The sequence below is a fragment of the Caloenas nicobarica genome, chromosome 9, assembly GCF_036013445.1.
Source record: "Caloenas nicobarica isolate bCalNic1 chromosome 9, bCalNic1.hap1, whole genome shotgun sequence".
Classification (NCBI taxonomy): Eukaryota; Metazoa; Chordata; class Aves; order Columbiformes; family Columbidae; genus Caloenas; species Caloenas nicobarica.
Window position 1 is genome coordinate 19,147,840 of NC_088253.1, and position 243,793 is coordinate 19,391,632.

The window sequence follows — 243,793 nt, forward strand, 5'->3', positions numbered from 1 at the left end:
GAACTCCAAGATTTGGGCAGAATGGCTGGATTGCCCCAAGGAAAGGAGGGAAATGGTGATTTTTAACATCTCCCAGCCTGGTGACATCTGAAATCTGACCAGTAAACGCCAGTTTGTAACCTTGGCAGCTTGGTTTTCTGTTTTGTTCTTGGGTTGTTTTTCCTTGCTAAGGGTATAAAGATTGCTGTAAGCAAAGATAATGCTTCCAAAAAAATGTTTAGACTTTTTATACTGGATAATATTAGTTGACCTGAGTGCAAGATGCCGGTTCCACTGCTTTTAAATTACAGCCAGTTTTCATATTAATACACAAAGATCTGCACATTTCTGGGATCTTTTTCTTGAAGCAAGAGACTTGATCAAAAATCTAACAAAGAAAGAAAACAATATCTAAAAATTAAAAAAAAAAGTTGTCATTACTGTAATTTTGGGGGAGGATTTTCACAAATGCTCCTTTGTTGCTTTTAAAATGTATTGACAGAATTTATGCAAATTTTTTGCTGAGACGGTTATTTAAATATTTAACTGAATTTAAGTATTTTAACATTTTGATCATGATTACGAGAAAATTTGGAAATTATTGCTAACCAGGAATAACTCTCAAAACAAAAATTTAGAATAAAAATGTAGCTATTCTAAACATCTTGGAATAAAAATAATCTGGAAACTATAAGAATATTTCCATGTGCCTGCACTTTTTCGGTCATCAGACCAGAGGGCTTTTTAATGGCCTACACTGATTTTTTAAAAAAATACATTTTAGGACTTCTTTATTAACACGCATTTCACTTTTACCATGATGTTATAATCCATACTTTTGACCCATTTGCCATTAATTACATTTCAACCCTAAAGCTGAGCAAACAAAGCCGGTATTTTCCCTTCCATGCCGCACTCCCATGGAAGCGCAGCGGGTTCGCAGCCCGTGCAGGATGCCACTCCCTTTCCCGAACCAGAAAACATGAGTCAGACTATTTAGCAAGAAGCAGGAGAAGCATTTAATTGTAGCATGTTGTGTACTGGCAGGCGGGAGGGGGCACAGTTTCAGTCTGATTTTTATTTATAGATTCATTTACAGGGTATGACTACTGGTCAACAGAAATTGGAGATGAAGCCCAAAGTAAAAGTGAAACCTTATTGTTTCATGGGAGAAAAAAAAAATAATAATTATGCAGCCTGAAAAAGCAGAGCAGAGTTTAGAGGTTGTCGTGAGCTCTGATCACTGGCCCACTTGGTTATTCAGCCAGAGGCCAGTGGCTGCTCTGCAGTGTCCTCAGCAGCAGCATAAGGACACATGTGCCCCATGGCAAGCTCTGTTTATGTCTCTGTTTTAGAGGCTTATATCCTCTTTGAAACTTATCCTTAACCTAATTAAATTCTTTATGGGTTTGCCTACTCATGCTGTCCCTACACAGAGATATACACACACACACACAGAGTTTACTGGACGTGCCCCAACCTCCTGGGCACTCACCGTCATGGGGGCAGAAGCGTAGGTGCAGCTACAGTACTAAAACAAGACATGTGAAGGAAGATTAAAAGTCTTTCTCAACATGGGAATCAGAAAACAATTAGTATATGTGATCTAATATAAAGCATCGATAACAACACTGGGAGGGAGACAGTCATGAACTACAAGGAAAACCTGTGCGGTGCAAACCCAGCACAGCACAAACCTGCCTGGTGCCGCAAATTGGATATTAGGAAACATTTCTTCACAGAAAGGGCTGTCGGGCATTGGAACAGGCTGCCCAGGGCAGTGGCAGAGTCACCATCCCTGGAGGGGTTTAAAAGGCATTTAGATGAGGTTCTTAGGGACATGGTTTAGTGCTAGAGTTAGGTTATGGTTGGACTCAATGATCTTAATGGTCTCTCCCAACCAAAATGATTCTATGATTCTACACAGACAAGGTCCACAGCACATTGTGAGCACCTCGTTTATGGCTTTCCCAGGTTTCTTTCCATCAAGTAGGTTTTGCCTGCAAGAAGCGCTGCACTGCAGGAGCCGGGCTGGTAGCACAGCCCTTCCCCAGCATCCAGAGAGGTTCTGCAGCCACACTGAGACCTGCGCTGCTCTTGCTCCAGCCCAGGCGGAACCCAAGTCAGTTGTCTCAGAAAGAGCTCAGCTGTTGTTGTTGTCAGTGTGGGGGTGTCGACATACCCATGTCTTCTACACAGCCCTTGCTTACCCTGTTTACACACTGAAATTCAGACAAAACTTACCTCCTCCTTAGTTCATTTATTTATTAGTGGGAAAAGACAGTCTTGCAGCAATAGCTTACAAGTTAGAATTCCCCATTTCTGGTTCTTTTAAGGGTCTTCTAGGTTCCCCCATCTGGTAACAAGGTCTGGACACCTAAAAGCTACCACATCATTTCACCTGTTAGCGCCTGGGGCAGCCATCATCTCTTAATGTGGGTCTGAACAGGTTGCACCCCAAAAAGCCCTGATTTCAAATGCAATCTCCTGGTCCAGCCCTACGGATGCTGAGCAATAAACAGCGCTCGTAAGTGATCGGTCCATACAACGCTCATCTGGTGTGGCTGGTTTGAACACTGTCCATAGCCAAGTCACCACCATCACCTCTTCTGCACTGGGGTATCCTGAGGGACACAGGGAAGGCAAAGAAGGCGACAGTCATAAAAATGCTCCCTGCACTTCTGGCTCAAAAGCAAATAATTTTCCCCTCTGCTTTAGTTTTTCAAATTATATTCATCTAGTTCTTGTGCTGTCTCATTTAAATCATATATGAATAAATGTTGCCTAAGAATTAAGCATTTCTCTGAGAGACTCAATTTAGCCGTTAGCCACGGTAAAATGTTTTGAGATAATTTAGTGGTGGGCACAAGCAATAAAAATCATATGGAAACTGTCAAGAAATAAAATAATTTTTAGCCCAAAGCTGTATTTATAGAACAATGCCTAAGTCTCAAAAAGTGAGATCAGATTATCAGTTCGGTGTACGAAAAAAAAGCAATAACAAAAGCCTTACTTATAAAGGTGTGATGAAAAAGATTAATACAGACCTGAAATCACTAATCTGAAAGACCACTCTATCATACTGTGTCTGAAAAACATTGGGGAAATATTGATTCCTTGGTTGTTCAGTATTTGAAAACATCACACTTCTCATTACACACATAGCCAAAAAAAAGGTCTTTCCGTTTTAGCTCTGCAGTGACACTGTTATCACTGTAAATTAACTCAGCACTGTCTTGAAACCGAGAAAATGCAACAAGTTCTGTTCTTCACTAATGGTTTAAAAAAGAAAGGCACAGACTTCCAAAAGCACTGTGAGTTGACATGGCTTAAACATCTAAATGCCCAAGTAAACTCTGAATTAAGTTCCTGATTCTGCCTGGTTGCTTTGAAAATCTGAAAATAAGATTTCTATCCAAAATATTTCTGGGCATTGTCATTCCACTATTTTAACTCCACAATCCACATGTGATTTACGAAGTAGGGACTACATTACACTTAATGCATTAGCTATTCGATTAGGATTAGGTTTCTTATTATTCACATTAGAGATATCCTTATCAAAAACACACAGATGGGGGAAGATTTAATAATTATTCTTTTCATATAAATTCACAGAAGTCAGGCAAAAACTTCCTTATAAAATTAATGGAGGTCTGCTAAACTGCTCAGTGGTTTCCAATTTCTTTTAATCACCAAGCAAATCAAACATCAAGAAGCTCCATTTCCCATTTATTTCATACATTTCTGTGCAAGTAGGAATAAAGATTTCCCGAATGGTCAAAATGTGAAGAGAGAATGAATTAAAAAGCCAAATTTTCAGACTTAACTGAGCTCTGTGGTCTCCACTGGAAAGAGACATTATTTGCTTTTCAGTGACCTTCCTTTCACATTTCACGCTGCTGCAGAGCAGCCCTGGAGGTGAGAGGTTTGGCCACCAGCACTGCCCTGGAACAGCATTTTTTCCTGTGCACAAACCCCTGAAAACTGACAGCCCTGAAGTGGAACGGAATAAAGGACAACTCCGACTGCCTTAATATCTCCTTAACTTCCCTCCCTGCCTTTGCTTTAAAATCATAGCATTATAGAATCACTTCGGTCAGAAGAGACCCTCCGGATCATTGAGTCCAACCATGACTTAACCGGACTCTGGCACCAACCCATGTCCCTAAGAACCGCGTCTAAACGTCTTTTAAACCCCTCCAGGATAGTGACTCCACCACTGCCCTGGGCAGCCTGTTCCAACACCTGACAACTCTTTCCGGGAAGAATTTTTTCCTAATATCCAATCTGAACCTCCCCTGGCGCAACTTGAGGCTGTTTCCTCTTGTCCTATCACTTGGGAGAAGAGACCAACACCCTCCATGCTACAACATCCTCTTCCTACAATTCCATTCCTCTTCCTACACTTTTTCTTTCAAATTTCTCCTGTACAAGCACACATTTCAATAGCTGAGGAAGCTTTCTAGGATCAAATCTATGCATTTAAAGCAAGACTCTTATGCCAATTAGTGTTCATAGGAAACATATTTTGCTTAAATATATATATACATCAAAATGTCATTTTACACTTCAACAGTGATGGTTTGTATTCTGACAAAGAAAAGTAACAGAATACATTACATGTGTGTGTCTACAGTAGGAGACAGCAGCCAAGCAAGCGCCATTAAAAGTTTAGCAGATATCATTATGTACGAGATACTTCTTATTTCTCAAAAACATGAACAAATTCTGGCACCACCATTCTTTCTGAATGGCACTTGACCCCTACATGGGCTGTTCACATCATCTTGAGAAAGGCTTGAAGAGTAAAGCCCCTGGTGAGCCCAGGGTGATCCGAGGACTGAAACAGCTCAGGTCAGCGCTGCTCCATGGACAACTCTCATTTCTACGACAGCAAGAAATCTGATGTTGTCAGGTGAAAAAAAAGCCTGCTGTTCCTGGAATCATACAACGCTCACGCAAGGTAAGAGCTCTTGCCAGTCACTTCAGTGAAGTCATATGGCTGAGAAAAGGTTTAATGGCAATTTCAGGAACAATATTAGCAATTCTGGAGCACACAATCATCTCTTTTTTTGCCCCTATTTTATCTCATTGCTGCCTCTTAAACTTTGCTGCTTGTGAACACGCTTCTGGCTACAATCTGAACTTCCACCGGGCCCTGCCACTGCCTACAGTGGACTAGGCAATTGTACACCCATCACACTTAAAATACTGCTCACAACTCCTTGTGCAGATTAAAATTCAGAGATTAAGAGTTTTGCAGGTTCAAGGGCCAAGAGAACCACAGCCTGGGAACCACAATCCCTCTCCTGAAATCAATTCCAAATAACGAGGCAAGGAACAACATTCTCCTAACAAGGGTAAGTGCCCGAGAATGCTGCACCCGCAGACGCAGAGCAGAGCGGTGCCGAAATGCAGCTGGGTGCTGCGCTCCGGTGGCCTCGGTGCTGCTTCTGTGGTCAGCAGATCCTGCTGGGGAGCCGCAAGTGAAGACGCATCGCTTTGTAGGAGATGTCCTCGGGTGATTCAGCTCTCTAAAGCACGGCACTGACGGGGCACGTGAGCACAATACCAGGAGATGTCCAAAGCGCAAGAGGCTGAGCCACGGCTGTAATTCCAGGAGGTGTTGGGGCGGTCGTGCTTCTCCCAGCTCCGGTGGGCTGGGACCATTTCGCTCCACCGACACAGGCGTTTGCGAGCATGCGTAGGAAGCCCAGATGAAAACCTAAGTGAGGTGGAAAGCTTTTAACTCACCAGAAAAAGGACATTCTTTTTCCTCTAGATCTGTTTCTCAGTCTCTTCATGGTTCAGCCACACAAACACGTGTCCCAGTGCAGAACTGGAGACAGTGACCCACACGGCCTCACCACGGCTGAAAAGCTCCTGGATGAACTGCAGCCTCTGGTACAACTTGTCCTTCTTTATCCAACACAAGACTTGCTCACCAACATCCTTCACTGCTATTAAGTATTTTACAAGCAGCGTGCATTACTTTGCTCCCGTGGTAGGGCCCCCAAGACTTCACTGTCACCTTTTAAAACCCATTTAGATCGCAGCCAAAAAGCTTGGGCACAAGTGAGTTTCCCTGGGCACTCTGAACCAGCTCTCCTTAGGGCACGACTTCCCGGGAAGGGTTTGCAGCTGGGTTGGTGCAGGAAAACATGCTGTTCTGTGCTACGGAAAATGGGTGTGGTCTTGTAAAACCAGCAATGCCGTTTTTTGTTAGTGAGGGGGTTTTTTTCACAGCCATTTACATCCCAGAAAAAAGAAAAAAAGAAATTGTGCACATTTCTTCTCCATCACGAAGCGTTTGCAAAGTCTGCCTTCCCAGCTTATTCTGTACACTGAGCCTCTCTCTGCCTGTTTTGTTTTGGCTGTTCTAATTTACACAGTATTTCCTCTCCCTGTGTAGATCTCAAGGTTATGCTGGGGTCAAGCTGTATCTTTTGCAAATCAGGATGTAAACAAGACTGGATAACTCCTGTGATAGGGCTCTGCCCACCCCCTTTTCTACTTGGGATTTTTTTTTGAGATTTATATTAGCATCAAAAATTATCCAGGATCCTTTTAAAGATCCAATTTCATTCTTTCCAGCACCCAGCAAATTGGCTACATAGCAGGGAAATGCCAAGTGCTCTGAAATAACCATAGCGAAGGAAGCTATGGTAAGAAGCCCAGTGCACCAAAAACTCACCGCAAGAGCAATATCCTGTCAACTAGAATTTGCTCATGTAGTAAAAAGAGCTTGAATTTTATGTTCAAACAGAAACATCTCCATAAAGCACCTTTGCACACCAAAAAAAAAGAAAGGAAAAAAGGTTTGATTAGGGATGGAATAGGCTTAGAATAATTCAGGCTGGTGAATCCTTGCCAGCTCCACTCCTCCACACATTCCTGCCTGCATTCTGATCTCATTATGCGCCCGGCGAGAGCGGGAGCTTCACTGGAACGGTTCTCACCCATCTGCATCCTCTTCTTGCTTCTCCAACTGCAGGAGGATGTATATTTATAACCCCTTTCGAGATACTGTGTGGATTCACGGCGCAAAGGCAGCACATGGTATTTGTATGTCGGGCAGCTCAAAGCCACGGGAGAGCTTGCGCAAAACATGCACACGTGTATTTTCCTGTGCATCCTATTTTATGATGTGGAGGCTTCATAAAAATGGCTACATGAACTGCCCTAACGCCTTGCAGCTTCTGAATTAAGACCAAAGCTTATGCTCAAACACCAGTTTTTCCGCCCACAGGTACTGAGAGTATCTGGATGTATCAAGCGAGGTCCCCTATGGATCTGTCCTGGAACCAGGTCAGTTCAGTATTCTCACTAATGACTCGGCTCATAGAAAGGGCAGCACAGAAGGTGTGGATGGTGTGGCAGGTTGTGAATGATTTAAAACACTCTTACAGAATTCAGAACAGTCTTGATGAACTCAGGAAACAGCCTTAAATCAAGCAGAGACACTCAATAAAGGCAAGTGGGAAGTACTGAGTAAAGGAAGGAGAAATCAAACAACAAAATGCAAAATAAGAAATAACTGGTTAAATAAGGGTACTGCAAAATGAGTGCTGGGAGTTATGGAGAACCCCAGGTGGAATATAACTCAACACTGAGACACACTCAACAAACAAAAGTAAAGCTCATTCAGTGATGCATTAACAAGACTTATGCATGTCAGACATTGGAAGCAATTATTCCCTTTCATTAAGCATCAGTGAAACTTCTCTTAGGGTACAATTTGTAACACTGTATTTTACCAAAAATGCAGGCAAATTTGAGAGGAAAGCATCCTCCTATATGGAAAGGCTGGATTTCTTCTCTGTTTGTTTGGTCTGGAAAAGAGGAGACTCAGGAGAATACAACAGGAGCTTCCAACATAGTAAACAAGAATATGTGATAGATAACAGAAGAAGTCATTTAATTCAGAGCAAGCAACACATAAGCTACATATTAGGAAAAGTTTTCTAAGAATTGTTAAGAGCTGCAGAAGGATATCTGCTGGGTATCTCTGTGTCTGCCTAATTACCCTTGCCTCTCAGCAGGCTGATTATCCCAGGCTGGCTACGCGGTGCCGGGCTGATGGTCTGTCCAATGTCAGAGCTGAGGCTCCCAGCGAGTTGTTCTCTCTGCACCGTGAGATGTTTCGCAGCTCCACGCTGCATTCAAGTGACGTCGAGCTCCCCACAGGACTGCATCGCTGCCATTCAGCGTACGACTACAACAAGTGGAGCTGGTCCAAGATTTCTTGCCTTGCCTGCCCACACCAGAAGAGCGGAGGCAAACGCTCCTCGGGACGGGTTTCTGCCAAGGACACAAAAACTCAAAGGCAAGGTGAGCAGCACATCAGCTCAGCACACAAAGGAAAAATCAGGGGCCTGTTTCCAAACCCTGGGAATGCAGGACACTCTGCTTCATGCAGAGCCAAAGTGTCACCTGGGAGGTCCCCAGCAGCATCTTCTCTTCTTAGGGAAGTGCATCTCCCAACTCTTACTCAGCGTCGAAGTTCACTGGCAACCTTTGCCTCACAGAGAAGCCAGATCCATCCAAGGCTATCATTACAGAAAAGAAGAGAGGACAGCAATTCTTCAGCTGCTTATGACAATAAAAACATTTTAGCTTGTTTGGGCAGCATTCAGGACTCCACTATTCCTGCGCTCGACCTCTGCCCATATACTCTACCCGCTTTAGCTGGCACAGCAACATCACGGGACAGGTTTCTCTAAGTTCTCTTACAGTCAGTACAAGGGAGACTTGCAGGAATATCCCAGGTATAACAGCCTTTCTGGAGTAAAGCAACACGGGCAGGCTGAGGATCGTGCCCCAGATGGAAGGCTTCCTAGCAGAAGTATCACCAGAGCTGCTGCTGGGAGCCTGTCAACAGCTTCCGTACAGGTTACTGCCACAAGCATGTTCTCAGGGCTCTTCTTCAGGACGTGACAGCCCTTGCCAGAAGCCCAAAGGACCTCAGTAGTTCTGGAGAGGAACAAAAAATAAAACTCTCTTTGTCCTGGAGCTGGAATGCGACCCAATGTGTACATATGGGAAAAAATAATTGGAATAGACAAAGCCATGGGCAATTGGGCAGATGATGTGCCTGAGAACTATGAACATCTGTTGTATGGTAAATATGCAACCATCAGCTTTTCTCCATAGTCTATAAACAAATTCAAATAAAAGAAGAGGATGATAGCTTTTATTTATATGTAACTTTCTATCATAGAAGTCCAGGAATTAACAGACCATTGTCAAACTCTAACTTGACAGCTCAGCTCATTGCAGACCACTCTTTACACTCTGCAGAGGGCATTTCCCCCAAAACAATCTGGATAAAACAGCAGATTCATGGGGCCAACGCTCCTCTGCTCCTCTTTCTCTCTGAATCCCAGTGCCATCCCCTCCCCAACTCCCCACCTCTCAAGCCTGTGGACACCCTCCCTGACGGATCTACTGCCTGCACTGATCAGCTTCCGCCTGGGGTGCGCGGGTGTTGCCAGGTCATACCACCCGCTGGAGCTTCAAACAAGCAAATTCAGGCTTTCTCTCACTTTGCAGGAGCTCCCTAAACCTCCAGAGCTTCACATTTCTCATTCAGCTTCCTCAGACCTCTACTCTGCCACGTTGCCTATGAAGAAAACTGGTTCGTTGCTTTGTGTGTTGAACATTACGTGATTTCCTCGCACCTTTTATCAGCATCGTCTGTTGCCCCCCTCCCATAGTTAGAGGACAGGCTTTCTGCAAGGACACCCGTTTTGTTCTGTGTATTTGTAATGCCCGGCACAGCCCAGTCTCTTCCAAAAGTGAGGCTTGCGGGTGCTGCAGTAATAAAAATAAATAAAGGCATCACTGTTAATTCACCTTCTCTTTCTATACAGGAAATTGTGATTGGCAGGAAGAATTTGGGTCAGACACACGTTTTGTGCTATCCCATTGAAAGCAACAGAGCATTAGGAGATGTAACCGGCAATGTTTAAAGCTAGAAAGGACGCAGAAAAACAGTCACCAAAACTCAAAAACACACCCTATTACAAAAACAACGAATTACCATCACCGAAGCAATACTTTTATATTGTTAAAACAAAGTAAGCACACTTCACTTAATATAGCTTAGTGGCACACTGTCAACCACAGAGATATTTTATTACTATTATTACAAATTGGTGCTTTACATGAATAGATTCTTGGCCAATGGCTGAAGCAAAGCTCCGGCAGAGGATCAGGAGCCTGCAGAGAGCTTCGCTGATAAGAGAATGGGTTAAAGAGAAACTATTCTTGTTTGTGTGACAATCATCTTGTGAGAATATTTCCTGTCTGTGCTATTTTTGGTTCCCAGTGAGATCGTTCTTACGAAGAATATGGAATTAGAATTCAAATACAGGCATAGTAAGAGCACTTGGCATGTGTGCCCAGCCCTCGTCCCCTGCACACCTCCGGCAGGGAGCTCCACTGCTCAGCAAGGTCAAATTCTATCAATAAGGCACTGCAGGAGAATCTTCTACATTCCCAGATTGGTTAGAGAAATTAAAACTCCTCTCCTGGGATTTTCAAATCAAGGAATGTTGTTTATTTTAAGGATCGCTGTAGCATTATATTTATGACTCATTAATCACCTTGGCTTTAAAATCTATGTCAAATGAGGAAACTATTACACTTAGAACATTTGCACAGGGTGGCCAGATTCTGTCTGTCTTTAACCACATGGTCTAATGGAACAACAAGCCTTCCTTTTCTGCAGAGAGAATTTGAAATTATGGACAAGTCCCTGCAATTGTGGACTGAGCTACTTAACCTTTCTGACACCAATTATCTCCCACAGGTCTCTTTTGGGCAGGACCAGCTCCCAGCGTATGCTTGTGGCAGAAGGAGATTTACTGGGCCGGCTAAGGGAACTGATAACTTTTGGTGCGGTGCGCACGTTTCTGGTGTGGTTTTAGCTGGTCCTGCATATCAGCTGCATCTGGCCCCAGCAGAGGGACAGTGCATGGCAGCTTGTTTGCAACATCCCAAACCAGACCTCGATAATGGACCCTCGTGATGGTGGGGTCCAAACAGAAGTGACATCCCCACTGCACAGATATCCCTGGCTTGGGACAAGAGCCAAGGGGTGATGGTGCAGGCAGAGTGTGGGCAGTTTGGGGCAGCGCAGTTCTGTTTTCCAGCAGGACAGCTCAGGACTCTGGTGCTGGTGACACCGAGTCACAGAATCGCAGAATCGTTAGGGTTGGAGTCATTACACAGCAGCTGACCCGACCAGCGGGATGGGAGCCGGGATTTCATTCAAGACTTTAAAAAGGCACTTGACTAACTCAGTTTTGTTTTCCATTGATGTAAGTTTTAAAAATTAACCTCCCAAGGGAACTTGAGGATACACTTGAAGGTCTATTCATGTAAACAGCTAGAAAGGTCTGTTTGTTCTGCTCCTGCTGGAAGTGATACTCCTGCTGAAAAATGTAATGCACTTCTTTATCTTCATGGTATTGAAAATACAAGGCATTGATTGTGCTTTCAGCAGAAGTAAAACCACCACAATTAAGTCAAACCTCTAATGTTGGGAAAGAACTGGGCTGTAAGCTTTGCTTATTGAGAAATCATTAAAGCATCACATCTCTCCAGTACATATCCATAAAAGACAGGGCAGAACACTGCTGTTATAGGATTATAAACCACATACCGATGAACAAAGACTTTATATTTACTGACTTTTCTAAGGGAGTTTTAAAATGCAGCCTTAATTTGTCAATGAATGTTCATATAATAACATTAACATTAAATGCACAGTACTCATTAAGCATAATTGTGAAATTACTGCTCTAGGTTTTCAAATCTCTTTCCAGACATTAAGGAATTGATCCTCGTGCTAGTTGGTGAGGAATATGACTATTTGCAGGGCACAGTAAATGGAAGCAGGAGGATTAAGCACCTTCCCTAAATTTTTTAGGGCTACATCTGCACTCTGTAGGTCAGTATAGTCCTGGCAGTCAGATCATTCAGAGCAGAGACCTGGTTGATTTGGCTTTATTAGCCTCAAACTCTTTCTCAGCTGTGAGTTTCCACAGATGTCAAGGTAGGGAAGGGAGAGATGTGCACTCGCAGATCTTGTCTCCACGTGGAGAGTCTGGACACGGTCCTGGCCCCTCAAGCTCAGACATCACCAAACAGAGAGGAACAAAAGCTAAGACTAGAATTCGTGACAGTTCATGGCACTGTAGTTTACAAGAGTTCCTTAAGTATCAAGAGCTTAAAAAGAAATTAATGTAAAATAAAGAGAAATATTAAGCAAGAGCACAGATGAAAGAAATTACAGGTGTGGGGAACCAATCTATTTTGCTGTGTTTCTTTCCAAACTGTAAAACACACTCAGTCCACCTACGATTTCATCCTCACTTTCCTACTAGTGCCTCAACTCTGACTCTGCCTAATTCCCAGCAGACTTCAATAGGAAAGTCACCTCACAATAAGAATTGTAGCTTAAGCTGGTTTTGCCTAATTGAAATCACGTGACATGGGCATTCCACCAAACAATTATCAAACACCACGTTCAGACAGTTTCACAAAAACTATCTGAGTTTTTGAGTGCTACAATAATAGCAGTTCTTACTGCCTATGAGCTCTGCATTGGCTTTCACAGTTCAGAGGTGCGGGACCTTCTGGATCACACGTGCACAAGACATTTCACAAGGCAGCGAGGTTCAGCACTGCAAGAGACCCATGGAAACCCAAACCCTTGAATCCCAGTGTCTCCAAACCAAGTAGCAAACCAGGGAAAACAGCCCACGAAGCTTCCTGCCCCAGTGGCCTCCATGGCTTGTTGGAGCACGAATTCAGGTAGCCAAGAAACATTTAGCAATAAGCAATGACAGCAGAGAAATGTTAATGGGATGGGGAGGAGAACCTCTATCCCAGAAACGCAGATTCAGCAGAATGCAGATGTCAAACTTTCGCCCACTTGCATGTTCCTAGGAGGAAGCAGAACCCGCTATATTGAGTCAATTTTAAAATGCGCAGATGTCCGTGGGGCAGAAGTTCAGTGTAATAACTGCACTCGGTGCTCTGTGCTGGCCTTACCCAGGGACTCTGAGTCCACCCTACAAGTGTTCTTTTTAAACCACTCTGAAAGCAGATTACGCCAGCTCATAAAAAGGCATTTTTGATGCGAGATGAGAGTGCCCCAGAGCGAGGCAGGATGCACTTTATGTTCATGTGCCGTCGCACTGCACTTTAATTTCCCCTAAGGGTTCCAGCAACAGGGCACGAGGAAGTCCCAGTAACATTTCACCCAGCAGTAAGTAGTTCCTACTAGACCTCAGTTAGGTCTTTTTAATGGTTCTGATTTCATTCATTATCTTACTTGTTTTACTAAACTGAGATCAACTCTATTTCTTTAGGACCCAAATAAATAAATGGATCTCAAGGCATCTTACTAGAGTCCTATCACAAATACCCTCATTAGAGGAGATGCAAAGAAGGGATTTGTAAAAAGAAATCTCCAGAATAGTGTAAAAGAAATGCCATGGTTTTGAAAGAAAAATTTAGGGTGTTTCTCCTTCTCAGAATCAACTGGGTTCTTGCTTTAGGTTAAAACTAGTAATAAAAATGATGTTTTGGTGAAGAGCCGTGTTACTGGAGTTTTCTGCAACAAGCTGCTAAGAATAATATTAATTTCCACTAAAGGACAAGATGCTTTTGGGGGCAAAGAAGGAGTATTTGCTTTGTAAAGTACAGTTCAGCTTCTGTGAAAACATTGGTTGAAATAATAAAAGCTGATGTGGTGGCACATATCAACACAACATTTTTTTTTTACTCACATTTCTCCCGAGGTAGCATTACCTCCTCCCACTCTAGGCAGCAGGAGCTACAGATGTGCAACACATCAAAAAAATGATGTCCTTTCAAAAATTCATGATAGCAAACAAAATAAAAACCCAAAGGTCATGAATTGAACCTCGGGATCCAATAACTTCCAAAGAGCACAGATAACGAGGTGTTTACCCCCGCATGAATACGCAGATACAGAAAAGGTTTCCATTCCCTGGTCTGCAGGCTCTGTATGAAACTTCAGGAGATTAAGGGTGTGTTACGGTTACTCAAATTTGCACCAAATAATCTCTAGGAGCTAAAGGGGAGTCAAAGATAAGCAGGACAAATGGGCATCCCTGCATTTCTTACAGGCACGCTCCTTTTCCCTTGTTTTCCTGGTTTTCCTGGCAGGAGAGAGAAAACGCTGATAAGAGAAGCAAATTCAGCTCTTTGACCACATCTCCCATGCAGATAAGGAGACGCCCTCTGGACCAACACCACCTGCCTTAGACATAAATGTACCTGAGAGATTAAACACAAAGCGGCTCCATTATATGTTTGGAATCTATTTTAGCTCTCGCAGGGAAGGGGAAGCGCGAGACTCTGTTCTGAAAAGCAGCTCGCTCCATCCCAGTCCCGCAGCGCCGGCACATCCGAAAGCCGGATCGAACCCAGAAGGCCTTTTATCTTCTCCAGAGCCAGTCTCCAAGGCCACAGATTCTGCTGGGTTTGCTTTCGCTTGGAAATGTCGTGTCAACACAACGGCAGCTCCGGCTGCGGGCGGATCGGTGGAGAAAGTAGGTCAACACGAGACAAGCTGCTCCCGAGTAGCGTTTCTCTCTCCTTTCCCTCTTTGTACGTGAAGAGTGTTAAACCAGCCGCTTTGAAAAGCACACAGGCATTCACCCTGTCAAACGCAGGGAGAGACATTTTGCTGAATACGTCGCAGTCCTAGACGATTATTTTATTATGCAATTTAGAACAATGTGCCTTGTTTGTAATAGGCTTCATAGGAGACGCCACTTGTTAGTTCTAAAATTTAAATTAATTACCAAAACGCTGTTTTGAGTATCAGAAAATATGGGGAGTATGTAAGAAAGACTAAAATAATTGTAAATATTAAATGAATATTCATGAAAAATGCAAATTTTTACACCGTTCATGTTTTTGTGCAGCAGAAAATGAGTTTCACAGTTGTATGTCAAAAGAACAGTCAGAAACTGCTTTGAAACTCAGAACACACTGCATTCACTGAAAAGGCCTTACATGTTCATCAAACAAAAAACCTATAAGGAAAGCACAAGAATCTCCGTGACCTGCCTCAACCAGCAGCACTGCTCCACGGACTCGGATCTGCAATGTGCAGAGATGCATTCTGGTTTTTCAAATCCAATTTACCCTTTACAAATAACTACCTAATTGTGCTCAGGTTATAAATATAAAGAAGGAAGCGAGGAGTGCCCATGGATGGATTAGTCACCAAACTGTCCAAAGGAGCAGATTAACCCAATATATGATTTATCACTCTGAATCACATTTGGAACCTTTAAAGGGCAGATCGGTGACTCCTTAAACTTCTCCAGATATTTTAACTACCTCTCTATATGCGTCCTAAGTCTCCCATCCTCAGAAAACTGACCAAAACATCACTATAAATTTATGCATGGCAGTAACAGGCATTAACTTCAAAGGGTCCTGTCTCAAATTACATATATGATGAAATACTGAGGGCACGAGCTGTACTACCAAAAATCTGTCTTACTTTCCTAATTCAATAAATACTATTAATTTCAAGAGGAGTATTCCTGAGTTAAGAAAGCCAGATTTGGAGCTGGATCCCATTCAAGTCCCCTGGAAGTCAATGGAGCCACTCTCAATAATTGTAAAAAGAGAAGGACTGGGTTTGTGCCCATGTCTAGTATTGGATATGTATTTTTCCATGGTACATATTTTTCCTATATATAATGCAAATTTTTCTCTTAATTTCTTTTTTCTCTGCTTAGAGTATTACTTGTTGTTAATGAGCATTAAATCCATCTTGGTTTTATCATACTCTTTGAGTCTCTGCGCAAGTACTTCGGCAAATTTCCCCCTTAATTGCTACCCACTGTTTGAGGGAAAAGTAGCCATAATTTGTTCCACCTTTGGACACAAGCTACATTTCAGGCACAGCTTCAGAAGAAGAAAGCATATTCTCTTTTTGTTCTAAAACATTACATCTATTGGACCCGTTACTCTTACTAGGGCCAATGATAAATCCTCTAGTGTCAGTCAGGTCAATGGGACCAGACATGATGCAGAAGACATGGGAATAGCAGTGGAATTTCTTTCTCATGCAAGACTCATGGTGCAAAGACCTGCAGGAGAAAGTGCTGAACAGCAAGTAAATGGAATTTTATCTTCAGGGTAGCTATTTATTTATTTGCTGTACTGTTGTGCTTGTATGGTCCAATCATGGACTGGGACACAATAATGCCAGGTCTTGTACAAACACAGACCAAAAAGAGAAAGCCTGCCTCAAAGAACACTCTTTCTCATATATATATAGTTTACATACACAAACAGAAAGAAACACATGACGGTTTATCACTGGAATATCTGTATAGACAAGGTTTCAAGTAAACAAGGGGAGAGTTGACTATTGCAGCAATAATATTTCCAAAGAAATTTCAGGCTAGCAATTAAAAAGGGGTGGCTTTTTTGAGCAATGTGGAATATGCTTTAGCCAGATCTATCCTGGAAGCGTCTTATTTAATTGCTGTTACATTACTCAAATTACTGCCTTGAAGCTCCAGCCAAGATCAAGCCCAAAGTCTCATAAACAGGAACGATGCTTCACATCTATCACTAGGTGAGACACGGGCTCCACCCTGACATCGAGGTGCTGGAGCGTGTCCAAGGAGCAACAGAGCTGGGGAAAGGTCTAAGAGAACAAGTCCTGTGAGGGGCAGCTGAGGGAGCTGGGGGTTCAGCCTGGAGAACAGGAGCTGAGGGGAGACCTTCTGATCTCTGAGCTGCCTGAAAGGAGCTTGGAGCATGGAGGGGGTTGGTCTCTTCTATCAAGTAGCAAGTGATAGGATGAGAGGAAATGGCCTCAAGTTGCACCAGGGAGCTTTAGATTGGATATTGGGAAAAACTTCTTCCCAGAAAGGGTTGTCAGGCATTGGAACAGGCTGCCCAGGGAAGTGGTTGAATTGCCGTCTCTGGAGGGGTTTAAAAGACACATAGATGAGGCTCTTAGGGACATGATTTAGAGGTGGACTTGGCAGTCTTAGGTTAACAGCTGGACTCGATGCTCTTAAAGGTCTTTTCCAACCTAAATGATTCTATGATTCCATGAAATGGTTACATGAACAGGAACAAAATTATTCCCCCACTTCAGCAGTGACACACTTATCTGAGCAATTCCCTCAAGTGATGAGATTTAGGCAGCCTCTGCAGGAAGAAAACGCTGAAAAGGGTCACATGAACTGACCTGGCTGTACCGTGGTCTCCTGGAGCACAGCTCAGAAACGTTGGACATGAGAATATCTCCTCTTCTGTTATATTCTTTGCTTTACTGTTGTCAGCATCGATTGAATTTTACAGTCACCTTCCACATATTTTTTTCTTTGCTCCATCTCTCCTTTGCTTGTAGCAACCGTGGCTGTGTCTTCCTTTATGATTTGTTTAATATCAGAGGCAGGGAAAGAGATACTTGATCTGATGTGGGAACGCTTTCTCCTTTGTATCAAAGAACCATCTGCTAATTTACAAAATACAAACAAAGTTTCTGGATGTGCAAGAACCCCTGTTGGGAAGCCAGGCACAAACAGTGCCTGGACCACGTCAAGGAGTGCTGTGTTTATTCTGGAATGCACAGCGCTCTGGGTTTCTTTTATCTTTGGGTATTTTTCCTCCATTTTCTCATTTTATTGATCTAAGTTCAGCATAGCAAATAAGCTCTAGCAAAATAAAAAATACCGAGTATTTATAGAATGTTTTTCCTATGGTAAAAAGCACTTTTCTAGACAGAAGCAGAGATCATACAGAGCAGAAACTATTCTTCAGGCTGGTGCAGGAAAGATCGACAGCCCTGCCTCCTCCAACCTCTCTGTTTTGAAGCCCTGCTCTCTGTTGACCCTCCGTTTTCTGAGCAGTTGGGTGACACAAGAGTCAAGTCAGTCCAACAGCTCTTTTCATCCTCTCTCGCTGCCTCCTCTACGCACCATGCAGGGCAAGGCACAATGCAACACTGAGGAAATATCTCAACCTTGTGCTTTTTTTCAGTTGTTCTGCAAGTGAGAAATGGGAAAAAAAGAAAAAAAGAGAAGCAAGAGGTGCCTCCCAATCTGCAGTGAGCAGAAGGCCGTGCAGCAGTTGCTGTGGTCGGCCAGCTCACTGTGGTCTCACCGCACATCGACAGAACAAACGTCACCCTCCAGAAGACAGAGAAAAGAAATCATCCAGAGGGAATTTATGTAAAGTAGTTAAATTAGCAGCAGTGTATGTTTAGTGTTCAGACCTTTTTCTTAATTTCAGCTGGCACTAAGGTTTTAAAACAGCCAGAAATATTTAAATACCTGCAGAGAGACCTGCAAATCTGTTTCCTGAAAACTGGAAGTCTATATGGCAAAGATAAGGCTGTGGACAAAATACAACTAACACAATACTCAGAAAACAGGCTACTGAATGAGCCATTTCTTGTAAGCTGGAGTAAAATGCATTTACATTGGGAGATTTTTGGGTCTATGTTTTCATATGAATTTAGCATTTGAGAATCTTACCACACTGACAGGCCTGAAAGGCAGAGCAGAGACAGCAGCAAGGATAAACTAAACACATTTTTCTCTTCATCATGCCTCAGTTCAGGTGAAAAGGAAGAAAAAACAAACCAAACCAAAACCAAACCACCCAAAACATTTCAAAGAAGTCAGAATCCCCACGGGAGTCTGCACAGACAGAGGAGTCCGGCACACAGGGCCAACCTGACACGGGGTAGCTCTGCAGTTCAGCGCAGCTGTGTCAGCTGAGACGTGGCTCCACGTGAAAGCAAATTCCCCGTTTCTGAACACAAACCGACTCCCAGAAGGACAGGAGGGCGTTTTCCAGACCACATTTCCCAGGCCTGATAGATCCGGGAGCAGGTCGCAACACGCCAGCTCCCTGTGTGTGTGCCGGCGGCGTGGAGATCACAGAATGTCCTGAGTTGGAAGGGACCCACAAGGATCATCAAGATCAACTCCTGCCCCTGCACAGGACAACCCCACAGTTCACACCATGTGTCTGTGCCCGCTCCAAACTCCAGCTCTGCGCAGGCTGTGATAAGGGTGTAGCTGTAGTGACAGGCTATATAGCGATGGACGCGTGCCCATGAGAAGGCAGACTGAGGTCACCAGCTTCACCGCACAGAGCCTGCACAGACCGTTCTTGTTGGTAACAACTTCCATTCCAGGCACCAGCTGCAAGGACATGAGATGGTGGCACAGGAGCCCTGACAATAGCGTCAACTCTGATGTGTGTAATCCTGTCTTTTTGAAAAATAAATTTCAGTTTAAACTTGCAACTAAAGTCTGACGCATTGCAGATACGCAACTGCAGAGACACAACTGCAGAGATACAACTGCAGAGACAAATTCAGGAAAAAAATCCACTGTGTTGTAAAATCCCAAGATGCAAATGGAAACAAACATGAGACTGCCCAGTGTCTCCCCAAAGCAGGTCTAAAAACTGAGAAACCTTTTAAATATCGCAATAGTCTCAGATACCACTAGTGAGTCCATGCATGTAGGTACGTGTGTGCTTACACAAGCATCCTGCTGGCACGAATAAGAATTAAGTATGAGTTATAGTTTGTTGCCTAAGCTGACAGTCCAAGGATTCCTGTACAAATGGTCATAGTTAAACTAAAGACTCATATTTCCTGCAAAATAGATACATGCTGGATTGAGAGTGGACTTTTCAATGTGTAATTTATACGTAATAAACAATAAAATTCTATTTTCTATGATGTTCCAGACAGCTATTCAGTAACCTGAAGCTATACCTATGCTAATATTTGCTATGTATGTGACGATGTAACTTCTGCATCCCTCTCCTTCCTTTCTATCCAAAAAACCACATGGTCTGACTGAAAACCAGAAGCAAACTGGGATCCAGTGGAAAGAGCAGGAGTTCTGTTAATCTATAGGAGACAAGGTCTCACCTCATATATTTTAACAAATGGTCCTGAAATTACACAAACATCCAAACCACTGACCTTTCAGCTTCCTCAGAGTGGAAGGGATGCCGGCAAGCCATGAGTGCTACTGTGCAACCTACGAGCTCGTTTGTTGTCTAAATTATTATCTGCATCAAAATGCAGCTTGAATGCTCTGCCAACAGGCAGGTGCCGGTTCTGCGGTTCCTCCCAGGACGGGCTGTCATGAGGCTCCACGCACACGTGTCCACCTGCTCCCGGCGGGTCCCACGCTGTCACAAAAACCTCCCGAGGCACCGCAGAGCGCCAGCCTAGGAATCCTATCAAGGAAAAATATTTACATCCTGCCCAGTTTTAGAAAGCTACAGGTGTTTAATAAGTGCGAGCTGGCATCGCTTTTCAGAAGGGTTGAAAAGTTAATTTCAGTTAAAGCCCTGTCACCAACCTCTTTTTCTGTTTTCACAAGGAAAATCCCCACTCTCAATAAACGCTCCAGTGTTCTAGGGTATTTTCAGCACCCTGCAGTATTCCTGCTGTTTCCAGGACAGTTACCACAACCTTGACATACAGCCCATCTGACACGAAGAATCCCTGCAGGTGCCATTATCAAAAATGTGAGCTTGGAATGGGAAAACGCTGGCTATGACTCCTACGGACCTGAACAGAAAAGTATTAAAGACGAATTAATTTTAACCAACATCACTTCCTGGTTTGTCTTCAGCATTCCTGCAAATACAATCGCATCATTTATTACCCAGAAGTCTGCAACATTTTCTATTATTTCCCTAATACAGAGTCTATTCACTCCAGCATCCAGGCTATCACGTAACATCTTTCTCCCTGTGAAGGGACTACACAGAATATACGAGGCCAGAGCTGCTTTAAATAGTTTCCATTGCTCTGTGTACACAGTGTATGATATTTCCCTACCATCCTCCAGCAGTTTTTCCATTGCAGCCTTCAAACGTCACCCAGCGCCTTATGCACATATCAACTCTCATATACCATGGGGTAAATTTCAGTTTCACTTATGTTGGCAGAATCCCACTAAAGCCAGAAGGATTGCCTGGGTTTATCTGAGATCAGAAGGCAGCCTCAAGTTAAGCTGAGCTATGTAAGTGTTTGGAAGCAGCAATTATGTTCTACAGCAAAAGACATCGGTTTCAGAATTTAGACTGACACAGGAGTTAATATTCCCCACACATGGATGTACTAACTACTGTCGTTACTTGGCTTTGGGAGATATGTTTGATGAGAATGTAATTTTAATTTTTTTTTCATAAGATAAAGCCAAATTGCTGATTGTTTTGAGTTTTTAATAAATAAAATCAACATTGCATCTGGTACCATTAACAGTAGGGAGAGGGGTCTTTCTGGATAATAGCGCTGTATTATGACAGAAAATCTAGATACGATCAGTGATGACAGATTAAATAGATTACAGGAGAGGAAAGAAATAAAATTCAACCCAAGCTCTTACTGCAGCAGCAATGAACTAAAATTCTTATTCTCTTCTTGTCCCAAACGACTTGGCATTGCTTGGGCTCTCAAACAACTGTCATATTTCACACCAGAAATGCTGCATTCCAGTTTCAGTTTGTGTTTTAAATTCAGTTTTGTAAGGCATTGTGGGATTTTCCAGCCTGAAAGGCATCATATATAAATTTAAAATATTATTATTATTTCAACATTATTTATGGATACCATCTGTTCATAACTCTGTTACTGTCTTCTCTTTTTAATGTTCTCATCACAGACTGCCTTGCTTATTACTTGCTAAATTGGTCAGCATTCAGTTCAGGCTATCTTTGAGTTATATGTTTACCTCAATGAGTGACTGCCAAGAATGATGTTTATGGCATATCTTGCATTGATTTTAGAATTTCTGAAAGTAATAAAGCACTGAATGAGGTACATTTCTTCTCACGAATTAGAATCTGTCATATTAATAGAGTAATGCAATCCTGTCATCGCTTCTACTTGTTTCTTTCATCAGACTGATAGAGAGGTTAACTTCATGTTCTTTTAGGCTGCTCGTTTATAAGGCCTAGAGAAAACTGTCGGTTTATTTTTAAAAACTTCAGGAATAATCATTCCAAACCTGATTCTGCTACTGCTTTGTGTGAAACAACCTTATTGTGTAAGCCACCAGGTCGGAAGTCGTGAGGCTGCAGCGAGATGGGGGACCAGGCTCCGCAGCGCTCGCGGGGACGATGCTGGGAAGGACCGGTGTGGTGGCAGGGTGGGCTGTACCCTGTTCCTTCCCAGATACAACACCGGGGCTGTGGGCTCAACGAGCTGCAAAGCATTTCTGTGGTTCCTGGGATGGGGACACTTGCGTACCATGCCCTCGTTACAGCTTAAAGCCACGCTTTAGTCCGTATTTACTCTTTTAAAACCTGTCCAAAGTATAAACATCAGCTGTTGTCATGTCAGTTTTCAAAAGCTTTACGCAAATAATGTAAAATTCAGGGGAGAAAAAATCTCCAAATAGGACAAGTGAGTTTTTATCGGAAATTATGCAGCGGATTCACCGAATAAACTACTACCCCCACCCGCAGCCATTGCCACACTACAGCTGCCTGGAATTTTTATTTTCTTGGTTTTAACTTCGTAACTCCACTTTCCTTTTCCCTCTTGCTTCCTCTTGGCTGACACGTTCTATAGCTGCTGAAATGATCCTCCAGCCAGGAACGCTGGGTGAGCGGCTGCCTGTGGACCGGTGCCAACGCTGCGCTGGAAACTGGAAAGCAGCTCAGCCTGCCTTGTACCCGCGTCTCCTTCCAGCCACAGATAAAAACACCAGAGCTGCTCCTCAGGGACTGCCGACCTGGGAACTCCGGATTTTCTCCTGCTTGCCCTGGGGACACATCAGCATTTTGGGGGGCTGGACACTAACCCCACACCCGGTGCCAAGTTGAGCTTCCTACTTCTCTTGCTGGGTTTTGAGGATGCCAGGGTGAAATGTGGGAGGCATCGATTATAACCCTGAATGAATCTCGCAAAATAAATGTTTTGTGCATTTTTGTAGCAGATCACCCAATAATAGCACATAGCTCAAGCAACTAAACAGAGCACAAGTCCGCTTCCAATGTGTCAGATAATAATTGTGCTGTAACACCACAGTGCATACATGAATAAATCCAACTCTATATTCAATGAGATATTTTCCTTTTGCTGCTTCTCCTGCCACAAATGAATACAACAGCAATTAATTACTGTGCTCAGCAACTCCCTGCAGCAATTGTGTAATAGATTCATTTTCAGTCCCTTATCTTGTAACCTTTCAGATAAGTTTTGTGGGTCTGGAATGGCAAGCATAAAAATATATGGTTTTGTTCATTTAATATTTGTAAATGTTACAGCTCTCAGACACCAGCCATAACTTTCTCAAAGTTCTGCTCCACAGCTTCGAAATACTGCAGTACATGTGAATATTAGGATTGTCTGAGCTCATAACTAAGTGTAAGGGATCTTTATCAGAGATATTTGCATGTTACATTTTTATGGCAAAACTTATTTATATTTAAACTACTAACATTTGAGAACTAGAATGATATTAGTTCTTATCAGCTGTCAACTATTGAGGTGGCTAGGACTATACCAGTGTATCCCAGCCTCAGTAAAGTCGCTGGGAGTTCTGCCACTGTCTTCAGCAAAGCCGGGGTTTCACCTAAGTCACTATTCATGTAACACTCCAAAAAAATTAAGAATTGAACCTAATATGCTGCCACTGCGCCTCTGCTTTTTAAAACAATTATTTTTAGGATGCACCACTAAAAGTTTCTGAGCACTTCAGGCATTACGAAAAGGACTTTCATATCAACAAAACCACAAAGCTATTTCCTGATCAGACCTGTCAAGCGTTTAAAGTCCAATGAGGTCACGGGCTGAGAACACAGCACAGGACGAACATTGCACAGGCACTGCCTAGGTGATGAAATGCAATGTAATACTACGAGTGTCTTGATGACAATATTATCTCCTGTTGCACAGATGGCTCAGAAAAAGCCAAATTTCTCTGGTTCTCCAGGGCAAATGCAAGTCCAAGAGAGGAAAGCACAGGAACTGGGCAAAAATAAGTAGGGGGAGCAAGCTGAAATCCAAGCTTTCTGAACCTGAAATGAGTCCAAAGATCCTCGGGGAAATGACTTTCTGGGCTGAATGAGTGGCAAGAGTAGACCAGCAAAGCTGGAAAATAAACCTCCTGAATCTTACAGACCAGGTTTCAACCATGAACAGCACCACATATGCAATATACCAAGAATAATTGATAGGAAAAAAGTAAGTCTGAGCTTTCTGACTGGAAACACAGCATGGCCCTGTGCACAGAGTAATGGACTGGGACTCAGTTCTGTTTCTGCTACTACTGGGCTGTAAAACCAGCGCTGTCTTCAACGTCCTCCTTCAAGACAGTGACTCTCTCTTCTAGCCAGATGTACAGTGCCCAGCAAAAAGGCTTTGCAAACCAATATTAAAAATAGATCATTCATACCAAAAGTTCTAAGGTGCCCTCTAAGCCAAGATATCAAGAATAGCATTACCATGAGTTAAAACTAGTGCTAAAGTATTTGTAAGAATCAAATTCTAAAGAAAAAGAGAGGAAGATAAATGCATTTCCCAAGTTCTGTCTAGCTGCGCTTCTCACATCTCTGCTCTGATTAATTTATTAAAGTTGAGCTCAAGACTACACAAGACATACTAAACTATGATGTCCCTTCTCTAAGGAGAAGTCTTTTATTTGGTTATTTCAATCTGTTAGGTTACTATATAGTGCATCCCAAAAACGGAAGAAAAACTGAATTTCCCTCCTGATGAATTGTCTTTGGCTTAATCTTTTCAAATATAAAAGCTGACGATGCACCGGGTCTAGATCTAACCATATCCTTAAACTGGACTGCACAGTGACTGGAGATGCTTCTGGATCTGGCCTTTGCTTCTGTAAGCTGAACACCATTGCACGGATTTCTTGTTACAGTGTGCAACAGCATATACAGTTGACATTTCACGATTTCACAGCAGGATTTCTCCCGTTGTCTCAATCCATGTAGGTGCCCACAGTGCCTGAAGTCTGCCCTTGAGGGACATGGGATTTACCAGTCTGGACTCCATATTTCGCAGGGCTTGACCAGCTACTTGGCATCTTCCAGCGAGGGCAAGAGCCATCACTCACAGACGGGTGACTTGGCGTATCAGGGATGATAAGCAATACCACGTGCTGTGGAGTGACTTCATTAGCAGTGTCTGGAGACCATCCACCGTGGAAGGCGCAGTCCTTTATCTCTGCAGTCGTTCAATGATCTTTGTTTACAACCTTTGCAGAGAGGCCTTATCATCAACCCTCCACGCATGGGGCTCCCATGGGCCAGTGCAGCCACTCCCCAGAGTCCTCAGATAAAATCATGGTTATTGTCTATCTGCAGGCTTTCTCCAAAACCAGCAGACTACAGCACACTGGGGCTACACTACGGATCTGAAATATAGAGAGATTCAAAACTTGTTTCCAGCTGGCTTCTGTCTAATCACTTCTCCACTTAAAAAAAAGTGGCACGTAACTGCTGCTTTTCTCTTTGTACCTAAATCTTTAACCTTACATTCTTATCGTAGAGATTTAGTCAATGGAGCCAGGCAGATTAAAAAAAGAAAGAAAAAAGAAAAAGTTTTTGCACATCACATCAAAAAGCAATCGTTCAAAGACTCATGGTTTGTGAAAGATTTTGTCCAGTGTCAGCACATTACTAACCACTTTTCCATGCTGCATGAGCCTCTGGAAACAATTGAAACCTGAGAAAACACAAGGGATATGTCCTCATTTTCTGTTATATTTTCTTAATAGGACGGCAGGTGAGTCAAAGTTGAGACTTCATTTCTGCAGGAAGTCTATGGATCCAACTTTAATCATCCACAAATAACAGTAAGGCAGAATAACAGGAAGGAAATAACCATAGGGTTGATTATCAAGAGATGTCGTATTTCTGTACATCTCCATGTAATCTTAGTTCCTTCATTTCAGTCTCCTCTTCCATATAGATGATAACAGATCACAGAAACATTGTAGGCATTAACTACTTAATGTCTTTTCTTTGTCTTTGGAAATGTAAAGCTCTCGTTGCCTAACAGTTCAGGTGGATGTCCAAAGGGATTTACAAAAGTACTTAAGCAGGTTAAATGCCTACATCCCACTGACTGTCAAAGACTTTCCATAAACCTGACACTATAAATGGAGTAGCAATAGGGAGAACGCTGTCGCCCCATCTCTATACTGGCCAGGACACTGGAAAAGCTTTTCGGATTCTCTTCTAATGACTACACCTTAGTCACAGATGGCTTATTTGCTCCTGGCTGACTCACTGATTTGAAGGAGGTACTTATCGGCTCTGTCTTCCATGCCTCAAACCAATACCTAAAATCACGAGGAAGCTTACACCCTTGAGGTGCTTCTGTCCAGACAGGGTTCATGAGCTGAGTGAGACCACAGGCTAAACCGAATGGTGGACACCAGCAAAATGAACACATCCAATGACATTAACATGGTGCTGAGGTACAATGTGCCAGGTGCTCTGCTGTAGCTACCAAATTACTTGAATTTTTCTTGGATTATTCTGTATTGCTCCGGCATAGCCGGCAGGTACAGACTCCAATAAGCAGGACCCCTCCCAAGCCAGAGACACCAATAAACCAGCCACAGAGGTTCCCTAATAGTATTAAGCTGCTGCTGTAACTGGTTGCATTTCTTCTGTCTATTAAAACGTTGCTTCTGAGCCGCTTTCACCATCAGCTCAGAGATCTTGTAAGGAGGGTTCAGAGATGACAAAACCAGTCAGGCTTTTCCAAGAAATCCAGCTGTTCAGCCCAGTGACACAGTCTAATATGACTGCTCAAAGGTGTGCGTGGAGACCGAAGAGACCCAGCTACAAGCCACCTCCACCGGGTACAACCATAGCTGCTGCGGAGGTCAAGGTCGGCTGCCGATGAGCATCCACTCTGTTTCTTGGGTAGGTTTTGCAGACTGTATCGCCCATAAAGTGGCAATTTTGGGCTACCTGCACCCAGTTGAACTGGCTCTAAGATAAGCCTTACCCCTGGATCAAACGGTGGATGTACCCTACCAGCAGCTGGAAGTCAGAAAACTGGTTTTGTCATCAGAGAGGCATAGTGAAGGATAAAAAAAAATGAGGTTTAAATTACACTTTAAAGCGAGCTTGAGAAGTTGGCTGGTGCAGAATGCAGCAAATGCTTTACCCTCTGGTAGACAGTGCATCTTACCAGGGGCATAAAACGGTAGAGCTCAGGGTTTTGTCCCTCGATGATTACACATATCCAGGTATAACTGGAATTCCATAAGCCTTCAAGCCCAAATTGTCTTAGGAGCTGTCTGTTTAAAAGAATGCATTTCTCTTTGCACATTTCGGTCAGCACTGTAATCAAGGGAGACACATATGCTGGATCCTGTTCAACTTAATAGATAGAAATTTGGCAGTAGAGTGTTCTCCATATGGGGTTTTCAGCTGTAGAAAAGCTTCTGCCTTTGCTATAAAATAGATTGAGATTGTTCCTTTCCAGAGTAGGATGTCTCTTCATCTAGATGGTTGAGGAGAACTGGATTCAAATGTGAGCTGGCTCTTTATGTGGAATTGAGCACTAGTGAAAAAAATAAAAACGCTGGCTTTCAACGGGTGTTTGTGATGTTCCCCTGAAATTCTGAGGGCGTTATTACCCACTTTGTCTTGATTGTATTTTTTGGTTTAAGTTTTATCAAGAGCACCCAGGGAAATAGATCGGCACACCCGTCAAATATAACTTGTAATAAATAAATGTGTCTTGCCAGTCACTGACCTAACTGGGAAGGTGCAGAGTGGTGTTGGAAGGTTCAGCGGTCTAATAAAAAAATAAAGCATAGAACATCACACTGAAGTTATTTCACCAAACAAATTATACTGGGATAAATGTAAAAATCCAGTTCCTCAATATACTTCAAGTATAATGGCTTCATTGTACAGGTACAACTTTCCCATCAAAACAAAGAAGTTTAGCTTGAAATTAATTTGTGTAGAAAAAGCCTAAAATTGCAATAGTTGCCAAAGGGAAAGCAAAGAACAATTGTAAGGACAGGAAAAAACCTCACAATGAGATCGCCGGGAACAATTCCAAGAGCATGAAATTAATGTAAATCACAACTAGCGCCTGTGAAGCTAATGTAAGAATCTGTGAGAAACCAGAATCAAGTCCAATAACATAAATATGAATCACTATAATGACTGAGGAAAAAAAAGGCATGACCACAACAGAGAAATTTAATAATATATTAACACCGAACGATCCCTAAAGGAATAAATATTTCCCTAATAATATTCAAGTCATATGATAATATTTTCTTTCAGGAACGGTATGTGTTAAGGATTATCTTATCTCAGAAGGTCTTACAGAAGCTACACACTCCAAACGGATCCCACTGGAGCTTTCAGAAGATGCATCTTTCCTCGCTGGGTAACAGTTACCTCGTATAATGGATGGCACCAAGAGCGTTATCAGGTAAAGCAGACACATATAAACCTACCCAGAATCTGTTTAACACTCCTGCTCCATCACTCGGAAGGTTTGCAAGTCTCCTTTCCTTAAATGGTTGGTTTGTGGCAGCTCCTCAAGGAAGAATAGCTGAGCCCAGCATGGCCTGCGCAATGCAAGCAACTATAATACTTTCACTGGTGCTTTCATTTAATTGATATAATTTTGAGGCTCAAAAATATTAAAAACCACATACAACTCATTGGAGGTTTTGTTCTTCAAGAGTATGTTGAAATGATATTTGTGCTCACTAAAAGAATGGAAAATATTACCCTCAACTAGTTTATTTCAGACACTGGTTCATTCTTTGAAGGTGTTTGTGTCTTTGCAACAGAGGCTGGGATGAATTAGAACATATAGTGAGTTCTGAGATGGTGTCTGTGTTTTCTCAATGCTGGCCTGCTTTGGTGAGGCATTGGCTTTTGTTGTCTAAATGGGCTCAGATATGTCATTCTTATTACCAAGGCTTATTTAATTCATTTACTAGGTCATTGCTTTGGATAATATATGCAAATTGTACATATTAAGAGTGATATGAATTACATTCAAGCACTGCCATTTATGTGGAAAATTCATCAAATGTTAATGTAAAATCTATAAATAGAAAGAATAAAATAATAATAAAACATGAATGTGCAGCAAGCACACCAAATGAAGATCCTTAACTGCCCATTTATTAAGCAAATAAGGACAGCCAGTGAGCAAAAAAGGCAACAGAAAATGCCTGTGTGTTACAGTGACACTGAGAACCATTTAAATCAGGTCCCCAGTATTCTGACAGGGTATGTGCCTGTGAATGGGGAAAATGAAAATTCATGTCAAAAAGGAATTCCCACAACTGTGCTGGTTAGAAAGTGGTAGGAGAGATTTAGAAAATAAGCCCACGGATTTAGTCATGATGACAAAGCTAATGACAGATTGCTTGGGCACCACACCAAACAGTTGGCAAAAACTATAAACCCAAGAAGAGTGTTTTATATCATTTTGAGTCTGTATCTCATAATTCTGTGATTCAAATGTTCCTGCTTGCAGGTACAGCCTGGGATGTTACTGGCGAGTCATAAAGTGATCTGAATCCGTAACAATTCATTTTTCTCACATTGTAAGAACAAATAGTCACTTATCATTCTAGTGTCTGGCAAAGAAACATCCATAGAATCTCATCTATCCCCACATAATTTGGCATAACTGGCAGGCTTTTCTAAAACAGAATAACTGAATAATAATGAAGGCCATTAATGATGATTAGAGACATTACAAAGAGTGAAAAAATTAGTAATATAGTTTCTTATATCCATAGACCGCTTATGAGAAGAGCATTTTTGTAGAAATCATGCATAGTAATTACTCAAGGAGAGAATATCAAAGGTAAGTTATTTGAATTTTCACTCTTTTCTAAAAGTTCTCATTAGGTAGCCTGAATTGCTACACTTGAGAAGTACTGCTCACTTCTCCCTTTTTTCCTAGTGATTCATATAATGTGACCCTACTCAATTGTTTTAAATCAAGTTCTCCCTTCCCTAAACATCGATAACCATTTCCAACAACACACATACAGCCCTTCAGGAGTCAGACGTCAATGTTCTGCGTGTTAATTTTGCTCTTACGACTGCCGCTTCAAATGAAGCAATTCTTCCTTTAAAATTCCAGATGTCATTAATTTCTTTTATCAGTCTCTAACAGAAAACACACTTAAAGGCTTTTCAATACATGTTGCTAGCCTTTATAAACCTCAATCATGAAGTAGTGAAGTGTTGCTCAACATCTGCTCATCCTTGTAAGAGAGAGGGGGGAAAAAAGGCCCCACTGCTCCAGCAGCAGTTGTGCAGCTTTCGCAAACAGGCTCCGGTATTTCTGTGCTACATGTTGCACAAGCAGAATAATAAATCACTGACAGTTAATTCCCCTAACAATCAAGTTTATATAAGCACGATCCTCTCAAATATGATCTGCTTTTCCTGGTTTACATTTGCCCATTTTGAAATGCGCCGTTTGTGTCACCACAGAGGGCCAAATCCTGCAGTGCTGCTTTATTCCTAATAAATACTACTTACATCTTGTGAAATCTAACTTAAAATCCATGTTAGTGAATTAACAGCTTTACATTGAATTTGATATTATCTGGATAAGGTAATTAAGCAGAAAGCAGGTAGCCTGCCTCCTTCTCAATTGGAGTTATAGGATACTTGCCCAAGTCGTGATTCAAGAGTGTTATACAAAACATATTTAGTATATTTATAGGTCGAGAAAGACAGCATTCTTTTGGTTCGGTTGATTACATTTGGCAGATATAACAGGAAAGAGGACTTATATTACTGATGCTTGGACAAACCCTAAAGCACAGAACAAAAATCTTATTCCTACACCCAAATGTGACTGGATATATGATCATGTTTTATATGGAGATTCCATTTTTGAATACTTTATAAAGAGGAATAATTATTAAGATGTCCATTTTAACATTAATAAAGTGTTACAAACTGTTTGATAGCAGGTGCTTAATATGCTGCTAATAAGAGCTATTTCTACTGTCTCTTCCCCTATACTTTGCTTACTTCCCTACAATTCCTATTACTGTTGCTCAGTATATTAACCCCATGTAAACATAACATTAACGCAAACTGTTACCAGATGTTTTAAAGAAACCATGAAAATCCTCCCTTAGGTTCTGTAGGCTTGAGTCATTAACCTATAAATTCTTTGGTTTCTTTTCTACTTAAACATTACAGGATTTTTCCAAAAGGATTTGGTGCTCTCAAAGGTAAAATCTCACTTGCCTACTAATGCACGAAATCTCACTAAAGTCACTGAAACTACTCGTGTGAAAAGACATACCCATGTTCATTACGGAAAGATTAGCCATTTGGGCTTAAGGAAACCGTACACAAAGTGCCATGGCGAAAAGAACTATTTTCACTCTTTCTCATTTACATGCTAAGCAAATTCGTCCACCATTTGCTTCCAATTTGATAACTGAGCAAAAGCATAATAATAAATAACTCAAAAGAAAAAATATGTGATTTACTTTAATAAACCACAGCTTCAGACTACATGGACCCAAGGATCTATTTCTTCTGTGCCCCCGCAGGGAAGGGAGGAGCTGCCATGGACACTTCCAGCTCTCCCTGGTCACCATGTGGCCAGTTTCCCCATCTGTGGATGCCTGGACAACCACCCCATGCACACACTGTGCAAACCAGCTGAAGAATTTGGGAAAAACTCAATCGAGGGCAAAAGAACAGCCCAAAATAAAATAGAAGCCTACACATCCCAGTCTAGGTAATCTCACTAGGGCCCAACGCAGTTGCATGCAGCTCCTAGCCATGTTTCCCAAGAAGGAAAATCCAGCCCAAGACATCAACAGCCTCTCCTGATGAGGCTGCCTGGAACCTGCACGGTGCTTCCCCGAAGGATGGCTGGGATGGATGGTTGGGAACTGCCGAGCCTTCCACAGAAATTAAAGTGGCTTCCTCTTGGCAGCCTCGCAGGAGCAGATCTGGCAGTCCTGCTCCCTCCCGTCCCGCAGCTCAGGAAGCAGAGAGGCTCCGCACCAACTAGGAGACCCTCCCGATTCAGCTGTCCCAAGGTCAGCAAGGATGCTGGTGTGGCTGTCTTAACTCTTACTGCTGAGCCCTGCTACGTGCATTTTGTACTCCAGGCACCGTAGATAATACCTTTCTAAAACTCTGCCTGCAAATTCTAAAAACTAATATCTCCTTGGGTGCGTGAAGCGACACCCCACCTACCACTTGACTGAATCTCTCCGTGCCACGCTACACCAGGATCACTTCGTGTTCATCAAGGCAGCCCCGGGCATGATATTGCCCAAGGACGGCATGAGAGGCAACGGGCACAGACTGAAGCACAGGAGGTTCCATCTGAATATGAGGAAAAACTTCTTTATTTGAGGGTGGCCAAGCCCTGGAACAGGCTGCCCAGAGAGGCTGTGGATTCTCCTCTGGAGACATTCAAACCCACCTGGACGTGACCCTGTGTGATCTGCTCTGGTGACCCTGCTTTGGGTTGGACTGGGTGACCTCCAGAGGTCCCTTCCAAACCCTGACGACCTGGGCTGGAAAAGCTGCCACGTGCGGCGAGGGCTCGCTAAAGGAAAGGTTCCCACAGCGCTCCAGAGCTCCGGGTTTGAGATAACCACCCAAGAAACAAGGACTGAGAAAGAAAGGTGTGCAAATGAAAAAAAAAAAAAAAAAAAGGCAAATTGCTCAGATAAAAGCCGATTCCCACATGGTGAAAGTCGCCAGAAATTAACAGGCAGGACAGCAAGAGGCTACCAGAGGCAACTCTAAACACTCTAAAACCTGGTAACGCAATAGAAAATTGTCTCCTTTTTATAAATTAGTAGTCCTTTTAGCACCTTATAGCAAATACAACTGGGAGAGATGCACGGTAAAATTCTGGAATAAAGTTTAGTTAAATACTAAAAAAGATACTAACTTTTCTTTGAAATTTACTAATTATTTTCCTTGACAAAATCTCTATGAATAATACTTATATCCCTTCTGAAATCCAAATATTTACTATATTTATTACTATTTAATCTTGTACACCTTGGTCTCTCTAAGACTGATGGAAATTCTGCCAAGCTTCATTGCCATTGATGCAGAGCCTCTCACAGAATATTCCCACCTTATTTCTAAGAAATGTTTGTGCCCTGGTCTAGAAAACATCCAAATATCCATGTATAAATACTTATGATCTACTCCAGTATGTTTTCTTTTTTAAATGTTTATATGCATGACAAATACAATAAAAACACAAAGAAGAAATATCCTATCCCTGCCTAAGTAACGGTAGAGTGCAAATCCGTGATATGACAACATACATATTGCCTATTAAATTAATTCATTATAACTTATTACTGGTCTCATAGTACCTAATGAACAAAAGAAAATTCATGGTAAGGTTAAGAAATCAGTAACTCGCTTCACGCAACAAAACAGAGTTTGACCATCTAAAGTGTTTCTGATGCTATGGAAGAATTTCAGCCCGTAGTTTAAAAATAAAACCCCCTCCAGACTTGGTCACAGCAGTGCTATTATCCATTACAAGTAAAAAGCAATGAAACGACATGAAATCTGGCATGGGGCCCAGACCTGAATAAGGCTATTGCAGACTCGCCTGACACTGATAGATCCTCTGGTTTCCACACAAGTATTCTAAGTTTTGATGGCTGCACCAAAACCCCACAATTCTGTGCTCCCTGCTCTAAAAAAAGGCTGATTCACAGTGACGTGAGGTGGTGCAGCCAAGAGCTGAGCACGACCTGCAAGTGGCAGAAAGGACTCAGCATGACGTTGGTACCAATGCGGAGATTTCTGGTCAACTGCTGGACCGTGCAGACCAAGAGGAGCCTCAGGGCATGCTCTGGAGATAAACCAGTCTCCTGTGCAAGGACAAGAACCTGAGTTCAGAGGATGGGCAGCAATGTGTGGTTAGAATATGAACAAGCACGGTTGAATAATGCATCATCATGCTTTTTATAATATTATTTCTTTCAAAAAAGAAATGCAAGAAGCAATTATAAGCTATTTTGATGGGCTCATAATCATCATTTTCCACAGAAACTTCAGAGACTGTCAATGTAATATACAGAAATATCTGAAATGCTAATTGTCACTACATAATTGCTACAAGGCTGAAACATGTTAACTAGGAACCATCTGGGTGCTCAAACAACTACATCTTTGAAAATAACACAAAGAAGGTACTTCGATCCCCTTCTACAAACCTAATGAAATACTATGCAAAGAAAACAGTACACAGAAGTCAGATGAGCACACCAGCTTCGGAGGTACCCAGTACAGAACAGAATTCATCTAGGCAATGGTACGATTCTATTATCTGTTTTTAAGAAAAGAAAAAAAAAAAATCACATTGGTATAAAGGAAAACTGCTGAGGTGGATGGGGTGGCAAATGATCTGTCTTAAGAATTTTTAGAAGTATTGTTAAAGAGGGGGATTTCTTTGACCCAAACAAAAAAAAGGCTGAGCTACTGTTTCCAGATATGCATACGAGAAATAAGAAGAAGAGCTGCTTAAGTAAAAAGACAATTACCATTAATCATAAATGTTGCAGAAATCTGAAGGACTTACCTAATAAGCAGTGAAGTTCTGAAACAAATGTCTAGTAGGTGTAATGGAAAGAGGAGAAACCTAGATAGCTTTTAAACGGAGCTTTTGCAGTGAAGAGGCCCGTAAACAAAATACTATTCTTACAAATTAGAATGGTTGCTAATTTCTCAAAATGAACATCAACATATTACATTTAACACAAGAAAAAGGTAAAATAACTTCAGCAATATGAAAAATTTAAAAAGAAAACTACCAAAAGACACAACCTTCCTTGAGCTTCATAGTTATTTTTCTAAAATGGGTAACAGTTACTCCTACAGTGAACGTGTTTCCAGTTCCATTTCTTTCAAATACAAAAGCTCTCAGTTTGAAATATCAGCGTCACGTACATTTGAACTGAAATGGTACTAACAAATAACATCCTTCCTTTTTCCAGCTATCTAAGTATAGAAGTGTCTGCTAAAAAGAACAATTTGCTGGCTAACCTGAGCTGGTGGGATCTTTACAACTAATGATAGCATTCCTTAGCAGCACGCTATACAGCTTACAAATGTTAAAAGCAAAATATTACCATGGAAAGTATAGTACTTGCCATTTAAAGTTCTAAATGTTGGTTTAAAGTGAACATCTTTTTGAGGAAAATGAAATATTGTCAAGATATCAACCTACAGTTCTAACAGCAGAAAACTGCGAAGTCTTCTTTTAATAAGAAAGTGTCAACTGCCTGAATCAATTAAGAGTCTGCCTTTACTATATCGTTACTAAAAATCTCTGCTGTTTTGCTTGTTACTTGTAGTTATTGTTAAGATCTCTGTAATATGCTATGAAGTGTCTAAGTGTCAGCATGTTCTGTCTGATATTTCCCTTTTGGGGTCAGATTTCCTTGGCTCCTCCATGAACGCAGTAGTTGGCAGATACCTGAGTAAACTCAGGGATTCCATTAGTGTGGCAGCAAAAGATAACAAAGAGTAGTCCAGTCATTGATTTCCCATTACATTTCCATCTGATAGAAAGATTACACTTGGCCATTACCAGCAAAGAGAACTTGTTTTATTCTGGGTAACCCATATTCAGATTGATTTTCCCTAAAATAGATTTTTTTATAATGGCTCTTTCCTGTTCTAGATCTGCTTTTAAGGAACAATTCCCAACATGGGAGGAGGAACACCCAGCATACCTGTTAGGAGAAATCACAGTTGCAGAGTTCAAAACCCTGACCAGGAAGGGACGTAGGCACCAAACCCCCAGAAAGGAGCTGAATTCCCAAGGAAAGGGCATCGCATGGCTTTAAAACAGGCACTGGCTTAAAATACTAACAATGAACCAAAATTAACTACTGATGTTTCAAATACAACCATCGGTAGAATACCAGTCCAGAATTCAGCATTAATAGAAATATCCTCATTATCTTGTTTTGTTCCATGTATTTTTGGTAGTATTTTTGCTCTTATTTGGCAATACTGTTCAGGAATGTCAGACATCCACACTCAGTATAATTTTGGTAGCATTGCAGAAATAGAAAACTGAACACACTGTAATTGAAAAGGAATCGAGCAGTCTAGTTTCATCACCAAAACCGAGTGAAACGCATGAAATGGACAAACTGCAAGAACGAAGAAAATTAAAATTCAGTTCTTCTTTCAGTTTTAATATCCTAAGACACAAATTCCAAAACACGGTATGTCACCAGCTGCATGCAACAACCGCAGCAAGAACTCCCGGCTGCTTGCTTGCCATCCCCCAGCGTGCAGCGAGTGGGAGCAGCTGCCAAGAGCCAGAGCCCCGCTGTCCCCAGAGCCCTCATGTCCCCAGAGCCCCGCTGTCCCCAGAGCCCCCATGTCCCCATAGCCCCCACACATCCCCAGAGCCCCCATGTCCCCAGAGCCCCTGCACATCCCCAGAGCCCTCATGTCCCCAGAGCCCCGCTGTCCCCAGAGCCCCCATGTCCCCAGAGCCCCCGCACATCCCCAGAGCCTCCATGTCCCCAGAGCCCCCGCACATCGCCAGAGCCCCCGGGGACCAGCAGCCAGGGCTTCCTGAGCTGACATCAGCACCTTCCTGTTTCAGAGCCCTCAATGGACCCTTCTTTCATGAATTGTCTAATGGTTTTTTAAACCTATATATATATTTTGGCATACGAAACATCCTGTAGCAATGGATCCCATGATGTAACTGCGTGTTGTGCAAAGCGAGTTACTTCCTTTTGTTTGCTGTCCAGCTGCAGCACAACCGCGTTCTCGGACGCCTCGGAGGAGCTGTGCTCCGAATAATGAAGAATATTTCCACCTGTGCCTTGCCATTCCAAACCTCTGTCCCACGACTTCTGGGCACCCCCTTTACCTGCTGAAGAGATTCGGACTGTGTCTCTTCCATTGCCATTCATACTTGACCATTCCAATACCCTCTCTGCCCTTCCTAATTCCATATTGGCTTTTTAGGAGCAAGCTGATAGAACTGCACATCATATTCAAAAATATGGGTGTGCCATTGAGTACACCGGCCTACAGCAATATTTTATTTCATTTGCCATTTTCTTCCTGATAATTCCCAATGTTTTATTAGCCTTTTTCACTGGGTGAAAGCGTTGAGGTGACAGTTTCAGGGAACTATTCATAAGCGATTCTCAAAACACTTTTCTCAGCTTTCATTTTGACTAACATCTTCAAAAATAATTTATCACCAGGAAACCCGATCAACTCGCTACTCCTGGTCGCTTCTTTAGTTTAGATATGAATACATCAAACAGCAGAGATTCCCAACCCAGATGTCGGGAGGACAGCACTAGTTCTCTTTCTAATGAAAAATGAGAAAACTTATTTCAGCTCCGTTGTATCTGCCTCTCATTTCTATTTATTCTAATATCTCTACTATCAGCACCTCAACACAAGATAGGTCTTCAGCCTTGGCACCACATTGCAAAAAAAAAAAACAATCAAAATCAAGCTTTCCTCCAGAGTGAACACCAATGCAAACAATTCATTCAGCTTTTCTGCCATGTCATTTTTGTTGCATGTATATTTTACACATCTATTGGACATGCAGCTTCTCTGGCAGAATCTCTTCTCTGGTGAAAAAGGAGTTTTTCTTCAACAAGTTTATGCCTTCGGCAAGTTGTTCCTCAAAATCTACTTAGGTTTGCCTCATGGTTTTATATTTATATATGGTCTGATTTTATATTTAACCAGCCAAGGTTATGCTCTTTTTCCACCTCCCATTTTGAGCCAGATGCTTTTTCACTTATAAAAGACTCCTTTTGCTCTACTGTTTAACCATGCTGCTCCTTTTTGGTAGTGGTATATATTTACTCAAAGCCTCTAAAATAGCGTAAAAGCCCTAAGAAATACTTACAAGCAGTACTACCAACTCATTCTATAATACAATTATATATACATTACTTCGAAAAACTGTTTTTAAATGCAATGGAAGTGTAAACAACCTATCCCATTGCTTATATTAGAAAAACACCATTGTTATTAATTTGGGGGAGGGGTTTTAATGTTGACATTGAAGCACTTGCAACTACCTAACAAGAGAATTAGAGACCTGAGACATATATCACAAAGAAAGGAAACTCTCTCACATCCAGCATATTGATTCCCTGAGACTCAGCAAATGAAAAAAGGTACCTTCCCTCACCTTCTTTGGTGAATTATTGATTAGCTCAGCCTTAAAAGGGGCCATTTCTCTCCCCTGATTGCAGGGGGAGTTTGGATAATGAGCTCTTACATTGACATCTACACTGCAGATCTTTAAAATTAGGCGACATAAATCCTGCCAAGAAGAAACTCACATGTGACGCTTTTCTACTCACTACATGGTGACAACGAAGATGACACGGTCTGGGAGATGTGACACGCTGTCACTACTATTAGAAGATATTTCTGTGATCGAGTGATGGTCCGTAGCATTTTGCAGATTTAAAAAACACTGAACATTCCCATCACACTTGTATTTAACAAGGTCATTTTAGGTAAAAACACTGTGACCAGGTTTAAGTCAGTTGACTGCTGGACACCCACCTGAAAGGGCTGACGCTGCAGTGAACCCAGAACAACCTTCTGACAGTGACTTTCACTAATGGATGGGTTTTCAACCTGGAAACATGGTAGTGCTCATTTATTTTTGAATTGCAGAGCCTTGACTCCTTGCTCCTCACAATTTTCAGGTATACAGTCCGGGCAGAAGACTTAATTTACTGTCACTGGTGTGGAATTTATATTATCACCCCTGGCCGCAGCATTTATTATTGCGATTGTGTTGGGAAGCGATCCTCAGTCATTCCCGGCTTCTTAGCTAAGCAGAGTAAAACAAGTAAAACAACAGTCAGCATCTTCTCTGCCTGTTTTTTTCCAGCTGTAACTCTAACTCTAGCTGCTTTTGGCACTGACCTTTTCCATTACTTGCAAACAAGGTCAGCATTCTTTGTAGGCCTCTTACATTACTCTCCCATAGATCAGTACACCTGTAGTTTTGCCTCCCAATGCCTGTCATGTTGGCAATAACTGTGCTTTTGGAGAATGGAGAATGGAGGTTTTGCAAGTGGTGAAATTGAGGAATGTATCTTTTTTATGGTCACTTTCCAGATATACTTCAAAGCCAGGTCTCCCATGGCTTCCACCATTAGGGACTTTGTGCACCTATGGAGACTAATAGAGCTGAAGTTGCTATAGAAATTGCTATATTAACTGCCGTCCCATGGATTGCAACCTCTGTTGGAGCGCAATTCTCCTCAAATTGAAATCAGTGGCAGAACTCCACTATTATTTATTTGTGGGGAAGGGTCGGATTCATAGAAAACCCTGGAGAAGCTTCTAAATAGCTTCTTGAAGAGAAATGAAATACGTCATTTGTCCCTAATGCGCTATCTCTGCCAGCACAGAACGACTGCACAATAAAGTGCTTCGCAACATACCGGTAGAATTGAAGAAATTTTCTTGCCATCTTCAACAGCATCCACCAAATACAACAGAACTGCTCCAGCTGTCAGTGAAAGGACCTTTTCATGATCTGGAGGGCTTGGGAGGCGTATGTATCTGTGGGATTGGGCACATTTAACATTTCTAAGTATTTTAATCCTTTTACCTCTGCGCATCAAATCTGTAATTTTCAGTCCAGATGATTCCATGGAAACATCATCATTTCTATCTTGTGCGTTTTCTCATTGTTCTGCTTTTTCAGCGTACCTAGTCCAGACTCTCTTAATAGCCTGCTCTTGATTATAACACCCACTATAACATTATGCCCATTATTCAGTGTATGCAGTTCATGCATTTCTCTCATGGCATCATTCATATGAAACACAGGCAGCAAAGCAAGAGGCACAGGCACACCAAACAGTTTGGTAAAGGAATGCAGAAGACCTTAGAAGCCTATAAAATGCCTAATGGTACTGCTGATTCAAAAGATAAAAATTACCTTATGCATCATTAGTATTAAATAAACATAGTAAAGGTGATGTGAACTGCAATAGCCTTATGTGCTTGAACAATAATTTGAGCACGAATGGTTAGTGCCAATGTATTCTGCTTTGAGTTTTGTTTTTAAATGTGCATCACTTGTAAATATTTAACATGGCAACATCTAGCAAACTGTGCTATTGCAATTACAATGGGGACACTGAGTCAGTATTTGTATCTTTCACAGATCAAAGTCCAGATATTGGCACTTTCCTCATTGTTTCAGATAATTTCAAGATTTCCACACTATTCCTCAAACATATGCACATATGTCCCTGGTACCTTGCAGCCTTCGCAGAAGTGGTCCACGAACTTCCAGTTATTACCATTTGTAAATATTATTTTTAAAAAAATACATGAGGCATTAAAAGAAATAAAGGACAATGAGCCAATGTTTGTGAAACCTTATAGCATCATCAGTCACACAACAGATGCATTTAAGTCACAGTATTTTACCCTGAAGCATATTATTGCTGATCCTCTCTCTAAGCAAGCAAGCTAAGCTCAGAAGTTGGATGCAGTCCAAATCTTTCCAGTTTTAAATAAGCTTCTTCTCTGTTTTGCCCTATTATTCCCAAAACAATGGTTTTTTTAAGCTATAAACAAGTTAGGCATTTAAATAATTAAGTTCGAATGAAGGAACAGAGAATATGTTAAAGGCTTGTGTCTTAAGTCAATAAAACCAAAACCAACTCTCAGTTTTAATGCTCAAAGGAACTCCCAGCTCCTAAAAAAGAACAAGGTCCACTTATACTGAATGATCCGCAGACACAGTCCAGCACTTCCCAGTCCTGCAATGGGCACAAGAGAAGTATGAGGGAAAACCAACTAAAATCTCACACATTTGCTATTCTTACAGTCTAAAAGTTTCACATAATTTATTAGCAGGTTTTCCGCTTTGTTATTTTCCCATCCTTCTCTCTGATCCAGTAGAGAGGCCGTGTTGCTGGGATGCACCCAGAGCTGAAGAATTTCCCTGCATGCCTCTTTTATCCCCACAGAGCGCACACGGACTTCAACCAATGTCAGAGAAGCCACGGGGCTGTTTAGATATTTTCTGAGTAATAATCCATCAGTTTGGAGTCTGTATTGTAGGAAGAAGCCTCTCCTAAGAACCTCTTATCCCTGTTCCATCGGACTGCCTGTCTTCAAAACCTGCGAGGCCGGCAGTGCCAAGCCACAGTCACTCATTCCATTCAAGGCAGAAATAATGAAAGTGAAGATAAGATGACATAAGGATTTCATGAACTATAAAAGGAGTATGTGATGTAGCATTTCCTAAGCATGGCTTGCAATTGCATTGAGAATGGAATTGGAATCTTTTCTACTTGCAAATAAAGAAAGTTTACCTCAGTGCAACAATCTACATAAATTCTTCTGTACAACAGAAGAACCACATTAAGGACCTAAAATTGGCTGTACACAACATAAGGTGCCGTGCTGGCAGCTTGCACCGAGATGAGCATCACTGCAGGGCAAGTTCCAGCTATGGTATGAATTTGCCTATCTAGCATCTAAAGATCTGGGCAAAGCACTCTGCACACAAATATACACCTCAGGAAAGAGGAGAGGGGGAAAAGCACCAGTTCCTCCTAATGCATGTAGCAGTCATTTGGGAAATCCCCCCAAGGACTTTGCTCTGAATATTCGTGGGCAAACGTGCCTGAGAATGTGAATTTCAAGAGTGCCGTTAGAAGTGAAGCTGCATCCATCAAAAGGAACTGGTTTCCTGTTTCTATTCTTCTTGCCTTTCATTTTTCAGATGTGTAAGTTAGATAATGAAAAGCCATTCCAGACCATTTTAGGTATTGCTGGGATGAAGTAAGGTGGTTATCTATTTGAAGGAGAATCATTTCTCATTGTCTGCTGGTATAAACGGGTAGAGGCTTTTTTGCTTTCCCTTCACATCCAACTGACATAAAAATCTGAACATTCTCCAAAGAGCAGTATGGAATCTATCCATTCCATTTGCTTTAGCCCACAATGAAAGCAGTAGGGATTGGTGACTACACCTACGCTTCCCCTTGAAAATTTAGAGTGTACGAATTTCACATTTTTATGTGGTTTTGTATTTTTACTCTTTATCTTTTTATTTATTTCCTTCTCTCCTCATCAGTTTTGCAATACACATGGAGTGTAAACTAAAGAAAGCAATTACCTCATCTTGAACTTTGACTTTTTTTACAATAGCTGATTGATACAAATAAGACCAGGATCTCAATTTCAAATCATATTCAGCGATGGTTCTAGGTACGCATGTCTCACCCACTACACCATAAGCTTGGATCTCGTCCTCTCAGTGTATCATCAACATTTTCTGCACCCTTTAAATTATTGCCCATACAATGGTTGAGCCAAGTGAACACTAGTTAACAACGACAATCCAATTCTGAATTATGTAAAATTATTTGAGAGAAAAGTCAACGAAAAAGCCGCATGTTTCATGGTCATTACACATTTCTTAATTCTCTAGGCCTTCCTCTAATCAGTCTTTTTATCTCACAAGTCTTTCAGAATCCAGACTAAACTCAGCAAACCAGCCCACTGCTTTTGCGTATTGCAAATAAACATCTCCTACAGTCAACAGGCAACTGAGCCAATTCCATATTGTCAGGTGCAAAAAATCCTCATTCTGGCATATCAAGAACTGTTAGTCAAGCTAAATTCACACTCATTTCGCAGCACCAACTTTGCTGATGAAGTTTCTTGTATATGAAACAATGTCACTAGTAATTTTCATGAAAAATCAAAAAAAACCCACAGTAATTTATTAGTACAGAAAACCCCTCTTCTCCGAGGAACAACGACTCACCTCATTCCTCAAACTACTCGAGTGAACTTCTCAAACTACCCGGGCTGTTTTCAGAGCTGAATTGTGCTTTTGGTTTCTAAAAGTTACATAGACTCATTTTTCAGGGAAAATGCATTTGTGGATTAATGAGCCCAAGGCTGGTTGCATCAGTCTTTGAGGGAAATGGATCTGCCATGTGCAATCTACTGTTTCTCATCCCAGGATGAGGCTCTTGCATTTAACCACACTCACATCATGCTGCTTTATGGGGAAAACAGGTTTTGTCAAATCAGCAGTTTTTAACTAATCTCAAATCTCTGGGCTTTTTGCAGTTAATATAAAAGTTGTTACAAGAACAAAGGTGAAGATTATTTAAAATAGAAACCTATGTAAATATTTCTAAAACCAGATTTATATTGGGCAGATTGCCCAAAGTACTCACTGACTGCAATGGGAAAGACAAATACCTGGTTTTCTTAAAAACATGCCATTTATTAAATAGCCTAATTCTAGGCTTCTCTTTGGACTTCAGAAAGTGTCTTACATCCTTTCACACTTCAAGGCCAGAGGGGAAAGTTTTGATCAGCTCCTAAGACAGTCAACATAAATTCACTCAGCAAGTCCCACATCTAACCTAAAAACCTGTTGGTGATCTAGGGAACTGCTCAAGTACAGCCCAGAAACCAGACGCTGACGCACGACAGGCAAAGCCCTGGGGATTTTCAGCCCCTCTCTTCAGGACATGGTCCTCACGAGCTCCTGTGTGGCCACACATCAGCCCTGCCCTTCCCCTTCCAATATTCAACATTACAAAGTGCTCTTCAGTTCAAGTCCAAGGCTTGTAGCTGATTATCTTCCAGTATAGGTTGCCTGAAGACAGTGTGACACAGCGATAAGCTACAGAGCTATCCCTTAGCAAGTGCGAAATTCATAAATATTATATTTGGCACGGTTTTTACTAAACCCTCACTGGTCTCAGTTCCGCCTTAGGACTGGCACAGATCTTTGCATCTGCATCAAGTCAACTCACAGCAGTGGAGATCTGGCACAACACTGTTTTGCTAAGTCAAGTACTGTTAAATTACACAATATTAATTTATTTGATTCCATTTGTCATTACGCAAACAGCCACCTTTTGGAACAGCACTTACAGCATGACTCCATCATCTCATAGATTTTCTCAGGACAAAAAAGTAACAATAATGCATCCTCTGCAGCTCTTGCACTGGGATTTGCTTTGGCACGGCACGTCCTTCCCCAATCTCTGCCAAATGTCAGATCATTTGGAGAGAGAACATATCATTTTCCACCATAAAAGCAAACCAACACAGAAGTAAAGGAGCAGTTAAGGGAGAAGGACTGCTGTCTCCTCACACAGAGCACACTGCGACTGCAACACAGGCTTCCAAATGTGGGACGGCTTTCCCAACACAAATATGTAACCCTAAAGAGACTGTCACAGCAGTAAGTTGTGGAGTTCTTATTATTAATTTTCTATTTTACTAAGACGCTTTGGTCTTTCGGAGCTCACATGGTGACACCTGGAAAACAAAAAAATCTTAGAAACAATCACTAGGTTTGTATTTCCTTTTCTTTTCAAAGAAACTAGCGTAAAGAACAGCATCCCTCTGGCCTGCAGGCACCTCTCCAGCCGGCAATTACAATTGAAAAGAATTACAGCTGCAATCTAGCTGAAGAAATTGTCTTATCTGCTCCACGAATGCACCCTTGGGAGGATTCTTAAATGCTATTTTATATCCCCAGAGAAAAGTAATGCAGAGACAATGATGAAAAAGGCATCTGCTTTAGATGTGTGTAGTTGTAAGCATGAATGTGGGCCCTGTGATCTCTGCTGTGGATAGTATGACTACCGCTCATTAAAATTTTATCATAGGTTGCTCCAGATCTTATTCATTGTGTAGAAGCTCAAATGAGACCCAAACACAGTCAGTCTGGAACCTCCAGAATAGGTGTTTGAAAACGGTGGAGCAACAGGCCATAAAATCTGTCCCATTTATGAAAAAAAGAAAAAAAGTCTTTAAATTTATGTGACTGCTGCCAGCTAGCTCTTCCAGTATTGATGTAGTGTAGGTATTATAGTATTTCACCAACATGGACTTTCCCAATGACAAGGAAGACAGGAGATGCATTCTGAAAATAAGTTTCAAAGAAATCGATCTAGAAAATGTTCAAGAGAATTTTTCACTAACAACTCTTTTTCCAAAAAGCATCTCTGTTTTTTGAAAAGCAAGGTACAACAGAATCAGTCTGGAAGGGCTGAAAGTTTTCAACCTTCTCTCCGGAACGGCACAGGTTACATGAAGTCCTCTGGTAGAATCACCTTTCAGCATCTCTGCTCCCTGCTGCTCAGTTCTTGCTCCTTGTGCTTTTACATAAGCATATGGGACACGAGATCCCATTCTACTTAAAGAAAACACCCTAATCATGATTCAGCCACATCTGAAGTATCAACTCCAGATCATTCCAAAATGAGCATTCTTGAGCCAGTCCACCCAATTTTAATAAATCTTAAAGCAGATTTGGCTGGCTTAATCCCAAAACCAGAGAGAAAACTGTTAGATAGAAACAGTGTAAATGCAAATTTACTTAAACTGGTTCTAAAAAAACCATAAATAGTGAGGTCGCAAGGTATTTTCTCATATACGTTTAGTCACTGTTAGTCAGTCAAAACACATTAAAGCAAGGTGGCACTTTCTGTTTAATTTGTGATATACTTGGGCATTGAGAAGGAAGCCATTTATTCTTCAAACAACCCCCTGATGTATGCAGAGAGACCGGTTTTACATAGATCATCTTCCAAAATACAAGCTTCTAAATCTTTTTACATCCCAGCCCCCAAAAGGCGCGGAGAAACAACAGCTCTCTCATTAAATACCCACCTCTAATCCCACACGTCTAGTCAGTGGTGTTAATGATCTTCAAAGGTGTGGACTGTGAATAAGTCTAGACATGCTAGGAAGCCGTCCTGGGAGGCCAAATGCTAAAAATTGGCATGAACTGATTAAATGAATAAACTGTTTCGAGGTGCACTGAGCACCTGCATCATTATTGTCTTCAGTTCAAGGTGGAACTACTCAGCACCTCTTCAGAACGAGGAGATATACAACGATTCAAGACTGAGAAGCTTTCTGCCAGCTAGACCTGGCCTCTCAGGAGGTCCTGGTGTCTCTGTCACTCACCCGAGACATGGGTTGAGAAGAAACCACGACTGCGGCTGCTCTGTGCAAGGAAACCCAGTGCAGAGACATCTTCACCAGCACCAGCCCCTGCTGAAACACTGGTGAAGAACCAAGTCCAAAAGCCGTATCAGTCTGATGCCGTGCGCAAGCTAATTAACGAGCTTGTGAGTAGAGCTCATTAACCTAGTTTCAGTCCTGTGCTGACTCAACTGAAATACTCCCATACGTGGCGTCTGCACGAACCCCGCTGTTGTGGGCACCTCTTCCAAGACACGCTGCTCCACGCACGTGTCTCCTGACCCAGATGGTACAACAGAGGAACCGGTAGGAAAGCAATGGAATGCTGCTTTTGAAGACATATAAAAAAGGCTTCTGCATTCACTGTTTACTAAACAAATCCTGTGTATACAAAGAGCAGAATTCTGTACTTGTGATGAATGAGAAGTGTTTTCTAAAAACTAGTCCTCCCTATTTTGAGACAGAGGATATAATTCCCTGCTGCTTTCTGCTTCTGTTCATGCACATCCTCTCTCCGAGTTTTGTCTCAAATATTTTTGGGAAAACGATGACATGAATTCACTTTAACATCGCTATTTTTGTTACCAATAACCAAAGACTTGGTTTGAGCCATGGTGCTATAATTCAGGACATCTCACACTATTTTTAAACTCCAAACCGTATTTCTTGCATGACCCAGAAGAACCCACAATGTCTTTGTGCCTGTTTTTCTATCCATAAAAGAAGGGAAATAACATTCCTTTGTCTTCTCTGTGCTGCCTTTTTTGGAGTGATTCTACAGCACCAGGTCTCAGGTGTGGTAGTTAAGACTTCTGTAGTGGATAACAGGAACACAAAGCACAAAAAAAATCCTTCCAAATGGTCTTTTGTAGGTACTTATCACTATGGCATTATGAAAGAATATAGAGCAAGTCAAAACTTTAGGTTTTCTTAAACTGAAGTGACAACCCTGCAAGTCATTAAAATGACATGCAGTTATTTTGGAATACTCATTCAAAACTATATTGTGAAGAAATTCTGCATTGTAAATCCTGGTCAGGACTGAGTTTATTGTCCAGCTCCACCAAGACAGCAGATAAGACAGAGCAGATAAGAAAACTGAAACTGTGGAGAGGACATTGATTTTGAAACATAGGAAGAAACAAGAGAAAATGTGATATACTGCCCTAGCAAGAAAGCAAAAAGACACAGGTATCCTTACACCTTCCAACAGAAGAGAGCGGAAGTTTGTTTGTATAGATTCATTTACTCTTCCCAGTACCCTGTTCGGAAGTGCTTCACAACGGCTTTGTGTTTCAGCACCGAGCTTCTTACGCTTAGCACACAGCATACATTCATCAAAGTCACATCCATTTGTATACACATATAGAAAAGCATTAGATTACTATATTTGCACATAAAATAGTCCATTTTCAATGTCTTCTGGACACAAACAGTCCAGAAATTACAATCCAATTACACACTTGTACAAGCAATTACAGTTCTACAGATCGTTCGCACAGAATACCTGGGTCATTTGAACAGGCATCTTCAATTTATAGTGACAACTTACACGGATGTGGTTCTACCACCTACATCCAGGCACAGAGACCTGCTGCTTTTAACTGACTTCGGATTTTTACCAAATAATCAGAGCCCAACTCTCTTGACTTTCTCTCATACAGAAAGAGTTTAAAAATGACAAAGCCCAGCTATGCCACCAGCTAAAACAGAGTCTTCAGACTGAACCAGTTCGAATGATATGATACTTCCATTTAACTCACCTCTCATTCTATTTTTATGGTAAACCACTTCATACAATATTCAAAACATAAAAAATATGACCAAATTAGAAAGTTAAGCACACCACGTGGGAAGCCAGAAAACATGGGTTAGGTTACCAGGTGAAGTTTATTTCTGTCTCCTACTCAGTCATTCTCACTATATTCTGCTGTGCTACATTCTGCAAAAGATACACATGCTAACCAAAAAACATGAAACAGGAAGAGGCAATAAGGCCGAAGGAAGGAAGGAAGGAAAGAGAGAAAGAGAGAAAGAAAGGGAAAGAAAATTAGTGTCAATATTATCAAATCAATTATGTATAGAGTTGAACAGAGGGATCTAATCAGAATATATAGTTCCATTAAATTCAAGCAGCTTGTAAAATTAGACTGATTTTATTATGATTTTATCTGAATGTTTTGTTTTGAAACAACTACATTTTGAATGGTCTTGAGTTGTAGAACACAGGAACACAATCCTGTACACTTTTCAGGATCTTTTCCCCTTTGTGCTCCTTCCTTGCTCAACACAGCAATACTAACGCAGGGCTCACCTTAGGCTGATGAGAAACCCTGGCTCTTGTCCTGACTATCTCCCATCTCTTATTTTTCACTCCTGTAAACAGAGTTGTGCTGGCCAGTGTGAACTTGAATCCAAAACACGTATTGGGCTTTTCCCACTCCTTCTGTGTATGGTTAGCTATTCTGCAGCTCTTCTTCCTTCCAAAGCCTTCCTGTCGTCTGCCTGCCCCACTTCTCCTGACCTCCTGGGACAAGCAGCACATCAGCTCTACGCCACCCTCTGTCAACAACCAAAAGCAGTAGGTAAAGCTCTTTATTCCTACGCTTTTTTTTTAAGAATAGACCACAAAGAGGTGGGGAAAAAAAGGACCCTGCTGTAGGTGAGCTTGCTAATTCTGGAGACAAAACCCAAAGAAGGAGATGAGTACGATGGACAGAACTAGCGGATGGTTGTAGGTGGTTGTAGGCCCTGGGGACGACAGGTTTAGGGGAAAAGCCTTCTTGACCTGCAGAAAGTGGAGGGTGGTTTGAGGAGGTGGGGGTTAGAAAAGCACAGCTAGGACAGGCTCGAGCGCAGAGCTGAGGAAGGGGCTGGGTCAGACTTAACAGGGCAAAACTGTCCCAGAGTCTTGGGGCTGTGCACACGTAACATAACATCCAAGGGAACAGGTCTGGTTTGGACTCTGGAGAGCAGCATCATTCAGATCAGCAGATGTAAATGATGAAACCAGCTGCAGCACCCCAAGACCGCCTCTCAGAGTATCTGAAAATATTAACGGTATGTCTCTGATATACTAGAAGGAACAGCAGAAATCTGAAACTTCAGTGGGAAGAACAAGAACTCAGTGTCTTTTCAGAAAAACAAATGATTGTTTTGGAACATCTGACTCAAGATTTTTAATCTCTTGAGGCTGGCAATACCCTTTTTACCTGGTATCAAGGGCCTGCTGCCTGGTATTTTCCCAGTGTTGTAGTTTCTGCTTTACATCTTCTCTACCGGACTTTCCTCATTGCATCAATATTGGCATTTTCAAGCCCAGCTGGGGAGTTCTGATCGTCTGCTCTGTCCCTGAAAGTGATCACTCACTCCATGAAGAAGGTCAAGCCTTTTTTGTTCCCCAAAGAAAATGCAAAACATTTTTCTTCCTGAAGAAGTCAGAGGGGTGGGTAGGAGGGAGAAAAAATTTGCCTCAATATGCAACCCAGTCAAACTAAAACCTCAAAGAGGGAATTTCCCATTATCACGCACTCCAAGAAGCACCCCTGCTTTCAGAAGGAGAGATGTGAAGCTGCAGCCAGACGCGAACAGACCTTTCAGCTGGTGATGTAAAGCGCAAAAAGACCGACAGTCACACACGATCCAGAGCCTGTGAAATCAGTCCTGCCAACAACCGTCAACTTTGGACTCCACACACCCAGACGTTCTTTGCCGAAGTGAATAATGCTGCAGTGTTTTACAAAACCATGAAAAAACAACTAGACGTCGCCGATTGTAAGAGATAAAGAAAAGATAATGGCAATTAACCACACAGACGAGATCAGCTTCTGTGGACAAAACGGAAAGCGTATTGGCAGCAGCTTGCTCAGAAATGTGCTGCAGATGGACTCCAGCACCGGGCTGCTGGGATTCTGTCACAACTGGAGTTTTGGAAATGAAACAAATCAGTAACTAAGAAATTACACTCCACATTAGGATTAGGGGAATTCCCCTCCCTGTGTGAAGGAAGGATATACAATCATCTCATGCTGGTTTGGGATTTCTAAACACAGAATGAAATGCCACTCATATCATAATACTTACATAGTGGAATTACTGTTTAGTGTCATTTTAGAGCACATAACAATGGTATTAACAAGACAGCCATTACAACTGGCTAAGATGCATCTGAAGTTTTTCTTTGTAACTAACAGCGGCACGTCATTTCATACTGATTAGCAGCATTAAGCAAATGACAGTCCATGGAACAGGTTCGGGATAGGTGTGGGTCTGAAAATAAACAGCTTTATGCGCAACTAGCAATCATTACTTACATAAGACCACCCCCCAAACCATAATAACATACTGAATTTTCAGGAAAAAAAAATGGAGATGTAATTGTCACTTATGGATAAATGTGTTTTGGTTTTAAAAGATGATTGTAAAGGATTATGTCAAATCACATTGCAGCTGTATTATTTGAAAAGCTCTAGCTGCAATGTTCTAGATTATAAATTACATTTGATTTCATTTTTATCATTCTGAATGGGTTATGATTGAAATGAGTATGTGAAGTAATTGCCCATGCATGCCATGTGCCACCCTCCCCCGCCCCCAGGATCTCTCGTAAACAAAACAAGGTAACGCAAGGGAATATTCGGGGAAGAAAAGTTAGTAAATCAAAAATACACCCTTTTGTCAGTGTCTGTAAATTTTCCCTATTATTTTGCAGCCAATATCTGCAGTATCTTTCATTAGCAGAACAGCCAGTGTCTGCATCTATGGATTGCAGAAACTAATTATGTTTCTCCAATAAAAACTTCTGTTCTAAAGAAATTCATTCAATTGCCACCTATTTTGTACTGATTTACTCTCATCTTCATTTCTAGAAAAAAACTGCCATGCCCGGTAAATAGGCATATATATTCATGAAATCCACCTGCTCTCTTTACTTCACAATGGAGCTGATTTGGGACATGTTTGCTGTTCTGTTTGAAGGTGTCACGGTGCTCCATACATTTCATGATAAACACCTTCAAAAACTGTGGCTTTGTGTTTGCTTTGTCTGAGGAGGGAGGGGGGCAGAGGGCTCGGTACTCGGATGAGAGCTGGGCTACCGGCTGATTGACAGTGTAATAAAATATCCCAATCTTTCTTTGTTATCTCACACAAAATAATGGAAGTTAGCGTTGGTTCAGCAAAATGAAATCGGCGGCTCTTGACACTGCAGTCACCGCTGTCACACGCAGACAGAACACGTCGGGTCGGGGAGGTCTGGCACTCACCAGCATGCCTGTGGTTTGCTAAAATAGGATTTATATAGGTACAAATATTAATATGATTACAAAGATTTACTAATAACGTCAGAGGAAAAAAGAAAGGGAGAGAATGCTTAGTCATTAGGGTATAGCCTGATCACTAAACTTAACACCAATGGTTAGTTTGAAAAAACAAGGCAGCCTTCTGGAAGAAAGCTCTAGTGCCTGCGAAAACGCATTAGTGAGATATTTGCCTTTCATTTAGATACACAGAGCAACGCGCACAGGAGCATCGCAGTGAGTACAGCAGGTGAACGTTGTGTTTAACAGCAATAAGATCAGGTTTAAAGAGATGGCAGCAAGCTTTGCAGCAGATGCTCGGGTTGTGCTCCCGAGTGATTGCCTCCAGCTTCTCGAGCCCCTTTTGTTCAACTTGTAGGGACACCTGACCAGCACCCAGCTCCAACCAGCGGCCGCTGCAGGAGCTCACAGCTGGGCTGCACACAGCTGGGTCTGCTCCACATCTGCAAGGCCAAGGAAAGACGCTTGGTAGATGAAGGCACCAGAATTGGGATATCTCTGCACCCAGGCATGTCGGCGCTGGGGGTCTGGACAGCAAGGACAGAAGGCAGTTAACTCACAGGGCACGAGAGGTGGTCAGCAATGTAAAAAACCTGGAAAGCCGTGGGCTGGATGATCTAGGATCCCATTTCCTTGATAAAGAAATACACATATTAACGTCCCTCAGACTTGATATAACATTTTTCCCACTTCTCTTTTTCTTTATCAATCACGGGAGCCCTGCACATGACCAGAGCACTGGCAACTCCATTGGAAATACCAGTATCATGCACATGCACTTCAAACCAAGAGCTGTTACATTCTCAAGAAGACTTTCTCAGCTATCTACAAGTTACGCATCTGTAATGCTTAGCAAGAACATATATGGATAAATTTAACATTAATTCCATAGCTAAAATATTTTTGGAAGTAAAATTGTAGTTATATGCATTTGTTACCTGCTGTCTAGGTTTGTTTCCATGACTCAAGTTTGTTTTGATGCCACAGTTCAACACATCGCTTTGATCATATCTCAACTCATGCAATCCCTCATGTGTACAGCAATTAATTAAAAAAACCCTGAGAGGGAACAAGTATGAACATGTTAACAGAGCAGATGAAATGACCTATGGCTATGTGAGAAAAGTATGATTTACATGACAGAAGAGATATTTTCTTGGCTTCAGGAACTTTCAGAAGGAAAAACTAAGATTCTCATGGTACTTTTTATTTTCTAATTGCTAGGACTCTTATTTTGAGAGCTTGTCCACTTTTACAGTTATACCAGTTAGTTTAACAGACAAACATAATTCTCCCAATAAGACATCTTTCTACATAAAATATTATCTAAACCATGGAAAACAGATATTATTATTTTCTACTAATGCTATAGACAGCAAAACTAAGGTCAGCTGTATATACTAATACAAGGCATACAAGCAGGCTATTAGAAGTCACATCAAGCACCTTCTGCCCAAACTTCATTTAAAACACATTAGCTTTTTCAGATGCTCAAAAAACTCCTTTCCAGAACCTGAGATACGTCACCTAATTAATGTGATCGCCAAATTTGCGTTCAAAGCGTGGCTTCAAGGATCGGGGATGGTTGTTCTTGTTCAAGGAGAATGCTGCTGGGTGAGATAAGGTCTATTTCATGTTCAAATTTCCTGTATAGCAGCAGACAAGGCACTAGGGGTAAGATCCAGATTGAAAGCCATCCTTCCATGGTTTTGAACCAGTCACTAAATCTTTCTAAGCTTCAGCTCTCCCTCCATGAAATGCATATACAAGAGATTCCCACCACATGTTAGATTGGGTAGGAATCAGACCTAGAGAAGGACACCTTCCAGGACAAGCTCGGCTGAACATAAGGCCATGCTTTTCACAAGCCATTGAGTAAAAGGTGGAAAACTACACACATTTTTTAGGTCATTTGTATTAACAACAGTTTAAGGTGGTATTAGCAAGACTTTGAATGCTTTCTTACTTTCTTCCTCCCCACACATTTCTTGCTGTGACGATGCTCATCTAAATCCCAGAGAGATGCACGGTTCCACTTCTTTATCATGGCTTTACTCTCACCAAGAACGGTCTCGACGTCACGTGAGTTATTCTGCAAAACTAACACTTCTACTCCAGTGCTTTCGCACCACGGAAAAGCAGTGGGGCAAGGCAGCCCAGGGAGACAGAGGCAGCGACCCACTGCTCTGTAAAATTAAGAGTGCAATGGGCTGAGAAATCTCAGGATCAAGAGGTAGAATCATTGTGTGTGTTGCTTGGGTAAAACAACAAGTTATACGTCCTACAGCACAAAGCAGAAACCACCCATTTTTTGTGTAAAATTGTCCCCATTCTTGATTGTTAAAATTGACTGTTAAGACTTAGCTATCATTGAATTATTTTCCTTTGCAATAGGTTTAATTTTTGGTTATTATGTTCCCTGCTGTGCTCATTTTGGATGCCCTGCGACTGCTGATTTATCTCTTAATATGTCTCTATGTTTCTCATGAATAGATTTCAGTGCTAGGAGGCCACCACAGGAGACAAATGGGAGTGAGGTAAGGGAGAACATGAGGCATGGCTGCTTTTGGCAGAACTCAAATGAAAGAAAATCCTGCTCTCTTACATCCTCACGTAGCTTTATCCTTCAAGCTGCAACCACTTTCCAAATACGTACCAATAAAGATACAGATTCAGTACAGCTATTGTTGGTTTAAAACCAAACCCAAAACACTAATGAAAGGGAGAGGCAGCAAATCCATTCCCTTCACACAGTCCTGCAGAAAGCAGCACACCGGTGAGGCAGGGAAATCCTGCTCTCTCCACTTGCCAGACAGAATCAAAAGAGTAAATCATTTGCTCGAAGTCACGTGCAAGATCTGTGAGAAACAAGGAATTAAACCCAAAGCTCTTCAATCTTATTTCACCTCAGACTGCATTCTTGTGCAACACAGAGCTAAGCACAAAGGGGTTAATTGCACATTGACTTACACTATCTCTGGTCTTCAATGGAAAGTGTTTTAGCAAAGTTACTTCCTACAGGCAACAGTCTTATCTGGTTCTCTAATAATCTAATGAGTTTTATGTCATTTACAGTGTAAACTGAGCACTGAAATGATATGGAGTTTCAGCAATATCGTAATAAAAAAATTCAACTTAGATTTGCCTTTGAACCAAAGAGTAAAACCAAGTTCAAAAGTAACAGAGATGTGAGTTTAAACATCCTTGGAATGTCACTAGCACATGTCAGCATTTCTGTTTCGGCTGCAGTGGCTCTGCTATGGAAGATGCCGCCTTCTGCTGCCGACGGCGTGTGAATACTAAAAATGCACAACTACAAGGTTTGATACAGCCCATTCTTGTGAGGTTCACATTTCATCCTGATAATGCCACTTCTTCCATTGATGTGGTAGCTTCTAACAGTGATGGCAAAGAAAGGTACCTCATATCAGCTCAGGAGGTGAGTCAGATAACTGCCGTTTTGGTCCTACAAAAGCCTTGAACGCGGGTCTAAGGAGCACAAAAGCAGCACATCACAGCCTTGACTTCCAGAAGCTGGGTGAGGCCAGACTAGAAGACCAGCAGCAGTATCACTTAAATTGATTGTGGAACTAGAATCTCAAAAAATTTCTCAGTTTGTTTTAAAGGCCTCTTTTATCTTCCACTAAATTAAGTATAATTTCTTGCAAGAATGTGTATGAATTATTACAGCTAAGTTGGAGACAAAGGGATAGATCATAGGAATTGCAGTAATTTACAACTGTGGATGTAAATTTGTCTGTCCTGACTCTCGTCCTGTCAGAGAAGAATCAGCCAAGAGAGAGATGGGACTGACGCTGACACCGGCACATCCCAGCAGCCTCAGATGCTCCAATCTCTCTGGATCTGCCAAGTGACTCCATTTCCAGTGCAAACGCTCTCAGGACAGGGATCACACAGGGACACCTCATTGCTCTAGAAAGGGAATCGTAAATCAAAACACCGAAGTTTGCCCCCATTTAATTGGGGCATCAAAACCAACAATAGGCTAAAGCAGCTTCTCCTGGCCAGCCTGCGAGTGCCTCATACCCACAGCCGAGCGCTCACAGAAGGAAGCATTTCTTCTTGGGGACAGCTCTGTCAGTGTAAATAAGGATTCTTCGGGGAAAAAAAAAATCTCTTTTGGGTAAAAAACTCTGGCAGGCTAAAATAAATTATTATATTTAAAGGTATTAAAAATATGCCAGCATTTTAGAGTGTGATTGTGTGCATGCGCAAAGTCTCGCTCTGATTTTTTGAGAGTCAGGCTCTTCCTATTTAAAATATTACTGCGTTTTGCCTGCAGTTTTCAAAAAGTTCTGCTGAGAGCTGTTCTAAAAGCGTCTGGTTGGACTGTGCCAAGTCATCCACCTTGAAATGCTTCACAGCCATAAAGTCAGCCCAGCTCCGACGGCAGCCAGGGAGGTTTGGTTTTCTGTGAGAAGCCTCTCCAGCCTCCTGCCTGCAAGCAAAATTCTGGGGCTACTAGGACACCCATTCTTCATAGAATTGTTTTGGCTGGAAAAGACCTTTAAGATCATCGAGTCCAACCATTAAACCAACACTGCCAAGTCCATCTCTCAACCACGTCCCTAAGAACCTCATCTCCACGTCTGTTCAACCCCTCCAGGGATGGTGACTGCACCACTGCCCTGGGCAGCCTGTTCCAGTGCCCGACAGCCCTTTGGGGAAGAAATTGTTCCCAAGATGCAACCAGCACCCGAGAAGCCAGAACCAGAAAGACAGAATCCAACACACAAAAAGGAACGAGATCTGGTGATGATTCAAGTTTGTCCTCAAATGAGCAGAAGCAGCCAAATTCAGCAAAAAGAACCAAGTAGGTTATGCGGTAATTTGATTATCGAAAATATTTCACAGTAATAAAATAAAATTCTGATAATTTTCAGTAGAAAAAACTCAACATCACTATCTGAGAAAACGTTGCAAATATTTAAGAACAGCAATAATTTATAATGCCCATAGAACAGAGGTATTTGCTAAATTTTATCTGCCCCCATGGACTCTTACTTAGTTGAGCATTTTATGCCTATCAACATGCGAAACTTAAATGCCTATCAACATGTGAAAATATTCTTTACACTGAAAACAAAATCAGAGTAAACACTTGGTATATAGTAGGTCATCACAAAACCTTTAAGGAGCCTTGATAAAAACAGTTATATCAGGTTATTTCAGAAAAACATTGTAGGGTTTGTCAAACAACATATCCCTACAGTATAACCTAAAATTAACCATAGCAGCATTACAGTTAATAAAGAGAGGTTATTATTCATTGATATTGATTAAATACAAAATGTATCTATTACAGCTCTATTAGGCAGGCTGTGAGCACCACAAATGCACTATTATCTGCTAAATATAAACCTTATTAGAAGAGTTTCCTACAAACAGTCCTAAGGGTAAATTTAATTTTCCTTCAATTATCTTAGGTATGAAGTTGAGAATTGGGAGAGGTTTTCAACAGAAAACATTGCTTAAAATTCTCCAGCAGTTCTCCACAACTATCCATTTTAAAACTGCCATCTTCACTGTGCCTGCCTTTAGACTATTTTATCCTTCTTTGCCTAAGAGACTTTTAACGAGGGTTTTTATTAATTCAGAGTTCTATTTCTAGAGGTGTTTTTTAACAGAAAAGTGGTTTTCAGGAGTTTATTGTCCTATATTTAGAAAGATGTATTTTATAGTAGAATGTTTACATATCACTACTACTAAAACTGCTGTTTTACCCACACCCTCCCAATTGTGTCATGTAGTTAAGCATAAAAATAAATGTAAAAAATTACATTCAGTCATAAGGAATGTGTATCTGCATATGTTTCCTTTTGAGAAAGTCTGTTGTAGGTTCGTTTCTCCATTTTTTAAGTGTGATTACTATATGCTCATTGTATCAAATGCAAGTTAAAGAACCATCCACAGCTTTTCAGAGTTTACGAGAACGAGGCCTCTGTAGCTTCCTGCATGACGATCCTATAGGACACAGCACACCTGCTTTCCCTGAATAATGAATCCTCAAAGATTTTAAGTGTGATCTGTTCCAATAAATCAAACTGGTTTTTAAATGGCTTTTACCAGAAATGGCTATTTTGCCATATACATGCATGCAAATATGTGCATATCTAACAAACGTATATACGTATTATATACACATACAAGTATATATCTATAAAAAACACATCCTACGTGCACATTTATACACAGGTAGTACAGCAGCTACAAAGAAGCTCAAAGAGCGAGCTGCGGGCAGGCTTGGGGACGTTTGCTCTCTGCTTTTGGGGTGATGTTGGCCCCAACTCAAGTGAGTAGAGATTGATCAATGCGTTACTGTTCTCCACCATCCTGAGCTGACCTGTATTTGAAGCACTGAAAAAACATTAGGGGAATGTCATCCTTTGAGCTTGGCCAGTCCAGATTCAACACAGAAAGAAATGTGCCACCCCAGAGCGGCAGAGAGGGGACGAAGGGCACAGGGTGGGTGGAGGTGCCCAAGCCAAGGGACATGGTGGCACTGGGATGACACCAAAGAGTCACAAAGAGATTTCCAGCCGTCCAAGGAAGACTTTTATCAGGGGCTTTATATTAAAAAAGGAGGAAAAGAAAGAACCCATTGTTAAAGCTGAAACTCTACAAATTCAGATTAGAAATAAGGCACATGCTATTAAGAGCGAGGTTAATTAATCATGGGAGAACCCTGCGTTGCGGTAGACTTCTCAACACTAGATAATTTAAAAACCAACGTACACTGTTTTTCTAAAGCACATGGTCTCCTTCCAACAACAAGCAAAGTTGGTGGATTCGAAGCAAAAGAGAAGGGAGTTGTACGATGTGTGTTATGCAGGAGACTAAACTTGCTGATCCAAGCAGCCATTCTTAATTGAAACTTTGTGGGAAAAGGGATGGTTTCGCAATGTGCAATTAATCAACATCTATTTACTGAATTGACGTGAAACCTTTCTACACAAGATGCCGTAAAATATTGTTACTGAATTAGGCACATCTTCTTCCATGAAGGAAGATTCTTTTTACTGAAATGTATTGGACTTTTTTCATGAAACCTTAGAGAAACTACAGAAATTTCACAAAACAAGAAAATTCTCCATCAAAAGGTGAATTTTCAGCAAGATGATACAAGATATTTAAAAAACCAAGATAATTTCTTTTACAAAGGAAGTCATATTTTACCAGAGAAAAATATGAATAATGGAGCAATACTTGATTAAATCCAGTAGAATAAAGAAGCAATAGAATGGGCAGAATGATATATGGAGGACCAGAGCATCTGTGCGCCATCTTGTAATAAATATGGCAAGAATAAAACATTAAAGGGGCAATGGAAGTGGGTGAAGAAGTATGAAAGACAATCAGGGACAGATTTTTTTTAAGAGTTACAGTACGTTTAAAACATCAGCTCCACTGGAAGACAGAAGAGATTGAGACTGAAGTTCTGTGCAGAGGGACATTGCAAAAAGCAGGAGGCACAAGTGGCAGGAGCGGCTGCAGCCTGAGCCAGGTGAGACGATATCGAGCAGATGAAGCACAAGAGGCGGGTGAAGAGACACCTGAGGGGTTGAGAGCACCATTTGCTGCAGGGGTTGGTGACATATGAAGGGAGGCAGCAAACCTACCACTATTTTACTATGTAGTAATTTTCAGCATGCTTATTTGGTTTGGGAGAGAAAAGAATAGGTTCTGCACAATTAATTTTGCGTTATATCAATCAAGTGACAAAGTCCATGGAGAGGTCATTTGATAGATCTTTCAATAACACTTGTCCGTCAGTATCTTACGGCAGGAACATCCACACTGGTTTTCACAAGGCTGCCACACAACGCCAGAGAAGGAGGACAAAACTGGTCGCCAGTTTGGGTTCGCTCTACTCAGCTGGTAAGCACAGCTGTGCAGGGAGAGTACGGGGTACGTGCCCAAAAGCGTCCTGCGGCAACTTACTCTGCAGCGTGGAAAACAGAATTTCCACTCGTCATCTGAGCTAGCTGCCCAGAAGAAAACACGTCGCTTCTCATAGGAGTGGAGGATTTCACTTCTTCCCTGGCAGAAGGGAAGGAATCGGGATCAATCCTGTGTCTGGAGCAGCACTTACACTGGGACAAACTGGAGTTACAGCCTGGTCCTACCCAGTGGCAAATGAAACTTCTTTCATGAAAAGACACTTGTTCAATTTTTTTAGCTTCTTCTTAAATACAGTCCGCTTGTCAGAACAATAAAATTTAGCAGGTTACCACTAACCACATTATCTGAACATTTTAATTTCATGCCACAAGAAACATCTGCATCTGCTGATTAAGATCTGCTGTTTCCACTCAGCACCTCATGACAGAAGCTACCTGGAGCTAGAAGAGAGGCAGTGAACTTCTTTTAATAAAATATTAATATGAATTAATTCAGTGGTAGTAGTAATTGTTACTGAGTTCATTCTTCAAAATTCCAATTTTAATTCACCATCCCAGTGCTTTATTACTGACTTTTAACAGACCTTGTGAAATGGATTAAAGCAAAACCTCTGCAAGACAAAAAGATGTGCTGTGTGAATTCCCATCACCGCAAAAAACCAAACTGCTCTGTTTACAAAATTGTACCTGATGCTTCTGTGTGTCATCTAAAAGCCAAGTAAATCTGTACCGTGGTTTGAAATAAGATTTCCCGTTTTAATGTATGAGTAATGATCAGTAAATACTGCAGTTTTGTATCATTAAAAGAACAACAGAAATTATATAGTAGCTTAGGGGGTTTTTAAGTACGTTGCACATGGCACCAACCTCCTTCAGGCAGCAAGATGCTTCTCCTTGATGCTCATTCCCTTCCCCATCTCTTCCCTTCTCCCACCAGCCAGTTCCACACAGGTCCAGGCCGGGTGATACACAGAGAGGTGACTCCGTGGTCACTGACACCCATCCTCACCCCACACGTGCTGATGGCCACAAACAGCAACCGGATTTGGCCAGAAACAGCTCCCGCCGCATTAACGAGCCCCAGCTGAGGTTCGCTGGGGAAGGGGTGAGCAGACGCGGCACCGAAGCCCCTGCCCGTGCGGTGCGTGGTGACGGCTGCACAGGTCCCAGCACGGCCTGTGCTCGGGCTCAGCAGGCACAGGGGTTTCCGTTCTCAGTTCTGCCGCTGACTCGTTGTCCGACTGTGGGAAATTAATTCCGTTTTGTCTGTACTTCGGGTTCCCCAGTTGCAAAACAGCCATAAACTCCTTTATATACATGTGTATACACACACACACTTTTACCACGTCAAGAGGGTTTTTTAGCATGTCTTGCACGTTGAGATCCTAGCATACAACGCAATACTTTCAACTTCTTGGCACACTTTTCCATATACTGAAAAGCTGTCCAACAGCAGCGGCCTGACCTTTCAAAAGCATCACCAGATTCTAAGCCAAGGGGAAGGTTATTTAAACACTAGTTTAAATAAAAAAATGACCAGGATGTGAGGTAGATTCAGATGAACTACTCATACATGTAACATTTTTGTTAAATATAACATCACGTTCTGTGTGCATCTCCAGGCACTTTGAAGGCAGAGTACCACATTTACTCTCTCAGCTTCGTATAAATATAAAATTCATGCAAAATATTCACTAGAATTATGGTTACCACCGGTTATTTCTTTTTTTTTAGAAAACTAATTAACCCTTTTTTCAGCCTAAATGTCTTATTCCTTGGCGATGCTGTTTTCCAACTTTTAGAAGAGGTTCGAGAACAGATGTTGCACTAAATACTTACTTTTTCTCAAGAAAAGATGTGGCAATAATGTAGAGGCAGTTTTTTTAAACTAACTGATCTAATCACAGCTTCTCAATTTTTATTTCGTATTTCTTGCATGTCAGATCTGAGGGTGATTATTTTGCATTACATATGCATTTGGTGGAAAGAAACTTGATAATTGATTCAAAAAATTCTAGACAGTCTTTGTGACTTACATTATTCTATGATACTGTGAATTTAAAGTCAATTAGAAACAAGTTTTGAAAATTCAATAATTAATGATCCTGAGAAAGCCAGATAGCCAGGCAAACACTCAGATAATACTTGCCTAATCTATTTTATTTATTTGGGTATTTATATAGCAGTGATTAACCCTGACATCATTAATCTTGAATGAGCAAGAAAATGTTTAATTTTCATTATTTTGCTTCCAGTATTTGCTTCTGCTTCTACAAACATCTCAAGACATTCAGCACCTTGCAAATGCTTTGGAAAATAATTTGTTGTTAATAGACAGATTTTTTAGTTTGTCTCTATTAATGAATGTGAACATTGAAACGAGAAAATAAGGGCATCTTTTCAGCATCACTGGCAGTGCTATATCACCAAAAGCATCTTCCATTGGATTTCACATTTGGAGAACTGATCACACCCAGACATTCTTGAGGAAACAGCGCAATCCCAGTAGTGCTCTGTGAAAAACTCCCATCCCAGTTAAACCAGCAGTGTCTTATGCATAAACTGTACCACGAGGCACCTTTATCAGCTACACAAGACCTGAATAACCTTTGAGCCTTCCATGGCAGCTGATTTGCACTGGCCTTTGGTTTCAGCCCAGTATTTTTTCTGATGATTCTTACTTCATGTTACATACTGTGTACTATAAAGCTTGCTGTCTGAAGTAGGGGGTTTGTACAGTATTTTCAATAGACTTGATGAAAATCCCACTGAAGCCAATGAAGAAATTCCCATTGACTCTATGCTGGATGAAGGCCAGGAAAACCGCTCTGTGCTGTTATTTTTGGTTACTATCCATGTGGCTTCACCTTTTATTAAATTGCATATTATTCACTCACCCAGGAACTTTAACTACAGAAAATTCGGTCTCACAAACAACTCCAGGTGTCCATGAAACTCAAAGACAAGAAGTGACACCCTGACTTTTCCCAGGAACTTGTACAAGATAGCAAACTGCTAAAAATAAAATAAAACACAGATGCAGCAAACTTTCAGCTCTGCAGTTTTCATGAGAACCAGTTGTTGACATGTGTATCCTTAACTGCATTGGGACTCACCTTCCTAGGATGGTGGTTAAGGAAAAAAAATCCTGTTAAGTAAGGAACGCAGCTTGCAGAAATACCGCCTCGTGGGACAGGAGTATAAAGGAGAAACTGGAGTCTACGTAGACACAAAGGAAGAGGAAACCAGAAAAAAAGGAATAAGAGAGAGCACAGCTGGAGCAGGCGGGCTGGAAGTGATGAATAGACAAATTTGAGAAGGAAGGTAGGGACTGGATGTGAATGAGTAAAAGGTACCTGTGTGGAGTATTGCTTGGTTTGACCTTTACCCAAACATCTTTTTCTTCCCCCCAGCTAATAGGACGAGGGTTTGTGGACTCAATGTTGTCATTCTTTGGGAGCAGTTCAACTGTTGTATCTTCCTGGTAGGGCTCACACAGCTGTGTTTGGGTCCCAGCTGCAGTGGGTTGAGGCCCGTCCTGCAGACCCGCCAGCTCCCCCAGCGTGGCCGCTCGCCTGCTGCTTACAGCAGGAAATCTCTTTGCTTTGAGACTAGAATATAGATTTGTCCAAATGCTGGATGTCTGGATATCCTGAACAAACGGCCATCTCACAAGAATGCTGAATCACTTATGCAGAGATACCGCTGCATCGTTGCCCATAGGTTGCAGACCTGCGTGCAGACGTGCAGCGTGTCTGACCAGCCGGGATGTGTCATGTTTGCTCTGCAGACCCGTGAGCTGCGCAGCAACCACCACTCACCCCGATGTCTTTGGACCCCCCAGCGCTGGCAGGTCCGTCCAGCTTTGCTTGGCCTGAGGGGGCCCCGGCATTGCTTTCTGCCTCGGCCTTTCTGCAGCACCTGAGTGTCCTCTCCCATAGTTACTTTCATCCCAGATTAAAAAAGTGTCCCTTTATTGTCCTGTCCTTTCTAGGCAAGTATTTTCCCACTTTTTCAGCTGGTCCTACAGCTAAAACTACCTCTCCTGTCAACAAGGTAAAGGCCTCTGTGTCTGCTCCCTTTCTCAGTGATTATTTGCATTCCTACCTAGAAGGCATCTGTGGTACTGAGGTCTTAACACACAATCTTGTAATCCAGTTTCCAGGGAAATTACCACCCTCTAAATAGCTGAGGACAAACCTGACAGTCATGTTTATTTAGCACTCAGCTATCGCACTGTCCATTGCTCACACTGGAGCAGGTTCTAATGTTTACTGACCCTCTGACATCACCAGCCTGTAAAAGGCATAGGCTGTGGATGATTTCACATCCACAGGGGAAAATATTATCAGGTGGTGGCTTCATAACCTCATAGGTGGGCACAATCCTGAAAAGAGCACGTTATCTTTACATTTAAAACACCATCAGATTATCATTACCCCGTTATAATCATACTTCCTGGCATGGCAACTGATCTTGTCCCACTTAAACCAATTTGAGTTTTGCTCTTGAATTCAATGAGTGGAAGATAAAATCCAGAGAAGGACCAGAGTACAAGAAGGAAGCGGAAGACAATTCACCACGGAGCACATAGTAAACCCTTCATTTTAATTCTGTTCGTGTGTAAATGTTCAGGATGGATATCCAGAAAACCTGTACAACCTCGATGAACCCCCGGTGCCAGACGGGTGCTGGTGACCAGGCGGAACATCCCGACGGCTCAGTGGGCGTTTGCAGTAGTTCTGTTCCAGCTTCTCATGCTCCCTCGAGACTCATCTGTCTCTGACATTAGCGACAAGGGAGACAGAGCAGCTGGGGAATCAACAGGGACAAGCTGAAAGTTATTTACAGGTGTTAGCTGAGAAAATGGGACACCCGCAGAGTAGGACAGTGCACGTAACTCTGCATCTCAGAGTAAGTGTTCTGCTGTAATTAGAACCAGAAATGTTTGCTACTAATTTTCAGCTATTGCTGCGAGCAATAGCATCTGATCTCAGCAACTGCTGTCCAAATATTCTAATATTTCTGACATAGAGATTCTAAACTCTCAAAGAAAAACAAAAGGGAAAAGCACTATGGCACTGTTCCAATTATCCGCAGAGACAAAATCTACAGTCTTTCCTGCACATCAGTTTGTCACGGCACCACAGCAATGGTTTCAGATGAACATGGGATGTTTATGAAGACTGGAAGTAGGCAACTGAGTTACATCAGTCTTAATTCCATCTCCAGTAAGCTCAACTAAATCCTAAATGTATTTTTAAATTTACTGATGAGTCTGCCCCACTTCTATCCTTGCTTCAACCCGTTTCACTGGACTCCAGCCAGTCTGCGATCACTTCACCTCCTCACAAATAAATAAGCAGAACTGAATGATAATTATACTGACCATCGTTACCACCATCCCATCCTTGACGTCAGGTTCGGGAGTGGGACACACCAATGCCGTCCACAGATCTCTATTTGTTCCTAACCTTATAATTTACATTGATCACCTGAGTAAAATTACACAAGAACATATTGTACTTGCAGGATGAGAGAAGCACTCAGCAAATCTATGAATACTACATCCTCAACAAATTGCCTATCAATTAGATTTGTAACATCACACTTCTTACTACAGCCCATAATTGGATTCACACTTTGGAAGAATACTCCCTGTTAACCAGTTCACAAAACCTGGTGTAATTTCTATTTTAGCAGTTCTTCTCATGCTCATAGAAAATTATTAAGTAAAAAAATTATGACTCCTTTCTTTAGACAAGTTGAAACAGATCGGCTTTTAAATTTATCCCCCAACTTTTTGGTGGCATATTCCAAATGCAGTTTGTTCATATATATCCTAAATCCACACTAGTTTCATAATTTTGACTGAAACAGACAGTAAAATATGAAAATATGTCAGAAGAAAACAAATCTGAACTTAACATTTCCATAGAAATAGGCCTAATTTTTAAGATAGCTGTATATTAAACTGGGGTGATTAACTGGTCTTAACACAGAAAGTACAATTCAAGTATCGATTGCAAGTCAGAAATGTACCTGGCCTCTGGCACGCACCCTTCCTTTGTCTATGTGGTTGCACAATTCCATGCTAGGTTTCTGCACCAGCATTTTCATGCATCATTCCAAAAAAAAAAAAAAAGTTTTGGTAAGTGTTCTGTTTCCAAGACTGGCCTTAATCAGCCCCGGAATGCCTTCACAGCAGGCTCTCGCTCTCAGCCTTCTATTAAGGCTATAATTAATTCTGCAGTTCTAAATGTTCCATAGCTATCATTTATTTATGGGTCCAACATTTTCCTCACATCTGAAATGAGATTTTCAGCTCTTTAGTTTTTCCTAAATCTTCCCTTGATCCTTCTCGGTATATATGGCTACTTCATTTAGTATTTTTATCTCTCTGACATCTTCAGAAAACGCCTCTGGTAGAGAACTTTTCTAGTCGAGTGCGTTGTGATAGTGTCACCCAGAGTAAAGGTCTGTACTTCTTATTTGCTCTGAAAGGCTGACTCATCACTATCATTTGCCTTTCCCTCTTTTAATGTGTCTTGAAAAACACACTAATATTTCTATTATCACCAGATACCATTGATTTTCATTAGTCTCTTTTCTAAAATTTAGAAAACAATGTTAGAAATGCACATTATGCCTCCTTGAACTTCCTAAGCAAGGGAATACCAAGGCCTCAATATTAAAAAACTTGGTAAATAATCACTGTGGTGTAATACGTTTATTTATTTTAGACACTACATAAACAAACCAATCACGGTGAGTGGTTTAGGACTTTAGACACACTCACAAAAAGCCAAAAAATCCCGACCAAGCGGTCCAGCCAGCACATACACACACCCTGACCCAGCTCAAAGGCATCGCCGCAGCCCTCACTGCCAACCCGGATCCTCAGAGTGAAATAATCCCAACAAAATGACCCTAAACTGTGTCTTTTTTAAGGTTAAGAGTGTCCATGTCTACTAGCATCTCAAAAATACTTATTTTGCAAACAGTTCTAAAGATGCAAGCATGAGAACCACGTATTTTTCAGACGTTCATGTAGATGCAAAGACGCTGTGGTCCAAGGGAGAGGTGAGCGGAAAAGCCGGCTTGCTCCTCTCCGTTCCGTCCCTGGTATGTTGTGAAACAGCACGTTTTACTTCAGCTTGGTCATTTGTGCAGTGCCCAGCGCAATTACGGCTGGAGATTCTGGTAACTGTTCTTATTATCTGTATAAACTGTTACAGCCCATCTAGCAAATGCTGCTTGTATTCTGCCTTCCTCTGACAGCTACACTAATGCTGATCCATGACTATCTGGTCAGTGCAGTTGATACTGGAGAGCTAAAACTATCCCAACTGAAGAGAAAGAGCAAGAAACATTATGCCTTTTTTTCCCAATAATAGGTATTATACAACTCCATCTGAAGCATTTCCTTGGAAGTCTCTCTGTTGCCTCCGCACATGCTTCCTCTGTTCCCAGATGGAGAACAGCATCTCCTCTGGTGTTCTGCCCTACCTAAAAACTACCCAGCTCATCTGAGCACAGCTTCTGCTGTTCAAGCGTGGGGAAAAGATCTCTGGTACACCAGTGCCTGGCTGTCAGAACACCTCTCATCCTCACCAGCTTACAGCTCCTGAAGAAATGATCCTCTGTGTCTTTACACGTTATGTCAGGGCACAACTGACAATATTATGGGAATTACATATGTAGCGTAACAAGAGTTATGTTTGCTGATCATGTGTTAAGAAAACAGGAAAGTCACTTGGGTCGGTTTCAAGTGTGTAGGCAAACCCAAAAGCTACTCGCAAGTGTCAAGCAGCCGTATCCCAGGCAGTCTGCCGCGCTCACGGAACCATGCAATGCCCCAGAGAGCCGGAGTCTCCTTTCCAGGTTTATGTCACATTCATTCTCTCAGCTCAGAAACACATTTGGTTCACAGAAAAAAAAAAACAAACAAGGAATGGCTTTAAATGACTCATTTATACCTTAAAGAAATTGCGCTGCTCTGCGATGCGCTGCAACGCTTCTTTTTCCTAAAAGCTGCCACCCCATTCAACTGGGAGCCTGTTCTGCTTGCAGCCCTGCGACAGCTATCTCCCTCCGGGAGAGCAGAGCTCCTGGAGCACATCCGTGCAGTCAGTCCAGGCCGGCATTTCCACGAGGAGGGAACCCCAGTGAAGCGGTGGGAGCAGGAGGGGGCGTCACAGCAAACGAAAGAGCTGCCTTGGGTGCACACTGAGGAAATGGGGTTGGTTTTCCCCAGCTAACAGACCCCGCTCGTGACACAGTGGTGAGAAGGAAATTAAATGGGAGTATCAGAGGGAAAGGAACTGGCACCGGGACCCAAAATTAAATGACATTATTGGAAATTTCACTAAGTGAGTGGGATCAAGAAATCAACCTGATTAGGGCACAGTAGTCTCTGAGGAATCAAGGCCAGGGCTGATTTAGCTAGCAAGTCAGGAAAAAAAAACTTCAAGACAAATGGTTTAGATTGAGTATTAGGAAAAAATTCTTCACAGGAAGGTTGTCAGGCATTGGAACAGGCTGCCCAGGGCAGTGGTGGAGTCACCATCCCTGGAGGGGTTTAAAAGGCGTTTAGAAGAGGTTCTCAGGGACATGGGTTAGTGCTAGAGTTGGGTTATGGCTGGACTCTGATCCTGAGGGTCTCTTCCAACTTAAATGATTCTCTGATTCTACAAATTCAAAAGAGAACAGGCAGAGTGGTGAGAGTTTCCAGATGCCTGTGTGTACCACATGTAGTGGTATCAATGAAAACAGAGTGCTTGGAAATTCTGAATCACCTGTGACAGTCACAGGGAGAGTCCCATGCTACTTATTTCAAAAGGCCACAGAAGAGGAACAACTAACAAAATAATTTAAAAAATACAACATGAATATGGGTAAATACTAGCTTCAAATAAATAAGTCTATTCATAGTTTTAGAGAGGAAAGCACATCTAGAGATAAAAGCACCCCTGAGTTCAGCCTTGGTTTAGGAAGTTTTAGGCAAGCACACTGACTTCTAGATCCACAACAGGTCTGTACCTCAACATCCCGCCAGGCTCGCCCAACCAAATCTCTCTGCAGCTCCAGCACGTGGGGCAGGTGAGTTCCTACAGAAGAGAAAACAGAATAAATCTTTCAATTTTATTCATTTATTTCAACCTTACTCAGTTCTTTAAACACCTGTAATTGAAACTCCTCACAATCACTTAAACTCAAGTAGCAAGAAAATGCTACTTCTGATTAGAAAACTACATTGAAATACAATTAAAATAATCAAATGTGAAGGCGTGTATTAACTATCCTTATTTTTCACATGGGAAAAATCAGTGCCACCTGAGAACTAGTGCATCCAGTCATTCAAAATGCATCATTCCTCCAAGCCAGGAATGTCAAAAATAATCTCCCCACACATTCAGCTACACAGACTTTTACATAAATCACTGCAGATATCACCCTCAGGGAACTGAGGAAGAGTTGCCAATTCCATTCGGTAGGCTCACAACAAAACTCTCTCAAAACTAATTTTGTCAAACCATAAGATCAAGGGACGTTTTGAAAAAACAGACTATTTTGCCGTATTCTTCTCTTCCCACTTGTGCCAAAAGAGATTTCCAGAGAATACAAGTTAGATAAATAGTTGCACCTGAGTTGATTACTAACCCCAAAGCCTGTTGCATTAATCCAACCCATGACAACTAAATCAAGTCATTTTGCTGTCCACACAGTGACAGATGCATGGACTGAATCAGGACCCAGACTATCCAGTGAAACATTGTGCTATCAAATCAAATTAAACAGGTTTTACTATATACACTGTAAGAAAAGGCAAACTACTGCAGTTAACGAGTTTTAAAGGACTGAATTTCAGGATGCTGAGTAACACGTGTTAACAGCAGAATAAGCAGCCTAAGAGTAACTCAACGTGCCAAAGAACAGCAAAATGGGAATTTACCCCAGCGCATCGCTGAGCGAGGAACAAGCACCAGGAAAAGGCTCCCAAACGAACGCCACCGAACTTTCAAACAAATCTGCTCTGACTGCATTGCAACCCTCTGTGATTACTTTCCATGAATATTGTATCAAGCGAAGACTGCCCACTGGAATGCTGAATTTTAAAGGAACGTTGCACAGTATCTGAGGAAGGTGAACTATGAATTTTTAATTTAAGCATTCACATCAGAAACAAGTCTCTAAAAGTTTCCAGTCTTCCAATCAGATAGGCATTTTTTGTGACCTATGAGTGCCAGTAATACTGTTTTAATCACAAATGCCAAATAAGAAACAATGACTCCTGACAAGCATCAGACCAAGAATTAATGAGATATGACTTGCATTTTTCCTGAAACTAAAACATTGGAATTCTAATTTTAATAGCATAGTATTTTTAAATCTCCTTATTCAGTTTTCAGGAGAAAAAAAATACAAAAAGAATTACAATTCTATCCTCCACTGTCAACCACATTGCAATTTATGCAACTCCAACCCACTCCAACTCCTACTTAGACCCAAAGCAGCTGATCCAGCTGATTCAAGCCAGCTGAGTGCAGAGGAGGGATCCAGCGGATGGAATTCTTGGAGAAATAACAGAACTGCAGCTCCTCAGCTAAATCCAGCAACGGGGATTTTTCTCATTCTATTGAGCCACAAATGATGCCCAAACTTCACTAGGCCTTAATAAATCCTACCATGTCATAAACTTACATGATAGCAAGTCTATTGGTTTTTTTCCCCCTTCTGAACCTTCAAAGATATTCTTGCAACAGAAAATTATTGAGTATCACACACTATCAAAAAAAAAAATGAAGCAGATGTTGCTTAGTGCTTCCCAAACAGTTCACATTTTAGCTTATGCATGTAGAAGTAGTTTCAGCTGAAGAGGAATTTAATAAAGAATGCTAAGCATCTAAAATCATGGAGCTATTACAAAAGCATTAATGAGACACTGAAGACAGTAATTACTAATTAAGAAAATAATTAAGAGAACATGTGTGCAGAACATAATGGCGTTTCCATACATTGTACAATTGATACAAGGACATATCATAAGCTTAATGCAACCGCTGTTAATGATAACGGTTTACGATTGTTTTCAGGTACAAACAAGAGCAGTAAGTTACTGTGTAGCTCGTGGAAAGTGCTCTCCTCCAAAGTCAAGATGAGAGGAAAGAGAACATCAATCACTAAGTGATTTATTTGAAGAGGAGAACACAGAGAAAAAGGAATTCCTCTTTTGTGTGTCTTTATTTTTATTAATTTCTTTTTGCTCCTCAGCTTTAACTACGGCGCAGTTTCCCATGTAATGGGAGGGGAGCAGGAATCCCATCACGGCCACTTGGAACGTATGGGCGATCTCAGCTGAATCCCAGTCCCATCGCACACTGGTACCGCTGGGGGCAGCTGTAGTTCGGGGCAGCACAAGCAACCACCACCCAACTCTGACCACGTCGGACATCAGCCGGATTTCACAACACAGACACGGAGCTGTTGTAGCAGCGGTTATGCTGAGCTGGTCAACTTGACTCCACATCACTCTAGAGAAGTGATTCTGGTGCCCCAGTGATGCAGAACAGCACATGTGAAATAAAGCGTGGGGCCAAGCTCCATTTCTGGTGCTTTTTGCAGCTGTGCGTCCAAACTAACGTGCTCTGCAGACAACGGGGAGGAGGGAGGGTGAACACAACTCCAGCCAGGCAGAGCTGAAGCCAGCGATCTGTAGAAACCCAAAAGGGGTATCGGCTGCAAAAAAAGACCAAAACCCACTGTGACAAAATGTGTGGAAAATCTAGGCCAGAATGAGGGGGAAATAAATTATCCATGTGCCAACCCTCGTAAGCTCAGCCCATTCTTCAAGTCTGGACTTCTACAGGCACTAGTAAATGGGACAGCAGCTTTTACATGGTTTAGTGATTAAAAAATTAGCCGGATTGTCAGTGGCTGGACAGGTATGAATCAGACCATAAACATCACGAAAAAAATCCTGGTGAGAATCTCATATTCTACCAGGCTTCAAGATTATTTAACATACCAAGACATATGTCATGGGCTTCCAGATTAAAGCTTTCATGACCTTTGCTAAATATCATCTTTCATTCTCTTGCTTTGTTCATGTGGTGACCCACAAAAACATCAAATTTTCTTTTGTAAACAGCAAGTGCCTAATACTTGCTCTCCATTGCCACGTGTATCTTCTCTGTCACTCTATAATAAATAAATGAATCAGCTTTCTCTTCCTCAGTCCCCTACAACATATACCCTGAAATAATGTTTGCTAAGAGCTACAATAGTCAGAGCCATTTCATGCTAATATTTCATGCTCTGATTATCCTTTTTCCAATGCATTACCTTTAAAAAAAATAACCTGTTCAACAACACTATATACGATTCATTTGTGTCGTGTGAATGTTTTGTGCTTATTCATGATACTGCTCTTTATTTCTTTGGTTGATGACACCATCATCTGTCACCTCATCTGTCATTTACATCTCTTTAATATCAATTGTGCCCTCAGGGATCAGTTTTGTCATCAGAAAATGGCACAGAGGGTCTGCAAATGGAAGGAATACCAAGAATCTGTGCCAAAAATAGTAAAGAGACATCTCATCTCTCTTCTGCAGACCCCACAGATGCTCCTGTACATTGTGCATTGACACTGTACTAGTCACTGAGGTATAAGGTATATAAGTTGTATTTCATGATCACGTTGTTTTGATGGGAAAGGTGTCTAACCAGCAGAACAGGACGCTGGTGAGAGCTGCAAACCACTCTGTGTCCTGCCCGGGACCTTGTCCACACTGAAACAGCAGCTACTGAACACAAGGCTTGATGATTCTCTAGGACGGAACCCCTGGGGCTACTTTTCAGGGCTTCATTTCCCAAGAAAAGCTGAGTGGCATGTGATGTTGGTAAATTCTTATCAGGCCAGTAAGGGTAGGTAGAAATATCCTTTCTCTGAATACGCTACACGCACTTTTCATCTTTACAAACCATGGAAGTCTCTATATTGTTATACAGTGATGCTCTTGGAAAAAAACAAAACTAAAAAGTCCTCTTCCAACCACACCATTACAGCCGTGCTGCCAATCCCACCCGCTGGAAAAAGTGAGAGACAGCTCACCAGGATCATTGGCCTGGCTTAGTCATGGCAGATACCTGATGGGTTGAACACTGGAAGTTTTTCTACAGAAGAACTTAGCTAACTTCCCTGTAGACAAAAGCTCTGGTTTTTGTATATCTGTATGACTTCGGAAGATGAGGATTTAAGAAGACACTTAAACACCTGATAAAACCTGGCAGCCTGCTGGGTTATCATGCTCCTGTGCTCTTGAGTGTATTCTGCCGTGCAGCAGTGATCTACCAGCACGTTCAGATCCTGCTTTACGCTGATTTCTATTGTTGAAACACAGATCACAGATGGTTTTCTGTTTCTCTCCGACCCTCTTCCTGGAGGCAAGTCAGTCTTGTCTTTTTAAGCAACCATCAGTTGCCTTTTCTCTGATTGAAAAACTCGTTCACCATATGTATTAAAAATTCCACCGGTTTGCACCCATGTAGAAAATCACAGCTGTAATGGCAAAATTTTATGTTCTATCAAAGCTACTGTAATGCCACCCTCGTTTCAAGCTGGACAGTGCTGCACTCACTGTAGCCACGTAATAAACCAACTTTTGAACTATTATATGCTTGGTTCGTGGTTCATTTGCTCCAAATTATTTTTAGGAAAATATACTGTTGGCCACTCAGTCACTTGCCTCTACACCTTATTAGTCTCAGCACCGGGAGAATCCTCCACTGATTCACAAATAATACTGAATAGCAGGCTGTACAGACAGCTGCCTAACTGCAGAAAAATGAACTTACATCCTATTTTATTGCAAATAACGTCTACCAGATTTTCCAAGAGGTATGTATTTCATCCCTCCTCCACTACACTTACCTACACCTCCCAAAACCTTTATCCTAATTTCACTCGTCAGCTTCTGATGGCTTTATATATGACATTAGCATCTAGTCTGCCTCATCTTTTCCACGTCAGTGGCCGTGCATCTCATTGTGCTGTTGCAGTTTATCCACGAGGCCCACACCTTCCATGCTGCACCAGCGAGATGACCGCTCATCCAGATAATCCTGGTCAGCACTGTCACAGCTTTGACAACAGACGACTGTACCTGTCACATTAGATAAGCTATCCCATTTGCTTCACATTAACCAGCAGGGCAAAACATAGATATCGGCTGTCACCCGAGAGGCCTTGGTGAAAAGACAGCTCTATCACACACAAAAACCACGAAGAGCAGAAAAAGCCCAGCAGCTGGAGGAACTGTGTTTTAATATTTAAAAGATTCCCCTTCTCAATGAAAATTAATTACAAGGTAAAATCACACACATGCATATAGACGAAGCCACTTTCCTAAGAGACGGCCTGTTCTTACCCTTGATCTCGATCGGCCATCTTGTTTCCTTCAGAAATGCTCTTAATATGATAAGAAGTTCCAAAAATGCAAGGAATTAAGACATAAATCAATGGCAGGCTATGCTCCTTACATTAGTTTTAACAGAAAATAGAATGATAAGGGTTTGAAAGCATCGTCAGGGGAAAGATGCATGAGAAACGCTCTCAGAAATACGAACAGTCTTCATGTTAAATCTCTCTTTATTCACCTTTGCAGGAAAGAAATTGTATGGAGGTCACACCATTTATGACGTTCTATCCAAATAGACCGACGTGAATGGCCTATATGGAAATTGCCATCAAGCTGCAGCTTTTCATTACCTAAGTAGACGGGATCCCATCACCCCAGACTCTGGAAACACGGGAGCTCTTCCAGCAAAAGTCACTGCAGCAAATGCAAAGGCAACCAGGTCGGGCAGTGGACACGCCGTGAAATGATGAGTATTTGTACAACAGTAACAACCCAACTGCGTAACTTCACTAATTTAGCTTTGGTTTTGTTCTAACATTTTAAAACTGATTTATGGCAGGATATACATGGATTATTGTCAAATTCTAAACAAGGTGTTAAAATCATCCCTTGTCTGCAAGCAGCTGTGAATTTGGGGTATTTATTCTACGCCTATGAGACCTTAGTGTATAAAATCACCTCCTCTACTACATGATCTGTTCCTGTGAAGGGTCAGGTAAGGAAAGTTTACACTCAGTTAATAAGGATAGTGATTATTAAGGTCTGACAGCACCGTCCTCTCGGCTGAAAGTCTAGGAACCTGTAAAGGTCTCACCGTTGCCACGTGTTTTTTCAGAACGCTTGTGGATGCCTTTGGCCTGCAGGCCCCAGCTCAGGCCAGCCCGGCTCTGGGACCAAGGGCTGTGGGATCGGGTCCAGATCTCGGATTTTATGGCTGGTCTAAAACTGCATGGATCAGTTTACGTGGCTGATAAGACCATGAGAACTTATGGCTCAGAGTCTTAAGTACTCTTCAGAGAGAGGTTAGAACATGTCAGAGTTGCTACCTTGTCTTTCTACCCTGATCACTAAACATGTAGACTTTTTGTTAAAAGAATTAGAACTCTCAAGTTATTTCCTTAATTTTATGTATTTTGATCATTTTGATTGCAATTATCTCACTGTATTACAAACCTAAAAATTTCACTAAGTAAAAAATCAGATTTTATATCTAGAAAAGTTTTTTATGCAAAACTTTCAAGACGAACTTTCACTTTATATTCACTTGTTAATGAGGATAAAAGCAACTTTAAAACCCCTAGGAGAACAGCCTAAACTTAAGAAGAAAGTGCAATTTACAACCCAGATTGCAGCAGTTTGCCTCAAACCAAATGTGAGTTACCAGCTTAAGGGAAGTTCTGCTTTATCTCATCTGAACTGCTTTTCCGTTCATGCTACGCAGCTTATTAGCAATCAGATATTTGACTGGAGTGTGTACATACACAAAGCCGGTTAGCTTTTAACCTGAGCAATAACATCATCACAGCAGGGAGCCACGAGGATGGAAACATTCAAGATCCTGCAGCATCCATATATTAGAGCAGTGAGAGAATTTTCTGCCTCCCACCAGCACATTTACTCAGGAAGCTTGGGAATGCAGTGAGCCTCACAGGTACAGGGCAACGTTTTTAAAACCCTCAGAGTGGTTTAGGAATTCCCACAGGATCTGGGCCGAGTCACTAGGGAGTGTTGAAAATTGCATGCAAAAAACTTTAGGCCAGGAGCTGGTTCCTGACACAAAGGACTTCAGCTGGGTTCCAGCCCAGAAAAGATGGAGACAGACGGAGTACGGCTTTTGGAGGGCAGCGGGGACTCTCGGAAGAGAAGGGTTTAGATTAACTCCGAGAAGACACCGGTGCCCAACTCGAGGACGGAGCAGAGGCCGTTGGTGTATTCGCTGCATTGTCCTGCTCGGCGAGGGCAGTTCTTGCTGCAGTGGCCACAGGGCTCATTGGTTTTCAACGCCTGGAGCCAAAATCAGCCAATGTAGCTGCTCCTTCAATGGCCCTTTAAAGTGGGTTTGTAATTTTCTTCACGCAAATACCAAAATCATGCATACGGATCGTGGCTCTAGGTGTGCTAATGACCAGCTAGATACTGCTGTGATCAACCACATGTGCAGCAGAAAACTAGATCTAGATGGTGGAACTCAAAAGTGAATATCTGAACGAGGGTTGGGTTTTGTTTTGACTTGATATTTTGCTTAATCTTAACAGATTAGAGTCCCCTTCTGTGAACTGGGGATGTTCTGGGCCGCATCTGCGATGGTAGTTAGCACCTGCTCTACAGGAGAACGGTCAGATTTAATTAGTTTACACTTAAATGTTCTAGAGATGGAAATTCTATGTCAGGCCAAACTGCTACTATTGCTTAAGTACTATAAAGCAAGTGCAGCATTTCAAATCCCAGGTGACTAGGAAAGAGGCACTGTATAAAGCATAACACAAACATTTCATGATTGGGGCTTCTGCTGCTACGCTGGTGCTGTTTTCTTTCATTATTTAATTCAGTGTTGACAAAAAGTCAGTTCATACTGGAAATTACTGTTTAATATTTTAGGAGCTTCATGTTTTTTTCTTTCTTTTTGCTCCTTTGTTTATGTACTTGGAGTAACTGACTGTTCTTTTAAAGGATGGATTCATTTTTAAATATGAATCACACAGTAATCTTACACGGAAGGAGAGTTATTAGTCATAAAAACAATTGTGTATTTAAGCACAGAAGAATGAGTGGAGCAGGACAGTGGGGGGTGGGCGGCTGAGATAGACACAGAGCTGCCATAGCTATTTTAATTAGCAAAAGTAACACCATAGTGGAAAAAAAAATAATAAAACACTAAGCCAGCTTCATAGCCAGCAGAGGGAGCCAGGAAAAGCCCTTAGTATCCAGAGTTAGAGAATAAAGACAAATTAAACCAGACACATCTTTTTTTCACATCGTTTCTCCCATCTTCATCTCTCTGTAGAAAGCGACACACTCTGGGATTCCTGACACAGATTGTCCATTTCCAGGACTGCAGTCATACTAAATGCTATGAAGTATCTTTAAATGTTTCAGACTTACTTCCCATCAGAGACCAACAGGATTTGTACAATTTATAGATAAAATGGAGAGCTCTGCATGGACTTGGATGACTTGCCCGCTGTGCGCTTCAACCCCGATATCCAAGAGAAAAGTTCTCCCGCAGTATTGTGCGGAGCTGAGCCACAAAAAGGATGCGTGCGCTGACCCATGGCTCGTGTGTCTCCCAAAATACCTCCCCATAGGTGATTAGATTACTCCTCAATCAAGTAACCGAGACACTGATACTCACCTGAGCGGAGAAGTGACCAGTACTGGATTAGCAATGGGCTCAGCCATTGCTGTTATTCATCAAATAGGACAGCGGACAATTTGAAGCCTTATTCAGCCAGCAACATAAATGACTGAAGAAGTTACTAGAGAGATTAATAATATCACATAAATCAACTCTTTTTCTTAGCAAACAGACTAGACCACCATGAGTTGTAGGAAAACCCAGTCAGCTTCCGGCATTGGAAGTTGTCTCATTTACACAGATCTGAAAATCTGACCCAGAGCTGGGCAAATGCTCCTTGACAATAAAATCCAGAAAACTTCATGGTGGGAGGAGTTTCCTTACCTTGCATCACTTCAACATTTCTTGGGTGCCCAGTTTGGGCCCTGCTCTTTAGCCACAAAATCACACAGGTAATTTTATTTAAGTGACTAAAATCCAGAGTCTGAATGGTCTGGTGTTTCAAAGAGCTGCATCAGTACTTTCTGCAAGTAGGAAACAGGACTGACTTTGGGTAAATTGTACAGAGCTCCTTTTTTCCCCATAAAGCAAAACACTTGTTCCAGAACATCTTAATTTTCATTTAGATGATCAGAGTAGTTCCACTAGTTCCAGTCTGACCATTGCTTTATCTTGGCTGGTCAAAGACATAAGGTTTTGCAGGGAACAAGTGATGTCACAGGCATTCTTCAAATTAAGTTTTCCAGGGTTTCTGAAAACAGATCTTTGTCTAATACTGACAGAAAGCTATATCACATTCATAACCCTCCAGGTTTACAAAAAGCATTTGAAGCATACCATAATATCCAGGATAGCATCACTTGACTTATCCCATCTGAAGGACTTCGATCAGCGTTGGGTACTCACAATGCACGGGCTACAGCGAGCCACGGACAAGGATTTTTTTGGAAACTATTATCTTGTAAACAATTGTGAAGTACAACTAGAATCAAGGAAACGTCAGTCTATTCATGAACAGGCTTTTAACAGAAAAAGTTGAAATATGATTAATAAAACCCAGCTCTTCCTAAACGGACCATATTCTTCTGTGCCCTTTGGACTGCCAGAACAAAAAGCAGAAACAGGCATTTTAAAAGTCTGTAACTTGGTTATGAGTGCTCTTAGGACAAAAATGATTTACTGAAGCTTACGTCATGTGCTATTCTTTTCCACTACAACACAGAATCATAGTTGTTCAGCCCATAGCAGCGATATGCAAACATCTTCTGTCCCAAGCATTTGCTCTGCGGCCAGGAATACAGAGCACACTATGTTCTCAGCTCTCAGAGCAACGATAGGGGAGGATTGTGCAGGCTGAGCAGAAAAGAAAGAAAGAAAACTATCATCCGTAGCTTGTATTTATATAGAGTCTTCTTCTGAAATGTTGCGTGTTCAGCGGCACACTTTGGATTGCAAATGCCGCTCGATCTACCAGACTGATCCTGAATGCAAGCGTATTTCACTTAGTCCTCGCTGTCTCATCTTACTGTTTTCCTTTGTTTTTTCCCTGAATATTACTGAAAAGTCTTGTGAGAACATTTTACAATGCTGTAAAATTTATTATAAAACTGAATTCTAATTAAATACCTAGTAAACAGGTCTGAACTACTTTTTTTAACAAATTCAGTGACTATCATAGTTCTGGTGTTTTTCCGCTTTGCAAAATGTGTACTTGTTCCTAAGAGATACTGAGATGTGTGTCTTACCAATGTTCCTAACCTTAAAAATAGCATTAGTAACACACAATATAGCAGTTGCTTTGGTAACTGATTTCTCTCCCCTTTTAAAGGCTGAACAAATACTTGTGTAATACACATGTAAACCAGCAGTGGGTATGTAACTGCATGAGGTCTGAAGCAACTTTTATACCATAATCTTTTCTGTGTTTCCACGCATATGCAGAAATGTTGAGGTACGACATGCTGACTAAGTAAATAACTTGTGCCAATGTTGTGATTGAAGGAGACTATTTGGAAAACTGTGATTTTGAGTAGAAACTGGAAAATTAACATGTGTGGTGAGAAATAAAACTTCAAATAGTTTTACTCCACCGGTAATCTTCACCTTAATGAGAGAGTCCCAACCATAAGAGAACTTGGGGAATTAAATAATTACATCATGTGTATTTTAGGCTGATTTCAGCAGTGGAATCCAAGCCTGTTGCTTTGTGATTCTGGGGAAAGCAACAAGAAGAGCCCAACTTCTTAAAGCGCACAAATGATTCAGGTCTGGTCTACAATCCGCTAACATCGTGGGCTACTCACCTTTCAGAGCAGCCACAGTTCCTGCAGTGCAACCCTGCTCTGCACCCGGTACATGGCACATATACACCACAATATTCCAAGGAAGCAGATGAATCTCCCTCCTGTCGTAACAACCGGCACGAATCCAGGAATCAAGGGGCAAGTAATTCCAACTGACTCCATCACCGAAGTCCAGTTGATTTCAGTGAGAGGAAGGAAGACACCCTGTGACTCCCCGCAAAATGAAACACATGACACTAAGCAACAAAACTTTCACTCAGAAAGGACTTGTGACTAATTTAGAAATGCAAATTATTTTTACATATGTATAGGCATAGTTGGACACAGTACAGAAAAACTGACAAATCATGCCACTGTGTTATACCTGGAAACAAGATGGTTTCTCTCCCTAGAATGAGTGCAAATCTCTTTGATCTCAACTAGTGTAACATCTTTCTAGTGACTTCCTTAAAACAAAATACTACTGAGAGCATTAAAATGCCATGTTTATATGGCAAAGATTTAACTAAAATTCAGATTATAATAATAATTTAACAGGGAAGCATAGAACTAAATTTCTTTTTTTATAAATTAAAAAGGGTACATTAGCACAGATGCATGTGTCATAATTACACCATCCCATCGCATTTGTGAATGAAGTGCACGTTAGAGTCGATGACCGTATTGCTACTGAATGGCATTCAATGCTGCCTGGCAGTACTGCAGAAGGAAGGAGTAAGGGCAAATATTTCCTAGGAACAATTCTTTACAAAGATGTAGTCAACAGTTCTAATGTTTCTAAAACTAGATGCAAGGGCCACCAAAGCCAACTGAAGGATTCCTATTAATTTTGGTACTGAGCCCTAAGAAAAGAGGTTGCTTTGGAAAAGCGGTGGTCCTGCCTGAAGTATTTTAAGAATATAAGGATGGTGGGTGAAGCAGCAGCTTCAGTCTTCAAACTCTCAGAGGTCCCTCAAGGGTGACAACATGGTAAAACAAAACAAAACAGAACAAAACCAAACCAAACCATAAAATGGGCACAAAATCAAATATAAAGAGGTATATAGAAATACTCTGTCTTCTTGAAGCTGTTAGTAAACTGGACGTAGGTAGTGGCTGACGCACTTGACAGGAGTGACTTTGTGCATCAACTCCAGAAAATTTTTAATTCTTCTGCATTGTTTAATACTAAAAATCGACCTCTGGAAAAGATTGCCCCATTGCTACCTGAAAGGGTGATACTTCAGAATGGAAAGTATCATGGTTTACTGTCTCCAAATGCAAAATCAGGTGTTGTCAAACACCATCCTTCCCATGGTCGCTTTAGAGCAGATATGCAAATTGGTTTTCAAGGTGCTTAATTTTCAACGTACATGTCCATACTTACACCTCGGCCTGCACAGGAATTTAGAAATCATTTTACTCACTGTCATCTATTATTTCTCCATGTGTGACAGTGCAGAGATCTAAAACATCCTTTTTTAATTGGTTTCACACTTCCAGGCACCCACGATAAAGATTTTCATGTTTTCAAACAGCCACTTCATGTAATCTGATGTCTGGTGGGACCTGTGTTCATTTAATGCTTGTTACATGTGATTATCGTGTCTTCTCCTGTTTCTAACATTCCAAACTAACTTAAAACACGCAGTGTCATTGCCCAGCAGTGTTACCAAGTGAAGTTCTTCCCTTTCAGCACTACAGGCAGGAGGTTCATGTGATCTTATTTTCAACAGCAAATTACTTCCTGTTGGGAGTTCAACTGTTTGAAACGCTCTGCAAAGAATCCTACACTACAGGAAATAGTCCTGTTCTATTTAAATATTTGCTAGTCATACAAATTACTTCCTTTCCAAATTGCTTCGCGTTTTTACTTTTTCAATTGTTCAGTTTAATTATCAAACTGCTTTCAAGTACCGGGTAGCTTGGTTTTTTGTTTGTTTGGGTTTTTTTCAGAATACTATTAGTTTTAAGTTATTTCTGTAAATAACATATGTAGTAAACATGCTTTTCAACTCCCACAAAAGTAATCTGAAAATAACTACAGCATCAGAAAAACACTGGGATATTTAAAGTTTAAAGGATTAAGTGACAACAGTGATTTTTCCATTCTGTTGAAGACAGACCTTGTCATTGCAACCCTTACAAAATCAAAACAGCTAAGCATTTCCTTTCTTTTTTTTTTTCATGCCAAAGCCAAAACATATTATAATTTTGTTTTAAATGGGAAAGAAGATAGTCTCATGTGAGATTAAGTGCATCAAATGAGTACTGGGGATATTTGATTAAATGTTTTGGAGGCAAATGCACAGTGACATGAGCCTAATGAACTACCAACAGCTCTGATCCGATCCAAACAACACCAATGTCAGGTTATTCCAAAAAGTCACTGGAAATACAACGATGCCTTTTTAGGATTAGCTCTGCTACATGCTTGCTCAGTTGACCAGCATGCACCAAGCGATGACAAAAGCAGTTTTATGGAAGTTGAGGAGTTATGGCTGAACTCCCTCATTTACATCAGGATCTAATGACAGGGGCTGGGTGAGGCGCTGGCTCTGCCCACCGGCCGTGGGGAAACACCGACACGCGCTGCCATGGGCAGGGACCACTCCGCTCACAGCGCAGACATCCAGGGCTGGCAGTTCTGATACACCGCTGCTCAAGAAAAAAGAAGAGAAGAGAAGAGAAGAGAAGAGAAGAGAAGAGAAGAGAAGAGAAGAGAAGAGAAGAGAAGAGAAGAGAAGAGAAGAGAAGAGAAGAGAAGAGAAGAGAAGAGAAGAGAAGAGAAGAGAAGTATAAAAAAGACAAAAGGAAAAAAAGACAAAAGCAAAAAAAGGAAAGGAAAAAAGGGGAGGGGAGGTGAGGAGAAGAAAGAAGAAAAGAAGGAAAGGAAAGGAAAGGAAAGGAAAGGAAAGGAAAGGAAAGGAAAGGAAAGGAAAGGAAAGGAAAGGAAAGGAAAGGGGAAAGGAAAGGGGAAAGGAAAAAGGAAAGGAAAGGAAAGGAAAGGAAAGGAAAGGAAAGGAAAGGAAAGGAAAGGAAAGGAAAGGAAAGGGAAAAGGAAAGGAAAGGGAAAAGGGAAAAGGAAAGGGAAAAGGAAAGGGAAGGAAAGGAAAGGAAAGGGAAAAGGAAAAGGAAAGGGGAAAGGAAAGGGGAACGGAAAGGGGAAAGGAAAGGGGAAAGGAAAGGGGAAAGGAAAAGAAAGGGAAAAGGAAAGGGAAAAGGAAATTCGGGAAGGGACGGGAAGGGAAGGGACTCTATGATCATTCTGCATGATTTTAATCTTTACTTATTCAAAGCCCTAAATGCAGATGTTTACATTTAAATAAATAAATATGTGAAATAAATTATTTCTAGGGTTGCTGTTTTTTTAACACCATCGACTCCATCAGCTCGTTGCCAAATAAGGGCAAAGTCCACAGACTGGTTTCATCCACAAAAAGTCAAATCTTCACAAAGGCTAAAAGTTCAGACATGCGGGCTGCCTTCTGAATTACACCAAAGACCTGCATTATTTGTCAATTTACAGGAAATTTGTCTGCTGTGCAATACAATTGTGAAACAACTAAATTGTGTAGGAGGAGGACTGCATTTTGTAAAAGAGGTGGATGGCTCTGAAAAACAATATAGAAATCTGCATTTAAGAATGTAGGAAACTCCCTAAGTTTCTTATGCAGAAATTGATATATTAAATTATAGCTTCTTTAGCAGCCAATGCCCAAAATGTCATTGTTAGTAGTGTCAATACAATTTACCTTCTATTTTTTATTTGCTAAGCTTCAAAAATTTAGTCTACTCCTGTTAATTAATCTTTTAATTTCAGTCCATTTACCATGTTTTAATCTCACAAGGGCAAAAAAGGGAAGGATCTGGATTAATGAATTTTTTACAAAAAAGGCTGGTAATTACTGACAGCTAAAGTACCGTGCAGTTTTGGTACCTTTTTTGTAGGCACCACCAATAACCTTTCCCAAGACTATTTGTTCCTGACTTAGGGCATTTCAATCTTGGGACTTCTACAGTCATGTTAAATGTTGCTTTTTGTAGAGCCATCAGTTACAGATCACAATTGAAACAGTTTCTATTGATGGAATTCTAAGTCAATTCTTCCTTAAGAAAGAAGTATGCAATCCTATCTAGAGGGAGGAAGTGTAATGAATTCCCAAAATCCATGTTTACTGATGAGCGAGCCCTGATTCTGACTGTGATGAACAATTCCAGTCGGAAGGAACGGGAAGGGTTACTAACCAGAGTATATTGCAGGATGAAAGAAAACCACAGTATCTTCAGTCAACAAACCAAGGAAAAAGAGGGTCGTGAAATTTAAGCAGAAGGCCAAATGCTTACGGTTTTCCTTTTAATTAAGGTGATAATTTTATATGACTATATCGAAAACAAGAGCAGGTGCCCAGTCATTGCTGAGAAGGTGCTGTCTGAAGGTCAGATCCTTCTGCAGCTGCATAGAGGGCACCTGCATTTCACAAAATGGGCAGAACTGGCCCTGTGGTAGGAAAAGAAAATACCTCCAACATTTCATCTGGTTTTCCCTCACCTTCTACATCCTTAGTACATTATTATACTGAAGTTATTCCATAAGTTTATAAATCTGAAGGGCCCAGTCTTTGAATAGACAGTCTCCCAGAAGAACTACTATATAACCAGAAAAGAAGGCAGCGTTTGGACGTGTTAGCAAGCTTTGTCCATATTTGTGCCACATTTTCTGGCAAGTAAATTGTTTTCATTATTTTAAAGGCTGATAACGTTAAATAATGGGAAAAGCCGTGAGATACCGCAAGCACGCAGTGATTCTCCATATGCTCAGTGCAGGATCAATCCTGCATCAGTCACCTGAACGGGCTCATTGTGCTGCCAAATTCTTGTGGGTTAATATTTACAGCAGCAAATAGCTGTGGAAAAGGACACATCTCTGGATAAATGATGAGACTGACTCCAGAGGAGTCACTCCTTCAAATGGAGTCTTCTCATTCTAGGCCTAAAGGAACTCCGATATTTCTTCCTAACAGAGGATATTCAGGTGAACTTTGTGTCTTTCCCTCTCCAGATGCGTGTTAATGGTGCAGCCAAAAATTTAAAAGCATGTTTAACTGGAGAAACTGATAGTTTAATACAGGTTGGAAGATTCACATTAATGGTACTGTCAACAAAGCAGGTTCCAGAGAACTTAGGTGAACAGCATCCTACCAGTGCAGGAAGGGATTTTTACTTGCTTTTAAAAATACAGCAACTGAGTATTGAATAACTAATGGAGACAATGACTCTATAGTTCTATGAGCTGCTAGGTATCTAACTGAGGAATATTTTGAAAACCATCCTACCTTGCTGTTTACAATTAACTACAACCTAAAATAATTCTCAAAAAAATACCATGGTGCTTCAGCTTACTGGGAAGAAGAATGACAAGTTGATCGGACACCAATATTATTCCCAGATAATGTGATACAATTTAGCAATCTCTCTCATTTTTCCAGAAAGCTGCTCAAATGAAATATGCAGACAAACATTTCCATTGCCATTGCAAACAGGAGAAACTGGTGTTGGTACAATATTGTTAGACATCACTTTTCACACACTGAACACAAAGTTCACTTGTGGGGCTTTGTCTCATGCTCCCTTTTTGCAGTCTTCTTACTACATAGTTTCAGGTCCCCGTCACTGCCCCTCTCCTGCTCCAGGATGCCGTAATTCATCCACAAATGGCTGGATCCTTTAGTTATCGGCTGCATTTGGTCTGTGGGGTTCTGGAGCCGGGGGTGGCCATGGCAGGACACCCAGGCAGGGAACCACACGTCCTGGCAAAGGATCTTGGTCAGAGCTCCCTGCCCCACCGCCCGCACAGCCGCGCTGGGCAGGACGGGCACGTAACACACGGGCCGAGACCCCGGGAGCCACAGCTGCCACATGGGCTGACAAAGGAATTGTCATAATTCCAGTGGGGACGCTGAATTCTGGTTCCTTAACAGATCTGGGCTTCATGCCAAGTTCTTAATAAATCATAATTAGGAGCTCAGATGTCGAGAATTGGTACAACAATCAGATCCAAGCAGGGAATTTGGTTCCAATCCCCTCGCTTCACCAAGCAAGTGGAAGAATGACCACCCAGCACTGAGAAAAGCTCCAGTTAGCAATGCACATCGCTCAGTTTAACAAAGTGAATTGCACTTAATAATCTTCCGCTCTCAGAGCAATCTGTCTCCTGAACAATCCTACTTCATCACGGCAAACTAGTAAAAGAAGAAATTATTTTAACCTTGGCATTAGAATTCCGGATAAGATATTTAATACTCACAACTGGACAAAGAAAAAGGTCATGGGAGACATACTGTTCTGAACGCTGCTTTTCCCTTTTGATAGATTTGTGATAGTTTTGGAGAACCAGAAACACAGTAAGGCAACTATTAAACAGAACCAGATTCTCTGCTTGGTGCAGAAGACAGAGCAGATTTGGGAAGGACGGAGCTCCCGGGCTGGGGTCCAGCTCGGAAGGCCCAGCAGGAGCCCTCCTACAGTCAAGGGTTTCTCCTCCAAACCCCATGGCCTTTGTATAATGGAACACACAGCCCAGAATGTCAGAATCCATTCCAAGAATTGTGCCAGATATCAGTTAACAAGGAGACTCATTTTTACATGTTTTATAAATGCTGATGGCATTTATACGAAGGCTTTGGGCTTTGCTGGAGAATAAGTATGAAAGAGCCTACTTTATTTCCTCCGCTGAGGTTGCTTTTCTGGTTCCAAGCAGCAGGACTGCAGCAGAGTCAAGATAAAAGAGTAGGTCATGCATAATTAAATATTAATTTCTACCAAGTTTTTAGAAATGTCAATAATATTATTCTCGGTATGTGCAAGAACTTGACTATTTCATCACTCTTCTCTTGAGTGTTTTACTTATACTAACCTGTTAGTGATACGTTCAATAATTTCATTTTATTTTCACCTTTTAAAATTAACAGATTATCTACATAAGATATTCTTTTAATTTGATTTTTCTTAAGCCGAATAATTTTCCTTGTGTAGTTAGTCTAATATTGAAAGTAATTTTAGATTGGCTGCATATTTCAAGTGAGTTAACATTATTTTCTCTTGGTAACTTTTTAAAAGGAATTCCGTGTTTGGATGCTTTCTGCTAACACTCAAGTCACTGTGTATTCTACCAGTGACTTAGATGAGGAAAATTAAACCAAACCAAATATTTTTGGCAAATGCCATCCCCTACACCTGGTTTTGAGCAGGCATCTCATTTTGTCGGTTGTAAATAGATGTCATATCTAGCAGAATCACATTCTTCATTGTTAGCCAGCTCTTTAATAGCAAAATATTTGACCACTGCAACATTTTTCTACTGCAATAGTTAATGGAAACCTTAGTGTAGTTCCTATTACATATTCAAACTTCTTGCCAACTTCCTCTTAGCACGTGAAAACCCTTATTTGTGAGCAATGTCCTTCACAGACTGGGAGTACCCCAAGGAAGGCAATTACTGCATAAACCGTGGTTACGCTCTGAGGTTCTCCAAAGTATAAAGCATTAGGCAAAACAGATGAGAATCGCTTTTATTGCTACCAAAGTCCGCGAAGTTCGAGATACCCTTTAAAACCAACCACCAAAGGCTGACCCTTCTTAAAGTAACTCAATCAGAGTCCAGCTGGCAACACAGTGATTTGATCAAAAACACCGTCTGTTTTCGTTATAAACCTCCTTAATTTTTGCTGAATTTGCTTTAAGTAATATTTTAAGTGCAGGTATAGTTTCTCTTTTAGGAAATACAGGATATTTGTTCTTTAAGGTAGAAAAATTAAGGAATAGATTCGCACACATCAGTGATGCCTCCCTAAATTTTATGGGCATCTACGTTCCTTTAAAACACCGAGCAGATGGCTCACAAGTTTCCAGAAACGATCACAAAAGTCAAGCTCATAGGTCAAACCATCTTCTCTGAATATTAACAATAGAAATAGACGTTATTTTAAAAAAAAAAAAGGAAAAAAAAAAAGCTAACCATATTGAAGTACTCCAATACAAAAATAACAGGGGAAAATTAAAATGCACTAAATACCTCCTCAGAATTGAAACCGTTCACAGAAAGAGTGGAAAAATCCAAAAATCATCCCAAGGGAAAGGAAAAGGTGATTAGGATTATACAAAAAGGAGTTCAGGAACAGTTGTTCGAATCCCTTTCAAAGCATGGATATGGAACAAAATGGGAAATAAAATTCATGTCCTAGAACACAGTGTAATAATCCTGCAAGCTAAAAACATGATGGCAAAATTCATCTCATCTGAGCAGTGTTTCTGTGCAAAACTCAGGAGATTAAGCTAAAAAAAAAAAATAAAAAAATAAAAAATCAGTGCATTTATGACTCCTGTAGTGCCCAAAAGACACCTTAAATCAAAACCCAAAACATATTAACAATCACTCCCATCAAAACTGGAAACAAGATTTTAGAAGTCAAGTTCAAAACGGCTCTTCATGTTTTGAAAGTGTTTCGTGTGATCGAACTCTGCCATTCACTTATAGAAACAACTTCACAGAGCTGCTCCGTTACCCGCAGTCGTGCCTGGCTGGAAGGTCAGGGCAGTTTTCCACCCCAGCTCCACCACCCACAGAACCTTCTTTGTTTTGCTTTCTTATTCATGTCTTCAGTGCTTCTTGTATCACAATGTGCAATATATGCTCACTGGAGAGAAGTGATTCTCCGCTGGCCCGGATTTCGGGTGCGGAGCAGAAGGTTCTGCCATCAGGACCCAACATCATTGCGCTGGTGCCGCCGGCCCGCAAGGTACAAATGTTTTTCAATTTTTTTTAGAGCTGACTCTTTCTAGGTAAGTAACTTTCTCACAGTGCAGCTCACTCTTTCTTCACCTATTGAAACCTTCTTACTCCTTGAACAATTTCTAAATTAATTGTCCCAATCGTATGCAAAGGATGGGCTGGGTAATGGAATCTTCTTGCATACAAGGAAATCTCTCAGACAGAAGTGATAAGCATCAGAATTTTTTTTCTCAGGGCTCAGCTGAAACCAGAAGTTAGTTCAACATTTCAGGCTGGCCACAAGGTGTGGCACCCATTTTAAACAGCATGGCAATGCTTGGAATGTAAAAAGAACTGACGCAGACTAAAAGACACTGCATTCTACCTGGGGTTTTTCCATTATAGATCTGACATCTTAATGATACCTTAGACTCCAATATTCCTGTATGGAAACATTCTGTTGGAAATTAAAAAAAAAATGATAGTCTTTGGATGCTTTGAGAGTTTTTTCCCCCAAAATCCTACACCATTTTCTAGGAAGTTATATCACTGCTATACAACTTTATGAGCTACTTCAAAAGTCTACCTAAGGTATCACTTACTGTTCAGTTCTAGGAGTAATTTTAAAAGTTTCCATGGGACTTTATTAAATTCTTGTAGAATCCTACTATTCGTGTTCCTATTAAATTTCACAGCATTTTTCCATAGGGGTTTGCACAGTCTGTTAAAGCAAAAGCCTGGAGTCAGTATAATCTAATTTGGACATTCTGATGAATGAATTTAAAGGGGAAAATTGAGTCATCATTAATTTATAACACATTGCCAGACTTAGCAGTAAATACTGTTCCCCGTAGTTTTGGAAATATCTATCACAAGGCTTAAGCTCCGAGTCTCTTACTAACTAGTTTGCTATCACAAATACGCAATCTCAAAAATTTTGTGCTGGCGGAGAGAACTAGGTATTTACAATGGATCCTAAACCCTTTTTCTTGAAAAGATAATTTTAAAAGTCAAAATAATTCAGCTTCTTCCCTCAAATATTCCTATAGAAAAAAAAATTACTGTTATCTAATTAGAAAGCAGAGAGTTTAGTCTGAAGCAAATGTATTTTATGACTATCCAGGATGAACAAACAAATTGGGGCAGAGAGCTAATAACTTATGCCAGCATTGCTCCATGCATCAAGGATCTTATATGCTCATGGGAGGGCATTACAAAAATTAGACTAATGTAGCAGAAAGAATGAGTTTGATCTTCCGTTACAGCATTATTGTATCACTATTGCTTTGCATTTCAGGCAACTTCACAACGATCCTCTTGTCAAAGAGTGAGGAAAGTGTACCTGCTGCTTGGAACTCATCAGGCTTATGTTTCCTCTGTGCTTGCTCCCTTTCATGCAGATGGCTGTGTATTTGATGAGAATACTTAAAATCTTCTCCAGCCTCTTCGATCAGGTTGTTAATTGTTGTTTAATCAGCTCCGTCCCTGCCTCAAGACCATTTACAGGATTCTCTTCCCTGGCACGTGAGCATCAGAAAGGGACTGACCCAAAGAGTCTCCAACGGCAGGTGGGAAGGTACCATGAAAATACTGTGACAAGTAGCAGGAGATTATGAAAGTCAACTCAGGATTCACATTTTGAACTAATTCACTAGTTCAAGAAGTGAAGGCAAAATTCACATACATTCATTATTATTAATATTAACAGTAAAGCCCAGCTTATAGGCATGATCCGTAATCTGCTTTGCAGTGATCGCAGAATGGCAGCCACCTTCAGGAAAATAACCCAGGAAAATAACGTGCCACCACATGTATTATAAATAACAGGTTTTTGATGCTGAATATATATATTCAGCATTTCCGATATGCATTTAAACGAAAATATAAGGAAAGTGACTGCTGATTTATGGCACTCTTCTTCAGATATCAGGAACACAGTTTCCAAAGGTGGTAAGAAATCAAAACAAGTAGTCTGCAATGTAAATATTTTACTGACGTTACTACACTCAAGGCAGGCCACGTCCCATATCCTTATCTACAAATAAGACCATCTGCAGAAGTCTACCAGAATATGTAGTAGATGTTGCAGTAGAAACTTTCCTGCAAAGTCTGGCCCTTTACAACACAAAATTCAGAAAGACTTCAAGAAACTGCTCACTTAAATCAACAGAAAATCTTTTAGTGACTCCCCGTTTCTTTCATTAACTTCTAACTCAGCTGAAAAGAAACATATTTACTGCAAAATAATAAGCAATGCCGACCTCAAGGAAGTTTTGTTACTGAAAAACCCCACATGGATTCTTCTTTTCCATGTCACAAGAAAACTTCACTGGTTGAGTAGGCACTTCCCAATACTTTCCTGAATTTTTTACATATGTACATGTATCAATATATAATAAAAGCAACTTCTCACATATACGATACAAAAGTGAATACACCAATTTCATACTTCATACATTTTCTCCATCCAGTGTGTATTTTGTGGACAAACCTCAGAGACACAAACCCCAGTAACTCATTAGCATAACAACAGTATATTAATAACATCAATGGCATAATAAAACAATAATAGCTTAAGGAACATCAACATTTTGTCATCCATATATCTCCCATGAAAAAGAATACTAATATAAATGCCACCGATAAAAGCATGATTTTATTCTTCTGTCACAAACAAAATATCTCTACCATATAATTAATGCCAGTAAACCCACCGGCTGCGCTCGTGCGTTGCTTTTATCTGCCTTGGGAGGAAATAATTCCAATGGTTTTCACCATATGCAAGTCAGTTTTGCTGTGGCTCTTTTCAATCCAAAAATAAAAGCATTGTTTAAAAATTCCTTAAATACTGTATTTTCAGTCCAGAGTCCTGTACACAAAAGGAAGGGGATTCATGGGAAGGGCAGGAGAGCTCGTGGATGCAGGGGATCGGTGCTGTGGCTGGTTTGCTGCCATAACGGGAGGGACTGAATTCACACTGGCACTTGCTCTGCTCACCAAGGCCCTAAAAAACGTCTTCCAGCAACATCAGTCATTTCATTACATTCTAACTCAGCTGAAAATAAAAATATTTACTGCAAAGAAATAAGAAATTCCCTTTTTCCCTGAAAGTAAGCCCTAGCATGATTTTTCAGGATTTTTAAGGATGCTTAAAATATAAGCCCCACTCCAAAAAGAAGCCTTAGTTACAGTTAATAAAAAAGTCAATTTAAATAGTGTCCAGGCAGCTATACATGTAAAAAAGCAAAATTAATTGGCAATAGAATGCAGCAGGACAGATAGACCCTTCGCCAAGAAAAGCAGACACCCCCAAAAGAATCGCACTTAAAAGACCCAAAACGATAAGGGTTGGCAAGTGCCAGAATGTGATGACATGACTATATTTGAATAAATGTTGATTTTTTTATTTAAGAATAAATGTAGATTGTTGATCATGGAAAAACAAGACCACCTGAAAATAAGCCCTAACACATTTTTGGAGCAAAAATTAATATAAGACCCTGCCTCATTTTCGGGGAAGCAGGGTTGCAAACGTGCCCAAGGTACTAAGAAGTTTTTTGCAGGTAAAATAGGGCTAATTTTTGTAATCAAACAGCCCACGCGTCACAATATCTGATTCCAGCACATCCAGCGATGCAATCTTGCTAGAACGACGAGAACCGAGGTGAGTCATTGCAGGGAGATGGGACGTGCACAAGCACTGAGACAACAGCAGGGGGTTATCTTTAATTAATAATTAATGCTGGAGTACCAGAACAGGCCTCCATACTGTGAGCTTTGGGAAATAAGACTCAAAGTTGTGACCCTCTTCCTCCAAAGAAGCAGCGCTCGTCTGGATCCACTTTTTAGTGATGTTTCCTGGAGTACTGCGTCCAGTTCTGGGCTCCCCAGTTTAAGAAGAATAAGGAATTACTGGAGGGAGTCCAGCGGCAGGCGACAAAGATGATGAGGGACCTAGAGCAGCTTTCTTATGAAGAGAGACTGAGAGAGCTGGGGCTGTTCAGCCTGGAGAAGAGCAGGTTAAGAGTGATCTTATAAATGCTCATAAGTATCTCCAGAGTGGGTTTCAAGAGGATGGACCAGACTCCTTTCAGTGGTGCCCAGTGACAGGGTGAGGAGCAATGGGCACAGACTGAAGCACAGGAGGTTCCATCTGAATATGAGGAAAAACTTCTTTATTTGAGGGTGACCAAGCCCTGGACCAGGCTGCCCAGAGAGGCTGTGGAGTCTCCTCTGGAGACATTCAAACCCACCTGGACGTGACCCTGTGTGACCTGCTCTGGTGACCCTGCTTTAGCAGGTGGGTTGGACTGGGTGACCTCCAGAGGTCCCTTCCAACCCCAACCGGTCTGTGATTCTGTGATTCCTTCTCCTCTCAAAAGTGACTTGGGCAGCGATGAAGTGGGGTCTGCTGAACGCCAGTGCCACGGCCAACATTCCTGAAGTGGGGGAAAGAAACCACTCCAGACACCTGTGAAATCACAGAGATGTGGGACTTCTCCAGAACAAGGTTTAAATGCCTAGTTTCAAGAAATGGCGATGGGCAGGGTAACATTCTGTCATTTACTTTTTCCCAATGACACAAAGCAGCAGGAAAGCCGGGTCACGCAATGGGTAACTGCTGGGTCCTGGATCTGGCTTTTGCTATGAATTCTGTCTAAGACCGGAAAGAAGAGTCGCAAACTATAATATATACAACTGGATATGGATTTGTACATGCACACTGTATATTTATTAGACAAGGGGGTGAAAAATTATCAGATATTACAAAAACACTGGAGGTGAAACCAGCTAAAGGAATGCCGGCTTCAAGGGCACCAGCGCCCACCGAGACTCCAGTTTAACACGCGTGTGACAACTACACACAACCGTTCATGCACACTGATATGGAATCTACATCAAAAACCCCTTGAGGAGGATTTTAAAGGGTGTAACCCAAAAACTTAGGGAGTAAATAAATTCTCCTTTATATACATCTCCAGGAAGATATTTGGCTTCTTAAAAAAAATCTTATGCTTATGGAAGTGTGAAAATCCAACTAGAAGTCTAGAACATCAATCACAACTGAGTCCTTGTGCTTGGTCTACAGAGCAGTGCACATTTGGGCAGTGGATACACAAATACGAAAATATTTTCATAAATAAATTCTAGTTTTCCCTCTCTTCTTCCTCTTCCGTTTTCATTTGTATGTGGAATTTAAACCTTCAACAGTAAAGAAAAAAATACAAAACACAAAAATATTGTGTTTGGTGAAATATAAAACTACAATGGGTATCCTGAATAATAACTCCTTTTTTTCTCCTATTAATACAGCAATATAAACTGCTGTTTCTCTTTCATGTACTAATTTATTTAAATGTCTTTTCTCCCCAGTGCTGGATATAAACTGTAGATTACAGTTTTCATGATGTTTCCCTACCTCTCTCTTTCAACATTTTACAGACTCGGAAAGCGTCAAGTTCGGCTGTTCTGCCATAGACTCTGCAATTTAATGTCAGTTGACTTGGTATAAATAAGCACTTCTAATCAGTTTACTTACATTGTATTTCTCCCAGGTTGTGGAAAGCAGATTGATACTGCATTTTTGAGTCATCAAGGATGTGTGACAAAATTAGCTTACAGTCAAAATCGTATTTAACACTCAAATGTTACTTCAGAGTGCAAGGTCATAGCACATAAAAGCTCTGGCCTTACACTAAAGCAGATTCAATATCAATCCTAAAAACCAATTTTGTTTCCTGAACAGAACAGCATCATTATTTATTGCTTTTTGCATGGAAACAACTTGCTGCTCTTTGCATATGAGTCCTGCTTCTTAAAGAAAGGAAAGAAGTAAAAAAGTATGTGGTATTGTTACTTGTGAACACCAGTTCCAACCTTCATTGCTGGGTAGAAGACCTCACAAGAGACCTTGCGACGCTGAGCTACTGTGCGTGTTCTTCTGCACAGTTAAGACCACGCATCAAATAACAGTCCCATGGCAGAATGTCTTCTGCTGGAAGAAAAAAACTCTTTTCCATAGAGAAGAGAATATGGGAAACTTAAAACCACATGATAAAAGTGAAAAATCTTCATGAGCAAAGAAGAATTAAATGCAAGCTGCTGCAGTCTCGAAACTCTGCAGCAAAGCTCTGTTGTAACAGCATGAAAGAAAGAGGTGGAGAAGTGGACAAATGACGGTAAATTGAATGAGGGAGGAGGTTATAAGGGAAGAAAACAGGTAGTGTGTCTCCTGGAACTGAAATCGCAGGAGAACACCAGAAAGCTGGAAACTGAAAACAGAAGTGGAATGAAACCTTTATATGCTGTGTGAATCACTGTTTGGCTTGAAACCAGGAAATAATTGCTGGAACAGGCAGCCGGTGAAAAGCCATTAGAGGACCCTCGGCAGGAAACACGATGACTGGGGAGAAGCCGCTGGACCGGCTCCGGACAACTGCCACTGCTGGTGCCGGCTAGAAAATCAGGGAAAAGAGGAATGAAGGAACAGAGCCCTGCTCATTGTGAGATGTAAGACTACAATGGTCTGATCCAACAAGCTACAGGAAACGCTGCACCCAAAGAATCACAAACTAACTTGGGAAGAATGAATCTGCCTAAGTCAAAGGGTGACATTTAAATATCTAGAACGGAAGCAAAAGATTTCTTTTCTCCATCCTTCCATGAAGTGGATGGCTTCATCTGGTTTTAAAATTAGTACTTTTTTCCTATTAAAAAAAAAATCCATAAAGTGTTGGCTTTCCTTGGAAAAGTGCCGATTCATTTTTAAAAAAAACTTATCACTGAGAAATACACAGAGGGCTTTAAGTTTTATTATGGTTCTGGATCACAGCTGCAGTTTGAGAGGAAAACCAAAGAAGGCAATAGCAGAAGTAAGGTATCCTGGAAGCACTTCCAATTCAGAACTTGATCAGAACTTGAGGTTTTAAACTGAAAACTGACTGAACATTTTTGGGTTTTCACTGCTTACTTTTTTTTTTTTCAAAATAAGATCAAAGAGTATTCCCACTAGCTTTAAAGGCAAACTTTCAGAACAGTTGTCTTTAAACAGAAGTAGATAATTATTTGGCTTGACAATTGTAAGTACAGTTGAGTAGGACATTTCTTTGAGAAACAGCAGGAGGATCAGACTGCATTATAGTGGTTTTAGTCAAAAAACTGCTATTCTCTCCCACAAGCCTGTCAAGAGTTTAAAGCTGAAGACATTACTCCACTACTTACAGAAGTATAAGGCATAAACTTTTCCTGAAAATACCATTTCTGTGAGGTTTGATGTCAAGCAAGCCAGCACTCCTGCCCAGGGAACTCCTCCTCTGAAGAGCCCGGGTGACCAAAGGTACATCTGACCACTTGTGCCATTAATAAAAATATTCAGTCCTCACTCTTGCCAAGTTTGGCTTCTGTGTGGCCATTAACTATTACAATATTCAGCCTTTGTAACACTCATGAAGACATACCCAAGTGAAGGAGAATTTAGCCCTCAGCCATTAACTTAATTAGCTTTTCTTCTGTTTTCTCAAGCCAACTCAGAACACTACTGGCATGTACAATTTTCCTATTTTTTATGGATAACACAGAGCTGAATAAATTGAAGCACCTCAGAAAACAGGTATCTTTTGGTGGAAATAGACATTTCCTGTGCCTACTAATGTCTTTATAATTTCACCTTCTTAAGAGATAATAGTGGTCTCTTTCTTTTCTCCTGATGTATATTGGAAGTACCCTTTATTAACTCAAGAAAATAATAATGGTGAAAGAGAACAAATAGCAGGCCCATTATACTCTTGCACTACATAAAAATGGTGTTCTTCAGGAGAACTTGTCACTGTGACTGGTCTCTAGGAATTAGAGCTCTAAGGAGAAATAATATTTACCCAGGATTTCGAGATTTTTTAAAATTTAACTTCATTCTAAATTAAAACCAAAAGCTTTTAAAACCGTGTACTCTATCACACAAACAGCACAAAGAACAAGACTAGTAGGGAATGATATTTCCCCAGAATACTCTTTCAGGCTCCTAAATCAGAGATTGTCTCTTATGAAATAGCTGTTAATTGAGTTTTCTTTCACAAATTTGTCCAGTTGCTTTTTGAATTTATGAAAACTTTCGTTATCCAGTGTCCTCTGGCAGAGGGACCCTTGGCTGAATCCCATGGGTTTAAAGGAGCATCTTGGAGCATCTTCTTTTGCGTTTCTGAACCTGCCTGCTGCTGCTTTCATTTCATGACTCAGATCTTCTTGGAAGCCACGGTGAGCAAACTCCTCCTCACTTTTTCCATTCCACTTCTGATTTTATAGACTTCTATCATATCCCTCATTTACAGGCTAAAAGGTCCTACACTCATTCATCCTCCAAGAGAACGCAGTTTCATTCATAGAATCATTTAGGTTGGAAAAGACTTTTAAGATCCTCAAGTCCAACCGCTAACCCAATGCTGCCAAGTCCACCGCTAACCCACGTCCCTAAGAACCTCATCTACGTGTCTTTTAAACCCTTCCAGGGACGGTGACTCCACCACTTCCCTGGGCAGCCTGTTCCAATACCTGACAACCCTTTCTGTGAAGAATTTTTTCCTAATATCCGACCTAAACCTCTCTTGTGCAACTTGAGGCCATTTCCTCTCATCCTATCACTTGCTACTTGGGAGAAGAGACCAACCCCCTCCATGCTCCAAGCTCCTTTCAGGCAGTTCAGAGATCAGAAGGTCTCCCCTCAGCTCCTGTTCTCCAGCTGAACCCCCAGCTCTCTCAGCCGCTCCCATCACACTTGTGCTCCAGCCCCTTCCCCAGCTCCGTCCCCTTCTCTCAACTCACTCCAGCACCTCAAGGGCTTTCTTGGTGTGAGGGGCCCAAAACTGTCCCCAGGATTCGAGGTTTGGCCTCCCCAGCACCCAGCACAGGGGACGGTCAGTGCCCTGGGCCTGCTGGCCACACTGGTGCTGATTCCTTTGACCTGGTGCGCTGTTTCCATGATTTTCCACCTTCTGGAGTTCTACTACATTGTCTTTGAGGTATAAAATCAAACCTTTATATATAGTGTTATGGATTAAGGTGCACAACATGCAGTAACATTATAATGCTTTCTGGTTTGTTTCTATTTTTTCTCAATATCCAATTTTCTTTTTTTTTTTTTTAATTGGACCACTACTGAGTATTAAGGTGTCATACTGAGCTGACTGATATTCACACGACTGATATTCCGACCCTGCTTTGAGCAGGCGGTTGAAGTATAATTTCTCTAGATGTCTTTTCCCATTTCGACCATTCACCGAGTCTGTGATTCAAGCTTAGGGGACAGCAGGTGAAATATTTCTATTTTGCCACTGTACAAGATACCAGAACCACTCCTGTCCCAGTGTTAGGCACAGCTTCAGCAACCCCCATTCGAGAAAAATGAGCACAAACTGGATCGAGCACAGAAAATCATTACTGAGATGAATGGGAAAGGCAGAGCTTATCTTCCACGAGAAAAAACGAAATGAACTTAGGTTCAGCCTAGCAGACTGAAGCCTGAAAAGGTTTATGATTGATGTCTGAAGTACATTAGAGAGGTAAATACTGTGAATGTCTATTTAAGCTGTTAGACAGCATGGAATTAACAACCAACTGTCCAGGTATATTAACCATTCTTGACAAAATTCCAGCTAGAAAATAGGAGAAAGATTATACCAAGGTTTTAAACAACATTTCCATCTGCCAGTGATTCTGGCAGTACCAAAGCCAAAAGCTCATTATATTTAATATGGAGTTTACTGAGTTTTGACATTTTTGTGAGTTCTTTCTTTCTTGAAACTAAATGATGAGGAAGACAATGCAATTTTTCCCTGTGCTTTAGCTTTCATGTAATTTCACACTGTAATGGAATATGACACTTTTGAAGTTTTTCCATCCACGTCTATCTCAAATGCAATATATGCAGTTTGAAACTATTAGCTATAGCAACAAGTAGGAGAGAGGCTTTCCACCAACTCTGGATAAAACTCTCAACAATTTAATGATGAAAAACTTCAAAACTCTCAGAACTGTCTATACTGAAAAAGAAAGGCAACCCCAGAGAAATACAGCTCTTGGAAAAAGCAATTAACAACTTAGAAAATACAGTTGCTAAATCTTTCTAAGAAGATGTGACAAATGTTTACAGCACTAAAGCAGCTGTTGTTCTACTACCTCACATAAAGTGCCCTATTAACGACTCTGGAAAATACCAACAAATTGCTTATCTATCAGGTCAAAAAATTCAAGACAACAGCTTGTGTTTTGTCTGCTAAAACAGAAGAAGAAAGTACAATCAAATTAAGCAAACTGAACTGGTTTCTAAACTTGCTTTTTAAAACTCGCTGTTCCCTGACCTCCCTGGTCAGGAAGTGTTCAAGCGATCCAAAGGTGGGGCAGAGTCTGGAACCCATCGGCCTCAGCCCTCGGAAGATGTTGAGCTGCTGATGTGTCAGAAGACCCAGCATGTCAGATTTTATCTGAGCTGCAAAAGTCAACCTGGTAGTTCGGAAGCGGAGAGCATGGGACATTATACACCTCATAAACTCTTTTAGTCAGAGTATTCTACACAAAAGCTTTTGAGTCACTGACTTTTTCAGGACTTGTTAAGAACATAAAAGCGCTGAAAGGTCTGCCACTCCGCTCGGATGGCTCCTGCCTACTCAGGAACAGCTTTGCGTCAGACCTCTTCTTCTTCCCTGGCACGGTGTCCATCAGGACACATGTGTATGTGACTTTATTTGTGGAGCATCACACGCAGAGTCATGCAGACCAAGGCGAGAGACTTGTTTCTTTCGTGAAGAAAAACCAACAGAGTCTCTCCAACACCTTCACAACTGAAAAAAGTTCTTTAATTTCAAACAGGAAAAAAAAAATTGTTACTTCCGCTTTTTAGAAAAATATCAGGGTCTCTCAGGATCATTTTACTCTTCTGTTCACAGTGCAACAGTTACCACGTTGTGTCTGGAGAGGACACAAGTGTCCCTACAATTCACATTTTAATTCTGATTTTAATTGCTCTCTATTACCAAATCCTAACCTCACCAAGGGAATGGGACATACATCACTGGCCTCAGGGGAGTCAGTTCGAAACACTTTTTGCTGCATAAATTATTTCTAGAATATGTGCGTAAGACATATAAAAGTGTGTAATACTTAAATCTTTAATTACTATTACTGCAGATTACAGGAACCTCCCTCTTATTAAAATGGTGAATTCCTGACAGGCTTTAAACACATTACTCTTGTGTGGTGGAACAGATCACATCGAGCAACGTCCAGTCCAGTAAATCCCTGTTCTGCCTAAGGAGCAGTAGTGACGGCAGCTACCTTGCAGATCTTTGGAGAGGACCTGGGGGACAGAAAACGGGCCAACAGGTTCAAGGAAGGCTCAATTGTCAGTGTCTCCTTACGGATCTTTTTCACTGTTTAAATTTTATTGTTCAACAGATTGTGTTTGAGTCTTTTGGACACCTGAGCTGATTTAACAGGATAATTAACTCATATAGACTTTAGTTTCTGATGAAAAATTTTAATTTGAAGGTGAATACATTTATCTGCCCAAGTATATTCCCATGCCTTTTGTCTATGTAATTCTCCTGTCACTTATTGAAATTTACTGCTTAAAGAATACACTTAAATATTTCAGCCAAGGGATCTGGCTCAATCCCATCTCATTTGACGGGAAATCTTTCAAGGACTTTGCTGGAAGTGGATGGGTTCCTAATGGTTCCCTGAACCAACACCAGCTCCAGAGGCAGCCATGGTAATGCTGACTGGCTGCCATTTCACTTCCACAAATACTTAGCCAAGTACCACTACATATTTTATATTCTTCCTCAAGTGTCAACAAACCCTAAATATTAAATAACTTTCTACAAACTAATACAAGTTAAAGAAAACTTCCTTGGAGTTTCCTGGCACTCTGGATGTCGCAAAGGCCAAGACTTCAGCTCCAGCTTCACTGCGCTGCCACTTTAGCCGTTCATTGTCTTTAGCTCAAAGATTTACGATCAGAAACGATTCAAAGACTATAACTATAATGCACATGTAATCCTCAGCAACATATACCTAATAACATAAATATGATGAATCTTAATTAACTTAGATTCTACAGTTTTAATATTCTGTGGCCAAGATTTACTGACATGTTGCAACCAGTAACTGGTTATTCTTGTACTGGTCTGTATGGAACAACTAAGAGAAACGATATATTAGCCTTGTCTCAGCAATGCACAAGAATTTCCAATTATGCATAAATGCAATAATCTGGGACTGCATCACCCTAAATACTAAAAAAAAAGTGGAACTAACACCATCATCGAGATTTAACTCTACATTTGGCTCTATCAACATATGCCATATTCTACTTAGAATAAATAGCTCTTGTATTTTCATGAGCCGCAGCTATAAAATTCTGATCTTAGATAACTAACAAGCTGATTTCAAAGTTATCAGTTATGGAACATTACTTTACAAACTCAGATTTTCAACTTCTCTGTAACTTCCCAAGTTGACTTAAGCATTAATGCATTAAATTGTTGACTATGCTCAGATAATTGATCGAAACCTAGTTTAGCTAAAGATTTCTCTCATATTAACACAAAATTTTAATAGAGTTCTCATTCAAGTGATCAAAAGCCAAAGACTATGGCTGATGCTGAATCTATCCTCTATTTTAGCATCATCATTTCAGTTTGTACCATCAGTCACACCACTTAAGGTCAAACTGTGCTAAACATGACAGAGGATCCATTCTATATAATACCAACCCCTGTAACACAATTTAGTCTTACTCTGATACAATATTGTAAATTACTCTTGCATTATATGTTCAAATAGTAAAATTCATGTAGCTTATAAGAGGGTTTGATATTATTATTTTTATGTTAATATAATATCGACCACATTAAAACACAACAGGATGCAAAGAATCCTGCTTGTACCACTTCACTTCAGTGGAATCTTTGTAACCAAGAGGCAGATCAAACCCAAACCATAAATTTTACTATCTACATAGTTTACAAACATAAGACAGGAATAAGTTCAGTAGGGCAAAATAGTATAAAGTGATTTAATACTGAAATACATTTTCCACAGAACAGACTGACATTTTCTTTGAAGGTTTGCAAAAGGCACTTTATGACCCATTAGGAAACAAATGTAATATTCGTGGCACAAGTGCATATACTGTAACATTTATTGAGCCTATTTATCTGAGATAAAACACATAGGATACAAATGTGAAAGCCATTATAATATTTTGTCCCCATTTATTTACCTGGCCAGGATACACTATTGAATTTCACAACCCATTTATGATGGAGTCATGGGAATATGGCAATTGCACAAATAACACCCAAGTCAAAATGCAAAGCCATAACCATTGAAAAATTACAATTGCTTTTTATAGCAGTTCGTTATCTGCTCTTTCCTCACCATGGAAATATAACACATTAACCATTTATTGATCTTTGATGTCATCATCTGACCTTTAAAATGAAAAGGCGTGGACTTAAACAAAAACTCCGTTCCTTAGCAGATTAATGCAGCTGGCCTTTCTTGTGACATTGTTAGAACTTCCAGAGCAAGTGTTTGTGACGTGAGATGCCAAGTATTATAATCACAGCAAGCGCAAAAGGAAAGAGAGGCACCGTGGAATGGAATCATTGGCTTAGCCTGCTCATGAGAAGTAACCCTAAATAGAAAATGCTGGGATACATCTAGAAGAAATTACGTCTTTGTTGGAACCAAAGCTTAAAATACAGGTATCAGTCATGGAATTAGTTTTAAACTTCTAAGTAGGCCATACCCAGACTGTATACACCACACACAAATATATCCTAGCGTATACACATCTCACAGCCAAATCACTTCGAGCTACAAGTGCCAAAACCTCCACGCACAAGTGATTAAACTGACAGGCATGAAATCCATTGGAGTGCGCAAGTCTTCCCGTCTTGTGCAGACAAATGACGATGCTCACAAATTCATGACTGATACTTGGGTGTGAGAAATGGTGTGCACGAACCCGGCTGAGCTGTTTGGCAGAAATCAGGGCTGCAGGAAGTGTCACAGGAGATACCACATGGCAGATTGCGATCAACGATCGAGCGTGGTGAGACCGGAGCTGGAAACATCCAAATCACTGATTCCTCTCGGTATTTTGTGAATGCAGGGGATGTAGCAACTTATGGGTGACATTTTGCCTGCACTGAGGACATGTGTGCTAATAACCAACTTATAGACTTCCATTTCTGCTGCCTTTTCTTTTTAACTGCCCCAGTTATGCCAGAATATCCTTAATCAGATGAAGTGCTGAGTCACTCAGGATGCTCTGCTGACTCATGACTGTTTCAGTTTAGTTGTATGAAAAAAAGGTCTGAGAGATATTGTTTTGGTTAAGTAGCTGCAGCTGAATTAAAATTTTCTATTCCGGTACTATTAACATAAAAATAATGATAATATTTAAGTGCATAACTACCACCTTGCCTGCCCGAAAGCTCAATGAGAGATTTACTTGCTAACAGGCAAAAAAAAAGGGAAAGGTATTCAGCACGTTCTCAAACACAGTCTTCTAAAACAGAAAAGGTGAGATAAATCTCACAATTTTAAAAAGGAAAGTGCTGAGTTTCGTATCAGGAAACAACCAATGTCTACCACGTATTTGGTCTCAGAATCTTACCACCATGTGGAGGGCTGGAGCAAGCGATGGGCAGAGCTGCTGTGCAGGTTCCAGCGCCCATTCGAGCCCTCCCCGGCCATTGTGAGCTCCCTCCACAACTGTCGTTGGTGTTCTACATCTCACTCGATATTTCCACCACAGAAGCAACAGGACATATGTTTTTCAGTTACAACAAGAACAACGTGTGGAGAGACGAGCCTCTCAGACAACACAGTGCCGAATACTTTCCTGTTGCAATGATGTGGCCCCACTGATTTCAACATGTGGCTTTAGGGATAAAAGAAAGAATGGCAATGGAACCGCATCGCAGGCCAGCTTTTGAGTGGAGACAGAATACAGTGGAGTATAAGCAACATTACGAGTAACATATAATTATGTTTTAAAGCAGAACTATGAATCAAAATACTTAATGGAACCTCTGAATTTATTAATTTTGCTAAAGAGGTAAGCCACTAAACTGCCTTCAAAGTGGCGTTAATATAAAGGTTAGTCAGTCATTAGCAGCATAAAGTATCCTCCTGCACTTCGGAGAATTTGAATATTTAGTAATGGATGTTAAAAGACACACCGGAGTTCGTTCAGCACATTTTAGCTGAAAATTGGAATATTCTTCGCATAGAAACGTAACATACAAAAACGGTAACCTTTTCACTCTAGGAAATGCCAGTATGACACCACAGAACAACAGAAACATTACATTTCTACTGCTTTTTTTGAAATGCGACTTTGTAAGTGTTGGCTAACGCGGAGCAAGGATAGACACTCAGCAAATATTACAAGTACTTTTTACCCTATTTGTTGCAGCTGTAAGGGATTCAAAATTCTCTCAGACAAACTCCACCTGTGAAAACCCACACGCTATACAGCACAGGCAGCTGGGAAGCCATATTTTTTCTTTCATGGAAAGTTTTAATCAGAGGCAAAAATATTTTATTACATTTTGTAACGGGGTCTGTATAAAGCATGGTTTTGATTATCAGAATTGAGAACATTTGTGTATTTTCAGATTTTAAGAAATAAGTGTACCAACAAAAGTTCTTCATCCCAAAAGTACTATTTAATTGAAAAGCCATTTTGTTTCCAGAAAAAAAAAACCAAAGTTTTGATGAAAAATGTCCTACTTGCAACTACTAGTTTTAATGTTCAGACCAAGAGTCTGGAAACCATTGACACTGATAAATTTGCCAGCAGTAGCAGAGCAATGCTGCAAGCTCCCTGCAATCCCCACCGCCCCTCAGGGACCCAGAAATAGCTGCTCCAGTCCCAGAGTGGCTTTAGCTGATTCAGGAGAAATGCAATTAGGCCAGGAAGAAAATGCACTGATTAGTTATTTCTCAGAGAGGTTTTGCTGCTAAGATTGCAGGTGAGAACTGCAATCTTGGAGAGGCTTTTGGCTTGTAAAAAACTCAGCCAAAGCTAAGAGGCAGTACCAACTGTCCTCATTAACTGACTTTCAATCCACAAGTATAAAGTAATTTGTACTCTGCTTGCAGGGATTAATCTAGACCAAAGTCAGAGTTTCTAGTGAGCCCAGTGCACAAGAAAATCCCAAATACTGAAAGAAAAGCCTGCAAACAAGACCATGATTTAATACATATCGTCTCCCAGTTTTTGCAGCCTTATCATAGAGTTCTACAGCATTTCCAGTCAGTAACAACCTGTGTGACAATAAAGGAAGTTTGTGTCATGGGCACGGAGAATGTAGTTACTGAACCAACAGTCCAGACTTAGTGAACATAACAACATTTCCCTGTAAAATATATGAAGCATTTTACCAACAAATTAATGAAGAAGAACACTTCTTGCAACTTCTTGTCCAGTTACATCTCCACAACACTTTGTGTACTGCACATGGAATTGCTACAGCCCAGTCTTGGGCCACAGATAATTCACGTTAGCACCATAATTCTCCCTTAAATGGATTGATTATACCAGTCCTTCCATCTACACATGATGAAAACGGAGCTTGTTTTTCCTCCTCCCCTGGGTTAGGGAGGGAAGATCAGAAAGTTTAAAAAAGACATTAAACGTTATTGCTATTGGCAGGTCCAAGATTTACAACATTTAAAACCTTATGTTTTGAAAGATTCATACAATTATTTCGACAAGCTACTATGGTTGCCACAGGCCTTTGAAATGCAGAATGCCCTTAAGCTAAAAAAAAGTGACTTTTCTTTATCCCATTGAATTGTACTCAGGCTGAGCCCAGTCGCAAATTGTTTAAAATTGACATTTTCTTCTTTTACTTGAATTGCTTAGGAAAATTGAAGAATGTAGGACTGGAAGGGATCTCCTGAGCCACCAGATGCGATGCAGCCATAGGCACCTGGTTATAGAATCCTTGTGCTTTTACTGAACCCACTACCTCATTTACAGGCTGTTCCGGAACCTCATATAATTAAGACACCTTCTGATTTCCAGCCAGAATATATTCACGGCCAGTTTAGACCCATTTTTTTCATAAGCAAATACTGTCCTTTCATTTAAACAGCTCTTTTCCACGTCTGGTATTTATTCCCTCATATATTAACATTGTCTCTCAGGTTTTTTCCTCCTGTGCTGAAGAAGCCAAGTCTTTTTTAGTTCCTTATCCTAAAAGATGTCCTCGAGTCCCCTAATGAGCTTCAGGAGCACAGCAAAAATTAATTGTCCATGGGCATCCTAAAGGACCGGGTCTGTATCACTGCAAAGTAAAGGTACATGACACACTGGGAACTCCTGAAACCTACTGGGGACCCATAACTAACCCATGACTAACCACTCTGCCCTAACCCAACCATCAAGCATTCATCAATAATTTCAGTTAAGAAAAGGACAAAGCAGAAGTCCTGCCAATGCGCACGGTTTTGGAGCTCACCACCATCGATGAACAGGAGGAAGACAGTGCTGGTGCAAGTTTAGATTTTTTATTTCTCAGGTAGTTTTGGAATTGATAACTCTTCTGTTTCCCCGAAAATAAGCCCTAGCATGATTTTTCAGGAGTTTTGAGGATGCTCAAAATATAAGCCCTATTCAAAAAATAAACCCTAGTTACAGTTCATTTAAGAAGTCAATTTAAATAGTGTCCATGCAGTTATACATGTCAAAAAGCAAGCATCTTTTGGAGAAAAAATTAATATAAGACCCTGTCTTATTTTGGGGGAAACAGGGTGAAGTGTTTGATCTAAGAACAAAACCGGAAAACATCAAGCAGGGTTCTAAATGTCCAACAGAAAGCAACAGAAATCAGTCTGAATTTTCCGGAAGCTCTCAAAAGGTTTTTAGCCAAGTCTAATGGGAAGGTGGGTTTTAGAAGTTTAGTGACAGTCTATACAACAGAAGTTATGGGACATATGTCTATACAACAACATATTACACAAAGATTGGTGTAATTATATCACCTATGGACTTCACGATGGATACAATAAACACACTTCTGGGAAAAGCAGTGGGAAAAGTGTAGGATCAATGATGGGAAAGAAAGATAAAAACAGAGTACATACTCATACTTCATGAGTAAATGTTGATTTAGATGAAAAAAAACGCACAAGGAACATTAGCTTGAGTATTAGGAAAAGCTCCTTAATGATGGTATTTATTAGAGCCCGTAAACTGCAAAATAGTGAACGTCTGAAAGTCAGTAACAGAAAGCACTGGATGCACAAACTAATGTTGACCTGAGAGAAGGAATTTTAATTCTATATATTTTCTGCCTTCTGTTTCTCAGGGTCTGTTGGTTTTTTTGTTTATTTTGTTTTGTGGTGGTGTTTAGTTTGATTTGGCTTTGGTTCTTTGTTTTGTTTTGTTTTTATTCTACGCAATAAATTTCCTTATATATTCTACTCTGAATTTCTGTCTGTAAAGGAATTTCAGGATGATAGATCAGAGAGGCCCCACGTTTCCTCCTCATACAGCAAACACATCTGATGCCCTGGAGCAGGGAGAGGAGCCCCAGTGCTGTTCCACCATTTCTCATCCCCGTCCATCGCTGAGAAGCACTGGGGAAAGGCAGTGAGACCAAGGGAATCCAGGCATTTGCCAACTTGAAAGGCGAATCCTCATCAAAGGCATATATGAACGATTTAGTATTCAGCGTGCACTTGGGACTCTCTTGTCATGTCATCTATCACGGACATGCACAAAGAAAGACACATAAACTAGAAAATTAATCCTTTATATCTAGCTTTATCGAGTACCATGTGTCACTGCAGTGGCTCAGCCTAACTTCACAAAATACATTCTGAAGACACCACAGTAGGACACCAGCAATACATTTTACCTAGCAAGGGACTTGTTGCTTAAATATTATGTTCCAGAGACCAGCCTAGGTGAAGGATAAGGTGGGTACGTCTCCTCAACATCCACCCGCTTTTCTTCCCTCCTCGGGTAGTTCTGAAATCTGCAGCAATGAACTACTCCTAATAAAAAAACAGAAAAAGAGTAATCTCTACTGAAAAGAGCGCTGGGAGTACATAACAAGGGCATTTAAGGCTACCAGGTCTTGTGTAGCTTTCAAGACCAACCACAGGCCAAAGGAGCAGTTGTTAACATAGCTGATCAGTTATTAGATTTAGAGGTCCTCCTGAGTTAGAAGCGTTATCTGTTATTGCTGGATTTTGCTGTGGGCTCCAACAGTGACCACTCAGTGGCTCCTGATATCTGTAGTCTCTGTCTTCTGACAAGAAATACAGTTTGGTTTTGGAACTTTGCATGTATATGAAATTTCCTCCATGCCTGCCTTCACTCATGAAATACTATTGAGAGAAAAGGATATTCTGTGATCTGGACTTCCTGAAGGCAGATAACTCAATATAGCTACCACATTTGACATTAATTTTTCTCACCGCATTTTTGTAGAAATAAGATTTCTAACTGTCAAGCAGAAATAAGGGTGCCACCTTCCAATATGGTTAAAACCAGTGTGTTCTCAGTGTTCTGTTAAAACCAGCTCATGACCTGAGTTACTTCTATCTTAATAATCCTGTGAAAGAAGGGGCAAGATTTGCCCTGTTAGGAATTTTAGTATTGCAGAAAGGTGACAGCTAACAACCTCAAGGACTGAGGCGTATTCATGGATCTCCCAAGGGTAGGCAGCTGATGCATTTAACCTCTGGGCAAAGCAGACCACCACTTCAGATGACAGAGAAGTTCTGGGTTTATATCCACTAGTATTAGTCTTTTGAGACTGCTAGAAAAAGTGGCTGGTTTTGTGACACGGGTAACAGTTCATTTAGACCTGAAATTCAAAACTCCACATGTATTTCATGAGCATATTTTCCTTTTCTAGTTGGGAGCAGATTCCTTTTTTTACGAGCCTTCCTTCATGTTAACTGCTTTTTCAGCCTTTCGATCGACTGCGTGGATCGAGTCAGCGAGGAGGCAGCTACCGAGCACGACTGGCTGCTCAGAAGGAGGCGAGGGCAGTTCTGTCTCTGCTGCTGTCACCACCATGTGACACCAGAGCCACCGAAGCGATTGCAGGAGTTAAGCAGAGTTTAACTCAAGCCCAGCTTGACCATGACCTCCAAGAAGCCAGCGCCACAGCCACGTGCACTGCTGGCCACGGGGACACATCCTGGGTGGCTCAGCACAGGATCTACGTCCAGGGCAGCAAGGGGATGATACCTGCGGACAGGAGAGGAGGTGGTTTGGGGCAGATGACACGTGCATAAAAACACAACCACATTTTCACAACTGCTGCCGGATGCTGTGCTCAGCTGTGGCCCCGAGCCAGAAGGAAAGCAGCATCTTTGCCATAGGGACGGTGGAATCGGTCCTGGCTCTTGGCATCTGATGACAAGCCAGCCCTTGGGCAGGTGACGGGGAAGGTGGCACACAGGCTGGCGGAGGCTGAGCGGGACAGTAAGGACAGCTCTCGGCTCAAGCACTGGCTGGGCCACTTTGAGGACCCAAGGAAACCACCCTTTGTAACAGGCTTACCAAGTGTTGAACCCTCCAGGAAACTCTTGTTCAGATTGCAGCTGCTGCCAACCAAACAGCACCGAGATCGCCAAGGCAGAGAGACTACCCAGGCACATCAGCCAACTCCACCACCTTCTGAATGTCAAATGTTGGTAGGTACATACAAGAATCATCAAGTAGCCATCAAACGATCATGTCCTTGGGTTGCATTGCCCTGTAGCAGATTAGTACTGCTAACATTCCGGAAAAGTTCAAGAGTCAGACTTTGAAATACCCTGAAGCCTAAACATAAAGGCACATGAACAAACACAAAAATGTAGAAAACAGACTCTGTCCTCTCAGAAATGACAAATGCCCAACTGCAGGTTTGTTTTGCTAACTGAAAATCACATTTGAGTAGTACATCAGTCTCACAACAACCACAGGCAGTTCATAATTGTCTCTTAAGTTTATTTGCTTCCTGCGTTCCCTCAGCTGAGGCTGCCCCGGTACTTGGACACGACGCGGTGAGGAGCGAGTACACAGCAATGCAGAGAGCAGGAGCTCCGGCACACGAGATGTTCTACCACCCTTTTTAATTACTATTTGCAGTTCAAGGCTGCACAGATTACCTCCACCCACACAAGGTAATTTGAGCACTTTCATTTCGTATAACTATGTACTGACATGATGTTAACAGTTGCAATTTCAGGAAGTAAAATCCTTAGATCAAGCAGAAAAATTTCAGGTTTTTTCCCTCTGGTTTCATAGAATCACAGAATAGCTGAGCACGAAAAGGACCTCTGAAGGTCACCCAGTCCAACCTCTTGCTCAAAGAAGGGCTATTTCAACATTAGATAAGGCAGCCCGAGGCCTTGTCCAGTTGAGTCTTGAAAACCTCCAAAGAGGGATATTCCACAGCCTCTCTCAGCATCTGTTCCAGCACTTAACCTCTCTCATTGTGATTTTTCTTTCCTTCTGTCCAGTTAAATTTTCCCTTCTTGCAACTTGTGACCATTGCCCTTCATCTTTTTGCTGTGCAGTCTCTCAGAAAAGTCTGGCACATCCTTCCTATTACCACCTCTTAGGATCACGATTAGATCCACCTTAGGCTTCTCTTCTCTGAACTTAACAAACCTTTGTCCCTCAGCACCTTCTTCCACGAGGTTCTCAGTCCCCCAACCATCCTGACAGCCCAACTGCTATCGTGTCGTATCCCTCAGCATGCAGACACACTGTACTGCTTTGCGTCAACAAGGGTTGAAAACTACCCCTATGTGGCATAGTGACACCAGGGGCAAGGTCCCAGTCTCTATGTCCAGCCAATTTAAAATCTGCACTAGCCTCAGAGAGGCCAGGTGCTCACCTAAAACATCTGCCCTTACTGCTGGAACAGAACTAAAATTCAGTTCAGGGGACGAACAGGGTGGAGAACACACAACAAAGATTTCTGCATTAGAGAGGAAAAATGAACAAAAACAGTGATAAGGAATTGGGTGGCCATTTTCACAGGGATACTTAGTTGGCACATGCTCTGAAATTGTGTTATTAAAACTAGAAGAGAAAATTCTATGTTTCAACACCCAGAATTAGAATGAGAATGGACTGGTTTGTGCACAAAAAGGCATAACTGCGAGGCTGCCCAAAATAACAAAAAACAAACCAAGACTGTTATCCAATGGTATCAGTACCAATGTTCTGCACTATGTCTCGTATGAAAAATTATCTGTATCATATATTTATAAACATTATGTAGCATGAGCTCACAAATAAGCAAAACTCAGTTCTTACTTCCATACAGTAATTTTAGATAGGATTATTTGGTTTGGTCTAATTGTTTAACAACAGAGAGAACACACAGTAATACAAGTCAATGAGAGTTACAAGTGACCAGAATGCCAGGCTGAAACAAAAACACAGCTTCTGCTTTCAGGAAACTGTGAACCAGAAGTAACATGTGCCAAAAGAGCAGATGAAGAAGGAAAATTAATGCACTATTACAGAAGTAAAACAACACACAAACAAGACTAAGTGGTGAGAGGTGAGCTGGGAGCAAGTCCTTTGGTTCCTTCCAATATGTGACCTACCTCTGGATAAAGACTCCAGGCCAGAACTTCAGGAAAGGTGAATTGCTGCTGCTATACTGAAATCATTACTTTAAATTCACTGAAAGTCCAGATTTCAGGTTGCAGCTTTTAAAATGCTCCAACCTGCTTTGTTCCAACCAGGCTGTGTAGGAAATTTGGGTTCGAGTGTAAAGGTACAGACCTGATTCTCATCACTACTCAGGTTTTATGTTCCCTGATTTTTCAAGAATTACTCTTGATTCAGCCTGATAAACGAATTGGTCTTTTGAATTAAAACTAGGCTTTTTCATTTACTTCTTTTAACTCTCAAAGTCAGCCCATTTTGGTTTAAGAAAGCCCTATTATGGAGACTATGGACCAGTCAATGCCTCCCACAACTGGGCTGGCTGCCATCCCATCTATACTGATACACTCTGTTAGGAACACTAAAGAAAAGTTAAATGGTTCATTATTTGTAAATCACTATTGCAAATAGGTTCAAATTTTTTAAAAGTCACCCTGGTGCAAAAAATAAATAGAACTAAATTCTTGACAATTCTGAAGTTGAGAATGTTTAATGTCTAAAAATAAAAATGAGAGTATTAAAAAAATAGAATAATGTCTAAGAACAAGATATTAACATTTTGCAAGTTCTTTGTCAAAAACTGCCGAAGTATCACTTTTGAAGCATACCTTTCCCACAAATAAACGCAACGCAAATACTAGGTCCCATAAGGCCTACTTTATAGCCCTTACCCTAAAAAGCAGTTCTAAGGATTAGCATAGTTAAGTATGTACTGTAATGGACAGCCTGTTGTATATTCATTTACAGTGGGTATAATTCTTTTCTTAGAGACATTGCCAAAGCCAGCAACAGCCCTTCTATGTAAATGGAGAGTTCCACTAGCTTGTATTTAAAAGCATCTATAATAAAAAATAATTAACAGGCATGATATATTTACATATTTTTAAGGTGCAGACTGCACAATAGGGCACCATATAACATATATTATTTCAAAACATAAAACTTCTTTGAATTTTTTTTTTAAAAAGAAAAATACTCCTTAAAATTTAGCTTCCATGCTCCTAAATAAAATCCCTGTAAATACATCCATCTTCAGAAAAATGTGCCATTAGTAACTCTAGCTAACTAGGCATAGAAAGAATATCTGATTGTCCACCAGACAAAATTAATGCCCTGGACTACATTTTGTCAAGATCTAAAAGCTCTTTGTTTTAAATTTCCAGGCAAAGAATACCTAATCCTTTACTAGCTCATAATAATATTTTGAGCTGTCTTACGATACCCAAATACAATAGATAGGCATTTTCTTGAGTGCAATCTGACAAGAATCCTGTAACTGCAAAAATGAGTCTCTCCTTAAGGAACATAATCAGAAACAATGCCACGGATAATCCGATCAACTGCTGGAGCAAGGGCCTGAGATCTGGGATATGGATTTCATCCCTTACTGTGCACCTTGCCGTGATCTTGAGAATCATCCAGTCATGATACATTTCAGTTTTCAGATCATCATGTTCAAGATAAACAAGTATTTTGAAAATATATTAAAAAATAAACTGATTAAATTGAGCTTAATGAAATCTAATTTAAATGCCTGTTTAATCATAAGAAAAGCTTTTATTTTACTGTAAGGGTGGCTCAACACTAGGGCAGGTTGCTCAGAGAGGTTGTGGAATCTCCATCTTTGGAGATACTCAAAACCCAACCGGAGACGGTCACGAGCAAATGTGCTCTAGACAACTCTGCTTGGAGCTGCAGCGTTGGACTAGATTATCTATAGACATCTTCTCCAACCACCACTATCCTGTGCTTTTCTAATAATTGTATGTATTTTTTAAATATTTTCAATGTATTACGGAGTTTTTGCTTGTAAGTCCAGAAAAAAAGACTTGGAGGCACCTCCTGGCTTCAGGCTGTCCATCCTCACATGTATTGACATCATGTAATCCTTTCCATAAATGGATCAGGCTCCATATTATCTCTTCTTTCAGTTTTCGGAAATGTTCTGTCTCCTTGGATAGTTTCAGGGTTATTGTTACAATCATACAGTGATATTCCTTCCATTGCGTGACCCCCATGAGCAGCCAAGATGCACGGAGAGTGTTTTGTGTTTCGTGAGGGGCAAATACAGAGATACGAGCTAAGTCCATGATTAAAAATCACAAAACACAATGTTGCTTAACATATAAAATCATATACGTAGAATTTAAAACCCTGCGTATTTGTGTATTAGTAGCTATCACGAGTTCAGTGCAATTTTTACAGAGCAAAGTTTCAGGGAAAAAATCCATTAGCTTACTAATGTGCTGTAATGCACCGTGATCACTCTCTGAATATTACATATACTCTGTGTGTAAACCATACTGAATTTGTCAGATGTCTTCCCTTAAGAGAATCGGCCAGCTAAATCTAACAGTGTTTTTCTATCATCTTGCTATTTATTGATTCTTTATAATGATTCTAACACATCTCGTCCAGCTAGTACTAATAAAACTTATCCCAACTTCCTTTAACCAGCACCGTGCAAGTTTCAAATCCCACGTTGCATTACAACTTATAACATTCTTGGGCGCTTACACTCTTGTCATTTGTTGCTTCACTGAAGAAACCACTTGAGCTATTCACTTCACACTCCTATTTCTACCCACCAAAAAATAAGGCCATAAACTGAAGTCTCTAATACTGGACTCTTACCTAATGTTCAGGATATGCAGAACTATAAGAAAATAATGTGTGCCATTTGCTCCTGCTTGATGTATACCATGATTTCCTAAATCTGTTGAAAATTCAAGTGTTGAGCTGTCAGTTTTGAAAGCTCTGTATACACAAGAGTTCCCGTATGAAATTCACTTCTATGTGATCTACGCTTTCCCATCTTTTTCGCCTTAGTTGGAAAGTTAGCAAATCTTTCAACAGGAATGTTTTGGCACCTTCCTATTATCTATGACAACATGTCAGGTGGAAAAAACAGCATTTGCAAACAAGAGGCAGCACAATATGGAAGGATGTTATTTTTGGTGTCATTGGGAGGTCCTGGAAAAAGAATCAGTGTGTTCAGACAAACACAAAGCTATCTTAATTTTCAGTATAAGAAAAGACGCGATAATGATTAGCTTCAATCCTCCTTGCCAGAAATGGTTCTAGTTTCACAAAATAAGATGGTGAATGATACAGTGGCATAGCAAGAGGAAGCAGAAAAATGAGGGATGAACAGGTGTGGAAGGCACCTAAATTCACAGAGGTTAAAAGAATACTTCCACCCATCCCATGTTTTTTGAATGAGGCCCTACATAACCATTTTTGTTCCAGAACAAGCATGTGTCCTGGTAAAGCATCTTCTACAATGGCTGTTGTGTGGCTGATAACAATCCCTGGAAAACACCCCTTTGTTGACTCACGATTCTAGCTGATGTAAGGTCTCACTACCAGGTTTTCTTCAGTGGCTGCTGCTGTGGAACACGGCTTGGACTGGTTCAGGGAAACACTCTTTGGCCTGGAAAGTCTCCTCTAACAAGGTAATTTCTGCACTTGCTTTTTTTTTTCTTGCAATGGTATACACTACCTCTATTTCTCCTGTGACACACCATTCCAAGCTTTAATTTTTAAGTGGGCTTTTTCTCTATCTCTGTGATGTCAGTCTGTTAAAATGACCGCAATGAGTTGATCCTCACACTTGCCTGAAGATCTGTTAAAATCACTGGATCACATGAATCATCTCACAGAATCATGGCACACATTATACTTAATATGAAGTATTTCCCATTGCAAGCAACTGACAAGTAAATACGTGTTAAGCAATGGGACTTCCCTATTTTCTAGGTCTAGATGGGTAGTGACAAGTATATACAATGGCATCGTACGGATTCCTATGTGAAGTATTAACATCTTTTTCCATCTATCTTAGTTGGTATCTGTTTATTCATGTATCCTTGGTCAAAGTTTCATTTTTCCCCTTCCCAAAATAAGGCAAAATTATATTGGCCATACTTAACAGGACAGAATAGAATCATAAAGTTGTAAGAAGGAAAGATGGTTTTCAGAACAGCTGCCATTAAAATACACTTTCAACCCTAGAAAATTTCCATTCTGTGGCATACGCTGTACACCAACAAATAAACATTACTTTGTTTTCTATATATGATTGTTTGTTTTATTATACTGTGGTATTTCAGATTCTATTTCAAACGCTTCCTCTTGATGGTAAGTAATTGCATGTTATAAGATCCAAAGAACGGTTTGGAGGAAGATATTAATTTAGCATCAGAGTCAAACAATCACAACTACTTGTTTGCTTTCAAAGACAGCATGGCACAGGGCAAAGTATATTGGGCTTTTCCCAAGTCTACTTCTTCTCACAAAATAATGTAAATCAATTATTAAAAAAAAAAGTCTTCCTATTTTCCTCTCGCATTTATCTGTTCTCTAATTTTTAGATGCTATATGTATGCTAAGGACATCCTCATCTTGTTTGGCATTTCCTATTTGACTTCATATCTTGGATAATTTTTCTGACAAGCTTCCTGGGATATTTCAGCTCTCTCTCGGCCCTAGCAGGTGAGTACACAGCAATCACAGCACCAAGCCCAAATCCACGACCCTGCCTGTCACCCACCAGCACAGCGGCGCGACAAGTGACTCTCTTCCTGCTGCACTACTCACCACTTCCTGCCAGCTCTGCCTTTATGAACTCACTAAAGCACTTTCTTTCATTTTCACCCTATGGACCTTTTCCACGTTCTGGTCATCCTCCCTTCTTTGCTTTGAGACAGACATCTTGTTATTTTGTTCCCTGCTTTCCCCTCCAGTTGCTGCTGCCAAAACATTCCCTTTCACCTCCCGTTTTTGCACAAGCCAAGGTTTTGCACAGACTTCCCCTTGCATTCACCTTTGGTCCCTGTCCTTCTCTTCTCCCTCTCACTCAAGCCTTATTTCCACCCTTTTCTGATTTCATTTTCACACCTTCCTACTCCGTATAGTAATTCCCCCAATTTCTCCGTACACCAAATTATTCTCGTCCATCATTCAGCTTCCTCTTCAAGAGATAACGTGGTCCTTTACGGCGACTTTCCGTAGCGCTTACTGCCGAAACACACTGTTGTGCACTCCTTGGGGGAGCCGTATTATTGACTGTACGGCATCCACAGTATTTGCATAGCACTGGACAGACTGACTACACAATCAATAACAAATCAATGGCACAGCTATGACAACAGTATTTTAGCTTTCTGAACTATAATAGTTTCCTTTTTAAGTTTATTCGGTCTGAAAGATAATTCCTGTAATTAATGTGGTGGGAAGCAGAGCATCCACCAAACCCAAAGAAGTCAGATGTGACGTATCGCACTTGGAATGCCTCCCGTGCTTGCATTGCTCTCTTGGGATGGGAAACAGGAGAAGGCAGCGAAACAATAAGAGTAATGAATAATCATGTATCTAGCAAAAACATTCAGTTTAGAGTTTGTAATTTGTACAAAAATCTGGATTTTGCAGCAATTTCATTTCAGAGTAAAGATATTTCCATTTAAAGGCAATTAGAATTGGAAAAATAAGTCTTTCCAGAAAATCTGTTATCAGAAACTTTTTAAAAATGGTAATAAGTTTCAATATTTCTATGTTTTCCAAAACATTCAGAGGTATACCGCATGACTACTTACAATAGAGACCTGCTGGGCAAATGAAGGTCGCTTGGATTTTTTTAAAATTTAAAACCTTGTTTTCTGCTAAATGAGAGGGAAATACACTGCAACCACAATCAACTTTTCCTGGGTTTGACAATCGCAAAGGTCCTCTTGCTGCTCCTCACTATTGACTCACACACACCACGTCCCAGGGGACTGTGGACTCTACAACAAGGAATGAGTAATCAGGAAAAAGATGTTTCCCCTCTTCAAAGTATTCACTAAAGCATTCATCCTTTCAGAACTTCCAAGGTAATACTTGTTTGGGTTCTAAGTCTTACGGCAACAATATTGACAGTGTTGATGTGATCTAAACACTGTACAATGTAAACGAAATTTTCTAAAATATAGACCAGATCATGGAGATTTCTTCCAATATGGTGCATGGTGGGTTGTTGTAATTCAAGCTGAGAGCAGAATAACAGCAAAGACCACAAAGAACAGTCTGATTATTAGACCCATCTCAAAATAAAAAGACAAATATTCTTCTACAGCTTGGGAAGGGACATTTTTTTCATTCATTCAAGACACCTTTGGAGACAGTTGATACTATGAAGAAAACCAACCCTTTCAGAGAAGGAATATTTTAGATTGCATCTGAAAAACGACTCACTGCACTTGCCTGCCATTTTGTTTACTGCTGTGGAAAGCAGCAAAGTAGTAGGTGTAATAAAACAGACTTTGAAGATAAATGTATTTAAATATCTATTTATCGATGGAATATTCTGCTCAATGAGGACCCCAAAGAGCTGATTCACTACTGTAAACAATAAATGTCACTTTACAATAAAATAATTGATTTATCAAGAAGAAACCATGGGGGTTGATTATTAAGTAATGCATTTCTTGGGAATGAAGACATTTTCAGTGCACTAATTATTAAAATTGCTAAAGGCATGGGTAGTTGACAGTATTTCTTAATCCTTCCAACATTTTACTCTTCAAACATCAAATCCCAACAATCCAAATATGGCTGGCAAATTGGAAAGCTGAGAACAACCCTCTAGTTACTTCGGCTAAGCTAAAAAAAAGTTACTTTTTATGTAAGCAGAGTGGCTTATCCTTAGGAATTCAACATTATCACACCACGCAGCAGACCACACAAACCATAAACATCTTTGAGCTCCAAACTACCATAAGACAGTTTTTATTGAACTGTAAGTCAATACTAAACTGGTTAGCTGGCAAGTTCATAATCACCAGAGGTAATATTCAGAGTTCAGGAGATGGGGTCAATCCAGAGCTGGATGTGCATGCGTTATTTCCTACTTTCATGATAAAAGGCGACAAAATGCTCAATATCCATATTTCAAACAGGAATCTTTTCAGTTGGAAGAGTCTTTGGCTTCACCACACCTGGACCATGCTGGGATTTTTGGTCATACACGAAATTTCAAAAAAAATTCAGTGCTCAATACGAGTGACGTTTATTAACCATGGCAAGACTTACTGTATTATACCAAATAACCAGCTCCAATCTGCCCCTCAGATAATAATCTGGGTAGTGCCAGGTCCCACATTAACATAGAGTGCAGAGTTACACCAAGGACTCAAACAAACAGATGAGAAATGCCAAGACAACGAAGACGAACAAAAGCCACAACCATGACAAAGCCAGACTGCGCAGCGCTCACATTGCACCCAGACTCCTGGGGAAAGACTACCAGAGGTCGGCTATGAGAACACGGCGTCTCAAAGCCGGTAACAACTACAGCAGCTGGCTCCGAAGCCAAGGTGTGAAGAACGGCTCAGAGCAATCCCTAACGGCGCTCTTTCGTATCAAGAGAGATAATATCAAGAGGACGCTCAACATTTTACCTGGAGAATCAAATCCTTCAGAGGGTGAAGCTGCAGGAACGTGACTCGATACTCAAGCAGCCTCCACAGGAGCCCAGACCTTTGCTTCACGTCATCCGTGGCTTCGCGCTAAGGGCCCTTTGTCGCACAACAGCTCCCATCTCCTCAAGACTCCATCGTGGCTGGTGGAAAGCGGGGCTTCCTCTCACGATGAGCTAGTTCGTCTTCACTCACGGCCAAGTTGGTGTGAGAAAACCTCTTCAACCTGCAGATCCCCGAGCAGGAGGCTGTCGGCTGTAATGGCGGATAAAGGCAAGCAAGAGGCGAAGATGCTGCCCGGCTTGCTTGGCGCCATCTTCACGGAGATCCGTCCCTCAGGTAGGCGGCTGCGCGAGGACACCAGCGGCCATGGGCCTTTTCCTCAGAGGAAAGGACCAGCCGGCTCTGCCGCCCCGCGTCCCACAGAGGCTTCAAAACGCCAGCCGGTGCCTCCACGTGAAGACCAGGTGGCGGGAGGTCAGTGGCTTCCATTTCCTGGAGAGGGCTGGCTAATTTGCAAAATGGCTGCAAGGGAGCGGGAGAGGCCTCTCCTTGCCCGGCGGTGGGTGGGTGCCCGTGGCGGAGAGAGGTGGCCCCAAAACCCGCCATGCTCCCCAGGCTGCTCCTCCTCGGGGGGCTCGCAGGAGGGATCCCGCCACCTCCATTTCCTCGGCGATGGCCATGGGGTGGGTGGGGCGGCCATGCGGCGCCGAGGGGGCGGGAAGGTGGCCGGCAGGGCCGCCCGAGGCCGCCGGCGGGGACCGGCCCCGCGCCCGCCTCTCCCCGCGGTGACCTTGGGCGGGCGCCGCGGCCCTCCCCGCCGCGCGGCCGCTCCTTCCCCCCCCCTGCTCCGTTTAAAAAAAAAAAAAAAAAAAAAATCTATTTATTTATTTATTTATTTTGGCCGCGGAAAGAGTTTGAAGCGCTCCCGGCCCGGGGAGGGTGTGGGGGGTGCGGGGGGGAAGAAGAGGAGGCCGCCCTCCGAGCGGCCCCGGGACTTTCCCTGCCGAAGGGCGCGGGGGGACCCGTCCCGGTCCCCGTTCCCCCCCGGGGTGGGGACGGTGGCGGCGGGCGGGGTGAGGCGGTGGGGGGGGGGGGCGCCGGCCCCGCCGCCGCGGGGGAGACGCGGCTCCCGGCGCTGTGCGCCCGAGCTGCTGCTGGTTACGCCAGCCCCGCCGCCTGCCTCTGCCTCTCCTCGCCTCTGATTCTGCGCACAGCCAGCCCCAAAGCCTGTCATTCTGCAAAACACAGTTTACTCAACAGAGAGAGCGAGTGGGGGAGCGGGAGAGGTGGAGAGAGGGAGACGGCGCGGAGGAGCCCAGTCCCGCAACCCAGCATGGCTTCAGGGGACCTTTACGAGGTAGCGGGGGCCGCGGCGCGGGAGGGCGGCGGGGGGGCGCCGGCCGGGGCGCCGCCGGGGGCAGCGGTGGCGCGTTCGGGAGCCGCTCCGCGGAGCCCTCGTAGTTGCCGAAGAGCGGAGGAAATCGCCGAGGGAAGGGCTGGGGTGGGGGGAAAAGGGCTGGCGTGTGTTTCGGCGCGGGGGGGAGGGAGGGATGGAGCGGCTGCCCTCCCTTCCCTCTGCCTCTCTCTTTCTCTTTCTCTCTCTACTTTCCATCGGGCTTGATCTTAGCAGGCCTTGCAAGAGAGAAGGAGGAAGGAGTGAAGGAGAGCGAGAGTTAGCGGTAGGATGGGGAGGCGATCGCAGTGTGATGAGCCCGGAGAGTGGAGAAAGTCCAGGTAAAGTCATAGGCGCTCTGGACGTGCTGAATGTGCAGATTAGTGCGAAAAAATGCGCCTTAGCGCTGCCGGGAGGCGCAGGGATGGAGGCGGCTCTGCGCCCGCTGTGCAAAGTGCAGGAGCCGGCGCCAGGTTGCTTCACCTCACGGCCGGGGTGCTGCGGGGGCGGCGGCCGGGCCGGGGGGGGCCGCGCTGCGCCCCCAGCACCTCGGCGGGCTGCAAAGTTTGGCGGGGGCCCCGCTCCGGCGGGCCCGGGGTGCGAGGTGGGGCGGGAGGCGGCGGCGGGCCCCCCGCAGCCCGGCGTGCGGTGCCCCCCGGGCGCAGCGGACGGCGGGGATGCACCGGGCGACGGCCGCCCGGGTTCAGATCGGGGGAGGGAGAGGAAAAGGAGCTGGCAGGCGGTCGGTGAGAGCCAGCCAGATTTTGACCTCAGGCACCCAGTTCTAATGCCCAAGCCGAGAACAAGTCTAGCCACTCTTGTGCCAGAGAAGAAGGGAGAAAGCAGAAATTAAAAATAAGAAAGACTGGACCCAGGTGTTTTACATATCCAGCTCCAGTAAGTGGAAGCAGGGTGCAAGTCTGACATCTGAAATGCCCAGCAAGGCTGGACGTCCTGCACCAGTCCATGCTCTGGAGCAGTTTCCTGGTGAAATGGCCGTTTGTGTTGTGGTTGTCTGGGGCGCACAGCGTAAGGGCGAGGACAGAAGCGATCGCCTTCCAGGTGGAACTGTGTGCCCATGATTAGGCACTGCTCAACCGTCAGGGTGTGCTTGGGTGTGGAACTGCCTCTGCGGTTCGTTGGATGTGGTTGGACTTACTCTTGGGTTGATGATCTTGATGGTCAACTGTAGGGTCTTAAGTGGAGGATCTGGCAGGTTTCATGTAGAACAGTTTTTACTTTGTCATGGTCTTTAACAAAGGTCATAGTTAAGCAATGACATAGCTCTATTAGAATTTTATTTTGCCAAGTGGGACACAGATTTCCTTTGAAGTGAACAGCACATACGGTCTCCTACATGGTGTTAAATTATTGGAAGTACATGATGATTTGAATAGTATCATTGACCTTTTCCCCTTCATTTTGTGATATCTGTCATGTTACATTGCAGTTTTAAGGATATTGCATGTCAACTGTATTGGTGTGACTCTGGCGTAGCCAGTGGGAGTTCTGTGAAGAAAAACTTTGACGCAAAAAAGTTAGTGATAAAATTTTGTATTAGTAACTTCTAGGATGTGTAGAGGATCTTCGCCTGGTCTTGTCTAAGTTTTCTTCCGATGTTTGGATTTAGTTCTGGAAAGAAATAAAACTAGTACCTCTTAGGCTGATGGTAGCCATGCTGGTTTAGCTCCTACTCATCATTAAAAAATTCTGCTTTTTTATGATCTTTGTGTTATTACAAGACGACGATGCTTGGCAGTTGGATGTGGGCTGTGCATTGAGTACTACAGCATGGCGATTGAGTGTTGCTGCTCAAGTGGTGACCTGGCATGGAGGTGTTGGTGGGAGAGCAGACATCACCCAGTTTGCAGCCCATTGGAGGCCCAGTTGCTTTGCAGGCAGTTGCGTGGATGAATGAGAGTTGTTAGTACCGTGGTTCAAAGCCTCTGAATCACTTCCTTTCTTTGTTACTCGATTTGAACTACTTTTGCTTATCCTTGTATAATATGGAAGAATTGTATCCACCAGAACAGGTAAGTGGAAGATGGCTATTCATTCCTTGTTGTGTGAGGTGTTTGGAATCTGGACCTTCTCAGCTGGTCATGGTGTAAAATCTTCATTCGCATGTCAGATACCTGGGAAGAAGTATGTGCAAGGCTTCCATGATCGATCCATCTACATTTTGCATCTCCACTGGGAAGTTCTCCGTGATGGAGGTCAGAAGAAATGTCTAGAAAGCTGAAAAGTTTGTATGTCTAGCAGGTAGCAAGTGTGTAGACAGTAGTAGCTTCATTTTAAAAACGACTCAGCTTTGCTTCCCTGCTCCTTCCTGTCCCAGAAAACCAACCACATCAAAGGGACTCATCAGAAAGCAGCTCTTACAGCCGTGATGTCCCACACCAGTTTGCATGTGAGATGAAGCACTTTGTGCCTTCAGAGCTGACACCTCCATTCTTGCTTGGATACATCATTCTTTTGTGTCCTGCTCAACAAGTAAAAACATACGGATGGCAGGATGACCACTAAACAGTTTCAGGATTTTAGCTTGAAATACATTGGGGCTATTGGTGTAAATACATAATTTGGCGCTTACGGTGACACTCCAAAGTTATACTACACTCCTGATTCCCATTTGACTCCATTAGTAATATCTGAGCCCTTCCAGGATTCTTACTGAATTTCAGCAAAAAAGATAATAATTACCTCTGCAATTGGGAGTATTTAATACTGCCTGCAAAATAATTTTTGTTAAAGCCAATCATGATCTTGGAGCCACGGTAAAGCACATTAAAAAGCACAGTGTGTATTACCTGTATTGACTTCTCATACTTTGGTGGCACTCAAGAAACTTAAGTCTAAGATTTTAAGTATTGGAAATAGAAGTGTATACTTATCCTGTCAGTTCATTTTCTACTGTTGTGTTATTTTAAAAAGCTCTTCAGCCTTTTAAACTTAAAGATAAATTCAATTAATATATTTATGTTGAAGCAAAATAAGATCACAGACAAAGTAACCTCAGTGTTTGGTTAACTAGGTACCTTTTTCTAGTTAGAAATGGCTTCTCATCACCTGAAATACTTCCTATTATATCTCTTTTAGGGCTGTAAAACAGGTACTGATTTATTGTAGAAGCAAAAGAACAGCCATTGGATATTCTGTGCTTACTGGTAGTCAGTTCTAGATTTGTGTGTTAGAACCAAGACACTTTACATCAAAAGAGAGTTACTTCCATTATATGATAGAAGATAGGAGTTAGTTCTGAAGTTTTATTTTTAAGCTTTTTTTGTGTTGTTGGTGATTTTTTTTTTCCTTTAACAGTTAGGAATGCTATGTATATTTTACTGTAATTCTCAGACTATTTAAAGTACTAGTTTGACTTTGCTTGACTTTCATGTGCTTGTGACTTCAAGCTTTTCTGAGGTGGAGAAAGAGTCATGGAAAGAGTCATTTTTTCCCCCTCTTTCTCATAAGAGGTAACCTGTTAAATATTAAAGAATTATGTGCATATTCCTTAGGAATAACAAACTGAAAATAAAGGACTTGACAAAAGGGTATTCACAGTGGCCTTCAGTAAGTCAGCCCTGGTTTGCTTTGTGACTCAAATACACTGTTGGATGCCTGGATAGGAAATCCTCGTTAATTTTGGTAACAAACAGAAAGGGTAATGTATTTTCTCTTAAATACCAAGTTTGTATATTCACGTTAATATTGTCAGTAATTTGAAGTAATATTATGTATTTTCTATGTACAATTTAGTTCTCATTATCTGAACCTTAATAGTTCTCTCACAAAGGCTCTGCTATTAAAAGTATATGAGATGGCTTTAGAGGGGGAAACAATTCAACATGAACAGTGCACCAAACTTCATTTGTCCTAGCACAGAGCATCCCATTTACTACAATAAAATTCTAGTCTCTTGATGAATATATGAATCAGTATCATAGAAATGCTCATGAAGCTGACTTTGATGCTTTTTTTAATGTAATATTTTGGGGATTTGTATATAATGAACACAATTAGACATTCAGGGGTGATAATGTTGAAATCTTAAGTCTTATTTTAACATTGTGTCAAGTTATATTACAACACTTTAGGTAAGTGATCTAAAGATTATAGCTAAATCTCTGAAAGGGACTGTCACATGCATATATTTCTGGATTACAATAATAAAATCAGTCTTTAAAACTCAGGAGTTTTTGCATTAAAGTGTTGGTCTTTGTGGAAAAGAGATGTTTAAAAAAAATGGCATCTTCTCACCAAAATGATGCAATGCCCATGGATAGGAGGTTTGTCCACCATAGCGACAAGTTTCAATTAAATCTTAGTCTGTTTATGCAGCTGTGTAAGAATGAGCTGCAGTTTATTTTAGCTTACGTGATCCACCCGAAAGATAACGTATTTCCAGATGAGTTACAACATCTCTGGTTTAGACCTGCACTCAGGTACCAGCAAAGTCAAAACTCGAAGATAACAATGGCCCCGTTTGGCCTGCTGGGTCTTTGACATGTGGAGACACGCAAATCGCAGAGAACATGGCTGAGCTGTTGGGTGCGAGGCTTGGTCTGCAGAGGCAGAGTTTCAGAAATAATCTTTGCTTTACAAAGTGAGGAAATGCAAGTTTTTGAGCATTGTGGCTTTCCATCTTTCGCATCTCTTGCAATGGAGTCACTTTTTAGGAGAGACGCATACTTCAACCTGCTTATTGAACCGGAAAGCTGAAATCTATTTTTGAAGTATTTCACACGTATCTTCTAAGACAGAGGTGACTTACAAGAAGATGGTGTATTTAAGTAAACGTTATTATTTCTCAACTTAAATCAACCCCTTTATTGATATAACAGTTCTGTGTTGAAGGAACAAGACTCATTTCACAACCAGAAAACAGGGACTTGAGGCAGAATATAGAACTGAGTTTAGCACCTGCTCCTGTAGAATGCTGAGCTGCGGGTGCAGTGCTGGCTTCAGAACACAGGCTTGTTCCCCCAGCTGAGCACTGCTCACCTGTTAAGTAACACCTTACTTTTTTTAGTAGAAAAGCTTTACTAACACCTATTTTGAAAAATCAGCTATTTCTCTATACGTCGTCATTGATCTACTATCAAAATCGGTTTTTAGAAGACATCTGTCCTCAAAGAAATGTAACCTGTGAGGTATCTTACCCTCGGTAGCAATCTAGAAATCTTGCTGCCCAATGAAAGTTTTCAGGACTCTGTTCCAAACTGGGTGTGATTTGCGGCGCAGACGGAATTCTTTGATCCTGCACTGGGCAATCATCTGGACAATAGATTAAACTGAGCTATAAAGCATATAACAAAGAGTTAACCTGAGGTCTTGAAGTTCTCTAAATTAAAGATACTGAGTGAGTTTCAAAACTGTAACTGAGTAACTCTGGCAATATTCATTATCTTACTAAGAAATTCCAGCATCCAGCCTCATGTGGAACATTACAATGCACATAATGACTGTGTTGTTTACCTACAACGTCACTCGTCACCACCACTCCAGCTTCCTCATTACATTGTAAACTGCTTGGCATATTTTGGGATACTGAAAACCAATGGATTTCTTATGCATGTTGCCCTTTTGTTACAATCTTGATGAAGTGTTTTATCCAGATAAAGTGTAATTTATCTCAAGATACACATATACTCCTGCCTGGAAGGGCTACTGAAAATATACTCTGTATCGCTCTCTAAAGCCTGAACACATGAGTGAAGATTTTCCCACCACCAGAAACACGGAACCGAATGTGCTTCCCTTCCTTACCCAGGTTCAGTGTTCCTACCTACCTGAAGATTAAAATGACATCATTTTTTGTAACGCTTTCTGAATGACAAATACAGTGCTCTCCTTTGGGTTGGTCTTTGATTCAAAAATTAAAATCCAGCAATAAACTCATTGTTTAGTAATTGTTTCTGAAAGTTAAAATATTTAGAGAGAGGCAGTTCAAATAATGGCAAGATTTAAATGTGTTGTAATATTGAAAGAAATTGGCTGATTATTTTTTTTAAATCAATGGAGTAATTGTGATGGCCAGCTATGCTGTAAATAGCATTTCTTTGTCCATTCATTTGACTTTTAGCAGTATTGCAGTTTCTTGGCTATGTACATTTTCATCAGTGCAATCCCATTTTGTTGTTCCCCCCTACCCATAGATTTTTCAGACAATTTCTGGTACCGGGGAAAAAAAAAAGTAGTTAGCTTTTCCTTGTGTTTAAATTATTAGAACAATATAATGTATCAGACAATTTAAAGTGAAATATTTGCAACGTGGGGTAACCAGTACTGGGATGTGTGAATGCCGACTTGATTTGCATTCCTGTAAATAAGAATATTCTGTCTTTGACAAAAGGAAAATCATCCTTGTGGCCTGTTGAATAACAATGTCGCATTCCTTGTTTATTATCAAAACTTTAGACTGGTAACATTGCCAAGCTGATGGGAAATGCACTTTGATCTGTTTCCTTCTATTAACACAGAGAAAACGTAGATTCCAATACTATTTCAATACTATCTCATCAGTTATAATATAAAATACTGTTGCAAATCTATCAGGTCTCTAAAAACTTTCACAATAAGTTAATATGATTGACCTATATAGGAAAAAATGATTCTTCTTGTGGCTTACCAGAGAAGGGGAAATAGCTTGACTCTTGTCGAACTGTGAAGAGTAGCAGCATGATCAGTAGACTACAACTGAACACTAAAACAAAACTTGCGTTGAAAACATCTGCCAGAAAGACACTTGTATTTGAAAATTGCAGTTGCTCCATTTGGGCTTTGCTGGATTTCTTACTGACCACCCACAAAACTCGCAGCCCATTCCTCCAGAGGGGCAAACCAGAACAATGAGGAGATTTTCTTCCATAAGGCACTTCGCTGCATTTATTGAGATTTTGTGGGGTTTATTTGAAATAATCTTATAATAATGTAATCATGTACATGTGCTCAGCAGCCAGTGGATTAGGAAGGGATACAGGGGACTACACACAACAAAGTCTGAGCTCCATTGCAGGCAAGTTAGTAGCACCTATAAAAAGAATCAGCAGATGTATGTGAACATGTCTTGGTTTGGAGAAGAGTTAACATAAGTTTTTAGAGGCAAGTCACATCTCATCTCACAGAACTTTTAGTCAATACGTGGATAAGAATGGCTCTGGCTGATGTAAATGGATTTTCAAAAAACCTGCTGGTAAGATCCCCCAGGAGCAGCTGCTGGTGAAACAACCCTGTGGTCCAGAAGGGTCGGTCATCGCTTCGACTCCCTGGTCCACAGAGAGGAAGCAACGAAGGGTCGTTATGGCAGAGTGTCCAAACATCAGTACTGGGACCTGCGTTGGACAACAGAATCATCAATTATTTGAAAAGAATCACATTTACTGCTGATAACTTATAGATTATTCTTAGCATTGTCAAGAGAAAGGTTGACAGTGAAGAGCTGGATGAGAGCAGCTGAAATACAGTGTTTATAAATGCAAGCTAATGATCAAAAGAAAGATAATCCTGACTATACATGCATAACAATGAGCCCTGAGGAAGCCGTTACTGTTCAGGAGTGATCTCGGAATCATTGTGGAAACTTTCTGGGTGTGTCTACATGAGTATTTTAATTTGGATCAGGTGCGTGCTTTTGAAGTGAATCTCCCTGTGATCCCCAGTTACCACACCTCGGTTTGCATCACCAAACTGTCGTGGAGAGCAGTGACCGCCCTCCCTTCGGGTGCAACCAAACCAGAAAACGTGTTCCGGCTCCTACTGGGTGTCCGGTCCATGGGACCAGACTGCTGCTAATCAGAGGTAAACCTCAGGCAAAGAGAATTTGGGGTGTTATTAAACAAGCAATTGAGGATGATGGGGAACAGCACTGTGCTTCCACATCTGCAGCACCGCACTTGCTTCAAGAACGCAGAACTGGGAATGATGCAGAGAAGGGCGAACAGGGTGTTGCACAGCGTGTCAGGGAAGACACCTAATGACAACTGGAAGTGATCGAGGAAGATATGAATGGTATGGAAAAGACAAATGAGGGATGATGAGTTAATTCAGCGATGAATGTTACTTCTCATTGCACAAGAAAAGGCACGCAGCTAACGAAATCATTAGGCATATGAGTGAGACAAAGGAAGCACTTCTTCACAGGATTGAAATCTTGGAACTCATTGCCATGGGATGTTGTGGAAGTCAGAACTGAAAATGGTTTCAAAGAATGGTAAAACAGCTTCTTGGAGGATAGGTCCCTTCATACCTTTCGGCACAAAAAAATCTTTAAACTGCTAATGGCCAGAAGTTAGGAGGGTAGAGCAAGGGCGGCACTTACTCTACAGATGCTGTTTCGTAAGCATCCAGTACTTATTTCTATTGGAATACATAACATGTTGAACTAAATGGACCTTTAGTCTGACCTCATATGGCAGTTCTTAGTTTTGTACCTACTACAGTCATTAAACAAACATAGGTATTGACTAAGATGTTGATACGGTCTGCAGAGATCACAAACATACTTGCCTTACAAGTTGTATTCTGGTATTCTAATTGCTAATCATTGTCAATTAGCATCCTTGCAAACGCAGGGACAAATCAGAATAGTGGGTTCAGGTTCCAACAGAAAATTCAGTTTGTGCTTTAGAGACCTCACAGTCTAGACTTCCAACAAGATGCAACAGGTGGTAGAAGCAAACAAAAAAGAGTAGAAGGGAGGAGGTGATGAAGTAACATTGAATCAAACATGCATAATAACAATGAAGTTTTGGCTCACTGCCGGAGCTCTGGCTAATAACTGGGGTAAAAGGGATAAACTAGAATACACTGGAGTAAATGCATGGAATGAGGCAGATGATCAAGTCAGTATAATTAGAAAACTATATCAATGTAATAAAATGTTTCTGATGAACAAAGCCAGCTTTCTCCTACTTCTATGAGAAAAGCATTTCAGCATCTAAAACTGTTTATTCACAACTTTTCTGTATTTACACTTTTCAATGGTCTTTGTAGGCTTCCTTAATGCTGTACAGGGTTGTTAATACACATTTATAAATCTTTAAAGGCTTTACCTAATTATACATTAAGAAGCCACTATCTTTTAACAAACCCTTCGAGTTGCTATTGTGTTGGGTTTTTTTTCCAGAAATGGTGACTACTAATATACTGAAATATAAACAGTCTAATTTCTAACTGACGAGCTCAACTTGTCAAATTCTTTCACAGATACAAAAATTAACTTTTTTTAACTGCAATAAGCCCTGGTATTGTAAACTGTTCTCAGATGTCAGACTAACTATGAAAGGGAGAGCTTTGCTCATGTGTCTTGTTAGTCTTAGTAATAAGAGAGATGTTACAAAATAAAGTGTGACATTCCATAGTTTTTTAAAAGACTACTTTGTAAAATTTGTTTGACTATGCTAATGGACTTTCCTTTAAATGTTATGCAGTTGGAAGTTTGCTCTAAAAATATTTTTGAAACCGTTGAATCATTTCCTTTTTTGGAGAAGGGACTGTTTTGCGAAATAGAAAATCACATTATCACATTAATACATCTGATGAATTTGTCTTTCAGAAATCTTTTTGCAATAGGTTTCAGGTGTTTTAGCACAAGAAATCTGACAGGAAAATTGCTGGGGAATTCCTGCTAAATACAGTTCACATGAAAAGAAAATGCACAGTAATGTTTACTGGGCTCACATATGGATTCTGAGACTCTTAGACTGCAAAGATGTCGATCACAAGGTTTTTTGGTGATTAATGTAAGGGAGGAATAGCATACTCCAGTGCAAACGTGAACGCATGAATTTAGGATGACACAGCATGAGAAGACCTTTGATGAGAAGTGATTGAACTCATCTCAGAGGAAGCAGCAAGCTTTTAGGTTCAGCAATGGCGTGACACAACAGTATAGCTCCAAATTAAATAAGAATATGACTCAAGTATCAAAATCCATACAGGGCGGAGGATGGAGACTTTCTGGATCCCAAATGAAGTACTAGGAGTTACAGGGAAAATGACATTTATGTACTAAAATGCCACCACATGACTCCAGGGGAAAAGACCTGGAAGTTCTTGAAGGAATAAATACTGATGAGGGGCAATTAAAACTTCGTGATTCAACTGCAGTAACCGGAAGCAAGACTGTAATAGTCTGGGTGCCCAAACCCAGGCTTTTCACAATCCAAAAATGTGCAAAGTTGAAAAGCAGCTTCAGCTCTTATGGAATTAAACATTACCACTGGTTCATCATTTTCTTCTGTGTGGAAATGTCAGAACTGATGCACTGTAACAGCCAGAAAAGGAGGTGTTAGAGGTGATGAGGACCTTCACAATGTTTTATCCAACTAGTCGCTATTATGTACCTAATATGCAGACGAATACATAGTAGTATACAGTATTTGTGTAGTCAGCAAAATACACCTGAGTATGGAAACAGTGATAAAAGTAACAGGAGACTGAAAGAAGCGATAGTTATCAGCTTCAGCTCTTTGGCAGCAGAAGAGCAGATTTTTTTTTATTAGTTTTTTTTACAGTTGAAATGCAAGATGACTGCTTTTCTGTATATATATTAAAAACAGAGTGTGAGACACGCAGGTAAATTAAAAATAGACAATTCAGACTGCAAAATTTAGTAACATGGAATGTTTCCGTTACTTACCTTTATGGCCTGATAATGTCTTATGTACAACAGAAGCCCTGATCATGTGTGCACTGATGATACACAAAAGATGCAACGGAAACCCCAGAGAAAGCTGTTTGATAATGTATTTTTACATATACTGGGGTAATAGCAGCTTTTTTACTTTACACCCACAGAAACACTCATGTTTCTTAATAAAATGAAAAGGGTGAGGCCCTTGGCTGCCTTCTATGGCCTTCTCACTGCTGCATTTTGTCTCTTGGTGTCAAGTGCAACGATTGTCAATTAACTGTGGGAATCGTGTGTCCCCGAGCAGAACTGTTTGGCATCAGAGGGCTTAGCGATGCCTTCGGAGCGCAGGTGATGTGGATCGGCTCCTTCCTCAGACTCCCCTTTGGTTCAGAACCTGCCGTTTTGTACATAATACTGATGTGCTAGTACCTGTAGGGAAGCTGAAGTTCAAACACACCATCAGGCTGCCTGCGGGACCTGACGGCAGCTGAGGAGCATCGGATGGTTCTGCCCCTCCGTGTCCTCGGCCAAGGAGCATTCGGAGGCTGTTGGCAGGAGGCTCATCCCCCACCTCCCGCCGTCATCGCCGCTGCCATCTCACCAGCTGTGAATGACTTTCAGTGCCTCTCCCATGCCCTGATGCGCACTTGTATCAGGTGACAGATGAAAGCAGGAGTGCCAAGGTGGCCTTGTCATCCCTCCCTGCTGACTAAGGCCTATGCAAACAGTACGTTGTAGGGCATTTATCAAGTGGATCAAGATAACAAAAATTCCAAGCTCCAGGGAAGACACCCTTTAGTTTTTTTTCATCATACACATCGCAAGCTTTGGGTTATTATTCTCGTCAATCTTTCATTACACTGATAGAATGCACTTTCGTCGAAGACCAGCATGGCTCAACATGTGGACTGCCTGTTGTAGTTCGTAATCTTGTATGAACTGTTGTCCCCACTGCCTCGGAAAGCTTCACGGAATTGCAAGACGAATTGATGGCAGACTGCTGTTTCTCCCGATTGAATAACATGTCCCCTCGCTTTGTCATGAGCACCACAAAGGATGGCAGATTTTTCTCCTGCGTTGTTTAACCATCCTACGCTTTGGCTTTCTGACATGACATTACTTACAGTATTTCTAGTGAATACCAGGGATACCACATTTCTCACTCTTAGAAAGGGTATCAAATATTGCAGTGTGTGCGTGGTTACCACTTATTGACAGGCTACCGTGGGCTGTGATTTGAATTGTTCCGCAACTGTGCTGCCGTTAATTTTTGTGCTTCAGCCACTCATATCACATACCACTGAGCGCCTGCTGTGTTTAGAAGACAAAGGCAGGTCTTTTCACGGGAACCGGACCTTCTTCATGTACCATGAATGATGCAGTTTTCCTTCCATGCTATTAACTGCTGCTCTTGGAGCCTATTTAGTATACAGGGCAAAAGTCTTGCTTAGTGATCAGTTAATATGTGTAAGCTACTCTTGTTCTGGATATGCAATCTGCATTGCTGTTATATCGTAGAGTATACACCCCTTGATTTTTTACAGTCCATTTCAAGATATGTGTCCGAAGTACAGTTCACAAACCAAGGACAACATTTTTGTGCAGCTTGGAACAGCTCTAATGGAACTTTCCCTAAACATCTTTCTTCATGTCCAGCTGCTGTTGCTCCAGTTACCACCAAAAAGCAGCCATTCCAAGATCACAAGCATCTCTGGCGATCAAAAGTTTTAGTCTAATGGCGGTTCATCTTTCAAAGTGCAGGGTTACACACTGAGGATGTTGTTTAGTACTGAGAATCACAAAGATGTGTTTTGGATGTGTATTTAAATGCATACGCTTTTACAGGCACTGAGGGGATAGCTGGGGATTGCCTTCAGATATTTAGTATTTGATATATCACTTATTCAAGATTTGGAAAGCACTTGAGCAGGAAGCCTCGGGGTTAGCAGAGGAACTGTGTGATAAGCCTTAGATCTCACAGAAGAACTGATAGCAAGACCTACCTTTTCATTCCCTGTCTGATGACACAGTGGTGTAATAGGGCTTTGCAGTGACAGATACAGTGTCACTGAGGGGGACAGAGGATGAACCAAGGCTGTTTTCAGTCAGTTTGGGTGGTTTATGTCTTTTGAAGTGACTAGTCTTTAGCTCTATTTTTGAGAAGGTTACTTGAACCTCTGACTCAAACAGAGCCATCCCCGAATGGGGTAAACAGGTAGCTGCCGCCCGTCTGGGACAGAAACTGCAGACTGTGCGGAGCACGTTCCCCTTTGCAAACATGGTGGCAGCTGCTTTCGATCTGTGGCTTCTCGCTGCTATTGTGTGAGGGAATCACACTCTCTGAGTTTCGAGAGCCACAACAGAGAGTATGTAAAGCTGTGGCTCATTTAGGGCTGGATGTTATTTTAATGAGCTTAATAAATCCTCTATAGGACTGAGAGTCTCTTTGGAGTTCTCAGTCCTGCAAAGCAGCGCTCTCAGTCTGACCTTAGAGCCGTGGACACTGTCGAGCTCTACGAAACGGCAGCAGTTGTGTGCTGCACCAATTTCAGCAACATCAGCAACCCGAGTGTAAGTAGCTCACCCGCTTTAGCAGCTGGTTTCAGCATCGAGTTGATCAGACCTCTCTGAACGGAGCTGAAATGACGTTGCACAGCAAATGGCTTCCACCGCCCTAGGTCCCCACGTTCGCAGACCTTCACAGAAGTCCAGGAGGTCCATACTCGTGTAGAAACAAACTGATTTGCTTTGTGAAATAAGTATTCACAGAAGATAAGGAGTTGGCTTTTTTTGTTAACCAAGCTCATCACATGGTTAAAGCTGAAACGTTTATGAATGTTAATATTGTTCTTGTAAAACATGAATGGCAAGGATTTGTTTCATGTGCAGTACGGACACTGACCTTCAAAGGGCAAAATTCATTGCAGCACCATTTATCTCACTTTTAGCAAAGCAGGATGGAAGGAGATCTCTTAAGTTACTAATTGTACAGTCGTGGCTATCGACTCCTCCTCACAGTCAGCCATGTCATGTAACCATTGTCATCAAAAGAAAGGGATGTTGGATCAGACTGGGTTTTACAATGAGCAGGATTCTTGCTTCCTGAAGTTAAAGGTTACTCCTGGAAAGGATTTTTAACACCCATCTCCTGTAGTGGTTTAGGACTGAAAATGCACTGGAGGAAAGACTCAGCCAGCCAACACTCAGGCCTCCTCTGCAGAAAAAATATTTGCCATAGAAACCTGAAAATGACTCAGGGTGATGAACTGGTATAATTTTAAAAGAAAAGTGCTATCATCACACCTATTTTCTGGCTACAGTACAGTTTTATTAATGAACATTGTATTGTAGATTATGTATTCTTGGACAGTCTACTTTGGAACACTCAAAAACTAAAAAGTTACTTTTATAAAATTATTCCAGTGTGCTTTAATACGAAAAGCTGAAAAAAATGGTAGATATACCAAGAAAATTAAAAGCCCTAGGGCTAAATATTTTTATAAAAGTAATTTAAAAAACAGAACTTCAACTAACCAGGTTGACCTTGCTCGTCACAGTGCTGGAGAGATTTGGTTGTGCATAGCTATGAGTATAGCACTGTTTAAATAACATATCAGAATCTACCAGTGGTATAATGCTTTGTGACTTCTACTAAGACATAACCTATAGCTTTTGACTCTGATAATTAGGGTAATGCCTGATGTGCTAGGTTCTGCTGTCACTTACAGGAGCATAATTTATGTATATTAAAAAAATAGATGTTATCATACTATTTGGTAAAGCCGTGTTTCCCTTCCTTTTTAATTAAGGCTTTTGAAAAGGTTTTCAGGTATCGAAAACCAAAAAATACTTTAGAATGTGGCGCTTAAGTGAACATATTCACAACTTTGCAGAATGCTCGTGGTGCAAAAGCTTGTGGCTCTCTTTCAGGAAAACGAAAGCATCTTAGAACCCAACAGGGTGGCTGTACCTGTCCTTAAGATAAATCTGCGCTGCTCATTTTTGTGTATGTGTAGCTCAACAAAGCAGAAATCTCCCATGCGACATATGGATAAGGCAGTCACTTTCCTCACCAGCGGGGACATATTTAGGCAACGCATACAGTGACGTCAAGATCTTTTCTAACCCTAAACCACTCGGTCTACTCTGAACGCTCTAAGGCGCTTCCTCTGTGCTCAGCCCTGCTCTGTGCTTTTCCCGTCCCATCCCATCCCATCCCGTCCCATCCCGTCCCTTCGTGCTGCTGCTGGAATTGCCTTGGCTTTGGGAAGCCCCCGGCAGCCCCAGCCCCTCCTGCCTCTCTCTGCCCTCCTCACCCACAGGGAAGCCTGGAAGGTGAGACAGGTCGGCCACAGCTGAGTCCACAGAAATTTGGCTTTAAAATTAAGCTCAAGATGTACAGCCTTCATGTAGGCTACAAAAGTCTTACAAGGACAGGGAAGTGCAGCTTACGGACTTTCATCAGTGAATGAAAATCTCATCGGTACTCGGCTGCCCTGGACCGGGGACCTCAGGCTCCACTAATGCGAAGGACTGACTGAATCCACCCCACCGAGTTCCCTGACCTCTGAAATGCAGAACTGGGTTCTTTTGGTAGAAATTGACTCACTAGTCATGAATTTCATTTGAGAAAATCACATCATTTTTGGTTTGCTGTCTGCTCCGAAGTGACAGCAGTTCTCTTACGTACCCCAGCAGTCTCAACAAACTATTGAGTAAGTTTGAGGTTGAGAAGAAAATACTGTTGCTTCTTCATTTCCCACAACACCTCTTATGGTGAATCACTTGTGCTTCGTGAATGGTCTCAGGTCAGCAAAACCAACTCCTTTCTGATTTTCAGGCACATGTATCCAAAGGATACTAATCTTTGGATAGACTTGAATGTACTTTGCTATGGTAAAAAAAAAACACAAACCAGTAACCTCAAAGTATTTAAACTCTTTCCTTACATTTGATGAGTGCTTTGTGTGCCTGCTTTCAGAACATTCCTAAAGTGTTCTGTTTTGTTTACCTAGTATTTTTTAATTTATAGCATGTGGTTTCAAAAACCCCAAATACTGAAAATGTAACTTTCATATATGACTTCTTTGTAAGGTTTTGCACTTATGTAGTATTATGACTCCAAATAAATATTTAGCACTTGAATTTTCACAAACAAATGAGGATTTTCTTGTCCTGTTTTAAAAAGGGTGCAGATTTATGTGGATGTAAAACAGTTTGTAGACAGATGTGGGTAATTATATAGTTGTACACAATGACTCAGTATAGCACAGGGGAAAACTGTTCTCTTTGTCCATATGACTGAACGCATGGGTACAGATTTAAGATAATAAGTAATAAACTTTTGGCATAGCAGGAATAAAACTGGGGCACAGAACTGAACACTGCACATCTTCCTTAACGTTTATTTTTTCCTTTTTCTTTAGTCAAAATTGTGCCCTCTTTAAGAGATGCATTATTTTTCTAAGCAATAAAACAAAGAAAAGAAGTGACTTATATTGATCTGGTGAATGCGGTCATTATATTCCTGCACTTCCTAAAAATGTTCTTCCTCAAAATTATGTGAAATAATGTGAATTTGAACTTCGAACACAAGTGATGAACCCTAATGCTCATGATGAAATTTTACAATATGGCTTCTGAAGCAGCTACAAAATTTTAGACAGAGCCATCACATTAGCACCCAAATTTTACAAAACTTAAAGAAATATGGAGACCATCTGTTCAGTTAGCTGCAAACCACTTTGCAGGATTTAAGGTCTGGAAAATGAAATTATCAAGCAGAGATATAAAAGGTATCAGTGGCTGGAAGTTTACTCGTCGTAAATTAGAAATGAGATGCACTTTTAAACATTAAAGTTATAGCATTTTATTTATAGCACATAGAAAGATCCACTAACAGCAATGGTGTACTTGCTGTGAATCACTTCAAATTAAAATATGAAGATTTTCTAATAGATGTTGTTTAACTAAATCAGAATTTGGGGCCTGATGTGGAACTGCTGAATGAACCATATTCTTGTGTCACCCAAGAGAGGCAAGATGGGTGGAATTGTCCCTTCTGGCCTCCAGATCTGTGAATCTGGGAGCCTGTAAGTAAAGTCACGACAGTTAAATAGACAAGTCGGGGCCATCGTACTGAAAGGGAACATCGTTCCTCTTGAATGGCAGTGGCATTGGTAATTCTTCAGTGCTATGGTGTATAAAACTTACTCTAGATCTGTAGGTTTTTTCAAAATGTTATCAAGACACTACATCCCCAGACTAATAATTCGTCAAAAAAAAGAAAACTTCAGTCACATTGAAAGAAATCTTGTGGTATCCTGTGTCGTTCACTCTGGAAGGTCACTACTATTTTAATAGTTTCATGTTTTTCGTTTTTAGACTGTACTACACAATAAACACATAAAATCCCAGAAAGCTCAAGCTCAAACATGCTGAGTCTCTTTCACCATTATTATTAGAACATCTGATGAACAGGACATTATTAGCCCTTTTTTTTAAACAGCGGTTAAAAACTTGGAGTTTTAAGAAACGCGTGGTGACCAACTATTCAAGAATGAGTTGTAGTGTGTGAATAAACTATATACAGCACATATCACTCTCATGTAGCAGAAATTTTCATTACTTTAAACAGTTACAAATAAACTATTTCAGACTATAAGTCTTTAGAATTATAAATTTTCTCACTGTGCATGTAGCATATTTAGATTATCACAGGATGCCATTCACTGAACGATTACTTACATAATTAGGTTTTGTGTTGCTCACAAATCCTGTAACTAGGCAGGGGAAAGAACCCAGATCCTAATATACAAACCGGGGTACAAGAGAGCTTGAAAAATCTCTTTGCTCTCTGAATACGTACTGTAAAAAAACTGAAGTCAAATAAATTTTTATGTTGAAGAAAAAATGCAATTATGTTCCTTACACAAAACTGAAGTGGCTTATTGATTAATTGGACAGGACTCTCCAGTGTTAAGATGTATAGTATTATGAAGGGTTTTAAAAAAAATCAGAAAGTACGTCACCAAACAATTGTAAGTGGAAAGATTTCAGACATTTTTGTTATCTTGACTAAAAATTATTTCATGTTATGTGGCCATCAGAGGAGGTTACTGAACACTTCAGAGTGCTCACCTGAGTAAGAAAAATATCCAACAAAATGTAGGAGATGTAGTGGTTCATAGACTTTGGTCTTCCTGTCACCTTCAGAAGAGACTTTCCAGCCACTTAGAGAGAAACTGAAGAACGTTCCCCATTCATTTTTCCCCAGTGGCTGTCACCTAACTGGCATATATCCTTACAAGTGTTGTAAAATATCTCAGATTGCCTTTTAAAGTAATTCACGAGTGCGAACTTGCCTTTTAAAGCCTGCACTGTTTGTAATTGTGTGCGTTAACGGAATCAAAAAGGCAGAAATGGTCAAGATAATGCAGCATACGGTCCGGCAGGTGTTGGATTTGCCCTGTGCTGCACAGGGTGTTTTCTGAACGCTGCCTGTGACATCCAACAGCCAAGGGCAAGGTCTCTTCCAGAATAATACCCAATTTTTAGACTGCAAACTAACATCTTTGTCTTTGGGGCACGCTGGGCGATCGTTAGCACTGCTCTGACAGACACCCTGTACTAGATTTTGTCATTAACATATTCTGACCATTTAATTTTCAGAACAAGGAAAACATTATGGCACACAACATATTAAAGGAAAGTGCTCCCTGCTCCGAGCTCCACCTGTTCTGCTGTTAAATAATAGTAATGATCATTAGTAGCCATTTAGAAGGATAGATTGGCATGGTGCTTTGTAACTATGAAAATAACCTTTCAGGGCAGTAATTGGGGAAACACAAACTCTCTAGGGAGATCCTCTGATGATGTAATGACAAACTGTCAGTTTGTTAAAATCCTTCTTTCATGACCACCTGAAGTTTCTTGTTTCCTTGGAATTAAACTAGAAACTTTAACCACGTGCGTATCATCTTCAAATCTTCAAAACATCACAATATAAAATACTTTTTTCGTCTTATCTAGAAGGCAAGTTTAGTTGCATTTTAGATAACTTACCAAGTTTAGTTAACATCCCTAAAAATATTCCAAAAAGGATGAGGTTTATGTTCCTTCATTAGGCTACAGCTGGCAAGCATAATAAAAGCAGTATTTATCCCCAGTATTTATCAGTATTTCTGTTGAAGTAGTAAGAATATAACACTCCTCCATTATGGGTGTTACTGTTTATTTCTACATGATTTTTTCTACACACACCTTTGTACACAACTGCTCTTTGGTGGAAAAGACAGGTTGATGTATGTTCAGAAATTCCTTATGTAATTCCAGAGCCATCCAACCCAGGTCTATTCTTTTTCCCAACAATGTCATTTTGTGAGTCTCTTACCCCTCCTAAGTGTGCAATGAACCCCTTGGTCTTGTCAGGACATTACGCTGCATAATCTACTACAAAACCACTAAATAGTATACAAGCAGCAGCTAGCACAAATACTAAATGCAGATATGGAGCACAAGTTAATCTGGGGGTTTTTTCCTATTTTTGTATTGCTCACTAGGCTTCAAAAGAGATTTGCTTCATCAAAATTTTCATTTTGTAGACTGCTACACATAACAATTATTTCAATGCACCTTTCCCATTTTCAACACAAGGTCTGAAGACACTTTACAGAGAGGATGCTCTTTTCAGATAAGGCAGAGGAAAATGAGGAGGAAGCTGCCGCTAATTCCCTCATTTGGGTTGAAGAGCAAATATGTAGCTGCTATCACGGAGCACATTGTATGTTCACACCCCAGCTTAGCACATCCCTTGTTCTGCTTATACTGTAAATACTGAATGTTCATAGAAACACTGAAAACACGCTGAATAATTACTTCACAATGCATCTCAGGATTAAAAAGTGCCCATTTAATGACTAAGAAAACCTTTTTAACCTTGTGATTAGCTGAGCTTTCTCCTCTGGCCCATCTCTCCCGTGTACATCTCCGAGTAGATTGCTCTTGCTGTATGACCTGCAACTCAGCAAACCCTGACGGTATTGGGTCCAGGAAAGAAGGGAGTTCAGAGCTGCTTGTGGGAAACTCCCTTCCAGCTGCCTGGTAAATCTAAACTCGGCTTAACTGAGTTAGTTCATACACCCACTTCTACAGATTGCATAGAACTCAGTTTTCCAAATGGAGCTGCTTCTCCAAGTGGAAAAGAATTGATAAAGAAATAGTAAATTATTAGTAAATATTTTAGGCAAAATTTATGTATCGTAGAATAATAGAATAGTGTAGGTTGGAAGGGACTTTGGGAGATCATCTGATCCAACCCCTTGCTTAATGCAGCACCAACTTAATTAGGGTACTCAGTGTCTCGTTCAGTCAAGTTCTGAGTGTCTCCAAGGATGGATGTTCCACAGCCTCTCTGGACATCTGTTCCGGCATTTAACTATATGTGTAGTTTGTGGTAGAGATGATGGTGAGTTCATCAGAAGTTTATCACGGACTCATTAGAATTAGAAGACTAATTAGGTGTGAGATTCACAAGAGTCTCTAACAACTTATTAGCCATTTGTTAAAACTCTTTTGCAATTTCGTAAACCATTTGCAAGTGGGATTTTAGTACTAAATGTGACTCAGAGGCTTCTTATCTTAAAGTGTGAATTTAAGCTTCCATTCATAAAGTATCTGGAAAAGCGTATGGGTGTTGGAGCACCAGTGTATGTTGGTCTCTGCACTAACCCTCAATTAATAGCACGCAGACAGCTGCAGCCTTCCACAGCTGGCACAGCGCCACCGAGACAACATAACCAGCCTAATCCCAGTGAGACAAATGTAGGGAATATAACTCAGAAACCCTACATTTATAAAAATATAGTGGCCCATTCTACGGAGGCACATGGAACAAAGCCCTTTGCCACATCATTGCTGTAAATGCATCCAGGAGCAGCTGAGGTATTAACACAACCGCCAAGTTAGGAATCTGACTAACAAATACATGGAAAATTCCCCCAGTAATATATTCACCACTTACATATTCAATACTGCTTCGAGCACAGACATTTCTAAATGGTTCCTCAGCTTCATCAGAGTTCCAGTCTCACCCTGACGCTCGATACATCTGCATCACCTATCAACAAAAAGAGAAGATAGCCATAAGCATGGAGACGTGGCACACACCTCCACCACGACCCTCGGAGCGATGCGGCAGGTATCTCGAGCAAGATCTGTACCTCTCCGCCAGGAAAACCCCGGTGGTGCTCCTGGGGACCTCCCCGAAAGGAGTAATGGCTTCCAGCCCATAGCAACCCCTGCAGCTGGAAGTCCTGCCAGCACTTGGCTGCAACCCTATCATCAGGAATAATGACAGTCTAAAAGAACTCGGGACTCATCAATTAACACTTCCTTGGCTTGTGTGAATTACCGAGGCTGAAACAAGACTCGCTGAGGTCAAGGAGTGGTGAGCAGCTGTTGCCAAAGAGCTTTCAAGAGGATGTGGGGCCTGAGGACAGCAGAAGGGTCACCTGTGGTTGTCCCCTCCACAGCCCCTCCGATGGCAGCTCCCGGGGGACTCTGCCCTTGCCGGAGCAGCTACAGGAGCGTAGTCGGTCTGACTCACGGCAGACATTTGTACAGCACAGATGTGTTAGAGCCTTTCGTCTTCACTGTCAGCAAACATCCTCACACAGAGTCCATCTAGTTGCTCCGAAACACACTCTCATGTGAAGTCAATGGATATGCTTTTATGTCTTTGCACCTCCCCATTTACAGCACCGTCCCCACGTTTTACATGCAGATTTCTAACTAGCTGCACACTCGGATGATTTTAAATGCATCTGTGTGATGAACGCTGGCAGCTTTCTGCACTGCCTGTCCTGCTGTCCGTAAGACAGCTCGTTCCTTCCAGGCACCAGTAGTAAGTTGGTTTTACACTGGACAGAATTCAGATCTCAAACACAGATTAAATCTGCAGTGCAAACCAATGCAATAATTGAGGCCAGAACTTGGACTACTGACCCTGCTCATCTGAATGCTATTTCTGACCGGATAATGATGTATTATTCTTCCTTTTTGACAATTACTCTTTCACAGATAATTTTTGAAATTTTATGTGCCATTTTTCTGTGATGTTGCAGTGGTATCCTGGATACTTATAAAATTCTGTGCTCTTATCATGCCATTATAGTTGCCTAAAGCATGTTTCTTTACTCCTTTTTTCTGCTCTGCCTTCCTTTTTGGCTCATTTCCGTGTTCTGCCATCACATTGGCTTCATTTGTGTAACTAAGAAAATGAAGAGTTCTACTGAATTCTGAAAGAAACCTTTGTGTTTCGTGACTTTTTTCTCTTATCCCACTACTTTACAAACTGCTATTTCAGCTTTTCACTCAAAGGATCGCCCCTCAACCTTCTATATTGTGCAAAGTTATCTATTTTTAGCCCTTTCCTTCTGAAACTTATCCCTGCGTGGTTATTATTCACAAATTTGACAGCTACTACCTTTGCTATATGGATGCTCCAAACCAGTAGCCTCCTATCCTAGTTTGGGTAGAAAACATGAAAGGGATATATGTTTTACCCTTCTGACATCTCTTTATCCCTGTCCAGCCATTAATATAACACAGACAGAGTTCTTCATTTTCCTCTCCCTCCTGTCTCAGTGACGGGGAAGATTTTACCATCCTCCTTAATGTTCAGGCCTGTAGGCTGGGAATTCTTCTTGACTTGCTGCTCTGCCAAATACGTATTGATCATTTGAAAAATACTTGTCTCTCCCTGTATGCAGCAGCTAGAAAACAAATCCTGTCACGGGATATTCTTTACACCATACTCAAAAGTTGCTATTCCACATCCTGTATCTTGGGAGTAACTACTTAATTGTCCATTTGTCCTGTTTTGCAACACAGAGATTTAATTTTTACCAAGCCATCATTTCAGTAGAGGCCGTGTTCCTCGAAATTATCTGCAAAGCTATTACATTGTCCTCTTTCAAAGATCACCAAAATTCACTTCAAAAACTTTGGTAAGAAGAGCGTGGTGTACAATGGTGTCATGGTTTATTCCCAGATGGCAAACAGGACCACGCAGTTGCTCACTCACCTCTCCCAGCTTCCTGTGAAAATTAACCCTATCCCAGCCAAACCAGCACAAATGGCCACTTGGACTGACCAGTATCACCTTGTACTCCCAGTACACTGTACCCTCCTGTTGTCTCTCATCAATCTGGTGCATAAGCTTTGCAAAGCCAGCAAGCCACACTCGGACATTTCTCCTCAGTTGCCACACGGAGCTGGCAAAGCCTCTCTGAAGAGCCAAAGCTCCCGGTTACACTGAAATCCAAGTCTTCAGCACCTATGGAAACCACCGAGTGACAAACAGCTCCCCAAAATCTAGGCTTTCATTTCTTCGTGCTCAAGTTTACTGCTTCGCTGCAAAAGGGCTAAGAAAATATTTTTCTACCTACCAGATGAGAACATGTGGCTTATTTTATGACAGTCGTACCAGTAGCGTTTGTAAAGCAGTGAGTCAGTGGCAGTACAGCAGAGTAGTTCAAATATTTATTTATACTGTATTATAGGCAGACCTTTGTATTTTTTAATGTGGAATCTTCACTTCTGGCTAAGCTTTGGGATGGATGTAAAAGTGTTGCACTGATGTCCTGACCTTAAATTGAATCTTCCTGAAGTCCATATGGTGGAGAAAAAGACTTGAGCGAGCTGTACAACAGAACACTAAAATAAGCTGAACAAGGTAAAGGAGAACAAACTGCACATGAACATAAACCAGCATTATTATTTTTTTCTAATGATATCAGGTGAAGCTTTTATGTAAATTAATAATTGCTTCCTGCATTTCTGGACTTGCTTTAATGTTGGTGAAAAGCAACTTCAGTGATAATCGTGTATTTATTTTTTAACTGCTGCTTACACATTTCCACATCTGTTTGGAAACATGAGTATTTTTTAACAAATTCCAGGCAGTTTTACTGAAAGAACTGTGATCTGGCCACATAAACACTGGTTGGCTTAGAAGTCTCCTCAAGTCCTGCTCCTGTTCCTATAAACTGCTTTTAAAAGAAAAGTAAAAAACCTCATGGTTTAAATCCCAGGGATTCCTTCTTTGATTTTACTTGGATCTAAGTGGGAATAACTCTGCTGACTTGCAGCACTGTGAAGGAAGCAGTGGCCGAATCGGGTCCTTACCAGGTTGTGCTGAACTCTTCTGATAAACACACACGTTTCCCACACACGTACTCTCAGATGATCTAAAACTGGAGAATCCCATTGAATTCAGCAGAGAAACATTTGAGGCAGAAATCCCTGGTATTACAAAGCTGAGAGCCACACACGTGGCCAAACCAGCCAGCTCTTTGTAAAGCTTAGTAAAATATTTTGTCTTCTTGAATTTAGATTTCTCATTCATCTTTTAGTCATCTGTGCTTGTCACAGAAATAGACTGTACAAGAACAGTTCTGCTTCAAGCAAACTTCATCCGTGTCTCAGTTCTCCTAGATCAGCAGCATACACTAGCTGTGGCTTTAAATCTCTCTTAGGATAGTAAATAGGAACAGAAATTATTTTTTACTTTGTTGGTCTACAAAGCAGGGAAATATCTGTTGTTTCTAAATTTAAAGCATGCGCTATAACGTTCTAAATGAATTTAGCAGGATAGTAAAAGTTACCAGCTGTACTTCAGTACTGAAATAAAAGTAAGCATTTGTCATCAAATTCAAATGTTCTAGATGGCATTGTAACAGATTCATTCTGAAATAAATTGTGCCAGCAAGTTTGTAGAGGGTGTCTTCAGAACTGACCACTTTTTAACTTAAAGGACATCCAGAATTTGGTATGGCCTGCTTCTTGCTTTCCTTTCCTCAAGAAACATGAACACTGAAATAAAATAATGAACTGATTTATTGTACAAAAGCAAGCAGGGATTTGATAAATGAAATGCATCTTTATACTTTAAAATACATTAAAAACCCTGCGTTCTTTGGATTTCCACATATGTTCAATGTGTTGACTAATGTTTGTAGGTGAAAGGGATTTAAACCATATCCAGAGGAGCAGCCTTGAAGAGTTCTGCCCCACATTGCATGACAGTTCTTTTGATGACGCAAGTTCAACGTGGACTACAAAGGAAAAAATCCTGCCCTTCCTCCATAAAAAGAACATTGTCAAGATTACCTTACCTACTGCTGAAGAGTATCTTTATTTTTCAGCGCACTTTTCTTGCACCTTTGAAGACTGTTTTCCTTTCCAAATGCAAAGCTAAAAATGTTTTTTACAAAATGATTACATTTAAAAATGAACAGCTGTTGGCTGTGCAACCTATCAGCAGTAAGCCCCGGCAGAAATATGTTCTATATCATGAACATAACCAATATGAAAGGGCTTATGTGATGAAATACCCTACGATGACAGGGACTACATGTTGACCAAGAAGTCCCTTTCTGATCCCTGTGTCATCTGACAGTTTTCCAGTCCTTTTCCAAGGGACTGTATCAGTCTACACAAAAATGCCCTTCTTCCAGTGCAAGATCCTTGCGGATATTATTATTCCTGTTTGCTCCAAAAACCACAATGATTGTGGCACTTCCACCACTGGTATTCTTTACACACATACACTTAAATATCCTAATAAAAGAAGGGGATTTAGATTACACCCTTAAATTTATAGTGGGAGAGGGAAATGGCTTTAATGGACTGGAAGATTTGAGCACTGTAAGTCCTGACCGTAAAAAAAGAAAAAAAAAAAAAGGCTGCTGTAAACAAATCGAGGGAAGACAAGGGCACGAAAATGGGTTCTGTCAGCAACGGGGACAGATGGCACCAAGTGGGGAAACTGAGCCCTTGTTAGAGCTGGAGATGTGGCACCAGGACAGTTCTCAAAAGAGCCAGAAATGAACAACTGAGAGACCAGACCGGAATTTCAGTTTCAGCGAGACTGAACTTCAGAGAAAGGTGGGACTTCCAAGAAAAATGGCAGAAGGTCAGTCGAGATATGAGTGCGTCTCCATGGAGCTGGGGTTGGCTGGTTTCGGCAATCCAGCAGCCGGCTCTGTTTGATCTAAACTGCTCAGAAAGGCAGCTCTCACACAAAGGGGAAATCTTGTTGCTTGTGTGAGCAAGGAGCAAGGCTGATCTTTCCATTTCTGTAAAACACCTGCATGCCAGGGAAGGTAACTAAGAGAATATACTTACGCAGGCAAAATGCTGGGTCCGGAAAAGTCCTAGGAATGTGAAAACACCACTTCTAGCAGTAATTTCTAATTACCACTTCACTACTGTAATATACAGCTGACTTGCGGTGCATTGCTGCTTTTATAAACCCACAACATGGAATCACATAGCCAGATCCTCCACAGTGTTAGTGTGCGTCAGGAGAGGAAGATCGAAGTTGCAGGTTTACGTACAGGGAGCAGCAGGAGTTTTTACAGCATTTATTTGGTCTGTCGTAAGTCTTCATACGTATGTGTTGGAGGACACATATACTTAACGCAGTGGTTTTCAACCATGTGTAACATGAGGTTGATGACAGTGAAAACGCAGAACGTTCAGGATTTCCCTAGGAAGCTTAACACCTCTTCTGATTCTGAGAAGACTGTAGAAAATTAAAAATCCATACGCTTAAAAAGAGAAAAAAGGAACTGAATACAAAGCAGTGTCTTCTTGACATTAACAGGGTGTTGGCTGAACTTGCTGGGAAGATGTCATTTGATGTTTTCCCTGTGAATAATTCAGATGAGGCATGTCTTCCCTTTCATTTTTATGACTATCTAGCCCTTTCGCTTTCATTTTGACCTTTCAGGTGACTACGCAGATTTACTACCGGGGGGTTTCAGAGCTGGCACATTGATTGGATCTACTCTGGTTTTAAACTGCGGGTCAGATTCTGAAGAGAGTCCCAGCATCCATTCCACTATTATTTTTCTAACGTGAATACTGACTGCTGCACAAGATACGGTGCCACATTTTTCATACATCTGGAACAAATGCTCCAATTACCAGATTTTGAGAAATTAAATGCAAATACAAGAGAAACACAAATAAGTTACAAATGGAAGCAAGCGATTTACCACCAAATAAATACATTATTTCTTAAAGCAAATGCAACAAAAAGGAGGAAGTTAGGGCAATAATGAACTTTTAAGAGACAAACATGTTGAATCCAATGATCTTTATCTCCCTCAGAAATCTTACTGCCTTTCTTTCCTTGGTACTTTCTTCAAATACCCTTCAACACCCTGAGGCACAACATGGGACAAAGACCTCCAGTGAAAAAACACATAAAGCAGTACAAGTCCTGTAATTTATAGTAATGAAAAGCAGTTTTTCTAGTGCGTGTCATGGAATTGGTGTGCTCTTCTGTGCTGGGCACTAACAGAGACCATCTGAGCGTCACACACTACAGTTAAAATAGTTTACACAGATATGTGTGGTCAAAGAAAAGGAGGTGACATGTACTTCTTTTGGAAATCACTAAGTAGACAGGCAATTTTCCAAACTTTTCTGTAAGTTTATTGATCTCCTGGAAGGTGTTTTACTCCACAGACATAAGCACTTGATCACCAGGTCACAACACTTACATTTATGAAGCTCTACATATTTGTACTGTAATCGATTAGTATTTTTTAAATTTCACATTACGTTCAGAATGCAAACTTTTCGAGGTTTTATTTATGACTTTCATCCTAGTTCGTGCAGCTGTGTATGGCGCTAGGTTTAAGGCTGGCTGGAGGCTGAAATGTGTGTTGCAAATGCATTGGCACAGATGCCGTGGTCTCATCCTATTTTTTCTCTTTAAACATATTTATGTAGTAACATATCAGCACCTCAATTCATCCAGAATTAGCTGGGGCAGGAAGAGAGACACAGTGAGTCCGGGCAACTCATGGTCTATGTCACTTCCAGCACTGTCTTAACTGTGATACCCCTGCAAACTTTGTTTGCAGTCGTTTCAATTTTATTAGATTTAACTACTTAGTTTTCCAACCCAAGTATACTGAATACAAGGATTTGCCAAACTGTAACTACCAAGGTGACTTTTGGGAAGACGTTATTCAGTTTTCATTAAACACAGAACTGAGGGGGAAAATGGAAGATCAGACGTTGAAGCCGTAGATGTTTTCTGCATATGCTCATAATTGTGTATTGCTTATTCTAGGGAAGGAATGGAAGTATTATTTCTATTAATCACTTGCTGGCACAGAATTATATCTCATTAAGAAAACTCGTATGAATTTGTGAAACCTGAAGTAAATGCAGCAAGATTATAACTTTATGTACTACTTGTTAAAACAAATATACATCATAAAAAATACTGGTTTGTTATTACTGTGGACTGTGAATAGAAGAAAAATGGGTCAGAAAGTACCAGGTATGGGCAAAAAGCTGATATTTATGCCTACACTGAAGCACTTCACTGTACTCAGTGCAGGAACACAGTGGCACTCTGAAGGGGATAAATATCAATGAAGAACTTAAAACCCAAGAAGGAAAAGGGACCATGTTGAGGGGTCAGGTATGTCGATCCTGCCCTCAGATGCATCCAGTGATGAACAGTGAGGCAGTAATGAGGACAAGAAAAATATCTGCTCAGACTTTTTATGCATCATTAGTCAAGCCAGTGGGTATGATGGCTGAACCAAAAGCTCAAGGAAAACAACTAATTTTGGATCAACTCACTTTTTTTTTTTCATTTTCTCCCTAGCAAAACAGTAAACTGAGAAGGGGGTTGACTAGAGACAAAATACTTTGTCTTCAGTTTATTTAGTTCCTCTTTATTTTAGTTTTGTTAGTTAAATTGGAAGTTAAACATCGATAGCTTTGTTCCAAAAATGCTGTAACGAAATGCTTAGTCTTTCCCAAATATATTTGCTTTCTGAATATTTTTTCTGAAACTATTTATTGAATTTGACTCAATTTCATAAACACTTTATTTCTCCCTTCATGATGTGTTGAACTGGTTAATCACATTCTCCATTGCCAGTATTTTGTTTCCCAGAAACAAAGACCACTCATGTTTTCTCCTTTTATGCTCTTAATTGAAATGCATAATGCCTCATCACCAAAATACTTGAGTGTTTTCCATATTAAAAATGCTCTCCAAGAAACCTCTTCCTTTCACTTTTGCTCCCTGTAAGAGAGCAACAATGTGAAAATGAGAAATCAGTAGAGTTCAATTTAAAGATGAAGTGCATGAGTGAGAAAAGGTGAGGCTGAAGAGATACTTTTTGCACGCGATTGTGAAAATGGGAAGGTCTTTGTCCGCCCTTTCTGAGGTTCTTCCTCACGCAGCTGGTGCAATCCCTCAAAAGAAAGGCAGAAGTTACTTGGAGGCATCATCAACCTGACACAGAATTTGTGTTCCAAGTGCAAACTCCTGCATTAAAAAGGGAAGGGAATGCCCATATTGTTTAGCTAGTACACACAGAATAGCTCTAAACCAGATTCTCTACAGTAATGATAGCTGTGGTCCGCTGAGTTCTGCAGCAATTTAATTTTTTCCCCAGGACGCAAACATATATGTTTTGCTCCTTGGTATAGTGAGCTGCTGTAATTAAAGTAACAAATCCACAGACAACCTATAGGCCTCTACAGTGTTCCACGGTTCGATGTACAGTGTTCTGGCCAGTCCCAGATAGGAGGATGAGAAATATTTTAAAGCCAGGGATAATTTGGGCAGCTGCTCTCTATAAATTCAACAAGACCATAATAAGTCTATTAGTTTGACAGTTGAAAGTCACACATCCTAAATGAGGGGGGAAAAAAATGCCAGTTCATTTTTTTGTGACTAATTTTCCTCTTTTGAGACAAATGATCTCAAACTTGCCTGGGCTGAGCTTCAGTTAATTGTTTCGCCACACTGAGCAATCCTGAAGGGGACTGTGCTAAATTCAGAGTAAAGCTGATGCTTTGCTTTGCCGCTGTGGTGGTTCTGGGCAGATATTTGATAGGACAGAGCACGGGAACGAGCTGGTTGGGACGCTGCAGCGGAATGTGCTGGAGCTGGAGGAAAAGCGTCCACCAGGACTTGGCCACACATGTCTGAGCACAGTTCCCATGTAAATGAATGGAGACAGAAGTATAATGTTCAGGTGCTAATTACATTTAGACTGCTTTGGGGAACCCACCAAGATTTCTATGAATGCACAGTTGCAGCCAGTGAATGGACAGAAAGAATCCATTGGTTTGCTCTAACAGGGGATCTGAAAAGAACAATTGCTTCCTCTGCTGTGACCGCCCTTCTTCAAGGTTAAATTCTCCAGACAGATTCCACTGGTGTTCTTCACATGAGGTGATTTTTCTTTGATGAGCAATGTCAACTATTACATTAGCTAGCCACTTATTTATTTTTCTAAATTAAAAATAGTGCTTTTGACTAATGATAATGATTTTTTTCATTAGTGGCATCACACTCCAACTTTCCAGCAATGACTATTCAGGGCAGATGTTTGCCTAACAAAAACTCTTTGTTCTAAAAACCCTCCACACCTTCACCACAATTATCTATTATAATGCTTGATTCTTACTACCATTACAACATTTTTCTTAATTATTTGACCTAAATATCACTTGATGCAATTTAAACCCATGATTTGCTGTCCGCTCATAGTGCCTGGGTTTTCACATGCACTCTCCCTGCCAGTGCTGTGGTAGCACAAAGATTTCTTCAGTTGTACAGTCCGTATTCCACAACCGCCTGAAACTGTTCATTCACATCAGCTTGCAGGCCCAATATAGCCCTTTATCCCTTGCTGCAGAAATGTTCTTTAAACTGATGTTCTCTGATGTAGGTTCATTAAATGCATTACTTCTGCATAAGAATCCTGCCTTTATGCCTCTCATTTGCTTTTTTATTTAAATTGGTGCACTCACAAATTTTGTGTATTTACTCAAATGTTGCATTCATAAAGAATACGAATTTTTATAAGTTGGAAGTAGCAAAGTGGATGTACAGTAATGCAAATAAGATCTTGTAATTTGTTATAATCAGTTCTCTGTTCAAGATAGTTTCAATGAATAAGTATGGGGATGTTTGTAGGGACATAATGCACGTGTGGATTCAGGAGAATGATCAGTAATGGACAATATAGAAAAAGATGCTTTATTAAGGTCTTGCAAACAAGAGGTAGCTGAGGAATGTAACAGTAATTGTGTCATTTTACAACCAGATTTTTGCAGAAATTGTGCTTTCATTAAAGGTCTTCAGGGTCTCTCTTTTTTCTTCACATTGTGGCTATTGTAGGTTCCCAGATGAGATTTGATCAGGTGTTTATGTCTCTTCTCAATGTTTTCAGAAGGGGAAATGGCCTTGCTGTCAAACCCTGCATTCCTCTCCTGCGTTGCCAGGTCTGTTCCTGGGAATTCTTTGTCGAACACAAACACGTAACACTGATTCCCAATTGTCATGTCAATGGTTTATACATACACCAGGTAGGTTCTCATCAGCAGTCAGCATGGTCTCTGTAGGATCCAAGGGGAATGGAGTGTTGGGTGCGTCCTTGAAATCAAGGTACATTTAAATGTGGGAAATCGGTTGCTACATTTTGGCCAGCCTGGGTAGATTTCCATGTCAGAGTCAGTTCATCTTTTAGACACTCTATTTTAGGAGAATCTCCTGAATACTAAGGCATCTTTACAACATCAGGGAGGCCTTCCTAGCTATAAATGAAGAACATCATGACCAAACTATTCTTCTTTCTAATTTTTTTTTCTTCTTTTAGGTAGAGAGGATTGTAGACAAAAGGAAGAACAAGAAGGGGAAATGGGAATATCTCATTAGGTGGAAAGGCTATGGAAGCAATGAAGACACCTGGGAACCTGAACATCACCTCCTACATTGTGAGGAATTTATTGACGAGTTCAATGGACTACATGTTACTAGAGAAAAGCGATCGAGGCATGGGAAACAGGCCAGTGCTCCAAAATTTTTACGGGAAAGCCGTGGATCATCTGTTGAGAAAATCCCACATAGACCTTCTGAATCTGGGAAGTCCAAAGGGTCAACACACAAAAGGAAGAGAATTAATCCATCTCTTCAAAAACAGAAAAGAGGATACGCAGCAAAGCCAGCATCTGCTAATGACAGGGCTGCTAAAACTGTGACTTACCGAACTACTCCCAGCGGTTTACAGATCATGCCACTGAAAAAGCCACATAATGGGCTGCAGAATGGAGATGGCAGTCATGAAAAAGATTCTAGACATTTTGGGAATGGCTCACAACAGCAAAACATGGATTTAAATGATCACGAAGGAGAACAAAATTTGCCCAGCGTGTTGGAAGTTAATAATGATTCACCAGTTGTGAATGGAATTGGTATGTGATTTAAACAACTACAGTCTTGGGGGTGGGGGGTTAATTGCAGCAACTGCAAACAGAGAGTCCCCTCAGGGAAAAATCATTGTTGTGCTACACAAGTGATATGATGAGAAGCACATAAACAGGTATCACGTTCTTTCCCCGGATATTATACCATTTCCTTATCAGTTGGCTTTTCTCCTACCACTTCCCATGGAGGAACACGAAGCGGTGTGGGTGTTGTTACACACCTGTGCGGCGTCACGTTCTTGTGGGGAAATGGTGACCAGGCATGGAGTGGGAATGACAACGGAGGTATGGATGATACTGCAGTTCTGGTTTTGAGTATCACCAGGTAACAAATCACTTTTCAGTTATGCGTGCACAGACCCAGTGGTCTAGAAAGATCTGTATTATTTTAGAAACATAATTAATACCACTCTTGCTAAAGTATCCTGGTATGTCTGAATAGCATTCCAGTTCCTCAGTACTAATGCCAGTCGTACTCAGTACTCAGAACTGGCAGGTCCTTGTCTCTGACAGTAGGTGGATACATCCAAAGTCACAAGACATACTTTATGGGAAGGTACAAACAGCCTTGACATGAACGAGAAGAAACAGGAGAAATTTATTCCTAATCCCCATAGTCACTGACTGGCTTAGTTCTCAAAGAATAAAGGTTTATGTTCGCTATAAAACACTATTCAGTTTAAGGCAACTAAGTAGCTTCTCATGATCAATATGTGGCCAATCTTTTTTTTTCTTTAATCCTACCAAACTTAAAGCCTCGATGGTGCTTTGTGGCAGTAATTTCCAGGAGCTAACAATGAGATGCACATTTTATTTCAGCAGGTTTTTGGGTCTGGTGTTTTCTTTGGGGGTTTTTGACCTTTACTTTCATTGAATAAGCTCTTGTTCTTATATGAAAGGAAAAAGACTAAGACGTCCTGTCAACCTGTCGGCAGCCCCATCCTTTTAAGCCTTCCTACCATGTGGAAGTCTTCCAAGATTCTTGGTAGTTTTCAGTATCCTCTTGTGCATTCGGTGTGTGGGGTGTTCTTTTTAATACCTTTTAAAAACAGCAGGAGCTATTCCAAATGATTTCCTACTGCTTACTGATAGAGTGGCGATACAACCTTTTGAGTATTATTTTTTCTGCTGTTACACACTGCATAAAGGTTTTCATTGAGTGATACACAGTTGCTCTTAGGTTTTTTTCCTTGGTGGTTACAGTTAATTTAGAACACGGCTATATGTATGATCCCTTTCATTATGCGTTTAATCTGCTTTACTGTTGCCAATTCATCTTTTTCTTATGACTCAGTGAAGCTCTTCAAAATCTTTCCTAGTTTTTACTCTACTTATTTTGTATTCCTTTCAAATTTTCCTCTCATACTTCTCTTCCCAGTTCATTAATATGTACATTAAATAAACTAATCCTTCTGCAGGTCCTTGGGGCAGCCAACTACTAATCACTTGACATGATGAAAAGTAACCATTTGTTCCAATTATTTATTTTTATTAGCCACTTTCTGTAGCCCATGATAGCACTCATTTCCTTAACAGCTTCTTGTGAATTGCCCTGCCAAAAACTTTTCAAAAGTCAACATAAATTATATCACCCCGCTTTCCATTTTCCACCCTACTGGCAACCCAGGAAATGCTACTTGATTTGGGAAGCAGAACTGACCTTGCCCAGTCTGGTGCCTCCTGGAGCTGCTTGGACCTTTCAATCCAACCATCAAATATTCTGTTAAAGGCTCCCAAACCAGCAAAATGTGTGGTCAGCTTTAAATGCATAAGTAGCCCCAATGATGTTAATGACACTTCAAATTGAGAGTGCCGGCTTTTGTATTTTGATGAGTTGGAGCTCATAGGAGACTGCTTAAAAAGTTACCTGCTTCTTTAAAAATACTTCATATCTCATTACAGATAAGCATAAAGTTATTTTTCTTTGATTTCTTACCGTTTCTAATGATTTTTTTCTAATAATTTGTTTTATGTTATTCATTGGAGAAGTTCTGACACAAAATGCGTCTTTAAAATGCGTTAATTCCCATATTTTACTGCCTTCTTTTTTTAAATGAAGAACTAAAGGGCTACAAAGAAAGGTCAAACGAGCCTTCCATTTGTCCCCAGAGGAGCTAATAAATGGCATCCACCACCCCCCGCTTTTCAGAAGCAGCCGGGTGTTCTGCCGTGACCGGAGGGCTCCTGGCCTGGCCGCTGATGTGTGCAGCTCCTTAAAAACATTTCTTTCTGATGGCTTTTGCATTCTCCAAATCCATCACTTCTGTACTTTGTTCTCCTTTCTCCCTTGCATTCTGACCTCCCTGTAGGCAAAAGCAAGAGATCTTTAAATCTCTGCTCAGTTCTCATCTGAAAAACCCACACTCAGCAGCACTTCCAAGGTCAGAAATCTCTCCGGTCTTGCTTTGTGATAACCCAGCACATGCATAGTGCAGACACAAAGAGGAGAGAAGAGTCTACCGAAGGAAGAGCAGACAGAAACTGGTGAAGAAAGGTCAAAATAAAAATACTAGGTTTTTTTCTAATATTGCCCTACTAGCTTGAGAGAAGCCACATTTCCTGATACAGGATTTTGCATCATTTGAAATGTCAAATTGAAGAAACTCGCACTACTCTTCAACAAGCCCAACAGTTTACTGAACTCCCTCGGAATCTACACTCACAGGGAAGTAGCACAGAAGGTGCCAGTGCGGTTCTGCCCTGTGGCCTGTTAGTATCACAAACTCATTTTAAACCGGAGAGATGTCCACTAAAACCAGTCTGAAATTTTAGAAATTCCAAAAGAAGAAAGTTTCAGGGAAAAATGCCCGTTTGTTGAATAACAGGAGTTTTGTTCCAAGCATCTTGGCTTTCAAAACTTTCTCCAAATCTAAGCCAAGATGCCAAGTCTTTGTCCCTCAAGACCGGGAGCAATGTGGCGGCTGCTTGGCAGGACTCCCGCGTTCGGCTCTGAGGCCGCCAGCTGTGCCAGAGGTTTCAGGCTGTCTGCCATCGAGCCTGGAAGCCGAAAGCCCAGCGTGTCCCATCAGCGCTCCCAGGGCTGCCACACACTATGTGCCGAACAACAAGGCAGGCTGGGGGACCTGGGTTTGGCTCCCAGAAGCTGTGGCTCCCGGGCAGCCCCGTGCAGAATCCAATGAAGCAAAGATTTGTGTCGGCTTTGAGACTGGAGCCCAAATGAATGTCAGACTCATTTCACAGCTAAGTGGAAGAGTGCACGGAAAATGTATATAGACATTTTAAGTTGGTCTTGAAGCCTAGATTTGGAAAACTCAAAAATTCACCACAATTTGAAAACCCAGCGGTAGGCCCAGCTCTGCTACCAGCGTTGGCCTATGGTTGAAGGCCTCCAAAACCCATCAACTTGAACCAGTGTTCTTTCATATATAATGAGGTTCAACTACCAGCGTGTTGAACCAAGAAATATAATGAGTAATTTATATCCTATAACTAATCAGAAAACATCTATTATGTTTGTCTATGGTATCCCAGTTCTGTTGAAACAAATAATAGCTATTTAAAAACTAGTTTTTGTTGACTCCTTGAATGGACTTCCACCAGCGTGTTTGGTTTTGTATATACATCCACTTGGGTACAAAATGTTTCCTGCTCAACCTATAGATAAAACTCTCACCCGTAAGCTATTTACCCCAAAAAGATGGCTGTATTCCTACAGATGTATGTACAAAATCATATATGCACCCTAGTGAAGGCCTGGAACCTTGCTGAAGTTGGGACACACCTTTCTTATCAAAACCTCTCTCCTACCTTCTACACATCCCATCATAAGGAGAGCAGAGTCATCTTAATTGACAGCTTTCTAAGGGTCTGCAAGTTGGAAAATGTTGAAAAACTCTGCAGGAGAACATCCACTGATGCTCCCTAGGAGCTAACAGTACCGTTCTTTCGGATGATATTTGTTGTCTTTTGTTATCACATTTCTGTTTCTCTCCAGATATTGTAATTGAGAGCGATTGTTTTGTCAAGTTTCTTGACAGCATCAAAAAACATCCCCTTTTAATTTTCTCTTTCCCTTTTCTACATTGCTCTATTTCTGTACCATCTGCTGAAGAATTTTTGCTTGTCATGTATCAATAACCACTGTTTTTCTTCATTACAAAAATCTTTGTAGTCTCATGGTGCCCTTAATTTAAATACTCTCTATGAACTTAGTCACTGCTTCCTCTTGCTGTTTTAGCTTGTTCTGTTTTATTTATTCTGGAGCAATACTGGCAGTAAAAGACAACCAAATATGTTTGCTTTCTCAGTTTGGATAAAAACTCATTGCTTTTAGATATCTTACAGATGCTCCTTTAGTTGGAGAAGTCTGAAATTATTAGTAAATTATCAACAGAGCACTGCTTTTAAGTATGTACAGTATTTACCATTACCCACAAGAAAGACGGAAAGGAGACACAGAAAGGCTATTGGGAAGCTTGAGGAATGCCAAGCTCTCTTGCCAGAGAGAGTAAGGAGCATGGTTTCTTTCACCTAGAAAAATTAAAGCCCTGACTCTACGGTCCTTTCCATTCAGGACCAATGCATGCTGCTGGCGAAAGGAACGGCGTAGCCCTCCATCCCTCCATATCCTGATCATTATTTCCATCCCGTTCCCTGCATCACTTTTAAGTACTCCTGAGGCTACAAGGTGAACATCGTCTGTTTGAAAACAAACCACAGTTTTGCAGGGTGAGTTCCCAGCCAGAACAGTTCACAGTAATGTGACTCACCTGCCTGGAGTTCCAGCACCGAGACCGTACGTAGGGTGGTGGCACAGAGGCCACGCCACTAAACTCACTGCGATGAAATGCTGAGATGTATCTGAAAACAACAGCAGTTTGAGGTGTTCTCTGCCAGTGGAAGGAGATGGGGAGATCCAAGTCCTCTAAAATGTTGAGTGATATGAGGCTCATTGTGATCTTTTCTCTTTCCTCTCCTGCTCTTTGCCTCGTCTTTTTAGACTATGAATTTCTAACATGTTTTCTGCAATGCCCAGTGTAATGGAGCCCCGGTCTCGGTCTCAGTCTCAATCTGGAGTCTTCAAGCACTTCTAGTACCAACCGCAGCAGCAGTAACATCATTACATGTTATTCCCCTTGACAGGAGTGGAGTACCAGAGGAGAGACAGGGACAGGCAACTAAGATGAAGAGGATTACGAGAATAAAAGAGGCTCCAGTTAGGAGAGGGGGAGGCTGAGGGTGAATATGATCAAAGTTTACAAAATCATCAAGGTCTCAGATGAAGTAAATGCAGAACTGTTGTTCACAAAATCCCTCAATAGCAGAACTAGGGACCACTCACTGAAACTGGTAGAACATCAGATAAAAGCACAGATGAAAGAAAATTCTTCTCTCTGTAGTGGCTACACAACTTCTCAAACTCATACCGCAGGAGGCTGTGGAGACAGACACCATCAACAGGCTCGAAAGGGGATTAGAGAAATCTGAGAAAAGGTCCACAAGTAAATATTGAAGGAAACGGGAAGGATGAATCCTCTCATGTTGCTCTACAACACTTAGGGATGACACCAGGGGAAAGGGCTGCAGAAAGTGGCCAAGCTTGCATTTTCTCATTAAATAGCATCCTTTACTGCTATTCTTGGAGAAGGATTACTAGATGCACCAGTGGTCTGGGAATACCTGAAATTCCCTTAAAAAATACTGTAACTTCTAAATATCAGTGTGGTTTAGATATTCCATAAGTTCTACTGTTGATTAAAAACAAGGTAATAATTAGATTAAACTCCCACTAAAGGAAGGAATATATCCTGCTGTTCTGTTTTCTCTTTGTACTTAGACTGAGCATCAAATACTAGTAAGCCAGTAAACCACATTCAGAGGTACCTAAAGCTTCCTTAGTTAATTTGCGACATCCTTAATTTGTTTGCAGTGCAGTGCGGATTGCTTTGAGAATGCCTCTTTTTTCCTATGGCACAGTCATTTTTCATCCTGACGGAGGAAGGTGCTGTTACCCTCGTGTGTGTGGAGCAGGTGCCAACTATTAACCCGCAAGCAGGGACAACCTGGAGGCTTTGGTGGCTCTAGAGCGAACCCTCGGTACCTCCATCACATCCGTGCAATAGACGTGGTCCGTTGTCTTGGTTTCACTTGAGTGTTGTCTTTGGATTTTGCTGATCATTTCCTCCAGATTATAAGATTAAGCAAGATTACAGGGATGCACAGTATACACTGAAACAACAATTTACTCACTATGTGTTGTTCTGTTAATCCCCCATTATTGGAAATGACACTTTTCTGTTTATGCTTCTCTCGTATCTAATTTAGATCTTTCCTCTGGTTAAATTTCTGTCAGATGGCGTGCAGATAGTTAAAATATTTTATAAGATCTGTAGTTTCTTACATCATATATTTAATTTACAAGCTGGATATATTACTCAAACGAAGAATACAACAAAAAATAAAAATAAAATCATTACTATGAGGCTTTTTGTTGAGCTGGATTATTTGCGTAAATTAATCTTCCAGCATTCACTTACCACCTGTATTTAAAATAGATGTCGCATATTCTTCAACACTAGGTAGATAATCAGTACAGTTAGTCTGACACATCTTCCATTCAGTGGTCATTTGTACCTCTTATTTTATAAGTTCTTTACACTTTGGGGGGAGATTTAACTCTTCACATCTTAGTAGCTTATTGCTGAGTCAAGCAACATAGTAAGGATTGAATAGATAAAAATGCAATATTTAAACATCTGCCTCAGTCAAATAATTAATTTGTTTCAGCATATTATTCCCAACGCTATTAGTTTTCCATTAGTAATTTCACAAGTTGACTTTTGTTTGTAAGAATAGATGCCAAAATATATGCAGTAGCAAAACCTTATGAAAAAGAAGAAAGATGCCATACGAAATTATTCATAACTTTTAAAATTCAAGCACATGGTGATTTCTACACGTGTAGATAATTCTTGTCAAGAAAACAAATTTCATATTCTGCTGGCTTCAAATGATTTTTCTTCAAATTGATGATCTAATGTAATTTGTCAATGTTTGCATTGCACCAGTTAAATCCTTTATTCAGCATCATATAGGTGATACTTTAGATGGTATCTCTTAGCTCTGTTACCTTCATAAACACAGAGCTGAACCATGGTAATCCAAAAGGAGGGTAAGTGATTTGGGTTTAGAGAGCAAACTCTTATGAATTCACCATCCAATTCTATTCATGTCATCCGCTCTTTAAAAATTCCTGGCTATTTGATACCAGAAGCTGGAATGGGTCATCTTTGGCAGGAGTAAAGAATGGGACAAAGGTGTTTTCATTCACTTTTTCTTGGCCTTCCTTAAATATGGCGTATTGTGGACTATGTCTATTTAAACAAAAAACAGATTTGGAAGCTATTTCAATGAACAGAGCAGCTTTAATCTCTGTTCCTCGACAACCTGTCTCTGCCTTACTTTTAATGGCCATAGTGTGAAACATCTGTAATTAGGAATATTGCATAAAAGTCTTGTAAAGGTATTTTCAACATTCCAGCTCACCATTGTTACCAATATTCACCTGTTGCCTATTACCGAGGAACTGCAAACATAAGCAAAGTAATAGGTGACATTTCATACACAGTGTAAGTCAGAATAATCTGTCTTTTAAACCTGATGTACTATTTCTCTCATTTGTTTAAGGAGGAGCGATATCTTTCCTGTCATGGTTCCCTTTTTTCTCCTAATGCTGGATACCTCCCAAAAAGTGCTGCATGTTGGAATATAGAATAATAACAATGGCTTGAGGCCACATTTGACTAGCCAGGCATATTTTTGATTTATCAAATTTATCACATGGAGGCTATTGCAAATACCAAGCTATGTTTAAGTGAATAGAAAGCATCACTCCATTTCTTGGAAGGTATAGATATAATTCTGCTTTGATTCTTTCCATCTGAAAGGTTCGTCTTTGGCCAATGGAAACTTGAATCTACACAGCACTGTGAAAAGGAAACTAGATGGGGAGAAAGATTATGTCTTCGATAAGAGACTAAGATACAGCGTGCGTCAAAACGAAAGTAACTGCCGGTTCAGGGACATTGTAGTCCGGAAAGAAGACGGTTTCACACATATTTTGCTGTCGAGTCAGACTTCAGATAACAATGCACTGACCCCAGAGGTAAGCACGTAGCCGTAAAAGCCAGAAAAGCTATCCTAATGTGTGTGTTATCTTGGAAACATTGCACTTCAACTGGATTTTATGTATTTTTTTTCCTATTTGATAATCTTAGAAAAGAAATATGGAGTTCAGATATATCTTTTTCATGCTTGGGATTCCTATCAAAAACAATGTGAAGGAAATTAATTTTTAGTTTACATGTCTGAAACCAAAAATTAGAAGTAAAGAAAGGAATGGCAGAGTCAGTATTTCCAGCATGGAGTTGTGTGAAGCAGTTTTTCACATGTTCAAGTTACTGATATTTACTATCCTTAGGAGAAATATGGTCTCTTTTCACTTTATTAATTTAAATAGTGCTCCAGTCGTTGCATACGGAGAATTTCAGGCTATAACCTGAGACAGTAATTTTACAAGTATATCTTGATCCCTAATTGCTTTTTCTCTGAATCACTTCATGAGTCTTTATTTATGAAATCTGAACCAATTAGGGCCTCTATTCTCAGCTGAATTACATAAAGTCATACAACATATAAATGATATTAATGAATTCCCTTGTTCCAAACATTATACCCTTAAGGTCAGACTTGGACTTGTAGCTTGTACTACACCTGTGTATATACATGGTACATATATATTGTACATATATGGGTCACTGGAGGGCTGAGCAGCTTTTCCTTCCACTCCCTGTGATCCCAGCACAGTGGGTGGCAATGCCCAGCGGTACCTGCCCCGTGTCAGAAGAAAAGGGGCGTCAGTACCTGCCTGCACCAGGGTGTGTGTCCTGGAGAACAGAGGACTCGCTTGAGCTCTGCTCCACATGGGCAGCGATGGCCTGATGGAAAGGGGTCACCATAGACAGGAGAGGAAACAAGGAGCTGCCTCCCTGCACCACTTTTGTGTGTCCTGAGCGTTCTGCAGGCAAAGTTCCTCTGTGAGCTGCCCGTTGGGCAGAGCTCTGCCATTTCTGGCCTCCAGACACACCAGTGCCGCTCTGCCTTACACAGTAACTTCAAGATAAGAGTGTATGAAATAATCAGTTTGAGCAGATTGTAGCTTTGAGGAATTATTTTATTCAATAAGAAACTGAATAACTTTGAAATTAATTACTTAGAATGAGTTTCAGATAAAACCACTGGCAGGTGTGATGGGCTGTAAATTTGACTCCTTGCCAAATGCACACGTACACATGAACATCGATGCCCAGAACAATGCTAAACTGGTAAAACTGTTGGTACATAGCTTTTATCACTCCAAGTTTTTAAACTATATGAAATTTAAAAGCACTATCTTGGTAATTAACACAGAACACTAAACACCTACTTTTAATACAAATTCCTTAAAATGCATCAGATTGCACCCTCAGCAGGTTTGCTGACACCACCAAGCTGTACGGTGCGGTGGGCACTCTGGATGTCATCCAGAGGGACCTTGACAGGCTTGAGAGGTGCGCCCGTGCGAACCTCGGGAAGCTGAGCAAGGCCAAGTGCAAGGTCCTGCACATGGGCCAGGGCAATCCCAAGCATAAATACAAGCTGGGCCGAGAATGGACTGACAGTTGTCCTGAAGAGAAGGACTTGGGGCTGTTGGTTGATGAGAAGCTCAACATGAGCCAGCAATGTGCACTTGCAGCCCAAAAAGCCAGTGGTGTCCTGGGCTGCATCAAAAGGAGCATGGCCAGCAGGTCGAGGGGGGTGATTCTGCCCCTCTCCTGTGCTCTGGTGAGACTCCACCTGCAGTGCTGAATCCACCTCTGGGGTCCCCAGCATAAGATGGACGTGGACCTGTTGGTACAAGTCCAGAGGAGGCCACAAAAATAATCAGAAGGCTGGAGCACCTCTGCTATGAGGACAGGCTGAGAGAGTTGGGGTTGTTCAGCCTGGAGAAGGCTCCGGGTAGACCTTACAGCAGCCTCCTAATATCTAAAAAGGACCTACACGAAAGCTGGAGAGGGACCTTTTACAAGGGCATGTAGTGATAGGACAAGGGGTAATGGCTTTAAACTGAGAGTAGACTTAGATCAGATATAAGGAAGAAATTCTTCCCCACAAGGGTGGCGAGGCCCTGGCACAGGCTGCCCAGAGAAGCTGTGGATGCCCCATCCCTGGGAGCGTTCCAGGCCAGGCTGGACGGGGCTCTGAGCAACCCGGCCCAGTGGAAGATGTCCCTTCCAGGGCAGTGGGGTTGGAATCAGATGAACTCGAAGGTCCCTTCCAACCCAAACCTTTCTATGATTCTACGAAATCCATCATTCCATCCATGTATTAATCACCACCAACTGACACTGCAGGTAATTTAAACAAAGAGCTCGAGGGCCTGAAAAAGTAGGAAATCAAGGCCATACAATGTTCAGGCTGAACTGACATACCTTTCCATTGCTGGCTGTGCTGTTCCACATCAGCGTTCAAATGCTCTAACTAGTGAATTAATTCAGGCTCTTCACATCTGCCAAACCAATCCGTTTCATTCTTCGAAAATTTTCAATATGCCGGGAACCCACCCCTGTGGAAGAAGAGACGATAACTATATAATAGTCCTCTTCTTGCATCACTGGCATAAACTATTTCTAGAACCTTTATTAAAGCTCACTCGAAAACCATTAAATACATGTTTGAAAAATACATTGCCAACCAGGAATTAATCAAGGTAATGAGTTCTCCACATGGAGATTGTCTGTTTAAAACTCATCCAGGCTGAGAGCAATTGAAAGCTCCTGCCCTCTGAAGGCGCTCGCTGGCAAATACCAAACAGCTTCTCTGTGTTGGCCCAGGCTGCAGCCCAGGACCATTCCCACCACAAAATCCAGCACCTCCAGTATTGGCGATCCCACATCCTCGCTAGCAATTACAGCAAAAATACAAAGAGCTGAAAGGAGGAATATGTTGATTGCCTTGTCCCCGCAGTTTGTCACCCATAGCCCTAGGTGAGACAAGCTGACAGAGTATTTTGGGAACATTTACAACATTTACAGTTTTGATGCCTTTTATTACCAGTGAAAATAGAAAGTACAAACACAAAATTCCTACAAAATGAAGAAAGTGTGTTTCATTTGTCAAAAGAAATGCTAACTTCAAGGTTTATTAGACATTCAGTAAATTATGTTTTCCAAATAGTAAATGATTAATTAACTCAGAGCAGGTCTACTTGGTGTGGTTAAAATAGTGGTCTAGTTATTCTTGGCCTTCTATGTTAGGAAAAAAAGAAAAGGTGTGCACTGCCCACAGTCATTATAAAATTAAGCTTATATAAAATCACTCTCACTCCTAAATAACCAGCCCTGCTTCCCTTTGTGCTTTATCTTAATCTTCAGATGAAATTTAATAGTTTTGTTCAACCACTGGCCTCTGCTATTTATGCTACTTTAATTAAAATAACAAAGAACTTATTTATATCAAAAAAAAAAAAAAGGAAGAAAAAGAAAAGCTTAAAGAAGTCTACATGAATCTTCATCATATGGTTTTGGGAACCACATCACACCTCTGGGTGTGTGCAGGTGATTTTAGCATGAAATGCGCCGATGCTCCTTCCAGCAGCATTTGCACTGATTGAACTTGGCTCAGTGCCACTCTAGTAATGGAGTTTTTTCTACAAAAATGTCCAGGGCACTATAGAAATTCTTTCTTATGTTTTACAAGGCCTTATAAAACTTCCAAGCCAGTGTCATGAAACAGCACAGCTTGTTTTTATTGCAGTGGCTTAGGCTTGGTACTTTTAAATTAATTTCTAAAATAGATATGTAAAATATTTCAGCATTAGAAATTCCATTAGGGCATTTTCTCTCATGGGTCTTTTGCTGCTTCTGAAGTTCATTCTCCAATGATGATATTGCCATTTTAACTCGGTACGTCTCAAGGATACAAATTCTGTGTCAAACTTAAGGTTAAATGGATCCATCTGCTGTTTTTACTTTACGCTGTTAATAGAGCTAGGAATGAATATTCCTCTGAATTAAAAGCAAAACATACCCTAAACAGCTAATGTTTCCATTGAAGATAGAACTACCTCAGGTACACTTCTCATACAAAAGAATCGAGTTTCAAATTTCTAGCCATGAGAATTACGGGGTTTGAAGTTCTCCCAGCTGCATTTTGCAGCACTGGTTTGCCTTCCCTCTTCCGTACTTACAACCCTTCCTAACCTAAAAAAAAAAAAAAAAAAAAAGGAAGGAAAAAAAAAAAAAAAAGAGGCAGGTACAAGTTTACTGTTATCTGTATTTTTGCTCTCATACAAAGAAATGGTGAGTTTTGGCCAGGACTTCTGCCTGAAACCACCTTATAGGTTCCTAAGTCTTTTATTTATCAAACAGAAAGGACTCGGAATCTGTTTGCACAAAGAGTCAGTGACGAACACAAAGTGTATTTGTGTAAAGCGGTAAAATAGTGGAAGAGGTTCTAAGAACAACTGAATGTCCTTAAAGTTTTGTTTTACTGTAATATTTCCAGAATATTTACCTTTAAGAGTATCAAGAGTGAATCCTTAGAGATTCAGAGAAGTTAACCTTCTAAACTAGTATGTCTATTTATATGAACAAGAGACTTCTGTTCAATATACTTTGTGTAATTATGGTGATAAATTTCCAGCTCTCTGATTTCCCCAGAATGTAAGCAATGTTAAAAAGCAAAGGGCACCAAATGCCTTTTAAAATTTCCTACGTCCAGTGAAAGGCATTAAAATAAGCTCTTAGAAGTTTAATGAACTTTTAAAACATTTTATGTTTATTTTGCTATATGAGGTGTCCTGTTAAAGAAATAACCAGCTTATTTTCTTGACAGCATTAAAAAAATAAGCAACTTTTGAGAAAGTGATAATTTTATCATATATTTGGGTTCCAATAAAACAGTAAGTGAAGCTTTAGGCCTGGTCTAAATTTATAATCCGATAGATTATCGTAAGTAAAATAACTGGTCCGTACTGTTTTGTAAATACTTCCTCAGAAATTTTAGTCCAATGCATTAGAATAGGAATACTGTCCCCAGGATTGAAAATTACCTGAAAGACCATGAAAAAGCTAATTTAAAAAAGCATGGAACTGGAGAATACTGCTATGAAGCCCTGCAAATAGTAATATTAGGTCTGGTCCACTAGAGAAAGTAAAATCTAATTGGACAAATGCCGTGGTTATACCAAGATGAGGGAAGGTTTAAGGACTATGGAAGAGAGAAAAAGAATAGGGAATCTGACAAAGAAATGTAAATAAAGACAGGTAGTATCCCTATATTTCCATTAAATGGAAATTTGTGCCCAAAACAAGACAGCAGTCTTGACCTAAGATTATATTTAGTTTACAATACTGCAGTTTAATACGCAGTTCTGCAACCCCACAGGCAAGCCATCTTCTTATCTTTATTTTATTGTTAGTAGCTTTCCTATAACCATGTAAACATCTGCAGAGAAATCCTCACATGCAGATGATCAGTGAGGAAACCCCGGTGACGAGATGACCAGGTGAACGTGGGACAGCACCAGCAAAGGCATCGTGGCACAAAACAAGGGAGTTAGAACTGACTTGGCTGGCATTGGTGTATTCCAGTGAGCCTCCGAGCGCCTTTTGATGGTAAAGCTAATGACAAACTTACAGATATTTTTTTTAAAAAGTACTTTTTGGAGCCTGAAAACACCGATACATTATGGTTTCCTGGTTTCTGATATGGTTTTGCTAGAAACTAGTGGAGCAGTGGAAATCAGTTTCCGCTCTTGCTCAAAAATACCATCCAAGATCCTGTCAAAGCCTTCCCATTTTCAACTATATCGGAGAAGTCAATTCCTAATAATGGACTTTTAATATCACCCTCTCCAAAACACTGAAAAACCAGTGACAGCACAATATTGGGTTTTCCTACAAGTCATATAATCTCTGCTCAAAAATTCAGTATATTTTTAGATGGCTTTAGCCGTCCACATCAATGAGGGGCAAGATAAAAAAGAGACGGTTTTGTAAGGGTAATGATGCGTTTGAAGGACAGCAGTGGTGACATCAAAGAGCTGGTACATACACAAATAGCACTGCAGGAAGGAGAACAGTGAGGAAACCTGCTGAATGGAGCATCCTATCAAGGCACCATATTTAAAGCAACGCTCCTCATTGTACAGAAAAATGTTTGACTGGTGTTCTCTGATATTACTTATACACCCTCCCTAAGAAAGAGCAGATTTTGAGAACACTTCAAGCAAACTAGTAGGACAATCTGGCATTCACACGGAACTAGGAAAATCAAAATATGTATGGGTTTTTTTTCTTCTAACATCTACCACCTTCTAAAGTTTCCTTCTTAACTTTGAACAGAGGTTTTAGGTGGCTTTTTCCCTTGTTTCCCCTTTACAAAACGTGTGGGTTTGCTGGTTTTACCAGCCGAGGGCTGAGACAGCCCCTGAGACTCTGCGAATAAACAGTTCTTGTAAAATCACCGATGACATTTTTGTACCTGCACAAGAATTTCAAATATGCTTCCAAATTCTGCTGCTTTTAATTACTTCACTTCCACCCACTGTCACATGCTCGGTATTACAGGCGTTTTGAAGTGCACATGTAAAAGTGAAGCATCCCAAAGTTCACCACCTGCTTCTCCTGTCCCAGTCTCAGGAGCAACCATTTTTACACAGGTACCATCGCACGGCGTGATTTGAATATATGAGTTCAAGCTTGGGCTCACAAGCCGCAGGATTTCTAATAAAAGGCTGCCTAGGATGGTATAAAGAAAACTTCTGTGTTCAGGGACAGTTCTTAAATAAGGGACTTCAGAGATGTACAGAATTTTTGGAAAGTAGTGAACAAAAGTAACTCCAAGCTTAAAATCTTCGGGTTTTTTCTGTCACGCGGAAACCATGTTTAATCCCCCAACCACATTTTGCTGTCTTATAGCTAAGTTTACACTAACAGCAAATCTTTCAGTGCAAAAGAGAAAAATTGGACTCAACAAGACCCTGTGTATGAGAAGTACTTGGACACATGAGTATGTTTAAGCACAGGAGGTGTCCCACTAGATGAATTCATGGCCTGACTTCAGGAGCAGCAAATCGCTAAATAGAAGAGAAGAATCTCAAATGGCCAAAATCACTTCCAGCTCACTGCTATGCTGAATTGTGACCAAACAACAAGTTGCCCGTCAGAAGTTTATGAAATAGTATTTCCTTTTAAAAATCATTAGAAAACCAATTCTGCTCAGATGAAAGGCCATTTTCTTACAATATCAGCAGCTCAGTTCTATACAGATTTTGATTAAGTTTGATTTATGGTGCAATTAATATCTTGATCCAGTTGTAAATCAGAGTGTAAAAATGTCTCTCAAGTGGCTTTTTTTGCTCTAATTTCTGTAGACTTTAACAGTATCACTGACCACTGAAAAATGAATAATAGATTTGTCATGTTGATGTATATGATGTCTTCTTGTCCTGCCTTGCTCTGGTTCAAGTCATATAAACCAAAGTAGTTGAAGAACTGAAAACTGGGTTTTACAGATTTTGGTTACAACCTGTTGAGGTTAATAGGCTATTGTTGTGATAACTTTGTTGCAGAGGACACAGTGATGCACACAGAATATACACGATGAAAATTAAAAAGTGATATTTGGAATTATTAAATTGCAATCAAATAGCTTAAGCTAGCTAGAATTTCCCACAGAATAAGCAAAGAACAGCCAAGTTCTAAAAACGCTTTGAATAAGCATCTACAAAGCATTTCCAAATACAAAATACTTTGTAAACTCTCAGTGTTTTCATTCTAAGTATATTAAAATTATATAAATATTTATCATTGATGTAAGTATTAATAGTGCCAAAAATTTAAGTCTCTCAAAATCAATAAGGTTTGTAAAACTAGGGCAATGATATTGCAACGGCATGCATGTCGAATTGTTTACTTTTCTTTATCCACAGATCATGAAGGAAGTTCGGAGAGCATTGTGCAATGCATCAGCTGATGACAGTAAACTCTTACTTCTCAGCGCAGTGGGAAGTGTATTCTGTAGTGGCCTAGATTACTCATATTTAATTGGCAGGTTATCCAATGACAGAAGAAAGGAAAGCACTAGGATTGCAGAAGCTATAAGGTGACCCAAGCTTACCTATGATCTCTAAATTATGAAATGCAGTGTGTGATTATAAAGATATTTATCAGGTCCAAACATGTTGTATATGTAAGTGTTGATTGTATTCTAATTATAGTCCTACAAATTTGTTTAGTAAGAAGAACCTTGGACCTTTCCATATGAGAAAAGAAAGCACATTTATTCCAGTGCTAATATCCATAGGGATTTATTTTATTCCACTTCTCTGTATTTAATATTTCAAATCATTCCTCCAAATTCAAATACAACTTTGTTGTTGTTTTTCCAAATTGGCTATTGGTTCATGTTCTGAAGTGGTTTCTGAAAGGCAGATATTTTACTTGTTTTAATGTTCGTCATTTTAATGATTTTCAGTACAAATGGGAATCCATGGTTTACTCATATTCTGTTGGAACAGCAATCTGCCACTGTATTTCAGAACCTTATTAGAAGGGTCTCCATTCTTTTTCTTAAACTTGAATTATTTAATATATATGTAAATATAGTTTTATTTTCATAACTAAAATGTGAGTTTCCATATATATATATCACACTACCTTAATAGAAATCCAGGGTTTGTGACATGCAGTCTATGAATCAATCTGCACAATACATCACCAAATATTTCCATTCTCCACAAGTTATACTTCATACATATTTGGCAGATCTTCCAGTATAAACCAACATTACCCCATTAAACCAATGGTATTTCACCAGTGTGTACCAGGAGAGAGTTTGGCCCCTTTTTTTTCCCCCACTCTCTACAAATAAATATTATTCTTCTGAGAGCTTCAAAACTTTATGCAACAATTCTATGAAGGAATATTAAAGGATTTGTTTTACAACAGATCTATTTTTCGGATATATTAGTATAACAAAAGATCAGGTTTATTTGTTACATGATGTATTAACCACCAGTTATCTTGGTTACAACAATTGCAGATCAGTTTGGATTCTCAGTTTGATACTTTTGAAATTCTCAAAGTAGTAATTATTTTGAAAGAATTTTAAATGTACTTCTTAACTATAATAATTTATGACCTGTTTTAAAGATGCTGGCTATGCTTGAATATCATGTAGTGATATTTTAAAAAAGAGAAACCCATTGAAGGACACATCCTATTTTATACTTTTTTTTAACATGAGGGATCTTTAATAATGTGGAACCAAAAACAATGCGAGGGAAGAAAATCACTATTCTTGTTTGAAAACACAGGCACACTCACACTCCATTAGAAGCTACAAATTTAATATGATTCATGTAAATATTGTGTAAAGAGGTATTGTTATATATGTATACATTTATCTACATACCTTTAATATACAGGCATACTTATCAATTCAACAGCTAAATGAGTATGAGCCAGACTATGATACTCAGTTTTTCCATCCCTGGACTCACAGAACACTCTTGAAACACTGGTACAATGTACTGCTCCTTGTCAAGACTGTCGGTTTCAGGCCCACTGGAAACAGATTTTTATTATACTTCTGGAAACAATACAGTACATTTTCCATTTAGCACTCTCTGTGCTTTCTGTGAACAAAGGACTCAACCCATGGAAAATATACTGTAATAAGAGCAGAAAAAAATGTACACTTCGCTTTTTGAGTGGTTAGGATGTCCTAAAACACATGAATGGATCTCTGCCTCCACTGCTTTGCATCGAGTTAGACTTGTATCAAAATGAAATTACTATCTTGATTACTGTGTGTTTCCACTTTCTACAGTGTGCATCTCCTATACTGATCCCAAGTTAAAACTGAAGTCGAAATATCCATCGAATCTCATCTCACGTGAATGATTTATTCCTTTGCCCCTGTCCCTTGGGGCTTGCAGCTCACAGACATGCAGCACCGCAGCTTCCTCAGGTGCTGACCACAGATCCATCACCTGAGCTGCCATCATCTGCCATGTATCCGGCATTGTGCTATCAGAGCAGGGAAGGGGCAGACAGACAGACAGACAGACTGCCCTGCAGCTGTGGCTTACACAGCCCTGCAATCAGAAGACTCACTGGAAGGCACTGGCATTCCCGGCACCAGGCTCCCTTGTCACATCATCAGTTGGGCATAGTTACGCGACCCAATACATAAAATTCTGGGTATGCTCAGAAGAAAACGAAGGACAACTTGACTTGCTTAACTTCTTTATACCCTTTGACGTACTTAAGAGCAGCAAGACCTCTGCAATGATGCCGAGGTATCTGAGCATCCCAAAGTGTATTCGATGGTCAGCTTCCCGGTTATCCTCTTGCAAACCCAAAAGTCTTCTGCATATGACATTTTTCCTGTCTTTGAGCTTCTGCCTCTGCTGTGCAACAACAGTTACAATTCTAAGTCCTTTTCAAAGACTCCCTTGAATTGAAACAAGGATCTTCTACCCCAGAAACTACATGTGTGAACTTACGGTTCAGAGACACTGAAACACCCCAGGTTCTGGGTACAAAGACAAGTCACTGAAACAAAAAATGTTCCAAACAGGGAACGCGGTCAAGTGGAGTGCTGGACACTGCAGCTTCTGTAGACCAAATGCAGGCATTTGTTACCCTCATAAGCTCCCAGTATTTCAGCCTTCCACTCCATCCCATAGGTGTCATGTTCCATACCCATCCATTGTACCATCCTCTCCTCATGACAGAGGCTCACCGTGTCTTCTCAATGTCCTGTTCCCATCTCTCCCCATCTCCAGGTCCTCCCTTCTTTGCTCACTCATATGAAGATTTCACGTTTCCTTCAGCCCTTCCCCTCCATTACTGTGTTCTGCTTTGTTCTTCGTCCCCATCATCCAACCATTTTCTCTCCACATCCCTAATTGCTTTTCCATATTCACTCCAGTCCCATTTATCACCACATGCCTCCTGCTTTTCTCCACAACACTCTTTTCTTCTGCCTCCACATGATCCCCAGACCTGCTGCCACCACTTACCCACAGTTTTTTATTTTCCCTATCATTCGTCACATCCCTCTTCCCATCTTGGAAGGCTTACTTGCTGAACTACTAAGGTTCTCAAAACTCTGGAATTAATCAGGTGCAGTGATCCACAGTCATTACTCAACCGTAAACAACAGAAGAAATAACGAGATAAGGGAGCAGCATTTCTTCTGCAAACAAAAATGAACCACAACTCTCCTTAACCCTGCTAATCCTCTAGAAAGAAATGGTCTTGAACAGACAAATAGGGTGTTCCTTATTTCACTGTCTTTGTCTTGCCTCCGATCTTCTGTTTTATTACTCACTGTGTGAACAGAGCTGCATCAATTCCCGCAAGTCACTATCTTCCCGTGGTCGAAAATCCACTCTTACTAGATGGCCTGAAAACCAGACCTCATTCATTGAACATTTAATACTGGGTCACCTCAAACTCTTCGTTTTCATTTAAAATATGGCCAATGCCCCTGCACTTCAGTCCAATAAAATACTTATCTTCGGTACATTTTCCATTTTTGCCAAGTCATCCCTCTGACCCGCAAGGCACAGCTCCTGTTCTCAGATACCGAAACCTCGGTCTTTTTGACCTCAGGGAGAAAGTTGCAACTCATCAAAGGGCATGTTTGACAAAATGTTCTTTCCTAAAATCTGTCAGCAAAGATGCACTCTGGATCTAATAAATACCCAGTGCAGGAACAGAATCTCATCTTTTGTTTTTAATTTGATTTATAAATTTCTCTTTTCTAAAGTAATTGAGCATCTCTTTTGCCTCCATATACCTGCTATGCACTGAGCTGCTGGAGCCCATAATTTGCCCACAATTACACTCATGCTTTTCCCTAATTGGTGTACAGGCTGTTCCATTCAACAGATGTCTTTCTGCAGTTGCTGGTAGGTAACATTTAAAATACCTCCTCATTACACAGAATTTAACATGTTCTTGTTCATTCATCCGGATGAATCCGATCGCATTTACTTCCCCTTTAATTCCCATCGCTTCACATTTGTAGGCAGGCAGGGGCATCTACTTTGTTACGTCTTTGCCGAAGACATTTGCAATGAAGACCCAACAGATCACTCACCTAATTCTTTCCCTATTCAGACATTTCTCTCTCTGACTCCCCTTTGTGGGTCTTGTTCTTTCCACTGGTGTGCCATAAACATTCACTGTCTCCCAATCCATTGATGGGACTTCCAGCATCCTTTGCATAGGATCTTTAAGAGAACTTTTTGAAAGAATTAAATATTCCCCAATCCACCTGGGAGTTTCCTGTCTTTCACACTAGAATATGTCCATCAGTTTAGCCAAACCAGATCATCAGAGTCCGTACTCACCATTGTGGAACAAACTGAGATAAGCTGTGTGTACAGACTCACGAGTTACTGGTCCAGAAGTAAAACTAAACCCAACCAAACCATTCTGCAAAAAGTACAAGAGTCAGTTCATATACAACATATACAAAATTATTTAATATCCCAGGTCCTCAGAAAGCTTAAATAACTAAATATAAGCAAAATTTTCCATGTGCAAACTAGAAAGTATCTTGCAATTCTGACCTCATAAAACTCAGCCCATGGCATTTTTTTTGTTCATCTGTGGTTCTGATTTGTTTTCAGATTAAGTACTTTAAGCTTGGGTATTTATTTAAGTGTAACTTCTGTATTCAAGATCTTTCTTTTATTTTTGTATTTTAGGGATTTTGTAAAAGCTTTTATTCAATTTAAGAAGCCAATTGTGGTTGCTATCAACGGCCCTGCTCTTGGGTTAGGAGCTTCTATTTTACCCCTGTGCGATATCGTTTGGGCAAGTGAGAAGGCATGGTTTCAGACACCATACGCAACAATCCGACTCACTCCGGCTGGCTGCTCATCATATACATTCCCGCAAATTCTGGGTGTTGCACTGGTAAGGTTTTCCACCTGAAATTGCTGAAGAACCTTTCTTAAATTCATGCTCTTCTTTCTCCCTTTAAAAAGTAAAACAGAAAACAACTGTTTCTCTTGATTGTCATGAATGGAAATGAAACCTGTGGGAAGTTCATGTAATCCCTACCAATTTCTTATCACAAAATGACCTCAGAATTCAATATATTACACATGCTGTGTACAGGAAAGGTTGAACACAGATTGAAAAAGCAAAGATTGTCAAGATCATGGAAGAAATGCATTAGCAGAATAATGTTGCAGAGCACTTTTCTATATTGTGTTAGGACTGTGCAGTAAAAGAGCAAGATACTGCTCTCCTATCTCTAAAGACAATCCATAATGATTCCAGTAAGGTTACTTAGTTTTTACCAGTATAACAAAGCAGAGTTTGCCCCACAAAGTATTTTGTACTAAGTTCCATGACTCTTGGCACAGTATCACTATATCACTGACAGTTACTCTGGTAAAATCAGCGATACAGATTCATCACGCATGCCAGCACATTTCCCTTAAATGAAACCCATGCTGTGCTCTGGCCACCTGCACAATCCCTAAATAGCTACTGAAACTCCTTTTTTAAAGTATTTTGCGGTATGGAAAGATAGAGGATGCCATTTGTAAATTTAATCTTGATAAAAACAGGCAACTTAGGGAAAATGTTTTAAGGGAATTATAACCCAAGATCACAGATAATCTTTTGGTTTCACAGGCAAATGAAATGCTGTTCTGTGGGAGAAAGCTGACTGCACAGGAAGCCTGCAGCAGAGGACTAGTGTCACAAGTATTTTGGCCAACAACATTTAGCCAAGAAGTGATGCTACGAGTGAAGGAGATGGCGTCCTGCAGTGCGGTGGTAAGGAATCCAACTCCTTTGTGATTAAATTACATTTCATGGAGGCCAGGTGTGCTCCCAAGGCTCATCACATCAGAAACATGGGTCCTCAGTCTCCACAACCATAACTCTAGAAGGGGGATAACAGCAGAAAATCTGGATATGGATCAGGGAGCTCATGGTGTTTTCAGGGGCAGGGAGCGTTATTTCCTTTCCTCATCTTCACATTTATTCAGTATGAGTGGAGCCTCCTTTTCCAAGATATTGAAAGGGCATTTTAGCATAAGTTTCCTTCATGAAGGTGGAAGAGTCTGGAAACAAAACAGCTGTACTGGGAAATCTCCATAGGGTCAGTAAGAACATATATTTAACTTTCACATTGTCCTGGCCTACTGTGTTTCGGCTGAGTCTGCCTTCTTTTCTGCACCTGCATAGTTCCTGATTCTGCAATTTGTTCTACCCATAGGTAGGATAGTGCCAGGTAACCTCTGCTCTGGAGGGGAGATCCAGACACAGAGGGATTTGAACAGTCTGGTCACACTGTATTCTAACTTTCCTTTTGTGTACATAAAAGTCGAAAGAAAATCCTTTCCTACTTTTATGTCCTAAGGTTTTTTCCCTCCAGGCAGATACACTCCCATTCTGGGCACATCCTTGTTGAAAAAAATGCAGTGAAGAAAATGATACTGGCTGCAATAAAACTGCACTAAAGTGCAAATTGTTGCAGTTTCTTGCTATACTTCCTATGCTTGAAACTGTCTTAGCATCCCTCAGTTTCATTTAAAAGATCCATTGTAAAAGAGAAGGTAGAGACACAGGAGATTTTTAATTAAATGAAGTGTAGATTAGATCTCACAAAAGACATTCAGAATGAAACTCCCTGGAAACATAGCGTAAGCTTATTTGATCGTGCTGATATAACATGTATTATATGAGTTGGGAAAACCTCTGGGCCCTCTTGTGAATTCTTCCTTCACTGCTGCCAATGCAATTTTCTCTTGAGACCTGTTGGGAAGACTGGTGCTAACTTGTGGACAAAGATCAGAGGTAAAACTGTCAAAGACTAGATTTACTCTCCGAGATCCCAAATGCAAATCAGACTGAAGTCACAAAAACAATGAATATGATGAGCTCATCCCAGTTCACTGTGGATACTTGTTCACAAACAGACAAAAAAAAAAAGGAAAACATACACAGGCCCCGCGATTTGCAAGTAACACCATTTACTTGAGTTAAAGAGAAATGCTATTTTGGAATAGCAGTGTTGTAACCTAAACCAGATAGGAACTGGAATTAACATGTAGGTGTTGACAAAGCTGACTGGAGACCATGCGTCCCCCTTACTATAAACACTGTATTACTTTACATTGTCTTCTGCCCCCAAAAAATCAGTAATGTATGAATTATTAATGGTTTTGTTTGAGTAGTTGGGCTCCTTGTGAGATACATCCTGGTGTTATATATTTCTAAAATAATTTTAAAGAAGGCAATCTCGATGTTTCCAAAAATGTGTCTGGGAAAAACGACCTGAACTGTGGGAGCGACCGTGGACCTGCTATTCAGGCCTTTAGGAACTTGCAGCGATTTTTGAAGGGCTTGAGACTGGGCTTTCCTTTGCAAAAACCTCAGGTGATTTGTTATGACTACTTGTGTACTCTAAGCAAATCTAACTCCAGAAGACAGCCAGAGGATGCTTGTTTTGCTTAACACCCTTTCTTTATAAAATATTTCACTGGTATAAACATGTAAGTCAATACACTTTAAAAGGTATTTGCAGTAAAGGCCCTTTCCTGTTCATTTCTGTTTTGTTAAGTAAATGATGCATGAGGGAAAATTGTTAAAGATGATGGACATTTCCAACCTCTATAACCTCAAAGACTGCCTTCCAGAAAACAGGTAGCAAATGCATCGTGCCTCACGCATTTTCATTTTAAGGGATCACATTTTCAACAGGAGGGAGTTCAGCTCCTTCTAGTGCTTCATGGCAGCCCTTCAATAAACTAATGTACTTCAGAATCCCTCATTCCTTTTAAAAATGTTGGCACTAAGGCATAAACCTCAGAAGTCCTTAATTCTTAAAGATGCTGACTATCAGCAAGTGGAGCTATGGCTGTAAATCAGAGCTAATTTATGTGCCCAAAGGACTTATTCAGATTTTGAAACAGAGTCAGTAGTGCAAAAATGCTGTTCGCACCATTATCCGTAATAATGTTTTCAGATTCAAAATAAAATACTGAGCAATATTTTGGCTTTAGGTATTGGAAGAGTCCAAATGTCTCGTGCGGAGCTTCCTGAAATCCGGACTTGAAGATGTGAACGAGAAAGAGTGTCAGATGCTAAAGCAGCTATGGAGTTCTTCCAAAGGACTAGATTCATTATTCAGCTACTTGCAAGACAAAATTTATGAAGTCTGATGTCTTGGCCTAACTTAACGAGAAAATGCTCCACTTGTGACCAGAGTCAAACATTAGCTGTGTTTGCAAAGCAGAGGCAACGCATCATTGAGGAATTTGTGACAGTGTCTCCTAATCCATATGGTTGTGTCGATATCCTTGTGAGCTCCACGGCTGCTCGTAGCTGGTTTGATTTTGTGTAAGCGAGACGTAGGCAGGCTTGTTCCGTGCACGTAATCTCGACAGAGGGCTGCATCTTTCACACGCTCATCCCGATAAAAAGTGTACATTCCATGTGCTGAGAAGCACCGCGGAGGCCCAGTGTGGCACACCGGCTGTCACGGTGGATTTTGTCTGTCCTTCTTAACTTATTCTCGCTGTTGCAACACATCTGGGCTGACACAGAGGGCTCCATCGAAAAACTGGGTCAGCGCAATATTTTGTAGACCCAAACACCATATTTTAGAAATATTTTAATGATTTTTTTTCCTAAGTTCTAACAGTGTAATGGAAAAATCTGATAATTTATATGTATAATATGTAAAGTTAGTTTACAAAAACTCCTAGGATTTTTTTCTTTGTTGAATTTATTTAACTTATTTATTTTGTGTTCATATTCAGCTGTCTGTTGATGACAGATCTTATTTTCATACGTCCCTTGACTGAACTGGTGGCATCACATGAGAATGGAAACACATTTTTAGCGGCAAATTGTGTAGAAAATAAAGAATATGTAGAAAACACACAGAATGCTGTGGGCAGTAAAAGAAACAGCCACGTGCATGCTCCTCTATGTGCAAAAATGTACAAAAATATATGAAATAGATTCATTTGCCAGGGTTAAGGGAAAGAAAAAAGAAGTGGATTCTGAAAGTGAGTCCCCCCTGAGTCTCTCTTCACTTTCTGCCTTCTTGAGGAGCGTTGAAGGGCTTGCCAACAAGATGCTTTATTTAAGTTTACGATATTCCTGTTATCCGGATGTCAGGAACAGGGTGAGTGGTGCCGTTATGTGGCATCGTACTGTTTTTCAGGTTTAAACATCCCCTTTTGGTCTGAAGTCTAAAAGCAAATCCTTATGAGCCTTAGTCTAATTGCCTGATTCCTCAGGTCTGAGATAATTTCTGCTCTGGAGGCCTTTGGGTGTGCGCCAGCAGTTTATACAAGGTGCTAGGTATTGAACTCAGTGGAGGGAGAGGGTTTGCTTTGCTTTTCCCGGCTCTCCACATCTGGCCACCCCACCATCTGTTCCAGCAACTTATGGCTATCCATAAAAGCAGTCCACGATAAACGACACAAACCCAATCTGCTATTTTACAAAGTGATCCTAGTACTTTTCGGTGACACTGACTGACTTCTGAACACTGGATCGCTCTCATTTCTTTCTTGCTAGTAAGGCAATTAATATGGAAATAACACAAGCACGCTCTGTGACTTCACCCGCCATTCTAGGATGCCCAGATTAAAACCTCTTGAAGCAGAAGCTTTGCACATTTGTTTGCTTTGTAATTTGTGCACTTGCTCTCCATCCCTGAGCTCGGTGACGGTTGGTTATGGTTTAAACCTCTGCAAATGAGGCTGATGGGTTTTCTCCCTCTCCGTATTTCCATGAAGAGTTTCAACAAAGCCTTTGTAAAGTTAACGAACAGGTGATTATAGCAAACAGTAGCCTTCAATATATTAATATAACATTTGTTTTTCCACAAAGAATTAAAAGTGCTGTTTCTGTGGCCTAATTGTACCACTGAATTTTAAGGAAACCCTAAAAGGCAGAAGTTCTTATGGAAATTCTTCATTCAAAAGACAAAAACCTGGCTTCTAGTTAGCCTGTTTTCAATGCTTTCCAAAAACTTATCAAGGCAAATTTACTGATTTTTAAATGTCTGAAACAGAACTCTTTCCATAACTCTTTGAAGCGATAGACGCACCGCTTGTTTTATACTAAACCTTGCCTGTTTCCACAACCCGCCCCAAGGCCACCGAGCAGCAAGGCCGGGCTGGGCCGAGGCCACCGCAGCCCCCGGCGCAACCAGAGGGTGACTCAAGTGACAACCACTCACATGCGTACGTGTTTGCACAATCAGGCCTCCCGCATATGACTTCAAAAAAAAAAAAGAAAAGAAAAAAAAAAGAAGCAATGGAAAGTACCATGATTCCTCAATTTCCTTTATTTCCTTTCTTCCCGTCGAGAGAGCCATAACTCCTAGTCATGTGTTAATAAGATATTAGGATGTTTATTTCAATACTATGCTTGTTTTTGTAGATAAATATAGAGAAATTGCTCAGCAATGTGAAGGTATGCTTTCCATATGAGATTTTCCAAGAGAGAAGCATCATAACTTGTTAGATCTTCAAACTGCATCATTTCATCTGAATTTTCAGATATCTGTATCTTAGCATTTTTTATGACAAAGGAATGGTTGAAATACATTTTCTAGAATTATTTTTCCATTAAAGCAAGCGCTAACCATAGTTAACATTTTTAATTATTCATATCTATACAGTTACAATCTGGTTTTCATGGAATCTATTTCCCTTCAAAAAAGAGTAATAACAATGTCAAAAGCTTCTTTTCCAGTATTTAAAGATCGGAATCAATTTTCTCTTGTGTTTCTGTCCTTACTGGGTATTCAGATATCTAGATGTACTGTACATATTAGTCTGGGTACCTTTACTAATATTCACAGTATTTAAGATTATAAATGCAATTTGTTGTTAAGTATGTTATTTTATTCTTGTGTAAATTGTTTTGTACAATCTTTAAAAATCTACAGTTTTGCATTTGTAGATATTAAAGGTAGGAAATTTATTTTGTGTTGTCCTGCATGTATATTTTTGCTGTAGATAAGTGTTGCTTAGTTTACTATTTCAGTACATTTCTGTTTAAATGAATAAGCTTACAAACTTTAATACAGTATATATTTTCAGAATATAAACTTTTATATTTCTGTGGTAGGTTAGGGTATGCGTTTTAGGCAATCTTTTTCACTACTATTAACTGTTCTTTTAATCTATAATATAATGGTTTTGTGCCAATAGTTTTTCATTAGAATAAAATGCTCTTTTAATGTTAGGGATAAACAGATAATTTTGGTTGGGGTTTGTTTTATTTTGTTATTTTTTTATTATTATTTTGCCAGCCTTTACAGTTTTAAATGTAATTTATAAATATATTGCATTTGTGAATAAGCCTTACCATTAGGTACCAGAAATCTTTAAAGCTACATAATTGCTTATGTAGTAACTAAGGACTTCCCCAAATAATTGCTGTAAGAAAGTTTGCAAATCAGAGTACAGGGCCTTAAGTTTTTCTTGTGAAAAGGATAATACGGGTTGTTTCTTTCGAACAACATAGGTAGATGTGTCAGCATGGGCTTTGTTATATATAAACTGTGCATTTGTGCTCCCAACCACAGTAGTTTAATCTCAGGCTTTGTGTGGCTGGGTCTATAAAAGTCAAATCTGGCTAAAGCCAGCGCTCTTTAGGAGACACTAAAGAAGTTTACATAAGAGACTTATAGACAATCTTAATCATAGTACATTTGGGTACTTGGTATCCTAGATGTGTTATCTGTGTCTGCCCAATTAACCATATGTTTTAAGCCATATTAAATCTCTTTACTGCTACTTTAAATACTACACTGAAAGTCATTCACTAGCTTGCTTACTCACAGACGGGATTTCAATTTTTAGTGAATAAAAATATTATGCCTTCCATAAAAACAAAGGACCAAAGAATCACATTATTCTAACAAAGCATGAGTTCCTTCGCCAGTGAACTAGTTTGACATTTTACTGCAGATCAAATAGTCTCTTTCTGCTATAAACGCTGCATTCTCATCCATGTCAAGGGTAAGGGGAAAAGATGTATCCACAGACCTATTGGGAACAGAGTGTCGCTCAGCTAGGATGGCATGTCTATTGGTAAGGCTTATTACCAAACCTCGGAGATGAAGCAAAGAACCAAAAATTCACAAATTATGTCAATGTAAATTTATTTTCAGAACTTGCACAAATAATTAATTGTAGAACTTTGCAAATTAGGCCCTTAAGTTATTTTGTCAGAACACCATGGAACAGACTAAAACAGTTTCTAATATTTGTAATGATGAGTACATACTATAATATTATAAGGGTACAGGCACCCCTATATCACAGTGTTGTAAATATTTTCTGAAACTGGTACAGTACGGAGGGACTTGTATCTTCTGATATATCAAATATTGACTGTCTAGATCCAATTGTACACAATTTACTTGTTGATGGTCCTGTAACTAGTGTATGGACACATTTCTGGGTGCCTTAGAAGTTGTATTTTTCATGTGTGTTAATATGCAGTATTTATACATTGTGAGAAGCTGCTTTGAATAAAAACATTGAAACTTCATTTAGATGCAGTGATTTTCAGTTTTACATAATCAGAATGAATGCGATCAGTAGTAGCTGCAGACCCTTGTAATAGATGATATTGTTTTATATATGATAAAGCTACTGATGGACTCCTGCCTTTTGAAAGCAAGCAGGCTTTTTAAAAGAGAAACGTAAAACTTGATTTTCAAAGGGCAAAAACCAGGGCACTAAAAGACACTGCAAAACTATCTCTCTGAAATAATTCATCATGATCCATCTCATTTATCATCTCATGATCAAATCTAAGAAAACCACCGAGAACTGTCTATAAATCCACTTCCACTATTTGATGTGTGCATGTCACCTACAGCATATCTGCCCAGAACCAACTCCTGCATACAGTATTTCAGTTCCACACAAGGGAATTTGATTTTGAAGTGGTATTTGCCAGGGAGGTCAAGATGCAGCCCAGGCCTGCCCTGGTGCGCTGTGAAGCTGGATCACCCTGTGATGCTCCCGCGTGGCTGTAGATGACAATCCTTCCGCAGGGTCTCTGGGGTACAAGGTGATCACTTGGCTGCAGCACCCATGGATGCTGTTTCCAACCATGTATCTCCCATGATTAAAAGAGTAACTCTCAATTACTTCTGCCTGGGGCAGAAAAGGAAGGGTATTTTTACAGGGAGCCAGTGGTACCCAAACCACCTATAAAACAAGGTCTGAATAAAATGACCTACCCTTGATTCAAAGGACAACAATTATGCTCTAGCAATTATATCAGTTAGCTTTAAACTGACAGACACTGTTAGTAAAAACTGTGGGCAGCTATTTAGAGCAGAGGATTGAGCAATTTAGTCTTGCTTCACCATCAAATCCAATTATTTCTTAGGGTGACTCTTGTCGGGAATTAACTTACTGTAGCTTGCACTGGGCTGTAAGCAATGTGCACATGATGAACAGAGTATGTCACCTTTCTTGTCTAAAGTTTTACTGACAAATTTTGGTCTTAACATACATTTGCAACATTTGAATTTTATTTTAAATTACTCATTTTTAAAGGAAAGTGAAAATTATTGAAAATTTAATAACCCATCCAGGTCATTAACACTTGAGGTCTGTACATGACAGATAAAGTGCTGTCAGTGTGATTTGATGTCCCATTCCCAGCAAAAATGGAGTGCCATGATGCCAAAGGAAACCTGTAACTTAAGCCTCCACAACACTTTTCCCACAATATATGAACCACATTGAGCTGAAGTCAGTAATGCAGAAGGTAACTTTAAAAATCCTAACTAAACCATATCACCTTTCCTTTGCCGCTTCCTGGCACTGATGTCACGGTAACAAATTCAGCAGATCTAAGTCAAAACTCACCAACATCAATGGAGATCCTCCCACTGACTTCAGTTACTTCTAGATCAACCCCAATGGCTGACAGATATCCCAGCAACCTCCTTCACCAGGGAATATCTTGTAGGCATCTTCAAAAAATCATGTAGCACTGATAAGAAAGACATAATTAGCACAAGAGGCAGGGTTCCATATCTGTAGTTCAAAATTTAACAGCACTGTCTAAGGAATGTTGAATAAAATTCAACATTTTCCATTTTATCACTGACTTGTTAGAAAGACATGCTCTGTTGGGTTTTAACCTTCCTCGACTCTTCGGTCACATTTATTAATATCAGCTTGGATTCTGAACGACTCTGTAATATCTGTGAAACTTATTTTATACATTGGTCACAGACAGAAATATGTCGGTGAACAACTATAAAGAGAAAAGTGAAAATGCTCTTTGCAACTGAGAGTCATGTTTGAACAGGGGCTATTGAACTGCCACTGCCTCCTAAGATCTTTGATAAAAAGCTGCATCTAACATTAGAGTTTCACTAACGAAAAATGATTTAAACACTAAGCTGCAATCTTGACTTGTTAGGATTAAGTTAATTACTGTAATCTAGAAATAAGTTATTCACAGTCATTCAGAAATGTGGTTTTGATGCGTCTGTAAATAAGCGCTACAATTTCTGTTATTCCAAAAAGATCAGCGATTCCACACCGCTGTCCTTCCAGCCCTCTGCTTGGCAATTACACGTACCGCTTACCAGGCTCTAGGGTATTCACTTTCTACAAGAGGTTCATTAAATGGACAAAGGCATTCACATAAAACTCTTCCCATGCCTAATTGTTCAAGATCTGCATTATCTTAGCCTCTCGCTTGTTTATTTTGTATGCAGCTGCAGCAAGTTTTTTGTCAGGGACTCTGACTCCAGCAAACAATCCCCTCCAAGTCCACTTTTTCCCCATTAGGCTCATAATGAGCAAGAGCTCAAAGCTCCTGCCAGCTGAGCTGCCAAGGGATTCCCCGCTGTTCCAAGGGTGAAGGTCAGCTGAGCGCGGCTTTGCTGATCTTGAGCAGCATGCCCACTGCTCGGAGCGTGGGGTTTGGAGTCAACAATTGCTCAGCCCTCATTCTGCTTTTATTTCTGAAAGCGAGTCCTAATGATATCAGTGGTCCAGCCCTCTGTGGGTTTTCCTGCCATAATGACCTTTCATCACTCCTTTGCACGGGGCTGTTCCCTGGAATGACATCTGAAGCAATGTGAGTTATTAACTATAAAGCAACCTGCAAGTTTCTTACACCAGTGACCAGGCTCACCCAAAAAAGACCAAGGACAAGGTGATCATAACATCCATAGTGTCCCAGCATCACGCTGTGCCTAGCTTAATCAGACCAGAAAAACAGGATATGGATTCACATGGAATAGGATAAAACAGATAGATGTATTTTCCAGGATGCCAATGTGATGCCAGTTGAAAAGAAAGATCCCAAAACACATTAAACCTGGTAGGATCAATTTTCCATACGTGGCTGGAACTAGTTGGAAGACAAAGACACTGTCACTCTCTAAACGATGTTTCTTAAATAAATCCACTTTCTCTAAAAGTCTATTGAAAGCTTAAACTGAGTTTTAAAGAAGTAGGCTGTGAGACAGCTGATTTGGAAGGATAAAACTTCTCCCAACCGTTTCAAGTCTGAGAAGACCCAAGAGTGCTCCATTTGCGATTCAAGCGCTGGGTAAACACACTCACAAGTGTAGCGTGGCCGGGTGCCAACCCAACGGTGAGTCAGCAGCCAGGGGAGGGAGTCGAGTGTCAAGAATGCATTTAACCCTCACGCCAGAGAACACTTTTCTTACGAACAGAATGAAAATGCTCCATAAAAAGAAAAAAATTACTGATTTTTTTTTCTCCATTAGTACAGGCAACTATCTCAATTTTCTTCCAATTTACAGAAGCTCTCACATTGTAAATTAGGACAAATGCTTAAGAAAATAGCAGTTGCGAACTGTTGAGAAAGAGGCTCATGAACACGTGTCAGTCTAGTCCTACGATCCTTACTCTGACAAAAACCCCACTAAGAAATCTGGCAAGGCTGAGTGCAGAAGGGTTGCATGAGAGCATTAGAATTGATAATACTAAATACTTGCGCAGATACAAAAAGGAGTATATTTTCCTAATGAAAATACAGTTCAAAGGATCTGTCATATTCCCAAAGGAGTATCTGTGCATACTACTTTGCTTCACAGTGTTCTTGTGGAGTGTTTGATGAAATCATGAGATTTCCTAAATCATTTTTAAATTAATCCCTCTTAAGAAATTCCCCACTGAAGCATCACTTTGCATGATCCCACCAGATATTCTATTCAGGATAGCAAAAAAAGATAAAAAGACTGAGGGTTAAAAAAATTTTAAAAATATTTGAACGACGACCCAATCTTCCACCTAAAAATTTGTACACTCATTTACAAGGTTGTTAAACACCGCCAAACCAGAATGGCAGCATTTTATACCTACTTTCTTTCTCACTCTTCACAGGTGTAAATAACCACATTGGACACCTGTGGAGGAGGGGAAACGTGGGGGGAGGGGGCGAAAACCCAAAACCTCTAGTTATTACCTTCCCAGTGTTAGTCAAGGGTAATTATAGACCAGCTGTGAACTCACAGCTTTCCCCCATTAACAAACAGATACAGCTCCCAGTTACAGGCTGAGAACAGGTAGCTCTGCTGCACCTCAAGCTGTTCAATCCTACCAACACCTTGCCCCACAAAACTCCATGGCCTGAGCTGTCTCTGCAGGAACTTAACTCCCAGCTTGTAGCATCCATTTAATGTTATTTTTTGTCCTGCCCTGGATTAAGCCTGGGCTGTGAAACTACGGAGATAAAATAAGAATCAGTTTGTATAAATATCTAATGTATGCCCAGGATAGAATTACTCATAGTTAGTTTCCCTGCACAGATCTATGAAATAATTTTTCTTCTGTCTAACAGCCTAAGCCCAAAGTTTAGACAAAACCATCACACCTACAGCATTAAGAGACAAGCCCTGCCAAACCCTGCCGGGGTGGTTGAAAAGACTTTGACCCCAACCTTCAGCTATGTCCGTGTGCCACATGTTAGCAACTGTAGCACGGGCTGCAGATCAGACGGCCATCTCTTCAAAAAGAAGATAAATTTCGGCTGCCTGTGAGCTCAAATCACAGAATCACAGAGTGGCTGGGGTTGGAAGGGACCTCTGGAAATCACCCAGTCCAACCCACCTGCTAAAGCAGGGTCACCAGAGCAGATCACACAGGGTCACGTCCAGGCGGGTTTGAATGTCTCCAGAGGAGACTCCACAGCCTCTCTGGGCAGTCTGTTCCAGGGCTCTGGAACCCTCAAATAAAGAAGTTTTTCCTCATATTCAGATGGAACCTCCTGTGTTTCAGTCTGTGCCTGTTGCCCCTCATCCTGTCACTGGGCACCACTGAAAGGAGTCTGGTCCATCTTCTTGACACCCACCCTTGAGTTATTGATAAACATTGATGAGACCACTCTCAGCCTTCACCTCTCCAGGCTGAACAGCCCCAGCTCTCTCAGTCTCTCCTCATAAGAAAGATGCTCCAGGCCCCTAAATGGTTGACAAAAATCTAGGAGACTCGAAAGATGGCAACCTCCCACAGAGGAACACAGCAGCAAGAAGGAGGCTGTCTCTTCAAACATCAAATTCCTCTCCACCATGATCTTATGGACTGGAAATACAGAAATATGACCAGAGGATAACTTTGATGAGAAATCAGTGTCACTCACTGTGAATTATTCTGTCATGATTTGCACTTGGCTTGCACAAGTGTGAGAAGAGAACTGAGTCTTGCAGAACTTCAGTTTTGAAAGTAAATTCCCCGTGTATGCTGTTAAATTCCTCCATCTGAAATTCATAAAGAAAGAGGAATGTAAAAGATTGTCAGCTTGCAGTATTAAGCTTGCAGTTTATGGAAGGAAATCATGACACATCTTTCCTGTATGCAGAAAGCTCTAAGTAATCTTCCATCATCATCCCAGCACTAATTCCCAGAAATCTTGCAGAGCTCCAGAACTCCCCAGAGCACTATTTCATACACCCAGCATTCTTCCATCAAAAACTGTCTTTAAAGAAAAACAAAACAAAATCAAAACAACAACAGAAGATTATTTGCCCATTCTGGCACTCCCATACCCAAACACCTTTTTGGACTCTGTGTGCACATAGCTGGGAAACGCGAACACGTGCAGGTTATACCAGTTCACACTGCTTGGAACGTGTTGAACACACCAGGAGAGTAAGAGGCCAAATGAAGTGACTCGTGCAGTGGCACCACAAGACTAACACAATTGTTGATTTAGAGGCAGAAAAATCGGAATGGTTTACAACTCAGTGGCTTGTTGGATGAAGGCTCTTCAGCCAGATAAGAATGTGAATTATTGTTGTGAATTTTGTTTATATAGTCTCTGCAATTTTCATGCAGAAAACATAAGCAGAGACTGTTTTAAATCATTTCAGATACTCAGCACTAAATAAGTGGCTCACTTTCAAGGAACGACCAAGAAAAAACATGCCACAGAATGCCATATATTCCTTCAAATGGGGAGTTATGTTTCATCAGGATGGATGCTTAACTGGAAATAAGTGTCAGTATGGGGACTGTTTTCAGCAATAGTTATTAATTAAGTAGTAAACTGCTAATAAAATGTTTAATCAGGTTGCATTTAAATAGCACTATAATGATATGTCATTACTAAAAAGAGTGCAAAAACCATTCTGCAATAGACTGCATTCAGTTTTCATGTGCTGTGCAAATCCATTTAAAACCAGAAAGGATCCCAATGTCCACTGCACAGTGGCCAGCGGACAGGCAAGCTGGGAACTTCTACTCTAAGTCACAGAGGAGGGGCTTTTATTTAAAAGCACATTTGAAGCTTCTCTATCGGGAGCTGCAGAAGAAAAAAAAAAAACCCAAAGCACTGAAGAAGACCACCAGAAGCACATAGACATGCCACCATAAATGAGCTGAAATTATATTGTAAATGAAAAAAAAAAAATTACATTCTTAACACACAGGAACAAATAAAGCCACAGTAGCAGTGAGGCCAGCAGCTCTTCTGCGCAGTCAGAATGAAAAACCACTCGAAAAATAAGAAAGAGCCTCTTGAGAAGAACACGATACCCGCTGAACACATGGGGAGACACTGCATGAACCTGTCCCCAGCAGCATATGGCAAAGGGCTGAGGGTTTCCATTCACAAGTGACCTTGGTGGAAGAGGCACCAGAATGTCTTGCTGTGGCTCGGTACGGATGGATCGGTATCATTCCGTGTGTGTTAGCAAAATGTGCAGCAGGCAAAAGAAACTCAGCACAACCAGGATGAATTTCAACCAAAAGAAAATGCAAATATTTAGAAATGAAAAATAAGTCAATTAAGACAAAGGCTAAGGACATAAAATTACAAGGATGAAGTTGAAATGCAGTCCCACAAAACTGCCTTCATAGCAGAAATTAAATAAAATGCGCTGAAGATAAAAATGTTTATAACTTAGACAAAATTTATATTATTATTATCTTTAGAAGATAACAACTAATAACATCAAGTACAGATAAACTTTTATTTTCTAGCAGCTCTTACTGATGACACTAGTTCTCTACTTGTGGTAAAAATGCACTGTGTAGCTGACAGTCTAACATGTCCCAAAGTTGCTCACAGAATCTTTATATTCCTCGGTAATAGCAATTCGTGTCTTTTAGACAAATTAATGACAGGCTGCTGCGAACATGGGGCCCAGTTCCAGAAAAGGTACTGATGTTCTCAAATAAAATCTATTCATTCATACAATTACTACAATGACAAATAGTTTATAAATACACATAATAACTTATTTTTATTTTTACTCTGTGTTAAACTAAAGCTTGGCAGGCCCTTCCAACATAGATTATTTTATGATTTGCAAACTAACATGGTACGTCTCTGCACCATTAAAACCCTCAGATTTCCTGAAGCCACAGTTCCACTTGTTTTTAAGACAACCTGTGGAATGACTGTACTACAGGTCACGGCAGCAACGGGGCTCCTTCCCAGACAAAGAAAACAGGGCACCTCCTCATGCAATTTTTTCAAAATTTGCATCCATGGAAATTAGGTACCAGATTTACATAACTGCTTTTGAGAACCTGTCTTTTGTGTTTCCACTGGAAAGTCTTCTCTCGGTGTTTAGGCGAAGCCTTTGTTCACTTAGAACTGTGACAATAATCCCTTCTAAAATCTAGAAGTGTCCCCTTTGTGAGTGCTGCCTGACTCCAGTATGTCCACTGAGGCAGCGTTTTGAGCATGTGCTCACTAATGTAGCTTTCAGAGTCATAGTCTTAACATATGTAACCGCCCTATGTTCAAAAACATTGTTTCTTTAAAGTAAGCCTTCATATCACCTTACAAAACACAGGTTGGCAAAGATTCTGCATTTGCAGAGGTTTGTATTATTTTTGCCAGTCTATTACTTGCATATGATCTACAAAACCACTAAATCACACTTTTGGTTTTTTAATTAAAGCAGTTGACCACAGGTTATATGCACAAAAATAACTATAATTTTAAAATAGGAGGAAGGTCTTGTTCATTTGACAGGAATGGTACATTTTTTAGAGATTCAAATCTTGCCACTAGAAAAATAGGTCATCTTCAACTGATAGAGAAAGAATTACAACCAACCAAGAACAAAAAGCCAAAGCCACATGCTTGGGGTGAGGTTCTCACCCCGTAAGTCAATTAATGCTCTAAAATGTTCTCAGTTCTATTCTACAAGACCTCTCAATTTTCACTGTGTAAAACCTGCGCTTTGAACATTAAGGAAGATGACATTATGGGAGTATGATTTGCAGTGAGTTCATGTTCTACTTTGTGAACAGATTACCAAGAAAGAATTGTCCCTTGTCATAAAAGCCACTTTTTTACTTTGGGTTCAGAAAACTGATTTCACCATGTAACTGAATCATCAAGGAGATCGCTGAGCAGCAGCAGCGGCCAAGAAACAAAGATTAGATTGCATCTGCTCTGCTCAATTCTGCACCTTGTTTTTGCTCAAACCCATTTGTACTGAGTCATCACACTCTATTCAGGATTCCCCTTGTACAAAATGCACAGCAGTTTGTTCTCCAGATGTGCTGATCCACAAAGCGACACTGCTAAAGCAGAATGGGAACCTCATTCCCACCCACCCAAACCAGTGCCCTGACCAGTAAGTCCCAGCAATGTGCTTGTTCTCTCTGACTGCCCTACAGAACATTTACCTGCTCTTTGCAAAGCAGATGGTTTCAATGGGGGGCACTGAGAAGTCCTCCTCACTTTGAAGCATGATCTGGGAGATACTTTTGGATGTTGCAGGAGGTAGACTCGAATCCATGAAGTAGATGAGGGAATTACAGCTACACCTCCCACGTTCCATATTCTGGAAAGAACGCTATGATACTGGATAGAACAGATAGTATCTCTTCACGGGTCTTGTATTTTTCTTGAGTTTTCCTGCGTGGTTTTGGATCCTCTGCTCTAACCCATTTAGTAACCTTGGCATCTAACTTGCCATGGATCTCGTCAGCCTTAGGATTCAGGCATTGCAATGCTGGCCAATACAAGATCTAAATTAACTACGTGTAGATTCAGTCCCTATACTCAGTTCTTCAAGTTTTACAGACGAAAGCATCATTTCAGAGATTGCTGCAAGACAGGCCTCTTGAATCCAGAAGTTCATTTTCTGCAGAATTTTGTTATATTTTTATGAGAATTATGTCTTCCTTTATTTCTTGTGGTATTAGCCTGTTTCCCTGAAAATAAGACCTACCCCGAAAATAAGCCCTAGCAGGATTTTTCCAGATTTTTGAGGATATATAAACCCTACTCCAAAAATAAGCCCTAGTTACAGTTCATTTTAAAAGTCAATTTGAATAGTGTCCAGGCAGCTATAAATGTAAAAAAGTAAGCACCTTTCGGAGCAAAAATTAATATAAGACCCTGTCCTGTTTTCGGGGAAACGGTATATATCCACTGCTTAGCAGGTTGTTACGTCCTGTTAACTTAAAGCAATGTAAGTTAAATTCAAGGAACCTTCCCAGACTGATTAGTAAATAACACTAAGTCATGTAATTAAAACAAAACCAAAACAGTAGGAGCGTTATGACACTGCATTGTCACTACAAACTGACGAAAGGATTGTGACAATATGTGTAGACACAGAGATCACACACAGTGCTCACATGTTAATAATATAGCCAAGCAAAAAGGAAAACTTCTCTCACCTAAGAATTCATAAAACTGAATGCAGAGTGGGCAAAGTCTGTGTTTCCACTGTGGCAGCAAGGGGGTCAGTAACACCCAAATCTTTTCCCCCTCTTTTTCTTTCCTAGTCTTTGATGTTGGTGGACATGGCCCTTAGGGACATGTTTTAGAGGTGGACATGGCAGTGTTGGGTTAACGGTTGGACTTGATGATCTCAAAGGTCTCTTCCAACCTAAACGATTCTATGATTCTCTTACAACAGAGATGAGATCCCAAACCCAGACTTGGCTCAGTTGCCAAGATACTGTGGTTATACAAAGACATAGCTCCTGTCCCAGAAGGAGGAAAATTCACCATCAGAAATGCAGAGTTATAAATACAGATACATGGAAATTTAATATTGACCTTGCTGTACTAAAATCAATGAGAGATTTTTCACCAAGTTGAATGGAAATAGGATCAAGCTCAGAGATGGGAAATACACCAGCTTTGTTCATCAGACTCTACCCAGCCTTTGCACAGTCTCATTTATCACAATCATCACATTAGAGGGAGGCCTTCGGGATCAATACAAAGCAGAAAGAGACACAATAAGTTTGTATGAGATTTAAAAATGGGGTTTGAGGCTGGGGATACAGAGACAATAAGGCAAAACACAAGGAGGAAGAAGCGCAGGTTAGCGGCTGATACAAATCATTGCAACTCCAAGAGAACTGTCAAACACCTTCATGAACACCACTTGGAAACCAACAGGGTGAAGCACTAAAAAGAGGTTGAAAATGGGCCTTTACTAAAAGAAAAGAGGATGGCTGAGTACATTTTTTTATTAAGGCAACTTAGGGGAAATAAAATGTTTCTCTCAAAATCAAGACTCGGAATTAGTCAATGCATCTATGGATTTGTTATCAGACTGCACGGTGAAAGGTAAAAGATGAAGATAAAAGAGGTTTTAGTGATTCGAAGGGAAGTAGGAACTAGCCTAAACATGAGGGAAGGAGTAAAGCACTGATTAATTTACATAATATTTCAAAGTCTGTAAAGAACAATTGTTAAAATAACCAGAGAAATGTAAGGATACTGAGATTTAAGTGTCCTCAGAGTGCACAATGGCATTAACAAGCAAACGAGCAGTTAGTGGGCATCACATGATTGATTTTTGAGTTCATTGTTATGAACAACATTTGATTCAAAAAATATAAAGATAATTCCAGTGTGACCGATAGCAAGACAAATGAATTAGGGACTGCAAGCCAAAGAGTCTATTTTATCTCAAGAGCAGAGTTGCTTACTCATCTCCAGTCAACAGTCCCTTCTAAAAATACTGGAAGTAATTTTAAAACCCCAAGGAATGATGGAATTTAAATGATTTGTGAGGGTGGAAGACTGAGAGGTTTTTGTACATGACCAGTCATTTACCAGAAAAATATCAGATGCTCTATTGCATTGTTTAATCATGTTTACGAGTAATGTATTTTTTCCCCAAATTAAACTCCAGCCGATAGAGCTGAACACACCACAGCAGATCGAATTTGCTCTCCCTTCTTCGCAATATAAGTTTGTTGCAATCTACTATTTACTTTTCTCATGGTCATATGTGCATTTCTAAATGAATCAGTACATCGAAATCATTCAAATGAATCAGCTCGTATTTCAAATGAAGTTCAAATGAATTCAAATGTATCAGCCAATTTATAGAAAGAAAACAAGACAGCAGGTTAAGATTTAGCTACACAAAATCCAGGTTCAATGCTCTGCTCCGGCAAAATGTGCTGTGTTTGTACTGCTTTTGGTCTCAATCTGCAAAGATATTCAGGTACTTTTCACTGAAATCCCCTACACCAGATTGTATCAATGAAGAACCTCATTCCACCATCAGTTTCCCCTTCCATCCAAATTATCATGCTAAACTCCAAAACTGTGCTCAACTGAACAAGTCAAAAGAGAGAAAATAAAGACATAAGTTTTTTTAAAAGCTCAGATTTTTTGTTCTATACGTGCACACCACTCTACACTTGTATTAAGTGTCTTTTTCTGATATACTGAGGTTCCTCTGAAAAATTACCCACATCACGCAGAGTAACCATTCATGCACGCAGGAAATAAATTCCCGGCTCCGCAGTTAAGTAAATGCAAAATAAAGTGACGAAGAAATTAGTCACTGAACAAGTATATTTGTAAATAAATAATACATATTGCATAAAAGTTGTCAAGAAATCTGTCTTTGAAAGGGCATAATTCTGCATGGACTGAGACCAATGATAAAATACAGACTGATTTCCACAGGTCGGGACTAGAGCCTTGGGGCTCCTACTGAGAACCCAGACATTGGGTTCTCAGACAAATGGCTCTGGGTCAGACCCTCAGCAGATCTCAGTCATGTAACCTCTACAGGAAATCTAGCAAGATCTACAGAGAAAAAAATTAAAAAGAAAAAGAAGTCCCAAAAGTCCTTTACTGTCAAGTCAGATACTGTTTGTGGATGGTGGGTGAACCTCAGGATTTAGCTCCAACAGAAGGCAGATAAGCTGCAAGGGAGTGCACATTTCCATCTGGGCACAACTCCAATTTTGCATTAATAAACTGGCTCTTTTTTGTAAACAGAATCAATATCCTGTTTAAAAAAGATTCTCAGAAGAGCAGGAAACTAGAAAATATTAGTATTGAATTAATCAAACTTCTATTCATGAAATATTGTTAATGTTAATGGATATATTTATTTTTTAGTTTTTTTCAACATATGCACACATGTATATTGAAAACATTACCCTGAACATGTGAAAAATGTGCTCATTCGAGATATAAAAAGCTATGGTTTTTCTTCTTATTAATGGTGATTCCATGAACACTAAATGAGTGCAATTTCTACTTTCAGGGATTATGAATTTAAAATATGAAATAATTTTTCAGGTTGAAACAGAAAGAGTAAGTTTCTTTTTGTTCATATTTCTCAACAATATTGTATTTGATTCTGTGATTCTGTTCTGTGGTTCTGTGCCTCTAAAAGTAAAACGAAGTGAGAGGGGGGAAAGCATACCTGGAAGCAGAGATGTCCTAAACCATTTTATTTTATTATTGGCATATCAAGTTCCATTTCCCTGTCCTTGTCAGGAAACTTCAGAGAATCAAGTGACATCAGTTCCATCACTGCAGGCATTCCAGAGCCTGGCTTGCATTTTTACACAGCTAAGGAATTTCCAAGCTCTCTACAGCTTTTCTTTTGTAGAAGGGTAAAAACAGTTCCCAGTTTGGAAGAAATGTATCCAAGGCAGAGAGAGGCCTCCCTGGGGAGAGAGCAATGAAAGCAGGACAAGGAGGGAGGCCACAAGAGTGAAAGGGGATGAAGTTTGGGGGAATAAAATGTCCAAAGAGATCAGTCATGTGGTATGGCTTGTGACCCTGATGAGTATTAAAAACACTCAGAAATTATTATATAATCTGAATGTATATAAGAAGCTTGGACAGAAGAGAGGAAAAGAAAGATTTTGCAGTCTTTCTCAAAATCTAAAATCATACAAAATCATCTTCTAAGATGGGAAAAAAAACCTCCTGCTGAAAAGGAATGAGTTTATAAAACAAGCTTAGTGTGCAAGTCTAAATTTAGCTATAGCATTCATTACCAAACACACTTTAAAATACATCACACCCGGGTAAGGTTACTTTTAGAAGAAATTACTTACTCCATCTAGACTGTCATTCTAAACCTCAAAACTTTGCTTCCTTGCTGGATCAAGCTATTTTAACTCTTGAACTGAAGAGCTTCATGTTTTTTGGTATGACCTATGAGGGAAGTTACACTTGAGAAGAATATACCTGAAAATATCAACTGCATAAACCAAGCACTGAATACCTCAAGAATTACTTGCAAGACTGAAGTGCCATTTTATTTACTGAGCCTTTTCCCTTTTGTGTTTGCACATTCACCAACAGTAACTTTTTATGAGGTCTACTGGAATCCCAGCATGAGAGTTCACAGAGATGCCTTTGAAGCAATAAGCAAACATTTTTAACTGTGCATGTGCTAGATTAGCTGTGAACTTCACATCTCCTGCCCTGCAGCTGAGGTCCCAGCAAACGGTCCCTAACTGCAGATTCCACAAGCTGGTGAGTGGGAGAGAGATATGACAGTTCATTCAATTACTCATTCATCCCAACATACACTTGGTCTTTTATTACAACATACATAATTCACATAGGGGAAAGTAAAGCTATTAACAGCCTTTGACATTTCTACCCTTCCAATAACATATTTCAACAAGTTCAAATCATCCCTCTTCTCTCTGTTACCTTTAAAAGGTTCAGGTGTTCATATCATCAAAACTGCAGATATGTCTTCAAAACCAGGCACATAAATCTCCAAGTTTTAGTTTGCAGCTCCCAGCTTACACAAGCACAAATGTCCACAAATTAAAACATAAGGACCACAGATGCTCAACTGTACTTGCACATTTTGCAAGTGCACAAGTAAAGGCAATTTGTTCCAGAAAAGGGAAATACAAACTACAGACTGTCTGTTGAATATACTGCAAACGAAACGACAGATGACGGACAAGGTTCTCCTCTATTGTGCTCTAGCTTTCATAAGAGTTTTGAGAAAAAACACTAAATAGTTGTTGCTTAATGCACCTTAAATATGCCTTTGGGATGCTCCGTGGACAACGGCAGAAAAGTCACTAGTGTCGCAATATACTAATTACTTTTGAAATATTAACTTCCATTAAAATATCATTATTTTCTATTGTTACATCTGTCATGACATTTGTATAGAAAAATTCCCTCCTCTGTGTCACTGAGTAAGGCTTCAATACAGCTCTTCCACCAATGCTACCCGGTGGCCACAGATACACTGTATTTTTTTTCTACCATCACAACCTACAGTTAAACTCTCAAATGGGTAGACAACTTGCTGTTAAATAATAAAACGATAGGATGCCTGGTTATTCTTACGCACTGAACAAAGTAGAGGGATATTTGTATAGGTGAAGCTTAAACTGAGCTGTCTATTTTATACACACATGCAGAATCAATGTGGTGGCATGTTTTATGTATGAGACTATGTAAAATAACATATAACCACAGAGACTTGGCAGTGATATTTCATATCAAATTTCTTTTCCACACTCTAAGCACCTTTGTTTCAGCAGTTAAACGTTCTTGTTCCAGGGCCAGTCACTAGGACAAGGCAGGATCTCACAGAGAAAGCCTGTCTACTAAAGAGGTGTTATCACAAAAAGTAGTTAAGAGGTTACACAAGGTTAGTCTGATTCCATTTAGGGACGGTACGCAGCCTGATTATTTGCTTTATACTTTAAGTCAACAAATCATTACACATGAAGCCCAACAAAGCGTCTGTCACAAAAACATGCCTGGGTATTGCACGGCAGCAGCTCGGTAAGGTACAGCGGTGCCACAGAAATCCTCTGGCCATGCAGCCCCACCAGGGCAAAGCCCAGCTCAGCAACTCTGCTCTCAGTTGATAACGTCTTTGTCAGACTTCAAACATCCCTGCCAGTCGACTGTTGGGATGGGGAAGAACAGCAGATAAATAAGGAAGAGAACTAAACACATCACGCAGCGTAAGACTTTGCAGGGGGAAGGGAAAGCCAGTCTCATGTTCGGACACCTGAACATTGCACAATGCAATGGGATTTCACCTCCATCTCTGCTTTACTTTCTCATAGTTGGAAAATCTTTTAAATCAAACTTGTTCCACAGTTTCAGAGCTTCTGACTGGAGATCCTTGGGTACAATGTTTCTGAAAAGCGACTGGCTGCAGTGGAAGCCGGTCCTGATCACAGAGTGTACGTACCATGTAGTGGTTGAAAAAAGGTAACTTAGCTCCTAGGTGTCTCAATTTAGGCACCAGCATTAGTATAAACTGTCGTTCATTTTCCTTTGCGACAGTTTATTACCTGTTAAATGGGGATAGTACTCGCACATCTCTCGGACTGTTGTGAAAAAAACCTGATGATTACAGAACAAATGTATTATACAAGAAAGCCTCTGAAGGAATCTTCTTGTCTACATGGTTGAGTGTGAATGTTGTGCATAAGTCACATGAAAAAATCGGAAAATAACAAAATACCAAGTTGCTGGTCATTTGAACATACAGGAAGTCCATTCATGAACTTCACTCTTGAAATTGCCACCTTTGCAGCAAATCTGACAATGTGCTTGCAGCAATTTACATAAAACATTTATGGAAGGGATACCACGCTCAATATTAAACTCAGCTGACATACAAGTCTACAATAAACTGGAAACCAGCAATCAAAGTTTCAGCTTTCTGATGGAGGCATGCACATACTGAAATTCACTTATTTTCTGAGTACAGCAAAATAGGCTGCAGAGTATTCTACACAGCAGATCTTCCTCAATGACACCACTTTTCTTAACAGAGCTTATTTTACTATTCCTCTCGCTCTACTACCTGTGGAACAAGAACTACAGATGAATTCTTGATGTAACAGAGAAAAAATTAACCACGAAACAACACTAAAAGCTCCAAAAATAACTTGCTCTTTTTTAACCCTGACTATAAGTACTTTAAAAAACACACACACTCCTGGATAAGCATGTATTTACTACTGAAAGCCCCAGCTTCCTTACTACAGTCTTTGTACAAGGGTTTCACCAGCATCTGCAAGACCCGTTTCCAGTGCTGCTGAAAGGAGGAGGAAGCCGCACAATGTAGAACAGAAAAAATGGGTGCACTGCTTCTGTACATTAAAAACCAGCTGTGAATGCATGCACTCATGTGCAAGGATTACTGTAGCAAGGCCTATGAAAAACTAAAACTAAACTGGTTGGGGGTTTTCTAGCCTCCTTAGTCCTCATTGAATATAAGATTTATATTTTCTCTTTCTGACATGCCCTAAAGCTTCCTGCATTCCCATCTCATAGTCTTTTTGCCAGTACTTAGAATGAACCCAAAGCCTCTTGTTACAGCCAGTTGCACTTCATCAGAACTACTACAAGGCACTAATATCCAAACAGATATACTGAGAAGAACCTGAGCTGTTTGTAGCATTTATGAGCTCACAAATGCAGCTCACTTTACATATTTCACTTATTTTGTTCTTTACTTTTTACTTCAGAATTTGAGAGGTGGGGTAGATTAGAATGACATTAGAGAAGACAGTTTATTTGAGAGTCACTACAGTTCTCCCTCATAACACTTTTATACAATGAAAGCCAAAGGGCATTGTATTAAAAACAAAATTGCTAACCCAATTTCTTGTTTCTTACTGATCTGTAATAAACAATACTACGTTTTTACCAGTCTGCATCATCTGCCAAAACCACCACCAATCTATCCAAGCACACTGACATTCAATATCCTCTTACAGGTGTGAGTGAACGCAGCAGGAAGCTGAGATCATATCAATCTCTCAAACTAGGTTTCTCGGTTTTAAAACCAATACATGATCCCAGCCAAGACTTCTGTCATTTCCAAAGCAGGAACAAAGCATGAAGCTCAAATGCAATACTGGGATTGGCTATTGCTCCTCTCGCAAACTGCTCAAATTACATTTTTCTGGTTGGAATTTTTTTTTAATGTAGATATTTGGGAGTTGTTTAGTTTAGCATAGCTGCAAGAAAGACAGACATAAATATTCATGGCATCAAATACTATAAGGAATATTATTCAGAAGAAGATCCCCAAGTTCTACATTATATACCATAATCTACTAAAATCACTGGAGCCGTGATAATTTACATCCATGGAGAATCTTGCTCATGATATACTTGCACTGAAATATTTTTTCCCTTGATCATGATACAAATATCAAATCTAGGATGTTTTCATTTTGAAGGTCCTCTGGTGTGCACTAGACTGCGGAAGGTACTGAACCCTACGAAAAACAAAGCAGCCTGATGAAATAGTGCTGCTAATTTCAGAACATGTAGCTGATTTGTATCACATTTCAATAACGCTTCTAATCTCCCATCATAAAATATAAGCCAGCTCTCTGAAAGGCTAAATAACCAACTTCAGCTGCTACAATCTGCACAAAAGACTCTGCTTTAGTAAAAGATACTTGCTTCCATAATTTTTAATACATCAGTTTCTGCTGTACTAGATAATAATTTATCCAATTTTTAATTTCCAAGCTCTGTGCTGTTGACATTTTCCAGTATTTTCTGAAAAAATAAAAATCAAGAACAAAACAATGACAAGAAAGATGATGAAGATGAGGATCTAAGAAAATCTTTCTGTCAATATTTTTTACCTGCCTTAAGTGTGTTTCATGTTGTGTGTACTGAACTCTTGCAATGACAGTTTTCATAATAAGAATTTTCATAACAGATTGAGTACTGGTTTACCTTTTACCAGGATCAAGAATTCAAAGTTTAAGAGGTCCACGTTATACACCCACAGCTCGCGCTGCATAAAGGAACATGCTCCCTTTATTGCTGCTTAAGGACATTGCTCCCCAACTTCAAAAATGGGACAGGTTTGCTCTGCATGGAAGTGTCGTGGGGCTGATGGGGACGTCCAGACACTGCCCAACAGCTGCCCCTCTGGAGCACAGACAAACAGCTTCACTCAGCTCCTGCCTGCATGGTGCGAGTGCTGGGGAGAGACTTGGCGCTCGTTGCTACCCTGGTTTCTTCCGTAACCTTCTGTGGGACGACTGGAGAAAAAGAAATAAGAGCTCACACTTTGTTACAGTTCAATTTCATCTCTCCTATTAAAACACCATGGATTCTTAATCCGTGCCTGATTAAGAATGAAGGACACTGGATTGGCAATACCACAAAACACAGCTTCTGCCACCGGCTCTTCTCTGCTTTATCTTGCTGCAGATCCTCAGTGGCCTTGATCAAGAGATGGGAAGAGACAGAAGTTGGGGCTATTTATTCCTGAAGAAATCAGTCTTTCAATTAATGGGAAAAACATAAAAGAAAGAACAATAAATTCTCAAAAATTTTTTGCAACTATGAAGTAAAATCTCTGCTAATCCTTTAACGAACAGTATGTTAAAGTATATTTTTCCTGAGATATGGCATAGCAAAACTTCCTTGTGCTCTGTTCCAATAAACTAAAATACTGTCCCTGCCAAATTAGGAATGGACAAGAAATAATATGAGATAATAAGAAATTAACATGCAGAGCTTTCAGCGCCAAATGGCTATCTAGGGGCTTTGCATGCAGCCATCTATTTTACTAGATTCTTGGTTCAGCTGTGCAGAGAGAAGAAATTAAGGGTGTCAACAAACACCCACCTTGCAAATAGCTATGTTGGTGGAAAGGGTTTATCCCCAGATGTTCATCACCAGATCAGCTGTAGCAGTAACCGCCCCTTCAGAGCAGCTCCCAGCTGTTCACTTTAACTGGTACCAAAACCACTTCAGCCAAAACAAACTCGATTAGCATAGACTTGCCTCTTAATACTGTTAGAAAATGTAAGGTGATGAAAGCTGGCAATGCACCCCCTGCCCGTCCCCCTCCCATCCACTCATCCTCCCCTTCGTGCAAACAACAACACTTAACTGGCCCCTTTAGGCATCACGGATGCTAAATAGATAAATAATGACTTTTTATTGAACAGGGGAAAAACGGGGGAAGGGGGAAAGCAGGAAGACCCTCTTCAGCTGCAGGCTTGGTGTATCCTGGATTAAAGTACCCAGGAAGCCATGGCTTTATCTTCAGGATATAAATGGGACAGAGAAATTTCACTTGATGAGAAATATTGTTTCCCTTTCAACAGATAAATTACAGAAGTAATGGCCCAGAAAAGAATAAACTAAGTATATTGCATCCCAGGTCTTCCTCTCCTTTAGGATCAAGATCTCCTGGCCTTCTCAAGACAAGAAAATCTTCTGCTGTGCGACTATTTAGAAAGACTACTCAGATTGTTTCACTTTACATTTTCCAAACTTGAAACACCAGAATGAATAATTACAAGAGCGTTCACCCTTGCTATTAGTTTTAGAGCCCTCTAGGGCAAGCTGTTTAATTCTTGTCTTCAAGGCTAAAAACTATTTTTCCTTCTTGAAAAGCAGTTCAGAGAATGGCATGGATTTGATCAAGAAAGGTTTGAAATACAGAGTAAAAAGAATCCTTCATTATGGGCAGAGGCTAGGAATCTCTTTCCTCCACCTCTTTTTGCTGTCTTTGAGGAAGACAAATCGCTAAAAGTTTAGACATATAAAAAATAACAGCAGCATCTATTTTGAGGCAATGTATATTTCAGCAGACAGCACATCCGTCAGTTTGGTTTATAGAACCTGAGAAATGATGTTTTAACTTTTACTATTGCTTCTGTCAGTGTAGAAAGGATTTAGTTTCCCTGCTTTGGAGTACAACAGATAATACCGTCATGTTCAAAATTCTACTTATTGCTTATGCATATGATAACTACAATATTTGTCCTGCATTTAATTTTATGTCTGTATTCCAGTGTTTGCTTGGTTAAAAAAAAAAAAAGAGAGAGAAAAAACAGCGTGAGAGTGCATGTGTGTTTGTGTACATAAGAGCATTTTTTAATATGCAGTGTCTAATTTGTGGAAAGAAAACAACAACAAAGGCAGAACTGCTGTGTATTTTAGGGAAGGTAATTCAAAAGCTCTATAATATTAACCTAAAAGCTAATTACACCTTAGCTAAGGCAACTGTGTTTCTGTAACACAATGGCAACAAGCTCAGACCAAAACTTTCAGAGCTCTTCACTTTCTTCCTGCCTGCTGCACAGGTAACGATCTCACCAAGATTTTCACAAAACTAACAAATTTTAATGCATTCTGGGTAAATCTCGCAATGACAAATTTAACCTATTCACTAAAACTGCTCTGTGCAGAACACTCCAAGATTATCTTTTCTTATAGAAGCTGAGCAATCATCTTTCTAACAGTCCATGATGGCAAAAACATCAGGTGTGACATATGTTAAGTAGTACTGATGCAAACCAAGAAGGGATGGCTGATCGCTTCACGCCAAGATGGTACGTAGAGGTGAATCCTCCACACAGCCCAGCCCTGCCAGCCCCTTGGATAGCTGTGGACATTTACACTGGCAAATAAAGCACGGCACGAGGTCTGGCGTGCAGCGTGGTCTATGTACAGTGCAAGACAGTCCTTTCCCTCCCTCTGTACCTGGAGTACATTTCAGCACAAACATTAATCTCTTCCTTTGGAAGCACATACCCCGAATAGCTTCACTTGGTGTCCTAACTCCTACTATGCCATTCCAGAAACATTATTTCATTCCCACACTTTGAAAGTTGGCTAGCTAATAAAATGTTGTAAGTGCCAAAATATTACTATTAAGCCAGAAATACATTATTCAGCCACATATGAAAGAACATATATAAGTAGCAGTACAGCAGGATCAATAACATCCAGAGGACAAGAGGAGCACAGATCCCTGAGGGTTAGTTTGCTTGAGCTGACAATCAACAACCACCAGATACAACACGTATCCCTGGCAATCCAGGTACTCCACAGATACAGAGCCCTGGAACCACACACTCTTTGATCTTGATGGAAATAACCCCTTTAAATAACACTTACTCCCCTCCAAATTCCTACGGTAGATAGTCTCGCAAATTATTCATCCTATTCCATCCGTTGGAAAAATGATAATAAATACTCATCATTTCACATGCTTCCTTACTCCTCTGCCTTGTCTGCTTTAGTGTAAGCTCTTCAGGGCAGAAATTAGGTTTTTTAATGCTGCAATGAAAAGTACTAAACCAAATATGGCTTTGAGCACTACTTTATTTTCAAAACAATAAAGGTCTACTTCATCCAAACATTGCTTGCGTGGTCAAGAAAAAATGTGCTGTGCAGAATCTCCTCCTTTTCTGCTTCTTTGCTGTTAGATTACTAAACTTTCCACTGTGACCATCACTAAAACATGTATTTGATGAAAGGAGGACCCCAAATAAGACTTTCTCAAGATTCTACTCTTCCCTACACTTCTATCACTTTCTGTTGCTGACTTCCTTGCTTTGCCGACTCCTCCTCATTTCCCTCTGGGTGTGAGCGTGCTTACACGTGTGTGCGCTTCCTTCTCTAGAGTTCTTCAAAGCCACCAGTGTTTACACCAGAGCAAGTGCAGTGCTCGTGATCGACACACAAACGCAACAAGGGAAACAAGACAGACAATCTGACTTAGTTCAGCAGTTCAAATCAGCACCAGCCGTTCCCATTTGCTGGCCCCTGCCAGCAGCAAGAGTTGTGCTGCAGTTCCACGGAATGAACCGGTCCCTTCCTCCATGACAAGAATCCCTCCCTGGCCACCAGTTGGAAGTGACAGCCGAGGGTCAGCTCTTCCCTTGTTCCCAACATGCACTTATTGATCTGGGTCACCCCAAAGCACAGAACTCCAGCCCAACCTTTGCTCTCAGACCACAAGCTGTTCGAGATCCTGTGGCAAGCAAAACATTGAAGCCTCATAACTGAGACCACAGTGCACAAAATTCCCTTTCTCTTTACCCCCCCAGCCGGTTTCTTACATTTACCCATGGATGACTTTGCACAGGAGCCTTTATGCCATGGCTGTGAGAGTCAGAGCAAGCTGAGAGATGTGCGATGATAAAGTGGCAAAGCATTTCTCCATTTCTTTTGGTCTACCCAGGCCTCTTATGATTGCTGGGACAACACCATCTGTCTTCATATTCTGGCTGGTCCTGACCTTATGTTTTAACAGCAAAACTCTCAGATTCTGCGCTACTGTCCCAAAGAACCAGCAACGGCAGAGAACAGCAGAGAAGAGCGAGCCTGGGCTAAATAATACAAATGAGAAAAATCTCTGAGAGCACCTGTATCCTCATTCTGATCTGATTTCCCTGCTTCTCTGTGTTTATGGGTGACATTTTTTGTTGGTGTGAACCAATACAGGCTACATCTGCTTACACAAGGGTGGCACCACAAACCTGGTAAATAGCCACGTCCACAGAAGGAACTTGGATCCTCCAGCATGGCCATTGCCACCATCTCTCAGACACACTTTGTGAGCACTGCCCCAAATGGTTCAGCTAAATCTGACAGGCGACAAGAAGCAGCTGTAGAAGAGGTCTCTAATTTGACAGAAATAGGTTGCAGAGCAGCTCTACTGGCAGGACTGGAAGATGGTCACCAGTTCACAACCTGCTGGAAACCACAAACAGACATCTTTGCCAGGTTCGGCTCAAGTCTGCGCCCATCTCGACCTTCTCATCGTTGTCCACCAGGTCAGTACCCTCCAACAAATGCAGATTAACGCCTTTAGGTAGAATTGCTTAGGGAGCATTCACACAGCTGCCGTTGCAATACAGAAACTTCCAGCAGAGAGAAGTTTCTGGGGGCAGCAGACTCTTCCACCAGCTCAGCGATCCCCAAAAATGAGCTTCAGTTCACCACCCAAAAACCTCTCAAGTACATGAGATTATATGTACATATATATATATATGCCATTCTCTGTCATTTCTTGAAACTGCTTAGACACAAAACCAGTCCCTGTTTCCCAAAACCCGCGTGAAGCACCTAAATCAGCAGTTATTCCTCTGATTTGACAAGTTATAATGAGAAAGGGTATGTTCGGAACAGTTTTAGGTAGGGATATGTTCTAACCACTGGCAGAAAGAAAAATAATAAAAACCTTGAAGAATGATATAGACTTTCCAGGCATTTAATATCCAGTTGTCTCTAGGAGGTAACAAAAGCTACATCAGTGGATGCTGAGAAGCCTCTGCTGTCATTTCAAATATTGTCTTATTTTCATATAATCTTGCTTTTATTTTCACACAGAATCCAGCCTCTTTCCTGCACTAGTAATTTTATGCCTTCTAGAATGCAGTACTGTGAGAAAAAATATCAACATTGTGATGAGCACAAGCCCTATTCCAAAGAACTGGTGATGACATGATATTGTCAGCACCAGTTTTAATATCCATTCAGCTTGGACGCTGAACAGAACAGGGGACCTTCCCCACAGATGTACAAAAATAAAAGGCCTCTGTTCGCTCCAGTAGCAACACCAACAAATGTATTAAAGGAGATTCAAAGAAAAAGTAACCTGTATTTTGGAAAAGTCTATGCAAATGGAAAATCAGGGACACTGTGATACGTATCAGGCAACCTTTTATATGATATGACAGAAGATGCTGGTGTGTCCAAGTCCCTCTGACTCCCATCTTTTGTACATGTTCCATACAGCCAAGCCGCTGCCTTCCAGTCCCACTGTCTTCCACAGGAATTCACAGGAATCTGGTGACACAGAGACATTTTCAGCTGGTTTTGGCCATAAGATCCCTACCTGAACATCCACATACAACACTTCATGCACGTGCTCCTCAGTGCTGTGCATAGCGACCCTCTCCCAAGGAGCGTTCATGGCAGAACGGGGGCGTAGCAGGAGGTGACACAGTAAAGGCGATTCCTGCCAGCGTTCAGTAACATGCCAACCATTTGCTTCAGCAACTTATAGACTCATCCTAGTTAAATTCATAATACTTAAGTGCACAAGCCTCACCTCTCTGCCTTTTCCTTTTTAAGACTAGAAAATGAGGTTATTGTGGACAGCTCAGGTATCCTGTGTCTGCAGATGAAGTCGATGTTTCTGTGGGGTTTGCACTACCAATTAACTTTCCCAAGTAATGAGATATAATCCCCCCTGAGAAAGCCTGCTTCATCTGTGATATACTGCCTGCAGAGATGGAGAAATCTGGCAGCCTAAGTTCAGATTCATGAAGTGGGTGTGGGGGTTCTTTGGGTGGGGGGTGTTTATCTGTTTGGTTTTGGATTTTTTAATATATATTCTTTAAGAAGCTTCAGGAATAAAAATTTGACATGGGAGCCATTTTACTGTTTTTCTCTCTGGGACAAATACTATATAATCAGTGAAGAGTGTTTTAACACTAAGAAAATTAACTGTATTCTATAACCAGTGCCCATAAAGCTATGTGTATTAAAAATGTTCAGCCAACCTCTGTAGAAAACAATGAAGACAAATGATGTTGTGAATTAATTTAGGGCTGCTACTGTAAGATGTATCAGTTTCTCACATATTATAGGTAGTGAAATTTATGATTTACTCTGGCTTTTATTCACTGCCACTGTAATAAAAAACTCCAACAATGGCAGCAATATAAATCGTTTCCCTTCAACATGAATAGTATCAGTCTGTGGACCTGTATGTGTTTTCACTTGAGCTCAAGTAAATCAGAAGTTAACCACTTAAACATTAATACTACTGATACAAGTTTAAGAATGAAGGAATCAGACCTAGACATTGATTCCACATGCCCTTTGCTAATGAAACCAGCTCTGCTATCGCTTGTACCCTAACTGAATGCCATCACAATCATTTGGATACAATACAGAGTTCTTGCAGATGGCTGACTGCTAAAGAGGAGGAAAAAAAGAGGTGTCTAATGGCCACACTAAAAGGCTTTGATAACAACACATCAACTTCATAAACTTGTGTCCTGCAGTAACACAAGTGAACATTCAGCAGACCACAAGCGACAAAGGAAAATGGAGATGACTTCATCAGCCATTAAGTCTGCTGTGCCCTGATCTAACAGTGAGATCCAAAATTAAAATCAAGGAAATTTGTCAACAAGCATTTCCTCAGCTCAGAAGAATCCTCAATTGTTGTGGCTTTTGCTCTGTGCCCATTTGGGAGTGTCAAACAGACCACGAATGGGGAGGATACCGAGCAGACCGGCGCTGTATTTTACCAATTCCAAATCAATAAAACCAGTTCTTTGAGGAAGAGGCTTAGTCTGTTTCAGTTTGACTTTATGCCAGGGACTGGAGCTGATCCATGCTATCACAGTCCGGGGTGGAAAGGAGAATAAGCAGTTTCATCTCTCCCTGCTGCACACAGACCTTCCAGGCTCCAAACCCAGCAAAGCAAGTCCCTGCGAATCTACATCACAGCGGTCCTGAGGAGTGACGGTCAGAGCGCTTTTCGGTGCCTGCGGAAAGATGATCTTAGTGACGGGAACAACCAAAAACCAAGAACAGATACGATGAATATTCATTATTCAGAAGTAGGATTAAGAAGTAAATGATGGTTTGAGGATGGAATTTATGAGACAGAATGACACAATCCCATCCCATTTAAAGAGCGGTTTCTCAAACTGCCCCCATACTTTCACACCCACATTTTTTCCCTTCCCTTAAATGTTAAAGCACTGGGGAAGAGGCCTAGTGCCCAGAAACTGCATATGGATACATACCCATTTTTTCACATATTTGTGAAAAAAATCTGAGCTCTGGAATACGCAGAAAAAAATTATTTCAAGCCATAGTTTACTCCTTTGGCCAATAAGTATTTCTAAGTCGTACACAAGGCAACATTTGATTTTTCTGGTCTGGAATCTTACATAAATACAGAGACAGTTTTCAGTACCAATAAGGGTACTACATACATACCTTTACTGGCTTCACATTTTGCTTTATCAATGCATTCAATAATTTCTCAGTAATTAATGTGTTGAAATGTTATTTTTAAAAACCTTCTGATTTGAATCATGTGAACTGCAACATACCTAAGATCTTTATTCTAGTTCCATCCTATAAAAAAACCTACTTTTTGGCAGGTGTTCAAGGCGGCAAGTGTTTCTATAAACCACAAGTGCAAGTATGTGTCAAAAAATGTGTTGCAAACAAAGAACTGAGGAGACATTTAAGAAAATGCAACTGAACAAAGCAGTCACATTGATTATAGGGGAGATTTGTTTTACACATCGGTATTTAAAAACAGTTTCTTTCTGGCCAAAACATTATTGTTTCAGAGCACTGTGCTGAGTAGTGTAACAGGGAAGTCTCTTTGTACTCCCAGTTTTCTGGCTTTTAAGAGTTTCAGTTTAACAGAAAATTGAAGGATTTTTTTTTTTAATCGACAAACAGAGAAGTAAACAAAGAAACCAAATTAAAGCATGTGAAATAACTCAAAGTGTTCTACCCATGGCTGGTAATCCCCGCTTTATAAATAGGGGAAAAGATGCAAAGAAATTGAGTTAGTGGTCCTAAACTCATATCCAAAGTCATTAGGAAGGCCAGAAGAGAACTCTACCTCCTACTCTAAGCACCAAGTTACAGTTCTTAGAAATGGAAAAAAATATTCCCCAAAAGCATAGTCCTATAAAAGAGAGGGTAGGGGAGAACAGTCTCCTTGAGGTAAATACTTGTTTGTGGAGCTTAGTGCCTGTCTCAGCAATACCCTGGTGACCACCCTGTCTGCACCCATAATTAGGGCAAGCCCCTCTGTAACTGCATGAGGTCATGTTTTTCTTTCGAGCAGCAGTAAATTACCATGCTTGTTATCGCTCCTCTACACAGATTCCCTCAAAAATTAGATTATCTCCAGGGCATCCTTTGCTATTTTGTAATTTCCAGTATCACTCTCACTATAGCAGGAAAAAAGGCCAAAAAAAACCCCCAAACCCCAGTGTTTAGGGTTTGAGAAACAAAGATATTCATGTGGGGGGGGTAGGGGGTAGAAGAGTGAAAGAAGCAGATCATCCTGAAACTGCCAATTTTCAGTATCCTTTGAGGATTAGATCCAAGTTTATAATTTCAGTGAGCAATTATCTAAATAGAAATGCTCTAATTGCACTAGGATTGTGTTTTCTCTGGAGTGTTATTTCTTTCAAGTATCCTGCTGTTTATTTATATTCAGCTAAATAAAAGGTATGATGAGCAACCCAGCGATTTACACTGCAGTAGGGATGTTACCACTGGTACACAGGAGATTGCTGGTATAGCACAGAAAACCCTTTAGGCTGTTCTAACTTACTAGAACTAAGCCCATTCCAGTCCCTGTCCTATAAACTCACAGTTTAATAAAGAAAGCAAAGCGATTCTTCCTGGATGATTGTCAATGAACTGCTTTGTTGCCTCTGGAATCAGTGACAGCTCAGAGAGAAGTAGGGAAAAAATTAAGCATGATGCACAACTGCCCAAGGAAAAGAGCTTACCCGGCTTGGTACCCCACGCGTCTGGAACCAGCAAATGTGTCAGGGGAAAGACTGCCATGGAGGCAAAACAGCCACACACATTGTTCCTTCGGTAGTGACAGTACGGTGATCATTTCAACATGCCTCAACGGCTGCTATGATCAATATTACAGATAGATGGGGAAAGAGAACAGCACCAAGACAAACAACCAAGCCACGAAAGACCGAACACTTGCTTATTAAAGTTTCGTACCTAGTAAGAGTAGAAATGTTGTAAGGGTTGGACTCTATCATTAGGCACCTTACGCAACATTGTACGAGAAAAGTTCTGTCTGTCTCAAAGGTTAACAAGCCTGTAAGATGTGCACGCATTTGAGGGGAAGGCAAAACTACTCTCTCACAGGAAATCACGGTGATTGTCTAAAAAGGGCTCCTATTCCTCCTTCTCCAGAATTATAGCAAAATGTCAGCAGGAAAAGCACAAAGGGGAAATGCAGAGATCATTGCATTCTGCTTGAAAAACAAAATGGATCACACCAGTCTAGAAAGCCTTGGTGGCAACATCACGATGTGGTACATAATTCCTTACAGTTTCTTATTGCATGCATTTGTATCAAAAGCTACTTATTATCTTAATTTGCATTTATTTATGTTTATACACAGTAATGGAGATACAGAAAAAGGAGAAAGGGTGAAAACTAAGGGAGTTTAGAAAAGGATAAAATTCAGGAGAACACACGAAAATTATACAGTTTCAGGAGCACTAAGTATCAAGTAATGAATAATTCCCTAAAAACATCACTGCTTTTATCAAATTCCAATCAAGAGTAACTACTTTACGTTAACAGTAAAGAAACAATACCATATTCCTCCTCCTCTTAATGTGCCACCATTTATGAAGAACATGCCAGGAGCAGTAAGTGAACAAGATCTTTACCTGCTTTATTTCTGTGTAGAATAAATTGTACAATTCAGTTTAACCATTTTCAAATGGGACAGCAACTTTTAGAATCATGGCTTAGTTCTCATTTCAAACCAAAAGGCATGACAAATAGGAGTTTGTGTACGAGTCTATTTTTTTGATCAAATTTTGCCATGCAAAACATGCAGAGAGCACCTGTTGATGAGCCACAGACATCCGTGACACGGATCCCAAGAATAAAACACAAAAATATGTTAACTAGCAACTAAAACCTGACAGGGACTGAAAAACATACATTTCAGAAATACACCTACTTAAAACTAAGTTTCTATGCTGCCGTGAACATTACCAGCAGAGAAACAGTATCTACTCACCTGTCCCTTAACAATGAGGAAGATGACTGGGATAACATGATAATTACGTGTCCAAAGCTGTCACTCAAATTGAGGGAGCGACTGGATTTCTCCACAGATGAATCAGACAAGACATATACCTGTTAATATTGTTGCTTTTCTCTGTTTATCCAACTGAAGTGAGAAGCTTTAGTACCTGGGACATCCAACACCAGAACAGACAAGTCCTACTTAAGCATACCCAAAACATGAATTACCGGCAAAAAAACGGTCTGCAGAAACAGACCAGATTCAGAACTACTCTTGAGGGAGTTCACCATTATTTTCCTTCTTGTTCCAGAGGAGTTCCAAAACAGTATTCAAAACCAAAGCTTTCATGGCATTTTAATGACCTTGGCATCCCCAGTCCTTTGAAGAAAACCAGGTTCTCTATACATGCTCAGAGGTCCATGCATTTCTTTCTTCATGTAGTACCGATACTTTATCATTTTCCTACAGATACGATGATATTCAATGGTGGAAAGAAAGCTTTTCTGAAGCATAAAAATTCATACCTTGTTCTGTCTTCCACAAAATGAATTTTTTATCACCTAGTTTGCAAAGTGCGATTACACAATTGCGCTTGCAAATTACAGCAATCACTCGGATTTTCAGAATCCAAGTCTATTCAGGAAAAACAGGTTTAGAATTGAAAACCTGGAGGATACACAATAAAGCCATACCTTAAATTCTAAACATAGTTGGTAGCAAACCATAAAATTCCAGCGATATTTTTCATCATTCATTCTCAGCATATAACAAAGACAAAGTACGACTTGTATTTGATCATAAAGGCCTCGATATTTATTATTTATTCTCTATTAAATTCAATTATGTTGCTATCATCACCAGTAAGTATTTCTCTGGTAGATTCACTCAGTTAACCACGCTGTGTTTCAGCAGAGCAAGGATTTTAGGACTGTGTTATCTGTCAACTGAACCTGTGAATCCAATTTATTGTGGGATCATCTTACAATTGGCTACTAAGCTCTTTGTTAATATAATATTGAAAAGATTGAAACAATAATAACCTATCATAGATGTCATACTACCAACTTTCCTAATTTCACCAAAAACATTGAGATGAATAGACAAAAACGTCTCAGCACTCCATTAAGCTAAATTTATTTTTTTCTGAATTAACATCTCCAGCTTCACTTTCTAAAGACAGACAGACACTGGTCAGTATTTCAGTAATTGTTTCTCTGGCTGTCCTCAAATAGACATTTAGTTCGCTGCTGTTGCACTAGATAGGTCACCCTTCACCAGTCTTTTTGGGAAACCACAAGGAAAAGTGGCAAGGGAAGAGAAAGATCAAAGGACGAACTGATAAACTTCAAAAATTACAGGGTCCTGTGTCATCATCAAGTTTGTTAGTCCCCCCGTTTTAAGGATTAGCACCCAATATAAAGGTTATCATACATTTACTGGTACCAAAACCAGAACACAGGCTAAGCAAGTAACCATTAGCATTTGAATACTTCATGCAAAGCAGAACAGGTTTGATAAAAGGGACTGAGAATATCCCATTGCAGAACAGCCTGTGGGCTCACAGGTGGAGCCCTCATCTGGGAGGTCAGAGATGAGCTCTGAAAGCAGAGGGCCAAGAGTCCGGTCCTCTCACGTCCTACACATGTACTCTCACGTACTAAGCCAGTCCTCCTTCAGTCCACTGAATTTTTGGGCCACACTCAAGATTGGCGCTTGAAGAATGCCTCCAGATCAGGCAAGACAGGCACCAAAATGCCCAATCTGTGGATTACAGTGCACTTCAAGCAAGAAGACATCTTAATCATTACCTTTCCTTAAAATATCTTCAACAAAGCCAAAAGTAGACATCAACATACTGAAGGAACTTGGCTGGCAGGAACCTGAAGTGCCTAGAAAAAAGTTTCCCTCTTTAAACAATTACTGAGCTAAAGAGCTGTTCTACATCAATAAACTGCTAGCTCAAATATGCTGCACCAATTTCACTAGTTCGAGATCCAAGCTGCTTCTCACATCAGCATTACTGTGAGTTACGAGGTTTTTACAGCAGTCATCTAAATTATTTTCTGTTAAATTGTTTATGTATCATTAGATATGTATGGGGTTGCACTACAGTAACAAGAGGAGTTTGCTCATTCACTGAGAAAACCAAACCATCTCTCCCAGACCTTCAAAAACATCCTGAGGGGACGGCAATTACTAAAAGATTCTCTTCTTCCTCTCTTTCTGCTCAGGAGAGTGCTTAATCTCAAAAAAGGCAACTGCAAGGTATACAAAATCTCCATTTCCAGATTTTTATGTACCCCACCTAGACAGTTTCACGTCCTGATTCTTGCTGGCACCTTTCGCAAAATACTGCCTCTAGCTCCACACATGCTCTCGCTCAGATTATTGATCTTATACTTTTTAGCATCTCTCCCTTTTCTGAACCATCTCCTGGTTCAGTAGGTGGCATTTCTACCTCTGCAGGATGTAAGTCTTGATTCTGGAGCACTCAGCCCACACTAAAGAAGTTTGCTTTTTTCTGTTTTCAAGATAAGATTGTGCTTCTTGACGTACTAGTTTCATTGAATAAAAGTAGTAATTTTCTGTCTAGGATGAGAAAAAAAATTTGAGATTCCTAATTTTAAGGCAAAATATGAAGAACAGTTTTCTCTGCGATTAATCTGATATTTTAATTATTAAAAAACATTTAAGAAAGAGTCAGCATCTCGAAGGCTTTCAGTTTCCAAGATACTTAATGAACAACCTCTGGATTCTGAAGCCACAGTTTGTATCTCAAGCTTAAATTCTACTTCATCTCTGCTTCACTATCTCCATCTCAGTGGTAGAGAGTTACATACTGTTTTCTGTGTGGATCAGCTGCTTTCCTGGTGGAATTTCACATAGAGTTTAATTTGATAACACTGGTTAATACAACCCAACAGATAGGCACTTGTCCCTTTTCACAAGGAACAAAACCAATCTATTCCATTAGTGTCCAAAACCAGACAAGTTTGAACAGTTTACACCACCATAAGAAATTATTCATCATCTGTGTTTGTAAATATTTCCTCTGCTTATGGACAAATATTTTCAATCCAGTTCAGTGCACTAGCTACGTTAATGAAACAAAGACATAGGGATGCAAACTGTTGTCGCACTTTTTTCATTATCGGTCATGATCTTTCATCCACAGCAGGCAGAATGCATGTGTGCAAAAGCAAGCACTGTATTCCCATTTTATTGTCACATTTTATTCTCTAGAGCAATAGTAGTTTTTCATCTAATTCAAATATTTGAAGTCATCACTGCCTCCACTAAGTGTTCTTCTCTAACATAAATGAAGGGAATTACTGAATTCCATGTCAGTATTACTTTCTCCTGTCTTAAACCAGTCTGTAAGTGAAGATACTTAATTGCAAATGCAGAGGTAGCCATACTAAGTTGGCACTTAAGGCTCTACAAACAAGTAAAGCACCAGATTTCAAAACTTTGCCAGTTTGGAACTGTTTATGAAAAGCAAGCCAAAAAGATATTTAAATTAAATATCTAAATATAGCATAATTGAAATGCTATATTAAATATATGCACCATGTGCCACAAAGCCAAGAATACAGTATCAGTTTGCAATAAATGAGGGGGGAAAATAAAATTCAGGAAAAACAGAAGAACAATGGTGTAATTTAGCATATTTGTACTTGGGTCAGATCCAGCTGATTGCATTGGAAAGGATTCTGCTCAAAGTGAAAGGTGAATGGAGGAAGGGAGATCAGGAAGGAGGTGAGCGCTTGTCATTTAAAAACAGAATTTGAGAGAGCGCAATGAGTAGCAAATGTATTATGTTGCAGTGAACACTCCAAATATTCGAAAAAATACTATAGCAGTATCTTAATCCCCTCAATTGTTATTAAGTAGAAGGCAAACAAATGCCTCTTTGCAGAAACAGAGTTTGGAGCTCTGCCAGGAATGGTCATGTCTAACACACATTACTTATGACTGTACAAAGTGCAAGAATATTAGTCATTTAATGAATAGCTGGAGGATGTCTGTTACAAGACATGAAATGATCATAACTTCTTGAAGGTAAAGAAGTTTGAAGGTGGGAATTTCTTCACTCAGGAAGCTGGTCTGAGTGCAGAACATTTCTCTGCATCAGCTCTACAGAAATGCATTTTCAGGTTTCTGCTAAAACAGCTGTCACAAGCATCACTGATGGCCTTCTTAAATCCAAGACCTAACATTGTCTTCTCCTTACGTCTCTTACAAACCCCCATCAATACCTTTGACACCACAAATTATCATCACCCATTAAGTCTTCAGTTTGGTACAGAGCTGTATCCTCCCTGGCTTCCTTCCTGGCTTTCTTCTCAGAGCTACGTTCAGTTGTCTCCTCTTCCTCCTCCTCCCTTCATACACCGTGGGCATTTTCCAAGGGGCTTTTCTCACTCTACCACTTGTTCACATTTTCTGTTTTTACCCTTCTGTTGACCTCATTCACTCATGTGGTCTCTCCTCGAGCAGGGACTGACAACCCTCAAATGTTCCCCCTTTGCAGATCTCTACCCTGCCACCTTTCTCTCCTCTCACAAATACCACAATATTAAATATAAGAATAGAACCATACACTTATCCCACCCAACCTCATTCCAACCACTGCCCTGCTCTCCAAACTGAATATTTTACCTGACTACAGATGAAGGTTTTGAGACAGAGCAGCCATAAAATATGTATTTTTTGCTTTATTTATACCTCATTTATTCTTATCATTATTCCGATATTTTAAAATGCATATTAAAGAAGGGGAAAAATTGCTCTCTGAGAATGAAAACTTCTCTTTGGATCTGTATTCAAATAAGGAAATGAAACAGGATATGAAGAACCAATAGCCGTTGTTGTTGTTGTTTAGAAAATAACTGAAGTTTCATTAAATCTGGAGCTATTTATTTATTAAATCTAATTACATAAAGTGTTCTGCACCTCCACCACTGAATTTTGCAAAGCAGCGTGGGTTACTGGGTTTGTTGCTTTTTTAAAAAATTGTGGGTTTGCATTATTTTTGCCTTAAAGCAGCTCCCCATTTTCCTAAAGAACAGCTGTTTCCGGCCATCAGACTTTGCCACCTCTGTTACAGCAAACCAGCGATGCCTGGCCAACTATGTTCTTGATCTATTTATTCAGTTTCCAATGCGGCATAGCCCAGCGCAGTATTATCTGGCGTCACATATCATACATATCGTGCAACAATTTCTCTCAGGCATAATCATGGCTCTTAAAACTCAAACTTTGCCACACAATGACAAGGGCTCCACATTACCAGAATGACATTCCCTCCTCCTCCACCCCCACCCAGTTCCTCAGCAGTCTCTAGCGTGACTCAACCCAGTTGAAAAGCAGTAGGTCTACAAGTCATTTCATTTCTTTCAAGTGAGATACATCATACGGAGGAAATAAATAAAATGTTTTACAAAAGTTATTTTCAGTGCCTGTTCCCTGGTGCATAATAGGGTCTATCTGGATTCACAAGCTGCTTCTAACTGGGAGTTTTTCTACATTAGCTTTGGCTCAACCAGAGTGATATTACCATTTTGCAGCCCACTCTATGGTAGCAGCAGAACCGTGCCCAGTAACACGTCAACATTTCCTTCTAACTCTTTAAGCTGACAAACGTACTTTTGAACTATTCTCGTTGTTACAATTACTGCCTCATCTCCCAGATGGGGGGCAGGCTAAAAGCTGCCTTTGCACAAATGCATTTTTCCTAAGGTCCTGTGCTGAGGACAAGTTTTTACTTGCCAAACCCCAGACTTCAGCTAGACTTTGAGGTTTTCAACACATTTTTAACAATTTCACTTCCAAATAGTATGCAACTTACTGGCTAGCCATGAGATGTTTATGTACATGCTCTTTTGTGTCTCCCTCTCACTGGTATATTGTTAGTGTGGTGAGCTGTGTTAAAATTTATACAAAACAAAAGAGGATAAAAAACCACAAATGACTGTCATGTATCATCCTGAGGAAAATGAAGTTAAAGTATCTTATTTTCCATAGTCATGAGGGATTGAAACCAGAAGCAAAACATTTATCTGGATGTTGCAGAAACTGATATATCATTATGATTGCAGCTTTTTTTTTTCCAAGAGTATAATGGTGTTCAAATTTTGAGGAGGAATTATGGCAAGTTTTGAGTATCCCCTGCTAGCTGCTACTTGCCCTTACTTCTAGTCAAATGACTTGAACTGATGGCTGACAGCACTGTGCAGAATTAAGAGCCATGTTGGAAGAACATCCCCAAACCTATGAAAACAACTGCAAAATAATCAAATGCGGCAGGTGTGAAAAAAGAGCAATGAGGGCTAACAGAGGAGAGATGGCTCATTGAACGGAAAGAGTCCAGGTAGTAGCTGAAATTTCAGTATTATAAATAGGACATTATGTAGCTGAACTAAAAATAGGAGTTTTATTTTTACTTAATGTTCCTCACTGCTGGCTGCTGACCTAGAGAAAGAGGACTCAGAAAGGAGAATTAAACAATTCCCCACAACCATGCAAAACAAACCCACTAGCCTGGCTCCAGCATCTATTTGTAAACTAAAAAGAATACAATTTTTTAAACCAATTTCAAAAGATGTCTAATTGAAAGAACTCCCTGATGTTGCTGTAAAAAGAATGCAATAGAATACAACAATTTCTGCAGAAAACCAACTGCAATTACAAATTCCCTGTCTACATACTTGCTTATAACAGAAAATCGCTACTGTATCTAATCTGATTCCTTTGTACACTTTATATGTATGTGACCGTTGACCTATGCTATAAGCAGCCTCTGCTCAACAGTAATAATATATTATCACTCCAGTACTCCATTGCAAGTCGAGATTGAGGGGCCAAGCATAGGTTTGGAGGAAAATGCTACATCAACCTGCCACCTGTCAACCGCCTCAGGGCAGCATCTTGCGTTCTTCCCTTTCCTAAGGACCAATTTTACACTTAAACTGAGAATCCTAATTTAGCTACTGTAAAACAGCAGCTTGTATGGCCAGCTGCTAAGGTGGCGTTCACAGTTTGTTTCATTAAGAAAAAAAAAAAAAAACCAAACCAAAAAAAGATGAAACTAGCAGAAACCTAAACCACCAAATTTGGATTTCGTTTCAAGCCCACACATCTAATCCTCAGGACAAAAGAGACTTGAAACCATGGTTTTGGTTCTGCTTACAAAGATAAGAGGAAGCTGTAAAATAAAACCAGATCTGAATCTGAACTAAAGTTCACAGATGTTTATGTCCATGGCTTTTTTTTTTGAGCCTATCGCTAGCTAAAATCGAAGTGTCTCAATAGACTTGAGGTTTTGCCAAGCTATTTCTGGCTATATTTGCTAAATACTGGATCTTTGTAATGTACCATAGACCCCAGGAGGGTATGTTGAAGCATTTATTCAACACCACTTTCACAGGAAGCTGAAATGAAGATGAGAATATGGTGATTTAACTTCGGAGAGTTACTTAACTTACATTACATGAATACTTTAAAGATTTTATGGCAACAACAACAACTTTTATTACTTGTCATTGCTGGTCATGTTGAAATAAAGGTATTTACTAAAAGAAATTATTACCATTATTTAAGGAAAAATACTTAGCATCTGTGTCTGCATGCGAATCTACTAGCCAGTCATGCCTTCTCTTGGGTTGAAAAATGGCAGATTTCTTATTTGCTGTATTTGTACACCATTCACATCCTTCATTAGTATTAGCAATCTGATTTGTTTGATAATGGCAAGGTTCAGAACATAATTATGCATTTAGCTTAAATAATTCTAAGATGCAGGTTAGCACTGAGGCAGATGATGATAATTCAAAACTTCTTGCTGCTACTAAGCTACTTTAGCTCCTCTCACTGTCAAAGCCAAGTCAAACACATCTAAATTAAAACAGATAGATTAATGTATTCTGTTTTCTCTCTTGATTTTAGGTAATATTTTTTCACTTTTCATATGCTGAATCAACCCCCCAAAACAAAAGTAAATGCCATCATTAAGGTTGCCCTATGGTATTACTGCAGGGTTTCAACACAGCAGGCAGTCTCAGAGGAAAACAAAAACCATACACTTTTCATATTTGAAATGTTGGCTAAATTCCCATTTCCTTTATTTCACTGTTGTACTGATTTTTGTACATAGATACATACACGTATAGATACATACACACGCACCACCATTTCAACGTAGCTTTCGGTGCTACTAATAAGTTCAACAACCCTACATTACTGCCTTTACTTTCTTCTCTTCCCTAATAACTCACGTAAAACAGACAAGTATTGCTGTGTGGCCTCTGGAACCCTCTTGGCTGCAAATGGAAGGCAACACAACAGCGAAGGAAAGGACACACGAGAGACCCAGGTTCATGGGACCTGCACTTGCCAGACATGACCAACATCTATTAAGCACCATTTTTGGTGTAAGGACGTGAAGAAACTTCAACAGCACCACAATACACTAAAACTGGCCCGCAACAATGCACGGCCCATCAAGACACAAATAAAAGTCCCTATGAACAATGTCCCAAGTTCTTCTCCAGATATTCAACCTATTAAACCAGAGATCCTTTCACACGGACATGCCGTTCTGCTCAAAGGGAGAGTTCTCCCTTCACTTGCAGGTATGGCCTTTCTGCTTCCCCAGTGTGATGTACAGTACACAACATCCATGCATAGTATCTTCTAACATGTGGTAAGACCAAATAAGCACTTAGCAATAACATTACAACATCTCCAGTGAGTACTGGACACTGGAATTAGTTTGCGTGTGATGCACCACTCCCTGCAATAATATCTGACTTCTCCACTAGGAGATTTCGTTCAACTATGTCATTTTCCCCCTAACCTTGAACCCCAAGCACAGAAACAGAAGCCTTTGAACACAAGCCCAGCACACAAAAATTCAAGGGAGGATGTTTTGCTCTTGTTATAACTAGAAGATGATTCAAGTGTCTCCATTCTGAATACCAAGAAGCTCCAGAGGGGAGTTTCAGGTTTCTTTGTTGCTACCCCTTCATGCTATTTATTCTTGGCTGTCCTGCGAAACAGAACCAACAGCAGCACAGCTGCATCAGGGTGAGGGCAAACTGGCTTTCTGAAGAAACTTCTAGTATTTAAATCTTTTCCTCACACCACATACTCTAACTCCAACCAGTCTCTTCTATTTTCCTACTTCGACAAATTTTCCTCCCACAAAAAGAGTATCTCAAAGCCCATTCTCCATAGTTGCCACCTGCCAGCGGTATGGCAGGGAACAGTGAGCAGGTTTTGGACTGGTTGCTGTCACATACCACACACTTGTATATCCACCTAAACACAGCCACTGTGGACCAATTATGAAAGATCTGTTATTCCATTTGGAATTACTCATTTGGGGATTTGATTTTTGATTTGTTGTCCTCTGAGGTTTTTTAGAAGCACTAGTGGGATGAAATTTAAATTAAATTGGGACCATCAGCATCCCAAAGACAACAATTCAGTAGCACACATCTAATATTGATTTAAAATGATTATGTGGGCTGCTTGTAACCACAGCTGTCTAACACCACTTATACACAAAGTACTTTATATATTCATTACCAATAATGTCAGAATATGAAGGAAACCAAAATCATAGAATTGCAGAATAGCTGGGGTTGGAAGGGACCTTCGAAGCTCCCCCAGTGCCACCCCTGCCGTGAGCAGGGACATCTTCACCAGCTCGGGTTGCTCAGAGCCCCGTCCAGCCTGGCCTGGGATGTCTCCAGGGGTGGGGCATCCACCACCTCTCTGGGCAACCTGGGACAGTGTCTCGCCACCCTAAGTAGTAAAAAAAACTTAGCAAATAATCCACACAAACATTTCGTTCTGAAAGCTACAGAAAAGTGTAAGAATTAAAAGCTGGAATTTTCAGTTCACAAAGACAGCTCAGGTGGATTGTTTCACACCCAAAGTCTAAGGTGCCACTAGAGAAGCAATTAAAATATTATAGAATACATAAAGCAAGTGACAAACCAACCACTATGCTCCACAAAAGGAATCACTAATAAAATAAACTGCAACAATGCCAGTTGCCTTTGAGGATGACCTTGTGTTCCTGGCCGCTTCCAGAGCCGGCACATCAGCCTGTTCAAGCACCCTCTGGAACTCTGGGCAAGAGGAACGCCTGTGCTGGGGCACGTCATCGCTGTTCCTAAAAGACCTGTTACAGCTATAACTACACATCCAGGGTGTGGGGAAAGGGAAGTGTGGTCTTCTGTTCCTACCAAACAACGTAAAGAGGGTTCTTTACAAAATGCGCATCATTCCCTCCTGTGATTTGTGATGACACGAGGCCCTGAGCTACGGCCCTGCTCAAAGCTGGGCTCAGCAAAGTCCAACCAAAATTGCTTATTTCAACAGTGCTGTTCTGATCAACAACTTAATTAAAAATACAAGTGGCGGATAAAATAGGATTGTGCAACACAATTTGGCATCAACAGGTGATCAACATCATCTCTGGAGCATTTCTGGGCATGGGGGCCATCTGTGAGAACTTCTGGCCCGAAGGACCCACTGAGGGAACGTGAGGAGCGTTGAGTGAGGAACGTTGTTTTTGCACCTGTAAATCTGAAGGAGTGTGGGTGTCACTTTACCTGAGGTAGAGCCCATGGCTGGACCCCACAGCCTCCAGGGACGAAGCCAACCACACCAGCACCCCGCACACAGCCCTTCTCGGGACGGAGGCCGTTCCTCAGCACATCTGCAGCCGCTGGGCACGGCCGGGCTGTTCGGTGACCCCGGGCCGGGCTGTTCGGTGACCCCGGGCCGGGCAGGGCGGGAGGACCCAGCTCCCCGCTGCGCCCTCCAAGATGGCCGCCCGGCCACACGCCGCCGCCGGCTCCGGGACGGGACGGCGCGGCCGCTGCGCGGCGCTGGCGGCTGCCGCGGGGAGCGGGGCCGGGGCGGCCGCCGCCTCAGGAGAGCGGGCCGCGCCGGGGAGTCCGCGGCGTTCCCGGCGGCGAAGGGAAACGCTAGCGGCCGAGCTGACCGAGCAGCGCCGAGCTCTGGCGGGCGGCCCTGGAGCAGCCCCAGGAGGCGGCCGGGCCGCCCTGTGGAGCTCGGTGCGGCCGCCGTCCCCGCCGGTGTGGGACCGGCTGCGAGGCTCGTCCGGCGAGCGTTGGCGCGACAGCCTGAGGGGCCCGGGGAAAACACCCAAAAACTCGCAGTGTTGTTCTTGCAGGCTGTAAAAAATTTCCCAGCGGCGTCTCAGCTCAGCGCCCGGAGGAGCTGCCGCCGGCCCTTGGGTTCCCAATGCAACACACGGGGTTGGAAACCGCCGCAGCGTCGTGCTGGAGGAGAAATCGGCTTAATGTTTCACATACTTACTTACTGACAAAATTCTCTAGCCCTAGGTTGCTGGCAACAAAGGTCAAGAACAGTTTTTAATCAAAGGTTTTATAAAGATACAGTCTTGCCTTTAGACCACCGATTTCATGCTAGCAAAACACATATTTTTTAAACCTGTTCTTTCAGCACCTTAATTATTACAATAAAGCGCTTTCCCGGTCCTTACGAATAAGGTTTATTTCACCCACCATGTCCCCTACTCAACACTCAGGTCACTTTAGGAAAAAACACATTTACCATTTCACCCTTACCCTCTTTTGGATAAATCCGATGTATTATTACAACAGTGTTTCTCTGCTTCAAGATCAAATTGGCAACATAACCCCCCTCAAAAAAAGGAACGAACCCACAGGAATTGTATCTCACAACTAGTGGGCAATTAGCAAAGAGACACAGAAGGACAAACATGCTCGTATTTCACTAGGTAAACGAAGTTTATCTGGAAAATAGATTTATTGCTAGATGGAGTTCAAAGTGTCAATAGAAATTGCGCATGGCATTTGGTCTTTCATTCATTACGCACATTGATCTTTGAAAATATGATTCTGACTAATGAGCTGTGTTAAATGGCTCTTGGATTTTTATTTTAGTTTGTTACTATTCTACTGAAAGATCTGGACTTGAAAAAGGTGATGAAAGAAAGAAAAGCTTCAGTGCTTCTGCACTCAGATATCAGCTTCTCAACCTTATCTCTAGGACAGTTCTCTATTTATTTATTCAAAGATTACAAGCATCACCAAATGCTATTTAAGAGCTTGCCTGAAGTAGATTTTGTCATCACAAATAGAAGAATCAGGGATGCAGAGCTCCCAGTCAGGGAACTTCACTATGAAGTGCTCTTCAAAAGTATTCTGAAGACTACTGATAAAAAGACTGCACCACTTCCAACCACTAAAGTATTTAATTCAAATAATGCATCATTTACTTGTTCTAAGAAAGCAGACAGCATGTCAAAAGATGCAGAAACAACTGCCTCAGTTTTCGTGGAACTTTCACTGAAAATTGTCATTAAGTTTTACAAATTTAACTGGGTCCATCCAGGTATTGAAAAGTAAGAAAGATTATTCTAATTAATCTTTCAAAATAGATCACAAAATACAGCTGTCTTCCAAAACCAGGTGCATGTACTAATTTCAAGATTGAGTGTGAACAACAGTTCTTACAACAAACCATAGAATCCATTGTAGAATAGACACTCTTCTCTGGGTGCCTAAATGAGACAGTTTATTTGGCCCAATAACATTTATTTTTCTAAATAGTCTTTTGTTGGTAGGCAGAACAGAAGAGTCATTTAAAAATAAGGTGAATCCAGCAGACACCCAGAGAAACGGCTCTATCACTGCAGAAACCAACGCATTTTAATATCAAATCTTCTGAATTCAGACACTTGTTCAAGACTTTCTGCAGTTTGACAGCAAGTGAACAGGTCTTGTGGGGTGACAAGGCAACTTGGTTAGTACACCACTGTTGACTTGCCTCACTGAAAGGCAAATTACACTTTATTTCACTTCAGCTGAGTTTTCCGTCAACAGCAACAGTCATAATTTGACTTCAACTTTGTACCAGAGTATGTGGAAAAACTATTTAGCTTGTATTTTTGGCAGCATTCCTCTTCAGAAATCACTCAGCACACATTGATTGTACTCAACAAAAATCAAGGCAATGCTTTGCAAATCCCTGGAAATGTTCCACTCTGAATTTCTAAAGCCGCTTGCTTTGGGTATGATGAACATATTGTCCTACGACAGTCTACACTGTACATACGGTTGGCAGGAAGGATTTTTAATCTTCTCAGTGGAAGATGGTAGTTTCATCATTTTAGCTCCAATAAAAATACCAGAAATCCAATTATTACTTGATAGGCAATTTTCAATTTCAATCCACATCTGTTTAAAATTTCTTTTGCCGATTCATTTAAGCAGTGTTATCACAACATTACAAAGAGTGATGGAAAAGTCATTCGGTGTTTTGCAAGAAGGAAAAAAACCCAAGAGATGAAAGAAAAACTGTTAAACACAAAGAAATAAATGCAACTCAGCACAAGGCAGGGAATATGGCAGCCTTGAATACATAATACTCCACAATCCCTGACTCCTCATTACTTAGCAATCATAACAAAGCTATGCCCGAACAAAGACTTGCCACCATAGTTTTCTTTTAGAGGTCAAAAATTAAGTTGTGAGCGACCATTTATTGGTTTTTTTTCCCCACATTGTTTGCCTTGCTGGGATTGAGTATGTTTTAGGTGTATTTATTTTTTGCCCATTTCATAAACCACAGGCTGAGCATTGGTGATGTGAAAGCAGCATTTGCCAACTTTGAGCCGAGCGTCCCTGTTGAGAAGCAGCTGTCCAGCTCCAGCACCGCTCACTTCTCCGAGCTTTTGTGAGCATTAATTATTTTCCGTCGTATCTCCTGGTTCCTGGCCCTTTTCTCTTCATACTGGAAGACAGATAAGGAAATTAATAGATCAGCTGTTAACATTAACCAGATAAGTCAAATTTAAAAGTGTAGCGACCGTTTATTTCTCAGGAATAGAAACAATATCTTTGACTGATGCATTGGAAATGCAGTTCTTGTTAATATCTATATATTGGTTCATTTTTACTCTGAAATTAACATTTACTTGATTAAAATACCTGTTTCTAAGTTGGAGGTTATTAAGCTAAAGAGTATTAGAACATTCTAATAAAGAACATGCAGTTAATCTTACGAAGGAACTTAATTATACAGCCATCTTACCTACTACAGCTGCACTTCACACATGAACTAGGAAAAAACTTGCCTCAGTGCTATTCTAGAGCACAGGTCAGGTGCTTTTCCTTTTAAAAGATACTGATTAATGTGTGTCTGCCTTCTGAAACAAGAATTTTTCATCACAGACTTGGTCTATTTTTGATCCTGGTTATTAATTATAAGCACAGATAAAGTAGTAACCCAAGATAAAAGGGCCAAAGGCAAATTTGGGTTGAACCAGGGTAAGGTGTTTTGAGGGTTTTTTTATGGTTTAAAAAAGAAACACAACAGAGATGGGAATCTAATGTAAAATGAAATTAAGAAATCCTTCATGGTTTAGATTTATTCATAAGAAGACCATGCTTTCAAGTGTGTCTCCGCACTAGCAAAAGCCTGGAGATGGAAAAGCCAAACCTTCTTTCATTGCGGCCAAAAAGGAAACCTTTTCATGGCTAAAAGAAATGAAAAATTTAAAATCAAGGCATGATTTGGCATATACTTCATGAGAAGCAAATTATTCTTGGCCATAAGTTAGAGCACATATTTGTTCAATTTTTTAATAATTTATGTAAGAATAAAACCAAAGTAACCCAGAAATACTCAGTTCTCCATATAATGTAATAAACTACTAAGTAGATTGTTTTTGGAAAGGATTTGCAGTTTTTCACTCATTATACTGATTCATTTATAACTGAAATAATGGTCCAAAACATTACTTAACATTTACAGAATGCTTAACTTTTTCCCATGCCAATATTTAATTTTTCAGTAATCCATCCATGTTTTTTTATAGAATAAGAACAATGGATCTTTAAAAGCTTCATCTGTACCTAGTTCTATACTTGTGAACAGCCTTTTGGGGGCTTTCTAGTAATGACATATCAGTGTAACCATATCTTAAGAATGGAGACAAATATAGCCATCAAGAACTCCTTTTAACATAAAGGCTTCAATGAAACAAAATAACATTTTATTTTCTAGATCTGTGCTACAGTTTTTTCTGGGGTGAAAAAAAAAAAAAGTATTTGATACTGGCAATCGAAATTAATTCCCACAGGCTGACCGAGGGAAAAGAGTGGTCCCAAACTGGTCCGGCTGTCATGCACTTGAAATCTCCTTTTTTAGACAAAATTGTGAAATTTATGTCAAAATCAGCAAGTACAATTTCAAGTGAAAAGGTGTGTGAAAAGTTCCTTTTTGTGTTCTGTCATGTAGATGTGACAACCGTAAATACACAGACCAGCTGATACTCTTCTGAAGATGTGCCCATTAGCTGGTTCATCTGCTTGAACTCCTCAAGCCTTCCATTCCCTCACATCTGCAGTTGTAGCACTGCAATGAGTTCATCCTAAGCAGCAATATTTTCATTTAGGGCCTAATTCAGCAGCTCATCCAGTAGTATCAGTCAGCATAACCGACTTCAGTAATAAGTGTTACTCATGCAGAAGAGACCATTACTGCTTTATATTCTATTCTGTGCAAACACCACTACTAAAAAAAAAAAAAAAAAAAAAGAAAAAAAAGAGAAAAAAAATCAGAAGCAACCTGTGAAGTTTCAGTTCCTATTTGCAATATTTGTTTGGTTAAAATGAGTGTTTGCCTATTTTTGTATATCCAAAAATAGACCATGCCATTTGTTGAAGCCAGATTTTCCAGAATGTGTTTACTTTTCAAGGCCTATTTATTGATTTCTACTACTTAGGAAAAAGCAACCCTATTTCTATTCCATCGACCTTTCTTTTAAATTAAATTTTTAACTTGTAGTAAATTTGTTTCTTACCTCTTTCTTTAAGCACTTCCGCATCTCACGGTCAATATCATTGCAATGGCCAAAAAATTTCAAAATGTTGTGCTGATAAGTTAGAGGGAGAAAAAACAAAATTTACAATTTACAAAGGTTCCTTCCTCTGAAGCTCTAAATTTCTTAGAAGTCACATTTTGCAACATTTCCTGGTCTTCATTTCCTTTTCTCTTTTTGTAAAAAATAATGCTTTGTAAGTTTTTTACTGAGTAGCCAGAAATTAGAGCTACTCCTGAACCTCATTTGAACCACTCTGAACCTTGCTGAAAATTGAAGGTACCATGTTGTATAACCAGACTACAATAGGATACCTTAGCTGAAGCTATACATTCTAAATGTAGAACATATATTTTATTGATCTAGGAATCGGTCTTCTTACAGCTTTCACTCACGCTAGCTTGAATAATGTACAAAAAATAAATATTCTGAACTCCAGTTTGTGATACAGAAAGATGTAAGGAGATCTAGAGACATCTTGGAGGCAACATCCTCTGTGCTTTAGTTTTCATTACTTCTTCATGACCTAGAGAGGCAAAGGACCTGATGCTCCATCACCTCAACCACATGAAGAATGTGTTGTTAGTCCAAAACAAGCAGGCACTGGGTTTAAATGACTGAAATGTTAGAAGCAGTATAAAAACCAGGGGATTAAGTTTCTCCAGATCTTGAGATTAACAAATAAGATGCATTTACCACCTTGATGACACAGCTCAACTGTGGACCTTATGCATACTCAAGTGTTCCTTAGTTTCTGAACAACTGCAGGCACTGTCTTCAGAAAGACATTTCCCAGCTAACCTGAGGATATTCACCATAAAAATCTGTCCTCTTAGCCAGGATCTCCTGAAGTGATTTCATATCATCAGCCATCAAATCGCTCTCAGAATGCATCCTTCTCAAAGGACATCTTTTTCAGAGGTGCTTGCTAACATGACACGGAATCTCATAGCAGAGCATCTGAGCAATTCAGAAGAACTGAGTGGAGGTTTTAGTAGATATTTACAGCTGTATAATCGATACAGACAATTTGACCAATCTTTTAGAGAACTAATGAATTAAAAAAAAAAAAAAAAGGCCATGAAGAACAGAAGAAGTGAGAGTGAAGTCACTTCTATATGGCAGAGGGAAACCTATGTGCATTTCTACAGCTGATGAGCAGCTAGATGGATTTATACAAATAACACAGCAAAATCTGTTAAGAATTCAAGCAGTGGCCAAGTTGCAGCCACTAGAACACGACTGAAAGTAGAAGTGGGTTAATAAAGATTATGACAAACATTTAACTATAGCAGTGCTATAATTAGCTTGTTTATACCTCTCTGCTTTATAAAGGGCAGCAGATGACCCTCTGAAGCAGTTGCATGTGATACATGGTCACTTCACTGCCAGCTGATCTTGATTTTACAACCTTTTCATTTCAACTAATACAGATTTAATTTTGTATTCTGTTCCCACACCTGCATGTTAAATTTCAAGGTGATTGCTCACGTTTCAAGCCAAGTCCACTCTCTAGTGCATACACTGAGTTGAATCTGTTTATTTAGCTTGATTCCTAAGCTGTCAATTTTTTGGCTCACATTACGAGGAAAAATGAATCAGTTTCTCAAAAATAGGTCTTACGCCTATTCCAGTGATACCATTGCAAGACAATATGCATTTGTTTCAGCTGCCACCTGTCAAAATAAGTCCTTTTAAAACACACACGTGGCACCAGGGTGCGACTGTTAAAAGAAAAAAAAAATAATCAAGATAATGACATCAAATAGGAATCCCATTAACCTCTCCTCACTAGAGGCAAAACTCGATCTAATGGGCAGGTTCGATATTAGGAATAAAGTAAATCAAACTGACTTTTGTGAAAATACACACACAGGACACCCAATTAAAAATCATGCTTTTCATCCCTCAGGAATATCAATTTAAATTGCAGACAAATACTCTTGGGCCATTTTGGCATTATAACAAACCAGCAGGTAGTCACTGACTACTGATTTAAGATCACTGACTTCAGATTTCAGCGACTTCAATTTTAAAGGAATATTTCAGTACATTCCCCTTGAATTTTAAATGAAAAGGTATCAACTTCCTTTCAAGCAGGTGTGAAAGGAGCCACCTTCACCCTTTCTGTTCTGCGACCGCTGGCACTAATACCCTCGCAGTGAGCACAAGACTGACAAACGTCATTCCTCTTCATGGAAAGATCAATTTCAAACAAAACCAAGAGAATATAATCCTGTGCGTGACTATTATTGCTGCTCCTAGTCCCTTCAAAAGTCAAACTGGCAACAGCTCCCTTTGAATCACGCGCTGCCACAGAATTCAATACACCTTTTAGTTCCAGTTCCCTCTGAAAAATCAAGGTACCCTAAGAAGCTACATTATACAAAAAGCCTATGATGCTTATATATTAACATTCATTTTTATCAAAAAACCAACCAACCAACAAAAAACACAATAATCAACCATTACTTTAAAGTAGTAAATTAATATTTCTGGATTCTCTAGTGAAAACATAGAAAGCCCAACTATGTATGTACCCGAAGCAGGACAAATCCTAGTGTAGTTTTCTTGATAGGCTTTGTTTTCAGAATTATGAAAAATTAATGACAACATTTTCATTTTATATTGCCTATAGAAGTTTTATTCTCCTCTAAACGGATAGTCACTTTATTTGGCAATCCTAGTGATAATATAGTATTTAATGTACAATTAGAGTCTTCTCAATTCTAGCTACTGAACACTTTTAGCTACATTACAACATTAAATGTGTTTCAAACACAAACAAAAAATCAACTAAAAAAAAGAAAAAAGAAAGTCTCTACAATATCTCAAATTATCTAAAACATTTTTAGGCAAATTAAAATTTTAAAATGCACTAGAACAGCATAACTCTTACACTTAATACAACTTTTTGTTTAAAGCTTCAGCATGTTCTTTACAAGAACTTTGTATCTTAGGTTTAAAAAATGTTGACAGTGCATAGGAACAGAGAGGTGATGGTAGGGGGAGCACCACATATGAGATGGCACCAACAGATTCCAGCATGCTTACATGGCAAGATACTGCACTACAAGTGCCAACAAAAACAAACTAAATGTTGCTGAACAAACTCAGTACAATATACTCATTGCAAGTGAATTTTAGTATTAAAATTCTGTTCTCTTAATTGTTGTAATTCAGAAATCATAAGAAAGTGTGGTACTGCAAAAGTTTTATTATATGTTAGCTTAGCTACTTGAAAATCTGCAAAAAAATGTTATCCCTCTTTCATGCAAAACGTCTTCTCTCACATTTCATGTCTATCAGCCTTGGTTTTCTTTCTGTAATGACTTTTGCAAACAAAAATTTAGACTTCTGCTCAAAACAGGAAAGCTAACGTATGTATTGTCTTAAGATTTATGGACAACTGCATTACAAAAAAATTATAAACATCACGTCTGAACAGAGACGTAAAAACATTGTAGATTGTAATGGTGTCAACCATTGTTTCCTCATTCATATTCAACATTTAAATATATCTTTTTTCTCAGTGGAAACAAATTGAACTTTTAATGCATTAATAGAGAAATATATCTGTACAGAACATCGGTTTAGAGTATATGAGAGAACTGGTAAAATAATTAACAATATTGCAACAATGCTGCAGATATCTTTACTTCCACCTCAGGGGCTGACTCTTCTATATCTAGAGGTTTACTACAGAGCAGATTTTTTAAAAAGGCTCTTAAATGAGTGAGATGAAGATTCTATCTTCTTGAAGCAATGAAGAGCCTTGAGAAGCCTGAAGACAATTTGGCATTTTACATCCTTGGGTAGGTGCCTATTAAGAAGGTGGAAGTCAAACAGTAACTGGCATTTAGCTCTCAAGCACTAAATGTAAGACACCCTGCGTGTCCGGATCGCCATCAGCACATCTGCTTATAAATAGACTGAAGCATCTGCCCACTGGACAGCTGGAATATGGAAATGCTGTGAGCATGCAAAAAAAAAGGGGCATTTGAAGTTGCTTTTATTATTGTTTTTTTGAGAGGCACACAGTACTAAAAGGTGCAGAAATTATTTCAGTTCTTAAAATAGGTCCACACTTGTCAAGCTGTAGGACAGGAAATTTTAAGGCACGTTTTATTTCCTAACAAAATCACTGGCAAAATTTTACACACAGTCATCAGATACTTCTTCAGTGAACACGCACTAGCTATGTTTCATGGCTGTTCTGCCGAGAGGAGGTTTTTCCTCTCTATGATCATATAATAGTCTCACTAATTTATCTGACACTCATTTCCCCAACCCACCCACTCTTTTCTCTGCTAAAAACTCCTTACCTCCTTATGACACTTCTTGAGCAGACTGATAATGAGGTTACATTCTTCAGTGTGCAGATGAGGAGACAGGTCTGGATGCATCTTTAGTTCAGGATAATTTTAGTAGTACAAGGACAAGAATCTGAGAAATCTTCCACCTGCCAACATTAAAAATATGAAAGTATAAATAAAAAGTTTGACTGAATGACTTAAGATATTATCACACAGCTTAGGACGCATTATTATTATTATTATCATGCAGCCTAATATGCATCATTTATATTACACATTTAAAATAATTAAAACCAGCACGTCTGTTCTTCTACAGAGCCCAAATGTTAAAAGTTAACTACAAGTTTACATTCTTTACTATCCCGGACATAAACATGCATTTGGGATTTTAATTTTCAGGGACTCTCTAGTAGCATTAATCTTTCCAGAACTGCAGATTACTCCAGTTTTCTTCTTTCTAGCTTAAAAATCTAAGTATATGTCATTTTATTTCTACTTTATACAAAAATGGATCGAAACAGGAAACACAATATTTCGTTGCAGCACTCTGAGAACTGGCATCTTTTTTAGTTATCTACCTGCTTTTAAAAAAATCCTGGCTCCCGTTACATCCCATTAAAAAAAAAAAAAAATTCCCAGAAGTAATTTTCAAGATCTTTCATTGAAAAGGATGAAAGCGCCATATGACAGTGGCTGAAATGAGATGCTATCTTTGTTGTGGAAGATAACTTCACCAGGGAGGGAAGAAGAAAAGTCCCATTCATACCAGGACAAATAGTCTCACCTTGACAAAATTCTACCTGCACAACTGCCACTGAATTAGAGAGATGCCTTCTTCTGTTTGTTTACTTAGTATTTTGTCGTTCCCCCTCCTCCCAAAGAGATCACGTTTCTAGCTGCAATCCATCAGGCAAACACCACTACAGCTTGTACGAAGCAGCCACCACTGCTTTAACACTCCAGCTAAACAGATAAGTTAAATACTAGTAGCCAGTGTCAGATTTTCCAACTGCAAAATCCCAATATTCAGCTGCAGTGCTGGCAGCTACAATCTGTACTACTATTCCCAGAATACTCAAGTAATATATTCAGCTTGAAGAGGTACGTACACTCATTTACACAATATTTCCCATCATGTGTTCATCTTAACAAGAGTTATAGTCCAATAAGCAAACTAAATTTTAAAAAATCCAAACAGATTTAGACCCTCTCGAGACCCATGAGAGTATGTTCCGTGCAGTGTTGCAAACACATGCAGGAATTTATTTCAAAAAATCTTCCCCCATACTATCTGGAAGTCTAATATTACACTACATATACTCTTAGAACAGAAGTTGGGAACTGTACAAGTTGCTTAAGCATCCTATTCAACAAATTAGCAAATGAACCTTTAGAAATATGACAGCAGGAGCACGACTGTAACAGCAAAGTGATTAAGAACCCTGCTGTGTTATTGCCACCAGCTTTTGATTGCATGCCACACGAAGTCAATATGTTTTAAATTTATCAGTAGATTTTTTTGATAGCCCTGGAGTTGGCATTCCCTTGAGAGGGCGACCTGCTCAATGACTGCGTTACTTTAATGTGTGTGAACCCAGTTGATTATTGAATCTCTTCATCATTCAGCCTTCAGGTGCTCTGCCTGAAGCTGTCACCTGGGCTGGCTGGCTCAGGAGAACCCAAGACCAGTGTGCCCATGAAAAAGGTGGCAAACACATCAGCACGGGCCAGAAAGTCAAAGGGAGCATTTCAAGCAAAGAATCATTATGTCTAAACTAAGCTTGGTAATCACTGCCGTCGTTTACTAAATTATTCTCAAGTGGATGGCAGCTACTAATGCCACAAATAGATGGGCGACGCTGTGTGTCATCAATTAAAAGCCTTCTAACAACTCAAATGAATTTTCCAATGGCACCTCTTGCAGGACAGATGCTACAAATCCGAGGCCCTGCCTGTCTCACCAGTTCATGGATCAGTAGTCCTGAAATTCATTTTCAAATAACATTCAATATTAAAACCTTGCAAGTTCAGTTACCAGATATGGTCCTCAGTTCACACAGGCCATGATGGATTAAAGCAACAAAACACCGCACAGTGGTCAGGGAAGGCTTGACTGGAGCCGTTAAGTACTTGTGAAGTTCATGACTGAACAGTGTTATCAGTGTTCAATACTCTATTTATGTTTAGGAGTGTCAGGTTAGACAGTGATCTAGAAACGATCAGAGAAGGTTCAAATATTTTTGCTGGAGGGGAATGACTCTACCAGATGAAAGAGTTTCAAGAGGAACAAAAACGCGTATGAAAAAAAGGACAGGATGAGCTATTAGTTTCCTCATTTTCTTTTTAATAACGTTCTAATCTAAAATAAAGATAGCAAGTTGCCATCTTACCAGAATTGAAGTCCACACGGACAGAATTTTATACAGGTGGTAGCTCATAAGAAATCTAAGTATGAAAAACCACTAAAAAATCCCCACGAAACCAAAAAAACTCACAGAAAAGAACTGTGAATAAGCAATATCAATTGCTCTGAGAAAACTACTAAAAGAAATGCTGGATAACGTCAAGGTAAACACGCAATTGCTGTAGAAGAAATATTAGCAGTGAAGTAGAAGGACAATATTAAGAAAATACAGGAATTGCTTTAGGAGGAAAATGGACTGCAAAATGTTAAGCAAGCATTAGTATCTGAATTGCATATTTGGAGAGAAGCATTTAGATGCACTCTTTATATAAAGGCACTGACATATTTCACTGGGTCGCACAAAAATGGTCTGCCCTGTAATGTGCTTTATATGAGATTTTGAATTCTGTGCAGTTTTTCCCTTCCTTGTTTGAAATTACACTATGTCTGTATCTAAACAATTTTGTTGAAATGCCTTAAGAACGACTGCAAATTTCTATAAACCATTAGCCTCTGAAGCTAAAAGACATGGCTAAAGATGATTAATCTTTCAACTTCCTTAACCAGTTTCTATATCTACACTATCCTTCAGGGGGGAAAGAAAAAAAAAAAAGTCTGGTTCCAGTATCATGTTCTGTGTAGTTTATCTTACAGTGGGGAAAATGGGGGATGTTCTAGTTGTATTGTTTCCAACCTAAGCCAGATAAAAAACACCAAACAAAGACAGACTAAACTTAGAAGTTCTCTGACAATGATACTGACTTTCCAATGCTAATATTTTTCTTTAGAAAAGTAATACTCATCATTTCTTGCATAAGCAATCCTGGACACTGAGCACATCAAATTGCTAAAGGTTTCCTAACAAGAAATAACATGGAAGTTATCAAGAAATGATACTCATTCCTAACCCAAAAGCTGATCTGTGCACATGTTCAATACATTAAATATTTAATATTACTGTGCAAAAGGAGCCTACACATATTCTGCAATTCACAGTAATATTACCAGGTTTGGGATACAACAATGAAAGAAAGGTTTAAATCTAGATACTTGTTTTCCTAAGATGTTTTTTCCGTATCTCCTTAAAACATGTTAGAAGACTATTTCTTAAACCAAGTTTTGCTAATTTTCCGTTTAAGAAGTTGCACGCACAAGCCATTTAACTTTTTCAAGTTTCTAGAGTAAATAGTTTAAAAAAAATACATATCGCTCTGAAAGATTACTTCTTAAAGCAAAACGCAAATCCTCGTGTACCAACCCTGAAGACAAAAAATTGTATCTGAGCGTCTACATTGCTAATCATTAAGCTCCTTAACCCGAAACAGTGAGCTGTGTACAATGCAAACTGCACACATTGTCTGCAAACACTCAAATAATCCCAGCAGGCGGCAGCAGGACCTTGCAAACGAGAACACGCACTGACAGAGGGAAGGGCAAACAGATCCGCAAACTCTAAAGCCACCATGTCACTCACCATGTGCAACATTTACTTTTGCACTTCATTTCACTGTCTAATTTGAGCAAGACCAGACATTTTGGGTTTAAGTTCTCAGCTACATAGTATTGTTCTGTTTGGCTTTGGAGAAAAATACTTACAAACCAACCAGCTCTTTTGCTTACTCAACTCATGGGTGTTTTCTGTAAGATTAGACAAAGTTTTAGCATAAAAACGGATTCAGCTCCACACCTATTTGGGGTGACCTGAAGATATCATTCATGTCACTTCAGCAGAACTTCTGCATTCCTAGTATTATCTTTCATGCACAATATATAAATATTTTTTATGATAACAGCTTAAAATACTCAGAAGATCAGTTGTGAGAAACCACAGTTAAATACCATTTCAAAAACCTACAGAACTCTGAACTAAGGACGCCCTTTCCAGCTTTCAGTGACATGGTTAACGTCTTCCAGATCGGGACACTGAAGTATCATTCTGTGCTGATCTCCTTAAGGCTGTGATTAGGCACGTTGAGAATGACCTCGAACTTTCCAACATTTCCAAGAAATTCAGCCAGACACCTTCACTTTAATATGCTGAGTTCAGCTAAATCTTATAAAAATTAGTCACAACCTGTTGAATTTCAGTCTGCAAATCTATGCACTGGTTTTCTGGTATTACATATTAGAATGTGGGGGGAAGAAATAATTTAGATACATATCTATGAAAACCTGTAAATAGTAAGGAAATGAAAAACTGGAGAGTGGAGATTATGTCTACTTGAAAAATGTTTTCATATGATGTAGATTGCATTAACTTGCCCTGAACCTACATAATAAAAAAAATTTAAACCCCACTTTGATAAATAAGATTCATACTGAGTTTAGCTGGTTTTCGGGGGTTTTTTTGTGTGGTTTTTTGGTTTTTTGGTTTTTGTGGGGTTTTTTTTACATAACCACTTTCTGCCAACAATTCAACATCCCTCACATCAGCAGAATGAGCACTCGCCTACTACGGTTAGGAGTAACTATCTGATGAAACTACATCATACTTGATTTCATACTTAGTAAAACAAGTTAAGAAGGTGTTAGTCGTAACGAATACAGCAAGTTGAACACCAACTCGACTACCAAGTAATTTCTACATCTTTATTTCTGGCTAAAATAAATGATCAAGTAAAGCAGAATTGGGTGTTTTCACCTCCTGCGAATTATTTAAGGTCATATTCATAAAACAAACACCAGCACAGTCATGAGACAATTAGTGGAATATTTTATCATTATATGTAGCAACTCACACTGCACAACATAACATTGTATCACGGAAGATTACAGAAACAATCTGTTTCTATGACTGCTATATCTTTGAAGATGAGAATATAGAGTCAGGAATGACAAGACCCAGTGTAGCACTGAATCACGCCGAAAATGAGGTGCTGTCACCAAATTCCCATTTGTGAGCTGCTCTTGTACTTCAGTGCCATCCACCAGACCAGGCTTCATTTCATTACCATTGCATTCATTTCCTGATGCAGCAGATAAGAACACTATAAGTTTCGTACTGCCAGCAGGATTTTCTGCCTTACTGTAGAACTGCTCTTCGCCTTCGGAGAGAAAGCGACCAAGAGGATCACGCTCCCCTGATGGAAAAGACAGAAGCTCAGCCCTTGTGCAGCAGGACCCTGAAGAAAGGCACAGAGCCCTTGGCAGAACGCACACACCACTGGTGTGACACAGCTTGGCTGCCAGGGGACAGGGGCAGCTATGCTGTTACCAACAGTTATGGCGAGAAATGAGGCCCAGTGAACTAACCCACACTGGTTTTGGTCTGGAGGTTCTCGGTGCTCCCAGGGGTCCTTAAAACGGAGCCAGGATGGGCACAGACACAAGGAAAACGAGCTTATGACAGCGCAATGGAGAACCCCACGTTCCCCCTCAGGACAGCCCTCCTGACAGCTCTCCCCGAGTCCTGAAGGGGGATGCACGGTGAGCAGAGTGGTCCCGAGCAACACGGCTCCCCCAGGGCCGGGCGGGGGAGGAAGGAGAGCGACGGGACGGGGGAGCGTCCTCGCACACCCGTGTCCTTCAGGGCTAGACACGAAGGACGCTGCCCGCTGGGGCCAAGGCAAAGCCTCCCCTCTTAGCCATCCTCGCACTTACTCCGGTCCCCAGAGGACGAGCCCGGCACCGAGACCGACCCACCAGCCGCGCTGCGCCGGGAACAGACGCGGGAAGCCCAGCCAGACCCGGGCGGAAACCGCCTCAGCGCCCCCGGCAGCCGCGGGAAGAGCGGTCACGGCACCGGCGCCTGCGCGCGGCGGGGCGGGAGGCGGGGCGCCCTGTGATTGGGCGGTTCGGGCACCGTGCGGAGCCTGATTGGGCACTTCGAAAGGTGGGCGGTGCTTGGCGCTTGGCGGGAGGGAGCACTGGTATGTGTGCGGCTCCGCGGCCGGGCGGCTGCAGCGGCTGCCCGGGGCGCAGGTAGGGGCGCGGGGTTCTCTTCTGTTCTATTTTATTCTGTTCTCTTCAGCTACGCGGCTCCCTTGGTGTCCGCCGAGGGCCCCTGGGTGCCCATGGGATCCGACAGGCAGTAACGGCTCTGGGTGAGGGCCAGCGCCCCATCCCTCTCCAGACACTGACACCAGGCCTCGGTCGGTGAGGGAAACTTCTGAGGGCTTGGGGAAAAAAACCTCGCTGTTGTTGGTGTCCGCCGAAATTTGTGTTAGTGCCACACTTAGGACTGATGCCAGTGTTCTAGTCGTGCCTGGGTGCAGCTTTGTGTGCTTTTCTAAGGGAGCAAGTCTCCCGAGCCCGCCTGTGCCTTCATCTTTAACGTTTCAACTTTTCAGGTGGCTTCATCATGGACGAAACTGTTGCTGAGTATATCCGAAGGACTGTCCTAAAAATCCCACGGGATGAAATCAAGACAATGCTACAGAAATGGGGCTTTCTCTCTGAGACGCAGCTGCAGACCATAAACTTCCACCAGATGAAGGACAACATTTCTCAAGACGTTGTTCAGTGCTGTGAGGTAATCCTTGCATTGGGAGCTGCCTGTCAGTGACCGACGGGACACGTGTTGAAGCACCATCGAAAAACACTCTTATGCATAACCAAATTTTCTTTGGCTGTAACACAGCATCAGGTGGCAGTTTGTAGTCTGGAAAATGTAAAGCTGACCTGGTAATACCATCAGTTTAGTCTTATTCATAAGAGTGCAGGATTGGCCCTTACTGAGTATGGAAGTACATGTTTGAGCTCTAAGTTGCACAACGCAGATAAAAGCTCAGTGTGTCAAACCTTTAAGAAATGGGTGTATTTCTAAATTGTAAAATAAAGGCATTGATTGAGACGTCTACTCATTACATAGTGCTGATTTAAATCTATTTAGTACAGTTAAGCTGTACAGTTTAGCACTAGTTTATAGCTTTTAGACTTTTCCTTGGCCAGAGCTACTTCCATTCAGTGTACTGTAAGCAGAGAAAGTTTTCTGATCACCTACTTAGGTACTCTGATTTTGGCGTACCAGGAATCTTTATATGTACCAGGAGTCTTTACGTAGAATATTAAAACCCAGATAGAGACAGTTATTACTGAAATCTCAAATTGTATAGTTTTTTGTATCATTCTCTATGAATTTCATACCCAAATATTAATTACATGGGATGTAGATCAGGATGCAGGCAAGAAATGGTCAAGTTATTCTTGTGAGATAGCAAATGTCATGTTTTAAAATAGCTTTTATTTCTGAAACATCTGTAACCATTCGTGTCATGGAAGTTCTTAAAAATCTTTTCAGGCTGTAAAGGTTAAATAAGGAGGAATCAAGCATGTTTTCTGACAATGAAATACTAGTCAGTGTTGCATAATGTCATGAATGCCCATTAATTTTCCTTTCTAATTGCTTGTACATCATACTATAGAGACAATGTTCTTGCTGCCTCTGCAGAAACACATAAACCTTGATGAAATATCTTTCATTACTGATTTCTCAAAACTGAATTGTGTGCACATTGGGAGAAGGTGTAGTGTCTTTGACGAGAGTGCGCGGACTCAGTGCAGTGTAATTTAAACTACGAATGCTGAGATTTTTCACCTGCTAAACAGTGTGATAGAGAATTCTGGACCTGCAGTTCACTATGCACTGTTATTCTTTCCAGGAGAATTCTGCAAGCATAAAGCAAGCAGCTGTCCTAGATATAATTTGTAAGTAAAAAAACCAAAACAAAACAACCTAATAAAAATAACATGTTTATATTTTTTCTGAGTAAATTGATAATGCCCTTAATTACATAGCAATTGTCCTAGTGAGGTACAGATGCATTTTAGATGATGAAACTTATTGGAGCTGAGTTCTAAAAAAAAAAAAAATTCAAAAGCTCAAAATCAACAAAAACATGTTTGCTGCTTCTGAGGTCTAGCTAGATGCAAACTGTGGTAAGCCACATCCAGCACACACACAGAGATCATAGAATCACAGAATGGTTTGGGTTGGAAGGGACCTTCAAAGCTCCCCCAGTGCCACCCCTGCCATGAGCAGGGACATCTTCACCCAGCTCAGGTTGCTCAGAGCCCCGTCCAGCCTGGCCTGGGATGTCTCCAGGGATGGGGCATCCACCACCTCTCTGGGCAACCTGGGCCAGTGTTTCACCACCCTCAGTCTAAAAAAGTTTCTTCCTCATGTCCAGACTGAATCTTCCTTCCTTTAATTTAAAACTGTCATCCCTTGTCCTGTTACAAAAGGCCCTGCTGTTTGTTTCCAGTGTGCACCGGACCCTAAAATCAGCAATATCGTGCTGCAGTAGAGAGTGACATAGGCCAAACTATTGGCAAGTGCTCCTGGTGGAACTCCTGTCTCCAATATTAATTCACAACCTCATTATACCATAGTTTAAATCTCAAGTTTTCTTTTAGCAGTCTACACTTTTGAGTTTAGACTAAATTTTGGCCATTTCAGGTAAAATTCTTCTTTAAACACTGAGCCTTGAAGATACTGTTTATTAGTTGCTTAACCAAATTACAAAAGATCCTAATTTCTTAATAAAAACATTTTTGCTTCTAGGTTCACATAAGTGGTAGTTTAAGAATGCTGAATAAATTATATTGCATTATCAGAAGTAATATTTTTCAAATAACTTGGTCGTAAAAGTATTATAAAATTATTTGTACCTTTAGTTACTGTTTGATAATACACTATGTTACTGAGCAATTCATATCTTTCTTAGACAACCACAGCTACCCAAATAAAAGAATGTGGAGTGTTTACCAGATGAACAAAACAGGTAAAATGCCTTTTCTTGTTGTAATCTCACAGTTCTCAGAAATTCACTGCAGTGCTGCCTCATATCATACAATTAAAATACAAATATATTCTAGTATTTTTTTCAATAGAAATATTCTTAGTTTTTTTAGAATACTTTTTATTAACTTCTCAAGCAATTTTTAGAAATTAGTAACTACTAATTAAATATTAATCTTTTCTCTATATAGCAATAATGAAGCTCAAATTAATAATAATATACAGCTTTTCACATAAGGCTATGCAACTTCAGCTTTTTCTGCTTAATTTTGTTTCAGCAAAACTGTAAAAACACCTCTGAACTAGTTTTTGTAAACACAACTCTTTTTTTTTTTTTCCTTGTGTAACAGAGGAAGAAACAGATTTTTTTGACTTAACAGATTTCAGAAAAAAATTTAAAAGACATCTTCGGTCAGCCTTGAAAAATGTAAGAATAAATCCATTCTAAATTTGTTACACAGCTCTGGTGTCAAAAGATTGTTTTCATAACTTTCGCGAGATTGTTTGTTTTTTTCCTTAAAGTCTGCATCAAAAATTACATGGAATTATTCATTTGGGAATGGTAGGAACTGCATGTGAAATAGGAAAATGTATTGCATATCTGTTCTAGCAACTTTACAATTATGCTGGAGTGAAATAAAAATGTAAGTTTGTTTTAAAATATGGCAAACTTCAAGAAAGGCAGTACATTTATGTTTTCCATCAAATCTTTGCCCTGTTTGTACATGTTGCCTCACGACGCTGATATTGCTTTGTCCTTTTACCCAATAACAATACAGGAAAACAAACAACAACAAAAAAATTGGATCAAACAGAATATGAGGGGATTTGAAGTAGCCAATAGGGAGGACAAGGAAGTTCTGTTATTATGACTTGGATTAGTAGCAAAATTGTCAACAGCAAGAAGCAGCTTCTAGACTACAGAAATGAGCATGGCAGGAAAAAATGGAAAGGAAATACTATAGTTTCACTTTTCTACTGAGCAATTTGCCAAAGCCGTGTCTTTAGCTCACCAGCTTCATTTAAGCCGGGTACTAGAAAACGCCTCTGGCTCGTGAGCTGTGTCACTTCTTGACACACAAAGGATTCCTGCTGGCAACAGTAGAGGGCAACAAATACAAATCACACTGACAGATAATCAGCTGCACTTCATAGAACTCTATTATAATAAAGTTCTGCAATATTTTCATTAAAAAAGAAAAAAATCCATGAAAACTTTGAGAAGTGATGTTGGTCCAGCAATTTAAACAGTTTATGACCTAGTTGGACTAAAAGCTTGACTAGATGTGCCTCAGTCAAAGGGAGGTGTTTTCTTTTTTTTTTTTTAAAGGAAATTTTCCCACTTTTATGTCACCCAGATTGAGACAAGGTAAAAAGAAGTAACCGAGGGAGGAGCAAATCCAGAAAAACAGGAAAGGGAACCTTTTTCTGATTGTGTATTCTTGAGCAGTGATAAATTTTATATTCAGGTCTAAAATCACAAGTTGATCAAAAGCTGATTTTCTCAAAAATTGGACATATTGGAAATATTGCCACTAGTTCTCCCTCTACATAGAAATCTTTTCATTGTGGTGTTATTTAAAAAAAAAAAAGGCATTTTTAATAAGCTATTTTGATTTTCACCCTTCAGAAGTACATCAACAGGGACAAAAGTCATATTAGTGTGAAAGATTATTTTTTAAATTTTTCTCCAGTTTATAAGGTTATCGTGTTTCTGTGTAAATTTGATTTCAATACAATCTTGACCACACTAGCGGGATCTGTTTCTTATTCAAGCAGTGGTGCACTAAATTATGTTTGGGTCTTGTGAACGTGGGGTGAAGAGACAACAAAATCTTTTTGGGAGCCTGAATATGCTGGTAAATCAAAGCTTTTATTCTTCTGTTAGGTCACCATCAACTTCAGAGAGTATGAGAATAACGCAATCTGGATCCGAATCGCCTGGGGAACACCATACACAAAACCGAACCAATACAAAACCAGCTACGTTGTCTACCACTCACAGACGCCCCACGCTTTCATTTCGCCTTCAGTGCTTAAGAGCAATTTGCCTCTGCTATGCCAGGTATGGAATAAAACTGTATGGACCTTGACTTCACCACAGTCACGTAGAGCTAGAATTGTGTTAGCTTTTAAGAAGATGGGTAAAGATTCGTCACTTAATGTAACATACTAATTTATATAATAAAAATGAGGCAAAAAACCCAATCTTTGTGACCTTTGGAATGGTGTATTGTGAATAAATTCAGTTTACTGGGATTTTTGCTGACCTTGAATTGTTCTAATTTCTTAAGCAATTGTTAGGAATATTCAGTTAAATTGTCTCATAGAAGTTGAATATTACATCAACACAGTAACTTCAATAAATGTAAGAGCTCCTCAAGGAATGCTGTTAATTAGGTTTAAAAGACATTGTCTCTGAACTCTGCTGTCAGCGTTGGTAATTTTTCATTTTTTTTTCTCTAGCAGACTTCTGTAGTAGTAATTAAATTATTTTATTAATTTATTTATTTTATTTATTTTTCAGCTGATAAGGCTATATGACTTATCTGGTTAATCCTGTGAATGCTTTTAAATATTAACCCTAGCTTAATAACAGCCTATTCAACATTTTTTTCAGATACGAGAATCCTTCTAGTTAAAGGCAGTTGCTTACCTTGAAACAAAAACATCACAATGTCTAGAAATAATATATTTTTTCCATATTATGAACACAGTGATAATTACGACTGATGTTAAAACAATTCCAATTTTTATTTAAAGGCCCTGGTTGTTGCTTCCAATTACCAAGACATCCATGAAATGGAGCTTCGAAGTCATTCTTTAAACTCCCTTGAAGATATGGTGTTTAAGAGATACAGCCAGGTGAGCCGCTTCACAAGTACATCCTAAGATAAGTCTTGCTTTTTGTTTCAGGCCTAGTTCTCACCCTCTAGCAGGGGGGGAAATTTACCTCTTCCAAGAGACCTTCAAGTTAAAATAAAATTGAACTGCTGAGCTGGACAGCCTTTCGTTAAGGTAACGTCACAATGGGGATGTAATTACTTGGTATCCTATCTAATCTTTATTATTGTTATTCCTGATGGTTAAACTGAGTCTAAAAATTGTATGAAGAATTCAGTCCTAGGATTTTTTAGCATAATTTCACTAGACTTTCAAGAGCAATAACTTGAAGGCTATTAAAAGGGGCACTTAGCTTTGCTCCTCTCTGTAAAACTTTTAAGTAGGGAAATGTTTGCAAATATAGGATAGGCATTCTTTTCTCAGAATACAGCTAGGCTTTCTGACTTCTAGTAATTGTCAAAAATCCGAAGAATACTTTCAGAATGAGAAGTAAAAAGAAATCTGGAAAGTTCTTTTCAGCTACAGCCTCTAAAAGTGGAAGTGAACTGAATTTTATTTTCTCCATTTAGAACTTTGAAACTTATTGTCCGAGACCTCTACAAGAAAGCACTGTAGCACAAGAAAGTGGTATGTATATTTTAAATTAAACAGCAGCTTGAATGTCGTTACTGCTGGCTTCTGAAATGAGATTCATAATAGGAAATACACATACGTTACATTCCATGGTATTATCCACCCTGGTGGGTGTCACTCCGAGACGTGTTTCCCCCTTGACTGTCACCGGACACGGTTATGAAACCAAAACAACCCAATGCCCAGTATCTCCTTCCACATCAGCTTAGGCTTATCTCTTGGTAAGAACTGAAAATATAAATGATGGACACAGCAAGCTTATGAAAAAAAGATCGCAATTAATTCTTTAAAATTATTATTTTGAGATTTTCACTGGAGTAATCCCCTCAGCAGAAAATCAATATTGTATCCGCTGACAAAGTTGTCTTTCTGTTTTTTTTCTTCCCTACAATTTTCCCCAGCAGCAGGTTTAAGGATAGTCCAAGAAAACATAAATGAGAAAGAAAGAATACAGAGAGTGAATCGGGACACTTTCGGTGATGGTCCCCAACCAAAACTCGAATTTGCAGAATATAAGGTAGTAAAAGCAACAATTTTTTTATTCTTCCATAACTTTAATATAGCGGTAGCTACCTTGAATTGCAAATTGAAGAAATATTAGATTTTTTAATAAACTTTAGAGAGGACATTTTAAAATAAAATAATTACAGGTATCTTTAAGAAACAGATTTGCATTGAGGTTTGTTCGGACTACTAGATTATGTTTCTCAGCTTTGTGAATTAAGCATTTTGACTTGTTTTTGCAATAAAGGGAGACTTACACCAGCAGGGTGTTGGAGCATGAGAAATTAACAGTTATTTGAAGTACATACAAAGCTCACACTACATATAGCAGCATAATTTGACTTTTGTAATGATGCATGGATTTTATCTGATGAACAGATATTAAATTCTAAAAGATACTTAATGTTTTACAATATTACTGAACAAGCTGCCCCTTTCAACAGAAAACTGTTTACCACATGGTGGCACCCTCTGATTTTATTAAAATATTCCTCCAGCTGGAATCATGTTAACATTAAAAAAATAGGCAAGTAAGATACAGTCTTGTTACATTTTTAATGTAATGTTTAAATAATATCCTATAAATAAAATATATTCATTGCTTCTACTCCCTGGTTAAATTTTGTGTTCACAGCTTGAGACGATGTTTACAAGTGATCCTAAACTGGAGGTTTTGGATAAAAAAGAACCGTTCAGATGCATGGTCAAGTTTCATAGCCCACATCTTTTAGAATCGCTGAAATCCTTGGCACCAGCGGGTAAGTGTTCCAACTCCTTAAAATGGAGGAAAAATCTGCAGTTAAATATTTTTATCATCTTGCATTCTGCTTGTATCTTGCATAAGGGAGAACCTTCAGAGTTTGTTTAGAAATACATAGAAGTTTAGCAGAATAAAAATGTTACCACTATAAAAACTTGTGTCTGGGTACAGCCAGTTTGGTTTTAGAATTACTAGTTTGTACATAGATACTCAAGCTGTGGTTTTAGTTTTAGAACAGTTATGAAAGGTAAATATTGGTTGAGTTAAGCTATAATTATCTGTCTTTCTCTCTAGGTATGGCTGATGCACCACTTTCACCACTACTTACATGTATACCACATAAAGCTAGGAATTATTTTAAAATTAGAGAGAAAAAAGGGTTTTTTCCAGGAAGCTTTGTAAGCCCTTAACTTCAAATTGATTCATAGAGAAATATACAACTCATTTATTACTGGTGTTAATCTAAATCATCATAAACTCTAAACCAGATTTTAAAAAAATAACTTGTTGGATAATATTTTGAAGTTTTTTCCAAATTATTACTTCTTTGAATTACATTTTTCCACATTCATTTTGAACAGAAGAGTTAGCCCTTTCCTTTAATAATAATAATAAAAAAAAACGTTAGTTGCAAAGCTTAAACAGAGAATGTGTGGTTATTTTAAT

General features: G+C 40.5%; 3 protein-coding genes and 1 long non-coding RNA gene across 6 annotated transcripts; 2 read left to right on the forward strand and 2 right to left on the reverse strand.

The window, feature by feature from the left end:
• Positions 1-118,856: 118,856 nt before the first annotated feature.
• Positions 118,857-178,306, forward strand: CDYL2 (chromodomain Y like 2). The gene is given in 9 exon segments (XM_065640766.1): positions 118,857-119,333; positions 119,336-119,433; positions 119,435-119,609; positions 150,993-151,587; positions 159,507-159,724; positions 167,594-167,766; positions 172,391-172,601; positions 173,331-173,474; positions 175,709-178,306. Coding segments are annotated over 9 exon segments (2,250 nt in total). The 3' UTR covers positions 175,868-178,306.
• On the reverse strand, positions 126,463-219,851 carry LOC135991916 (uncharacterized). 2 transcript variants are annotated; one of them, XR_010606668.1, is made up of 5 exons: positions 219,640-219,851; positions 181,568-181,694; positions 162,090-162,223; positions 140,300-140,395; positions 126,463-126,976 (listed from the first exon to the last, which is right to left on the reverse strand). It is a non-coding gene; the product is annotated as an uncharacterized LOC135991916 (long non-coding RNA). The 2 variants fall into 2 exon arrangements; XR_010606669.1 differs by lacking the exon at positions 126,463-126,976 and adding an exon at positions 132,934-133,024.
• A 976-nt stretch (positions 219,852-220,827) lies between these two features.
• CMC2 (C-X9-C motif containing 2) lies at positions 220,828-235,379 on the reverse strand. Its single transcript, XM_065641202.1, has 4 exons — positions 235,248-235,379; positions 229,253-229,389; positions 224,910-224,981; positions 220,828-222,835 (listed from the first exon to the last, which is right to left on the reverse strand). Exons 2-4 carry the CDS (start codon positions 229,331-229,333, stop codon positions 222,761-222,763), a joined length of 228 nt encoding a protein of 75 aa, XP_065497274.1. The 5' UTR covers positions 229,334-229,389; positions 235,248-235,379; the 3' UTR covers positions 220,828-222,760.
• A 128-nt stretch (positions 235,380-235,507) lies between these two features.
• Positions 235,508-243,576, forward strand: CENPN (centromere protein N). Of its 2 annotated transcripts, none has more exons than XM_065641101.1 (11): positions 235,508-235,568; positions 235,937-236,118; positions 237,248-237,293; positions 238,313-238,369; positions 238,737-238,813; positions 240,275-240,451; positions 241,150-241,251; positions 241,800-241,857; positions 242,265-242,380; positions 243,002-243,125; positions 243,422-243,576. In XM_065641101.1, exons 2-11 carry the CDS (start codon positions 235,948-235,950, stop codon positions 243,535-243,537), a joined length of 1,044 nt encoding a protein of 347 aa, XP_065497173.1. In that variant the 5' UTR covers positions 235,508-235,568; positions 235,937-235,947; the 3' UTR covers positions 243,538-243,576. The 2 variants fall into 2 exon arrangements, with proteins under 2 accessions (XP_065497173.1, XP_065497174.1); XM_065641102.1 differs by having other exon boundaries at positions 242,268-242,380.
• Positions 243,577-243,793: the final 217 nt, after the last annotated feature.

Coding starts and splice junctions, on each gene's coding strand:
- CMC2 (XM_065641202.1), bottom strand. CDS start 229,333: ATGCATCCAGACCTGTCTCCTCATCTGCACACTGAAGAATGTAACCTC. Junction 224,982..229,252: donor TCAAGAAGTGTCATAAGGAG/GTAAGGAGTTTT, acceptor CTAACTTATCAG/CACAACATTTTGAAATTTTT. Junction 222,836..224,909: donor GGAAGTGCTTAAAGAAAGAG/GTAAGAAACAAA, acceptor TCTGTCTTCCAG/TATGAAGAGAAAAGGGCCAG.
- CENPN (XM_065641101.1), top strand. CDS start 235,948: ATGGACGAAACTGTTGCTGAGTATATCCGAAGGACTGTCCTAAAAATC. Junction 242,381..243,001: donor TCGAATTTGCAGAATATAAG/GTAGTAAAAGCA, acceptor TTGTGTTCACAG/CTTGAGACGATGTTTACAAG. Junction 243,126..243,421: donor GAAATCCTTGGCACCAGCGG/GTAAGTGTTCCA, acceptor CTTTCTCTCTAG/GTATGGCTGATGCACCACTT.